Below are 288358 nucleotides of genomic sequence, written 5' to 3'. Positions count from 1 at the left end.
TATCCTTGCACTTAACCACAAGTTGATTGCAATTACCTGCACGGACCACGTTTTACAAACCAGGCAAAATTAATTAGCTCAATTGTCAGACTAATATCTGTGGGAATCCACAATATCATCTTACTTTATAGGATTTCAGGAAAAGCAATTCTGTGGCCACAAGAATTGAGTTTCCTGCCCTATAAACACATACTCTTTAAAGTATCTTTAATTTGTAAGCTTGTTGCTATAAGATCTTTTGGCACTTAAGGGACTTAAATGAGCAAAAAGGTAGTACATCAATCAGATGAATATAATGAATTTAATAAGGCAGAACTACTTATGTATTTACTACGGTTACATGGGATATATGTATTTACAAACATAATAAACAACAATACACGATAAGGCATCGATGAATGAGAAATGCATAGAGTGTGGACAATGGAAACACGTGTGAGAGGGGAAGGGACAGAGAGAGAGAGAGAGAGAGAGAGAGAGAGAGAGAGAGAGAGAGAGAGAGAGAGAGAGAGAGAGAGAGAGAGAGAGAGCATTGGCAACATTCCCCTGACAGTCCCCTGCCTGTGACAACACGAAAACATCATCTTAATGCTTCTTAGAAGCTCTATAAAGAGATATACTTAAGTTTCTGGGTCTCTCTGTGTCGTGGCCTTCCTGCGCGTGCGTGAGCGGAGTCCTTTAGGAAGCGTCACTGGGTGCTGCTTGGCGCGCGTTGAACGGAGTTTCCAAGTCTTTGGGGTAACATTACCAAAGGAAAATAGTTCGGCCAAGTTTGTTTCACTTTGTGGAAGTGAACAGAGTCGACTACGGAAAACAAAACTTTGACTAACAAAGAAAAGAAATAAAGATCTCTACGGGGAAATCACGCGGAGTTAACGTCACATCTTCGCATGGCCGGTGAAGACGCGTGTGTGCGTCTCTCGCCACGTGGTCACGTGCGCGTGTTTCTCCTTCAAAACGAGCGCGCGCTCGTTTAAAGGTCCCTTGTAGATGGATTTGCTGAAGAGATATGTCACGCGGTGTTCTTTTCACTCGTCGATTGGAATTAAACACGGAGACTTATCTAAGACTGAAAAACACAAACTAAACTAGAAACAAATAAAAGAAAGGCGAAGAGCTCGCCCGGAGGCGAGACCCTACATTTTTGACAGTCAGAGTAACAGAGAGACGAGCGCAGGGGGGAAGCGTCATTTATCACCTTGGAGAAATCCGGCCTCTTCCTGTTGACTTGGCCAATTAGAGGGTTGGAATTTCACAGGCGGGACTTTGGTTTTTATTGCTCTTTGTCTAAGAGAGAGACATTTGAAACCGACGAAATTAGGGTGTTTAAGAGCAGAATCTTCACAATTCTTATAATACTAATGTGTCACAAGTTTAGCAAAATGTAATGTCAATTAACAAATGGGGAATGAAGATTGGAGTTTATCAAGACCAAACTTGCCACAAATGGATTTGGTTAAACATTAGTTGGCCAAGTTTAAAACATTATCGCATTAGAGTTGTCGAGAAACATAGACCAAACCACAAAAAGGCAACTCATGAAATAGGGAACTTAGATACATTGTTCATACAATTCTCAAGTGGATATATAATAGCATATACTGTATATATATGAATACAGGATTCATTTCTCCTCCTTGGTTAGAATTCAGAGAGGGTGGCAGTTCTGTGAACATTCCTTTGGGTCGTAAACGCCGTTATCTAAGAACACCAGTGATGTTAGTTTTGGTCTCTTTTCACTCCAAAGATGGAAAACATAGTAAACTATATTTTTCATTAACTTCTTACATATATTTGGCTCGAGCAAGTTGAGCGATTTCGTTTAATACCCATCACTCCGTGTTTGTTACGCATACAAGGATATATATAAACTCTTAGACCTTTATAGAAGTCCGCAAGGTTCAACTACATAACTAACAGTCCTAGATAGACAGGATACAGTATAAACTTCAAACGTACAGGAATACATCATGTTTACATTTCATAATCACTCATTTCTGGGTTTTAATGTTATAGATGCATATATGTGTGTGTGTGTGTGTGTGTGAGTGTGTGTTGTCCATTTGCGCATCTGGCATTCCTTCCTCGCTGGGGGGGGGGGGGTTTGGAGATAACGGTCTTCTTGGATGTTGGCTCGCGAACAAATCAGGATCGCGCGAGGATCTCTGTGGGGACTCATTACGCTGTAAAGGTGTCACAAACTAATCTACCCTCCAGACTGGCTGGCGCTAACGGAAGATTTAGAATTGGAAGAGTCATAGGTTGGGGCTTTAGAAACCCCTGTTAACGTGTGTTTATTGTGTTAAACCATGCTGACTCCATGATTCTGCGCTCATACCCTACATTCCCCCTTTTCGTCGGATGACGTCTCTGTGGAGACATCATCGGACGACAATCATCACAATGGCGGATGGCAGGTGAATCATGAGGGTTTTGTAGCAGGTGGTTATTGAGGCTGAGGGCTCAGCTCGATGAGATTCAAAGCGGTGTCTGGTGTGATCCCCTCTTTCCGGGGGGTTCCGTCGGAAACCTCCAGACACGGCTTTCGTGAGCTTGGCTGTCGATGTTCGCATCTCGTTGAGCCTCCTATACAGGATGAAGGCCAGGCCTAGTGACAGGATGTGGCTGACTACCATAGAGATACACAGCGCGGTGTCGGCTGCGGTCCAGGCTTGGACAACAGGTGAGGTGTATTTGTAGAGGGTCAGTTGGCGTGGTGACGGCGGAAGCCAGCACCGTTTGGACAAGGCTTAAGGGTATCAGGTACGGTGGAATCCTTCCCCTGGCTAGGCTGTCAATGGAAGAGCTCACCTCCCGCAGCATGTCTGCCATCAGGGCTGTGACCAGCTGAGTTTGAGCAAAGTCATTCTGGAAAACCGTAAACAGCTGTTTCATAGAGTTCACGGTCTGGTTCAGCAGGACGCTGTGAGTGTTGAGAACCACCACAGTTCCCCTCAAAGTCTTGCCGATGGTCTGAAGGGAGGCACTTTGTGTGTTGAGTTGCTCTTTTATCTGTGGGATTTCAGTCCGGATTTCGGCCACGTGCCGTCTCACGGTGGCTAAGTTCACTGAGTTGACACTAGACATACCGATGTTAAACAGAGTTCCGACGGCAGCGGCGGCTCCGAGCAAAGCTCCCAGGAACCGTTTGGAGCGGCGGTTGTGTCCACTTAGCTCCGCTTGTGTGACAGTCATTTTCTCAAGTTGGTTGAGCATGTGCCTGACATCGGCCTCAGCGTGAGTGAGGGAGTCCTCTGTCCATCGGGCACCGGCCCAACTGTATTGGGCCACTGCGCTGGGGTAATGTGCTCTGTAAACATTACGCGGGTCTAGTCGAACATATACTTTCTGGGTGTGGGTCCGGCAGTTGGTGATCAGGAGTCCCGGTTGTTCCCTCAGGACGATGCCTGATGCCGGACCTGGTGAGATGTCCGATTGCGGCTGCTCTCTGGTTGGCTGGAGGCACAGCAGCATCCTGGTAAAAGTGAAAGGGAGAGAGAAAGAGAAAGGGAGGAAAAATTTCAGCGAGTGTTGTCCTTGGTTGGCTAGGACAGTCTTTCCGCTTTTGAGGACGCCGGTATGCCACTTGGTTCGGTGTCTTGCAAGTGTCTCTGGTGCTGCGGTGTGCAGCACATGGTGCGTCATGGGCATACATTGGCATGACCCCCCTTTTGCACTGTGGCACCACAAGCTGTGGCGCAGTGATGGCATCAGGTGCAGAACGCTGAATGTTGTCTTGTGCACGCAGCATGTGCCGGTAGACGTCGGTTGTCTGGGGCATTGGTTGTCGGTGGGTGCAGACGGCGTTCGTGGGTGGTTGGAGGGGTATGAGAGGTGGTTTCTCATAGTGTCCATTGTTTTTCATAGTCTTTGGTAAGCTGGAACGTTAAGGTCAGGTTAAGCAGAGGCTCTGTGACATTTTGTCGCACTTGGGGTGAGACTAATGCATGACCCTAAAAGTTCAGAACCAAGGTTTAATGGGTTCGCTAGGAATGTAGCATAAAGCTATGCGTTTCACGTGTATCTAGCTAGTGAAGTGTGTCTTGTATCCTTATCATCTTAGCTGTGGATGTTAGGAGGCTAAGACTTATGTGGTTCCGAGAGTATTTCCCGGAAAGGGCATAGCCGAGATGAAATAACTGACTTAAGATGGTTCTTATGACTAAATTATTTCTCAGGACTTAACTAGTGGTTCACTACGGCTTGACGAAGTGAATGATAGGGGGAAAAAGGACAGCTTTCCTATTCAAATTAGGCTTATTATCAATCCTCACGACTATAGTTATGCCCAGTAATCGTTGAAATTACTTGTGTTGCAGGGTCATAAAAATTAGTGCACTTGTTGAAAATAAACAAAATCACAAATAAAGGTGTCTCTGTTTCCTTTCTGGGCCCTATGGGAAATGGAACCACATTCCAACAAGAGAGGAAATGGAATTGAATCATATAGATGACCGAAAAGACAAGGTAATAGCTGAATGCTATTATTATTAAAGTAAAAATAAAAATAAAACGTGGGTGAGTGGTCACAACAGCGGGAATGATCTGAATGTGAGAATAGTCAGTAGCACTAGTGACTAAACTTTGAATTCGCTTGGACCAACACTCGATGGTGGGTTACAGCGGTTGCGTGTTCAAGACCACTTTGTGTGTCCCTTCAAATGTTTAGTCAACATGCTGATGAAAATTCTCATTACTATACAGATTCTTCTCTAGCTACACATTTTACATGTACTTAAGCTTAAGTTTAATTGGCGATTTAGCCTACAGTGCTCAGCAAGGCCTATGCCTAAACTAGTGAAGGTGAACTTTAGCTGAGCAGAATTGAAAGTACGGAAAGTGAAGAATTACAAACCCTAACTGGGGTTAAAGAAAGTATTCTAGAATACTTTGGGCTGTATAAACAGCAGCTGTAATTAAGGCTTAAAGTAAATGATGCTAACTGTAGAAGTTATTATTTAGCTTAGCCTAAGCGGGATGGATGTTAGGTTAGGTTAGCCTAGCCTAAGCTCGATGGATGCTAGGTTAGGTTAGCTTAGCCTAAGTTGGATGGATGGATGCTAGGTTAGGTTAGCTTAGCCTAAGCTGGATGGACGCTAGGTTAGCTTAGCCACCTAGGCTGGTTTATTTACAACGTGACATCACGAGTTAGCACTTCCTGTGACAAGTCATTGTCATGGGAACTAGAGCATGTCAGAACAATTCGACAGTACCTGAAGAATGTCTGCACCTTTTAACGGGTTAAAAGGGTTATAAGGGGGCGCCTATACTTTAAAGTCTTTTGAGAACTTGACGTTACATTAAGTAAAATGCGACTGTGTTTTGGCATTTGCTAGTTTTACTCATGTAACTCTTCTCTTTACTTAACACAACTTATTCTATTTGTTTACCGAGTAAGGAAATAGATTTGCTGTAAGTCAAAGGTTGTCTAAGCATCTATAGTTACGTCCCTCTCATGCACAAATGCTGGCTCTTCAGCGAGTGAACAGTTTTGATCGCTAGGTAGCTCTCTGCTTGTAGATGCAGCTAAAATTTTTAGGTGAATTACATCAATCTAACAATAATTTGTAAGGCCTTTACATTGTAGAAAGGGGAGCATCACCCAGGTCTACTTATATATAACACTGTCCTGAGCTTCCTTTGTCAGAAACAGGTTTAGCAATACTGCAATTTGGATTTCTTTAACCAAAGCAGGATAGATATCGGTACAGTTTACAAGCTGCTGAGATGAGATTTTTTTTTTTGTCAAACAGACTTACGCTTTACTGCTGAACTTACTTATATTAGTTGGAAATCTAAGACTCTTTCACTTACAGTAGAGATGTCAATTCCAGCTATTGTTTTATCTGCATTTAGACAAGCCAGCAACCAGTGATCAAAATGCTTATCGCATGTTGTGTTCCGTTTGGATTGCAATGATCAAATTAAACCTGTAGGTTAACAGTAGTTTCAACTCAGGTGGTTTTCCTACACTATGGCGTCAAGGTGACATATGCCTTATTTGGAGCTAGGGTATCCTGTAACCCTTTATTGTCATGGAAACTAATGTTTAGCAGTGTCATTTCAACCAGCATGTAGCAAATGTTTGTTTCGAAAAAGTTGTGCATAGTGTGTTGGCAGGTGAGGCATACACGTCCATTCAAGATTTTCTTTAAATCAGTTAAATTCTAAATTGTCTAATGCAGAGTCTTGCTTCTCTTCGAGCACACATTTTCATCTACTTTAAAAGTTTTATGTTTTATGCTGACCAGGGACCCTTTTACAGAGTCTTGCATTATGTTCATTCTGTGTGCCTTCTGGTTTTGCAGTTCGGAAACAATGGGATCTTAGGGGACCCTTTCTGAGGAGGCCTTATGTGTTAGAGGCCTTCTGTATCAGTTCACGCATCGTTGAGCAGCATTTCTTGGTCTCTGGCGAGCTGGAAGGTGCAGGGTAGTGAACTTGAATCTTGACTTGGTGCTGAGGCTGTGTACCCATGGATGGCTGCTGGAGTTCCTGGGAACTACTTGTTCGAGCCGGATGTTGTTCTGGCTGTACGACTGCACGTTCAGCTGTCACGTCTGGGGTATAAGAGTTCGATCTTTGCTCTTAGCTTTAGTGCCGAGTCTTTCAAAGGGCTGAGCTGACATTAAAGTGAGGTCTGAGCTGGTGTCTACCAGGGCTTCCAAGCTCACCTCATTTTCCAAAGTGATGGCTAGGTAGAGTTTCCGGGCCACCCCCTTTTTCGATCAGGTTCCCCAGGAGTCTTAGCGTAGGGGCTGGTGTGGTGATCGATGGGCGGTTAGGGCCGGTCTTGTGTAGTTCTCTGCGGAGACAGACAGACAAGCAGCATTTCTAGGTATTTTGGGCTTTTGGACCCAGCTGTGGGAAACTGTGCTGTGTCGCTCAGGCTGTGCAGCTGTCAGCTGTGGTGGCTGGGTGATGCTGTCATTTTGTGATGTGACGGTTAGCTCTGTGCTCTGAGGCTGACGAGCAGTGTTCTGGTTGCCTGGTTCAGGTCTTACGCTTAGACATAGGATGTCTGTCTTGTCCCTCTTGTCTCCTTTGGAAAGTCTTTTGTGAAGAAGCTCTTTCAGCGACTTCAGGGTCTCAGCTGTCTCAGATGTGGCGGCACTGTTTTTTTTTTTTGATGTGGGTTCAGACTTGTGCTTACCAGTGGCATGTCGAGAGGGGTTCCGCTCTGGGCTGTCTCTGGTTGACGGTCGAGGAAGCTGCGCGCATCACGACTGGACGTGATTCTGAGCAGGTACAATCTGTCCCACGCGGTGACGTTGGTAACAGTTTGTAAGTGAAAGTCAATGTCCTGCGGATGGCGTGCACGTTGTGGCCTCCTGCATGGTTCGGAGTGAACATAGGGATGTTTCTGGCCAGCTTGTTAAGTCTTTTGGGAGCCATGCCGTGGTTAGTGGCCGGGGCTCTCCTGGAAAGGCTCTTCCCCCCTCGCTGCTGACGGGGGTTCTTGTGGGCTGGCTGGTGATGTTTTGAACAGTGGGCTTTCACCCCCCTGTACAGCTCTGGGTTCTTGGCTGAAAGGTGCGGACTGGCTGGTCAGGGAAACTTTGTGATGTGCGTTTCCCCTTCCCGGTCCTTCTGCAGTCTATAAGAGGGTTTCAACTCTGTGTGAACGGTGTCAAGTTCGTGTTCGAGATCTTGTCTCTGCTGAACGTGCTTGTGGATGGTAGCACGGGCCTCTTGCGAGTTTCTTTCGCAGGCCGTGGCTTTCGAGTCTCTTTAAGTTCAGTCTCTGCTCTTTGCAAGGGGCTTCACTTTTGTCGGAGTTTCTCGTTGAGTTCCTCTCTGGTTCTTTTCTCTGACTGCACTCTTTGGTCTATGTGCAGATGAAGATCAGATAGGGCAGTTTGAAGTCTTTCCACTTCCTTCTGTAGCTCGGGGTCGTTGTCATCCTCGGCTTGCATCCTTAGCGTTGCAACTTCGTGCTCCAGGGCGATGCGGCTCCTTTCGTGGAGACGTGCTTGTGCGATCAGCTGGCAAGTGAGGTTGACGTATCTGACCGGTCTTTGTCGTGGGAGCTTTGGCTTGGTTTGTGCGCCATCAGCCTGTCCACGTCTGCGATGCTCTTGGCTCGGGGCTCTGAGTCACTGGCGACCTTGGTCAGGAATGGAGGTTTCATGAATCTCAGCCATGTCTCCAGGTTGTCCCAGCGGGTTGTGGGACTGTAGGACCGGAACATACTGGCTTCACTGTGGGCGAGAGGAACACAACACACACACAGAGAGACCAATGGAACTAAATTGCCCCTTGGGGATTAATAAAGCTATCTGTATGCAGGTTCGTTCTACGTTTAACAAGCTATAATACGGGCTATGCCGCGTATGAAAATTTTGGTTAACTGATGCCGACAGTTAAATCATTTGGTAGGACAATTTGGGTAGGTCAGCATGGCCTGAATAAAGATTTTTAACGGGGCGGTAGCTTAGGGGTCACCTGTTGATGCTAACGGCTTGGTTGTCAAACTATTATTCAGCGTTCCTTGTTGTCTCAGATAGGTTCTGTCTCTAAGTGAACTGAAAGGAGCAGAGCACAACAGAAAAGAGCAATGGCAAGATAGCAAAGTTTTAAGTAACATGCAACCGTCCAAGATGGAAAGGTCTGTAATGAAATGGCGTTAATAGTACACAGGAAGTGTTACAGGGGAAGAGGAGGCCTAAGCCTGCGATTTGTGGCTAGGAGAGTAGGAGGGAGCCAAACACTTCAATGACCGGGGGAATCTCTAGATTCTGTGGCCAATACTAAGTGATGGATTTAATACCTTTTCTAGTTTCCCTGGGGTGAACTGAGGTCATTCGGGTTGGAGTCAGCATTTTGGTTGGTCTCTCTGTCGTCCCCAAACACTTGACAGCAGTGTCCCGGGCCCTTCCGCATATCTGTACCGATGTGTGCCCTCACGCAACCCGACCTTGAACACAACCGGCAGTGCCAAATTGGTGATGTCGTGTTGCGGGCTGCACCAACGGAGAAATACAGGAAAGTCCGAGACCCGTGCTCAGTCAGCGCTGGTGATGCAGGTCAGACGAACCAGCCAGCTGGACCCCAAGCAGAGATGACTGTCAAATCACCACAGCACGAGAGAAATTTCTACCTACAAACACAAAACAGGATGAAGGACAAGTGAACCTCAACGTGAATTAAAGCTCTCTCTATCTAAATCAAATTGAGTGTCTATTTTTTTGTAGAAAAATCAAAGGCAACGGTTTTACTAAAATTATGGTACAAACAAAAAGGGAATTATGACAATTTTAATTATCAGAACAACCTAGCCTCCATTCAGAGAAGAGATTAAGTGCAGCAGGAAGAGCACAGGAGGAAGCAAGCTGTAGTGGCGCGTTTGGGCCACTAAGGGTTTGGGCCACTTCCTCCTAGTGGTCAACCTGGCTGACAGAGAACTTGATTTAAATTGCATTCAAACTGGTTTAAATACAATTCAAATCAAGCGTATGCATAGATGTTAAGTAACTTCTAGAATAGTAAGGATACAGTTGTCATAACGTATCAAATACATAACGTAACGTATCAAATCAAAATTATTAAAAATAATTTGAAAAAGGAAATATAGTAATAAAGCCATAAAACCATTCCCAACAGGAAAGGAGACTTAATTCAAATTGATCTTGAAATTTGTTTGTTTCAAACCAAATTTGATTAAGTGTAGGAAATTAAAGGTTGGCATTATATTTGATGATGATCACGACTACGGTGAGGTATCAATGATAATAACCAAGATAAAACCAACTGGGAGAAAGCCACTTCAGAAAAGAATGATTGTTAGGAACTAAGTGATGAGCTGACGTAGAGGGGGGAGGCCACAAGGGGCGCATTCCTCCTAAGTGGTCATCAGAAACTGTAACTGCTTACTTTTAAATTTTAAATTCAACTGTGGTTTGAACCAAATTCAAAATAAGTGTACACAGTCGGGAGTGAAATCATGTTAGTAAAACTGGAACTTGCACATGCATTGAAAGTTAGAAACACAATTTCAGAAATTCACTGGAAAAATCTGAAATTGTGATGAGAGAGATTGTTTAGGAAAAGACGGCCTCGTTACTAGTGTCCACGAGATGGCGCCATTTCGCTCATGGAGGGTAAAGTCAGGGGGCGGTGCGTAATTCGAGAACTGTCAAGCACTTAGGCCTAAGGGCTGCCCTCTAGTGTTTGTCAGCGGAATAACAACCACCCTGCTTCCATGTGTGATTCAAATTTGAGCGTGCAGACGTTTTGTTTTCTGTAAGATCACACTTATCCAAAATAAAATCTCAGCGTTTTTTTTTTTTCAGCTATATTTCACAAAACGGCGTGGCAGGAATTTTTTCTACACACACACATAGGGACAACCGGAATTAGGCATCGGTTTTTCAATTCCCACATAAACAATTAGCGCTATTATTCACACGTGTTCGCTTATGAATTTTAAACCTCGGCGGGTTTTTTCTATTCGACACACGTGTGCACGGAAGGATTTCTTCGCTTCCACACACTAATATGGACAACAGGAATTATACGTCTGTCGTTCGAATCCAAATAACATTTATCAAATATCACTTATGATTAAAAATGTTTTTCGGTTTTGGATTTTTTGGTGCTATATTTTAACAAACACGTCTGGCAGGATTGCTTCGCTGCGTCGTGCAAAAATAAAACAGGAAATATTCGTCTGTTTTTTCGACTCCCATGACATATTATCAAATAGCACTTATGATTAAATATGCTTTAGGTTTTTTACAATTGAGTAGCTACGTCAATGTTTAACCAGGAGTTCATCGTTAATCTAACGATTATAATATCAGGCCTTTCTTAAGAATAGTGAAAGAGCATCGTTTCACTAAATCTAGTCTTCACCCTGACAGAAGAATCTCGTTCGGACAGGGGAGTTTAACATTAAAATGTCACAATTCAAAAGAGGTTTCTTTGTCTTTTGTTGGACAAATTTAATACTATGAAACTGCAGTTTTACTTTTAGTTATTAACAATGGCAAAAGGAATGTTAGACATTATTTTGCAGCTGTTAATGTGCTGAACTGGACTCGGCTTTGTGCCTTTAATCAGTCAGCCAGTGAGTTCGCGTTGCGTTCGCTCACTCGAGGCGCGCGTACATTATTAAATCACAATATAGACATCGATTGAAACTGAATTGCTCAAAAACAAGTTTAAAATGTGCCTGCATTATTCTCCACCATTATGTAAAGACTCTGGGGCGGATCTAATCCGTGGGGAATTTGCATATCATAATTAATAATTGGTAATTAATAATTATTCATACATGTTTGGATTAGATCAGTCTTACATGTTAATAAAACTCCCGATAAGGGATGATATGTAATTTTACCTGCATGCATGCTTGTGTATCCTTGCACTTAACCACAAGTTGATTGCAATTACCTGCACGGACCACGTTTTACAAACCAGGCAAAATTAATTAGCTCAATTGTCAGACTAATATCTGTGGGAATCCACAATATCATCTTACTTTATAGGATTTCAGGAAAAGCAATTCTGTGGCCACAAGAATTGAGTTTCCTGCCCTATAAACACATACTCTTTAAAGTATCTTTAATTTGTAAGCTTGTTGCTATAAGATCTTTTGGCACTTAAGGGACTTAAATGAGCAAAAAGGTAGTACATCAATCAGATGAATATAATGAATTTAATAAGGCAGAACTACTTATGTATTTACTACGGTTACATGGGATATATGTATTTACAAACATAATAAACAACAATACACGATAAGGCATCGATGAATGAGAAATGCATAGAGTGTGGACAATGGAAACACGTGTGAGAGGGGAAGGGACAGAGAGAGAGAGAGAGAGAGAGAGAGAGAGAGAGAGAGAGAGAGAGAGAGAGAGAGAGAGAGCATTGGCAACATTCCCCTGACAGTCCCCTGCCTGTGACAACACGAAAACATCATCTTAATGCTTCTTAGAAGCTCTATAAAGAGATATACTTAAGTTTCTGGGTCTCTCTGTGTCGTGGCCTTCCTGCGCGTGCGTGAGCGGAGTCCTTTAGGAAGCGTCACTGGGTGCTGCTTGGCGCGCGTTGAACGGAGTTTCCAAGTCTTTGGGGTAACATTACCAAAGGAAAATAGTTCGGCCAAGTTTGTTTCACTTTGTGGAAGTGAACAGAGTCGACTACGGAAAACAAAACTTTGACTAACAAAGAAAAGAAATAAAGATCTCTACGGGGAAATCACGCGGAGTTAACGTCACATCTTCGCATGGCCGGTGAAGACGCGTGTGTGCGTCTCTCGCCACGTGGTCACGTGCGCGTGTTTCTCCTTCAAAACGAGCGCGCGCTCGTTTAAAGGTCCCTTGTAGATGGATTTGCTGAAGAGATATGTCACGCGGTGTTCTTTTCACTCGTCGATTGGAATTAAACACGGAGACTTATCTAAGACTGAAAAACACAAACTAAACTAGAAACAAATAAAAGAAAGGCGAAGAGCTCGCCCGGAGGCGAGACCCTACATTTTTGACAGTCAGAGTAACAGAGAGACGAGCGCAGGGGGGAAGCGTCATTTATCACCTTGGAGAAATCCGGCCTCTTCCTGTTGACTTGGCCAATTAGAGGGTTGGAATTTCACAGGCGGGACTTTGGTTTTTATTGCTCTTTGTCTAAGAGAGAGACATTTGAAACCGACGAAATTAGGGTGTTTAAGAGCAGAATCTTCACAATTCTTATAATACTAATGTGTCACAAGTTTAGCAAAATGTAATGTCAATTAACAAATGGGGAATGAAGATTGGAGTTTATCAAGACCAAACTTGCCACAAATGGATTTGGTTAAACATTAGTTGGCCAAGTTTAAAACATTATCGCATTAGAGTTGTCGAGAAACATAGACCAAACCACAAAAAGGCAACTCATGAAATAGGGAACTTAGATACATTGTTCATACAATTCTCAAGTGGATATATAATAGCATATACTGTATATATATGAATACAGGATTCATTTCTCCTCCTTGGTTAGAATTCAGAGAGGGTGGCAGTTCTGTGAACATTCCTTTGGGTCGTAAACGCCGTTATCTAAGAACACCAGTGATGTTAGTTTTGGTCTCTTTTCACTCCAAAGATGGAAAACATAGTAAACTATATTTTTCATTAACTTCTTACATATATTTGGCTCGAGCAAGTTGAGCGATTTCGTTTAATACCCATCACTCCGTGTTTGTTACGCATACAAGGATATATATAAACTCTTAGACCTTTATAGAAGTCCGCAAGGTTCAACTACATAACTAACAGTCCTAGATAGACAGGATACAGTATAAACTTCAAACGTACAGGAATACATCATGTTTACATTTCATAATCACTCATTTCTGGGTTTTAATGTTATAGATGCATATATGTGTGTGTGTGTGTGTGTGTGTGAGTGTGTGTTGTCCATTTGCGCATCTGGCATTCCTTCCTCGCTGGGGGGGGGGGGGGGGGGTTTGGAGATAACGGTCTTCTTGGATGTTGGCTCGCGAACAAATCAGGATCGCGCGAGGATCTCTGTGGGGACTCATTACGCTGTAAAGGTGTCACAAACTAATCTACCCTCCAGACTGGCTGGCGCTAACGGAAGATTTAGAATTGGAAGAGTCATAGGTTGGGGCTTTAGAAACCCCTGTTAACGTGTGTTTATTGTGTTAAACCATGCTGACTCCATGATTCTGCGCTCATACCCTACACTGGATTTACTTAGAATATACTCCTTCCTCAAGCTGCTTATTGTGACACCACTAGGAGACAAAAAGTAATATGACATGACTGTTAAGTTCTGTTCAAGACCATATTTCAATGCTAAAGCCAGATGCTATTGGACAAATCTTACATATCCGCCACTTTTTCATCATTTCTTATAAATGGAATAACAATAATGTCATTTTTTTTCTACATTCTCAAAAGTGCCATTTGCAGCCAGAGTTTAGCGCTAATTTTAGGAATGGGGAAGATGGGCACAAGTTGATTGTTTTGGAAAAGATCCATTCCAGGTGCTTATATCTATCCATAAATCTATCTATTTTCCAAACAGCTTTTCCTAGGGTGGCATGGATTCTGGAGCCAAGCATCTTGGGCCGGAGGACAACGTCACTCATAATCCAATTTTAACTCGCAGCAAGTCAGCTAAACAATTAATAGGTGATGACCTGCATTACGTACTCATTATGATTGTTGAGAGGTAAATCACTATTTGAGTTAGCATGAAATAGAATTTGCAATAGTCTTTTTTAGTATGTTTTTAGTATGCGAGTTAACATTCTGTGATGGGTCGCTACCAAAACATTAGTCACAACAGAAAATGTGCCATCACGACCGAAACATGGATGTTTTGTCTAAAATAAAGTATACTGAATTATTAACTAAGATGTTATTATAGTGTTTGGTTCAATGTATATTCAAACTAATGAATCCTTAACTTTGAAATCAGTATGATTAACTTAATGCCTTTTACAAAGAAAGATTGGGTTCAAAATATATTGATTATATAATTATATAATCTTATAAATTACACTTGAAATATTGTTAAAATTGTAATTGTTATTGATTTACCTGTAAAAACTTTTTTTTTTTTAAATAGCAAACAATCAATTTACAAGGTAGATCTAAACAAAATATTAATATGGTTAATATAAGCCTTCTTAATAAATTATTTAGTATTATGTTTCGGTATAGTGACACATTTGGGGAGAGGAAAAATATTCCAAAACTTTCTGAAAATACAATATGATAATTAACTGCACATTTACAAGAAATGTGTACCTTGAATATTATACAATTTGCGTATACAAAATTTGTGGAAAAAGACACCTTTTTTTCCAAGACGTTTCCAACTCTGACTTTGAACCAATTCTGTAGAATGGCCCATATAGCAGAGAAATCAAGAAACAAAGAGAAACAGGTGAGTCGCACGTGGAAGGGACATTAACAAAATGATAAAATAAAATAAAAGGAGCTATCAAACCGGAGTCATGACAATTGTGATGTATATCTGAGTGAAAAGGCCTCTTGAACAAGAAAAAATGTAGGGCGGGGCTTGATTTTTCTCCATCGGTAATTGATTGCCCACTGCCTGGCGAGGCACATATGTTTTCCTACTGAACAACCACTGACTCTGCACCCCTATACCTAAACTCACTAGATGTATGTGGCCTTCAGAAGCTTGTGTTCTGCAAGTGAACAGTGCCATCCCAAAGAGGCACAAAATCACTTTCATGTAGGCTACCTTTACCTTGACTGTCCCAAGTTGGTGCAATGACCTGCCTAACTCGACCCTAGCTGCTGAGTCTTTAGCCATTTTCAAGAAACGGCTGGAGAGGCATATTTTTCGTCAGCACTTGACCCTTTAATACTAACTATTCTATAGTATAGATATAAAAACAACGGGCGCATATAGGCTAGGCTACTGTGCTAGATTAAAGGCTAGTGCACACCAGGACGATTACCGGGCGCGCTTATCTCCAACATTTAACGCCTCGTGAGTCGTGGCTAAACAAAGTGTTTAGAGTGAGTTTGCATCATTGACAGTAAAAGAAATGGACACAGCGACCCTATTGATGGTACGGTGAAGACTGAAGCCCGATTATTGCACTTCCTGTCTGATGGCTGAGCGACTGCACAGGCTCAAACTAGAGATGTATGTCTCGAGACCACTTTTACGTGGTCTCGGTCTTGTCACGGCCTTGACGGTCTTTGGTCTTGGTCTTGTCTTGGTCTCAGACCTCTTGGTCTTGTCTAGGTCTCGCTGTCTCAGACCGACATAGTGGTAGGGGGGTTTAGCAATACAATACTACAATATCCACGACGACACAACGTTCGATAATGCAACAGTATTTGAATTTTCGTGTGACTCGTTTCGCCTGTTTGAACAATGTGTCTTAAATGGTCCAGTGGTAGAATTTTCGCCAACCTTGTCAGAGGTTCTGGGTTCTAATCCGCACTCTATAGTTTTTTTTTCTCGTAGTTTTTTTTCTCATCAAAACCGATTATGTATATGATGTCTATGGCTTCTACGGACAGGCGTGATTTTTTCCCCCAAACCACTTCAGCGGAAATCCCGCCCTCCAGCCGATTTCATTGGTTTAGGTTACAGTGACGGGTAGGTTTAGGGATCAGTGTTTGGTGTAGGCAATCAGTACAGTGATTGACATGACCAATGAAAACTTTAGAATCGGCTGCAGGGCGGGTTTTCCACTGAAGTGGTTTGGGGGGGGAAATCACGCCTTCTACGGTGCCATAACGTAAGACACAAAGTAATGGAGCATTTTATACATTGTTGTGTTTCTTTAGAAATAAATAATGGACAAATGAAGTCTTTTGTAACCCTGACTTAATTTCAGGATTCATAAAAAGAATTGTATATAGTTCACCAGAGACTGAAATCGGGTTGTTTTCATTCATTTCCACGGGAAGCATGTTTTTTTTCCTCTTTTTGAACGGAACTGTGAATTGACAGATGCATCGTTGGATTTGAGATAAGTGACTGAACGAAATCTGATATTAGTGACTGATTGAACTGAACTGTGATTAGCTTCTTGTGATTAGCTTCAAAGTGTCTTCTTTGAGAGGAAGGCAATTTTACACAGTGAATCTGATGTTACTAGGGTTAATAACGTTACACTGCGACGGTGACAGGTGACTGTAAATTTATTTTACATTGGAAAAATGTGATTTGTTTGTTTTTTTATTTTCATATTGTTGATTTAATTGTTTTTTCTTTCAAGAAGGCCTACTTTTCATTGGGGAATATTATTCAAAGTAAAGTAGTATTATTGGCTCCTGTGTTCTTAAATGAATATACACTATCTCCAGTAGCCGTTCCTCTTATTTTCTGATGTGCAATTGGTCGGTATATATATTTTATGTCAGCCGCTACACTATGGACGCCTCAGATGTAAAGTTATTCGCTGTCAAAGTGACGCCAAAATGAATGGGAGTCAATGATTTGCTAACAGCAGGTGAAGTTCTGCTGCGGCTCCCGCGAAGCTTCAGTTTCCGGCTGATGGATTATCCCCTTGCGCTCAACATAGACATATGGCGCTCAAGCACAAAACGCTCTTGCCGAGCACCCATTGATGATGATAGAAGAAGACGAAGAAGAGGAAGTAGACGAAGAAGTAGAGCTGCTGGTTTCTTTGGTGTCTAAACACAAAAAAACTTATATCCATGTTCTGTTTGCCAGTTAACAAAAAGTGTGTGTTTGTCAAGAAAGTAAAACGAATGTCTCTCTTCTTCTTCAGTGTGACAAGCGAGTGTCAGAAGCGTACAGTTGTGCAGCGTGACTTTGTTGTGTACCGAGGTATTTCTGTTTTTCAATATAAGCACCATCTATTGTCAGGGAATGAATTTGCGCGTTACTCGGCGCATCGCCAGAGAAAATCGCTTGGTTATGAACTCAGTTGCCGCGTCGAAAAAGGGGTTTCTGATGGTCAAATTGTGCGAATTGAACTCGACAAAAGCTGCAGCGAACCTCCCGAACGCGCAAAGCTAAATAACGACTCGGTTACTAACGTAACCTCGGTTCCCTGAGAGGAGGGAACGAGTATTGCGTAAGTAGCTTACGCTATGGGAAAACTCCTTTTCTCGAGAATATTGAAGTCTTTATGTAAAACGCATTGCAGCTGCACAGCTGACCGCAATGAACGAAGGCAGCTCGGTCATTGGCTGTGCTGCGGCAACTTGCTCGAACCAATGACGGGGCGACTCTGAATGCGCGACCAATGAGCGCGCTTCGCGCCCGCGCGCGTCAGAGCCCGCCAAGATGGGCGTGGCCAAGAGCTATATATTGGGCGCCCCGTCATGAGAGTTCTTTAGGTTAAAACGACTGAAGCGAACTAACCAAGCACAAGCACGGCAGCTTACGCAATACTCGTTCCCTCCTCTCAGGGAACCGAGGTTACGTTAGTAACCGAGTCGTTCCCTTTCGAGAGGTCTCTCCTATTGCGTAAGTAGCTTACGCTATGGGAACACCATGCAAAACGCCGTGCGTGCTGAACTTCGCCTTATGATAGCCAGAGGCAGGTGCCTGAGCTAAAAAAGCAAAGTTATCATCCAACTAGCCGGCAGAGGCGAGCTTTATATGTGGGAAAGAATACAGAGCGGCTAGAAGGCGCTCAGTGTGACACAAGCACATACATAATCTAGATACGAACTCGTAGTTCAACTAGCATCATGCTGATAGTACATTGGAATGCAGTGTCGGGACCTGTAGGTTGTAGAACCTGATAAATGTGGACGGTGAGGCCCAGCCTGCCGCCGCACAAATATCCTCGATCGGTATCCCGCTCGACCATGCCCAGGAAGAAGCCACACTCCTGGTGGAGTGTGCTTTGACTCCCCAGGGGCATTGAAGTCCCTTAGCTTCATAAGCCAGCGCTATAGCTTCAACTATCCAGTGAGAGATTCTCTGCTTTGAAACGGCGGAACCTTTCGTACGGCCGCCAAAGCATACAAACAGTTGTTCTGTCTGTCTGAATAGGGCAGAACGCTCCAAATACACTCTGAGAGCCCTAACGGGGCAGAGTAGATTAGCGTCGTGCTCGTCTGCTGGGGACGATAGCGCAGTTAGGGAGATAACCTGTGCTCTGAAGGGAGTGGTGAGCACTTTAGGAATATACCCATGTTTCGGTCTAAGGACGACCCTGCAGTCGTTAGGTCCGAATTCTAGGCAGGCAGCGCTTATCGTAAGCGCGTGCAGGTCGCCCACTCTCTTGACCGAGGCGAATGCCAGCAAGAGCGCAGTCTTGAGCGAGAGCTGTTTAAGGTGCACGGTTAGGAGTGGTTCGAACGGAGGCCCTTTAAGAGCGTCTAGGACAGTAGCTAGGTCCCAGATCGGCACTGAGGGGGGGCGTGAAGGGTTCATCCTCCTAGCGCCCCTTAGGAAACGAATAATTAGGTCGTTTCTTCCCAATGGACGTTCCATTACAGGGTCGTGTGATGCTGTCATGGCCGCCACATATACTTTGAGCGTGGAGGGGGCGCGGCCCGCCTCCAGAAGCCCTTGTAGAAAAGCGAGTACGTTCGTAATCTCGCATGTTTCAGGGTTCAGGCCCTTGGCATTACACCAGACACTGAACACTTTCCATTTCTGGGCATATAAGCGTCTCGTGGAGGGCGCCCGCGCCTCAGCGATGGTTTTTAGTGCTCCGCTCGTGAGGTTCCTGGGAACCCGTTGAGGGGCCATGCATGAAGGGCCCACAGATCGGGGCGGGGATGAAATATCATCCCGTTGGCCTGACTGAGGAGGTCTGGCCTCAGTGGAATCGGCCGTGGTGCAGATTGCATTTGCATCAGATCTGGAAACCATGTTTGGTTCTTCCAGAGTGGGGCTATCAGCAGCACTGCGTTTTTCTCCTCTCTGACCCGACTGATGACCTGCGGTAGCATCGCGATCGGGGGAAAGGCATATAAGGGACGGCTCGGCCAGCTCTGGGCGAGCGCATCCATGCTTTTCGTGAAGAAAAGAGGGCAGTGCGCGTTCTCCTTGGAGGCGAAGAGGTCGATCTCCGCTTTGCCAAAGGTTTTCCATAACCAGTGAATCGTCAGCGGGTTGAGAGCCCATTCTCCTGGGAGAATTTTGTCTCTGGATAGCATGTCCGCCCCCTGGTTCAGGGCACCTGGCACATGCGCTGCTCTCAGCGAGCGCAAGTTGTGCTGGGACCATAAAATGAGTCTCCTGGCCATTGAATGCATGGAGCTCGACCTGAGTCCACCCTGGCGATTTATGTACGATACTACCGTCATGTTGTCCGTTCGGACCAAGACGTGTTCGTTTCTCAGCTGTGGGAGCAGGGCTCTGAGAGCCAAAGCGACCGCTTTCATTTCCAGACAGTTTATGTGTAGGCGCTTCTCAGGGTTTGACCAAAAGCCGGAGACAGGCCTGCCCTCGTAAAGGGCCCCCCAACCTATTTTGGAGGCATCTGTCGTTATCATCTTTCTCCTTGTGTTCACACCCAGACTCACGCCTGACTGGTACCAGTCGGCGGCTTTCCAGTGCGTCAGGGCTTTTATACAGCCGTGGTTCGCTCTGATTAAAAGGTGGCCCGAACGCCACGCGTGAGTAGGGACGCGGCTCTTGAGCCAGCGTTGGAGAGGGCGCATATGCAACAATCCTAGCTGGAGTACGGCCGATGCTGAGGCCATGAGACCGAGCATCCTCTGAAACCGCTTGACGGGGGCGAGCGCGCCCGCCCTGAATGATGTTGCAAGGCGCCGGATGGTGAGCGCGCGCTCTGATGAGAGACGCGCTGTCATTTGCATCGAGTCTAGAACTATTCCCAGGAAAGAAATCCTCTGGCTGGGAGATAGTATGCTTTTTGCAAAATTGATTCTTAGACCCAGGCATTCTAAATGGCTGATAATCCAAGATCTGTGTGTTATTAACTGACTCTCTGATTGTGCTAGAATCAGCCAATCGTCGAGATAATTCAGTATTCGCACTCCCCTTCGCCTTAGGGGGGAAAGTGCTGCATCCATACATTTCGTGAATGTACGGGGAGCCAGGGAAAGGCCGAACGGAAGTACTGTGTACTGGTACGACTGTCCCTCGAAAGCGAATCTCAGAAACGGCCTGTGATGAGGCGCTATTGGAATGTGAAAGTAAGCATCTTTCAGATCCACTGAGAGAAACCAATCTCCTGGGCGTACTTGCGCGAGGATATGCTTGGTTGTTAACATTCTGAACGAGCGAATCATTAGTGCTTTGTTCAGGTGTCTGAGATCTAGGATGGGGCGGAGACCGCCATCCTTTTTCGGGACGAGAAAATAGCGGCTGTAAAAACCTGCCTCGCTCAGAGAGGGGGGAACAGTTTCCACAGCGCCCTTTTCTATTAGTTTGCGCACCTCGGTGCGTAGAACATGTGAGCACTCTTTTCTCACTTTCGTCTCGACCACAGTCGTAAAACGTGGTGGTCTGCGAGCGAACTGGAGCGAGTATCCGTGCTTTACTATATTCAATACCCATTTCGGCATATCTGGAATATTTTCCCATGCCGCTGCGTGTACAGATATGGGCTGAATACAGGCTAGGGGCGGGCCGCTGTGACGCAGGGACCCGGCCAGCGAATCGCCTGAGCTCATAGCTCTCAGAGGCGCGGGCGCGCGCTGAGCAGCTGAGTGAATGGGCGCGTGTGTGATTACAGCAGCGCGCGCTGTGTCTGTAAAACTCGCAGCCTCGGCTGGGGTTGTGTTTGACACTGTAAGGACAGTGTTTATAAGTGGGGGTGCATAAACAGTGGTAGGCACACGCGTCACTTTTATAATGTTTCCCGCTTTTACTGGGGATGAATTTATAACTGTGTGAACAGTGCTTGTGTGTAGTGGTGCGTACATGACCGTAGGCACGTGATCTACATTCATGGGGTGCGCAGCTTGAGCTGGGAATGAATTTGGCACTGTTTTGACAGTATCTGGGAATGCACACCTTGTGGACATGTGAACCCTTAGTGACACAGGCAGAAAAAGACTCTTTTTGTGTTTTCTGTGCGTCGCCGTAAAAACGGCGTTTGTTTGCAGGTGAGCGAGCTCTGTGACTGGCCCATTGACTGCTGTATGAACATATCCAGCCGCCTGTAAGGGGACTGGGTAATGCTTGAGCTTTTGCAGAGAGAGTGGTCCGGCTTTTGCGAGACACGCACTCTCTCTTTTCATTCTTGTGGCTAGGACGGCTTTCGAGGCTCGGGGTTCAGCACAATCTTGGGCCGAGGACCCCGTCGCTCAGAAGGCGGCTTGCGGTTGTGAGAGCGCGAGCGGCGTCGAGCGTCAGCCTGAGGCGCGGGCTGAGAGGCGGTGGGGGCTGTTCTAGCCCGCTGCGGCTGCGGCGGCCTCTGTCTGCTCTGCGATGAGCTGGAGCGCTTGGGCAGGAAATGCCGCATAGCTTGTGAAGCATTCTGGGCCTCAGTGAAGCGTTCGGCGAAACCCTTAACCGCCGGTCCAAACAGCCCGCTGGTGGAGATAGGCGCGTCGAGAAATGGCGCCTTATCCGCGTCCTTCATCTCAGTCAGAGTCAACCACAGATGGCGCTCGAGAACAGTCAAATTAGCCATGGCACGGCCGATAGACTGGGCGGTGGCCTTCGTGGCTCGCAGGGCTATGTCAGTCGCGCTGCGTAGGTCCTTAAAAGCTTCGGGTTCGGGGCCAGACTCGTCCATAGAGCGGAGAAGCTTGGCTTGGAACACTTGAAGTACCGCCATAGAGTGAAGCGCTGATGCAGCTTGGCACGACGGGCGCATATAGGCTAGGCTACTGTGCTAGATTAAAGGCTAGTGCACACCAGGACGATTACCGGGCGCGCTTATCTCCAACATTTAACGCCTCGTGAGTCGTGGCTAAACAAAGTGTTTAGAGTGAGTTTGCATCATTGACAGTAAAAGAAATGGACACAGCGACCCTATTGATGGTACGGTGAAGACTGAAGCCCGATTATTGCACTTCCTGTCTGATGGCTGAGCGACTGCACAGGCTCAAACTAGAGATGTATGTCTCGAGACCACTTTTACGTGGTCTCGGTCTTGTCACGGCCTTGACGGTCTTTGGTCTTGGTCTTGTCTTGGTCTCAGACCTCTTGGTCTTGTCTAGGTCTCGCTGTCTCAGACCGACATAGTGGTAGGGGGGTTTAGCAATACAATACTACAATATCCACGACGACACAACGTTCGATAATGCAACAGTATTTGAATTTTCGTGTGACTCGTTTCGCCTGTTTGAACAATGTGTCTTAAATGGTCCAGTGGTAGAATTTTCGCCAACCTTGTCAGAGGTTCTGGGTTCTAATCCGCACTCTATAGTTTTTTTTTCTCGTAGTTTTTTTTCTCATCAAAACCGATTATGTATATGATGTCTATGGCTTCTACGGACAGGCGTGATTTTTTCCCCCAAACCACTTCAGCGGAAATCCCGCCCTCCAGCCGATTTCATTGGTTTAGGTTACAGTGACGGGTAGGTTTAGGGATCAGTGTTTGGTGTAGGCAATCAGTACAGTGATTGACATGACCAATGAAAACTTTAGAATCGGCTGCAGGGCGGGTTTTCCACTGAAGTGGTTTGGGGGGGGAAATCACGCCTTCTACGGTGCCATAACGTAAGACACAAAGTAATGGAGCATTTTATACATTGTTGTGTTTCTTTAGAAATAAATAATGGACAAATGAAGTCTTTTGTAACCCTGACTTAATTTCAGGATTCATAAAAAGAATTGTATATAGTTCACCAGAGACTGAAATCGGGTTGTTTTCATTCATTTCCACGGGAAGCATGTTTTTTTTCCTCTTTTTGAACGGAACTGTGAATTGACAGATGCATCGTTGGATTTGAGATAAGTGACTGAACGAAATCTGATATTAGTGACTGATTGAACTGAACTGTGATTAGCTTCTTGTGATTAGCTTCAAAGTGTCTTCTTTGAGAGGAAGGCAATTTTACACAGTGAATCTGATGTTACTAGGGTTAATAACGTTACACTGCGACGGTGACAGGTCACTGTAAATTTATTTTACATTGGAAAAATGTGATTTGTTTGTTTTTTTATTTTCATATTGTTGATTTAATTGTTTTTTCTTTCAAGAAGGCCTACTTTTCATTGGGGAATATTATTCAAAGTAAAGTAGTATTATTGGCTCCTGTGTTCTTAAGTGAATATACACTATCTCCAGTAGCCGTTCCTCTTATTTTCTGATGTGCAATTGGTCGGTATATATATTTTATGTCAGCCGCTACACTATGGACGCCTCAGATGTAAAGTTATTCGCTGTCAAAGTGACGCCAAAATGAATGGGAGTCAATGATTTGCTAACAGCAGGTGAAGTTCTGCTGCGGCTCCCGCGAAGCTTCAGTTTCCGGCTGATGGATTATCCCCTTGCGCTCAACATAGACATATGGCGCTCAAGCACAAAACGCTCTTGCCGAGCACCCATTGATGATGATAGAAGAAGACGAAGAAGAGGAAGTAGACGAAGAAGTAGAGCTGCTGGTTTCTTTGGTGTCTAAACACAAAAAAACTTATATCCATGTTCTGTTTGCCAGTTAACAAAAAGTGTGTGTTTGTCAAGAAAGTAAAACGAATGTCTCTCTTCTTCTTCAGTGTGACAAGCGAGTGTCAGAAGCGTACAGTTGTGCAGCGTGACTTTGTTGTGTACCGAGGTATTTCTGTTTTTCAATATAAGCACCATCTATTGTCAGGGAATGAATTTGCGCGTTACTCGGCGCATCGCCAGAGAAAATCGCTTGGTTATGAACTCAGTTGCCGCGTCGAAAAAGGGGTTTCTGATGGTCAAATTGTGCGAATTGAACTCGACAAAAGCTGCAGCGAACCTCCCGAACGCGCAAAGCTAAATAACGACTCGGTTACTAACGTAACCTCGGTTCCCTGAGAGGAGGGAACGAGTATTGCGTAAGTAGCTTACGCTATGGGAAAACTCCTTTTCTCGAGAATATTGAAGTCTTTATGTAAAACGCATTGCAGCTGCACAGCTGACAGCAATGAACGAAGGCAGCTCGGTCATTGGCTGTGCTGCGGCAACTTGCTCGAACCAATGACGGGGCGACTCTGAATGCGCGACCAATGAGCGCGCTTCGCACCCGCGCGCGTCAGAGCCCGCCAAGATGGGCGTGGCCAAGAGCTATATATTGGGCGCCCCGTCATGAGAGTTCTTTAGGTTAAAACGACTGAAGCGAACTAACCAAGCACAAGCACGGCAGCTTACGCAATACTCGTTCCCTCCTCTCAGGGAACCGAGGTTACGTTAGTAACCGAGTCGTTCCCTTTCGAGAGGTCTCTCCTATTGCGTAAGTAGCTTACGCTATGGGAACACCATGCAAAACGCCGTGCGTGCTGAACTTCGCCTTATGATAGCCAGAGGCAGGTGCCTGAGCTAAAAAAGCAAAGTTATCATCCAACTAGCCGGCAGAGGCGAGCTTTATATGTGGGAAAGAATACAGAGCGGCTAGAAGGCGCTCAGTGTGACACAAGCACATACATAATCTAGATACGAACTCGTAGTTCAACTAGCATCATGCTGATAGTACATTGGAATGCAGTGTCGGGACCTGTAGGTTGTAGAACCTGATAAATGTGGACGGTGAGGCCCAGCCTGCCGCCGCACAAATATCCTCGATCGGTATCCCGCTCGACCATGCCCAGGAAGAAGCCACACTCCTGGTGGAGTGTGCTTTGACTCCCCAGGGGCATTGAAGTCCCTTAGCTTCATAAGCCAGCGCTATAGCTTCAACAATCCAGTGAGAGATTCTCTGCTTTGAAACGGCGGAACCTTTCGTACGGCCGCCAAAGCATACAAACAGTTGTTCTGTCTGTCTGAATAGGGCAGAACGCTCCAAATACACTCTGAGAGCCCTAACGGGGCAGAGTAGATTAGCGTCGTGCTCGTCTGCTGGGGACGATAGCGCAGTTAGGGAGATAACCTGTGCTCTGAAGGGAGTGGTGAGCACTTTAGGAATATACCCATGTTTCGGTCTAAGGACGACCCTGCAGTCGTTAAGTCCGAATTCTAGGCAGGCAGCGCTTGTCGAAAGCGCGTGCAGGTCGCCCACTCTCTTGACCGAGGCGAGTGCCAGCAAGAGCGCAGTCTTGAGCGAGAGCTGTTTAAGGTGCACGGTTCGGAGTGGTTCGAACGGAGGCCCTTTAAGAGCGTCTAGGACAGTAGCTAGGTCCCAGATCGGCACTGAGGGGGGGCGTGAAGGGTTCATCCTCCTAGCGCCCCTTAGGAAACGAATAATGAGGTCGTTTCTTCCCAATGGACGTTCCATTACAGGGTCGTGTGATGCTGTGATGGCCGCCACATATACTTTGAGCGTGGAGGGGGCGCGGCCCGCCTCCAGAAGCCCTTGTAGAAAAGCGAGTACGTTCGTAATCTCGCATGTTTCAGGGTTCAGGCCCTTGGCATTACACCAGACACTGAACACTTTCCATTTCTGGGCATATAAGCGTCTCGTGGAGGGCGCCCGCGCCTCAGCGATGGTTTTTAGTGCTCCGCTCGTGAGGTTCCTGGGAACCCGTTGAGGGGCCATGCATGAAGGGCCCACAGATCGGGGCGGGGATGAAATATCATCCCGTTGGCCTGACTGAGGAGGTCTGGCCTCAGTGGAATCGGCCGTGGTGCAGATTGCATTTGCATCAGATCTGGAAACCATGTTTGGTTCTTCCAGAGTGGGGCTATCAGCAGCACTGCGTTTTTCTCCTCTCTGACCCGACTGATGACCTGCGGTAGCATCGCGATCGGGGGAAAGGCATATAAGGGACGGCTCGGCCAGCTCTGGGCGAGCGCATCCATGCTTTTCGTGAAGAAAAGAGGGCAGTGCGCGTTCTCCTTGGAGGCGAAGAGGTCGATCTCCGCTTTGCCAAAGGTTTTCCATAACCAGTGAATCGTCAGCGGGTTGAGAGCCCATTCTCCTGGGAGAATTTTGTCTCTGGATAGCATGTCCGCCCCCTGGTTCAGGGCACCTGGCACATGCGCTGCTCTCAGCGAGCGCAAGTTGTGCTGGGACCATAAAATGAGTCTCCTGGCCATTGAATGCATGGAGCTCGACCTGAGTCCACCCTGGCGATTTATGTACGATACTACCGTCATGTTGTCCGTTCGGACCAAGACGTGTTCGTTTCTCAGCTGTGGGAGCAGGGCTCTGAGAGCCAAAGCGACCGCTTTCATTTCCAGACAGTTTATGTGTAGGCGCTTCTCAGGGTTTGACCAAAAGCCGGAGACAGGCCTGCCCTCGTAAAGGGCCCCCCAACCTATTTTGGAGGCATCTGTCGTTATCATCTTTCTCCTTGTGTTCACACCCAGACTCACGCCTGACTGGTACCAGTCGGCGGCTTTCCAGTGCGTCAGGGCTTTTATACAGCCGTGGTTCGCTCTGATTAAAAGGTGGCCCGAACGCCACGCGTGAGTAGGGACGCGGCTCTTGAGCCAGCGTTGGAGAGGGCGCATATGCAACAATCCTAGCTGGAGTACGGCCGATGCTGAGGCCATGAGACCGAGCATCCTCTGAAACCGCTTGACGGGGGCGAGCGCGCCCGCCCTGAATGATGTTGCAAGGCGCCGGATGGTGAGCGCGCGCTCTGATGAGAGACGCGCTGTCATTTGCATCGAGTCTAGAACTATTCCCAGGAAAGAAATCCTCTGGCTGGGAGATAGTATGCTTTTTGCAAAATTGATTCTTAGACCCAGGCATTCTAAATGGCTGATAATCCAAGATCTGTGTGTTATTAACTGACTCTCTGATTGTGCTAGAATCAGCCAATCGTCGAGATAATTCAGTATTCGCACTCCCCTTCGCCTTAGGGGGGAAAGTGCTGCATCCATACATTTCGTGAATGTACGGGGAGCCAGGGACAGGCCGAACGGAAGTACTGTGTACTGGTACGACTGTCCCTCGAAAGCGAATCTCAGAAACGGCCTGTGATGAGGCGCTATTGGAATGTGAAAGTAAGCATCTTTCAGATCCACTGAGAGAAACCAATCTCCTGGGCGTACTTGCGCGAGGATATGCTTGGTTGTTAACATTCTGAACGAGCGAATCATTAGTGCTTTGTTCAGGTGTCTGAGATCTAGGATGGGGCGGAGACCGCCATCCTTTTTCGGGACGAGAAAATAGCGGCTGTAAAAACCTGCCTCGCTCAGAGAGGGGGGAACAGTTTCCACAGCGCCCTTTTCTATTAGTTTGCGCACCTCGGTGCGTAGAACATGTGAGCACTCTTTTCTCACTTTCGTCTCGACCACAGTCGTAAAACGTGGTGGTCTGCGAGCGAACTGGAGCGAGTATCCGTGCTTTACTATATTCAATACCCATTTCGGCATATCTGGAATATTTTCCCATGCCGCTGCGTGTACAGATATGGGCTGAATACAGGCTAGGGGCGGGCCGCTGTGACGCAGGGACCCGGCCAGCGAATCGCCTGAGCTCATAGCTCTCAGAGGCGCGGGCGCGCGCTGAGCAGCTGAGTGAATGGGCGCGTGTGTGATTACAGCAGCGCGCGCTGTGTCTGTAAAACTCGCAGCCTCGGCTGGGGTTGTGTTTGACACTGTAAGGACAGTGTTTATAAGTGGGGGTGCATAAACAGTGGTAGGCACACGCGTCACTTTTATAATGTTTCCCGCTTTTACTGGGGATGAATTTATAACTGTGTGAACAGTGCTTGTGTGTAGTGGTGCGTACATGACCGTAGGCACGTGATCTACATTCATGGGGTGCGCAGCTTGAGCTGGGAATGAATTTGGCACTGTTTTGACAGTATCTGGGAATGCACACCTTGTGGACATGTGAACCCTTAGTGACACAGGCAGAAAAAGACTCTTTTTGTGTTTTCTGTGCGTCGCCGTAAAAACGGCGTTTGTTTGCAGGTGAGCGAGCTCTGTGACTGGCCCATTGACTGCTGTATGAACATATCCAGCCGCCTGTAAGGGGACTGGGTAATGCTTGAGCTTTTGCAGAGAGAGTGGTCCGGCTTTTGCGAGACACGCACTCTCTCTTTTCATTCTTGTGGCTAGGACGGCTTTCGAGGCTCGGGGTTCAGCACAATCTTGGGCCGAGGACCCCGTCGCTCAGAAGGCGGCTTGCGGTTGTGAGAGCGCGAGCGGCGTCGAGCGTCAGCCTGAGGCGCGGGCTGAGAGGCGGTGGGGGCTGTTCTAGCCCGCTGCGGCTGCGGCGGCCTCTGTCTGCTCTGCGATGAGCTGGAGCGCTTGGGCAGGAAATGCCGCATAGCTTGTGAAGCATTCTGGGCCTCAGTGAAGCGTTCGGCGAAACCCTTAACCGCCGGTCCAAACAGCCCGCTGGTGGAGATAGGCGCGTCGAGAAATGGCGCCTTATCCGCGTCCTTCATCTCAGTCAGAGTCAACCACAGATGGCGCTCGAGAACAGTCAAATTAGCCATGGCACGGCCGATAGACTGGGTGGTGGCCTTCGTGGCTCGCAGGGCTATGTCAGTCGCGCTGCGTAGGTCCTTAAAGGCTTCGGGTTCGGGGCCAGACTCGTCCATAGAGCGGAGAAGCTTGGCTTGGAACACTTGAAGTACCGCCATAGAGTGAAGCGCTGATGCAGCTTGGCCGGCGGCGGCGTAGGCGCGACCGGCGAGAGCTGAAGTAGTGCGGCAGGGCTTCGAGGGGTGGGAAGCTTTGGCTTTCCATCCGGTGGTGGAGGGCGGGCAGAGATGATTGGCCACGGCCTCCTCGAGGGGCGGTGTTCCCTCGTAGCCTCTTTCCTTCGCGCCGTCCACAGAGGAGAGCGAGGAAGAAAAAGAAGGCTTTAGGCGCGCAGAGTGGGGGGCTTTCCACGACTTGGTGAGTTCGTCGTGAACTTCCGGGAAGAAGGGAGAAGGCCTTTGCCGAGGGGCCTGCTGGCGCCCCTGCAGAAACCACTCATCCAGTCGGCTCCGGGTTGGTTCTTCGGGAGAAGACCAATCGAGCCCGAGGTCTTCCACGGCCTTAGAGAGAACGCGGATAATCTCGCTATCCATGGTGGAGCCCCCGCTCGCGCTAGCTAGCGTCGACGGGGCGGGGTCGAGAGTGGAGCCCGGCCAGTCGTCCGATGCAGCGTCGATTGACAAGCTGTCATCCATTCCCCCGTCGTCCTCGGACGCGCCGAAAGTCACAAGGCCCACCGCTCTGCTAGAGGGGTGTGGGTCCGGCTGGGTGAACTGAACCGGCGGTGGGGAAGGCAAGAGCGGCGGTGAAGCACGCGGAGACTGGCTCGGCGTGACGTCACTGAGCTCAGGTTCAGGAAGCCTCTGTGAGCGGCGCTTTTTCTTAGTGCGCGGCTCGAACAGAGGGATGGCGGCGATGGGCTCGCTCACAGCGAAAGCGGCGAGGCGAGCCCGCAGTGCGGAGAGACCCAGGTCGTCACATTCAGGGCATCCGCCCTTGGTCAAAGCAGCTTCTGCGTGGTCCCGGCCCAGGCAGCGAGCGCAGATGATGTGACGATCCCCGTCCGGGAGAAGGTCTCTGCACGACGCGCAGGAAGGCATTTGAAACAACGCCTTGGAAAATTTGCTCTTTTACAAGTGTCGCAGAGCGAACAGATGTAAATACTTGCGTGAGCAGTACGCCGGATGGCTCAGTAGGATCGCGTTAGAAGGCGGCTGAAAGAGCCGACGTCTTCGTAGCAAATCCCGCTGGTATGCTTTTCGACGGCGAAGCTTCAATAATCCGGAGGATCCAGCGAAGAAGGTGTTCGCTGAAGGAGATTAAATCTAAAGAACTCTCATGACGGGGCGCCCAATATATAGCTCTTGGCCACGCCCATCTTGGCGGGCTCTGACGCGCGCGGGCGCGAAGCGCGCTCATTGGTCGCGCATTCAGAGTCGCCCCGTCATTGGTTCGAGCAAGTTGCCGCAGCACAGCCAATGACCGAGCTGCCTTCGTTCATTGCTGTCAGCTGTGCAGCTGCAATGCGTTTTACATAAAGACTTCAATATTCTCGAGAAAAGGAGTTTTCCCATAGCGTAAGCTACTTACGCAATAGGAGAGACCTCTCGAAAGGGAACTCAATATTAATATTTGGCCTACTGTAATACTGTTGCCATGTTTATATCAGGCTGATTGTTTTGTACATTGTTATCGACAAAAAAAAATTCCCAGAAGGCTCATATTTCATATTATTAGCCTAATTTTGTGTAATTATCGTTGATGTACGGTCGGTTAATGTGCATTATCCCTTAGCAGTATGGACATTTAAAAAAATATTTCTCTACACGATCTCATACTGCTAGTGGTGACTGTATGAGCTGGTTTGTAGGTGGGCTGTCAGTGAGTTGAGCCTTGTGTGCTGAAAGTAGCCAAAAAAAAAAGCCAATTTTAAATTAACTGGACCCCTAATACCAAGTCTAGGTCACTCTCCCCCACTCCGATTTCTTCCTTTGAAGTCTACTCCTACTCAGATTGCATTAATATCCATGCGTCTGATGTTCTCTCCCACTGACCTGTGATTACAGACAAGCTACGGTAAGAGCAGACTGTGGGGGTTGAAGAGACAAATTTCTATCATGTTGAAAACAATATTAATTGAATCACAGAAAATGACTCATACCTGGTTAACAGTGCCGTCGCAAGTGTGGTGAAAGGTGGTGACAATTAACGTTATAGCAGTTCATCAGAAAATAGCAGAAAATCCAGCAGTTATATTATATAGGGCCCTGCTGTTGTATGAATAATTGTAATATATTAGTTGTATGACTGAGATTTAAATGAAAACCACAAAACATGCAATTTGGTTAAATATTTTTTTCAAATATCTGCTTCTCTTACCCCCCTAAAAATGCTTTAGTCCTATCTAAAGTATTTATTATTCAGTCAGTGACAAACATCAGATGGACCCACCCCAGCTCCTGAACAGAACCAAGCAGAGTTGAGGCGTCAGCTGCCTGAAGTTAACAATGAAATTCATGGAAGAGCAGGAGACTGACTGACTGAAAAATGTTGGGGAAAAGAAAACGTAAATCAGGGTACCAGAAACGCCATGAAAAGAAGGAGAGGAAGGCCATAAGAGTTGTTGTATCCCAGTCGATCAAGACGTTCTTAAAGAATGTTTTATTTTTTTTTCGCTGGGAATAAGAAAACTACTGTCTACAGCCTGCCGGGTAATGCCACTTTTCATTTTCAAAATCAGCCGAATGATTACGTGGTCAAAATCCCTGTCTTTTTACACTATTGTAAATAGAGTTAAAAAATTGACAGGAGTCACGACGCATTGCATTATGCACCTGACCTGCCGGCTGATCATGTATGACATAAAGAAAACACGAATAGGGCCTAACTTACAACACACTGCACTTGGATGAATGCATATTAGCTTTATTTAATAATATATTATCAGTTCCATATTATCTTTATTAAAAAATAAATTTGACTGCATTCTTGTCAATTTTATTATTATTTAACAATTTCTTGCTTTTTGTTCGTTTTTATTAGTTTTAATTTGTATATAAACATTTAACCTTTAAAATAATGGTTTTACAACAACATCACCATCTTCTGTTATATGTGGGCCTCCATGCTCATCTATTGTACAGCATTACAGTATGATATTGGTGGAGGTCCACATCAATATTTTTTCAGGGGGCCCCGAATCCTCTAGCTACGACCCTGCTGGTTAACCAAAGGAACCAAACTGTCCAGAGTTGAGAGACATTGCAGCCTGAAATAATCAGTCCGAATGAATGGAGTTATAGGTGACTTATGTCATTGAAAGGTCATATCCAGAGCTGGACAATCTTACAAACAGCTCTCATTAGCATGAGTCAGACTCACAAAGTTCATCGGACAACAATGAAAAACAATGACTCACACTATTCTATCAGACACAAGCTGCCAATTTTTAAAAATGTGGTTTAAAAATGTGGTTATGGTCAGTCTTATAACAGCAAGTGCCAGTCAAAACTTGAGTCAGAACCTGCCATTGTGAATGTGAAAACTTTTGCAGTGAAAAGACATGACTCATTTTTTGTTTTGTAAAATATTATCCATAATACTAATAATATTAGCTTTTGTATAAAAGCCATTAGGTATATCAGCTCTTTGAGCAGGTCCTTGGCACAGTTTGGTCTAAGAGCATTATCAGGATTAAAAAATGGTGGACATTCACTGAGAAATATCAGAACTGGAACTTTCCGTCTCATAAAACACAGAGTGGGGCAAACGAAGATTGCATATATCACCATATGAATGATACAGAAAAAAAACAGTTGTTTATTTTAAAGCACTTGACACATCTTGTAATATGTGACCCTGGACCACAAAACCAGTCACATGGGTAATTTTTTTTTTTTAAATTAAGCTGAATAAATAAGCTTTCCATTGATGTATGGTTTGTTAGAATATGACAATATTTGGCAGAGATACAACTATCTGTAATCTAAGGGTGCAAAAAAATTGAAACATTGAGAAAATCGCCTTTAAAGTTGTCAATTTATGTTAACGATTGTGGTGCATTCACTCACAAAAATAAATGTTTTATATATTCATGGTAGAAAATTTACAAAATATCTTCATGGAACATGATTTTTACTTAATATTCTAATGATTTTTGGCATAAAAGAAAAATCGATAATTCTGACCCTTACAATGTATTGTTGGCTATTGCCACAAATATACCCGTGCTACTTGTGACTGGTTTTGTGATCCAAGGTCACATATTCGGGATCAGCCTATTGTACAGGTCTGTTTACAATATTGCATCCTAAATCTCAGCTACAGTAGAATAATATAAAAACTGATCAAACCTTTTATTTAATTATATGCCATGTTCCATCAAACTTTTACAAGAAGGTATATAATACCTGATAAGAGCTATCCATTAGCATTCCCATTCATTTCAATGACAGTTGCACAATTTAAGAGCCCTCTAAAATAGTCACTGGTAGGCATACATCTAGAATTAGTTTTTTTCTGATTTATATTTTGTTTAAACTTTTCTCCCCATCATAATACACAGGCACTTTTGCCCCTCAGAATGTTGTAATTATGACATTTACCAGCAGGGGCTGACTGGATCATGCTAATTAGCCTGACCCCTTGTTTCCAGACCGTTTAAATATCCTTTTAACAAAAGCCAGTTCATTGATGGCATCATCCTGTGACATAATTTGTGGTGGTATTAGTATTAGAATTAATCTGTGATGTTTTGTGGTATGGTGATTGGATAAAAATGCAGTCGGTATACTAATATGGACATATGTCACGCCGGGTTGCAGCAAACAGACGATGAAGAGGGTGTCTTTAATAACACCCAGAAAGCAAATCTAAATAACACAGGCGATTACACACAACCAGAGGATTAATGTAAACTGAAAAATGAACACTGAAAAAACTGCAACTTAAATACAAATCAAATGAGGGAAATAATGACATACATTTGTGATGATTAATGAATCTCAATAGTAACTAATAAATGGCTGAAAACTAAACAAAGGACAACAGGAACTAATTAAATAAATCAATATGCTACTTTTTATAAAAAGAATCGCTAAAATAGCTACTTTTCCTAATAATAATAACTACTTTTTCAAAAAGAATCACTACTTTTCCTAAAAAGAATAGCTACTTAAAAAAAAAAAGAATCGCTACTTTTTCTTTAAAGAATTGCCACTTTTAAAACAGAATCTATATGCATATTCAAAATTAATAGCTACATCCATCCGAAATAAATCAATATGTTTATTCATAACTAATAGCTACATCCATCCAAAATGAATCAATATTAAAAAAGGATCGCTACTTTTCCTAAAAAGAATCACTACTTTTCCTAAAAAGAATTGCTACTCTTTCTAAAAAGAATCCCAACTTAAAAAAAAAAACTTTCAAAATGAATCGCTACTTAGTCAAAATGAATCGCTACATTTTTCCATAATGCATTTTTACATTTATTCAAAATACATCAATACATTCAATCAATACAATCAACACATTTTCAAAAAGAATCGCTACTTTTTCAAAATGAATCACTACTTTTTCAAAAAAGAAAAGTTTGTACACTACTTTTTCCAAAAAGAATCGCTACATTCATAATGCATTTTTACATTTATTTAAAATACATACATACAATCAATCAATACAATCACCACATTTTCAAAAAGAATCGCTACTTTTTCAAAATGAATCACTACTTTTTCAAAAAAGAAAAGTTTGTACACTACTTTTTCCAAAAAGAATCGCTACATTCATAATGCATTTTTACATTTATTTAAAATACATACATACAATCAATCAATACAATCACCACATTTTGAAAAAGAATCGGTACTTTTTCAAAATGAATTGAAACTTTTGCAAAAAGACTCGCTACTTTTCAATTATTTAAGAATCGCTACTTTTTCAAAAAGAATTACTACATTTATTCATAATGCATTTTTACATTTTTTCAAAATACATCAAAACATAATCAATGAATACAATCACCACTTTTTAAAAAAAGACTCGCATTTAAAAATAAAAAAGAATTGCTTCTTAAAAAAATATTTAACCAAATTGCATGTTTTGTGGTTTTCATTTAAATCTCAGTCATACAACTAATATAAATATTACAATTGCTTTTTCAAAAAAGAAAAGTTTGAACACTACTTTTTCAAAAAGAATCGCTACATTCATAAGGCATTTTTACATTTATTCAAAATACATAAAAACATAATCAATCTAATCACCACTGTTTGAAAAAGAATCGCTCCATTTTTAAAAAGAATCACTACTTAAAAAAAAGAAAAGAATTCTTATACTTTTTAAATACTTTTTTTTTAAAAAGAATCGCTACCTTTTTAAAAAAAAGAATCGCTACTTTTTTCAAAAGGAATCGCTACATTTTCTAAAAGAATCACCACATTTTCAACGCAAAGAATCGCGACATGAATCAATACGTTTCAAAACTAATATCTACATCCATCACTACTTTTTCCAAATGAATAGCTATTTTTTCAAAAAAAGAATCGCTAGTTTTTCAAAATGAATCACTACATTTTTCAAAATGAATCAATACATTTATTCAAAATGAATAGTAAATAAGTTCAGGATATTTGCTATTCAGTAATTTCTGTGTCAACCTAGTTGTTCTCACTTTCTCCAGGGTAAGACTAAACCATCAGCAATAATCAAACTTATGCCATATGCCATTTGGAACCTCTGTCATGCTGCCAACTCTAACTAATTATTTTCTCTGTTTATTCAGAAGGGAAGCTTTAGCTTATGTCACCAGAGGCCATTTGTTAATATCACGTTTTCCCCCTCCCAGTGGTGTGTTCTCTAGGGACTGCCATGTCTCATTTTGGTTTCCTAAACAATCTGGCCCTGATTAGATCCCATGGGGTTCATTCAAAGTCTGTGTTGAGTGTGTTCCTTTTCCACTGTCTGCATGCTGTGCATTACATAGGTCAATCACAGAGTATGTGCTAATTTATTATATTACCCTCCAAAAAACTAAAGTAAAAATAAAACATCTTTAAACAATAATAGTAAAACACTTTATAAAATCAATATTTAAAAAAAAAAATTTGTTTTACAGTTTTGTCATGTTCTTTTTGCTGTTTAAACAAATTGTAAGAACAAGATATTTATTTTATTGCTTATAATAGATAATAATTAATGACCAAATTAGAGAAAATTTCTTATTATAACAAATTAATTGGCATCCTGCCTATTTCTGACTGCTGGGGGGGGGGGGGGGGTATAGTGACTGCCCACTGACCTATTTCCTAGTTTAGTAAATATGGGGATTACTGTGACTACTTCTGTGCCCATAACAATTTAATTAGGAAGTATGTAAATGAAGAGTCAGAATTATGTATCAAGCAAAAAAACAAAAACAAACAAAAAAAAACAATTAATTTCATTTTTTATTTTCTTTATAAAGTTGTAGGTATCTGAATTTTTTTTAAACATGTGAATTAAAAAGACTGTTTTATTGTTTATTTGTCTTCCCTTTATTTGCAAGAATAACTCCTTTGCAGGTTCAGGGGCCGGTTGCATAAACCGCTAAGGCTAGTCTTACAAGTTAGACACCAATTTTTTTTCTTTAAGACTGTTCATAGCTTTTTTAAATCAGTTGTATAAAAACGTAAATTAGCTTAATTTAATACCGAAAAGTATTATTTAATACCCCTGACTAACTCCTAGGGTCACACTAAAACTTAAGACACTGTCTTAACATAATGGCTATGTTTATACAACCGGCCCCAGACGTTTTAACCAGTGGAGGGCAGCAAAAAGCGACCTTGTGATTGTCCCTGCTTTTAGAGTAGAATCAACCAGAATGTCAGATCTGATTCCTGACTTGATAATGAGCTGAAATCATCTTAAAATTAACTGTTTGCAATGACATTAATTTCATTTGTTGGCATGGCAAATCCATAGAAGCCCCATGAAACTGAACCCCTGCATGCACACTAACGAGAGCCTGGAACATTTATTTATACATAAATGTGCAATATAAATACATCTGTGAAGCATTTTCATAATTTGCATAAATTAGTTTCAATAGGCAATATAATGATTGTTGTCCCTTCCGAGAGCAGCCATTTCCCCAGTCATTCTGTTAGATTTGATTCTTCCTCAGAATGGTCCCCATGAATGGAGTCCATGTGACAACACCCCTTTCAGCATATAGCTCTCCTCAGGCTCACACTGGGGCCCCAAGGCTTCTGCAGAGTGCTGGTTCAGAATAAATGAATTAAGACTGATTTGCATTGTCAGCTGGTGGGCCATGTCTTAGGGAATTTGTTGCTTGACCTGTCTTTAAAAAAAAATACCCTCCATTTTCTGTAAAGTTATGCCTGCCTCATCATTATGATGCAGAACTACTCAGAGCAGTTTCTTAATAGCCGCTAACAGACATGAGTGGTTTAAAGTAAAGCTTTTTTTTTTGTAAAATAAACTTCTGTAAATGTTACATTTTAATCTTTAAATTAAGAATTTTGTTGTGAAATTGTACATTTCATGGTAGAACAAAATTGAATTTTAGCTATTACAAATAAAACAGCATTTGTTTGTTTTCAATAAATTGCGCTCAACATGGAGACATTTATTTTTTTAATTCAATTTGAATTAGAATTTACACTTTATCACACTTGACTGAGACCCTCTGAACAAATAAATACGATATTGTATATCTTTGCAGATTTTGTTGTTTTTACATAGCATATTATGATCAATATATAGTTTAAAGTTGTGTTGTGTATAGCCTACAAACAAGCCTTTCAATACAAAATCATACCCATGTCGTGTGAGCTGAAAATGACAATCAGACACTGAAACCATTTATTTAGGTGTGTGTTAAAGAAGCATTTCCAAGACGGTTGCTCTCACTTTATGCCTGACTGATACTCAATTATGCGTACGTTATTGATATTCATTACAAGAATGGTGGTGTCCACTCACCCTGGACACCACCTGTTTGAACTGTTACCGTCAAGACGGAGACTCAGATCACTGGCCACAAGAACATCTCGGCACAGGAACAGTTTCTTCCCACAGGCCATTTCCCTCCTGAACAGTTAACACTCCTCCCAAGGCATATGCCTGTAAGTGCAATACTCCCACTGTTTAGTGCAATATCCCACAACTCAGGTGATACTTATATGTAGATTTATTTATTTATAATATTCAAAACACTGTAAATAGGTTCATAATCTGTAAATCTGAAAATGTCTATTCTGACTAAACCCAACTGTGATAGTTTTACTCTCATATATTTATATTTTTATTTTTTATTCTTATAATTTGTAGTATTATGTTTCATGTTGTATTTGTATATGTCCACTGGAAGCCTCAGTACCAAAACAAATTCCTTGTGTGTGCAAGCACACGTGGCAATAAAGCTCTTTCTGATTCTGATAAAGCTCTTTCTGAGAACCGCATGAAATAACAACCCGCTTTGGACTGCATACAAAATGAAGATGAGAAATCTCCATGCAGTGAAAATAAAGCCAAAAATCTCCACTATTAGCCACTGAGAGTACTACACTGATTAATTAAAGGGCCATATTGGCTTGCCCCAGGGCAGACTCTTACAGTAGAAGCAACGCTGTCTCTGAGGGGGAGGAGACATACCTAGAGTCTGCTGTTGTGACGGCTTCACTGAGGGTAGGGTTTACACCATGCAGGGGAGTATATTTCAGTATCAGGGATTATGCTGTTTAACCAGGCTCAAAGAGATTATGCCATCTAGACAGACCACGGCAGACTAATCTATTTTAATGGACTTTTCCTTGTCTGAAAATGAAGAGTGGGCTTTATGATTGGAGACATGAAAGTGCACAAAAGCCCCCTTAAAATATATTAAGGATGTAAACACATGCAAAGTCTATTGTCTGTCTTCAGTCCGAGATATGAATTGACTAGAAATGCTTAATAAACATAGAGTCTGCTGTCATGGTGAATTAGGATAGCTGTTTAGAGCTAATCAAGGGCTTCAGAATTGCACTTGGAATTTCATTTGTCAATATCTGTTCTGCTAAGTGGAGCAGGTTCATTTAAATCAAATTTAGTCCTTGCAGGATTAAAGCAATTTGCTGTTTTTGGCTCAAGCCAAAATTTTTAGCCGGGAATTGTTTTAAACTAAACTTCCTGTGCAACTCCGAGAAAATAACTTAAATCATCTTACATGACACTTGCATGGTTCTTAACCTTTTTTAATATAGCAGCCTACTGCTCAAGTGTCATGTAGCCTACAATATACAAATAAATCCATAAAATAACAGAAACAATTAGGCTAGCTTACCCGGAAATTATCCAGCAATTTTACGGACATCTCCGTTAACCCTAAAATTCAAAATATAAAACACCTGTTAAAAAAACAACAACAACAACAACAAAAAATCTGGAAATTTCTGTCAAATTAATGCATATTAATAACATACAGGCCAGTTTAAATAATTTAATTATTTACAACATTTCTATATCGTTTTATTATTTAAAAAGATAATATAACGTTACCATGTGAAACGACTGTGTCCTATGGAAACAGGGAATATAAACATTTAAAATATTGACTTACTCACAAGTTCTTTCTCAGAATTTTGAGATATAAACTAGCAATTGGGAGATATAAAGTCCAATTCTAAGGAAAAAAAGTCAGGATTTCGAGAAAATTGTCAGAATTGTGAGATAAAAAGTCGAAATTACCTTGTATTTTTTTATTCAGTGTTTATCTCATGTTGCAGTGTGATCTCTGAGTCGTTGGTTTCTGTTGCTACGGCAACCATTTTGCGCACCAGAAATCTGTAGCAAAAAATACTGTGCGGTAGCATTTTATGCCCTGTAGTTTGGAGTCATGGACGTTATCGACAAGAGAATAAACAGCATTGCGAATGAATCCGAGGAGACGCTGATTTCAAAAGAGATTGACGAAATACGTCGGTAAGAAGTTTTCTCTGCTATCTTGCAAACAAGCTATAAAGTTGCTGAAGGCATCCAAGATCAACTTCAGCTAACGTTAAGTTTTGCCGGTGAACTATGCCGATCTTTTCACTAGGGTAACGTTAGGATCTGAACTTAATTTCACAACAACTACATTTCTCCCTCTTCAGGTATTCTTTGTCCAATCAGTTGAGGGCAGGTTTTTTTGGACAAGATGCCTGTGTCCAAACTGACGAATCAGAGCTGCCAAATATAAAGATTCTCGCTGCCGACACTGCAGATCTTAAGAAGGTGTGTATCTAACGTTACCTTTAGATAGCCCTTAGTCAGTCCCTTTTTATCGTAGGCTTGGTCTGTTTATTCATAACACTTAATAGGAAGCAATCTGTCAGCTATCAATCTGCAGCCATCTCTAAAAATGCAAGTTTGTTCTTCTTTCTTCAAAAAAGAGCCTCAGAAAGCTGATACTGTGTCAGTGCATTCCGCTATACGTTACACTCAGTGTATTCATTCATGTTGCTGGCTTTTCATCTTATTAGTTCAAGATTCTTCTAACTTTAGCTCTGAGTGGCCTCACTGTGGGCTGCCCAGGTCACCTGCTGAGAGGCCATATGGTGGCTTTGTGGTGAAGAACAGTGCCTTCACAAGGAATCCTCTAGCCTGCAGAGTTAAACATATTGATTAGCAGGCTTGCAGCCGAATAAACGCTCTACTAAACGCGTTCTAGTTCCATCACTCAGAGTGAACTATGGTAAAGATCTACAGTATTGTGATGGCAGCTCGATAATAAATCAATATTTGTTGTTGGGAGTTTGATTTTTTTATTTCCAACCTTAAATCTTAAATAATCTGTTTTAAAATATTTGATTTAATCTCAGGAAATGCACTTGTTTAAAGAAGACACTGAAAGGAAACTGAAAATAATAGGTTTTCAGTATGAGACCAAACTGCAGGAAGAATCTGATGACCTTTATTCAAGAATGAATGAGAAAATCAAAAATCAAGAAAACTGCTACAAAGAGGTCTGTATTCAAGTTTAATCATTGAATGTGTTTCTTCTGTATTGATCATTACTACTGCATTGAACTTGACTTCAATTTGGTGTCTGGTTTATTTTAAGAAATTATCTGTTCTCCGGAGAAGCTATCAGCAGCAGCTCTCTGATGCTATGCAGGTGATCAAAGCCAGCTATAAGGTAAGCTTTTAATGAGTTTGGAACATTATCAAAGATTTTGCTTTTAATTTGATATTTTTTTTGTTACAAAATTCACAATTTCACAATTGCATTTCTTAAAGAATAAGGAAGACACGGATCTGGTTTGTGATGTTACTGATGGAAGAGTAAAGGACCTTCTGAATGAGCTTCAGGAGAAGAACCTGAAGATTGAGTGTATAAGTGAACAGCTGAAGAAATATGAGGTACAGACACTGCCATTCATCACAAAAACTCAATAGTGTTTCATTTGTTGAACTATAGGCCTGTGTGTAAATACTGTATCAACACGTAGAAGTAATGGAGAAGGATCAGAATATATATTATGTAATGCTGCATACACTAATATTCAAAAGGTTGGGGACAGTAAGATTTAAACAAAAAAAAAAAGTTTCTAATGCTGAAATGCAGCGAAAAAAATACTAATATTGTGAAATTTGATCGCCAATTTGCCATCAAAAATAGCGGTTTCCTATTCAAATACATTTTAAAAGTAATTCATTCATGTGATGGCAAAGCTGAATTTTAAGCAGCCAATACTCCCTTTTTCAGGGTCACATCTTTCAGAAATTGTTATAATATGCTGATTTGGCGCTCAAGAAACATTTCTTATTATTGTCAATGTTGAAATGGATAATAATAAGATATTCTATATATATATAATATATATATATATATATATATATATATATATATATATATATATATATATATATATATATATATATAAGTATATATAAAATATGTAATATATATATATATATATATATATATATATATATATATATATATATATATATATGTATGTATGTATATACATATATATATATATATATATATATATATATATATATATATATATATGTCTATATATGTATGTCTATATATATATGCTTTTGCACTGAAGCATTACCTGGCCAGTCACTACATTTATCATTAATGATTTCAATATGATTCTTGATTGCTTAAATGTCATCCAGCATGTGTTGATATTGACCAGCAGGAAGGTAATTATTGTTTAGTGGCCTGCTCTATTATAGCCTGAAGTGTACTTGGGAGTGGCCTGGCCCAATGGCCATACACTAATAAGCAGGTTCTTGCGTTCCACAAAGTGAAATCAATTACTTACCTTTATGCCCTTGCAAAAGGGGTTTACATTCAACATGAATGAGCTATCAGGTGCCAATAAGTGAGGTGTCTATTATTAGTCTTTTTAATAGGATGCCCCTCTTACTCCGCTTGAGAGTTATCTCTCACCCTTAGTGTTTGAGTTCTGTCCAACCAAAACGGCTGCTTGTGTAGGCAGATGGCTGGGAGAGCGGCCATACAAAACCTGCCACTCAAAGTGTAACAAATGAGTGCAGCCTGGTGGAGTTGAGCTTTGTTCATTGTGCTAATGAGAAGTCTCACGCCCACAGGAAAGACGCATGGCTAATCACCTGTAGTTCTGTTACTGCAGCAGATGGTGGAGCCAGAGTTAAAGGTTGGACTGTTCAGACAGGGCAGAAAAATATTCCTTGGAGTACAATTTTTTGTTCCTCTTTGATGATGAATAATTAAGTTCAGTAAGTATGAATGAATCCATAAGTTTACTATCTCCGCCACTTCCTCACAGTCAACAGTAGATGATGACAATGAAACAGGGAGGGAAAGATGAAGTGACAACCCTGCATGGAGTAATATTTCTGTCATGCTGGATGCATCAATGTCCATTCCTATCAGTGATAGAGTAATCCTCTGGTCCATGACATGTACATCATCATCATCATCTGACCGTCACACTTGGGGAGTCACATTCATAACACATGGCTCTTTTATTCTGGGATTAAATCCGTTTAAAGAAACCTTATGCAAAATTTCATAAATCTGAACATTTTGTTAATTCAGTGTGACTAAAATGGCACCATGACTTGTATGTTGAGATGATCCCAAACGTGACAAAAAAGGAAATTCATCAAACGTAAAAACGAACTTAATGGAATCAAAAACTCTTTATGATCACAATTCCTTATGAATGAGAGTGAGAGAGACAGAGTGAAGAAAGTGAAAGAAGAAAATCCTTTGAAAGCCTTTGAACGCCTGCACAATCTTAAGTGTGACAGGCATGCAAAAGCCCTGTTAATGTTCGGGGCATGAATGGTTGTTGCGGTACAAAGTAGAGGGCCAACTGCGTGGATATCACAGGAACCTGATGGGTTCCATGCGGCTCCCAGTCTGCAAACTTCAGAGCGCTGACATGTGATGTGATCCTGGTGACACAGGCAGCGCTGCTACTGAGGGACAGCACAAAGGCAACAAGCCCCCCCGGGAAACTGTGCTCTCTGCGAACCCCCTGGGGCTGCTCAGCCATCCTCCAATCGCCCCCCTCAAACCCTGGCTCTGCCGAGCTTGTTAGAAAGCAGAGCCCAGACTGTGGGTGGATAGGCCCCATCTGCCTTCCTTGACTTCCAGAATAAATTGACCTGAATGACAGGGGCACACAAACAGTATGATATGTATTATTCCTGTCAATAAAAATGTCCCCATGAATTATGGGCTTTGTATGTAATGTACTGCCGTCTTTCTTCCGGGCAAGAAGAAAAGGCCGAAAGAGAGAAAAGGAGAAAAAAAGAGATTGCCCTCTTCTAAGTGTGTTTGCTTTTTTGTTTCTCGCTTTTTATTATTCAGGGGGAAATGGTAGGAGGCAGAAAGTTGTACGATTGCTTTGTGACTGAATGGCACTCATATTTGCCACGCAGCTTGAGCGGCGTGGCTTTTGTTTGGCGCTGTAAAGGGAAAGTTAAAAAGGACTTGTGTCATTTTTCAGATCGGCACCGAGGGAGCGGAGGACCTAGAAAAAAGCAGACTGAAGTCAGAGAATGAAAAGCTAAAAGATAACATTGACTTGTTGCACGTCGAGCTGGAAGAAATTCACAGAGTCCTGGAATCCAAAGAGCAGAGTCTGGGTAATGTCATGTTTTAGCTCGGTTTTTGCTGAACCACAAACATAAAAAAGGATGTTTAATTTTTTTTTCCAGTGGGTTTTGGGACAAAAACAAACATGTCACAAATGCTTGTTTGGGAAATATAGACTCTTTCCCTTATCTGTCCTGGAGTGTGATGTAGTAAGCATTCTAAACGCAATGTTTGAGGACACTTGTCAGACCATAGCTATCATCTCACACTCTGTGGGAGTCTGTGAGGAGAAAGCAAACACAAGACAGGTGTATTCTCAAGGGTCAGGCCTTTATCTCTCATAGTGTTTGATATTCATTCATTGCTTATGTAACTTTGGTAACCGTCTGAATATTTTATGCCACTGTTTTTTTCTGATGACGCATGAACACCTATTTTTGAAATGCTACAAAAAACATTTCCATTTTATTAGAACATAAACTCCTTTTATGTATCTCCATTCAGAATGTGAAGAACCATCTGCTAAAATGTTTTGCATTGGCTGTGACTAAAGATAAGAGCTGTCCAGGTCTTAAGTCTCTAAGGAAATAAAAGCACTTTGGCATCAACACACACTTGGCCCTTGAACTTAGTGGTTTGTGTTTGGTCAGTGCATGTGAGTGGACATGTCAACAGCATTGCACCAGGTCAGAAGCTTGTCAGGACCCTGAGCCAGAACAGGTCATGCATGCCTGGACTGGGCTTCAGTCCACTGACCCTAGACGCAAAAGATGAACAAAGACAAGTGGATGTCCTGTCTTTGTGCTCCTGACATCAGCCTTTGTTTCTCTTCTAGATATTGTCCTTTTTTTAAAACAAATGTTCTCTCTTACTCTGAATTTAGCACAGTTGAAATCAGAGGTGGACGACAGCAAAAAGGCCCTTCAAATGGTATTATATAGTACACAAAGAAGTTAAAAACACACGTTTAAGTGTAAAATACATTTGTTTTATTTATAACATTTTGATTTTCCATTTATTTTAGTTGACAGGTGAACAAGGACAGCTGAAAATGCAGTTAAACTTTGAGAGAGAAAGTGGTAGAGAAAAGGTGAGTTTTTTCTTTTTTCTTTTATGTTTTCATTTGTTGAAGGAAAATTCTGGATTCAATAGTTAAAGCTCAAGGCAGCATTTGAGGCATATGTTGCATGTTATAGTGACACTACACTAATATAATAATACAATAGATGTAAGTTCACGTTAACATGATTTTAGTGTAAACAAATATTTTGCTAACCTTTTGTGTGTAAAGTTATATGCAAATTTACAACTTTTAAAAATACGTATTAGGAGAGGAATTAATGAAAGTGCTTTTTAAATTGTAAGCTTCACATTTCTGCTTTTAAATCTTCAAATAATTGACCCCTTTCACTTCAATTACATACAAGAATCCTTCCATCCTCCCAGGAAATAATTCTCCTTACCAGAAATGGTTACTGTGTGACATCTAAGATAAATAGGGCAGCATATGTCAGGTTTGCAGCCCAGACAATGTTGTCCCTAATAATTTTGTATGTTTTACTCGTGTGTTAGCTCTATGAGCAGAGAGAAGCATGCCAGCGGAGCAAATTACCATGAATTAAATACTATGCAGCAACTGGTGCATGAGGGAGAACTAGCCTAAATTATTTTATGATATGTGATCAAGCACAGCTGAGGATATCCAGCATCAAGCTGACATTGTAGCATGTTGATATTGGTAAAACATTTGGCGAATGGACGTGGGGTAGCGTTTTTGACATGTATTGATATAGTATTGTTTATTTAGTGTTTTATCTTTTGTGCAGTAAAGATGAAGTGTGTGTGTGAAGTAGCACTGCGTGGTGTTAAGATTGGGGCCATGCCAGAGTTTATATTATTGCACTACAGTAAGAAACCATGTGGTCCGAGTGCTTTGTTGTGCATTTTGAATACGCTCTAAGTTGGACTGCTGCCTTGTATTCACAAGTCCTTAGCTCAAATGCCAGCCTATTGCTTTATTTTTCCATCAAAAGCTTTAAATACAATATTAATTCATTTTAAATTATTTCAGAATGCTAAATTGTTCATTTACATACTTAAAATTCAGACAGTTTTATATAAAAAATGTGGTTAGCAAGTATCATTTTACACAGGATTTAGTTTTTCAGTTGATTGCGAGGAACAATATGCACCATGTTTGCCACACAATGGCTGGAATTAAAATATGAACACAGAGGACAACGTAAAAAGAGTGTGAAAGACTCTATGGTACTCAGCCATTGAATCCGGCCACACAGAGTCTAGGAGGTTAAAAGTCTCCCTCTGGCCTTGCAGGGTTGCTGGGAGACAAGCAGCAAGGGTCCTGTCAAAGCTGGCATAATTTACCCTGCAATCAAACGCTCATATTAGCACAGCTCTTCAGCAGAGTAAAGAAGAGTATGCATGCAGTATGCATACAGATGTTTATTGTCAATTGTTAGTTTATTTATTTAATAAAATCTTTTATTATTACATACAGTACATTACGGAACCCATAAATATGAGATGGAGGAAAAAATATTTGTCAATGCTTTTGCGTTTTCTTGCAAATGTTTTGCGTTCCCTCTCAAAAAATGTTTGCGTTCCGACAAGATACTCTAAAGGTTTTGCGAGCAAACGTAAAGTTTCTCGGAACGCAAAACATTTGCAAGAGAACGCAAAAGCTTTGACTTTTCCTCCCATTTCATATTTTTTTCCAACACCATGTCCCTTTAGGGGCTCCTTCCCTATATAGTTCATCACCACTGAAAATGAAATTAATTGTTGAAATACATAAATAAATAAACAAACTAAAGTTCTGCAATGAAGAACTTTTTTTTAAAGGAAGACATTTTTAATTTTAAAGGGGTCCTTGATTACGATTTCTCTTTTTTAACTTTAGTTTGTGCATAATGTTGCTGTTTGAGCATAAACAACATCTGCAATTTTACTATGCTCAAAGTTCAATGCAAAGGGAGTATTTCCTTTTACAGAAATTGCTTTTTAAGGACTACAACAAATGGCTGGTAGGGACTACAACGAGATTCTTCCCGGGTTGGTGACATCACAAACCCTAAAATGTACATAAATCCTGTCCCGGGAACATGCAACAAACAGGGTTTTTCCTGGCTCAAAATGAGGCGGAGGTGGTAAAATTGTAACACTAGGGAGGTCCGGGGGCATGCTCCTCCGGGAGAAAATTTGGTACATTTTAAAGATAAATTCATTAATCTGGTGCACTCTGAGTCACTCGAATCTGTTGTTAAAAATAAATAATAAGGGGGCGCTATGGAGTACCGCATGGAGTAGACGTGTTCTGCTGAGCTCCTCTCCATATTTCCAATTATTCGGTCATTGTTTGAATTTCTCGGGGGGTTTTTCTACCGGATTTACTTTATATGTGTCTTTATTGAAGAGCTGTATAATGAGTAAGCCAAAAGCTGAAAGGGGGAAGAAGTTGGATAAAGCATTGAATGAATCCCCTGCTCAATCACAGTCGGAGAAGGCAGCACAGGCCGCGGCATCCCCGAGGTCGAGTGGCGAAGCTGACGCGGAATCTACCAGTATACTTCTGGCAATAAAGAATATGAACAAAATGATGACTGATCGATTTGATCTTCTGGAAGCATCTTTGGCGTCCACTCAAGCATCTTTAGTATGCCTCGGGGATAGAATTAAGGAGGTGGAGAATGCTACTGCCGATTATGACCGCCGCCTCTCCCTCGTCGAGCAGAAGTGCTCAAAAGTACAGTCAGAGAATAAATCACTCCGCGAGAAAGTGATCGATCTAGAGGCTCGCTCCAGGCGACAAAACATTAAAATCGTAGGCTTACCTGAGAAGATAGAGAATGGGCGCCCCACGGAATTTCTGACGAAGTTTATTCCAGATTTGCTGGGTGCTAGCAACTTCTCGAAGCCGTTGGAAGTAGATCGAGCACATCGTCTCGGGAGACAGTTTTCTGGAGAGGACGCGCGACCGCGTGTGATGATAGCCCGTATTCATCACTTTCAAATTAAGGAAGAAATACTTCAGCTGGCTCGTCAACAGTTTCCTCTGCGCTACAAGGGCAGACCGATACACATCTTTCCCGATCTCCCAGCTGAAATAATGAAGCAGCGGCAGGCCTTCAATGATGTCAGGAAGCATCTCCGAGAAACCGGTGTGAGAAGCGGCTTCATTTATCCGGCAAGACTGCGCGTCACTCATGGTACCACTGACAAGGTGTTTTCCTCGGCCGAGGAAGCAGAGGCCTTCATCGAGACGCTGTCTTGAAAAGCATTTATTGCCTACATGTATGCTGGCTTAACAGCTCGTTATGTGACTTTTATTCAACATCTATCGTTACCGTTACTCAGACTGGGACATGTAAAGTTATATGACCGTTTCCTTTGTTCATAACTTGTTCAAGTGATTGGAGAGGGAGTTAGGGCTTTTTAGCTGTAGTTCCGCTGTTCCGATGGTCCAGCAACCCCTCAGTGAGTCTTTGGGATGCGTGTTCTCACTTTGTTTGGGGAAGTGGGACGGGGGTGGGGGGGTAATGTTCTTTTTCCGCAAGTTGTGCTTTTTTATTTTTTTTAGTTTTACCCTTAATTGTTTTAAAAGGGCGCCAGGCTTGTACATTGTTTATTTTCAACTTTTGTATGGGTCCTAGTTTACCTTTAAAGGGCAGCGGCATCACTTTTACCAGCTGGAACGTGCGTTGTCTGGGTCATGTGATCAAGCGAGCTAAAGTATTCTCGCATTTGAAATCTCTGTCCGCTGATGTGATGTACTTACAGGAGACCCATATTAGGCCTACGAGAGAGAAGATGCTTAAATGCAGCTGGGTTAGCCATATCTTTCAGTCCACATTCTCTAGCAAGGCAAGAGGAGTTGCAATTTTAATCCGTAAGACAGTTCCTTTTAGGCACGTTTCTACTTTGAGTGATCAAAACGGTCGATATATTTTGGTAACTGGTTACATTTATTCATTTCATGTTACACTTCTTAATGTATATGGGCCTAACTTTGATGACCCTACTTTCTTTGCTAAAATATTTAATTTACTGTCTGATTCTGCTGATTCGCTTGTTATTTTAGGTGGTGATTTTAACTGTGTGCTTGATAATGTTTTGGACAGGTCAGCCCAAATAAGTCAGTTACATTCTGCCTCCATAGTTTTAAATAACCTTATGTCCTCTATGAATCTAGTTGATATATGGAGACTAATACACCCCACAGGTAGAGACTATTCTTTTTTTTCACAAAGACACAAGTCTTTTTCTAGAATAGATTATTTTTTACTCGACTCAAAACTTATATGAAACGTTATCTCCTCAGATTATCACAACATCTTAATCTCTGATCATTCTCCGACTTCAGTGGTTCTTGACCTTGGCCATAAGACTAAACCATATTGCTGGCGTTTTCATCCTTCTCTGCTTTCTGATGAATCGTTTTGCCAATTTATCTCTGAAAAAATCTCAGATTTTCTAGATATTAATGATAATTCTGAAGTCACTGACTCCACTTTATGGGAATCTTTTAAGGCTGTGATTAGGGGTCATATAATCTCTTTTGAGTCTTCGGCCAGACGAGCCAAACGTAGACGCCTTGCAGAAATAGAAGAGGAATTATCTCAATTGGAACCCACCTATAGAATTTCCTCTAGCCCCTCTACCTTGCAGAATATTCTTACATTAAAGTATGAATACAATACTATTTTATCAGGACAGGTATGGGATCAATTGTTGAGGATAAGGCAAAAATATTTTGAGTTAGGGGATAAGCCCCATAAATTGCTGGCGCGACAGCTGAGGGGTTTACAAGCAAATAAAGCCATACACAAAATAAAATCAAAAGCAGGGGACATGCTTGTGGATCCTAAAAGTATAAATGATCGCTTTAGGGAATATTATGAACAATTATATACATCAAGAGCAAAAGGGGATATTTCTAATTGGCTAGGACATTTGAATCTTCCTAAATTGAGTGACGCTGCCTGTGAGGCTTTAAACTCTGAAATTACTATCCCAGAGATTGTTGATTCTATAAGATCTTTTCCTAACGGCAAAGTGGCGGGGCCAGACGGTTTCGGCATTGAATTATATAAAAAATATTCTGGAAAACTGGCTCCCCTTTTACTGAGGATGTTCACTCATTCTCTTGAAACTCAAAAATTCCCTGACACGTTATATGATGCTAATATTTCACTAATATTAAAAGAGGGTAGGGATGAGACTGAGCCTTCATCTTATCGGCCTATTGCATTACTTAACTCTGACATTAAAATTTTCACAAAATTATTAGCTAATAGGTTAAATAAATATATCTCATCCATTATACATATGGATCAAACTGGTTTTGTTCCTAATAGATTTTCATTTTTTAATGTTAGAAGATTAATGAACATAATGTACCATAAATATAAAAAAGGCTCTAAAGTGGCTGTTCTGTGCTTAGATGCAGAAAAGGCTTTTGATCAGGTGGAATGGCCTTATATGGTGAGAATTATGGAGGAATGTGGGTTTGGTAGTCGTTTTGTGTCATGGATTACAACATTATATGCTCACCCAACCTCTTCCGTACTCACGAATCAAGAAAAGTCAAAGTCATTTTTATTACATCGAGGGACACGTCAGGGATGTCCCCTCAGCCCTTTGCTTTTTGCAATTGCGATCGAACCCCTTGCGATTAGTATTAGAAACCATCCATCTATTGAGCCTGTAAGACTGGGAAATGTAGATCATCACATCTCCTTATACGCGGATGATGTTGTTCTCTTTCTGTCAAATCCTGAGCAGTCAGTCCCTTTGCTGTTAGATCTTATGGAATCTTTTGGTACAGTCTCTGGATATACAATTAACTGGCAGAAGAGTGAATTCATGTCTTTATGTGGTGATCTTGATACTGAATTCCTGCAAAATCTCCCTTTCAAAATTACAGACAGACTTAAGTATCTTGGAGTTGTTTTGCCCAAAAACCCTAAATTAATTTTTAAGTTGAATTTTCTTCAGAAATTGGAGGATTTAAAGATAGACATTAGCAAATGGAGAACTCTTCCTCTCTCTATGATAGGCCGTATAAACGCTGTTAAAATGGTCTCTCTGCCTAGATTCTTGTATCTATTTCAAAACGTTCCTATTTTTTTGACAAAGTCTTTTTTCAAAACATTAGATTCAATTATCCTGCCTTTTATCTGGGGTTTTAAAGCTCACAGAATATCAAAAATACATTTACAGAAACCAAGGGATAAGGGTGGGCTAGGGTTACCTTGCTTCTTGCATTATTATTGGGCAGCGAAAGAGAGGGCACTTGTTTATTGGCAGGAGGATTATAAAACAGAAATTGACACTCCCCCCTGGGTTGCCATTGAAAAAATTGGCGTTAAAAATAGTTCGCTTCCAGCACTTCTCTTTTCAACTCCCGTATTGCCTACATCTATTAAGGTGGATCATTTTATTGTTTCAAACTGTTTGAAAATATGGCGACAAATTAAGAAAGTATGCAGATTACCTGACACTGCTATTTTTGCCCCAGTATACCGAAATCACGCATTTCCCCCTTCTCTCTCAGATGCAACATTCAATATGTGGAGGTTGAATGGTATTGTTACCTTGGAGGACTTATACATTAACAAACATTTTGCTTCTTTTTCTCAATTAAAAGAGAAGTTTTCTCTACCCACAACACACTTTTTTCGACATTTACAGATTAGAAATTATGTACGCCATGCAGTGCCTAACTTTGAATCTATGCCAGAGGAAAGGAAGATTTATAGACTGTTGTTGGGATCACCTGGTTCCAAAAATTTGATTTCAAATTTTGTTACTGTGCTTTCTGAAGAAATGAGTTTTTCTACACATTCTTTAAAAAATGCTTGGCAGGAGGAATTGGGTACACAGATCGGAACTGAAGTGTGGGAGGAGAGCCTTAGCAGGGTTCGTTCTTGTTCAATTAACTCCAGACATCAGTTAATTCAATTTAAGGTGATGCATAGATTGCACTATTCAAAATCTAAATTACATAGAATTTTTCCCACCATTTCTCCTACATGTGACCGGTGTAAATCTGCAGAGGGCTCTCTTACCCATCTCTTTTGGACATGCCCTAAGCTTTACGAGTTTTGGTGTAACATCTTTAAGTGGTTCTCTGACATGTATGGTTTTGTGTTTAACCCTGATCCAGAGATTGCATTGTTTGGATATTCTGTTTCTTTATCAGACATTAATGTCTCTGTACAAAGCACTATTATTTATGGAATGATTATTGCTAAGAGCATCATTCTAAGACTCTGGAAATCAGATACTGTTCCTCAGTTCAAGACCTGGTTGACTCACCTAACTGGAATACTCCACATGGAGAGAGTGCGGTACGGAATTATGAGTAACCATGATAAATTTTATAATATATGGCAACCTTTTGTGGATCATCTTACCCAGTTTAACACTGACTCTGATCAGTAACGTCTGCTCTGCCCTCTGCTGAATTTTTGCTTGTGCTCTGAAACTGCATATGCCCTGGTTGCTCTTATGTGAATTCTTATGTGCTCTTTTTAGTTTATCCCTTTTTTTTTTTAATTTTTTTTTTTATTATATTATTTTCTTTTCTTTTTTATTTACATATTATCGTTATTAATGGTGGATGATATTAATAATTATTCATATTGTTGTTTCTGCTGATATTATCATTCATTGAGTCGTATACATCTAAATGTATTTTGTTTTCTTTCACTCTTTTGTAAAATTTAAAATCCTAATAAAAATACTTATTTAAAAAAAAAAAAAAAAATCCACCCGCCAACCACCCATATTCTTTGATTTAGATATCTGCATCTGATCATCACATTACAATTATTCAATTAAGCATGATAATATGGTAACATATCACACAATTAACATTTATTTCAATTAAAAGTTCTTCTTTTGGCAAAATTACATTTTCTTTATAGCCTAAACAGAGGCTTTACTCCCTTTAAACTTATTGTCAATGTTTCATTTTTGAAAACACTCTTATCAGAAAAATTGTTTGTACCTTTATAAAGGGCATTTTCCCCCTAATTTTATTTAATGTATGCTCTAAATTTCATTTAAAATTCTTACATTTTATCAATACATTCAATTAAAATAATAAGACACTAGGCTGTTACCAATCAAATTAAATAATTTACATTGAAAATTATAACTGTATTAAATGAGATTATTTTGAATATTTTTTGAATATACAAGGAATGTTGAAAAGAATGATACTTTGAAACTAAACCGCCAGTAGGAGGCGTCAGGCGGCCGTCTTAAAGGGTTAGTTCACCCAAAAATGAAAATTAAGTCATTAATTACTCACCCCCATGCTGTACCAACCCCGTAAGACCTTCGTTCATCTTCGGAACACAAATGAAGATATTTTTGATTAAATCTGAGAGGTGGATCACTGCTACATAGGCTGCCAGAGGGAATGAAACTTGACGGCCCAGAAAGTCATTAAAGAACATGTTTAAATATTCCATGTGCCTACAGTGGCTCAACTATAAGTTTATCAAGCGACGAGAATACTTTTTTCCCGAAAAAAAAAACATAATAACGACTTTATTCGACTATTCCTTTTCATTCCTTGTGGGCCTGAGACGAGAGTTCAAGAGATTTCCACGACGCATGCGCGAGAACTGAGAAGAGAACGTTCTTCTTCTAATACTTCTTGTTCAGTTCTCGCGCATGCGTCGTGGAAATCTCTTGAACTCTCGTCTCAGGCCCACAAGGAATGAAAAGGAATAGTCGAATAAAGTCGTTATTATGTTTTTTTTTTCGGGAAAAAAATAGTCTCGTCGCTAGATAAACTTATAGTTGAGCCACTGTAGGCACATGGAATATTTAAACATGTTCTTTAATGACTTTCTGGGCCGTCAAGTTTCATTCCCTCTGGCAGCCTATGTAGCAGTGATCCACCTCTCAGATTTAATCAAAAATATCTTCATTTGTGTTCCGAAGATGAACGAAGGTCTTACGGGGTTGGTACAGCATGGGGGTGAGTAATTAATGACTTAATTTTCATTTTTGGGTGAACTAACCCTTTAATGAGGGAGTCATTGAGTCATTAATGTAAACGATTCGTTCAAACGGCTGATTGATTCAGAATGAGGCGGTTTAATAATGGGCAATTGAATCTTTGACTCAAGCGATTAGTTCAAAACGCTGAATGATTCAGTAATGAATCATGGATGAGTGTTGCTGTGAGACGCGATATGGTTCTGTTGTTTGGAACTATTTTCGCTGCTAAAACAGAACAAAAACAGTCTAAAAATGTAAGTAACTTAATTTTAACTATTTGTTTATTGAACTGTTATAAAATTAATATCTCGGTTTCAATCGTGATGGCATTCTTTTTTTTTTTTTTTTTTTTTTTTTTTTTTTTTTTTTTTTATTCAATGCCACAAGAACAGAGGTATCACATATTCACAACATTACATTTACTGCCAAAAAAAGAAGAGAAAAATAAATAATAATAATAAATAATAAAAAATAATATTATTATTTTTTTACATAAAATCCAGTGTTTTCAAAGCATTGCATGTTTTCATTGCTTTTTTGTTTTTAGTTTGTTCCAAAAGATGTACATATAATTTAAAGTCATTTATAAAATGTGGAAAATTTGGTTTACCTTGAGCCCACTTCTTTTTATGTATATGGTATTTTCCTAATAAAATAAATAACTGTATAATATGCTGTTCTTTACATTCCAAATTGTCTTTCTGAGTATAAAAAAACACATCAAAAACACAAATTTCCATCATACACTTCAGTTTTCTATTAATAAAGGTTTCTAAATCTTTCCAAAATAATCTTGAATAAATACAGTGAAAAAACAGATGCAAAATTGTTTCTTTCTCTAGTGCACAAAATTCACAAGTATACGAAATATTAAGATTAAATCTTTCCAAAACATGTTTAGCAGGATAAATTCTGTGAAGTATTTTGTAAGACACTTCCTTAATTTTGTTATTGACACAAAACTTATTTGGTAATTTCCATGCTTTAACCCAAGAGATATCACCAAATAAAGAAGACCAAAAGAATCTTGCTGCAGGAAAAGACACAGAACCAAGAGCCTTCCTTATAATCATATTGCTACATTTTTGTTGTAAAACATCAACATTATCAATGAAAATTTTACCACAAATATTGACCATGTTGATTTCCACTGAATCAGCGTTTTTTAAGAGTAAAATCACACTCTTTGGAATCGCGTCAAGAACAATAGCAAACTCTCTTGGTTTAACTGGTAATTTAAATTTTTGTAGAAATTCAGTATATGATAACAAATATCCGTTGGAATTAACCAATTGTCTTACTAATATAATCCCTTCATTGAACCAAGTGTGATAGAATAGTGATTTGTTTTTAAAAAGTATGTCTTTATTATTCCATATGAAATAGTTGTGTGGTGAAAAATTGTGTTTATATACCAATTTCCATGCTAGCAGGGCTTGTCTGTGAAAACTGGCCAATTTTACAGGAATTTTGTCAGCAGAAAAATTACATTTCAACAAAAAATCTATGCCTCCAAGAGTATTAAATATATAATTTGGAAATACGTTCCAAAGACTTTCTCTATTCTTCAAAAACTCTATCAACCATTTAATTTTAAAAGTGTCATTAAGTGTATTATAATCTAAAACCTCAAGTCCCCCTTGTTCTTTGGTGTTACATATTACCTCCTTTTTTAAATAATGTGGTTTTTTTCTCCATATGAAGTCATAAAGTATCTTATCTAATTCCTTAATCACCTTAGGAGGCACATCTAATGATAAAGATGTATATACTGATCTAGATATACCTTCCGCCTTTGACAATAATACCCTCCCAATTATTGATATATCCCTCATTAACCACCAATTAAATTTATTTTTTGTTCTCTCAATAATTGGTTCAAAATTTAACTGACTCCTTTGTTTTTCATTTTTGCAAATTACTATACCTAGATATGTTAATTGGTGTTTAACTGGGATGTTCTCTATTTCTGTAGAGGAGCAATCTTTAAGGGGAAACAATACAGATTTATCACAATTCATTTTAAGGCCAGATACAGCAGTGAATGCCTCAATACATCTAATTATTTTTGGTACCTCGAATTTGTTTTTCAAAAAAATTGCAGTGTCATCAGCAAACTGGCTAAGTTTAAATTCTAATCCTAAAGCTGTGATACCATTATACTTATTTCTTTTTACATGCATTGCCAAAACCTGGGTGACCAACAAAAATAAAGAAGGAGAGAGGGGGCATCCTTGCCTGATGCCACGATGAATATCAAACCTTTGTGAAGTACCAAATGCAAGTTTGACAGAACTATTACAGCCATTGTACAATGTTTTGACTGCTTTCGAAAATACATCTCCAAAACCTAACAATTTAATAACTTTGAAAATAAAATCATGATTTACAGTATCAAATGCTTTATAAAAATCAATAAATAAAATAAAACTATCATCTTCAATAAAATTATTATAGTCTACCATATCTAAGATTAGTCTAATATTATTCCTAATATGACGGCCTTGCATAAAACCAGACTGTTCCATATCAATTATTTGATCTAAACCTTGTTTCATTCTTCTAGCAAAAATCATTGCAAACAACTTACTGTCATTATTAAGCAAACTAATAGGCCTCCAATTTTCAATAAGTAACTTGTCCTTGCTAGGTTTGGGAATCAGTGTTATAACCCCTTGTTTTAATGAAGCAGGCAATTCACCTTTTTCTATAGCTTCTATAAATACTAATAATAAAAAGGGTGAAAGTTCTTTAGAAAATGTCTTATAAAACTCTCCTGTTAGCCCGTCATTGCCTGGAGATTTGTTATTTTTTAGCAAGTTAATGCACTCTCTCAACTCCTCAATAACTATTTCTTTATCACACACATTTTGGAAGTTCTGATCTATTTTTTTGGTATCACTCTTAAAGTTATTTAAAAAAACATCAATATTGGAAGTAGCCATTGTGGAAGAATACAAATTACTAAAAAACTGAGAAACATATTCTGAAATATCTAAAGAATTATCTACTATTTTGTTGTTAATCATTAGTTTTGAGACTGAGGCAAAATCACTGTTTCTTTTTTCAAGGCCAAAAAAATATTTTGTATTTTTTTCCCCTTTTTCTAACCATTTAAGTCTAGATCGAATAAATGCTCCCTTTGCTTTATCCTCATAGATATGATCTAGTTCAGTATGTAATACATTTAATTTATTTAATTCTAAATCAGTCAATGCTTCTTTCTTCTTTTTATTCAAATTTAATATTTCCTCAATAATTGAATTTTCTTTCCTTTTTTTATTTTTTGCTTCCAATTTTCCTTGGTTAAAGGATGCCGTTCTGATATCAAACTTCATTAATTCCCAGTACTTTCCATACGTCTTTTCCATAGCTGCAATTGTTCTATATTTTTCAATAATGTGTTTGATTTTTTTCTTTAGGCATTCACTTTCAAGCAATTTATTATTTAATTTCCAGTAACTATTAATTTTTTTGACCGATTTATCTTTCACCATATTTATTCTTATGAATATTCCTTTATGATCTGTCATTATGCAAGGTTCTATTAGTACAGAGGCCACATTATTAGCTAAATCATTGGACACTAACCAATAGTCAATACGAGAATGAAGAGATGAGTTCTTATTACTCCACGTATATTCCTCCCTGTCTGGATTCTTATCTCTCCACACATCTGTGAGGCCCAATCTTAAACATACATTAACTAGTTCACTCGAAGGGCCAGTCCTACTTTTAGGAGGCCATCTATCAATGGTTGCATCAAACACAGTATTGAAATCTCCTCCCCAAATAACTTTAGCTAATGGATATGATAAAATAAAATGCTGAATTCTAGATTCAATATGCAAAAAGAGTGTTTCATTGTTCATGTTGTTATTGGTGGCATAACAATTAACTAATACAAATATTTCGTTATCCTTATCTATCACAAGTAATATCCATCTACCACAATCATCTTGTTCATAATTTAGTATCCGCCCTGTAAATTTATCCTGTAAAATAGCGACCCCCGCTGATCGATTACTGCCAAATGACAACCAAATCTCTTTTCCCCACTGATTTTTCCAGAACTTTGCATCTGAAGAACATGCATGCGTTTCCTGAATTAAACATAAATCTACACATTTCCCTTTGCAATACAAAAATAAAGCTTTTCTCTTTAGAATATCACGAATACCTCTGGCATTGATAGAAAATAAAGAAAGAGACATAACTTGTCAAAAGTAACCAATTACTGAAAAAATAAACCACAAGAGTAGGTAAATAGCCTAAACTTTAAATTTTAACATAATGGGATTCCCACAAACGATCTTCAAAAATGATAACAGTTGCAAACATTTAAATAAACCTTAAAGTGCATCCGTTATTTAACCATCCGATTAAGAACTTAGAAGCAACCACTTCTTGTCTCTAATAGAGATGATTAACCTTGACCTTTTCAGGACACCTCCCACTGCAGAATCCTACTAAACGACCACAAGTCTATGAAGATCCGTTGTCCTCTTCGGGATAAATCTCTTTACCATCAACGAACGCCCTCGCTCCACTGAAGTATGCGCTTTTGCCCTCCTTCCTCGCCCTCTCCACAGCCGGCCAAAGACGATTCCGTGCTTCAATGTCAAAAGCAGTCAAGTCCTCCTTAAACCGCAGCCCTTTGGTGGTCAGATACTCGTTGCTTTTTGAATTTTTCCAGATCAAATCTCTGGCTGTGCGAGAAATGAATCTCATGATCACCGGTCTTGGTAGAACTTTTCTGCCATCATCCGAGGTTTTAAGTCTGCCAAGACGATGTGCCACATCCAAAGCATCCGCTACCATACGCCTGTCTGCTGTGTCGGCGGACACTTGTTTGCATATTTCCATGACTCTCGTTTTCACGTTTTCACCGGATTGCTCGGACAATCCATATAAACGCAGACACCATCTGCGGCTGTAACGTTCCTGGTCATGAATTTTCGTGTTCATTTCTTTGACTTTTTTTCCTAGGAGAGCATTTGCATTTTTTAGGATTTTATTTTCATTTTGCAACTCCATTACATCATCATGAACTGAGGTAAGAGATTTGCCCAACGCTTCAATGTTGGAAGAATTCTCCTTCACCATTCTTTCAATCTGGTCGGATCTCTCGTTAATCTTCTCAGAGAGAATTCGGATGATATTCTCCTGTACTTCACTTAAAGAGAGTTCACTTTCTTTGGCAGAGGAGGTCACCACATTTTTTTGCCTTTTGGAAGGTTGATTTTTGCTTGGTGTGTTAGGACACGAATCACAACTTCCTCCGTTTTTTACTTTACAGGCATACGAGTGGGTATCGCTGAAGTTTCTCTTCTCTTTTACTGTCTCAACCTCCATCTCTGCACCAAGATTAGCATCCTCAGCCATTTTTCCTGATGCTCTGGTAATTACTGTTCGCACCGCTCCAAAATCAAAATTTAATCAATTAATCAACCCGTAAAAACCTATAAATATTAGTTAGCAACTTTACGAAAACCGTATCTTCATTTGTGGGGAAATACCCGATATTGCTTCTCAGCTTGCAAAACCACAACCGCTCACGGCGCCATCTTGAGCCCCCTCCAATCGTGATGGCATTCAGGAAAACAGCACTCTGGTCAGTGGCGTCATTCTCAAGGTCGGACATCCGGGACTTTTACTCCTATAATGCACTGCGCGCGCATAGCAACGCGGCGAAGGGTAAAACAAACAAGCGCCCGCCATTAAGCAACACGAAAGCGGAAGATAAACAAGCGCCGAGAATCTTGCCTAAAAACTATACATTAGTTTTACATTAGCACGTGCCCCCTCATATTTTTCCTCCCTGATAATTTTTTTGATTCCTATTATGCTCCATAATTACCAGTGCCTATAACGACTCAAATGTAGCCCATTCTCAGGAATTTGATTTTTCCGGATTTTCCGATTTGCCGGAGTGAAAAGGAGAGGAGATGAGGACATAACAGGCTGACGTGCGTACAGATTTTTTCCTTCCTTTCCAAGTATCAACAAGGACGTATTTGCGTTCAGCTTGTTCACCTGCTCAATTTCGTACCTCAGTCGCTCTCGCGCTACAGTGGTATCGTTGTCAGTTGACAAAAACATCGCCGTTAGGCAACCAGTAGGGCTGGCCGATATCGATATAAAAAATATATCTATATATTTTTAAATGTGATATGGAATTAGACCATATCGATATAGTTCAAATTTGCGCTATGATCCTTGCTCCAAACAAGCTGCTGACTGCTTTTGTAGAAATACATATCGTGCATTCTATCAGTTGCAGTTCTGGCGCGTCCGTCTCAACAGCATTAGTGTAGGCTACAATGCGACACATACTCATATCAAATGTTAGCGCAGAGGAACGGGACACATAAGTTCAGTGAGTTCACAAAAGTTAATTATTTGCATGCGCTTTAAAGCCTTGCCGGTTAAACATGTCATTCACTGCAGATGCGCTGTTATAACATGTGGTTTACTGAGCGCGAACACCCGACGCGCACATGCACTAAAAAAGCCTGTCTAACAGCGCCTGGTTATTGGACTAACTTATCTTTCGAGTCTTATTTCGCTAATACTCTCAAATACACACAAGGTTACACACAAATACATAAGGAAAGTTGGTTATGTCTAAACTGAAAGCAAACCGAGAAAATTGAGAGAAATCTGCTTGTCAAATTAGACGCGTTGCGTACAGGTCTTAAAGAGACAGTAGCCCTAATAATAAACATGCAGCCGCTTGTCCTTAAAGGGATAGTTAACCCAAAAATAAAAATTCTGTCATTATTTATTCACTGTAATGTTGTTCCAAACCGATATTAATTTATTTAATGTGCTGAACACAAAAGAAGATATTTTGAAGATTGTGGGTAACCAGACAGTTGCTGGTCCCCATTGACTTCCATTGTGAAAAATATACTATGGAAATCACTGGGGTACATCAACTGTTTGGTTATCCACATTCTTCCAAATAACTTCAACAGAAGAAAAAAACTTATTCAGGTTTAAAACAACTTGAGAGAGTAAATGATGACAATTAAATTTTTTGGGAGAACTATCTATTTAATGTTAATAAAACAAGAAAATCTGTATATTTTCCTGCTTTTTTGTCCTTAGCCAATCACATGCCTGATTCTTCTGGATGTGTAATAAATCGGTCAGCATCAGCCCGACCCTTTTCCCTAATATGGTGTCTGTGTATATCAAATCAGCGCTCTAGAATCTTTGCTGTGTATGTTCAAGCAACTCACTCGTCTCGCACGTTGAGCTGGCAATGTTTTACATATGGTCTTGAAGTGGTAAGTGGGCAAAGCAACAAATCAGCATTGAATTAGTTATCGGATGATATTAAAAGGTAGTGGGATTATTTGTGGTTGACCTGGAAATTTTAACTTGATCAAATAGTTATGGATTTGATATTAGCTATTAGCGAATTCAGAGCATTAACTTAAGTTGTGTCAGTGTAACGTTATCGATAGCTAGCCTAGTCTAACCGTCAGAAAAGAATTGCCTCAGATTGTGCCCCCCCAGAATTTTGGCTTGCATGACGCCCCTGACTCTGGTCGTGTAATTAATGTTATAAATAACTGCGCGAGACTCAACAACAGCGCAACTTTGTTACCGTCCGTACATTAGGTACCATGATGGGAGTTCCGTGTTTTTATTACACTAATTTAGCTGTCATCCACCCTCGATTGAATGGAATGTTTTTATTAATCGACCCGCGGATTATGATCCGTGCAGCACTATCGGCAAACTACACGGTTAGAGAATGGACACAAGCGGGAATCGCAACAGAACTGTCACGGTGGAAAAAGTGTATATGAGCACGTGACTGTCTGTCCGAGTTTTGTCGAGAGGCGGAGGCGGCACGAAATTTCATGGAGGCGGCCGCCTCATAATTGTCTATGCAGGAAAAACCCTGAACAAAGGGGGTGAGGCCATGTTGGGCTGCTTTAGCGAAGATGAAGAGTGTTGTCGCTGTTTTTTTCCACCCCAGAAAAGGCTGACAAACTTAGTGTGGTTAAAAATTTATTTTAAACACTGTTCCTGAACATTGTAACCTCAACATTTCTTTGCGCTGCACATATTACGGAGAACAGCAGACATACAGAGTAATGTAACAATCAATCAATCAATCAATCAATCAATCACCTTTTATTTATATAGCACAATAAAAGCAACAGTAGTTGGCCATTGTGCTGTACAACAGAATAAATATCTTAAAAACAATACAATAACTAACATTACTATATTAATGTAGTGTTTGTTTACTGTAGTTTTGTAAGCTCTTGATTTTATAAGACTGTTCACCGCCCCTTAGGAAAATTATTCATGATTTTGTGATAACTGTTTGTATTACCATAGTTCCCGACAAAATATGATTAAATGGTGGATAACATCATATATATAATCTATCAGAAACAAACAAACAGAAACATACCACTCTGAAACGTCCTGTGTGCTTGCAAAGCTCATACATGAAATCGTCTCCAGTTACTTTCGTAACCTCGGTTCCCTGAAAGGCAAGGAACGAGACATTACAGATGTGGTATATGGGAACTCCTCCCCTTGTTCACTCCTGCTGAAATCTTATAGGCTAACGCCAGCCGGGCTGGCCAATTAACGTAAAATATGCAAATACTGAAACACCTGTTGCAGTAAAATTGCAGAGACAGCATCAATTTCCTCAGAATCGAACAAACGCTAAAATAAAATGGCGATAAATAACACGATAAATAACAATAAATAACGATAAATAACACGGCGGCAAGCGTAATGTCTCGTTCCTTGCCTATCAGGAAACCGAGGTTACGAAAGTAACCGGAGACGTTCCCTATCAAGGCTACGGAACTCCGACATTACGGATGTCGTATATGGAAACTGTATCAAATCCTGCCGTGGCAGCATAACACACCACTGAAGACAGAACCCAATACCAAAACCGTCCCCCCAGCGTGCAAGCATCTGATAGGCGGAGGTTGACCAATAGCGAACCACTAAGCTCAGATAGGTAAAAAGAGACCAATCGCATGCTCACAAAACACTGCCGAAATTTGCATATCCCGAGCAGTATAACCAGGGGAAAGTTTGCACTGTCAAGCAAACAGGGCAACAACAGAAGAGAAGGCCAACGCAAAGCGGTGCCAACAGTAAAAACATACACAATCAGCATATAGAACAACTCATGAGCCAAGCGCAGAGTAGCTTACTAAAATGCCATGCAATGACACAAATCAGCTCACCGAAAGCACCCGAGACGCCATCGAGGGAATGTCCAACTTGTAAAATCTGGCAAACGTGTTCTGATAAGACCAGCCAGCTGCAAGACATAATTCCTGAATAGACATACCCTTAGTCCAGGCCCACGAAGAGGCGATCGCCCTCGTCGAATGGGCCTTGATGTTAAGGGGGCATTCCTGTCCCAGGCAATCATAAGCCAAAACAATAGCGTCAACAATCCATTGAGCAAGCCTCTGCTTAGAGACCCCCTGTCCCCTGTTACATCCACCAAAGCACACAAACAGCTGGTCCGATTGTCGAAAAGCGGCCGAGCGAAAAATATATTCCCGGAGCGCTCTAACCGGGCAAACGGCACTCTGAGCATCCGAAACCTGAGAGGTTGATGGCTCGGTGGACAGGGCAGGCAGAGAAACAATCTGTGCTTTAAACAGGGTATTGAGGGACATAACCCGGCCTTGGCCTGAGAGTCACATTACGGTTTCACGGTCCAAAACGAATACAATCTTCACTTACAGAGAAAGCCTGTAAATCCCCAACCCGCTTCGCCGATGCAAGCGCTAGAAGCAGAGCCGTTTTCACAGAAAGCTCCTTAATGACGATCGAAGCCAGGGGCTCAAAAGGCGGTCGTGACAAAGCCTCCAAAACCAAAGCCAAATCCACGGCGGCACCGAAGGCGGCCGTGCGTGGCATAACCTCCTGGCTCCCTTGAGGAACCCGATCACCGACGCATGTCTGCCGATAGACTGCCCGTCAACAGGGGGGTGAAACGCGGCGATAGCCGCCAGATACACCTTCAGAGTGGATTGAAGGCTCCCCTCGTCCATCCTGTACTGAAGGAAGCGCATAATGTCAGACACAGAACAACTCCCTGGGTCGATGCCGACATCCTGACACGATTTTGAAAAGACTCCCCACTTCAGGGCATAAAGACGCCTGGTGGACGGGGCTCGCGGTTCCGCGATGGTGTCCAAGGCTCGCGCGTGTAGCACCTCCAGCCCGCTCAGCGGCCCTTCAGCGGCCACACATGGAGGCTCCACAGCCAGGGACTGGGATAACAGATTGAATCGCTCGCCTGAGACAGCAGGTCCTTCCTGAGCGGAATCTCCTTATGGCCGCCCTGCCAGTAAATCCACCAAGTCCGCAAACCATGGTTGGTTCGGCCAGTCTCTCCTCCCTGATTTTGCTCAACACCATGGGCAGAATCTTCACCGGAGGAAAAGCATAGAGGCAAACTTTTGGCCATCGCGTGGTCAGCGCGTCCTCTTCCCGGGAGGAACGAGACAGCGAGAAGAACTTCTGGCAATGCGTGTTCTCGCTCGTTGCGAAGAGATCGACCTCCGTTCTGCCGAAACGCTTCCATATCAGCTGAACCAATCGGCTTCCTGGGTGAAGCCTCCATTCCCCCTGAGGAATCCCGTTCCTCGAGAGCATGTCCGCCCCACGAATCAGAACGCCGGGGATGTGAGCCGCTCTCACCGAGAGGAAGAACCGGTCCGCCCACAGCAGAAGAGATTCTGCCTGCTTGAATAGGGCTCTGGAATGTACACCGCCCTGGCAATTTATGTACGAGACCACGGATGTGTTGTCGGTCCGAATCAACACATGCCGCTGCTCCAGCTGAGACCGGAAGGCTTGGAGAGCTAGAGAGAACGCCTTCAGTTCCAGGTGATTTATGTGCCACTCTGCCTGCTTCTCTGACCACCGACCCGAAGCGGGCTTGCCCAGGCAGACCGCTCCCCATCCGGTGGTCGATGCGTCCGTCAGAACTTCCACACGCCGTGTCACGATGCCCAGCGGAACACCCGATCTGAAAAGCTCCGTGTTCTTCCACGGAGCCAGAGCGCATATGCAGCCGCGAGTGACCATAATGCGCTTGTGGCCGGAATACCACGCACTCGAAGGGACGCGCGCTTTCAGCCAGTGCTGGAGCGGTTTCATATGTAGCTGCCCCAGGTGCCACACCGACGAAGCCGCTGCCATCTGTCCCAATAGCCTCTGAAATTCCTTCAGTGGGAAGAGCTTTCCAGGTCTGAAGAGGCCGTAAGAAGAGCTCAGAGCCTCTGCTCGCTCGGGCGAGAGGCTCGCTCTCATTCTCACCGAATCCAAGTGCACTCGCAAGAATGCAGTGGTCTGTCTCGGTGAGAGCATACTTTTCTGAACGTTCACCCTCAAACCGAGCGTCTCCAAGTGCCGAAGGAGGGCTTCCACATGGCCGATCAGCGTCTCTTTCTATTGAGCGAGAACCAGCCAGTCGTCCAGATAGTTCAAGACGCGCATCCCGCTCGACCTGAGGGGTGAAAGCGCCGTGTCCACACATTTCGACAAAGTTCGGGGCGCGAGGGCTAGTCCGAACGGAAGCACTGTGTATTGATACACCGAATTCTCGAACGCGAACCCCAGGAATCGCCTGTGACGCTTCACTATCTGGATTTGAAAGTACGCATCCTTTAAATCCACTGTAGCGAACGATGATCCCGGATGGCGTCAGCGTCGACAGAGGCGGCGCCATCCAGAGACTTCAGCAGCTTTGCCTGCGTGACCTGGAGAATGGCCATTGCGTGCAACGCGGACACTGCCGCTCCGTAGGCCTTGTTTACCTGGTGGGCTGTGAATCTGCAGGCCCTGGACGGCAGGCTGCGGTCCGGGCCCAGGGCGGGAGGCGATGGGCAGAGTTGCGCGGCCACAGTCTTCTTGACGGGGGGATTCGGAGGTAGCCGTGGTCCCCCGGCCTCGTCTACGGGGGCAAACATGGCCTGGGTGGAAGTGAGGGTGCGTGCCGATTGCGGGGCTGCTCACGACTTCACAACGTGTTCGTGCATGTCAGGAAAGAACGGGGTTCCCCTTTTCGTAGTGGCCTGGCGGCGGTTCGATTGAAGGAACCACGTGTCGAGCTTGCTCTTGGACGGTTCATCCGGTGCCTTGCCCGGCTGGCGTTAGCCTATAAGATTTCACCAGAAGTGAAGAAGGGGAGGAGTTCCCATATACGACATCCGTAATGTCGAAGTTCCGTAGCCGTGATAGGGAGAAGTTCTGCACAATCCTCTTGTTCGTTAACATTGATTGTTAACAGTCTGTATCGGGTTCGAATTGGTTTTAAATTGACACCATCTTTAATGTTTACATAGGGGCGGGACATTTCCCTGAACACTCGCTAAAGCGGCACCAATCACAACACACTGGGTCAGCTAACCAATCACAGCACATTTCGTCTTTCGGAAGGAGGGGCTTCATTGAAAACGACGTGTTCCGGACAGACTGGGGAAATGGGAGCTGTAATAATGTAAAATGTTTGAAAAATAATGCGTTTTTTGAACAATCGAGCATGAAAACATAAAGTACATCCCAAAAACATAATCAAGACTTCATAAAAGGGCATTATTTTTAAATTTGTATTGAATATATTATTATGCACATTTATATAATTTAATATACAGGTATGATACAGTTTTTAATTATTTATGTTGAATTCGTTTAAAAAAAGTCTATAATTTTTTTTCAGTTTTAAAGTACTTTATAATAGAGAGGCATATTAGTTTCAGATCAATAATGTTCTTCCGGCTCTTCACATAATAGTGAGTGGACACAAAACCTGGTAGGACCGGTAAAGAGGCTAATGGAGCAGGTGGTGGCCAAACACACTATGTAGAAACCCTGGTTAAAAGCACTAATGACCTCCTTAATGTTGTTTGAGCCACCAGGAGAAAATGATTATCCATATTTAGTGTAGCTGTTCAGATTGGCCTCTTTCCAGTCTTGTATCCTTTGTTGAGCCGTCCCTTTGTGCTTTGACTGACAAACTCAATGTTAAGGTCTAGCATGGTGGCTATGCATTAAAATATAAAGTAAAAAAAAAAAATTTCACCATTTTATTTTAGGGCTGGGTATTGATTCAGATGTTCCGATTCGATTCGATTTTCGATTGCGATTCTAAATTCGATTTCGATTCTCGATTCGATTCTCAATTCGACTCAATGAATATAGATTTAATACAAATCCTATATTTATAAAAAAGAACTGTGAACATAAGTTTACAAGTGGTTAATTAATAAAAATAAATTAAGAGCCACAAACCTGTATATTAAGCTTTTACTATATTATATTTGTATATTATAACTTATATTTTTATTTTAGGTACACTTGGGTACATTAAAACAGAACCCAAACTCTATATTTCAAATGCATACAATGAATAGACAGGATTTTGATGCAAGATGAAAATTTGATGCTGAAAATTGGACAATGCCTTGATCAAACAGGATCAGGTTATTTTATGTTTAAGATAAAACAAACATAACATCTCACAGCATTAGCTGTAACATGGAGGGCGCGAGCCTATATGAACAGTGTAGAAAAACTAATACTGGCTTTTGGGTGATAGATAAATAAATATGGGAAAAAATCTTTTTGTGGCCTTTGAGAATCGATTTTGAATCGACCACATTTTTTAAAAAAAACGATTAATCGAAAAATCAATTTTTTTGCCCAGCCCTATTTTATTGGGGTGACTTTGATCAATGGAGCAGAAAATTTGTTTCTTTAGCTAAAGGGTTGGAGAAAAGACCTATAATGAGAGGCTGAAGCCCAGGCCAGAGCGGAGTGTGAAGCTCAGCTGGGTGTAAGCTTCGCCTCTTTGAAAAGACACCCAAATGAATGGCCCATCAACCACACAACTGCCCCTGTCATCAGTACCATGGGCTGACCATTTCTGAAGTTTTAACCTGGGTGTAAACACTCCTAAAATACCAGAACCTTTGGGATGGTTGCGTGTAAGCAAGCAACATGAAGTCTCTCACTGTCTGCTCTTGTTTGTGAGATAACATTTTAATTTTCTTTTGCAGATAAATCAGTTAAAAGAGGAGATGAAGAAAGAAATTGCATGCATTGAAGCCTCACACTTGAAGGAGGTGAGTATGAGACGCAGCTGAACACATGCTCAGATACGGCACGGACTTGACTCAAGTCCTATCAGTCTCAGGATGTTTGGAGGTCTTGAACTCTTGACCAAAGAACGGTCCCTCCATTACCCCAGACATCAGTGTCCTAAAGTAAAGACGGAGGATAAGGTGCACACGCAGTGTCTAAGTAATATCGATTTTAGCCATGATTCTGTGGTTAAAATTCAACCCGTTCCAACAGTGAAACGCATTCATTAACAGCCCTGAGTGATGGATGACAGCTCTCTCTCTCTCTGTCAAGTGCATATCTTTGTCTTTCTTTATCGAAATACACATCTAAAATGCCTTTTCTATCACAGATGTGAATTACAACCTTGCTAAGTTAAGTAAATTCTTAATTCAAGCTATTAATGCTCACCTACACTATCGTTCAAAAGTTTGAGGTCATTAAGATTTTTACATTTAATCCTTTAATTCAGAAAGGACACATTAAATTGATCAAAAGTGACAGCAAAGACATTTATGTTACAAAAGATTTTTATTTCAAATTAATGCTGTTCTTTTGAACTTTCTATTCATCAAAGAATCCTGAATAAAAACTACGAAAACTTTAGCAGCACAACTGTCAATGCTAATAATAAGAAATTTTTCTTGAGCACCAATTCCTCATATTAGAATGATTTCTGGAGGATCATGTGACACTGAAGACTGGAGTAATGATGCTGAAAGATCAGCTCTGCCATCACAGGAATAAATTACATTTTAAAATATATTTAAATAGAAAACAGTTCTAGTTAAAAAAAGAAACTGTATTTTATAAAATCATGCTGCCATGGTGAGCTTAAGAGCATAAGAACCTTCTTTCTAAAGTATTAAAACATCTTACCGACCCCAAAGATAGTGTATAAATTGTCATAGACACTCATTGCTGACTATTACTGTATATTATATTATACATATTTTATACTTTATGTATATTAATTCATTATTATTATAATATAATATAATAATTATATTTGTTTACATTTTTTAATTGATATTTTTATATAATGCTATTTCCAGTGCTTATCATACTTACCTTTAAATAAACACACTATAAACTATTATTGTAGCTGATCCTTTATAAAAATGGCCATAGCATCACGTCTTCTTGGACATCCTTCTATTTTTTTTTATTTGCTTGTTCATGGCTTGTTAAGGGGGGAGTGGGGAATCAGGACGATGACTCTGTCAACACGCTGACCGCATAGAGGCGGCCGAGGAGGTGGCCAGTGTGAATCCCTGGCCTCGATGCCTAGGAGAGGGTGGAATGTGGCATGCAGCTGACACAACACAGTGACAGGCTGGAGTGGGTGATGGGGTACAGCTGAATCAAAGTGGACAATAAGCCCGGTTTAAAGTCCACTTCATGAAGGGCACTCTAACAATGAGCTTGGCCACTGTGGCTAGTTATTGTGGAAATGTGTGGGACTCATCATTTTTTATAATGCCCAAGCTTCAATTTTAACTGGCACGTGCCTGGTCCTCTATAAACAGTGACTCAAACTTAGATACAATGCTCAAACAGTTTGATTTAATTACCTTGGAAAACAATAGTTCTATAAACATGTGGTCTGTGCGTGAATGATTAGAAGCACTATTTTTCAAAATCATGTCATTATAATTGATAATGTTTTCAATGTTTTTTTTTTCTCACCGAAATACACACTACAAACAAAAGTTTAGGGTCAGTAAGTTTTTTACTTTTTTAATTAATACTTTCATATTTCTTTTCTTTTTTTTACTAACAATGATGCATTCGATTATATTAAAGATATTTATAATGTCACCAAAGATTTCTGTTTAAAATAAATGCTGTTCTTTTGAACTTTCTTTTCATCACTTTCTTTTGAAAAAAATGTGTTAAAATGTGTTTTAACTTTATTTTTGTCAAAATAAATGCAGCCTTGGTGAGCATTAAAAAAACGTAAAAAAAAATCTTACTGACCCCGAACTTTTGAATGTTATTCTTCGGTTGAATTGTCAATTATTAATTATTTTATGTCTAAACTATATATGTGCCGCTGCATTCATCAAACTATTAAGGAAACAGACTGAAGTGTAACAGGCCTTCATTAGTGTTCATTCTCAATATAGAGTACTTCATGAGGCCTTACACAACTCTCTGTTGTCTTGTCAAAAATCAACACCTACTCCTTTTTGCACATAATGGGTCTTTGAACAATCTGGCAAGGAAACTTTTCCTTTTCCCATTCTCTTTTTTTTCTTTGGTTAGGATGAAAGAAAAAGGGTGGACTGACATCCTTTCTGTGTTGGGTTAGACTAACAACACACTCTGCACCCACTCTTACTAAGAGAAACTTAAAAAGGGACTCCCACGTTCTATTAGGCCTTTTTGGGGGAACACGGGTGGAAAAGTGGATGTCCGAGCTGACCTCAGGTGACCTGACCTTCACACTGCTCTGAACGTATGCACTCAATCAGCCAACATGACATTCCACAAAGCTGTGTCAAGCCTTGATTGGACATGCAACACAAAGTGGACATTTGGTGTTAAAATGACCCTTTGTGAGCGATGGACTGATATAATGACACACCGAATATGGCCCTCCATTTAAATCTCTTTCAGAGAACAGATAAAACTTCAAAGCCATTTCCTTTCTTCTGAGCTGAGGTGGACAGGCACATGAAACATGTTACTAGATTCAGGGGACAGTTCACCCAAAATTTAAAATTCTATCATCATTCACTCACCATTATGTTGCTCTAGTAAACAAGCCTGCTATAAACTTTATTTCTCGTGACAAACACAAAAGGAGATGTTTTTAAGAATGTTGGAGTCCAAACAACATTGGACCCCACTGACTTTCAATGTATGAGCAAAACACGCTGAGACATTTCTCAAAATCTTAGAAGAAAGAAAGTAAAGTAAGAACAGAATATTGGAACATGCTTTTTTGTGAAGCTGTGAAACAATATGTATTGTAAAAAGCGCTAAACAAATGAATTGAATTGAATAGAGGTTTGGAATGACATATTGTAAGAGTGAGTAAATTATAACAGAATAGATATTTTTTGGTAATCCCTTTAAGATGTAATGCAAAGACACAAAAGTTACATTTTATTTGTACTCCTTTATTAACGTACAAGTACTATACAGAAATGCATCATTATAATTTTAGTATATGTTTGTGATTCTCCTGTTTTCAGAAAGCTGCCACTGAAATTGAGAAGCATAAGCCAGCAGAACTTACAACCATGGAGGTAAGCCTCTCTTTGTTGAAGTAGCATACATGCATCCATAAACTTCTCTGAATCTGAGCATTCTTTTTCTTTCAGCTTCTTGGGGATACAGAGCTGGTCCAAAAAATTAAAGAACACAGAAAGACTGAAGCAGTGCTGAAAAGGGAGATTGAAAGGTATAATAAAACTTTGGAATAGATCAAGTACTTGTTCTTTCCACTGCCCTGTGTTGTTCTTATTGTTTTGAAATGTTGTCAGGCTCAATAAGCAGTTGTGCATGTCCAATCAGGTGTGGGAAAAGAAGTTTGAGATTTTAAGACAGAGGTACACCCTAAAGTTTTGTAACTCCAATTTTTGTTTCATTAGGCTCCATGAGCTCTGCTACATTGACTATTTCTCTCTTAAGTTTCCATGCCATCAAGGATGAGATGTTTTTACGGCAGACTTTGCAGCGGCAGGAGGCCATTCTGCACAATGCCTCAGTCAGTTTTGCGGTCAGTAGCTTCTCTGAGAGCGATACAGTTTTGTCCACTTTGAATCAATATGCTCTCCCATGATATTACGTCTTTTATATACGTCTTTTCCTTCATCAAAGCTGATCTTACCACTCTGAAAGAGCGAAGGGCTTTAATCATGTAACACTTAATGAAATCTGCACCTGTGGCCTATCCCGCACACACACACACACACACACACACACACACACACACACACACACACACACACACACACACACACACACACACACACACACACACACACACACACACACACACACACACACACACACACACACACACAGAGCACATATACAGTAGAGGTTAACCCAGAACAGACTTTAACAGGTGCATGCCCATTATGCCCCTCATCTCTGGCCTCAATTGGTGAAGGCTGATGAATATGCATAAGTTTTGTTTTTGTTTTGCTCTGCACCCCACACCCCATTTAGCAGGCGAACAAATGTAACTCGGCTCACCTCGTTGTGGCCTGCCTGTGTCAGATGTCATTTATTAAACAAAAAATGCCAATGAAAACAGCCGATAATGCCTTAATAGAGACATGTATTTAATGTTTGCCATTATATATGCTATTTTTGTTGTGTATATACTGTACAATACCGTTCAGAATTTTAGGGTTAGTAAGACTTTTTAATGTTTTTGAAAGAAGTCTCTTATGCTCTCAAAGGCTCCATTTATTTGATAAAAATTACAATAAAATCATTAATATTGTAAAATATTATTACAATTTAATAATTTGTTTTAAAAGGTAATTTAGTCTTGTGATGGTAACACTGTATTTTCAGCAGCCAGTACTCCAGTCTTTAATGTCACATCATGCTGATTCAGTGCTCAAGTAACATTTCATTATCCTTGTTGCAAACAGTTGTGCTGCTTTTTTTGTGGAAACTGTGATACCATTTTTTCAAGATTCTTTGATCAGTAAAAAGTTCAAAATAACTTTTCTAAAATACGTAAACATTTTGAAACATTATAAATGTATTTACTTTCACTTTTGATATATATATATATATATATATATATATATATATATATATTAGGGCTATCAACGTTAACACATGAGAAATGAAGTAAAATTGCGTCATTAACATAATTTCTGTAATGCAGTTAGATGATCTTAGGGGCAGTTTATATGACACTGTTTTCAACTAAAAACGGAAAAAACTGTATGCGTCATTTAGACTACAACAGCAGTTTGGGGGCCTGAAAATACAAACCTTTTAAAACTGAAAATGATACCTTTGTCCCCATGTAAACTACAAAAACGCGAATTTGTGAAAATGGTGACGTCATGCCTGTATTACGTGTTCAGTCAATAGACGCGTAGTTTTTCTTTACACAGTAAGATTGCCAACTACTGGCCTGGCATGCATAATACAGCATTTTTAATCGTTTTTGCGGATCCGTGTTAACGGTGATTGTTTTGACAATGTTGTTTGTGAAAAACGTAATGGAAAAACTTTTCCCTTTTTAGTACATCGTTATCGTGTAAACGAATCCTTAAAATCCGGAAGTTTATCACACTGAGCTTCTACAATGTTAGTCGGAAATCTCTTTTCTAACCCTTTAAGTCGATTTTGCTTCTCTGTTTGTGATTAGATAATTTTAGATTTTTCCGTGTAAAGACGACTTGTCAAAACGATCCCGTTCACAAAGATCCGCGAACACAACTACAAAGGCTGTGTTATGTATGCCAGGCCAGTAGTTGGCAATGTCACTTTGTAAAGAAACACTATGCGCCTATAGACTTAACACGTAACACGCATGCGCATGACGTCACTGTTTTCACAAATTCTCATTTGTTGTTTAGATGGAGACGATAACGGTATCATTTACAAAAACTTGCACTTTGAAACCAGATTTCAAAACTTTGCGTTTTCAGATCGCCAAAGTGCCGTTGTCGTGAAAAATGAACGGCAAAGACGCATTAAAAGTTTTCCGACTTTAGTTGAAAACAGTATCATTTAAACAACCCTTCTATCAGAGATGGCAGAGAGAATAGAGACTCACATATTGAATTATATGGACTCCTTATATTATTTGGTATCCTTTTGGAGTCTCCAAGTGTCACCCTTCAATCACCCTTCAATTTATGGTTTTCTTTGCTGGATATAGCAAATGATGACAAAATTAATGTGTTAAACATAAATATGCTTCATTTCACGATAAATGTGCGATTAGACACGATTAATAGTTTTAATACTGACCCTAAACTTTCGATCAAAAGCTTACACGTGTTTGTTACTACTTAAAATTTTTCCCCAGAAGTGAGCTAAATCTGACAAATCCTCTATCTGGGGACATAAATTGATAATATAAATAAAGTAAATATGTATATATTTTTTTTAATTGTAAAAATGTTTTCTGTCAGGGAGTTCATTTCTGTTAAATTGTCTGTTAGGGTGTTAATTTCTGTTAAATTGTCTGCAGTATTTATGATTAACTACATTAAAACAATGTAGTTCTAGATATTTCCGTATATTCATTTAGAGTAATTGTGTGTGTCTGTGTACAGGTTGGGTTATACTTGTGAAGATCAAATCTTTAAAAAATGTCTTTAGTAATATGTTGAAAACTGACTTATGAGAAATGGTCCTCATTGCTTGAAAGGCTTTCATGATGTTTTCATCATATAGTCCTCATTACTTGAAAGGTTGATATGTTTTAATCTTTAGCAAATAGTTTGGAGTTTAGCAAATATCATGACTCCAGTATAAAAACAACTGCATCTATGAGATGTCCGCATTAATAAAGTGAAACCAACATATGTAAATGAGAAAATGTGAGATATTTCAAATGTCTTTTTTTCTTGTAGATGGATGCCCCTTGCTCACCACAGAAGAAGAGTCCAGCAGATGATACCGTTAAAAGGTTGTACCTAAACAGCAAAATGGCTCCTTTGGTAAGGAACCTTCCGACTGAAATTGTTCTGGTTTTGTTGTGATGGACCTTGTAGCTTAAATGTCCCTCTGCTCTAAGCCACGTATAGATGCTGGAGGCCAGCAGAAAAGGGACAGGGTCGTGGACATCAGTCTACAGAGTGAGAGAGGTGCAGATGCTCTCCCTGGATTAGGTTAGTGCATGTCAACCTGGAAGAGATAACAACACAGACAAGTAACTAAAATATCTAATTTAACTTGATTACAGTTGTCGTATAGCATTAATACCTGTCCTCAAATTGACCACATCAAAAAAGATGTTTATACATTGCTCAAATTTATTGATTTGACCAAATATGTCACGTCACTTTGAAAAGCTGCCTTGTGCACTATTATCAAATTAGCACTGACACATGAGGAGTGAGAAATGATGGAGAGAGTTGTCTTGCCTTAGCTACTTTTTAATCTCTCTTGCCTATTATTGACTTTCTGATGATTGGGATCTAGGTTAATGAGCTTAGCAGGCATGACTTGGCTAGATAACCCAAAAGACTTAATTCCTTCTGTCAATATGGAAGCTCTACACAAATATCTGATGCACAGAAGCTAACTAATCAATCTTCCCAAATTACAGCGCTGTGTTGTCAGTGGATTTCTACAGGCCAGTAGTCAGATAATAAATGTGTAATTGGTTCTGCATTAGTTCTTCTTTTTATTACAAATGTTTGTTGATTTAATGGATATATATAGTTATTTCAATTACATGTAAACACTACCAGTCAAACGTTTAGGGCCGGTACGATTTTTTTTGGAAGTAATTAATACTTCTATTTAGCAAGGTTGCATTAAACAAAAATAAAAAGAGACTGTAAAGACATTCATAATATAGACTTTTATTTCAAAAGCATGCAGTACTTTTGAAAATTTTATTCATCAAAGAATCCTAAAAAAGTATCACTGTTTCCACAAAAATATTAAATTATGTCTGTTTTCTGCATTGAATAATAAGAAACGTTTCCTGAGCACAAAATCAGCATATTAGAATGATTTCTGAAGGATCATGTGACACTGAAAGAGTAATGTTTCTGAAAATTAAGATTTCATAATATTACTATTTTTTTATGTATTTTTGAACAAATAAATGCATCCTTGGTGAACATAAGAGGGTGTGTGTATATATGTGTATATAACTTAAATAATAATAAAACTATATATATATATATATATATATATAAGCAGTAAATATAAAAGAAGGATATAAGCGTTCAGGTCTAACCCTCTGTATATTTGCTTAAGCACTTGTGAAAAGTGTCTTGTACTTGCAGCCTAGGCTCTGGATAGAGATGTTTACAGGCCACTGCAGTAGTTTATAGTGGGTCAGCATGAAGGGGGTCACTGGTCCTCTGACCAGAGGGCCTGGCCAGTGACCTCTACAACTGCTAGCCGGCCCATGTCTAAATAATGGGAATCTGGTCCATACATCACCACTGACACCCAATAATTGAGACACTGGAGATAAGGCACCGGCTACTGAGGGTCTTGACACTTGGAAAGACTTGGCAAACATTGTTGTCACACAGCAGATTATGTTTATTCAGTGTGTCACCAATCTAAGGTGGTGTGAATAATTTCAAGCTTGCACTTTTACAAGCTTGTATGTGGACATCCAAGCTAAGGCTGTATGTCTGTCTGCCTGAGTGTTCTTGTTAGCTGAGCCTAATTTTTTAATAATGAATATTGTCTTCTAAAATTAATCTGATTTAAATGCCAATATTTTGATTAAAGAAAATGTCACAATAATAATAATAATAAAAAATATAGTAAGTATTACACTTTTTTACAACATTGTGAACACTATCAAAGAGAGTAAAACGTGTGCAGCAAGTTAAAATCTCTCTTTTTTTCTAACAGATTTAAATGTTCCCTTTTTAACATGGCAAGTGCATGGATTCAAAGTCATTCGGCAAATGATCAAAAGAAGGGGGACAAGACTGCTTGGACACAACCATAATAAATTTTTCTTCCTTTTTTGTTCATGAATACGTCTGGCCCATATGCTTTCTGCAGAACTATTTGAAAGAAGCATTTACAAACCCAGGCCCACCACATTAAACTCTATAACAATCTTCATTCATGGTAACTTATCAGACTCAATTAATCAACCTCAACAATGGCAATTCTGATGTGTTCAAGCAACCTGAAAGGCATAGGTCAGCACTAGGGCAGTCCTGAGCTTGACTTTTTTTTTTTTTTTACTGCACTTAAAACTATGTATTCTGTCATCAGCAATTGTTAAGACTCTTTTTACCTCATATTTAGACCCACACCCTCCCCCAAAAAAATAAAAATAAAATATCTTACAAAACAAACAACTTTGAAAATGAACTTTTTTTTTTTTTGCTCTAAAAGGCTACAAAGCCCTGCAGTTGATAAAAAGCCTCTCAGTCAGTCTCAAAGGAGCATGTCTTCTCTGCTGCAATGTGAATGGTATTGTTATGGCTATTCCAGTGGGCTGAAAAGGGGTAACCACTGGTTTGATTCGGTTACACGGTGTGGTTAAGTTCTCCCTCCCACCGCCTTGGTGTCTATGGAGGGTCCGTGACCTGTTTTGAATCGGCCAGGGAAATGTCATGTTGCCCCTCCCATGGGCAGAACTCGCATTCACTTGATTGGTACAAAAAATGACTTGGGATGGTAAAAACCACAGTTCCTGCATCACAATTTATAGCTGCTCTAATATCAATAAAAATCTATAATTTACTTGTGATATTCAGCTAAATGGCTGGTAATATTATGTATGCACTACCTTGTAATTTCAAATAAAATTAATAATTTTGGATTATTTTATGAAAGCCAAACTTGTTTGGTGTATTTTAGATTATTTTAATGGGCACTGTTGGTTTAATGTAAGATTTCCTTTGCGTTTTTAAGTTCTTTTTTCTAAATTAAGTGTTTTCTTTAATTGCAGATTCCCAGGTGACCCTTGCAGACGAGGAAGATGAAGTATCAACTGGAGTTTGTTCTTTCTTCTAAACGGGCAACCACACTGTAGATTAAATCACACTACATTTGAAATAGAAATGGCACCAAGAACGATAACTATAACGATAACTAAATGTGTGCGCACCAGCAGACAATATCGCTGCAGTTATGTCGACTAGTGTTTTAAATGCTTGAGCTCTTAAAGAAGTATGGATTCTGATTGCTGGAAAAAATCGATCTGAAAGTGATTTCAACTTAATCATTTCTTTGTGCTGTTTTCGTAATAGTTGTGGTGTGGACTCTGCTATTCTTTTAGATTTAGAATTTTTTTTAGAACTATGTCTTTATCGTTATCTTCCTTGGTGTGAATGAGCCTTTTGTCTGTGCTCTGCATGTTTGTGTAATTTCAAAACTTGACTATGTATGATAGTCACATTATAGAACAACTTTTTTCTTTATGAACCAGAAATCATTCATTTGAATTGTTTTTGGTCTGAAGAAGGAAAGTGAAAATAGAATTCACAGTCTATAATTATATTTTAGGATATTGATCTGTATCAGCTGCTCTACATAATAAAACATTTGCACAATAATTCCTACTCCATACATTTGAACAAAAGTCGATTCATTTTGACAGTGAAGATATCACGGCACTCCACAGCGCGTTTGAACTTTTTTGGCATGTTTTCAAGCAAAGCAAAGAGAAAACTTCAAATCTCTTTAAGTAAATTCATTCGATTTCCCCCATAGTGAAGCCACACAGAGCTCCCATTAAGAGAAAACAAAGGCTATCATGACTTTAACTGACTGTAATTGACTGTGCTGTGAATGGACTCAGTCTACTGCAGCTCTTAAGCCTGAATGCTGTTGGAGAGGTGCAGACATGAGTAACTGTATGCATTCTTTTGCCACAGTAAAGAGTGCTCCAAGAATGGGCTTTCGCTTTCCGCATGCCGCATACAGCACAAAACCAGCGGAATGCACAGCTTTGGAGGCGATCTCAATGGCTGTGAAGCCGAACAATAAGATCTTGGCTCTCGAACCCATTTCAGTCTTTAGTTTTGCTCTGCCCCCATCACTTTCGCTCTGTCTTTATTTCACTTCTGCACACTGTACAGAATAAATGATCATAGAAATGGCCACAACTTTTACATTTAGTTGTGTTGCGCAGGCTTAAAAAAATCCAACATTTCAACAGAGTTAATTTTACTATCACCTATGTAGTACCATTGACCTTCTAAATCTTTAGAACAGAGGGGTTTGGCTGGTAGCTGGAGTGTTCTGTATAAACAGTGTTCCTTCTGTGGCAAACCCCTGCAGAGCTGTTCTCCAAACTCTGGTCTCACCAGACCCCACTGACCCTCAGGGACAGGGTTAGAATCAATTACCAATGTCTCCTTTAACTATCTGTCATGTACAACGGATGGTTATTGGGTTATGACTTGATCAGCCTGATCACTGTGCCGTGACCCTTTTCTCAGGGATTATGTGATTATGGCCTAATTCCTTGTAATCTTCCACTAACTGGTCCATTGCCAGAGTCACAAAACAACTTTTCCATACTGCTGTGCTACTGAACAGACCAGCATGGTCCAAACTGCTTGCGGCCTAGTTACCATAGAAACTACTATAAGATGTCAGATATATATCATTAGCTAAAACAATCCCAGGAGGGGGTATCGCACTAAAGTTGTTTGCTACTTTCACAGGGTTTCAGGCTCGGGTTGTAAAACAACAAAGTGGAATTTTAGCTGAACTCCAGAAATTAATTAGTTTCATTAGTTGGTAGATAAATGGCAATGGCTGGTGTGTTGGATTCCAGCAGAGTTTCACCATAGAGGGTTAATGGGAGTCTGGCCTGGAAGCTTTCCCAGCTCTGGCCCAAGGCCATTTCAGCCAATCACTCTAAACTTATGGTCAAGTTGCACTGAGCTGCTGTTTTGCACTTTAGCTTCTCTGCCACAGCTAGAAGTTCATTCAAAGCTGGAAGATAATTGAATAAAAGATAATCGAATCGAATAAAAGATACCTTTTTAAGGTAATGGGGTTGCCTCCTAACTTATCCAAACAAAATAAAAAAATTTTTAATTATTTGGTCAATTAAAATGAATAAAAAAATAAAATAAAACACTTTTATAATAATAGTATAATCCCTACTTAATTTATTCTCATATGTTTTTTTTTTGTTGCAGAGAAATAATTTATTAATGTCATAAAGCTGGACATCTTTACTCTAAAAAATACTGTTGTGTGTGGGTGTTACTCTGCATTTGTGTTGCAAATAGCTCCCCGCTGAGAAATGCTTATAATAGGAGAAATCAGTTGGACAGCAGTGAGGTTCATGCCAGCGAACAACTGAAAGGTCTGTTTTCATAGATTCCCTTTTGTGAATATTACAACGAGACCTGGTGAAAAATGATGCATGCTTTTACACTTTAGAAACCTGGCAACTAGGGGAAAAACCCTCTCAAGTCCATCCTGTCGAACAAAGGGCGAACGACGCATTGAGCTAAGATTCAGCGAGTTCTGCGTCCCAGGCACATGACGTGCATCATGGAAACATATTGTATCGAAATCGTTTGTGGGAGAATACCGGGGATGAAAAAGAATGGGGCGCTTTGATCCGCGCCCTGGGGTCCCGAGCTCCCCGAGTGCGCGCAGACTGACTGCATGGCCTTATTCACTTTCAGATAGACACACTTACAAACCCCAGTGAATGAAATTTGCATAGTTGTAATTTATCACATTTTAGCCGACTTTTCTGTCTCTTTGCTGAAGGTAGAAGTCTGAATAAAAAAGTGGATCAATTATCAACGCGAAACTGTTCCCTTCTCGTATGCAGAAGGCTGCGGTTTGGAAATTAGGAAAGAAAAAAAAATTTAAAAGTAGGCTATGCTTTAAAAATCGTCTTTCTTTTTCTCTCTCTCATTTTTGTCACGTCATGGAAAAAATAGTCTATGTCAGCCAGAGTGCGATTAATGGGGCTACATTGAACCCCTTAAAGGAAGTCAGAAAGTTGGGGAGTCTACATAAATAAATTTTAAGCAAAGGTTTTTTAATTATTATATTTGTGAAATGTAATCTACATTGGCAATACGGTGATCAGCGTGCAGTTGCTATGGTAGGATAACGGGACTGTTTATGAGCGTCTATTTAGCACACTGACCTTGTTGTTAAACACTACTGGAAAATGACGCCACGAAAATTACTAACAAAAAGAATTTTTTTTACAAAATTTATTTATGGGAATTCGTAAACTAAAACTCTCTATTAAAGGCCCGTTTGAAAGCCATTGATTACGGAAAGCAGTGTATAGGCATATTAAGATGCATGTTGTTCTGTGTTTTCTAAGCCCTCATTCCTTGAAGAACTTTCAGAATACGCATTCCCTTGCGATGGGTTCAAACAAAGCAAAATGCATTAATAAAAGTATGTGATCCAGGCATTTGAATGAATTGACAGGCAGGGTCTGGATATCTTAGCACTGACACAAAACCGCATACGGTAACTACATGCCTGCCTTGAAATACGAGAGTTTGAATAAAGGAGCAGTAATATTTCATATGGGGCACGCAAAAGCTGGATACAATGCCTCTCATATTAAGAACAATATTCAGTCCATTCTGTGGCGAACAAAGATCATAGCAAGACGTCTTTGAGGCTAATTCAGTCAAAGGCACATTTTGGCTTCCCCCGCGGTAAGGTCAGTGTCGTTGTGTATGGTCCACCAAGGGTGGTATGGGGTTCCACGGCCAAGCAAAGCCAGCTGTCCCTGGTGTAAGGCGACCAATCTGAATTGCTATTCTAAAGCACCAGAGATACCATTGTGGATAATCGTGAACCCTGTGTTATGAGTTTAAAGTTCAAAGATGTTTTTCTTCTTCTTGAGTTTACAACGACTATCTTTATATTTTACGCACAATGCAGGTTTTGTACGGTCAGCTATGGCTTCTAAAGTAACGATTTAACTTATTTTTTAAAAATCCAGATTGTCTTGAAGTTTGCTTTGACCATGACTTGGAAAATCCAATGCAATTCGATTAATTGCTGTAATCGGTCGATTAATGTCATCATTTACGAAACTAATAATTACAAATGGCGGTAATCATCATCATGATCATCTTAAAATAATCAATTTTAAGAGATGTCATGCCTGAGATTATATAATGTGTTTTTAACTTTGAAGTATAGGTAGGCTATGGTGTGACCTATTATGATGTATTGAGGAAAAGGCAATGCACTTTCATAACAACATATCCAAAAACAAAATTCTGAATATGCACATTAAATGCATACGGAACGCATAGATAAAAGTAACGTAAAAATATGGAGGAAAGTCTCGTGCTGAAAGTCTTTTTCCTGAATTCAAGCGTTGGGGTGAAGAGAGGGAGGCCACTTTCAGACGAGCAAAACTCTGCCAGCTTCCCATTTTGCTCTTGTTAGGTGGGCATCCCGTGCGCAAAAACCCAGCTTGCCTTGGTGATGTTTTATTTTCCATGGACCAATGTCACGGCATAACAGTATTTTTTCTGGAGGTAACTGGCGTCTTTTGTTACAAAAGAGAACGAGGAGCTGCCTAAGGGGGTCATTCTCTCCTTTTATGCTCAATTGACCAATATTTTCTTTTTCTTAAAAATCCTGCACGCGTGCGCGCTTTTGTGCACTCGTTTCCCTGGATCCTGTTTGGCTGCTAAGAAGTTAAATGATTCGCAATAGACACCGGTTGCTGTGTCGAGGGTTTCGTCAGTACAAAGGCTGCTGCTTTCGCACCATATGCTTAATGGACACAGCCGTAAAGGCCATAATAAAGGTAAAACGTGGTCTTTTAAAAGTTGGAAAGGTTCCTTTTATTTGATTTAGATGGAGCAGACTACGTGCCCACAAACCAAAGCGCGCCCGGGCATTGACTCGCTCTTTCTTTTCTGAGGCACTGCAGCCACCACGTAGTGTTTCATTACAACATAAGCTTTTCATCACCCGGCTTTGTTCTGATTGAAAGTAATGCTGTGAATTAAAGAAATGACAATATTTTCTATCAGCTTGAAGGTCCAAGAGAAGGGCTCTCAAGCTTGGCAAAAATCAGGCACATCATTCATCACGTCACCCCGCACCTGTGGTCCTGGCATTCAAAGTATACAAACCTATTCTTATTAACCTTAATTATTCAAAAACGACACAATGGCTGAAATAGAGCAGGTTGAAGTCTGTTTATTGGTCGTAAATGTCTCTCTGAAGATCTCCAAGGCTCTTTGTTAGTCCCGCGCGGAGACCGCTCTTCTCCTTTCAGACATGAGTAGCCTTGGACTTTTCAGTTTTCAATCGTAACATCTGCTTAATCGTACGGATCAAAATATGGAGACACCAAACATATGCAATGGAGGATTTGTTAAATCCGGGTAATGAGTTATTAACAAGACAAAACAATGGAGCAGGATGGTGAGGGCCTTATGTTAACGGAGTCACTTTACGAAGCACCTCGTATTACCCTTCCCTCTAAACGGAACGCCAGGTGATGGCGAGGCAATCAATGTCCTTGGGAGGCTGCGCTTCGGTCCTTTTTTCTGCACGTGAAAAATTGGTGGACATAAATTTAATGGCTTGATCAAGTCAGCGCAATGCGTCTACTGCCTGTGGACTTGGAGGACAAAACAATACTGTTGGCTGGCTCGTGTTGGCGCCCTAAATCCGGGTGGATCATTGAAAATGTGTTTTATTATAACGCACGTCATGCTTTACTGTTCCCATATTGTGTCAAGACAAAGGCTAATGGTACATTAAAGACAAGAAAACCATGCCAACACGTCTTGGAGACGATGTAGACGGAGACGGGCCTCCCTCTTTGCTTGTTTTAAGCAGCTGCTGTCCAGGACCCAGGCGCACAAAAAGAACAAGTTTGAAATACCAGGTGCATCGAAGAGAAACTCGACAGGGACGGATATATTAAAGCTCAGAACACAGTCCTAGCAATAAAGATATCATGGCAATTATCTGCAGACTCAGCACCGTGTAAAACCAGGGGCGCCTGGACAGCCTGTACTTAAAAAAAACAAAAACAAGTCCCCCTTTCCCGGGGTGCATGATGAGCCTGGCTTTCTCAAGCACCTGTTAGCCTGTGCCCTCCCGAGGTAATATTTCTGGACAAATAATTAGTGATATATTTGTTGTATTGAGGATTACGCTGTACCCCCAGATGCGACTTGGACATGGGGGATTTAGTGGGCTTTAAAGAGTTTGGGTATCGGGGAATCAACTGGTGTTTGTTCAGGCTGGCAGCTGGCACCCCGATGCCACTGTTGCCATGCACTAATGAAAATGCGCTGGACTCAAAGATTTTACCCTCCATATTTTTTCAGGCGATAATCCGAATATGAGCAGATTTAAAGCTTATGAGAATCTTGATAGGCGTTGTTCCCAGCTTAGTGCGCATCGAAAGATTGTTGACACTGATAGTTATAAACCGTGCGTAATCATTTCACTTTCTTTAATAATTATAGTTGGGGACTATGGGCTCATAATTGATGACGGCGACTGTACATTTAGCCTATTTTTATAAAATTTCACTGCGCAAAATCTGTCTGCTTTATGAACACAGGGAAAGAAAGGAAAAAATAGCGCAAAATAGTGTTTTTTGCTCACGTTTTTAGTTAGTGATTTTTATCTGTATATAGTTAATCAAATCTACACGACTGACCAAACTGCGCAAAGCCTAGATGAAATCGCCCTGCTACCCATCGGCATCCACATCGCAGACTTTGCAATTAGAGCCTGTGGGACGTTGGAAAACATAATAAAGGGTATAAACCGTACAAACAATAAACGGTAGCCCTTTAAGCTTTGCCAAGCCAAAACCCCAAAGTGACAAAATAGAAACCTGAAAAGATCCAGTGCATCAGCCTTTTTCTTCCGCTCCACCGGCGCTCCTCCAAAAGATACTTTAAGGGTTTTGTACTCTGCCTGTTTAGAAAAACTCCTTTCACTATAGGATGACAAAATACAATGATAGCCGTATTTTTGGTCTCTGTCTTCCCTTAATCAAATTGAAATTTTACCACGGGCAAATAGTTCGCTATAAAATCGCCATAAGACGTTTGGGGTCCTTTATCTTAGTTAAGTCTGACTTGCTAGCATTTGACTTTCTAATGAGCATAATGGGATTACATGGTTTTAGTCCTGCGCCCTGGATAGCAGAAATCAACGCGTTTAATGAGGCGCTAATACATGGTAAAGTTGGATTATGTCCATCAGTTTAGATTTAATTTAATTCATTAGGAAAGTTCCCAATAGAATTTGAGGATTATTGTAGACACTAATTACATAGTCATCTCCATCTTCAATAAACTTACCTAACTAAATAGGGAAGTAAATGCATTAGTAACCGCAAAGCATTAGTTAACAACAGCAAACATGTAATTATGCTTCCATACTCTGCGCACGCCGTGTATTAATAATATGATATATAGAACAAACAAGAACAGACATTATAATGTAAACAAATGATATTTTAAATGATAGTATTAGATAAATACCTGTGATTCCAGTCAGTCCATCCAAGATATTAGCCTCCAAGAGCTCTTCATGAGTTTACATTGGACATGTGTTTGGGCTACCTCTTAATAACTGCGAGAGCTGACGATGAGAGAACTGGGTACATAGAACACGAGTGGATACCACGGGAAAATTTTGCCTCTGAGCACCTGCAGTGTACCCAGGCCAACTGCCCAAGGCAAAGGAAACGTCATGCCTCTTTTAGCAATTTGGACCCACACTTTAAAACATACTCGTTCCTCTCCTGTTTAGTTATTTATTTATTTTTCACCCAAACTGTCAGAGTCACAGCGAGGGTTCGTCAGATTTCCATAATGATAAATAGTGACATCTTTCAGCTGTTGTTACACACCATATCCAAGGCTTCACACCTCACGTCAAAGTATCTATTCAGAAACCACGTTTTAGTTACAGTTAATCGCACGGCCCATTCATTGTTGCAGAATAAAAGATGACCTGTCTACAAGATATATCATCATATATGCCTACTCTGTTGACATTATTATATTGTAAAAATAGAATTATATAGTACACCAAAAGATGCATGTTTGTCTAAATTATTTAATTTTCAATCATTTTGATATTTTAAACTGACGAAGAGCCTTGAGCAAACCAACAATATATATTTTGGGTGTCCACTTAATGGTTGGAATTGTTTAAATATAGGGATATTGTGACATTGAATGATTCAAACACATGAGCGTGGGATATCAGACAAATTTATTGAGACATTTCAGTATAAATATAGACAAATATAGGAAAATATTTTTCGTGTTTCGTTTGTATAAAAATATGTTTTGTTTGACATAAAATCAGTATTAAGTTAGAAAAATATATTACAGCAGAATTAAATCAATTAAATACAACACAAAATGATTGCCAGTGGCCTTATGTTCAATTCAGACTAAAAAGCTGAAAAGCGGATAGTCACAATAATATATTACAAATAAACAAAATAAATGGATATATCCATACAATTCAGTTACACAATGTGTATACAGGATAATAACGGCACTGCCTTAGGAAATACAGTTAAAGGGGGGTTCATTCTCAATGTTGTTTATGGATGATTTCAAGTGCAACTTTCGTGGGTCCTCTGGTGTCCAGACTTTCGCTGTTCTAATGATGTTCTGATCTTTTAACTGCTTCTCATCAGTCCATGAAAGAGAGTGTCCGGCGAGAGGAGGCAACCCGTAGTCTGGGTCATTTGGAGATGGGGATCCTAGAAAAAAAAGATAAGAGTTGTTTAAATGATGATGATAACAACAACAACAACAACATTTATACAAATAATAGTAATAATAATTCTTAATAACACGTACTTGTTCCTCTGTGGCAAATTATGACTTTTTTAGGTTGGTTTAAAGTATCACTGTGTGGGTTCCGGATTGGCATGTCGGACTGCACAAGTTCTGCAAGAAAGTTTATGTAGCCGATTGCCAGACGTAAAGTGTCAACTTTTGAAAGTCTCTTCTCGTAAGGTAGGGTAGGGATGTGAGATCGCAGTCCCTCGAACGCATCGTTAATGGACTGCATCCTCCGTCGCTCCCGGACGTTAGCAGCTTGACGCAACTGTTGCATCTCCGCTTCTGATCTCATCCGCCTCCGCCTCTTCAGTAACAGCCCGTCTCTGTGAGGGGACAGCTCCGAGGTGCTGTCAGCACATCCGTACGAGAAAGTCGAAGAAGACGAGGAAAAGGAGAAGTTGCCAACGTCACAATAGTCTCCGTCCTGCGCTATCCGACTGTCTTTATAATATTCTTGGATTTGACTGGTGAGGAAATCGACGTCCTCGTCCAAAAAGTCGTCTGTGTCCAAGGGGTCTCTCGACGAGTGGTCCGTGAAAAAGTCATCGTCGTCGAAATAAGGGGAGGAGAAGGAGTCTAAGCCTGTGAATGGATCCAACACAGTGTCCATTTTTTGTGCTGTCCTGGTGTTGCCCAGTAACAACAATCGCCGACTTTTCGAGCTTTCCTCTTGATGCTCAAGAGTTGGTTCGGTTTGAAAGGCGGCACGCGAGGACTCTTATAACTACATCCATAGTCGCGTGCCATTGACCGTAAACGACAGCCAATCAGCGCAAAGCATCCCCAGCGTCCGCAGCTGATGCAGCTCACCTTAGGATAAGGCATGTTAACAGGCCACCCCCTCAGTACACGCCCCCTCAGCCCAAAACACCGAGACAGGACATGCTCCTAAATTGTCAACAAAGCGCCTGCCTATATTGACAACTGTATCAGAAATAATCTCTCCGTCAGTGTCCCAGTCAAACCTTAATAAATTACCGGAATGAGGTCAAACATTTTCCTTGTATTTTTGTTTTTAAATAATTTATATCGTTTACATAGACTTCAATCCATCTAAATGACATACATGTATGATTTTTCAGCACACTATTTCATGATACAAAATAATACATGAAAACCAAATGTAGGTTATATGTAGGCTATATAACTCCAATCCACTATTATTTAAAATTAGCCTAAATAGCCTATTTCATTAATTTCCTACCAATTGGAGGCTACAGTTATTGTTTGGTATGTGGTAATGTTTCGGTTCATCGGATGTTAAACAAACAGACATAGCCTACATTAGTAAAGGGACATGGTGTGCCTTATTTATTATTGACACTTAAATGTTAGTTTTGTCTGCCCGTTGTCTTTTTCCATTAACAGTGAGTGCATAAAGTGCACCCAGTTATCACATGTAATTAAGGGGTCAGAGGTAGGTATGCCTACTGTTGACCCTGTCACCTTGAGGCTCCTCTTAAAGCAGGTAACAATTCAAGCGCTCACCATTCGCGTGCGCGAAGGCCCTTCCATCGGCCTCTTAATTATCAAGACATGCAGCTATGTTAAAGCCCCCATTGGTTGTCCACGAGGTCCATACAATACAGCACAAACATTTGTGTATGAGTGATGTCAGTGAAAGGAGCTGTCATTTAAGAGGCAGGAAGGGTAAAGAATAGGTCTCTCATCAATCACGGGTTGTAGGATGTCTGGCCGCACGTTTGTGTCAAAGCAGTGGACACTCGCCTGTTCAAGAAACAATCACAAGAATAAGGCGAGAGCTCCAGTGGTGAAGTGAAGGCGTTTTCAGCTTTCAATACGAACAACCTATAGTCCCCCTGTGCGCATATTTAACAATACGTGTTCTTCAACAGACGAAAAAATATTAAAAGGCAAAACAAACATAAAAACGACTCTCACTGACTGAATGAAGATTAAGTGGAGCGCCATTTGCAAAATGAAAATTTATGCAGAATGAGAAATTAAACCAATGTCTTTCAATTTTCTAAAAAGTTAGTTACCATTTAACTGAGATAGTCAATGCCAAAATTCATTGAAAGATGTTGGTGTTATTTATACAGGTAGTTCCACAAACCAAAAATCAGTTTTAAATTAATAATTTTAAACATTGTGTCCATAAACATTATAAATAAATATCACACACACACACACACACACACACACACACACACACACACACACACACACACACACACACACACACACACACACCTTGCAAAAATTATGATTTATTAAATTGGTTTAACTTAAAAACCATCACCGTAAAAAAACACATTCTAAAGTATTCTGTATAAATCCTGCTTTAAAATAATGTTATAATTATGAAATTATGAAATATCTGTGAAAATAGCAGCAATTATTATTACAATTATTATTTAATTAAAGTATATTTAAATGCATACTGCAGTTCAATTAGTTGGGACCACCACACTTTTGAACGCCAAATTCCCATAGATGTTTGGGGGGGGGGGGGGGGGGGGGGGGGTACTTATATATTGTCATATATAAAGTGGGCGGTTTTATGTTCTCTTTTACCACGAGGCATCATTAAGTCCTTGAATAAACAAGAGTAAATATACCAGTGGAGAAACGACAAGCAGCGGGTATGGTTTTATTATGTAGAGCGCTGGTACTGGCGTTAAGAGCAGTGTGCCTCTCAGTGGTCGCCAATGAGGAGGTTTGTAAGACACCTCACAACAAATTATGCTGGTACCTGAGATGCTAACTGGTTGGAGCCCATAAACAACTCTTATTCTCTGCTGTTCAAATAAAGATGGAGGGGGTCACTTTGTTAGTTAAAGGGAAAGGGGGTCTGGTGAGTGTATGGTTGTTGCACCCCGCTGCAAGCTGCAACGCGAGGGACAATCCGTGGGAATCACACCACTTGCGCGCTCTGCACTCAAAGAGACCCACTGCCGGCAGTCAATGAACAGAGCAGCCGTACAGCTTGTATGCTAAAACGCGTATTTAGAATATTAAAAAAAGGTATTGATAAATTACTTTTTTGGAAGAGGACCGTTATTAATTTCTTGCTTGAAAGTTTAAAAATGGACGAGGAGCAAATAGCCTATCAGAACGTATTTCTCCCAAAAAATGTCTATATTCAGTTCAATTTCAATTTGAGTAATGATTTTGTTTTTCATCAGGTTATGTAACATAAGAAAAGTCACTGAACGACTATTTACTCAAGAGCACAAAGTTCACGTTCAAGTGCATATAAACTCTCCATGATGTGGAATGGTGCACCTGTGGAGCGGCACAAGTGGCACCTGAACGCGCACCGGTTGTTCAGCAAAGCGATTCATTCAGCCTTTAAGCACAGACAGGACCGTGACCGTCACCTTTGCGCTATCAATTAAGCAATGTCACATATCTCAGCGACCGCGGCTGCAGACCTTGGGCTGGCCTGGGAATAGCAACACATGGATTTTTGAACAGATATTACAACGATGAGCGTAATAAATCAGGCGTCTTATTTCATGTCATGGTGCATTACAATTCATGAGGCAAGTAAAGACTTCAAGCAGCAAGAACCGACGCGTTACAAATCTTAAAAACTATGGATAATATTAATTATAATATTTATTATTATTATTAATGATACACTGTAAAACATATAGGCCTATGGGTTGGTTTTAACTCATCAAAACATTTGTTTATATAAGTTATACAAGATTAAACTCATTTTAAAGTCAGTTTAATTTAAGTTTTAATTACTTAAACATGCAAGTTTTCCTAAAACATTTTTTTTATAGTGCACGGTTGAAACATTTTGGATTAGCGAGAGGAAAAAGTTAACAGAATTTCAATTTAATACTGTGGACATCGCTACTAATCCGTTTAATCTTTGTGTCAAACAGGATTAGAGAAAGGATTAAATATAAAGACAGATTAAATGAATCAATCAATGACAATAATTGGACTACTTAAGGTAATATGGGCTTGAAAGGTGTAGCCTAGCAAGCCTCTTGAACCGCCGATATTTTATAGGACATGATTTTTGACTTGGCTTCCCTGGGCCATAAAAAAAAAAAAAAAAAAAAATATATATATATATATATATATATATAGAACATAATAGCTAACAATTGTTGTAACAAAAGCCACACAATGTGATTGGCACTGGTCCTCGCGTGTTGGTTAATGTAAAACGATAAAAGGCACCACACTTTGTCGACGCGCCTGTCAAGTGGCTTTTATTGTTTCTACACTTTACATTTATTGACCTGGTATTCAAAAAGGTTGACTGGTAGACAACTATTGACTACAGGAGCCTTGCGTTTTCACGGCCTCTTTGAAGGGTCATAGATGTTAGGAACGCAAGCTGCAGAACACTGGGGATCCCTGGGAATCCAGCCACATGCGCCAGAGCAACAGGAGCAGCAACAGCGCACTGAGCGCTCGTCCTCCAGCTTGCCAGACAAATTAGAACGGTAGTCGTGGGGTGTGGAGAGATTCCTGCATTCACAGCGATGAACAAATAAAGCGCTTTTTCTTAAGTGTCACATCACACGGGGACACATTGTCCCCTCATATTTAAGACAGGCAATGGTTTCATTCAAATATCAGCAAAAACTCGGCATCTCAATGTATCCACTGAATGAAAGATATAGGCTACTTCATCGACTAGGTAGCTATAGTTAGCTCACTTCGATTAAACCCATTTAATGACGACTCATATTTTATCCTAGATTAACAGCATCAATTTCATGGATCTGAAACTGGGGAATGTAGTTAGAAGCATAATCATAATCCTCTCAAAAGCGTAAACAGCACCTATAAAAGTGTTAAAGGCTACTATAGCCTTGTTATTGTTACTTATCCTCGCGGAGATTAAGAAGATTATTGATTCACTACATCCTAGACTAATTGATTTTTCCTGCGTTAATCTGAAAATATGGCAGCCCTTAGGCTGTTTCAGATTAGTGAGGTGTTCGAGTAGCGTCCAGCAAATAAACCTTAGGAAAAGGGGAGCGCGGGGGTGCAGGATGGTCCTCTTGAGGCTATGGCCCAGTGCATTAGTCCTATTTCTCTTCGTCATTCATTCTGCAAAATAGAGAACAACAAATAATCTTCCTACATCACGACAACCTTACTACGACAAACTTGATTAACAATAAAAGAAAAAAAAAGTTATTTTCGTATTATCTATTTTAAAAATGTATATGCTGAAATAAATAAAGTCCTCAACAGTGCTTCACAAAACAGTTAATTATTAAGCAGACCGTATTAATGCATCTTTTCGGGAGCTGTCACGTCCAAAGGTGCTGAATTAGGCTACAAGCCTAGTTCGTATACATAGGCTACACAAGAAGAGTGCGACATTCCTGCCAAAATATGAAATTCAAGATTTTTTTCAATGAAACATTAGAAGTACTGTATGAAAAATACGCTTTCATATAGGCTATTATTAAAGTGAATATTCCTCCATGTCAACTTTGGCCTATAGCCTATCACATCACATTGCCGAGATTCGTCAGATTTTAGCAAGTTCTACCGAGAACCAACACAATACCAAACTGTTTCATCGTAGAAAAGTGAAGAAAAACGCCTTTATATTTGAATTATGCACAAAATAAATGTCATTGGACGCACGACCTTTCACATTATCAAAGAGATAGCAACGATTCCAGCTCAATTTTCAAAATTACGCCTATTTTTTCGCTGTCCAATGCGAATTTAAGTAATGCTTTTAACCCTAAAATTAATCTTCAAATCCCCATGATTTTAATACATTATTAATACCATCCAAATATATTAACGTTTTTTACTATTTCAATTTGAAAAAAATGTCGTTTACGATCTAGGCTACTAATAGATTTCTGAACATAATAAACTGAGACGTGCCTATGTGTGTGCATAAGCAATTTAAGCTACTGCATTTAATAGAGCTACATTTATTATTTGCAAAAACGATAGGCTAATTAGGACCTAGTTATAACGATTTTAAGCAATTAAGATTGTGCTATATCTTTAAGGTTATGAACAATTATTTAAATGTTTTTTCCCAAAAGCGCATACGAACACGCATTATTCAAGTGGCTGTCAGTTCAACAAATGCTGCCTTCTAGAAACATGGAATTTCATTTTAACTGTTTTTTTGTTGGTCTAAAGTTAAGAATAGGCAACTTAATAAAAATGGTAGGGACAGACATATAGGCTAACTTTGCAGTTATTCATTAAGGCTATCAATGCGTCTATAATGGCAATATTGATAATGATGCTCAGAGTGCTGTCAGACATATCAGGCTGTTTATCTCACAGATATCACACAGTTTTTTGCGGATTTCTTGCATGTGACTGCATGACTCTGGCACTATAATTGGAACAAGATATTCTATAATGATGCTTTTGGGAATCAGTCAGCAATTCTAAGATTATTTGTAGGCCTATGATTTTTTTACTTTAGATTAACGGGGTCGATTCGGTTTAACTATACTTTAATAAATAAAAAAATATATTCAAGTATTTACACATAAATCTTACCCATCAACATAGCATAGTTAGTATAGGCCTTCCTAATTGAAGAATATGTTTTTATGTGCGGGTCCGGGATGGTACACTGTGCATGAGAGCAACACGTTCTTTGTTGCTGGATCCTCAGTGACGCCTAGTGTTGGAAAAGTGCATCGTCTCTGTTTCCGGTAAATTACTTTACATCCAATACTATCGAAACACAAATGTCAGGACGGGACATTACGATGAGGGAAAATTAAAGATTTAATGCATGGTCATTCAGTAGGGTCCCATTGCAAAGCGGATGGGGTAACGTTCCTGATCACCTGAGCCCATAAATCACACCTATTTAAGCTATCATTCTTGTTTTTTTTTGCGCGTACGATTGAATAATATTAGCTTTGCAAGTAACACTGATGATTGTTTACAAACAGGATTCCCACATTCCCCTTCCTCCAGGCAGTCCATGCAGCCATCAACATTTTGCGAGCACCTCAAAGGCTAGAGCAAAGTTGCTGACCTAAACTTGCTTACCTGTAAAGATATCCCAACAGTTCTCTTAAAATCCTCCACCTCATGCATTCCATTGCTCATGTAGTAGGCCTACTGAAACCCTTGTCATTAACCAAGTTCCTTTATTTGGTGATACTAGAGCGAACGAGTGTTATTTCTCTTTAAAGCGTCTCCTTTTGTTCGAACTAGACAATTGCCCTAAAAACGGCAGCCAGTAATGCTAAAAATAAATACAATTTAAACATAAGTACTTCTGTTTTATTATTTTGTTACTGCAAAAGCCAAATTAACTATTTTAAATTCATTCATTGCAAACCAAGTCCAGCCAATTCATCTAAAAGTTTAGTTCAACTTCTCATTATAATATTGCAAAAAATAAAAAATAAATAAAAATGTTTGTCTACGTTTCGTAATACATGTCAAGACAAAGTTTCAAGAATTTATTCTTTGTTCATCGTATGTATGCACATGTAATGTTTATACATACAGTACAACATATTCACAATATGAGGGTGGCATGACAGATCACTAAACAGAATCAAAACCGTATAAAATAAATCCTTATTAGATAAGACAAATAAATAAGTACACAAATAAATAAATAAATAATAGTATAAATCAGATATATGTCTATATCTATAGAACTCAAATTGTGTCTGCATGCTTACAGGAACATCCTCATCATATAAACTAAAATAAGAACAAGGGGCTTTGATATTGTACATGAGTTCATGAGGCTACTTGACTTCAACCAACAGAAAAATTCAAAGATTGTGTTAACCAATAAAATTAGGAAGCACTTTTATAGACTCGCGCGCACACACACACACACACGCACACCTATTTACCATACATATACATACATTCTTTAAAACAGACTCACACCTGTGTGCATTTAACACGCAAACACGCTCACAAATACACGCGTAAAACATCACCACTGGAGACCCTGAATTTGCTGCAATCGCTTCATCTCTGTCTTTTCCTGAGAGTTTAACGCTAGCTTAGCTCACCCGACATGGCCGATCAGGCAGTCACTCGGTCTTCTCAGAGTCACAACCCCTATGAGCACAAAACTTACAAAAACTTCCCCCTGTGCCCCAACACAGTTTTAAAACACACATGAAATTAAGTCACTGTAATTGCTACTGGAAAGACATAATCTTGTGAACGATGATGAGAAGCTTGCATTTTATTAGAACTCCCTTTCTAGTGTCATTTTTTTGCAGTCGTCTCATTGATGTACCTGTACTTGTCTACATAAAAATCCACAGAAGGCCCCAAATCTATGTTAGAAAAATGATTAGTAGGTTTATTAGTATTTTATACACTAAAGAATATAATAATGTGCCTAAATGTCCAGACTATGACTAAAGAGGTTTTAAAATAAGAAGAACTGTTTAAGAGTGGCCAAGCGTTCACAATAGCAAGCATCAGATTGACAAGAAACAGAAATGGCTACAGAATAGTGAAGGCAATTGTTCATTAGCAATGAATCAGTTTACAGAATCTCTACATCAAAATAATGTAGAAACATTAGAATTTTATATGAGTATTGCTTTTAGCTTAAAATACCATGTAATGTGGTAATAATTTCCCAATTGAACTACAAAAAAAAAGAAAAAGAAAGAGAAAGGGCAGGGGTGGAAGTGAAAAAAAAAGCAAAATGTTCTGCTCTTCTTATAAAAACAGAAATGCAAGAAGACAACAGGATACAGCATTTCTAGATGGTGAGATGAACAGAGAGAGAGAGGGTTTACCTACTTCACATGGCTAGGAACATAATTCACTATGATCACATCTCTTCAGATCATCAGATTAAGACAGTGTGTGAAAGAGGGAGACAGATGGGAAAGACTGCGGAGAAGTAAAACATTAAACCTGCTATAAAATTCCTTCAATCCTCAAGGGAAAAGGTACAGGCAGATTATATTACAAACCCCCAGAGTGAATACGCTTATGTTTATTATTCATCATAAATCTGTGTAGAACTGTTACGGTATCTCACGAAAGTGAGTACACCCCTCACATTTCAGCAAACATTTGAGTATATCTTCTCAAGGGACAATACTATAGAAATGAAACTTGGATATATTTTAGATTAGTCATTGTGCTGCTTGTATAGCAGTATATATTTAATTTCCTCTGAAAATAACTCAACATACAGACATTATTGCCAAAATAGCTGGCAATAAAAGTGAGTACACACTAAAAGTGATAATAGTATATCAATTAACTATGCAAAGCCATATGTCCTATTCATCATGTTAATGTTTTTGTCTACTTTACAGGACCATATAAATTTGTGTATCTTGTATTAGAGCAGTTAAAATTTGTGCTTACAATTCTCTCATACTGGCCACTGCATGGCACCTCATGGCAAAAAACTCTCTAAGGATATGAGAATTAGAATTGTTGCGCTCCACAAAGTTGAACTAGGCTATAAGAAGATTGGTAACACCCTGAAACTGAGATACAGTACAGGCCAGGGTCATACAGAGGTTTTCCCAGACGGGTTCCACTGGCATGATAAAGACCCCAAAACACACCGCCAAGATGACAACTGCCTTGCTGAGGACACTGAAGGTGAAGGTGATGGAGTGGCCAAGTATGTCTCCAGACCTGAACCCTATTGAGCATCTGTGGGGCGTCCTCAAGCGGAAGGTGGAGAAGCACCATGTGTCTAACATCCGGCAGCTCCATGATGTCATTATGGAGGAGTGGAAGAAGATCCCAGCAACAACCTGCGCAGCTCTGGTGAATTCCATGGCCAGGAGGATTAAGGCAATGCAAGCTAACACTGGTGCTCACACAAAATATTGACAATTTGCACACAGTTTTGACATGTTCATTTAGGGTGTACTCATATTTGCTGCCAGCTATTTTGACAATAATGGCTGTATGTTGAGTTATTTTCAGAGGACATTAAATATATACTGCTTTACAAGCAGCACAATGACTACTCTAAAATATATCCAAGTTTCATTTCTATAGTATTGTCCCTTGAGAAGAAATACTAAAATGTTTGCTGAAATGTGAGGGGTGTACTCACTTTTGTGAGATACTGTAAATGATGAAGTATATATGTGCAAATATGCACACGTTTATCTACATGGAGAGCGAAGGTCAGCTGATGGCTCTGAGAGAGGTCGCTATGCATGTGGAAACATGTCTGTGTGTATATGTGATTACAAACAAATTGTATGTAACCACACATGCATAAAAACGAAAATTATTAGATATATAGTGGCTGAGCTCCAAATGGCGTGTGTGCAAAGGATCTAATTCAGGGTGGACATATTTAATTTGACGTGAATGAAAGCGAGGCTGTAAAGGAACAGTTAAGCTGTTGATGATACTATGATGCGAGGTGTCAAGAAATGCTTCTGTAAGCTAAAAAAAGGGGCACTAGTTGTATTCAGTAGTATTTTACCCTACTTTCCAGTTAAAATATTTAGAAATTCTTGAAACAAGATACATTTTGAGAAGCAACACTGTATAAGACATACAATAATTTCAGAGAATGCATCTGCATGGCAGAATTTTATTTTCACTTTATATTTTAAATATAAACACATTTAAAATGAGTGTAAAGACACAATCTGTATTGTTAGACAAAAATGTTTGGGGTCACTAAGATGCTCTTTTTATGAAAGAAAATAATACTTTTATTCAGCAAGGATACATTACATTAATCAAAAGTAAATAAATTTGTAATGTTGCAATAGATTTCTTTTTTAAATAAATGTTGATAAATATGAACTTTCTATTCATCAAAGAATCCTGGAAAAATGTACTACTGTTCCCACAAAAATATTAAGCAGCACAACTGTTTTCAACACTGATAATAATAAGAAATGTTTCGTGAGCACCAAATCAGCATATTAAAGTGCCCCTATTATGCTATTTTAAAGTTTCCTAATGTTGTTTTGGAGTCTCCTACAACAGGTTTTCATGCATCAAAGGTCAAAAATCCCTCCTTTCCTCGATCTTCTCTGCTCTGATTGGCCAGACAGCTCAGTCTGTCGTGATTGGTTTACCGTGTACTACCATCGAAAACATAAAAAATTCTTACTGACCCCAAACTTTTGAATGGTAGTTTAAAGGACAAGTTCGGTATTTTACACTTAAAGCCCTGTTTTAAGATCGTTTCTGATGATGAAATAGAACGGTTAAGATTGAAATTTGGACAAATGCTGCTGTCCCGAGAATTTTCGGTTTCTGTATTAGCACCCCCCCCCCCTTAAGTCAGGACAAAAACTACGATAAAACCTGTTGGAAAGCATCTTATGCAGCGATTTTTGATTTTTGTGGACAGCAAAATTTGTCCAAATTTCAATCTTAACTGTTCTATTTCATCATCAGAAACGATCTTAAAACAGGGCTTTAAGTGTAAAATACTGAACTTGTCCTTTAAATTCAAGATACAATCTATGAAAACAAGTATTAATATTTTATAAAGTGTTGCTCGTCAAAGAAAAAATGAAACTTGATTTAAGGAACATTTTGACTGGAAACAAGGTCCCTTCAGTGAATCTCAACCATTTCCACCACTGCATGTTCAGGATGTTTCAATGACTGTACTATTTTTCAGAAACCCTGAAAAAAAAAAAAGTTTCCAGCGGACAAAAACAACAAGAAAACATGATTAACCATACAACCTACAGCTTCGCTTTCATTTTCATAAAATGAAATAAGTCGTTAATAAGTCCTGACTAAAGTCTTGGGTGTCATAGAAATATGATGCATCTATGTTGGATGCCATTTTTTAAATAATGAAAGGTCAAATTACAACTACTGTGCTATCATGGTGCTGGTGTATGTCTCTCCTAATATACAGTGGTCTTAGCATTAGGCAAATATAGATCTGTGTGACGTGTTGTGCTCATGGCAGATTTCATGTGTGAGTGCGTTTTCATGTTTGGCAGTTTCAAAGTCTGGTCTGGGCCTCAGGTATATAGATCTCGATGCTGTCTGCGCTCTCTGTGGCCGAGTTCTGCCGCACAGAAGCGGCTCGCTTGGCCGCCATCAAGCGCTTGCGCGCCTCCTGGCGCTGCTTCTCGGTGCTCTCCAGCGAGCGGTCTCTGGCCAGGGGAGGATGGCCTTTCGGGGGTTTCTTTGGCACTGGGGGAGGCAGCCGTCTCTCCTGAACAGGGATGACAAACAGTCAGTTAGCCGCCGCGGCGGGCGGAGAAAGACGGGCGGAGACAGCAATATGGCACACCTGCACACAGACAGTGCTAAGGCCAGCCGCGGCTCCGCGGCCGACTGCGTGCGGTAAGAGAGCGGCCCGGCGGGGGTGAGAGGTTGGGGGCCGCTGCCCCCATGATGCGTGCCAGATGGAATGACTTCTGAAAACAGCTCACTGTCAAACAAACAAACAAACAAACAAACAAACAAAACAAACATGAAGAGGATGTCAGGAAATTAAGAGTGAGTGAGAGAAACATTCACAGTCACATTAGACCAACAGACCAACATGAGGCACAGGGAGGCAAGAGCAACACTTTATAATCGTTCACAATAATATTGTGGATTTTGGAGGTTTGTTATTGCAATTGCCCACCCCTGAATGCATAATATCACACTACAGAAGCAACAGATCATGCATATGAATGAAAAAAACAAACGCAATGTTGCCCTTCGATCAGGCATCTGGCACGTCTGCATTCATTTGTCAACAACATAGTCTGATTCTGCAAGTTTGTTTTACCTTTCTCTCGGGGGGTTCGAGGGGTCTCCAGTTGTTGGCTTTGAGCTGGTGAAGCTCATCGAACTTCAGGCTGATATTCTCAATGGAAAGTTGAAGCATGTCCCAGAACCCTGCTAGATCTTGAGCCACTGGCCGCGGGTGAGCATTTAGGTTCTGTTGAGCCAAAAGTTACAGAAGTGGAAGAGGGAAAATTATATATGACTATTCATTTTCTTTGGAGCTGGTGTGCTCATCGCAAAAGATGCAAAGGTATCCACAGTTCCATTCCTTTCCAAAGAGCCAAAGCTGATCCAAAACTACTGTTCAAAAGTTTGGGGTTGGTAAGATATTTAAATGTTTTGAAAGAAGTCTCTAAGGTTTACCAAAGCTACATTTATTTGATAAAAATACAGTAATTGTAATATTTAGAAATATTATTTAAAAATTAAAACAACTGTTCTCTATTTAATATATTTTAAAATGTTATACATTCCTTTGAATTTTAAGTAGCCATTAGTGTCACATGATCCTTCAGAAATCATTCTAATATGCTGATTTGGTGCTCAGGAAACATTTCTTCTTCTTCTTATTATTATTATCAATGTTGAAAACAGTTGTGCTGCTTAATATTTTTTTGTGGAAACCATGATACATTTTATTCAGGATTCTTTGATGAACAGAAAGGTCAAAAGAACAACGTTTATTTTAAGAAACCTGTTGTAACATTAAAGTAACATTATAAATATCTTTACAGTCACTTATAATCAATTTAATGTGTCCTTGCTGAATAAAAGTATGAATTTCTTTTCTCAAAAAAAAAAAAAACCTGACCCCAAACTTTTACAAGGTATTGTAAGTTGACTTTGTCAAATAAATGTTTATTATCATTACTATTAGTACTCACCAGATTTTCCTCACACAGCTCCCTGAACTGCTGAAACTTCTGGGACATAAGCAGCTGTGCACTTCCCACTGCACTGCGAATCTTCCCCAGAACTGAACGACAGACACACACACACACACACACACACACACACACACACACACACACACACACACACACACACACACACACACACACACACACACACACACACACACACACACACACACACACACACACACACACACACACACACACAGGTGAGCATCAAATACATACATAATAACACTAGAAACAAAGGATTCTGCACATTCTGAAACCTGACAGGCTTAAAAGAAAAGTACTCTATTATGATTATAATTAGGAGAGACTAAAGTTTCAGGTGATGTCAGCATTTCTTAAAACAATGCCTGAGATTTCAGGCAAACAGTGCGAGGACCAGAATGTTCAGCAGGGGGCAGACGACTTCAATGCAAAAGGGGTGATCTCAATAAACAGTTTTTGCACTTTTGCATGTGGTGTTTCAGAAAAAAATCTGCGTCTTTAATCACCTGCAAGCCATATCTAATTTAGCTGTATTAAAATGAAAAGTCAATGGCATTAGAATTCGTGCAAACATTCCCACTGAGCAATCCACAGAGCACACAAAACTAACCAGAATAATGTTTAAAATTATATTTTACTTTCTTTAAAGATGAGACCTACTAGAAGAGATTTATATGAGTCTCCATTATGGGTAAAATCAGTCACTCACTGTCATCAGGTAGCTTGTTTTCCTTCTCATCTTGCTCCATCTGCCTGCACCAGCCTTCCATGCGCTCCGTCTCCGCTAGCAGCAGCTTGAGGAACCAGCGGCCGTCACGCTGGCACACGGAGCGGCCCACGATTTCCAGGGGATCTTCTGTTACGCTATCAATCCAGGGGTCAGGTGGAGGCAGGATGGAGGGATCAAACCCAACGTCATCATAGTCGTCTGAGGTGCAGGCATGGTAGTGATTCCCTGAGCCCTGGATGCTGACGGTGGAGGTGGCGGCATCACGCGAGTACTGCCGTGTCAAGCAGCCCGAAGAGGGGAACTCCGTAACAGGAGAGTCAGCTGGTGTGTAGTCCGGAGTGTCCAGATCAGCCTGCACTGCTGCCGTCACACTGTTAGAGCGGGTGAACCGCCGGTGACTGAGGCACAGAGCAAAGAAAGAAAGGAGGAAGGAAATAAAGAAAGAAAGAAATTCATACCGGTACGTACAGTAACTACTACACACACACTTCTATGATGAAAATGAATTTAATTTCTGTAATAATATTCGTTTTGGTAATTGTTTGGGGGGCATAAAAATGTAAAAAGTAGGTCAGGGTGATACAGCTATCCCAGTAATGAAGATAAAAGTCTAATATAAAATGTAAAATCTTGAAAATAAAACTAAGTGGTTTGGCATCATCTTTTATTATATTGATGTTATTAGCACAAAATGTTCTTAGAAAAAATATTTTAAGAAAACCTACACTGTTTATTAAGATTTGAAGTCATGTGGTGCAACCAACATGCAGAAAAAACTATTTATAATGTGAAATGACCCCCGCAGACCCTCGTGACTATTATGTCATGGTCAACATGTCTCTCAGATGTAAAATGCAACATGGTGTGACTCCCCCAAAACCTAATGATATTAAACAAACAATTATTCATTCAATACAGATACCTTTTAGCTTACATTTTTTTTAAATAATAATGAAATGATCAAAACAATTATGATTAATGGGATTCAGTTTTTTTTATAAACCATTTGAAACTAACATGAATACAAAGAACATGTTTCATAAAACCTGACATGCGTTTTCCTTTCCTTTTAAAATATTTTTTTAAATTTTCTTATTCATGGCCTTACATTTCATTGCCACATCAGCTCTGTCTCAAAACATGAGCTGCCTACATGAGCTACGGTCTACGTAGATACCACTTGTACCCAGGGTTCGAATTATGATTTCATCTTTGTGGGGGTATGCCCCCCCAGGAAGAAACTTTTGTACATGTTAAAGATAAATTCATTAATCTGGTGCACTTTGAGTCACCCGAATCCGCTGTTAAAAATAAACCAACCACCCAAACATATGATATTCTTTGATTTAGATCTGCATCTGATCATCATTACAATTTTTCAAATTCTCAATGTTAAGCATGATAATATGGTAAAATATCACACTGAAGTAGGCTGATTTAAAATTAACATTTATTTAAATTAAAAGTTATTCTTTGGCCAAAATTACATTTCCTTAATATCCTAAACAGAGGCTTTTTACTCCCTTCAAAGTTAAATTGTCAATGTTTCATTACATCACTGTTGGCAAACACTCTTATCAGAATACATTTTTTACCTTTAAAATAATTTTATGTAGCCTATGCTCCATCTTTCTTTTAAAATATTCCTTAATTTGATCAATACATTAATTTGATCAATACACAGAATAATAAGACAGTAGGCTGTTACCAATCAAATTAAATAATTTACATTGAAAAATTACAACTGTAGTAAATGCCCTGATATGTTTTCCTTGATTCATTTTCTCTAAAGAGAATTACGTTGTTGAAAACGAAAGTAAAAGAGTGACGCTCATTTCGTTTTATAAGAGTTCCGTGTCTTTATTAAAATCAACACATTATAATGATTTATCTGTCATCCATCCTCGATTAATTTGAATGTAGGCTAATTTTTTTTATTATTTGTCTCGCCCGACCCGCGCAGCACTATCGGCAAACTTAATGGCCACAGGCCGAGTTTTGTTGAGAGCCGGAGGCGGCTGCCTCGTAATTCCATGCTGGAAAACCCTGAAAGGAGTTCGCTAAAATATTGGTGGGGGCCTACCTAGCGTCCCCCCAAATCATTTTTTTGCTAGTAGCTACTTTTGTGTATTTAAATGTCTGAAACCTAAAATAAACATTATGTGGTTAAAAACACTGAATAGTTGTGATATATTGAGCGCATCTGTCTCGGGCTCAGCGCCAGCCAACGCGCGAAAGCACTTTTGAATTTAGCAGTTGATCACGTGATGCACTGACTGTTCTAATCACACCGCTATGAACGTACGTGCGAAAGGGTTAACAAATATGCCTCGATTATTGAAGGAAAAAGTGCTTTATTTGTAATTTAAAATGATGGTGCTGATGATTTTTAGAGCCCCCACAGGTGTAGGATTTTACTGCTTTCATGGGAGCTCATACTCTCGGGCTCCCACGTAATTCGAACCATGCTTGTACCACATTAGTAACTAGTTTGAGATGCTGTTTGCAGGCAAAAACATCAACAGCTATTAATTTAGGAGACAAATAACAGCACTCAAGTGATTTACAAAAAAAGAGACTGATACAAAGCACACAGCTAGTCAGGGCCGGATTCAGCAAGTCATTTACCTGCATTTACCCGGGCTTGGGACCGGCACAAATAGGTCACTGGCTTGTGCCCTGTTGAGGCTGCATTTTTCTTTTCTTTTTTTAGCTGTCTGTCTGTCTGTCTGTTTGTCTTCCTGTCTGTCTGTCTTGTCTGTCTGTCTGTCCTTTCGTTTTTTATTTCAATCTTTTTTATTTCTTTATTTTTATCTGTCTGTCTCTCTGTCTGTCTCTCTGTCTGTCTGTTTGTCTTCCTGTCTGTCTGTCTGTCCTTTCGTTTTTTATTTCAATCTTTTTTATTTCTATTTCTATTTTTTTTTTTTTTTTTTTCATTTCTTTAGCTCTGTACACAGCATGGCTTATATCAGTCATTATAGCATCAGTCGTCTGCTTTTCTGTGCAAAAGTCCTAACAAATGCGTCCATATCTAGACCTGTTGTTATGGCCTTCTCGTGAGCCAGAATAACTAAATTTATTTTTCTCTCATGTAGCATAGTGTGGCGGAAGGGGGTAAGAACACGAGACAAAGTGGAGAAAGAGCTCTCGCATGATGCAGATGATATTCCAATCACAAGTGAGGTCACATACATGCGATGGAGCTGAGGAAAGGCATTCTTATACCCGTGTAGATATGTGCAAATGGTGGAGAGGTCTACAAACTCTACGTTCTCATCATCATTAGTCTTTTTGAATTCTTTTTCCAACATTATTTTTGCGACAAGAATCTCATTGGAAAGTTTGTCACTGTCACTTTTTGCCATTTTTTGCAGAGGACTTAACATGGCAACATCCAGAAAAGAGGGAGATTTTGGTTGAAGGCAATTAACTGCTTTCATGAGATCCAGATTGCTTTTGGAGAATCTTGTCTCCATCTCTACAATGGCGATGTCCAAAATGTTGAGAAGAGCTCTCTTCAGAGCCTGGCTAGGAGTCATGGAGTCTTCTGCATGGCCTACAGTGGACGTAACAACGCTACCTACGAGCAGTGAGCTCATTGTTCTTTTTCTTTTAGCAGCTGGTGCAGGCATGCTGGTTAATGTCTCACTCTCCTCATCTCTCATCTGCTTCAGAGCCTGCAGAGATGCACTGACTACTTCTGAAGCACAGCACAGGTCAACAGAATGAGCCTGCAGAATAGCATTTGCAGACTTCAAGGAACCCAGAACTTTAAGGAGGAATTTTCCTATTTCAAAGAAATGATGCCTCCTTAACATCATCAACAGCCCTGATGCCTCTGTACTGATATCAACAGCAGCGGCTCTGTCCTCTGTAACCTCTGACAGGATACTCAGAATAGCATCCTGATTCTCCACAAGACACTTGGTCACATCATGGTGGCTTGTCCACCTGATCTCCAACAGTCGTTTAAGGGAGGGAACATTATAGTTCTGTGACACATAATGACGGTGAAAAAAAGAGCGCAGTGATCCTGATAGATCAAAAAAGATTTTTGCACACGGCTCTCCTTGCATTGCATGGACCACGGCCAAGCTGGTGGTTATAGCAGTGGATTTAAGGAATATCCTTCCCTACCTTCTTTTGCAATAAGGCCTGAACCCCACCCCTGACCCCACTCATGACAGAAGCTCCATCATAGCACTGACTGATAATTTCAGCTGCACTATAGCCTGAGTCAGAAAGATGCTCAAGAATTTGTGTGGTAATAAATTCAGCATTTAACTGACTGAGGTCAAGCAGGCCAATCAGGTGTTCCTCTGGAATGCCTTTACAGACAAATCTAACCATGATTGACAGATTCTCCACATTACATCTGTCCCTCGTTCCGTCACTTTTGATGCAAAACCCAGCATAATCTGCTTTGTCATAATTACCTTTTATCTGATTTAATACCATTTTGGCCAGTGTTTCAATAATTTCATTTTGTATGTTGTGAGAGGTGTATTTTGCATTTGGTGGGATGTGTTTTTTAATTTCATTAAATTTGGGGTCCTTTGCCAGTGTGTAGTCAACCATTTTTAAGAACAGTCCAGCAGAGAAATCATCATCATTTGAACTTTCCACACTGCCACGAAGTGGAAGTTCATTTATTGCTAGGAACTGAACTACTTCTCCAATTGTTTTAATATAATACCTATTTTTTCCATTTGTGTGGGCCCTATTAAATTACAAATGGTCTCCCCTGTGGCCTCTCTTTGGGACATTTCAGACCAGGCTTTTGCATTTTTTTATGTGGCATTGACTTGATGCGTGCTTTGAGAGTCCCTTGTCCTTTTCCAATGCAGTTTTCCAATTAGTAAATCCTTGTTTTGTGAAAACCAAATCCCTATCATTGTTCCCCCCAAATTTCTGACACGGGAAACAAAAGCACGCATCAAGCTTTGCTGAATATTCGAGCCATGGTCTCCCACGATACCAACCTGGGCAGAATGAGCGGGAGCTCTTGCCAAAATTACGTTTGGGGAAAACCAGAGCTATGGGTTGTGACGGTGCTTCAGTGTTTAAGCCTATGTTGTATTCATCCGCAACAGCCGCTGGGAACGACGGGGGATTCGGTCTCTGCTGCAGCTAATGCCCTAGCAGCCTCGTTGCTGCTGCCAGTGCTAGCTTTAGCAACCAGAAATCGGCGCATACTCGACTCGTCACTCGGTGCAAATTACAAGAGAAAGCGATAGAGAGATATGGAGGGAATGAGAACACGCTTACAGAAAGAGTAACCAAATAATTTCAGTGACTGACGGCGAAGGAAACTCAAAACAGGGGCTGAGCTCAGCTGACGACAGTGTGTCTGCGTGCTCCGCTCTGCAGTGACTGACTGAGACGTGAAGCTCAGCAGGTTCACCACAAGCCGGTGAAGCGGCCACGCCCTCCCTATGCATCTACCAATCAGTAGCTACTTTGAATGAGGGATAGAGAGCAGAGAGCGCTCACTCTGACCATTTTTCTTGAAATATTTTTTAAATTTGGGATCTTTGCATGCCATCACGTTTGGGGGGGCAGTCACGGCATTTGGGGGGGCATTGCCCCTGCTTGCCCATGCCTATATCCGGCCAACCGCAGCTAGTGATAATTTAATAAAATAATGTAGCAAACATGAGAATTGGATGAAATGCATCTTTTAAAGCCGGTTTCCTGTCAACACTTTTCAGTAATGACATAAACATTTACACTCTCCTTTAGCTTTGTTCCACCATATTTAATGAAACTGTTTTGCCGAGCTTGTCACAATGAATTGTGGTACTGCCTTATCAAAAGAAACGTGTAGTGGCACTTCAAATTTAGGCAAAAAATAGGTATTTTAGGATGCAGCATAATCGGTTGTTTACAATTTCTGACATCAGGAGCACGTTTACGGTGCCTAAAAATACAGTCTAGCAAGGCAGTTTTGAGAAGAGCCACGGTGTGCCAGCTTTAGTCCTCTGGGATAATCCTGTCCCTGCTCAATACGTTTAATAAAGTGAAAGTGTCTCCCTAATACAGAGTTTCTTAATCCGTAATTTTAATGCACCGTCAAACCATATGCAGTGTGCGGTATAACAGCTGAAGGGGATAAACAATACTTTTCAGAATGCAACAATATTCACCATTCCACTAATCTCTAGATTGAAGCGATTTGATAAAAGACATATTTTAGAACCAGTAAATTATCTTAGAGGAAATGGAGCACTAGAGGACACAAAGACCAGGTGATAATGCAAAGGTCAGTGGAATAATTTTAATGCATTATTACCCGTACTACAATGATACAGCCCAAAATTAAAGGAAGTGAATTGGAAACATTAGATTATTTAATAATTAAAAAGTCCATACTGATTTGAATATTGGGAGCATCCTCAATGTAAATATTTCTGTCCTGAATCACTGAAAGCTAATCAAACATAAACAGCACTGAGGAGATTGGAACCGATCTAGGATGTGTAAGTAGCAACAAATTAAGAATTAGTTCTCTCTGGTTTTAGTAAATCATGGCCACCTTTTACTAATCCGTTCACTCGTTTTAGTTAAATCATGGCCACAAATTAACTTGTTTCGCCAAGTGTATAGTGTAAATGCAGATATCAGATATGGGTCACTTTTAAAAGATGATCAGATATAGCCAACAAATCAGAATTGGGCATCTAGACCTGCAGTGTAAATGAGCCCATAGACTTACCCATGCTCTTCTTCAACCTGAATCCCCACTGACTGGAACTTGGACGGGTCTTCTAGTTCCTGGTCCTCAGGCCCATCCACCTGTTTAAACGCATTACACAATAAACCAGCCACCTCCACTCTCATTTGAAGAATCATCTACTAAAATGATGTTTTTAATAGGGCTGATCAAACTATGTTCTCACTCACCTGGATGCCGATGGAAAGGCACCTGCTCTTCCTGAGCACATCCCTGCGGATGTCTTCCAGGACTGGTATGGGTATGGGAACAGGAACAGGCATGGGCAGTGGAGAGGATGGGGTGGTGCTGATGGTGATGGTGCTGTTGCTGACGTGCTGACTGACAGGGCCGTGGATCTGAGCGTTGGCCGCCTCGATGGCTGCCGTCAGCGCTTTCATGCTGTCAATGCTCTCGGTGGAATTGCTCAGGCCGGAATGGAGGACGGGCTCACCCCGCGTACCAGGGCCGTCCATGTAAGCGTCCTGTGCAGACTCCGTGCTGCTCTGGGCCGTGATGGAGATGAAGGGCTTGGTGGAGGTGCGAGGAGGTACCGGTGGAGGGGTCTTCTTGTAGGTGGTGATGCATGACGATACTGTAGACAGAAAATTACACATTCACTTTGCAGATGCTTTGTAACTTTATAACTTAAAACGGATGGAATACAAACTTAAATGGTTGAGTTATGCATGGAAACAGCTATGAGGCATTTTGAAGCCCTTTGCAAGAAAAAACAGGGTTTTATATTAAGAGTCAGGATAAATACTACCAATTCGCCATGGCTGTCTTCTAAAAATTCACTACTGTCCAAAAGTTTGGAGTTGGTAATGTTTTTTCAAGTCAATTTATGCTCACCAAGGCTGCATTTATTTGATCATGAACACAGTAAAACATTTATAATGTGAAATATTATTACAATTTAAAATAACGGATTTCTATTTGAACATATTTAATAGTGTAATCCTGTGATGGCAAAGCCGTCATTACTCCAGTCTTCAGTGTCACATGATCCTTGAGAAATCATTCTAAAATGCTGATGCTCATTTCTTATTATTAATGTTGAAAACAGTTGTGGTGTTTAATATATCTGTGGAAACATTGATACTGTTATAGGATTCTTTGATGAATAGAAAGAAAAAAAAACAAACAAAAAAATAGCATTTTTTAAAATATAATGTTAACAATGTAAATCCTTTACTGTCGCTTTTGATCAATTTAATAAATTGCTGATGAATAAAAGAATGGATTTCTTTAAAAAAACAAAATCTGACCAGAGACTTTTGAACTGTATTGTAAGAATTATTTGTATATATATTGTTATATATATTGTAAGTGTGTGCATGAGTAATTCAAAGTAGATACAGCAAGATAATCTTATGACTAAACCAGAGAATCCTGATTGCTAAAGCAAATCTTCTGAATGTAAAACCAGTGTCGTGGATCTCCGTGTAAATATCTTACATATTGTGAATGCATATCTTGCAGTAACTTGCCGTTACTTGAATGAAAAGTCAATGCCGCCCACTGTCATGCTGGTGATTTTTAAGTTTTCTCCAACACACACAGCTAAGCACATTAAAGAGGCCAGGAATGTTTTGCTGGAGTCATGGGGAATAAGAGATAAGACTCGGAACAGACCACGCTTCCAACATGACTCTGTGAGCTAATCTTTTGCCTTTGCAAAAACCTTGAATCTGGCAGTAAAAAAAGTGCTTTCACAAACCATGGATTTGCATAAGATTTGTCTCGTAAACCATTTCAGGTCAAGCTCAGCTGTCACATAGATACGGGTCTGCGATCCAGCAACAGATTCAAGTTATGGATGTTTCCAATGTATAGCAGTGTGAGCTAAATGATCATCGCTGAGTTGTGAGACAGACCTCTGCCATGTGCACTTTACTGATAGACATGCAATATTTTGACTTATTTTGACAATAGCCTCACAGATAAATACAAATTCAGTAATGACTTATGACAGTATATAACTATAATGATTAAATAAATAGAACATTTCAATATAAGATAATTATATCTCTAAAACAAGTAATATATAACATATGAAATGCAATGTAAAATAATACGTTTATATAATAATAGTTGATTATTAACATACTGGCGTAAAATATGCATGATTATTATCTTTTTACTATATTATATGACCAGCAGGGGCCATCATGGTAAAATACTCATTGCGATTCATTTTGATTTTATTTATAATCCTTAAAAAGCTTCTGATAGAGAGTATGATTAAATATTAACTTATTAACATACTTATCGGAGAATCCTATTATATCAGTGCGCCATCTGTTGACATTGAAAGTGTTATCTTGAAGTGCTACTGCTTGACACAGTGCTGGTGGAGCACTGACTCATTTCCTCCAGCACTTCACTTCAAAGAGAGAAACACCCCACATAACCCAGGCTAAACATTAAATCCCTAAACGATGGCTGCATGAAGCTGCAGATAGAGGTGTGTGTTGAGATAAACAGTGAGAGAGTCTTTGTGAGCAAGGCATATATTTTTCTTATTTTGTTTTCTTCAAAATAACCACAAGGGGGCAGGCTAGAGTGAGAAAGAGACCAGCTGTTAATGTCCTGTCTGATTTCACTTCCTCTTTCTCATACTCTTTGGTTTTTCCCTCCCTATACTTTCAGTGACTTCTCTTTTTTGTCAAAAAGCATAGCATTGATTTGTCATATTTTGCCATTGTATTAACCATCAGTTTGTTTTGAGAGGGACTTTTTTTTCCCTTTCTTCTTTTTTTATGTCCTAAATATAAAATGTACATGTAAAATTATTAATAATTTATAATAAATAAATTATATAATAATATTAATTTAGATAAATAATAATAATAATAAATAATTTAAATAAAATTTGAGCACCTCTGACTTATGTTGTTTCTGTTTGGGGTCAAAGGAACCACAGAAAAAAAAGCATGTTCATTCATTCATTCATTCTTTCATTCATATTAATAAAGCACCTACCCGTGCAGACCAAAGTGCTGTACAATCAACATACAAATACATAAAATACCATACAACATAAAACAAGATAACCCAAAAATGGTATCAACTAAAACACAAGCCCAACTCCTTAGAAGCTAAAGCTTCATTCATGTTCATGCATTTATTCATGTTTTGTATCTGACCCCAAAGATAAGTCACATTTTTCATAGACCTTTTTTATCATGTTATAGTTTATAATGAATTCTCATTAAAGACAGAAAGGAATGAAGTATCGACGTGATGACACAATCTCAAAGTTAAATATTTTTCAAGCTATTAAATGACATGAAATGGGGTCTTAGAGATGTGAGACATGAGGTTTAAAAAACAGTCAAGATACAACATAAAAGCATCATTATATTTTGTACGTTATTCATGTTCACGATATTCATGCTAAATAACACAGGCTATGAAACCAGCCCTTAACACTCATTTATAGGCATTAAGTTCATATGAAGCTCATTTTCACCACATATGAAAAATATATTTAACATACCCCCGGGTTTCACAGACAAGGCCCAGACTAAAATGCATGTTTGAGCAGTTTTAACTGAAAGTAACTTGCACTTACATATCTCAAAATATATCAGTGCCATTGTTTTGTCTAAAGATTCACAACAGTAATGATTTTTTTTTTATGTGACAGAAATGGACTATCATAAGTTCCCCTCTTGAATTACCTTTTAAATCTAAAGATAAAACAGTGTTGTTCACAGGAACAATCTATCACATTTTCTCTGCCAAGGTGCCCATTCTTGTTAGCTTCAAACAACCAGTTACAAGCATGTGTTTAAAAAGCAGAATTCACCTCCGCAAACAATAATATCAAAGAGTGCATGTACACAATCAATTCAACCGACTTAACCTCGATCTCGCGCGTCTTCATTTGTTCACATACAGTACATACCCTCCATCCACACAGAGGTTCACACACGACTCTGCAGCCAAAACAAATGGTTCGTTTCAACTCAAGAAGTCATGCTAGTTAGATCAGGACAAACTTCTGCTCTCGAGCTGCAGTGTGTGTTGCTGAGATAACAGCCTGCAGATCAGATGCTGCTCCAGCTCTAGAGATTTCCGTCACCCTCTCTTCTAATTTCACCCCCTCCCTCTCTAATCAACTCTCTTTTCATGGTCCACCTGGGTTTGTAGTGATACAGGGGATCAGTAAAGCTGCACTGTTGTAAACCGTGATTGTTTTTGTATAATTACCAGCGAGACTGCTGCTGATTGTGTCATTATCTTTGGCGTTTGTTGTTATACCAAAACAGATGTTCACAGGAGTGTTTGACAATTAATATCAAAAGCGTCCAAACTGATGACACTGCAATAACTGGGAAAGACAGACTGTTGATACACTGGAAGTACGGTCATAGGGTTCCTCACATAATTAGTGTACAGAATAGCATTTAGCATGAAACAGGGGTTATGAAACTGGAGGTTAAAGTAGCAGCACGGATGGTGATTCTAATTGGTCACCTATAATACCTGGAGAAAGCAGAAAACATCTCAAAAGGCAGAAAAAGGTGAGGCTGTTCTCTGCAGGACAAAAGGGTGGAGCTTATGTCTAGCTCCTCCTCACGAGATGTCCAGTGAGGAGGAGCAAATGTAATTTGGGCCTAACAGCTGGAGCTAAAATATTCAACCACATCCTAACCCTTCCCACAACTCTATCCTTATACCCCGTTAGACGTCTAGAGAGGTGGAGCTGAACGTCATTTGACTCTGCAACGAGTAACACTTGGAAAAAGTGTCAATCAGAAGTATGCAAACTACTCAATGCTATCTTCGCTCATAAGTACACATTATTTTGAGCCAATCACTTGAGTCATACATTACATGTGACTCTGAAGCCACAAGAACCTGACATCATAACAACTCAGCCCCAAGCCCCTCGCTAGTGACTATCCTGCTAGTGCTTGAGCTGTGACGTAAAAAGCAAAAGATGGGGAGAAATGTCTACATCTAGTTTTTGTTTTGTTTTGCCATCAACCTATAAACCGATCTTATGAAACATATTACGTTTCAAATGTTTGGGGTCAGTTAGATTTTTTTAAATGTTTTTGAGAGAAGTCTCTTACGCGCACCAAGGATCTATTTATATTTAATATCTTTGTGGAAAGAGAGATACATTGTTTTTAGGATTCTGTAATGAATAGAAGGTTAAAAAACAATTTATTTGACATAGAAACCATTTGTTGAACTTTCATTATAAATGCCTTTAAATGTCACTTTTGATCAATGTAATGCAGCCCATCTGAATAAAAAAGTAAAACTTTTGGTAGTGTATATACTTTTATGAAATATTTGCACTTATATGTTGCTGGCAAAATAATTTTTGAATACTCATCAATAGACAAAATGCTTTTCAGCACCATAATGGTGTAGTCACGGCAATGCAAGTCAGCCAAACATTCGACCCCTTGATTTTAACATATCACTTTGTATTTTTAATTCAATAGTTTCTCTGTCATATTCCGGTATAAATTATTGTCCATATCACTGCAGTATCACATAGACAGCAACGTCCTCTTAATTTTCCCCTGGTAGCAATGAACCAACCAGAGGCATTTGTAATTAAATAAATGATCAGTAAAAATAAGAAAAAAAAAATATGTTTAAAATAACATTTTATTATGAGATTGCAGGGACATACAATATGTCAGATACCAATCCAACCTGAGCCATCAAGTGCCCCCTTAAGGAAGACACAGGAAACCTGCTCCAATGTCCTATATTTCCCGTACTGATTCCTCCATTCCTCATCTACACTAATGGAAAGTGTCAGCTAAATGACTAAAATGTAAATGTAAAGAGAAGAGATGGGCTGAGCTAGCACTCCTGCTGATGCGCAGTGTAAACACACCCACACATACAGGCACTGCTCAAGTCACTGTGTCTCCTCTGGCCTGCCAAGCTGAGCGCTTACAGACTTCATTTCTGACAAGGTAATGTATCACAGACTTCATATAGAGCAGTGGTTCCCAACCTTTTTTTTGTCTGAGACCCCCTTTTTCCCAAGAAAATATTTTAGGGACCCCCTTCACATTTAATGATATTGTTGCTCTTGTAAGCTTGCAGCAAGGATGACAAAATGTTTTGTTTTTAAACAAACAGTATGTTTATTACTATAACCAGATATGTTTATGCACAAATAATAGCTTATAATATTGAAAATACTATAACAAAAACATCAGTAGGCCATTTGTAATTGAAAAACGTATGCCTAGGAGTAGCCTATTAATTGGCCCTATTTGAAATGCAATAACAAAAATATCAGTATTCACACTGGTGTGTAGGGAAAAAAGAATTAATATAGGCTATTATTACAAACTCTGTTATATTATTTTCATGTTATCACTGTGAAGCTGCTTTGATACAATCTGTATTGTAAAAAGCGCTATATAAATAAAAGTGACTTGAATTGACTTGACTATTACAAAATGACTGGTGTCTGGGACCTCAATACTTGCATGTTATTTGTGAGGCTTTATCAATCAGAATGAGTATTGCTGCTGGCAGTGAGTAATTTGGTCAATGCGTGGAGAGATCTTAGACAGGGGAAGACGCATATCATCCTCAAGGGTCAGTCTGGCCCTGTATTTGGTTTTAAGGGCTGTCATGGTTGAAATCCCATTTTTTGGTTAGCCAGGGGATCATTCTCCTTAAAGCTGCAGTCCGTAACGTTTGGCTCTCTACCGATTAATAAACATGCGTTTATTAACAGAATAATGCGTCTTGCGGAAAAACATTGTAGCCTGAGCTACTTCTCTCTATTTATGTCTATGACAAGTCACGCAGGCACTGGGCTACACCGCAGCGGTACGACCCGAACCAGCGTAATATAGTCCCAATATAAACACTTTTTATAGGTGTCCCATAGTGACTCAGGATAAGACAAGAACATGGTTTGGAAAATGGATTCATGATGTACTCGCTCATTATATACATGTAGTAAATTTTGAACATAAAAAAAGTTAAGGACTGCTAATGCTCACTGTTCAACACTTTTCAAAATAAGACGCGACCCCCCAAAGAGCTCGCTAAGGCCCCCTTGTGGGCCGAGACCCCCCTGTTGGGAACAGATGATACAGAGCCTGTTTGGAAAACCTTCAAAATGTGAGAGCCAATCGACTCTGGATTTACTGTAACTGTTCTAAAGGAAGTGGAACAGATGCTTCTGATAAAACACTATGTGATGGTGTTGGAACACACACATATCTGATAATTAACAGTAATAAAACCCCAATGACACCAACAGCTTATTATTTTTTAACATATTTTAACAGTTTTACTTAATTACTGCTGTAAGTTGGAGTAAATACACACTTGCAGAAAAATGTGTAATGCTTTTAGCTTCCCGAATAAGTATATGATTACATATTTGCATACTAAATATGAGAGATACATCATGTTAACATTACGCTAACAAATTTCAGCCTCAGTAGGATTACTGTTATTGCTACTCTCATTAAAATATCACGCATAGTTCTCTCTTACGTGAAGATTTTGTTGTGTAAACTAGTGCATATCGCTGTGCGAAAGGTGATAACGTGTGTTAAAGCGTTTAAACCATGACCTCCTGTCACTGACAGCATTTGTATTGTGTCTGCCGCTCTCTGACCCTGAGCTCAGAGGACAAGGTGAACGATACGGCAGCAGAAAAATCAATTCGAGCCCGCAGACTCGTCTCTCCTACGATGACAGGACGCTCTCTGCACGTTCATGTTCTTAAACACCCTGACAGGGTTGTTTCAGATGACAAACTGACAGAATTAACCCACCTCCATTTCCTCAGGCGAATGGTCTTTCAGCCATACAGAAACATCATAATGAATTATACTCTACATCCATAATCGCAAGTATCCGCATACATATTAAGTGCCCTTAACATCCCCTAATGTTGGATCTTTTTCAAGGACAGAGTCGTATATGCTTGGCTAATCAGCATAATCCTGATTGATATTTAAGACCACAAAAAGAAGCAATCCGTTCTGGACAGGAATCTCTGGGTTTCATTACGATATCTAAAGCTGCCAAAGTGTTTAATGCGGTCTAATTCTTCCCAGATGAGACCTGAGAGGAAAAAGAGAGAGCTCAAGAGGGAAAAGAGAGCACTTGCTGTCATTTTGCCCCATGAGAGGCAATTAACACAAGCCGTCTGGATAAAAAAGTACACAGGCAGCCATATGAGAAGAAAGGTCAAGTGCTAGCCAAACTATGGGTCCCAGGGTGAAACTTGGTCCGACAACCACTCTCACACAATTCTGGAGGCTTTTTTTGTGTGCCTTGTGTATAGCGTAGTAAAATGACATACACAGAGTAACAGTGACAGAGTTTTTATGTAATGACTGCAGCAACTATCTCCAGCTGGACACAAGAGAGTTTTAGGGTTAAGACGATGATCTGCAGATTATCACAGTCTGGGGGTAAAAGGTTGAACACAATGCATAAATCTTTTAAGTGAGTTGACTTTTATTGCACACCCATTATACACTGATGGCAATCCTATGATGAACACTGTGTGCAGACTAAACTAAAAGCTAAAAGCTGCAGAATATACGCACAATGAAAAATGGAGATGTATGTTGTTAGGCACTGATGTCACACCATGCATAATTTCGGTCAAAGCTATATTCCATGGCCTTAGAAGACTTGAAATATAGTGCATATATACGTTTATTGAATTTGATGTGCTTTTTTGTATATAATATAATCATTGTCAGTGCACATGAAAAGGAACTCATACTTCCACATTATGATGTAATTTTGAGTGTAGCACGACATTCTATGATAGGAAAAAATATGCAGAAAATGACTCTTAATAAAAGTAAAAATCTTAGAGTATCTGATTGTAACAGTCCTTAAGTACTTTTCAGTATTTTTCCTCACCCTGAATGTAGGCACTAGTCCTCAACACCTAAAAGACATGCCAGTGAAACATAGAAAAAAAAAACTGTTGATTTATCACGAGAGCAATCACGTTCATTTAAAAAAGAAAATCTAAATAAAACTGAACACCTCAATATTAGCACAATAAATCAAGGCTGCCACAACAGACACACAGAAGTCTCAGCTAAGCTCAAGTGCTCAAAGTAAATCAATACCCTTCAAAAAGGGTGTCTTCAAAATAACAGATAAATAAAATGTCAAGTAAAGCCATGTTCTCATCTCATATATAAAACACCTACGATTCAGCAACTACCTGCTAATGCACTCATTAATCGCATAAAGTAGCCTTGTCTGGGTGAGTAAGAGCTAAGACTTTAGATATACAAATACTGCGCACTCATACTACTAATGAATGGGAGAAAGTGCAACGCACAATATGGCGGAAACGTCATGCCTTCGAAATAAAAGGAAGCAGAATTGCAATTCAAAAAAATTCTAAGAAATTCATAGGCTATAGATATTTTAAGTGAAGTGTTTAACAATGAAGCTTTACAGTTATGTCAAATATGATTGCATTACATATTCTATACATGATATTAGTTTGAACTACTTGTACTGATTACATTAAAAGGAAATTTTTTCCCCCAGCAATGAATGTTAAAAGCTCTAGTCACAGAACAAATAATTAAGTCTGATTTATTGTAATTGTAATTTTGTGGAACATGATAGAACATGACTCCTTTTTCCAGAATTACTTTAGTAAATCTTTAGGGAAAAAAAAACAATTTGAGGTGGACATTTGGTTTGGGTTAGTTATATATAATATATATTATATACATACACACACACACACACACACACACACACACACACACACACACACACACACATATATATATATATATATATATATATATATATATATATATATGTATACACAAACATATATATATATATATACACACACACACACACACACACACATATATATATATATATATATATACACACACATATATATATATATACACACACAGACACACAGACAGACAGACAGACACACACACACACACACACACACACACACACACACACACACACACACACACACACACACACACACACACACACACACACACACACACACACACACACACACACACACACACACACACACACACACACACACATATATATATATATATATATAAATAAACACATACATACATATATATATTTAGAACAAAATGTATGCAGGGTTGAGGAGTGAGTTAACTGTAATGAAATTATGTTATTGAATTGAATGTAATTGTATTTATTTGCATTACTGAGGTAAAATGTGTAATTTAATTAGTTTCTAATCAAATTAAAAGGAAATTGCTTTACATTGATAAATAAATCCAAATAAAACAATCCAAACCACATTTATAATGGGTAACTTATAACAGTAAGCAATTACATTTCCAAAGTAACCTTCCTAACACTGAATGTATGTGAGATTCAACATTCTTTCTGTTGTGTGACTGTGTGGAAGTGATGTCCCCGTCACTTTACTGGGGTGTTGGGACTCACACAGACCACAGAGAGAGCACCCAAGGCTGGCCTCACTAATAATGATAATAATAATAATAATAATAATAATAATAATAATAATAATAATAATAATAATAATAATAATAATAATAATAATAATGCATTTATTTTTTGTAGCGCTTTTCTAGACACTCACAGACACTTTACAATTTTTAGTTTACATAGTTAAAACAAATAAGGTATATAGACAAGGTTACATAACTGACAAAAAAAAAATGAAAACGCATAGATGCATGGACAAGCAGAGACAAAGCAAGAGAGGTGGGAATGAAATGGATGAAAAACTTGTAAAGTCTGTAAACAGGGAAAGTCAAGTTCGAAGAGGTGAGTTTTAACGGCCTGTTTGAAAAATGTTAAGGTGCTGGACTGTTTGATGTGGACGGGGAGGGCGTTCCAGAGGGTGGGTGCAGCAGCTGAGAAGGCTCTTGAGTGTGTCAGCATCAACGGACCTGAGGAGGCGACTGACACCTTCCAGCAGCAACCTGGTTTTCCCATGATGTCTCCCATCCAGGTACTAACCAGACTCAACCCTGCTTAGCAACCAGTCTTGGGCTACAGGGTGATATGGCTGCTGGCTGATATGGCTGCAGGCTATTTGAAATATGTTATTTAATTGTGATTGTGGCAAGCAGTTTTTAAGATTTCAGGATTCCCCCTTTCAAGTAGATAGGACTTGGATGGCGGAAATAGTAAAACGTACAAGCACAAAGATACTTAAAGGTGCAATAGGTGATCTGTGAAATGCTAACTTAAGCCTGCTAGCATAGAAAGCATATGATCCCATCCTCCCTGCAAATCGCCGACCGAAGCCACGCCTCCTCCAAAACACAGGAACGTGCACAGACCAGAAACGAGACAACGTTATTGGATTACATCGTGCCATTCACCGGTGAGAAAACTTTCCAGCACAGTGAGGGGAGAAACAGAAGCACTTGCTTGCATAGATAAGTATGTGATTGTGAGATGACTCCAGTTCAGAAGTTGTGGACCGAATGAAATGATTGAACGAACATTGTCTGTTCCTACGCCTTCAACAGATGATATATATTTTTAAAAAAATACATTTAGACTCCTTAACATAGTGATTGCTATCAGGATATTAGGAGACTTTCAACCAGCAAAACCAAAAATGTTTCTGTAGAGAATCACATATTGCACCTTGCAGTAACTAATTACATTTCCTCAAATACTTTCACAACAACAAAATCAAATAGATTAAGAAGCAAGCTAGAGAAAAGGGAACAACGCTCACAACCACTAATTTAATATATTATTTCATATATTCCATTCTTAAAAATGAAATCATAATTTAAATATTATATGGAATATATTATTTAAATAAACATCCATGTTTTTTGTTTACCCACTATTAATGTTGTCTAAACTTAAAGATAAAAAAGATAAACACCTTCAATTCAGTTCACATGAATTTGTACAGCACTCTTCACAATAAAGAGTTAAAAAGCAGTTTTACTCAGAATATGTGATTAAAGTTGCTTACTAGACATAATCTGGTAAGCAAGGCTACTGCTAAACAGGAAACCGCATGATTGAGCATGTCAAATTAAAATAAACTCAGGTGAAGCCTGATTAGACACTGTCCACTCTGAAAATGACCTTCACCGTGAATGTGTATGAATATGCAATAGGTATTTGTATTCTAAATCCTCACTCAATCACTTTGTCAGCAATAAAATAAAGTATCTCCTAAGTAATGACAAAAGAACGAAGGAAAAGAATGGAGAATAATTTCCTCAACCAAGACAGATAACAAGAAGCTGACAAAGGCATCCAAGAAGCGACTCTCCAGTCTGAAAATGTGGAATAATGTGGCAGAACGTCATCACAGCTTCCACTGATAAATGCTTGCTTCCCCCTGCTGCACTTGTGAAAGTGTTTAAGTGTGTGTGTGTATATATATATGAGTCAGGCATCAACTAAGAGTGACTGTGACAGGCCTTCTTCTCCAGCAGCAGTATTATCCCATCCATATCTCAGCCTCGAGCTCAGCCTGCACCAGTATTACATGCACGTCATGTACAATCACACTTCACCCCTCACACACACACACACACACACACACACACACACACACACACACACACACACACACACACACACACACACACACACACACACACACACACACACACACACACACACACACACACACACACACACACACACACACACACACTTTGCTGGATCCCATGCTCAACACTAACAGAGAAAGAGGAGTTTAGGAATAACAGGCATACTGTATCATCAGCAATGCTTCCTCTGATTTTTGTTCTTGCTGAGAAAAATTGGGCAGAAACGCTTTGGCACCTGAACAGAAACAGCCCATCTACAGTACCTGAATACGGCAGTGTCCACTGTGTCTTTACAAAGAAATTCCATTAAACAAAATGCCCAATTCAGAACTTCACTTCTTCATTTTCTTAGCTATGCAATATGGTAAAGATCAACTATTTATCACATTTTGGCAAAAAAATGAATGTACATATAGGCTAAAATAATCTAATCAGGTCAACAGTATCAGAATAATAATTATAAACATAGTATTACCCCAAACAGGGTCATCTTAAACATGTTTTATTGAGATTGAAATGTCGACCCAGGGCAAGTAATAGGACTGTGCAAGCTTTGCGGGTATTGATGGACTTTGAGTTACTCCATCTATGTTTTAATAGTTCTGAATACGAACTGGATGTAGTCTCTGACAAAAACGCTAAGCTTTTTGCTCAAAATGTTGCTTTTTTTATTTAAATCTTACCTATATCAACAAGTGTAGATCAAAAAAAAAAAAAAAAGAATGCATTTATCTAGAATAAAACAGGTTTTTGTAGTTTAAAAGCAGAGGGTCTGTTATCCATAAATATGCAATTTAGCCTCCCCTCACACATATGCTCCGAGATCCACTCGGTCGGTCAACTTTACTATAGTTAACGCTGCACAATGGTCTCGCTCTTTACAACGGTAAAATTATGTTTCGCCTTTTGCTTGACTATGTTATCAAACAGCTAATAATGTGTTGCTAATGCTACACAAACCATGTTCCCATTCACCCTCTAAGAGTCAGACAGCTGCCTTCTACAAATCAGTAACCTTAGAAACGCTTTGAACAACTTAGAACGTCAGTGGAGAGAGGCATATAGTTCATCATAACATTGTAATATAGAATATAATTCACCCACTATACTGTTAAATGTACCTGATTTTTCATATCAACAGAAAAATGTACTGGGATAACCTGGCTTTTCTTGAGACTCCCTTGCTTCGCAGCAGTTGATGATATGCAAAAGCCCGCCCGCACGTAGGCGTGATTGGTACACAAAGTAGTTTGTGACATAAGAAACAGCGTTTTTGAGACTGTCTTTAGATCACTGCAGTTTTATAGAGAAAATACTCGGTAATGGGGTTGACTTATGAATTTGCACATGGTTTGTCTTAATATTAAAAACACCTAACAGACATATAAAAAAAACATTAAAAATGTGATTTTCACCTTTAAGACATATTTGAATTTCTTTTTCTGTCTACACTGGACCTGCGAGGCTGCACACTAGTGTAGCTTAAGGGGAACATTGAACATCAGTCCCAGTGATGGAAGCTGTGCTGTGGTATTTTCCTGGCGTACACAGACTAAGGACAGCTCTAAAATAGCCTCAATTCTTTGACTATGAGTCTAAATGATAGCTGATGCCAGGCCAGGAACACAGTTTAGAGACAGTGGGAGTATTTTGCAGTTGCAGCCTGAGGGACGTCACAGCTAAAGCGTCATTGGAGTGCTCTGTGCAGTCAGCCTTGCAAAACGGCACAACGTTGTGCAAACAAATGTTTGAAGTTGCAACAGCCCACCTGTCAGCATCTAACCTCTGGCTGCTTCTCTAAACTTCCTACCTTTTTCTTTACCATCTCGCTCAGTCTACAGCTCAGGCTTGCGTTAAGATTTGTGAATGCTGAAAAGAAGCAAACACTATTGTCTAAACACTACACATGCTCCAAGGTTTATTGTTTTAACCTTACTGATACAAAGCGAAGAGTTTGTATCATCTAACTGAATCTGTGTCCCGACAGAGGAATTAAAGGCTGCCCATTCATGCACGAGAGTGTAATGCCTTTTTATTAAAGTAATGCTGGGAAATGGATGACATTAATGGAAGAAATTGCCCATCACGTTCATTCATGACTCGTTTAACGTGCGAGCGTGTTCCTGAGAACAAGACAAATTATGCTTTCTGACTCATTGTCTGCTCCCTGTGGTGAGGATGAAGTATTGCACACTAATGGTTTGTCAATTATACTAAGGGAAAACACAGAGCAAAACCAAACCATTAACAATTTATTACTTCATTTTGAACATAAACAAAGTGTAAAAACCCCCTAAACTTCACTACACTCCACTTCAAAGACTTTGCACACTACCCCAAAGGCAGTGTTGCAGTGTGTGATAAGGGCCTGCTGCGTACCAGGCAGATGGTGCCGCTCTGTTCGTCTGAACACACAGTGGTGTTCTGAAGGGGATGAAGGGAAGGTAGGTGCCCTCTCAATGTCAACCCTGACAGTTCCCTCAATTAGCCATCTCATAATTCGTCTGGCCGGGTCTCCGTGGCGAGGACATCTGGAAGGGCCTGCACTGGACAGGGATGACTTGACACAGTGCTGTATCTACTGTCCAGTGGTACAGGATCATTCACTCACCCTCATGTCTTTCCAAACCTGCATTAATTTCTATTGTGGAACAAAGAACAACATATTTTTTAAAAATGTATCAGTGTTTTTATTGTACATGCAATGAAAGTAAGTGGGGTCCAATGTGGTTTTGGACCCCATTGGCTTTCATTACATGGACAAAAACTGTCGAAACATTCTTCAAAATACCTTCCAAAAAAGACATACAGCTTTGGAATGACATTTTTCTCACCATAATGATGACATACATTTAGTTTTGGAGAACTATTCCATTAACTAATGATGTTATGATGCGTTTCCAGTTATAAATAGACAGAAATAGACAGCGGTCTCATTTAGACGCAGGCGCAGAACGCGCATGCTAGTTGACAGTCGGCTGCAGTTCTCTCGGTGTGTTCAAGTGCAGCTTTTTTGCCGCGACGCGAGGCGCCAACACAGTCGGAATTCATCAGTGCGAGTTCTTTGGCGGTTTGGTGTATCCCTACGATAACAAACACCACTCAAATGCACAGCAATTTCAATCTTAAATCAATGTCAGGCACAGATAGAAGGTCAGGTCACGTCTGTCACATCTCTTGCCAGAGTCACCCCAGCCAAGGCGTCACATCAGGCTCCTGCTCCCTGCTGAGCTTTGTCAGTATACGAAGTTTAAACAAATGGCAGCTATCAATTGCACAGCCCTGCCAAACTCAAACTACATCTGCCTCTGGCTGGCATGTGCATCCCATGTAGAACAACACACTATCTCTAATTATAGACATCAAGCATCTTTCAGCAGCTGGCTTAAGAGTGACACAAGCGGATTGTTATATCACGCCACCACAGTATATAAAACCAGGCATGTCGTCATTGTTTGCTTACCTTGCTTTAAATTAGGGATGCCAAAAGTAATGGTAATAATAATTTATATTTTATACATCGCTTATATGTATGCTAACAAAAGACCCACCAACACTATCAGCGTTGTCTGTATTCTGTTTTGATCCAATGGCAGTAACTGAATCTGTGACTCAAAGATGCTGTTCAAAGCCCTAAATTTCCACTCGATTAAACCTGCCCACAGGTGATGTGAGCAGTAACGTGAAACCCTAAAGGTTATCCAATAAGAATTCAAGAAACTTTTCACATTTCCTTACTTTCCTCCTCCTCAACCAGCTGTCTTCTCTCCATAGATGCACTGAGGCTGGTGGCCATATGTTGGCTCTCTGACTAGCCCCAGGCATTTGGAGAACACAAGTAGAGAACACAGCACTCAAATCTGCATTACTAGTGCAAAGAGAGATTGCAGCACTGTCGAAACCACACCATATAAAGTGAATGCAACTTCCAGTGAGGGATTACGACATCAAACAGTTCTCCAAACTTCCTGATGTATTAAAATTCAACATGTCAAAGTTTGCAGCATTGTGGATAAGCTCTCATTTAATGTTTTTACTGACAAGTATTACATACGTATTATGTAATATTACATACAATGGCAGAAACGCATTTTAGCGACCAAAAGCATGACTGAATGTGAAAATATGGTTTTAAAACTAGGGCAAAATAGTATTAAGAACAGACAGACTTCACCGCTAGGTTTAGTTTAATAGTAAAAACAAAACAAACAAAAAAAGCCTTGCATTTTTGAGAGACTGTGGGCACCTTTTTATGAAGATGTCAACTGTGATGAAATCAAATTGGGTTAAGATGCTGGAGGTGGATTAGTGATCACTGGGGTTTCAGATTAAAGAAAACCCCAGAGCAAAAGCAGGCACAGGTCATAATGAGTTCACACATCCAGCCTGACATCTGGATTGCTGTTGGTCACTTGAAATCCCACAATCATTTGTGAGACTCTTATTTGTAAAATATTTTCAAATCTCAGCTTGAATGCTGAGCAGTTATAAATTTGTGTATAAATAATTAAGATACTCAATTTTCTATTTTTATATGTTGTACAATAACATGATAGCCTACTTCCATAGCACATGCAATTATTTACTCTCTCTCGACAACAGATTAAATAATTCAAATTCAATTAATCATTCTTTTCCCCGCTGTTATTGCCTCACGGTGATAATAAAAAGCAAATCAGACACATCCTGTCAGGCCATCTGAGGATAACCATGTTGTGACCCACAGAGAAAATAACAAATGAATATTGATTCTTCCACTGACAGCCTCCTTGATACATGAAAGAGAGTTGTATTTACTGATAAAGCGAGCTGCTAATTTAAAGATAGATAGATCAATAGACAGATGGATGGATGGATAGAATGACACAACAGACAGAAGTAAAAAGATAGAACAACAGACATACAGGCAGAATGACAGATAGACAGACTCAGACAGATAACAGCAGACAAATATACACAGATATAACGACAGACAAACCAATAAAATGGCAGAACAACAGACAAATAGACAGAACAATAGACCGATAAAACAACTGACAAACATGTCAATAGACAGAAAAATGACAGAAAGATACACAGACAGAGAGATAGATGGGTAGAATGGTAGACAGAACAATAGACAGACAAAATGAAATACAGATAAACAGACAGAAAGATGGATGGATATAATGACAGACAGAACAATAGACAAACAGAATGACTGGCAGACAGACAAAGAGACATAGATGGATAGAATGAAAGACGACAGAGAACAAAAGACAGAAAGAAAGTACAAGATACTAGGGCTGTGCGATTAATCAAATTTTCATTTCAATTTTGGTTTCCAACGATCATGAAAACATGGTAATTGAGGTAAAATGATAATTGTGCCGCATTCTGTCTAGCGAAACTGCCTTTCTCACTGACACACTTTTGTTCTTCCCTTAGAGCCCAAACTTATCGGTCAAATTAGCTAAATCAGTTATTGTCATAAAATGTAGTCTAATTTGGCTAAACTGTGGAAAATGTTTGATAATAAAAGGAGTGATTAAACATGCATTAAGTATGATTGATAGATGGACAGACAGACGGAGTATGCACTTGCACGCTGACCTGTGCTGCTCTGGATGGTTCTGACAGTAGTAGTGGTCCTCGGGGGGGAGGCCGGGAGCAAAGGTCCCTCGTCGTCCTGCGAGCAGCCCTGGTCGATGGCACGCACGTAACTGTGACTCCTCATGCGGAAGCACCCGGGCATGGGCAGGTCCAGGGCGTCCATGGCCTGCGACTCCATTTCACTGAACACACTCTCACACACTGCCTCGATCTGCCCGTTAACTTCCACCTCACTCACCTGCAGGCATGCAGAGGAGAAAAGAGGAGAGATACAGACAGAGAGAAAAGACAAGAAATGAAAATTAGAAAAGAACAGTCAGGAGAAACAGAGTAGGCAGGGCTCAGAGAAAAGAGCGGGTATCATCCGTAAATTGAGCTCCAAGTCCCACTTACCATGGGGTTATATGGGGTGCAAAATCAAAAGAGAGGGGAAAACAGAGCCAGAAAGTACGGAGAAGTCATTAGGAGCAGGTGAGAAACACACAAGGCAGTGGCAAGAAGAGGATGAGTCAATACAAAAGGAAACATAGTGAGGCTTGAAAGACAACTTTACAGGGTAAATGAAGGTGTACGCCACACCAGCATGGAGGAAATCTTCAAGTGGGGTTTACTGACAGGGAGGAATATGGTGAGACAGTACTAGGATCAACATGTTCATTAGTGTTGATCCTAATTGAAACCAAGGGTGGACGAGAGTGGGGGGTAATGGAGACGTGATAAGGTACAATTGTGGAAAGCGGATTGTAGGAAGGGTGGGTGTTTTGGACATTGTAGAAAGCTCAGAACTCTGTCCCAATCACCCATGAGAGCTAAATGGGCACATTCTTATTTACAAACTGTCAAGTTAACAGTCATGTGCCATCCACAAAGTCTTTACAGGAAGGTCTAAAGCATTTTAATATTTCAAAACTTCTTTTCCATTTTCTATCAGAGAGCAGTCAATGCTGACACCAAATGGCAGTGATGTCATCTTTGCCATTTTGTAATTAGCATGACAAAGCAGTGCTTGGGGACTAAGATGGATGAGTATCTGCCTGATGAATGCCATCCAACTTCTATGTAACATGGAGCATGTTAGTTGGTTAGACACATACATCTGTGATTGAACACTGTTATGGTGATGGCTCAAATTCATCTCATCGTGGATGAATCAGATGTCGGTTTCATGGTTTTTAACTGGACTTGTTGGACTAATCTGGGTGGATTTTGACCTTCCTCCCCCTGCACCCCGCTATGACGGTCTGTTTGGGGGTGAGCACAAACCTGGCTGATGGTGCTCATAGCCCTCATGTAGCTCTCGTTGCGTGAGCGGTATTGGGGAGAGGCTAGCAGAGCTTTGGGGTCCAGGGTGTCCAGGCTCCTATTGATGGAAACTTCACTCACCGCCCGCAAGTAGCTGTGACTCCGGATCTGCAGCTTTGGAGAGTGCTCTGAAGAGATCCTGTGAATGGACAAAAACACAAGAGATGTTTATTTCATTTTATACTGACAGTGTTTTAACCACACTATTAAGTATATAATTTGAAATAAATAATATTATACATTATTTTTATATTATACTTAGATTTTTATTTAATATTATACATTATATATAATAATTCGAGGTTTAAATAAATACCCACGTCACGATGTGATGCATATCACATTACTGAACTCAAGATACAATATTATTGCGATACTCTAAGACATGGTAAAAGGTTAACAAAGATTGTACTGTTGATTAAAATGCTAAATTTGGTATTACATTGTGGGTGTAAATGAAAAGGATTGGACCTTGTGCAGGTAACCCAACGCACAAGACAATGGTGACACCAGAATAAAAAATATACAAGATTCTGAAGCTTAAAATACAGAATTATTTTAGATGAATATGCTTGCACTCTGTCACTGACTAACAACAGCCTTTTAAACAGCTTCTTTCCCATCAGACTGCTCAAACAGAGAACATGAATTGTATACTTTTTCTAATCTTAAAAATGATAACTATTTATTTTATTCTGTTTTTGTGCACTTTAGTATTTTTATTAGTATTTTTATTTATTAGCTGCTTATTTTATAATAAATTGTTTTGCACTGAATTAATGAGTGGTGGATGTGTGAAACACAATTTCATTTTTATGTAGACCATAAAAATGACAAATAAAGGAATCTCTAGATATATTTAAAATAATATAGGCCACTTTTTACTGGTAACATAAGACATTTGGCATTATCAGAACCCCAAAATAGTCCCCCATTGCATTATTACAGATTATATTCAACATCATGTATAGCAGTTTAATCTAGTACTAACACTAAAACTCTGAATTTTATTATTTATTAGTTATAAGCTATAGACAATACATATTGTAACTATCCACGATACATATTGTTGCATTTTTGTATTGCCATATATTGTGACACGATATATTGTTACACCCCTAATAATAATAATAATAATATATTATTATATAAAATATTATATACAAACAAACAAATAACGAGTTTTCGCCACAGATTTGTTTGTTCTAGTATATTTATTTAATATTTAAATAATATTTTTTAATCAATAAAGATTTTTAAATATCAATTTAATTTATAGTTAGGACCATTTATTGGACTACATCTATGGCGTAAAAATGTCAGTGTAAAATGTGTAAAACATATTTAGCAAGAACTGAATTGCATACATTTCTAATTTGTTATATGTGTTATATTAAAAGAAACATTAGATAAATAGGTAAATAATTAGATAACTAACTAATGAAATAAATGTGCTGTATTATGAAAACAGCTCAAAAAATCATGTGGGTCTGTTGGCGGCATGGTTTCTCCATGTAAACACATGGTTGAATGACAATAAAGATAAGAAATTTTTGGCAAAAAACAAACACACTTTAAAGTAACAAGAGACAGACGTGGCTCAGGTCATTCTTCTTTAGATGACATGATGCAAACTGAGAAATGTCATTCAATCAAATGTGTAGCATGTTGTTTAACATCACGAGTCGAGCGTTTAGATGGCATGCCTTATCAAAGTCTGTTCATCAGGGGGACGTGGGGAAGCCGTGAGAAAATCAAACGCTCGTGCAGGATTTCTGCATGTGTCCAGTGAACAGGGGCATACATTATGGATGTGGCTCTTTAAATAGATAAAGGGATGGTTCATTCAGATCACTCAGGCATAGAGCAGGTGGGGCGAGTGCAGCACACGGGCAAGGAGAGAAACAGCTAAACTCACTTAAGGCCACCCACGCAGACCAGCACACACATACCAGAGACTCACGCTGACACTTTGCTGACAGGCAGACACCTTGCATCTGCATCAGCAGTATGGGAATTAGTGGAAGCTCCGACATTGGCGTAGTTTTCCCATCCTCCATCTGCATGGCTTCACACATACATAATAAGTGAACACAACAACTCCTCACAAACTGGTGCGTTCCAAAACGCCCCAGGGCATCTCCCTACACTACTGGAGAACAGAATGTCTAAACTTCACGAGAAGTGCTAAGGGGGGGGGCCGCATCTCCCACGGTGAACCTGGGTTTGGGGAACTGGTTATGCATGATGTCATCGTTGCGGAATAAGCCGATAAGTTTCCGCCTCACTGTTGCGGTCATCTCAACGGATTGGTTGCTGTGCGGTTGTTAATTACGTCAGCCATTCACAATGCAGCGCTGTGTCTCACGTACTTTCTGCTGCAGTGGCAGCTCCCCGAGGCATCTAAGACTGTCTATTTTCATGCTTCACAAAGATACGGAATTGTATCTGATGACTAATGTACATGCGAGTTATTCAATGTTCTGAACTATAAAATAAGCAATGGCCTACTTAATGTAAAGAACAAGCTCTATAAATATAGACATCAAGCACTCACTTATTTTTATTAATCATAAACAAAGTTAAAGGTCAAAGCACTGTCCCCGGCATATAATCAGGGCTTTATTTGGTTCGAAGGAATGCGACAGTACGCTAAAGCAAACAAACCTCCTTTGCACATGCAGATGTAACATTGGCATTTGAAGCTTTTCTTCGTCAATAAACAGATAAAACCACCAAAATGCGGGATTGAGGAAATTCCACAAGATGAAATATTTATGAGCGCTCATAATGCCAGAACAGTATTACAAATCTGCAAAATCCTCCAATCCTTGTCTGGGCTTTCCAGTGGGCTTAGGGTGGAATCTCAGAGCACTTTTGTAGAGCTTGAGCAGATATGAATCTGAATTTGAAGCAAATAAATTACACAGTCTGACATCTAGAATTGACAAGACGGCAATGATAATTTTTTAAAAATTACTTAATTAATTAAAAGTCACGAATAAAATTACTGAGGAAACATCATTGATAAAAGTGAGACGAACAATGTACATCATGACAAAAAGCATCATTTAAAAAAACAAAACTCACAATAAAAACAAAACATTGTGCTTTTGTAAAATAAAGAAAACAAATAGGATGGCGCTTTCTGCCGTCCCAGTTTCCTTTTTGTGAAGATATTCCCAAAAAAGAATCAAAACTCAGCGTAGCCTACTAGCAAGCTCTTGCGTGCCATCTGAACTCTTGGGGTGCTTCTCAATACTCAAATTGGTGCTTTCTTGTTTTTCTCCTCCAACCTGTGACCCAGAAACCAATCAAAGTTAGCCATCTTGAAAGACAGCTCAATTCTCTAATTGCACCACGAGGAGGCGAGGAAGGAGGAGTGAGGAAGCTTGTAGAGGAGCTATGCATGAAGCTATGAACATCAAAACATGAAGGTTTTTTTTCTTTTTTCTTTGATGGGTAGGTTTAGGGGAAATAATATACAGTTTGTACATTATAAAAATCATTATGTCCATAGAATGTCCCCATAAAACATTAAAACCCAACTGTGTGTGTTTGATTATTTTAAGTTTGCAGACTCAAAATGCTATTTTTTAGTTGACTAAAATTTGAGACCATTTTAGTGAGAGTTAAAAATGAAAAAATAAATGTAAATTTAGTCACAAAATAAATATTGATTAAATGAATTGGATATTTGTCAAAAGACAAACTATGTCACTGATGAGGCATTATGAAGGCTGCGTCCCCCGGAGGTCGCATTTAAAGGCTGCATACGTCATCAAGGATGTCTTATTTAAGAAAAGTAACTGTAATAAAATGAACTGTTATTCCCCATGAGGTGTAAAATACTGTAATGTATTTCTTACTTTGCAATCTAATGGTTACTTTTCTTAAATGACGCCTCGATGACGTATGCAGCCTTCAAATGCGACCTCCAGGGGATGCAGCCTTCGAAATGAAACGCGACTAACAATGAGAACAAACAATTGATTTAATAAACTCAGCCCAACTACAGACTATTTGAGCCAACCTTTAAAAATGTATTACAGCACAAATCTGTTACTATGGCAACCCCACAATGACTTCCCTAAACGTAGACTATCCCCCGCTCACACACACTATACTCACGTGTCGTAATGTGACTCTTTAAAACCACAATGCGGCATTCATTGCATATTAGTGCTGCTAAATATATCGCTAAAGATCAGTGAATGCTCAGAATAAGCGATGAGTTTGAGGTAGGAATGCACCGATACCACTTTTTAAGGGTCGAGTACGAGTACCGATATTTTTTTCCTGGTACTCGCCGATACCGATACCGATGCCTGTTGTACGGGGGGGGGTTCTCGTTTTATGTGGCAATTTTCTAAGAACAACACAATGAGACTAATGAACATATCAGCATCTTTATTTTCAACAACTAAATAAACTTAAAAAAATAAATCATTCTTATTGTGCTTATCACAAATTTTCAAAGCCCAAATTTCACAGTGTCCAATAACCTCCAAAAGGCAAAACCAAGGACATAATGAATGTAATTTTTACCTGCCTGTCACAAAGTTGTCAAAGTGCTAAAGAAATCACAGACAACAAGACAATCAAATTTGTCATAAAGTGCCAAAGAAATCACAGAACAAATGTTTAACATAACACTGAGTAACAATGTAATCACAGCCGAAAGTGTAAAGTGAAATATTAGAGTGTACTATTAAATCTAGCCACACTATAACTGCAGGAAGAGTGTTCATAAGAATTAAGAAATATAAGCTAAGGATATCCGTGAGGTATCGGTCTTTGGTATCGGGGTATTTTTACGAGTACGAGTACAAGTACATGAGCTTGGTATCGGGCCCGATACCGATACTGGTATCGGTATCGGTGCATCCCTAGTTTGAGGTCCTGCTGCTTACAAGACCTCAGTCGACAGATATGGGTGTTTTACAATGCAAGGGCTTTTAAGGAATTATTTGGGCTTATTAGAGTAATTACTCGTACCTTTGCCACTGCAGTGGGGTGGCATATTGTGCTTCCTTAATTAAATCTGTACTCGGCCCCTGGCCGGCAGGAATAATGGTGTTGTGTTACCGTGGAGACGCTGACATATATATCCGCTGAGGGAAGCATGTCTGACTGACCACCTAATCTCGTACTCTTCAATGTGTCTGTGTGGATATCAGCTGCGGTTCTACCCGTCAAGCTGTGCTAGGTGCCCCAAGTCATACGGCAGGTTGGTAATTAGCGCAGCGCTGTACCCGGGCTGATTAGCCACTCATTACTCGGCAGTAACAGAAAAGCCTGGTGACCTACATTAATAGGAGTCAGGTGCCTATGGGGAAGCAGGGCATGTAGGTACATCAGTCCCACCCAATCCATCTGATCTCAGAACTGGACTAAACCAAAGTAAGAACAGAAAACCATTCAGAGCAAAGGACACAAATGCCCAATTTAAGATGGCATTTTGCTTAAATTTTAAATGAAACTTAATATCTCTAAAATCCAATTTGGTATTAATTTGTAATTATTTCATTTATACAACAGTGACTCTTTGACGCCCCTAATGGATTGTCAGTTTGAATCGCAGAGATGTTATTAATTTAAAGGGGAAATATGTTCCATCCTAGAAGGCAAAAGCTTTTGTAAACATTTGTGTTCTTAGCAAAAGCTTTCTTAACAAAGCAATTTACTGCAAAAAAGAACAATAAAAATACCAAAATATTCACAAAATTCCATGTGCATTAAAGCACATTTTGCTCACTGGAAAAGTTAAAAGTTAAAAAATACCATCTGTTTTGGAACTTTTTTACTCTGTTAAGTAAAAATATACTACATTTTTCATGAGAAAAAAGGCTAAAGGAAAAAATGTACATGTCTTATAAACAAATGAGAAACCGAAACAACAGAGATCTAATTTCCAGACAAATTAATTGATAAATTAATAAAAACTGTTTCCATGCACCTCTCCATAGGGAAATGAGTGCAGCACAGCAGATAAAACAGATTTTTAATAAACTCATCACTCTCTAAAGCTACATGGTAACATTTCTGCATGTTTGGCAGGTGTTTAAGATTTTGACAACAGCTCTGGTATGCTTTGAAATGGCCATTGGACAGGTAGAGGATTTGAAGCTGTTATAACCATCTGGATGACTATTGCGTGGCAAAAGCACAGTCATTCTTCAAGAGATGCCAAGCTTTGGATCCTAACTCAGAAGAACATGGTTAGAGCCGTTGCCAACATTAAACACTTTGATGCTTACTTTTATTTTACTTCACTTGCAGTTTAAGTAACACACAGTATGAGAGCTCTTAATTGTGGAACTAAATGGAATTAATTCATAAATCAACTGGCAAATCAATAATTAGTCCAAATAACATTAAAACTGTTATTAATAAAGTTCAGATGTTATTATTGGAGGTGCTGGAAGGTTGGAAGATTAATTTTACCTAACCAGTTTTTGATCTAAATTGGTTAAAAAAACCAACACAGGATATCATAAATCTTTCAATTTTTGCTTATTGTTGTATAATATTTGTTAAAAACCTTTTTGTCCCATCTCCACAACACATTTTCAATACAAACCACTATATTATTGCATCAGCCTTCAAGTGTAACATCACCCAGGATGATGTCTTTGGATTCAGCAAGTGATTCACGCAACTAGCTAATCAATTCAACAATACAACAATTTGCATTTGAGATAAGAGGTAAGGTACAGATGGTAAATATATTTAAAATATTTATTATGAATATATTTATAACGAAACCATCATATTTAAAAATATGATATTAATCGTGTCATATTTATTTGTTAATATTGTAAAGCTTTATTAAATTTTTATGGGATCTCATTCAATGCTTTCAGAATCTTTACTTTAAATAATTTTGTTTCTGTATTTTTAAAATGAACATTTTAATGACAGTATAGTTATTGAACAAAAATTTATTGTTTTATTTATTAAAATAAATAAAAAATAGTGCAAACTTTGCCAAAGTGATTGTTTTGAACAAGTATTAACTTAGACATTATTAAAAACATATTGTTTAAGCTAAAGTATTTGTATCAATACTTTGTGCCTTTTTCCCTAAACCTTTTACGTTGTGTGTGGGGTAAAAGGCCCACCTTGCCACCTCATACATTTATAAAAAATTTTAAACAAACAAACAAACAAACCACTTTTATGATTTCTTTTCACACAAATTCTGTTGGTCCATCAATGTTTTTTTTTTCCTGCAATCATACACTATATGGGAGTAGTGAACAGCACATTTTTCTTAGGGTGTGCCTTTAGCACAGTTGTACCCTACATGATTACAGTCTGGAAATGGCGAGTGATCAAGACAGTGTTATTTAAGTATCATTGGTATGCTATTATGTTTTTATTAATGTTTTGAATCAGCTTTTATTTTTATATTTCGGTTTTTATTTTAAAATCTTGAATACGTTTTTTAAATGGGTCTAACATAGTTATTTTCAAGTTTTGTTTCTAGTTTTTTTAATACTTCAATTTAAACTAAAATAAAATGAGAAATTATGCCTTGACAACTTGCTGAAACTAAATAAGTTTAAGACTATATTGAACATTAATACATTTCAAGTAACACATTTTTTATGGTTTTCATTTCAGTCAACGATAATAATCCAGGTCAGTGCTGAACTTTTACACTACAAATACATAGAATACCTATGGATGTAAATCTTAGAACTTACTTTAGAGTGGTCATCTCTGTCAGTGATGGCTGGGTGGCTTTGAGGTAGCTGGCCCGTCGCGCCTGCATCTTGGGCGAGGGTTTAGGGCTGCCGTCCGAGTCTCCGCTGTCATCATCCGCCATGGCTTTCACGTAGCTGCCGCTGCGCATGCGTCTGCACGGGATATCCTCATCCTTCCCCAATGGAAAGCCCGCCCACTCGTCTTGAGGGACCTGCGGGGTCAGAGGTGACACTGTGTCATTCACCTCTGCCGAAAGGTGCATGTAGCCATCCAAACTTCCTCCTGTGCGCTCAACTCCACAAACCACCCACAGATGCGCACACACACACACACACACACACACACACACATTCTTATAACCTCTTCCTCTCTTTGAGCTGGCAGAGATAATTAATGAGGCTGCCGGTGTGAGCTTGCATGATTACACTAACGACGCCTCCCTGGGTAGTTAAGCATCTGTCTCAGTGCAGCTCTCCCAGGGCAAACTCTCCTCAATAGGACTCTCTGAAAGTATGAGAAGTTGGACTGCAGTTTCAAGAGAGCGGAACAACTCAGACTGACAAAAGAAAAGGGCATTCATTTTCAACCACTTGTTTTTTTTTAGGGTAATCAAATGCTAACTATCTAATGGTAATAAAATCTTGACAGATGCTCAGACTCTACTATATGAAATCATGTCCTATGTGATAAACAAAAAAAACAAACAAGCATTGTATTAAACCATTAAGTATGAAGTGTTCCAATTGTGTAAGAGCTGAAGTGGGCCAGGGGTTGAATGCAAATTAGATGTTAATAAGTACAATAAATAAATAAAATATATTTAAATAGTAAATAAGTCAAGACATCAAGTTAAAGACACAATTAAAACTTCAACTTCAACTAACATTAAATAAATTATTAAAATGCAAAACTAAAATAAAGAGAATTTAAAAAATGTTATAAATAAAGAGCAAGAAGCAGAGGATATTCTTATGCAGTATTACAAAACAAAGTGCCAAAGGTAAGTGTATAAAGTTGGTTCATAATAAACTCTTTATGCACAGTGACTCAGACTCAATTTCCATTATGACAACTAAATTGATCTTTTAATTAATCAAGTAAAAACTCTACGTCAGCAGATATATATAACACTATATATTGTATAGGTATATTGTATAACACAAGCAGGATCTAATCTGCTTTAATTTTAGTTGCTTTATTTGATTACTTGTCCTCAAAGCAAGGGTGAACTCATTGTGAACTAAGTGTTACGCAAATACCAGCCAGTATGTTATAAACGCAACTGTTCAGCACTTTGGTAATGGGCCCTTCATTATTGATATTATTATTATTATTATTAAATCAGTGTCAGATACCCCTTTTCCACCAAAGCATTTTGAGAGCCGGTTCGGAGCCGGTGCCTACTCGCGAACCGGTTCTTTGTGTTTCGACAGCCAAAGAACCGGTTCTCGGCCAGGAAAACTGGTTCCAAAGCGGCACCAACTCTTTGCTGGACTAGAACCAGAACCGTTCTTTTACCACCGTGTCATGCTTACGGCGGGGCTGGAGGCGGGTTTAGATGTGTCCTAAACATATTTTCTGACCGCAAAGCCAGGAGAAACATTTGCAGAAACACGATGTAGTCCACCATTGTAATTATTATGCTTGAAGTTGGCGCCAGCGTTTCTAGCTTTTTTTTAAATTTTATTTTTTTATTGAAAACATTATGTAAGCAAATTAGAAAACAGTCAAAATATTGAACAAATAAACGGAAAGAAAAAAAGACACAAGACAGAGGTACATAACTAATCAGAAATGATTACATATCAAATGAAAAGATTAAAAGACTTACTTATTTCAATTGTTTTTAAAGCCTTCATGGTACACAAGTTAGAGATAATCCCAAAATAATGTACTTGCAAGCGTTTCTGTATGGCGACGTACACAGTGACGTAACGACGTCGTTCGCTGGGCGCTCTAGTCAGTGGGAAAACAAACCGGTTCTGAGGAGGTTCGCAAGTTGAACCAACTCCGAACTAACTTTGAACCAGCACCAGTTCCGAACCAGTTCTTTTTTGGTGGAAAAGGGGTAAGAGTGACATAATGCAAATAACTGCAAGCTCATTCTGAGGCCATACAAAAATCATGCTAACAGAAAGCACTGCTGTGTGATATAACTGCAGTCTGAATGGAGGTTCGTTTTAAGCTCTGGAAAGAGATACTCGGCTGGCATCGACAGAAAATCCCACTTTAAAGAATTTCACTGTGATTATATGAATCACCGCAGAGCTTGTGTTACTGGGGAAACGGCTGGCCTTGACGTCAGGAAGTGTATAAAAGGCAGTAAGAGGAAGAATGACTCCACTAACACAGGTTCTTTGCCCACACACAAACTCACAGACTCGACAAACACAAAAACTTCCTTCAAAGATACCACCAACTCCCACACAAGCCTTTCGTCAAGTCGCATCTAATGAGCAGAAAATGAGGATAAATCCTGTTGAGCAGACCTGGGTACAGGGCTCAGTGTCCTCACATCAGATTGGGCTTTGCTTGATCATTTCAAGGGATGAAAGATTGTGTCCCACATGAGAGCCTCCATTTCCTTTTATTAAAAGAATTTCAGTTTATATCTTTAGCTACTTATTCTAGCCTGATGTAGCACATTTTTAAAAGTGTTGTTAGCTGTTCACTACAAGGGCTACATGACTAATCAGAATAACACTGAAATCGTGATATGAAAATTGTGATAATCACATTTTTAATTACAGAAATTCATGCACCGCGTGTTTCAGAGTGAAATGCACCACTGTGTTCTTTTACACATGCACAGCTCATAATCCATGGTTTTCAATGTCTTGCATCGAGATTGTTGTCTATATATTATAACAATTATTATTATTGTTAAATATGTTACTACTATATATTATTTTACAGTGAAATATTTATTGAGTAATAATAATAATCAATATTATTAGTATAGGTCATACTAATTTATACAGTCATTTATACAGCATCGAAGTCATAAAACTTACGGAAATCGTTTCAGGAAATCCCTTATATGGACAAAAACATTCAGGTATCTGTAGCAGAATAAAAAGCAGATAGAGATGTTTTGTCTGATGAAACGTGAAGACAATAAGCATACGATTGGAACATTATATGGCTTATCTGGGTTCTTCTAGACATCTCGCGTATTTTCATAATAATAAAGTATATTTATAATGCAATGCTAATAGACAGCCTTTATCACTATGTAGAATACTATAAAATATTACAATGTCTGTCTCATTCTGTGATATGAAGCCACGTCAGATCACAAAAAGAAGTTATTCCAAACACTCTGACGTTATGAAGCGCTATGTTATGACGCTGTGCATACTGCATACTTATTTAATTCAAACTTGTATTAATCACACTAAGCCAAATCATGACTTTGATTTAATTTTGGTTAATCGTGCAGCCCGCACACACAAACAAGCACACAAGCACTCACTTCACACAAATAAGAGGCTCTGTCTCACACACATGCAAAACTGTAATCGCACACGTGGTACTGTGGTATATTTATTTATCACACAGGCCGATTTTTTAGTAACCCATGCGACATATGTTACTGTACAGCCCTCATATAAATCACATATTTTTTGGCCAAATTGTACAGCCCTACAAACTGACAGCAAATATTGAGCTCTTTAAAAAGTTCATTTTAATTGCAATCACAATTTTGTTTTATCAGAAAAATCCAAATTTGTTTTCCCTCACCAAAGCATGCATCCCTACTAACCACCATCCTAAATAATACCGTTGATGAGACCATTATATTGAGAAGAGCAGCTGCATATCATTTCAAATGTTGAAAAACATGATCAAAACCAGGGGCTATTTTGATAGCACTATGGCCCAGCTAACAACTGAACTCAAATTATCTGCTTTACCACCCATGCTCTCAGCTTCCGGCTTACCATATATGGGCTTTTCCTGTGAATGCACAAAATGATTGACAGGCAGAAAGGGCCTCAAAGTATTCTGACTGTCAAGCCAAAGAATCTGACTGTGGAGAGATGTCACAGAAACAGGTGCCATTCTATAAAAATCGCTTCTTGCTCTTTGAATATAATGATGTAATGAAATATAAAATTGAAATAATTGTTCATTGAAAACCCTACACTGATTAATCACTATTGTAAACACTCATCCCTCTAGATGTCTATGTCTGCAAAGACCTGCATTCATTTACTTCAATACAAAGCAAACACACACACACATTCAAAACCTCAAATTCAAAAACCATAAAACCCAAAATATCTGTATGAAGTCCACAAAATCAACATAATTCTAACTTGACGAACTCGCTGAATGTCTACGAAAATCTTTCCACAAACCTTCAGAACAAGAACTGCACAGTGCAATGCCCTGTCACTCACGGTTACTATGGCAACTGGCGTCCAGATTTAGCCCTGAAGAAAGATGCCAATTATTCTTTGTATTGACAGAGCATGATAGAGAACATGTGTGACATCCTGCCAGCTCAATTTAGCCTCTGAATTAGTATGGGCTGCCCACGTGCAAACTCTGATTCACAGTCCGCTGCAGGTGGTCTTAAGATATTTTCTAGTTCGCTCATTTAATGCATGTATAGCGTAACGGGTTACCTCATTTGTCTGTTCAATCAGACTTTGAGGACTTATATACAAAAGGAATAGAAACAACTTCAAATAATATCAGATACACTGAGTTCCATCTCAGCCCAACTTATATGTTATTTTATTTCTGACTGATTAATATTAATCATCATTCTAAAAACAGACACATGCCCTGTAAAGACAAAAGTACTGATGATGCAGCAATTACACAGAAACAAAATTTGAAATTGCTTCCTCTCAAACAAACTAGAGTATATTTAAGCAATATCATAAGAGGGCTGTTATACAGAGTATCAGCGCAACAGAGATTCTGTGGTATTCTTGTCCAATCAACCACCGTCATGAACAATTCACTTGCCTGTTGAGGACCCAAGGACGTAGCCGTTTGTAATGCCGATCAAACAAAACCATAATACCTATACTTTAATTTTAATTGAATTAAATGCAGTTTTTTTCAGGTTAAATATTTAATAAATTATTTATTAGTACCAGGGCGGACAGACACTTCCTTTTCCAGAATGTACTGTATTATGTTTTGAATTTCTTCTAGTCAAAAAAATGTATAACTAGCATGTAAGACCAGTCTAAGCAGTTTATGCAATCACTCAGCAAGCACTTTTGCGTTAAAAAGACGTCTAATAGCCATCCAAACACAGCCCTGACGTCTAGGCTAAAACAAGGCAAAATTTAGGCTGTCAGTTAAAATTTAATAGACGTCTAACCATAGCCCAAGAATAGACGCACAGGCTACACAGAGAACATGTCAAAGAAATGAAACCAAACATTCACAGGTTATTTTGGCTAGAAGTGTTACTCATAGCTGGACTATATCGGGTCTATAGTTAACCTAGACGGTGAAATGACGGCTATTTCTTGCTGGGAAGCCACATATCTAATTGATGTATAAAGACTATTGTCCTCATATGGATCCACAAGAACACTGCTCATCCAGTCATACCATCCTATCCCACCACCTAGACACATACACACAAATAGCCCAAAAAAAGAAGAAATTTCTTGGAAAACAATTAGTAAAAAATGTGAGTTGCAGGTTTAGAGAGGGAAATAATACCAGTAAGAGATTGAATGGATCCAAACAGATGCTTGTCAGCTAAACAGAAAGTAAGGCAGCTAGTGGGTTGCACTTACTTCTCGGCAGAACTCAAATCAAAACTGGAGGCTCTCTCCAGTGGTGGAGGAGGAAGAAGAGGAGGGGTGGTGGAAAGGTGGAGGTGGGTTAGGCGAGCATGTGGGTGTAGGGGAGAATCGAAAGGCTTTTTGCATACCTGCAAGAATTGGCATGAGCGCTCCTGCTGACAAGCCTCTGCTTTCACTAGAGCCTTATCTACATTTACCGAGGCCTTCTGGTAGACTTGACGTGCTCTGCTCACCGTGAGAGAGGACGACCACGAGCTCTTCTTCACGAGCTGTGAGGCGTCCACGCTCAGCGGGATGCTTGTGCACGTCGAGCACTTGCCCAAATCGTTGTTGCTGCGGGAGTTTTTAAGCGCCTGGTCATTGATGGTGTTGTAGGCCTCCAGAAAGTACTGTGACTGCGACTTATCCGGGTGACGGCCCATGGTCATGACGCCTGGTGGTCCATGGTGAAACAGGCAGGCCTCGCGTTCTAAGTCATCCGAGCTCCAGTAGCCGGAAGGTGGTGTCCGGTTCTTGGGCTCAGCCGACTTGCAGCGCTCCCGGCTCTTGCTGCGCTTGCGGTGCCGGATAGCAGGGGGTTCTCCATCAGGACTGGCCTTGCCTCCGTTGATGCTGCCCTTGCCGTGACCATGACCGTGGTGTGGGCCCTCTAGCGAGTGGGACTTGGTGAATAGCTTCTGAACGGAGTGCACCAAGTGCCGGATTCGACCAGGGCTGTCGCTCCGTTGCTCCAAGGCTGCGGCGGCACGCTTGTACTGTAGTGTGTGATAGCCGTCCCGAGGCACTGGGAGTTGGCGGTCAAACTGATCCAACAGTGCAATGGGGAGACGCTGTTGGCCCTTGTTGGCTGGAACCCCTCCGCCGGTGTAAGGAACCACAGCAGTCTCATCCTTGAGCTCATGCTGAGAGCTGTAGTGTCGGCGGGGGAAGGTCCCGTAAGGCACTACGCAGTCAGGCTGGTAGGGGCTTCTCTGGGAGTAGTAAGAATGGTCGGCTGGGTTGGGGCTGTCAATCTGGCTGATGAGGTAGGGCTTGTGGTCCAAGTGGTGACCCATTGAATCAAAAGAGGTGTCACAGGTCACCACGTGGTGGTGGCTGCGGCTGCTGGATAAGCCTTTCATCACAGAGATGGAATCATCCAGCGAGGGTCGGAGGCATCCACACGCAGTACGGCTCCAAAGTGACCTGATGGTCTGCAGGGAATACATAGAAAGACATAAACGACCATGAGTACACTGGGGGAATCTTTTCAAGTGTTTTGTTCTGTGAGTCAAGGACAGGATGCTCTTTTTTGTTTGTCAAAATCTATGAATTTATTCAGAAATTACTTAGAAAAAAATTATATATTTTATAATATATAATCTTTTTAGATATGAAAACCATTTGTTCGTCAAATCAAATACATTTGTGGTGAGACCAAATTGCAGAACCACGCAGAAAAACAAAACAGGAAATGATATAGAGATGACCCCTGCAAACCCTCATGAATGTGTCAAGGTCAACAAGCAATCTTCAAAATGTTAGATAATTCAACATTTTTTATGACAAGGCAAGGTTAATTCAAATTCTAAAATGTGATGCAAAAATACTTATATTAACTTAAAAAAATTAAAAACATTGAAAACTAAAAATCATCTTTAAGATGCGATGTTCAAATACATTTCAGGTGTAAGAAAATGGTGTCACGTTTTTAAAAACATATAAAACCAATATCCTAAACACGTTCTAAAGTTTTTTTAAAAAGATTTTTCCTTTCTTTATCTTTGATTCTCTTATTAGTCATCAAACCATGCTATCAGCAAAAACAGTTCAATAAATGGCCTTGTTCCTGTGTTATGCAAAGTGCAACCACAATCACTTTACATGAAACAATATATACCCTAACCTAACCAAGCAGAGCTGATCTGATCAAATACCCTCTTAGTGCAATGAACATCTGTGTCTGACATTACCCAGCAACAGTCAGGCTTTCAAAATGCTTTTTTGTCTGACAGTACTTGAAAGGATTATTCAAGGCTGAGAAGTCTTGACATACTTTTCTGTCCTTCTCAGAGGGAGGGGAAGAAAGCTAAAATTTAGATGATAGACAGACAATGTAAAAAGGAAAGTTGTACCGAGAATCACAATGAAGTTGCCTTTCAGCATATTCAAGAGGAAACTGCATAGATCCTTCGGAGCTCTCAGAGTTAACTTATTTTAAAAACTTTTTTTAAAACTTTCAAACAATGATTGCCCGTGATTGAACTGTTAAAGCATTAAAATATTTATCTCATTTCATATATATTAAAGATAATACACACACATTTTATTTTTTGTTTCGAGAATGATATTATTGATAAAACCAGACAGAACAGCTCAATTTTTATACAGTCAACACAATGTGTTGACTAATCGCCAAACCAAACGACTTGAGTAGTCTGTACAACCCCGAGCATACTACTCATTCAGCTGTTCTCTGTCACATTCAATAAGATCAGTGCGAGATGAGCCTGATGGGACACCAGGTAGCACTATGACTACTGGAGCACTAATTCAATGTTACATGAAGCCTGATCATTACTCTTAGAACCACTGATTTGAGAAAATCGCATTTTCCTATTTATACCGATGTCTTTTCAGATGTAAGAGCTCTGGCTTTCACCAAGGCTCTTCTTGGAAAGCTCACACCCTGCAATTGCTTGCTATAAGTTCACAAAAATCAAAGGCTATCACACACAAAAAAATAGCTGGGATAAACCATTTTGTCAGCTATGCGATGTAGCTGAATCACTCATGTGAACAACGTCGTCATTCTAATTTGGTAAAAACTCTGGGCTTTTTGTAAAACACCCAGCCAAATGTGGCTAACTGCAGATGGTGAGCATATCCTCATTCAGCCACACTAATTGTGTGACGTTGTATATGAAGAAGAACATTTGTTCTGAGAGAGAGAGAGAGAGAGAGAGAGAGAAGAGAGAGAGAGAGAGAGAGAGAGAGAGAGAGAGAGAGAGAGAGAGAGAGAGAGAGAGAGAGAGAGAGAGAGACAGAGAGAACCAAGCCTGTTATTAGAGAGGTTATTATTGGGTCTTGTGACAGTCTAATGGGAGTGGGCAGTTGCAACTAGGAGTGCAAATTTCACAGATCTCAAACAACTACATGCCACACACACACACACACACACACACACACACACACACACACACACACACACACACACACACACACACACACGAAGAGAGGAACCCATTTACACTAAATCTTTAGACAGACAATTGCAAAGCCACTGGTTCTAACAGGTTCACACTGGCAGTGTGAATGTCCTTTACTCCAACATCATCCATCCAATTCACACTATCAACCAGATACACATCATTCACAGTCCATGTACATAACAGTCTGTACATAACTCTTTCTAGATACAAGAAAAATGATATAAAAATATATATATAGTCTATGACCAAAACAAAGCAGCAATATTGTGGTATATTTTTACAATTTTAAATATTTATATGTATTTATTCACTATTTTAATATATCTTAAAAAGTAATTCATTGAATTTTCAGCAGTCATTACTCTATAGTCTTCAGTGTTAAATTATACTTCAGAAAATTCAAGAAACATTATTATTATCAACGGTAAAAATGCAGTATATATTTATCACACATTTCTATATGAATAAATAATCTATTTTTAATTCGAATTTTTTTTCATATTTTATTTCTAGTAACCTATTTAACCACAATTTTAATTTTAACTTTAATCTCTGTCTACAATTTTTGCACAAACTTTTACAGTAGTAGTGTTGGATGTGAATAGATAATGTTGTATTTAAGTCGTTAAGTTATGTGTGAATTAGAAATTTATTCCACGAGAAAAAAAAAATGGAATGGAAAAAATCAAGGATATTGCCAAAAAAGTGATATTTTTGAGCCAAGTGTTCTTCTTACTCCATAAGTCTTTGAGTGTCCAAAAGGCCAGCTTAAAGAGCATCTGCTTTTATCTTAGAAACTCTGAATTCAGCACTTAGTTCTGAGCATGATATCGATAATGAAACTAATGCATGCGTGTGTGATGCTCAGTAAAACATTATTTATCAGTGTGATACTAGAGTAGTGCGAGAGTGTACAATTGTTAGGCATGTTTTGAAAAAGCTCTGCAATTGGCAGTTATTAATCACCACAATTTCAAATCAACTATAAAAATATTGAACTAATGAATTATATTTGCCGCAAACATTCACAGATAATAGGAAAGCACTTTGTGGACTATTCCATAATGCGTGCCCTCATTCTACTGTACATATAAAAATGAAATACTAATGCTACACACATCTTAATAAAGCCATTCCCCTCAGTCATCTCTGGAAAGACACCAAATGAGAAAAACTTAACAGCTCCTGTAGCTCACGTCCTGGAATTGTATTCCGTTTGCAAGGTAAATAGGTCATTTTGACAGGTGGAGTGTGGATTGGCCATGATGTGATTCCCTGTAAAAGCTTTCTAATGGAGACTAACACCTGCCACCCACCTTCCCCACATGAATTCTACAATACCATTCATAAGACTGTAGTGTCATGACACCAGTTTTGTCCCTCAGTGTTGTTTTTCCAACGTAGTGTATATACACAACATAAACACACACAAACACACACACACACACACACACACACACACACACACACACACACACACACACACACACACACACACACACACACACACACACACACACACACACACACACACACACACGTGTGTATGTATAAAATAAAACCAGAAAAAGTTTCACGGTTTAAAAAAATAAATACAAATGAAGCAGCACAACTTTATTCAATATTGATAATAATGAGAAATCTTTCTTTAGCAGAAAATCAGCATATTAGAATGATTTCTGAAGAATCATGTGCCACTGAAGAATGCTTTCCATAACAGGAATGCATTTCATTTTAAAGTCTCCCTGTAGTCAAGAATTTTATCCCTTAAAACTCATCATTGATCACTAAAATTCCATATTCAAAGATTATTTTCCTGTGAAACCAATGAAAAAACAGCGAGTTCTTCTCTGGTGTAATTTTTAAGAATGGCATCAAGTTAAAACCAATTCAAGCCTGATTCAGACTAAAGAATGTTAACAAACAAGAGGATCGACCAGAAGGAATTTCAACCATGGACTTTGCAAGCATGGATTCACATGATGTTTCAGAGTGGTATGTTTTAAAAAAAAAAAATTTACACATGATATTTGTCGGAAAACTATGGTAATACAAACAGTAATCAATCACAAACCCATGGATAATTTTCCAAAGGTGAACAGACTTACATCAACAATAATGTTGGCTAGCAGACGAGTGGAGGCTAAGCTTTGCCCTTTGTTTACATTGTAGCAACAACATAGAACTTATAATAGGAACTGTTAATAGAAAAACACAACTAGAATTAATAAGACATACTTACAAGTAAGTGTATTGCAACACATAAAAAAGAATACCATGGCACCAGTGGCAGCTGCTGGTCTTTCAAAGAGGGGAAGCTCATTTTCGGCCTACATCATAAAAATTGTCCATTTATTTATAGCCTAGCTAGCCTAGCCTACTGAATGAATGAATGAATGAATGAATGAATGAACAAACGATCTAAAAAAAAGATATTAAACTTAACGGAGGAAATGTGGGACTTTGGTTAAACTGAAACAAGGAATGTTGTGTATAATTGTGTGAAATGTATGATGAAAACTGGCTAGCAATTTCGCCAAGCAAATACCAAGAAATAGGTTGCAGCAGTTTGTCTTTCGACTACACTTGCAAAATCCACAATGGGACTGAGCTCGAATAGCTGTCAATCAAAAGGAGACGCGGTCTTCCGACAGACCCTCCAATCATCAAGCAGAAGCCTGGAGTCCAGGCCACTCCTCCATTCACCCCAGAGACGCTGACCGTCCATGGGCGGGACATAATCGCAGCATTTATCCAATGGCCGTCTAGTTTCGAAGCACTGAAAGAAACTGTGCAAAGCAGCCCCATTGAAGTCAATGGACGCTAGGCTTCAACAGCGAAATGCACTGTGACGCTATGGGAATGTATGAGAAGAAAATCGAGTCAGCCGACCTGCTATATGTAGCCGATTCTGAACAAACTCGTCTTTGAGATGAACGTGTTCTAACGCATTTTTAGTCAATACAATTTAACATATTTGACAATCATTTTTTTCATATTATTGGGAAAGCCCTTGCAGTCTTAAAGAAATCCCCTCTGCATGGCTCTTTGTTTCGCAACTCTGTGATTCACAATAATACTGTATTATGGAAACCTGATTCCATTGTGTTCTATAGCATTATGAGTGGAACTCGTGCCGGAAAGTTGGGCCATATTTTTATAGGTGACAAAAAATTTGATTACTGCAGTCTTGCATGGCAAAATGTCCATCTGGCTTTTTTGTGAGTATTAATGAGAGAGGTTACACAGCATGAATAATTAGTCTCTGAGGGAAAAGGGTCGCCTCACAGTGGCTTTACAGATGGGCAAAAACATTAAAAAAATTATATCAAAAAAAAAAAATGTATATATATATATATATACACACACACACACACACACACACACACACACACACACACACACACACACACACACACAGTATGTTTAATAAAATAGTGTCACTACAGACAAAACTTATAAAAAAAAAGAGCCTCCATGTTTCATATGCAAAATATAACATTTTTCATATGATTTTTGGGATAAAATGTGATCTGCACATTATGTGTTTGGTCATTAATGAAGCAATTAGCACTTACCCTACAGTTACTCCAAACAGTTTCAAGTATCTTGGTGATGCTTGAAATCACAGCTGACTCTGAGCTTTCGTACAGGCACCGGTTGTGATAGAATGGGAATACTATGATGATGAACTGGTGTGTTTTTCCCCTGATTTAATGCTGTGGTTGTGGGCATCCACAAACGAAATGGAGAGCCAACACTTTTCCCACACTTTCCGAGCCACTTGCCAGTGAGGAAATAATTACAACTGTGTATAATAAAACATTCAGACCAACATTCATAACATAAGTGTTCATGACAATATATATATATATATATATATATATATATATATATATATATATATATATATATATATATATATATATATATATATATATAAATTTTAAAAAACCTTCCAAGGAGAAATACAAAAGAACTATGAAGTACAACATAAACGTACAATAGGTCAAACGATGACCGAAAGCACAAGTGATAATGTGTCTCTCTGTTCCGCTTCAGGAGATGTCGTCCATCACCACTTCTCTTTTGGATTCCTGAGTCAAACCCCAGAAAGATCCATGACCCCTGTCTACCCCTTGCCAGCCACTTTCATCGCCATCCACCCACCTCTCTATCCGTCTGTCTGTCTCCTTTCGGTCTTGAATGCCTGTGGCCTTCAAAACAGTGCTTTCAGCAGGAAACGAGAGCCTTGACTGTCCTCAATTGCTCATTTATCAGTTACAGACGGATGGAGGGGCACATACCAATATAGCGATGATCAACATGGACATACATGCTCATACACACTCACTATAGTGACACACGTGACCATGCAGAGAATGATGAGCCGATAAAAATGCGATATTGATCCAGGTCTGGTGGTATACCCTTAGAGGCAGCATGATTGATAGCATACCAAGGACCACAATAATAGACTGAAATTTGATCTGTTCATAACACAATATCCATCTGACATTTATACATTGTTTAAAGAAAACGGATTAGCCTACGAGAACAAACGCATTAGTTATGATCAATAATAATGCAAGAAAAGAAAAAAACGTTCATAATTATCTATGAAATGGGAGCTAACCTTATGACAAATCATGTTGTACTAGTTATCCTTTAGTTTAGTTTTTTTTTGTTATTGTGCCAAGAGAAGAGGGTTTTAGTACCAAGACTTGTGCAATCAATTGGCACAGCTTTAGCTGTAGTGAGTGAGGATGGCAGAGCTACTGAATCGAAGCAAAGGCCTATTGTGCATTTCGGTGACTCAAGAGCCTCTGTTTGCAGACTTCCTGCGAGACAAAAATAAACTCAACTTGAATAGATTTCCTCTCTTCCCACGCATGAATCAGAGAAGCAGAGGGAATGAGAGAGAGAGAGAGAGAGAGAGAGAGAGAGAGAGAGAGAGAGAGAGAGAGAGAGAGAGAGAGAGAGAGAGAGAAGACGTGGTGTAATGCTCATTAGCTGTCAGAAGGATCTGATTTTCATAGGCCTGCATTTCGTAAGTCGGGAAAGGTCATGTGTCATAGCCAGATGTGACTCTGTAGACTATGGATTCACTTGTGGGTCTTTTATATCGTACAAGCTATTTTGTGAACCATGTTTAATAGATCCCCCAAAGAGTTCAGGTGCAGTTGAGGGGTCAATGTTTTAAATTGTTGGCCCCCACTGGCAGATGCTGTAACTACACCAATCTTGCACTGACGGTTATTCGAAACTGTAATATACTGAAGAATATTCTGGCCAATCTTGTAATGAAAGCAAATGAGGAACTGAAGCTTTAATCTTATTAGCATTATAGTCCAAGTCTTCTGAAGCCATGCAATAGTTTTATATGAGGAACTCACCAAAAACGTATCACTTTGAATTCATAAGGAAAGGCGGACTTGTCCAATTGTGAACGAATTCCTTGGAGTCAATTTGTTTGAATGAATCTGTTCACAAAACGGTCTGATAATTTTACTCAGAAGAGATTATCAGTGAAAAAATGACTTTTAGGAATAATTCACCAAAAAAAAAAAAAAAAAATGATATACGCACCCTCATGTCGTTATAAACCTGTTTGCGGAACACAAAAGAAGACATTTTGAAGAATGCTGGTATAGCCAAACCGTTTTGATGACCATTGACTTCCTCTATATGAAGAATTAAAATTTCTCAAAATATATTTTATTTTCTACAATGGAAAGAAAGTCATACAGCTTTAGAACAAGTGAGAAAATTACGAAGGTGATATATCCTTTTAAATTTAACTCTGACAAAGCTATTATATGGCTTAAAGAGTTTGCAATATATTGCACAAGTAATATTAAGGTGCTTTTGCGAGCTCAAAAGGTCTAGTCTCCTCGTTCACTGTGACTTCATGAAAAAGAGTGACCGACCAGTATTGAAAGTTTCTTGAGTTTCTCAAAAGAAATAAAGTCATACAGGTTTGGAATGACATGATATGGCAGAATTGTCATCCCTATTTCTACCTGAACCCAAACCCTGACTAAAAATTAGACTATTTGAATTTACTTAAATAAAAAATGTATTTAAAGCACATTTAAAGCACATTTTAAGGTTGGTTGCCTTCAAATCAGTATACTGTATATTTTAGATTAGATCTTGCTTGCCTGGCAAGATTTTTCTACGTCATGTAGGCCTTGGTAAAACTCTTTTAAGCCTTTCATATTGACTCTCAGTTTTTGGGTAATGTTGCACCATGTATAAGCCCTGATATGTGACAGTGCAGTGCTTTAACCTTTTGTGTTCGCAATTCAGACTTATAAACTGATATAGGCATGATAAAAAAAGATCAGTACATTCCATACAGTTGTTAGGTAATATAATGTGTAGTTACATTTAGAACTGAATTCAGTGTGTATGTGCACAAATACGTTCTAGAAATATCTCAAAAGATGAGGGGTGAATGTCACCATGGTAACAGATGGTTTTAATATAAATTGCTGCAGTCCTTCTACAAAACATTTCGGCTCCTTTTAAAAACAGCCTGAGCATGACTCCATAAGGCACTGGCATCTGGGAAAACACCAATGAACATTCTAGAAAAACAACATTTAATATTAAAATCAAATCGAATTGAATTAATTGACCTCTGAAGTACTGTTAAATCTGAGACAGCTGTAGTAGAAATAGTCACACACATAACCACAAAATTAATATTATAATAAATTCTTACAAAATTAGAATTATTCTAAAAACAAAAATATTAGACAGTACATGAAAATTATTCTGTACATCAAAATGATTTGATGCTCTTTTCATGCACTGAATGAAAATGCAGTAGAAAAGAATACAGAGGTAATTATGTAAAAATGTTGGAGTTATAAATAAGAGTTATTTCCCTTTTATAGCTGAATGGTTTCAATGTCATGTCTGCAAAACATTGGCATTAGCTGATTAAAACTAGTTATCCGGAAAATTGCATTGCATGGATTTCATCACAGGACAGTGCCAGCTGTGGGAAACGAGGGGTTGTGTTTAGAGGGGATGTGGAAAGAAACTGTGGGATAGGTTTGATGGCTTCAGATTTCGTCTTTATTTTTATAGTGAATGTCTTTATTATTTTGAAAGGGTTAAAAATAGCCAGATGAGAATAATTAAGGGACTTAAAGTAAAAACAAAATCGGATGGATGGATGGATGGATGGAAATCTTTTTAAAACACATTTTTAATTTAGTATTCTGTATCGCATTTACTACAAAATGGCACAGGAAAACACTTAAATCTAGAATGCATTAAATGTTAATACATAAGTTATTACACCAAGTTATTGTAAGCCATGTCTGAGTTCTACATATAGCACAATATTTGTCATTTATTTAGTAACTAATTTATTTGAGAACAACTTAATCCACTCTATTGTTAACTATTTATTATCAACAATGTACTCTGAGCTATGGCAGACAACTGATACGCACAACAAAATAAATAATAATAATAATAATTGCAATGAAGAAAAATAGAAATGACAGAGGTGGGTGATTAAAGCTCCAATGTAAAGTACAAATATACATTACAGTACATATATTTATAGAGCAGCAACCAACAAATAAAGACTTTGGATGCAATTAGTGTCCCTCATTTAAATATGTATAAATATCACTATTAAATTCACTAACAAGACCATTGTATTCATCCCTGAATACATTACTTGTAAAGCTGTCACTTTTTTGAAGTGATAACTATATGCCAACATAAAATTTTGCTTTAGACGGCACAATGCAATTTTTCAACACAAACACATTATATGATTTAAAGTAATACATTTAGAAAAGGCACGAGTCTCATAGAATGAACCTTCAGCTATATGGTGTTCTCAATCTAAGCACTGTTTTACCCCTTTATATTTAAAGGGGACCTATTATGCAAAATTCAAATGGTGTTTGAACATAGATGTGCGTTGGCAGTGTGTGTACAACCACCCTATAATGGTAAAAATCCAACCACTCTTTTTTTTAATCCCCATAAATCATAAGCAGTGTCTCAGAATAATCCGTTTGCGGTTTCTATGTCATGTGACGTCACATACTCACGACTGCTGACGGACTCTGCCCTATTAGCATAGACCCCGCTCTGAGTGAGCTGTACTGTACAGTCTGCCATGGTTATCTCCTCGCAGAGCATTTAACAGCAGCATTCAAGTAAGAAATGTATTCTTATTAAAGCTACTAAAGTTGTTCAATCAAGAGCAGTGAGTGATTTTCAGTTTTTCTTTTGTTGTTTGATTCATATTAACAGCATCTATAGCAATAGGTACAGAATATCACGCTGCTTTCACTTTAATTCACAGATCTAATATAGACATGTGATTTCTTTACTTGCCGTTTACGTTCACAGACATAACAGACTGCGTTTATGTGAACTTTGTGTGTTTTTGACATAACATTGTGTATTTGACAGTTTAAGCACAATTAGACATGAAAGAAAACTTAGTTAAATATTCACAGGACATTCTGGATGTCTTTTTTTCACTCACTGCTCTTGATTGAACAACCTAAGTAGCTTTAATAAGAATACATTTCTTACTTGAATGCTGCTGTTAAAGGTGATCTAAGCGATGTCACGCCCATGATGAACTTCCGTATTCTGCTTGCTTTCATATCCTCACACACACACCACTCGAACCTTCCATAACGTTCGGAAAGGTTGAAACGAATTACAAGGACATTCACAGGCTTCATTGCACAGGAAACACGTGCTTTGCTTGATGTTCCGATTGCAATGAGCAGAGTTGGGTATAACGCGTTACTGTAACGCGTTACTGTATTCTAATTACTTTTCTTGGTAACGCAGTAATGTAACTCATTACATTTTAAATTTATGTAATTTGATTACAGTTACTGATGTCAATAAAATTAAGTTACTTGCGTTACAAATGTATTAAGAAAAAAATATTTAGTAAAATGCCTTTCTAATCACGTTTGGCCGGCTGCGTCAGCATGTGCTTTAATGAATTACCGGAGAACGCGCTTCATGAGGCACACACACACACACACACACACACGCAGCGCTACACGGTTTGGACCACAGTCTGGCCGTTTCTCAATAGTAACCTACGCAAAATTCGGACTTTCGTCCTTGGTAGTTCAGACTTGCCAAGTTTGACTCAGGAGAACGAACTCCTGAGGACGAGAGGACGCGAGTCCGGTTATTCTGCAAACGGAACCGCGGCGTTCTTGATCGCGTCACTCAGCCCGCTCTGGCTACTCCGGTTATCTCTTTATGTAGCTATATTTCAGGCAACAATTAAACGAAATATGGTATAAAGTACAACTCTGCCTCTTTTCGTCAACAATAAAACAAAATATGTTATAAAACACAACTCTGCCTCTTTTCATTTAAAAAAATCGTATACATATTAGGCTAATGGCCACACAAATGTGCGCATACATTGATTATCTTCACTGCATATATTTATAACAACACGATATATAAAACACAACCCTGCTTCTTTTTGTTTTCATTTTAAAAATATGAAACATTATTGATCATTAAAACTGACATTTAACAGAGACAGACTTGTCATTTTATTTTATTATACATGTACATTCAGTGAAGAGAATGTATAGTAAAATAAATATAAAAAATATTCTATATATTTTAAAACATATAAAATAAAATTACACAACCCTGTCTCTTTTTGTTAAATGTCAGTTTTAATGCTCAATAATATCCAGTATAAAAGTATAAGTAGCCTAAAAGGTATAAGAATCTGTACAATTAGAAATAAAGCAAACAGTTCAGTCAAACATAAGTCAGCTCTCTAATAGGCTTCAAAGTTAAAGTCACCTCTCGATGCATCCTGGGTAAAAGGCGGATCAGGAACACATCAGTGGTCTTGAACTGGACTTGGCTAGATGTGAACTCTGAATTGGAACAGTACTTGGGCAGTGACTGATGACGTTTCACAAGTCCACAAGAACATATTGAGAAACAGCCCTCTCTTCAGTCTCGCATGCGCGCTCTTTCTCGCTCGCTCTAGATTCCGGGAGATTTGAACTAATTTGCGGGCATCAGGGAGCCGCTATCAACATGCGGGAGACTCCCGGAACTTCCAGGAGACTTGGGATGTCTGTATTCTGCAATATTAAATTACGGAAAGAACTGAGTTTCACTTTGTAGTGTATTCTTGTAGTTTTAATAGGTTTTCAAAGTAACTTGAAAGTAAAGTAATTAGTAATCTGATTACTTTTTACATGCAGTAATCAGTAATGTAATCAAATTACAATTTTAAAGTAGTAATTAGTAATTTGTAGTGGATTACTTTTTTGAGTAACTTACCCAAAACTGGCAATGAGTTGGTCTCGCCCGCTGTTATTTTTTTTACAAATGCTCTACGAAGGCATCATTTATGTCATTTGGAATGTAGTGGGCTTATATATTAAAAATATGACACTCACTAACAGAAGGCTGCTTTCAATTTCAAATACTCATGCGTGCTTTGTGAAGAGTGCTCGCGCATGTAACTGTGTGTGTGCGACTCCGTGTATGTAGTTAAATGTGCATCTCAAAATGCTTTTATGACACAAAATTAAGGTAATCACGGTCAGTTATGTCTTAAGGATTAAACGGACAGGACAAACCACATCTTATATTTAAAAAGAGATCTCTGCATTGGTGTAAATGCAGCTTATTAGATCTCCCACTGTCTATGATGTCATCATAATAAACAACAGTAAAGAGGACAATCACACAGTTATTGAAAAGAAAAAAAAACATCCAGATACTCTTTTTATTTAATAGGCTACTTGCTTTTGTTTTGAAGCTATTTTAGTTCATTTAAAAATCTTAACATAACATTTTATTTATTTAAGTTTTTTACTTTTAATTATTGAAAAGTACTTATAATTACGTATGTAATTAAATTTAAATATGTATATATTTTTAAAGAAACTAATTAGTAAAACTAATTAATTAATTAATACCGTTAATAAAAAAGTTCTTAATACTGTTTTGTTCATTACTCCGTTGTGCACTTCACTACAGCCACAGCCATGGCACTTTATGATTGTTTACTTACTGACCAAATTTACGAGGATATAACTTAAAGAACAGCATACATTTGTAATATGAGATAAAACATGATTATCACGGACACGGTGCAGTGTCAGGGACAGACTCTTCTGCAACATGTTTAAGTTCTCTAAATTACAGTCATATGTTCATTTGGCTTTTATTGTTTGATGCGGCTCAATAACATCACCCTTTGTTTAGTGTAGCAAGCGATGACCTCTCCTGAACTTACTAAAGGAAAGGGCACACCACTGGGTTTTCAAACTGCTAAATGACCTTTTAATGACTGCAAGCATTTAAATAAGGATAATTAAAATGCTTTTGGATTGGATTTCTAAGCAACTATGTGGAGTGATAAGGGAGATTATGCAGCTGAATAAGAACAAAAACCCCAATGGTGTGGTATTCCTCAGGTGGGTTCTGTCTTTTATCGTAGCGTTTTCTAAGCATTGAATTGTGAAGCCATGCAGGATAATCATTGTAAATGAATCTACTCTGATTGTCACATACTATAATGCCTGTATCTGCACTAAATGAATGGAGCATGCTTCTAAGGATCTATATGTTGACTTACCTGACTATCAATGATCCCACTGAGATATTGAAAACGGGGTTGTGACAGTTTAAATCAGGGTTGTCCAAACTCTGTCCTGGAGGGCCACTATCCTGCATAGTTTAGCTCACCTGCGTGGACGTTTCTAGTATGCCTAAAATACCTTGATTAGCTGATTAAAGTGCATTTAATTTGGGTTGGAGTTAAACTCTGCAGGACAGTGGCCCTCCAGCAGCCGGATTGGAATGGACACCCATGGTTTAAAGCAGTGGTTCTCAAACTTTTTCGGTCATTCACCACTTTGGACAAGGGGGAATTTTCAAGCCACATCTGCCCCCATCGCCCCAACGCTAATGAAATACGCAACAAGCTTAAAATGTTCCAATTTATTGAAGTAACAAGTAGTATCAGTATAGTAACAAAAGTGCAAAATAAAATAAAATAAAAGTGCAGCTGTGTCATAACTTGCAAGAAATTAAAAAATAGAGAAAATAAAAGTGCAGGTGTGTCAAATATTTTTTTTTCTAGTCGACTAGTAGTTGTTCATTTAAGCCATTAGTGGACAAATCGGCCCTTTATATTGATTTAATTACTTAAATAGGCTATATAAGATAATGAGCGTTATATTGCCGCACTCAAGCACACAAGCGCAAGCATAAAGCTTGCCACATAGAACCGGCAAAAGTAATGATTATGAATGTGTAAAAAATAGCAAGGAGACATTGAATTGTTTAATAATAATCTGGTGTTTTCTGTGTCGCTGCAAAGATGAAGTTGACGATGCGGACTCGCCAAACGAATAAACCAATAAAGATATAAAGGCATAAAAAGAAAAATTTGCTCCCGTTTGGCATGCCCCACCTGTCACGTCTCTATTCCCCACCAGTGGGGCGCGCCCCACACTTTGAGAATCGCTGGTTTAAAGCCTTTTGAAATGGTTCCCTGCTTGGCTCCATCTTACTTTAACAAAATCTAAAACCACAGCTTTAAACTTACATCACTTGGCTGATACTTTTCTAGTAAAGATTGTTCATTGGAATATTTAATTTACTTAATTGCTAAATCGTATTCCAAGCATAACATGACAACCACAATCTTAACATAGTGCCATTTTAAAATGGTTAAAAGTAACATTTGTAGAGATGCATAATATAGACATAATTATTTGGGAATAGTGCAAGAACACTTCCATCCATATATGGGAGTCCCCTCCAATATTGAGTATATTTTTATAGCCTTGGATTCTTTTTCAAGATTTTTGAAAGAACTGGTAACTAAATTCAAATGTTTTCACTTTTATCATCACAGAGGTTTAACACTGGAAGTCAAGCTGAGCGTTTTTATGTGTCCATGCTTGTCATTTCCTCTCTTACATTTCACACTGAAACACATCTTTAGCCACTTTTTCCCGCATCCTTCACTGCATCAATAGTGCTGAGCAAGTAAATAGTATCCATCTAGAAAAGGATGACAGCTCATGAATATTTCGAAGAAACACTAGCTCTGGTCGCACTACCAGCGCAAGAAATGCTAAAACTATCATATCATATATATAGTACTGTGCAAAAGTCTTAAATTAGACATGTTAGTATTTTCACACAAAAAAAGTTAAGCCAGTTATTTATATATTTTTATGTAGTGTGTCAGTAGGAAATATCAGTTTACTTTTCCGAACATTCCTTTTGCCATTAATTGCAACGAAAAGTACTGTAGCTTTGCAGGATGAAAATAAAATTATAATATTATGAAACTAAAACGGTCCTAAGCACTTATGTCATTGTCTTAATGAGTGAGTCATTCAGTCAATTATTCAACCAATTCATTCAAATGGCTGAATCATTCAGGAACGAAGCAAGTGGCCGTCTTTATGAATGGGTAGCTGAATCAATGGCTCACTCAATTCATTAAAAAAAAAAAACGCTGATTCATCCAATAATGAAACACCATTGTATGTTGCTTGGAAACGCACAATAGTTTTGCTGTGGCTTTTTTGGAACTAATTGGAATCAACTATCAACTAATTGGAACATTTGTGAAATTGAGCAGAAACAGAAAATATTGACAATATTGTGTGTAAAATGCAACATTATTAAATTCTTGTTTATTGAACTATAGTATAAAACCAAAACCACTTTTTCGATCGTGCAGATATTGGGGAAAAAACACACTCTTGCTCGTGTGATATTGCTAAACTATATCATATGATATAAATATAAGACAAAACCCATACAGGAGCACTTTTTCCATAATTAATCACACATATATACTTTTGTTGTCTGAATTGATATTACAAGGCAAATGAAAAGTGTATATCAATAAAATAAGCATTAAGACATAACCTTAGCAAAGGGAAATGCCTGGTTGTGTTTAATTGTATTAACTATAAGCTGTTTTATCTGACAAAATTGAAGTGAAGTCCACATGGGAGTGGTTTAAAGTTAGCAGTTGTTATCCGTCAACACATATCCTCCACTGATTAGCTGCTAATCCCACAGAGCTTAAGCATTCTCTTTAGGCCCAGCATACGCAACACTACTCCATTTTTGCTTTCAATCAAGCCATGATTACAGCCTGGGAACTATAGAGCACAAAGACCCCTCTCTCTAGCCAATCAATTTTAGCAGTCAATCAACTGAAAACTCGAGTTTGAGTTTTATCGAGTGGAAAAAGACGTGTCAACAGAAACACAGGTGTTCAAAGATGCTCACAAACAGAAATCACAGATTTCAAGAAAAAGAAAGTTCACATTAAGTTCTTCCATCACTAAGTGCAAACAGATTTCAATAGCGTATTGTTGCCATAGATATATTAAAAATTGTAGTTTATATAAAATTTACTACAGGGTACAAAAATTTTAGAGCACACTGAACATCTGGAACTTAAAGTCTAATTTACACCTGTAAATAATAATTACGTTTTAGGATCAAAATCCAAAAATGTTATTTTAATATAACAAAATATTATAAAATATTTTAGGTAACGTACCAAATACAAAGACGACATTCTGAAATTAATGCAAATTTTTCTATTTAAGGTTTCATTCAAATTGTTATGTTAATAACATAAATTATAATTAGAATAAATTATACTATAAATGCTAAATAGAAGCAATTTCACTAGTGTTCTCGGCTGTTTGCACCCTACTGCACCTTTTAAATGTTGCAATATTTTTGCTAGAGTATTTTTCTTGTGAGCATTTTTCACATTTCATAAAACATACAATACGGTGCAAAATTCTTATGCATGTTAGTATTTTCACCAGTTGTGCGTGTGTATCAGTTTACATTCCCAAACATTCCTTTTGCCATCAATTGTAATAATCCGGTGAGGTTTTTGTATGCACAAGGAGTCTGACAAAACCGGTATGATCCACACAGAGATCTGATCTCACCATCATCGAGTCTGTCTGCGATTACATGAAGAAACCAAAAAACTGAGACAGGCTAAATCCAGAAGAACTGTGGCAACGTCTCCAAGATGTTTTTACTAGCCAATTACTTTATTTTACAACAATAACTGGCTGACTGTACATTATCCTGCTTAATACACTGCAACTTATATTAATAAATGGGCATGAAATATTGATTTTAGTTGGAATTATTTTAGTATGTTGGAAGAAAGAGAATGTGGAGTGAAACTAGCACAGCACAGGAAATCTGTTGCCAGGGACAACGGGAAAATCTCCCGTTTAGTGTCATTATACACAAATATCTGAGCACAGAATACCACAATTGGCTAATCAGAATCAAGATTCTTCATAACTACATATAGTGGCTGGACTGAAGAAACCATATGTTAAGTAATGTTGTTTATACATAAATCTGCTGTAGACGAGAAATCACAGAGTTGGAGGAAGAAAAAGCAGCTGTAACAATTTTAATGGAATCAAAAGGTTAGCAAGCTCTGGCTCATTATGTCACACTTCAGGCAGAATGCAGAAATCCATTATGCATCAGCACATGAAAACGAGGAAATGCAGGGGAAAAGAAGAGATAAGGGAGGAGAAATGTCAGAAAGCTGAGCCGCAGGCTGCATCCTCCAGTCCGCCTGGGATACGTCATAGTGTGAGTTTGTGTGCGCAAGTGTGTTTATGTATGTCTGCGTGTCTTTGGGAGAAAAGAAGCACATTCCCACCCACTCAATCCCATGATTCAACCGAGTCTGCACCAGGCGTGGGCTTGAGAGAGAGAAAAAGAGCGACAGAGAAAGAGCTCTCTTTCAGAGAAAGCGAGAAAGAAGAGACACGGAGAAGAGAGAGAACCAAGCAAAGAGGATGCAATGAGAGAGAGAGAGAGAGAGAGAGAGAGAGAGAGAGAGAGAGAGAGAGAGAGAGAGAGAGAGAGAGAGAGAGAGAGTTTCTTTATCCACTCCTCGCCACTATGTTGCAATGCTCCTTTCAGCTGGTGTTCAGGCAGTGCTTTGAGGATGCAGGGCTGCTTGGCCCCAGGATGGGGAGAGGTGGGCAGTTTGGAAGTGTTTTTGCTTCTAACGGTTTCAGCTAATCAGGACACGTCAGTTAAAGTTAAGCTTAATCAGCAGTGTTTGTGCGATAATGTTTGATTACCACAAACATTAAGTTCACTTGTCCTTATTTTTTATTCAAAGATGCAAAAACCTGGGTTACACTGAGGCACTTACAATGGAAGTGAATATGACCTCTATGTTAGATGTTAAAATACTCTTAATAGTATAGCCTCAAGAAAGATATAAACAATATGCATGGAAACTTGGTTAAGTGCGAAAACACTGCTGTTCACCAGTGTGGGGTCAGTATTTCCCCCCCCCCCCCAAAGAAACTAATTATTTTATTCAGCTAGGACGTATTAAATTGATCAAAAGAGTCAGTAAATGTTTTTACATTGTTATAGTTTGTATTTTATTTTAAATAAACGCTGTTCTTTTGGAAGCAAAGTTGATCAAAAATGAAAGTCCGACATTTAGAATGTTACAAAAACTTTATTTTCAAATAAATGCTGTTTTAAACTTTCTGTATTCATCAAAGAATTCAGAAAAAAATGTCCACAAAAATATCAGGTACCACAACCATTTTTAACATTTATAATTGTAAGAAACGTTTTTTTTTAGCAGCAAATCAGTTTAGTAATAAAGATTTGTTAATGTTTTTACTGTACTTTTGATGAAATAAATGCATCCTTGGTGAGTCTAAACTTTTGAATGGTATATCTTCAACTTCATTGTCATCAAAACGGAATGTACAACTTCATTGTCATCACAACGGAACATTATAAAACCTTAAACAGTAAAAAACAACTTTAGAGCTCAAATAATACACAATATTTGAACAGAATAATCAATGCTTTTATAGTAATTTGATAACATTATAAGCTTAAAGGTGCTAAAAAGCGATGTCACGCGTTTTTTAGGCCAAAACATTTTTTGACACATACAACAAACATCTCCTCACTATCCACTAGCTGCCTGTCCCCTGAACACACTGTAAAAAAACACGGTGTCTGCAGACACCCCAGGCTCCACAAACGCTTACCCACACCACGAAACATAAACTGTTCCAGCCAATAACCGATAAGAAGGGTTTGGGGGTGGGGTTTGGGGGGTTAGTGCGCGGATGAGGAGGAGGGAGGGTCTAGCTAGCCTTCGTTTTGTGTGGCAATACTTTAAACGTCAACAAGAAGTGATGTCACCCGACATAGTTTAGAGCACCTTTAACGTTTCTGCTTTTAAATCCTTTAAAAATTAATTGTCCCCATTTACTTAAATTTTTGGTTAAAAAAAAAGAAAAGATTTGTGTTAATGAAAATTATTTCACAAATGCTGTGGATTAAGCTTAACTTGTATTGACCCCACATATTCCTTTAAATGCAAAACATGGCCAAATGATTCACAACTATGAGTAATATGTGCATTGTGGTGCTCCATAAGGTTTTACAAGGCAAACGAGACACTGATGATCTAAACCAGACTGATTCAGTTATTGGAGTCTAGGCTTGTGAAATAGACACAACAATCCATGTTGTTAAACAGATTTGCAAGAGCACAAGATGTCAGGATGACAGTCTCTTCCTGACAGACTACAGGTGTAACATCAGTCCCAGTCAGGTGGCGCCTCTCACTGTCAGTCAGGTGTCCCCATAGATCACTGTAAGATCATTACTCTTCAAATTTTTTTGTCAATCATGGCAAACAGGGCTGGATCGAAGGATAATCGGCCCCTGGAGCACAAATGTCACGCGACCCACCCATGATGCCACATGACGCCCTCGATGTGAAACATTTTCCTGCGATTGCTATACAGTGGAAGTATGTTAAAATAAACAAAACCACAAGTAAATGATCCAAAATCAACATTCACAAAGTGCCAAAAGCAGGTGAAGAAATTGATTTACATTATTAGTCACCGCTTTATAAGGCATGATTTATATTTCAAGATATTTAAACTTTCACGGTTTTATTTTTACCTGACGTAAAAGATGAGGTCAAATTAAACTAAATATGTTCAAGAGCTCTACTGAAGTGATTGTCTCAACAACTAATGCAAGCGTTTGTCCTCCTCTGATGTTTTCAGATGCAGGGTATCTGAGGTGAGTGACTGTTGTAATTTAAACATCTTTTATGAACTTGTATCCCAATAGAAAATTTACCAGCAAAGGTTGATCTAGGATCTAGGTCTAAAAAAACAAAACAAAACAACAAAAAGTATTCCACATGCCTGGTTGGTAACCCTGTCCTGAAAAATTTAAATAAAGTAAAGTAAACTATTAGGCACTGGAGCACGACCCCCACATTATCCTATCCTTGTTGCAAATATCAGAGTCTTAAGGCGCGTTCACACCAAGGACGATAACTATAAATATAACAATAAAGATTTAGTTCAAAAAATTGTTCTCAATATCAAAGAATTGTCCACGCCACAGATATAACGATAACGGCACAGAGAAACAATATCGTTGGAATTACTTTCAGAACAATTTTATCCAGCTGATGAAAGATAAAAACACTGACAGCCAATCAGAATTAATCCTGCCATAATGAGCCATTCAGCTGGTGTGGACGCTAATATAGTTACCATTATCTGTATAGCTATCGTTGTTTGTGTGAACAGGCCTTTAGAGTTCAAGGACAGTACATACTGATGACAATTCCCACAGGTTATATGAGCTGCCAGCATTTCTGAAGCACATGCATCTGGTATTAGCCACTTGCATTCCCCATGTAATGTTTTCTTTAGGCCATGACGGTTTCATTAATGTGCTTCTCTATCTCTCACATACACACACATGCACACAAAGAAAGGGGGAAAAAAGAGAAACAAGCAAACAAATACCAAACGGCACCCTCTTCACATTTTCCTGATGCAAATGTCATCTGTTAATGTTCACTGCCTTGAGTCGGATGACTTGGGGCAGCATAAAAGTTCATGCAATTTGCATAAACAGACTGTAAGACTATGAAGTCCTGTGGGAAATCTAACATTGGAGCTGATGGAATGAAATGTACATGCATGTCTTGTTTTAATTTAACTGTGAATGATGTTTGAAACAGTTTTGAGTTTGTTCGGCAACTTCTACCTCTATGAAAACAACCATTTTACACAAATGTATCAAGTAAAGAGAGACAGGTTCACAAAATTATGTTGGATTTCTGACAGTCAATGCTACCATGGACAGTTCCCACATTCACTAATGCTTCAACTTCAGCACCCTGGCCAGCTCCCCCAATATACATTATACAGGGTGGCCTGCTCTGTGCCAGCTCAGAACACTACCAGCCCATGTTTGGTGCACTTTCCTCCACAGGGTGCTAAGATGTCACCCTCCATTTAATCCACCAGTAACGGTGTTGTGAAACACTCTCTTCAATTTGTACTTTCACACTTACAACAAGACTCTGCTCTCTTCTCGTTGAGGAGGAACTGCTGTTTTAATTTGTTTTGTAACTTCAAATTTGTCGCTTGAATGTGTTTTTCAGCAGTGCTTTCAAATCTGATGCCAATGAGGTCTGTTAGAAACCTCTGAACTGGGAATTCTAGTCATCATCACTTGGAAGAGCTCTTTATTTTGTGTGGAGACTGAACTGAAGGTTATTCTGAATGATTGAAAAGAGGGAATAACCTCATTATGTTTTCACAGTATTGTATTTTACACTAGGCCAGTGTTCAGGACATGTGAATCTCACAAGAAATGTGAAGCTCATATTTTGTTAAAGCACTTACATGAATAATTCAGCACAACTCTTTTTATTATTATTATTTTTTTTACAGTTTTCCATATCCACCTTTTTAATTTGGAAATACTTGGTTACTTCGTAATTATAAAAACACAAACTCTTCTGCTATAATAGAAAAAAAGAAAGCTTTCTCATGTAAATGTGTGAGACTTCAGTTTCATTAGCCACTGTAGAAGAATGACAAAGTACAGTAAACTATTTATGCTACAAACCAGTGTGTTTATGATTACGATAATAAATCAAAAATAATATGGGGAGAAATACCAGTATGCAACATCAAGCAGCATAGCGGGCATTTTTGTACAGCAAAAATAACTGAAAGAGGCTGACAATGGAAGTTAAAAATATCCGCGTCTCCTCTTACGTTAAAACAAGGTGGATGTAATCACATTAACCAGCTACCTGACAAATTGACAAATAAAAAGGGTTTCATCTGAGGAAGTTCAAGGAGCTGCTAATTCTATTCTACTCAGCTGTCTCAGTCTGTCCGATTCACTTTTCAGCATCATTACTCCAACTTTCAGTGTCACATGATCCTTCAGAAATCATTCTAATATGCTGACTTGGTGCTCAAGAAACATGTCCTATTATTATACATTTTGACAGTTATGCTGCTTAATATATTTGTGGAAACTGTGATGCATTTAGATTCTTTGATGAATAGAAAGTTTAAAACAACGGCATTTAAAAAAAAAAAATTGAAATCTTGTGTAACATTACTGACAGTCTTTTTAGTCATTTTTGATCGATTGTGGATAAAAAATAAATATATTATTGATGCTAAACTTTTGAACAGTAGTGTATAATACTTGAAAATACATATTGTTTACATATTCAATTCATTTTGCACATTCATGTGCAAGACAACACCCCCGTGCCTTTATCTTGTGTCTGCGTCTCTGTAAATGTTGTTTTATTTGTATCTGGTCTTATCTAGAGGTTTTCTCTGTAACCGATACATGTCAAAAATCTGTGTGAGCATGCTTGGCAAAACAAAATTTCTAAAAACATGTGAGCATTGAATCAGTGACGCTGGTAAGTACTAGCTTGACTCACACACGTGTTTGTAGGTCAGAGGTAATGGTGGGGAAAGGATTTCTCTGCTGCGAAACCGATTCTCATTGGGGTTTTGTTGAGTGCTCAAACAGATTTCATTGAGGTGATCATTCTGGTGCCGTGCAGCACAGCATCTTAAATGGTATGCTAAGATATACTAGGATATACTTAATAAGAGAGTATCAATGATGTTTAATACGAAGTGAACACACACGCAATTACAAATAACAATGAGAGTGAATCATCCTAAAGCAAAAAATGTCCGTTATGATGCGTATGGCAGAAAGGGAATTCATTAGGTCTGTTACAAAACACAGTAAGCTGCCTCGCTACCTACTGCCTACATAGACAGCTGCCGTCTATGACAGAATCCAAACTGAAATAGAACTTCATAAGTGACTGATTTGGAACACACTATATAGGCAGCAACTCTGTGCGTCATACATTACAGGTAGTGCTCCTCATGCAAAGCAGAAGAAGGATTTCCTTGACAATTGATTTCAATACAAGCAATTTCAGAGGAATAATTCAATTGTTTAAAGTAAGTTCACCCAATAATTCTGTCATCATTTACTCACCCTCATGTTGTTCCAAACCTGTATGACTTTCTTTCGCCTGTGGATCATTAAAGAAGATATTTCGAAGACTGTTGTTAACCAAACAGTTTTGATTCCCATTGACTTTCATTATATTGTCTATGCAATGGAACTAAATATGTTGGTTTGGCTACCAACATATCTTCTTTTAAGTTCAGAATTTTCATCTTTGGATGGACTATCCCTTTAATAAGCATACATATACATACACTGCTGTTCAAAAGTTCAGGGTTGGTAAGATTTTAAAAAGGATTTTGAAGGAAGTCTCAAATGCACACCAATGCTGCATTTGTTCAAACAAAAATTCAGTAAAATACTAATATTATCCTTGCAAAATAAAAGTTAAAAAAAAAACTTACTGACCCAAACTCACACAACTTCATTGTAAAACAGTTTTTAATTATTTTAATCACTATTCTCATTATTTTCTCTTACATTCACCATCTTTCATTGCTCAACACCATGCATTCGGGAACTGCTGCCTTTGAAAAAGGCCAAAGCGATGTATCTTAGGATAACAATTAATTTGCCTACCTGGAGGCAGCTCACAAGGTTTTTTTGTTATTCTGTGCTGAGAGCATGTTGGATAACTACTGCCTGAAGTGAAATGTAAGCATGAAGATATCTATAATAACCATTCAGTGTATCAACAGCATATCCTGGAGTTACACACACTAAAAATACTTCATAATGTCAGACTTTATATTACGTAAAGTTCTCAGACCCTTCCCAGGGGTCTCTTAGAAGAAAGGCTGATCGCCTTCTAGTGCATTTGCAAGAGACACATGTGCTTATGGAACATGAACTGCAATGATAATGTTATTTCTATATTTGAGGGTACATTGGTTTTCTTCTTTAGGAGTTGGAATCAATAATGATTGAATCATCTGCCATTGTGATGTAGTGGGAATTGTACTATCTATGGAAGTAAAATAATGTCAAATGTTTTTGAAATAAAAAGCCTGTTGAATTGCACTACTTGAAAAAAAAAATAGGCATTGCATTAACCATGCTTGCATTTTAATGCATTGTATTTTTAGGGCTTGCATTTTTATGGGCTGAAATTCAATATGGTTGAATATTTAAGCTGTGAATATTTCAATTAAAAACATTTTCATTATTAAAAATACAATAATCCATATTCACCATTCATATTTCACTTCCAAAATATTCTAACTGTTTAAAAATACAACCTATAATATTCAACAGGGAATTTTCGGTCCATTTTATTTCGCTTTGCAAATTCGCTTCCACAAATTCAGTGGTTCAAATTCGACAGTAAATTCAACATTGACGTCCAGGAACTGCAGGAAAAGCAGTAGATTACCGAGCATACTCTCCATCTGCTGTTAGTCGACCTCACCATCAGATGGTGCAAAAGCGCTTGTTGTTTACGGAGACCAGCTAAATTAGAGCAAGTCATTCATTCATAAAACTCATTTACAGCAATGTAAGTTTATTTGTGATTATTATGACGGCTGTTTTTGTTAAATCCGGTGCCTTCACGGTTACTTTTCCTGTGTAGCCTACATGCATATTTCACTACCGTGAACGAGATCATAATGTTATTCCCCGATGCGGATATACAGATCCAATGTTACATTTTTGAGGTTGACATATATTCTCTTGGTTTTTTAGTTGCCTTAACTTTATATTGTGGCGATGTGCTGCATGCAGGCTATTAGGGTTTCCCTCAATACTTCAGGATTCCCCTGCTGGACATACAACGCTTAACATAGCTTAATGGACTAGTGATGTAAAAGTCCAAACTCACAGGCAAGCAGATGGACTCAGAATAACGCGCACAGCTGAGCGTTTCCCAGTGATAGACTGGCATAAAGATGGCTTGATGTTGGACATTCGCACATTTAGGGACCGTCTCTAAAGTATATACGACTTTGGTATACACGTTTCTAAGTTCAATAGCATTTGAATAGAACGACTTACAGTCATAAAACCAACTGTAAAGTGTTCATGTAGTGTCAGGCATAATGCGCACCCTTTGGATTTTTGACATTTATTCAAATAAATTTAAGTGTGCTATTGAAGTTAGAAACGTACATGCCAATGTGGTATGCAACTTTAGAGACATGTGCGAGTGTCCAATGTCAAGCCAATTTTACATTTAGTCATTTAGCAGACGCTTTTATCCAAACCGATTTACAGTTAAACTAACAATAGGAGGACAACAATATGCAAGTGCTATGATCACAGTTTAAGCTAATGCAATACACGTAGGCATTTTAGGACTTATATATATATATATATATATATATATATATATATATATATATATAGAGAGAGAGAGAGAGAGAGAGAGAGAGAGAGAGAGAGAGAGAGAGAGAGAGAGAGAATAGAATAGAATAGAAAATGTTAGTATTACTTGATCAAGTGTTGATTTTATGCCAGTATATCACGAAACGCGCAGCACGAAACTTTGCGCGTAAAGTTTATTATCTGAGTCCATCTTCTTGCCTGTAGCCTATATAGTAGCCTACAGCCTATGCCTACATCCCAATACGGTGCGAGATTGGTCTTTCATATCACTGTATGTGTTAAGCGTTTTGTCCCAACGGAAAGGGAATCCTTGAGTATGAGGTAATGAGGGAAACCGATTATAATCCTGTTCATGGTAGAGAAAGCTGATGACATGTAGAATACACAGGGAAAGTAACAATGAAGTTATTGAATGAAACATAAACACAGCTTTTGTGTGTTTATCATCTTTTCCGCATATAGCCTACCGTCAAAGATAATCGTTTCCATTTTATGAATGAATGTCTTCGTCAACAACAAGCGCTTTTGCACCATCTGATGGTGAGGTCGACTAACAGCAGATGGAGAGTATGCTCGGTAATCTACTGCTTTTTCTGCAGTTCCTGGACGTCAATGTTGAATTTACTGTCGAATTTGAACCACTGAATTTGTGGAAGTGAAATAAAATGGACCGAAAATTGCCTGTTGAATATTATTGGTTGTATTTTTAAACAGTTAGAATATTTTGGAAATTAAATATGAATGGTGAATATGGATTATTGAATTTTTAATAATGAAAATGTGTTTGAAATGTTTTTAATTGAAATATTCACAGCTTAAATATTCAACCATGTTGAATTTCAGCCCATAAAAATGCAAGCCCTAAAAATACAATGCATTAAAATGCAAGCATGGTTAATGCAATGCCTATTTTTTTTTTCAAGTAGTGCAATTCAACAGGCTTTTTATTTCAAAAACATTTGACATTATTTTACTTCCATAACTATCCGACTACTATCATGCGTCATCTGTTTTAGGGGGCATCATATCCCGCTCAGTGTTTTGCTGCCGTTTTAAAAGCGAGGGTCACAAATGTGTCTCACTTTCATTATCCTTCCTTTGTGATCCAGGTTGTCAACAAAAGCTGAAAAGGGAAAAGAAATTCAGGATTTTTTTTTTTGCCAGTTTATGCTCTCATCAGATAAAGCAATTTTATATGGGGAGCAGAACGGGGGAAAAGGGAAATATGGAGATATAAAACTGAAAATTTAATGAGCAGAGCTCTCGCCACAGGCAACTCAGAGCCACCATTCTGAGAAAGTGCATCTCCCACCACGTGTTTCACCTTCTGCTGAGACATGTTTGCTGTTGCCAAAAAAGGCTTGTTTCACTCTTGCTCACAAAAGCCGGGCAACAGCACACATAAACGGCAAAACACGGCCTATTTTTCAGAAAGTGTCTGGCAACCTTAGGCAGCTGTGTCACCGAACTCAGGGATGCTTTATTTATTGAGACCCTTCTCATAATCATTTATGACAGTTTATCATCTCTCCCAAATCTAAATGAAACATCTTACACTAGATGAATGGCCATATTGGAAAATGGGAAAAATAATGAATCATTTCTGACCATGTTGGTTTCTTAACTTTTGCCATTTCCTTTTTAAGGTCAGCATGAAATAAAACGCCAAAATCTGCTACGGGGTAATGATGGAACAACAGTTTTAAAAAGTGATTTTTCACTATTGTTTACAACAGGATCTGCATTTGCATGGAACAAAATAAAATATTTTTGTTATAAGAGAACTTTTTGCTTAAAAACAACTTTTCTGCATGGTAAAAAAGTAACTTGATTTTCAAAAGTCAACGAATTTGCGACAGCTGAACATAAACATGTTCAAAATGAACTATGCATTTTAAATGTCTCCATGGCATTTTTTAATTAACCAAAAATCAAACATAGTTCACCCCTCACGCACGTTACCAATCACGTCCATTGTCTGGCTGTCGGTTAGAATATTAGAACTAAAAACATTGACATAGCACACTCATGGGCATTCCATCATTTCACTGAATATTTGCAGGCTAAGAAATAATTATTATCTTACTATCCATCTAAATCCAAATCCACATCATTTGAATATCACAACATCAATGTCTGTCAAAAAAAAAAAACATGCACAACCCATGGAAGTATTTACGAGAAGCAGAGGTCCAGCGAGTACAAGCATTTCCTGAAAAAGTCACACCTCCGGATGTTTTGAATGCGTCATCGCTTTCTGAGAAGAGGGAGAAAATAGTGGTCTTTACAGCTTCAACATGCTGTCTGTCAGAGATGATAACATGCATAATACATATCAAGTGAGTATAAATTTGTTCTTCACTAGCTGAAATTGTATTGGAATGATCAAGGAACTGAGTTAAATACTTCACACTGCATGCTAAAAGATAATAATAATAATAATAATAATAATAATAATAATAATAATAATAATAATAATAATAAAAGCTAGTCCAGTTGATAAACTTTGATGGGTTAGTAAAGACCCTTCAACATGTCTTGTTTTTAACAGACATTTGTATGCACAAACTACACATTCTGATTCTGACATTCCTGATTTGAATATTTTCAATACTTTTCAGTGATTTTTATAAAATGTAAATGTTTACATGGTGTCACATTTAATTATCCATTCACCGATTTTTACTCCTATCTATTTTCTAAATGCAGGCTTTTGATCTTATTGTAAAAGATTTTTCTAGACCATGTCATTTTAATTAAAATGTCAACTCTCTGGTGAAACAACATCCTAGTGACTTATTCCAGACATCTCCAGTCATTTAGTCTGCTTAATTTACTTCTTTCAAATCCAGTTAAAAACCGATGGATAGATGGAACCGATTTTTTTGATATCTGTTTCACTTGGATGTACGTCACACTACAGAAGAAATGATCTGTACTTTAATGACTTTAATCTTTACAGAACTAAATAACAAAATCCAGCCTTTATTGTAACCAGAAGAAAAACAAAACAAACATTAGCATACAACTTTACGCACTATCTAAAAAAAACATTTGAAGGGGTTAATTTAACTTGGCTGTAAAACTTGTATCTGTAAGTGAAAAGAATTGTACGTATATGGCTTAAGACCAAGTGGAAGTCTTGGCAGTTAAATCCTACTATAGTTATCAGGATATCTTTTCAAGGAACAGATAGGACTACTAGGCATACATTCCTTCACATAATTAATATTCTTGTTTTAAGATGAAAAGGGTTAACAATATGCCACACCCACTTTTCAGAATATTCTTAGCCTACACTCTTGCTTCTAGCTTTATAACCGTTTGACTCATGTCATGACCTAAAGGAAAAGAACAATACTGACTTCATATCAAGAACACTGCAAGTGAAAATGAAATCATTAATTAAAAAAAGAAAAACCAAATGGCGTCATCTTTCTCGGTTCATGGTTGTCACCTCGCAGTCAATGGACGTCATTCTAGATTAGTCATCAAGTACTGCTCTTCAGATCAACTTATGCTCAGACATTGTCGTGGACTGAATGATGCGTCCTTTTAGATGCCGTGGTTATATTCCAAAGTGCTCCCGCTATTACGCATCAAAGCTGTGTGGGATTATACTATTTTTAAAATATATGGTTTATCTAGACAATAGACAATTGTAAGTTTAACAACCCTTGTTTCCAGTGTCCTTTTTTAGCATAGGGTACATGCTGTTACAACTGTACTGAAAATTCAGAAAGAATGATACATATGCTCTTCCATATTTTAAGATACATTTCCCATGGAATTCAAAAACACTTTAGAAGAGATAAATTGAAAACTAAATAAGTGTTTCAAATCAAATCAGATCTTTCAGACACTGCAGTCCTACTATGCAGTGAAATCATTGTTTTGCTTGCATTATGGCAGCTGTAGATTGAACATTCGAGCAGCATATGAGTGTGATTAAATTAGGCCGTGTCACTGCCTCCATTTCACTGGTGTTCCTGTGTAGAAAACAGTTTTGTCCTAATGAAAGCAGCCGAGCTGCAGCACTCCAGAAGCTCTTATCAGTGTATGTCAGATCAGTCCTCTACAGAGGACTACTCCCAGATAACTTAACAGCCGTGACTCTCATCCAGTGAACCTGCACACTGTGTGTGGAGTGTTGGAACTGCAGTATCAGATCATAGTCCTGCGCTGGACAGTTAATCCAAGCACCCTGCTGATTCACAGGAGAAACCCAAGGGTGGCGCATGGTTCCTCCAAGTCCAAACTCATTATAACGGCACCTGCTATGTGACTGAAAGCACTCTGTTTTTCAGCTAGCCTAAAGCTATTTGTGAACATCTGGAGTGTCTATATTGTCATAATATGCATTTTTGTCTTATTTTCCAATAAAAATATCTAAACACCCTTTAAACTACTTGAGAAGCAAAACTGTGAAAGGTTCAATGGCATTAGGCTCACTTCTATTAATAAAAACAAAAAAAAAACAAAAAAATTCATAATGTACATACTGCATACAATGGCTTAAATATATCTCTTCTATGACGTGGAAGTTTTTACTTCTGTATTAAAATTGATTTTGATATTTTAGGCTGGTATAGAGTCAAAAATGTCTTGGTGATTCAACAGACCTGATATGATAATTAAGGAATAAGCGAGATGGGTACACTCGCATGTACTCACTGCGTAAGAATGTTGCTTTTATTAAAATTTGATGATGATTTCAATTGCACATTTATGATGTCATTATTTTCTTGAAAATGGTATTCAATGGTATTTTCACAACCTTGTAAAAGGCAACAAGAAATATTTTTCTTGTTCTTTATAGTGGGTTCTTTATTTATAGAGCTCTTTATATTTCTTTCCCTGCCAGTGCCAGGTTTTTTTTGTGTTTTTTTTAAGTTACCAGCCACCACCATTGCTGATGATTTTTAATAATTATAAAAAAACTTTCATGGGCCCTAGAATATTTTTTGTATGAATATCTGAACATACAATATATCAAAAGAAAGAAGTGAGAACATCGTGTTTTTGAGAAAGACTACAACTGGATCAGACTCAGAACTATGAATGAAACATAGATTGAGTCCATCAACACCCACAAAGTTTGCACAGCCAAATACCTCATACAGTACCTCGACATTTCATTCTGTAATGTTAGGCAGTTTTGATTTATATGCCGTTTAATATTTGATGAAATGTGCACAAGCAATGCTTCTATCATTTGTTTCTGCTGCTTTTTCCCTGGTTTTTGGATCCAGAGATGCTGTTCTATTTCAGCAGATGCGTAATAGCGGGCTCTACTGTATAACAGTGGAAATACAAATAGCTGAAAAATTCTGTCAATGGCGGCGGAGCATTGTCTCATAATAAATCACGGACAATTTTGTCAATGGCCTGGAAAGAGTTAATGTCATTAACCCCAAGATAAATCTGTTTTCAGAGAATAGCTTAGATCTTAAACATTTTAATCAATTTTATAAGATTTATGCTTTATTTATTTATTTTTCTTACTTCATTATTTTAAGATTGATTTTCAAGTCAACTCAATATTTTAAGCAGTTCTGCTTCTCAAGTTAATTTATTTGGTTTTAAGGATGTTTTGAAATATTTTCTGCATTTAAAACTATCACACATTTAAGAGCAGCATAATATCCACCAAAAACCAGGTAAAACCCTAATCCTCCTGTCTTATTCTATTAAACAGACTGTGTTTTCCTCGAAAAGACATGAGTGAAAGTGAGCGTAAGTGTGTGTACTACACCATCTGTCTGTGACTTCTCACGGACAACTTTGTGTCCTTACATGTTGTCCTCAATCGCACGCCAACCAACGGAGAGTCGCAAATTAAACAATGTCCCATCTAATTAAATTATTATTATGCATATTACAATCAGGTCAAGAATTAGGTTAATCTGAATGATACCGAACAAACAGCATTAGCATACCAGGTGGATTTCCACAAAGCTCACAATACAACGCAATGTTTGGGGAACACATGAAATCATACTCACGTTCAACAATTCCTCATTTTCGGCTGATTTATTCCAGAGCACAGAGGAATCCTTTTGTTACAAAACTCCACACCAACCTGACGGGGATAAAGAGAAATAGAACTGAGGTTATTAAATTTAACAAGTGCACCAACAGGGACGTTCACAAAGCCAGAAAATATACGTACTGCTACCTAATTTGAGCAAGAGAAGAATAAAATGGTGGCTTTATGGTTCTCATTAGAAGTAGGTGTCTGTTTATCATCCAAGATGAAGACAGAAAGAGAGGGCTGAAGGCTAAGATGGTGGAGCTTTGAGACTTCAAACACATGGGGTGAGAGAGAATGAGCAGAAGATTCATTCCTGCCACACTCTTTACAGGCTTGCAGACAAAAGATAGGCTTGTAAACAAACATGACTGAAGAAATAAAAAGTGCATTACAGCGAGGTAGACATTGCTTCTTGGAAATACACTTGGGAACTTTTAAAGGAAACAGGTTTCAGACCACTCAGAATTTCTAAGTGCAGTGTAGTTCAACAGATCTAGTCAATCACGCAACAATTCGGTATTTGAAATTACAGTTTGTGGATCTGTATCAAAGCAGGCAGCAGAATTTTGCTTTGTTAAACATACAGACCTTATTAGAGATTTAAAATATAGTAATATTATATGAGCTGCAAATTGATTAAAATAACTGTTTAACAGTAACACATTTCAAAGGAACAGCATGTAAGTTTCCCCATTAGAGGTTTCTTATTTAAAACAATAACAACGGCGTAGCTTGATGACGCCGTGAATGAGCATGGAATCATGGGAGTTGTCGACTTCAACTCCACAGAGGACGGAAAGCAATCTGATGGGAGTCAGACAGAAATCTTGTTGCTGGATGAGCTGATGTACTAAAGTTTATCCAACGTTACTGTGGCATGAATCAGGTTGGGGTCGAGAGGAGGAGAATGGTGGAAAGAATGCTAATGAGAGATACCTGCAAGACACACCGGCCTCGAGTCCCATGGAGGAGCTCCGGAAGGATACAAAAACGGCATTGAAGGGCGAGAGAGGACCAGGCCTGGGACATTTTACGTTGCAGTTTTTATTATACTTGCATGCCGTAGTTTGCCACTACCGCTTCTTTTGTTATGTTGTTTATGTCTATTACACAATTAAACTTACAATTAAGCGTTTACTGGTTCCTGCCTCCTTCTTCCTAAACTTGAACTTTATTTTAGTTCCATTTGATCACTTAAATTCACATTATCTCATTCTAATGAAACAATACTACTACTTATACAGGTCACTTTATTTGGTTAATTAAAATTGTGGGGTAACGCAATGCTATTTTACTTGGTCAAAACAATCATACTAATATACATTTGAGTGTGTTAAAAGTTATGTTATTACGCCACTCTATGTGTTCGCTTCACTCTGTGTGTACGCCACTGAAAGGCGACGCAATGACACGGGCCATTACACTGGTTATAACTGCGAATTTATCTGGAATTAAACATTGTTGGTAACAATTGGGATAACGTAAGTATACAATTTAACAAAATATATAACACTGTGCTTGTTGTTTTTTGTATACTTTGCAAAAATGCAAAAATCTTACATATTATGCGTTTAAAGGTCCATATTGTACACCTTACTGGAGTTTTATTTTAGGTTTTGATGTCCTTAAGAATATATATTTGCGGTATTAGTACCAAAAACCATCTCAATATATTTTTACAGCTCCTTTCTCAGGAACTCTACTAAGAACAGGTCGATTTTGGCCTGTTTAATTAATATTCATGAGCCTCTCTTCTGATTGGCCTGTTGTTTTCTGAGTGACGCACGGCCAGGCCAACCACAGGTAACTAGGGTAATGTATGCTGTAGCCTGCTGCGACAGGAGGCAGCCAACCCCCTCCTCAAACGCGCTTACAAAAGGATGTTTCAGAATGGTAATTTATTTTTTTTTTACTTTCGGCGTTATTGTAAGAGTATTATGATTACCATTACATCAATGATGCACAATGATTTAACGTTAATGCTAATTTAAACTGTCTGTAAACAAACTCAGACTTTTGACATAAAGTTACCCATGCAAGTACACTAAACCTTAGTTTCTGTTAGCAAAAACAAAAGACACAGAGACAGGGTCGGTATCTGTAACTTAGGAAAACAAATAAACGCATTTTGTCTTGTTTCCAACAGATATTCTATCAAAGCTTGTGGCAACCATAGACTGTAGAAAACAACACGTCGGTGTTGCATATCCGTTTACAAACTATCATTTCAGATTATGCTGGTTCCATAATGTAACATAAAACAATCACTTTTGAAATGTGCAGAAACAGACGGTTAAGGTCGAACTAAATTGCTGTGGTATTTCCGAATAAATAAACATTAGCCACTGGTCTCTTATATTAATGTTGTTCGGAAGCCTGTGCAATGATGTAGTTTCCTGAAATCCATCGACTGAACAGTGTTTTCACGACATGTTTCCGTGTTGTTGTTGCTCAGCAACGATGTTGTCTGGGGTTGCACAAAAAGATGGAGGGACGGTGGGTAGTGCTCGGGGTGGTGACTGAAGGTGGTCACCGAGTAGTTCTGACGTCAGCTTTTTACGGAAGTCACAACGGCTCGTGAAAAGGCACAGCTACTTTATGCAGGCTGTGTGCATTTGTCTGTGGATTGACGGTTTTGAAATGTATATGTAGTTACATAGCCCCTAGACCTATGTTATCATGAAAAAAGCCAGGGAATTTCAGTTGACAATATGGGACCTTTAAGGAAATAAAATAAAAAGTTGTGAAAAGTGTATTTTTATGGATGACATTTGTAATGGAATATATACCTTTAGATTCAAGTTTAATCATAAACCTCACTAAATTTAATTATATATATTCAAGTTGTATTTTAAAAGTCTCAATATATTAAGTTATTTTGCTTTCCAATTACATTTATCTTCTTTTAAGGGATGTTCAGGTATTTTACTGGACAACAAGACAAAAGGCTGATAAAGAAAATAATTTGAATCGAGGTTTCCAAACTTGAATTTTTACATTTATTTAATCATTTTAATTTTAATAAAAAAAATGCACAAAATACACAAAAGCTAAATACACAAAAGCTAAAACTACCTACAAAACAAATCTGTTTATATTAATTAATTTCAGAAAAGTAACACTTTGGGTTGAAATCAAAATCTCTAACCAAAATATTTGAGAAATATCAATAAAAACGTGCCTTGAAAGAACTGCAATGAAACAATCCAGCCATCAAAATAAAAAAATATTCACGGCACTTCAAGGACAACACTCTGTCATGTCATTTAACTGAGACTCCAAAGGCCCTTATGAACTCCACAGGAAGATATCAGATCAATATTATGATTTTCTTGAACTCTTTATGAGATCCTCCACAGTAACAGTCGTCAGAGCATTAGAGAGAGCCATGGATTTGTCATGAGATAGCACACACACAGACACAATAAAATGAGTGTTTGTATGATTAAGCGGGCTATTCCTGAGCCTCCGGATGCAGCTCAAGACGAGCTGTTTCCTCTGCATCATTATTCACACAGACGAGCATCATTGGCTTTGATCATTAGATGTTATCTTTTATGAAACTTCGTAACACAAACGGGTAAACTGTCGGCTGAGTGTGAGACGCAATGAGTGGGAAGCGCTGTCTTGATTTCCCAGCTGAACTGAATATATGGAGGTTTTCTGCCCTGTACCCTCTCTATAGATCCCATTGGTGATCCAGAGTTATTACAGAGAGAACACTTTTTCTTAAAGTGATACATACTGTACACAAATTAAGTCCTTAAACAACCTCTCAATTGGCTATCGCTGTGTACTGGTAGTGGATCATTTGAGGGCTGAACATCACAGTGAGTGTGTAAAGCAGCTCAACAACATCCTCATCCATGTTTCTTTTAAGATATATGGAGCAACATACTATCAATACTAACAAAACACTAACAATAAAAACAATACTAATAAAGCTATAATATACTTCATGCTCATAGTAACATACTTGTTTCATATTTTAAAAATGCTTCAAAAATAATAACTACCATACTTCAGTTACAATCAGTGGTGTAGTCTACGTGATACGCAGGTATACGCCGTATACCCACTAGAAAATGTCAAGGATTTCCGTATGCCCACTAGGAAATGTCAAAGATCTCCGTATACCCACTTTAAAAAGCGTGAGGATTCGTAAACGTAACAACATAATTTTGTGAAAGAACTTTCATTCATAATTTCACCCCGCCGTGACGTTTGTGTTTGCGCAGCGACACGGATCGAATCGCGGAATCCAGCAACAAATGTAACTTCTGTAAAGCGGAACGTCACGCAATTTGGCCATTTTTGAATGAATAAATCAAAAGTAATGATATACAATGAATCAAATATCGATATGTACTAAGTGTCTATGAATATTAAAGCGCAAAAAGACTGCTTTATTGAAATAAACTCTGAATGTTCTGCGTGTTTCTGTGAATGAGCGCTCAATGTGTGCTCTACAACACACTGACGCGCGCGTGACACTCGTGGTGTTTTCAGCGTCTATGAGGAGGACATGCACACATTTGAACTTCATTGCAGAGCTTTTATGAGTCACTTCACAAGAATTTCTAATCTATCGTCATTCATTCGTATCATATACACACTCACAAACTTTAAAGTCTTCATTACAACCTGTGAAAATCAAAGTTTTGTATAGCTTGAAGAAAATAAAACAGAAATATATTACTATTGCACAGTAGAGTATACTTCAAGTAGGCCTAATAATAATAATAATAGTTTATTTAAACACACAGAAGCTCAAATGTCTTTAATTTACAACCCACCAAAATAAAAGTTTGTAGAGATAAATAAAGTAACTCGAGGGAATTATGAAAGAAATTGCACAGTAAGATGTAGGCTACTTTTAAAAATAATAATAATCAAATCTATTAAAACATAATTTTAAAAGAATATCACACAAGTTTTTAAAAAGTAAATTTTTATTTGTGCTTATAATGTTTAAGTCTTTTAATTGTCAGCTGATAAAACCTGTGCTTCAGGGACCATATTCATATAACATCTAAGGCTAAATGTAGCTCTTTACTGGCTGAGTTAGATGGCGATTAACACTAAACAGTAGAAAATGGGTGGTGTTGGTGGTGCGGGGGGGGGGGGGGGGGGGGGGGGGGGTTGGTTGGATGGAGAGGGGGCGAGGGGGTACGGGGGGCTTGGGCTGGTATATAACAGTATACTCACTACAAAAAACTAGACTACACCACTGGTTACAATAATATGTTGATGTTGAACTACTTTTATTACTATTCTTAACAGTCTGATTATTAGTCTTTAAAACACACCATAAATATATTAATGCTGCCAGACACCGATGTGTACTACATGTAAAAAACATCTCGATCACAGATGTGTCAAGGCATTTAAAATTTATTTCAAATGGGACTTCACCAGAAATTATGGTGTTACAAAGGTGAAATTAAATTAAATTACATTACATTCCTTAGCAGAAACACCCCTGAAAGAAGAGTCTTGTTACTCAAAATAATTACATATATTTAGACCTGGTTTATAATGTGTGTTTGAACTTCTCTTTGCTGCGATTGGGTGTTTACAGTATTTTCATACTTAATAAAGTGCTGATGTTACTTTGCATAAAGACCACTTATGCTGTCCAGCGCATTAGGCACAAACAAACTATTTACTATGGAGGTATCTATTAGCATACAGTATGTGGAATACACTCACACACATGAACAACCTCTCATAATGTCCTTGACTAAAAAGCACATTGTACTTCTTTTCAATATCTCAGTATTTCATTGCTAAACCACAAAAACACAGATATTCACCAGCCGTAGATCTACTTAAGATGACCTTTTCCGTTCATGCCACACTGATATAGGATAATTACTATCTTGACAGGCCACATATAGAGCTTAGCCTAATTCAATTGTCCGCTATTCTCAGTCTTCATACTAGAGGCTCTTCTTACACCCAGCTCCTGTGTGTAAGCGCATGTGATTGATGGAGATAATGAATGAGTCTACATCCATTATCATGATGTGGGCTGCTGTGAGAAGTAATATCAAAGCAGGGACGTGGTGGGAACGCTGAGCGCCGGAGAGGCCAGGAGCCCGAGCAGCCAGTCTCACTGATATATGGCACCGCCTCAGGCTACCTGGCAACTGACTAACCCATGGTAATGCAATATGCTCACTTTTAGAGCAGCTCAGATTGCTGTTCTTCACACAGCAGTCAAACTCATTTTGAAATTCAGAGTGGGAATTGTGAACATAGCTACTGTTGTTTTAAAACCAGTTGTGATTAAAGCTGCCTGGAAGATTTATAAATGTTTTCCATTCAGTAAATGTTTCTATAGTTGAAAAATGAATTAACAAAATGTAATCCTTTCTATATGTTGCATATAGTACCTCAGTACCCATGGATGTGTTTGAAACACAACTACCCTATACTGGCAGTAGAATGAGGCTTAGCAACAGCACCCTGATAGAACAAGATAGCTGATCTTTAAAGTTAATTCATTTGTCATTTATTGCATTAGTCTTTGAGCGGAAGGGGTGGAGTATACAGCAGGTCAGAGAGAGACAGAGGCCTCGTTCACACTGCAGGTGCTTATTTCTCAATTCAGATTTTTTTTTTAAATCCGATTTTTTTGCAAGGCCGTACACATTTCCAATTAAATTCGACCTTTTGTGATCTCCTGTGTGAACGTGAACGTGAAATGACCCGCATGCGCAGAAAAGTACTCAACGGTCAACGACGTCACTTGTTGTTTGCGGAAGTAGAATGGCCTGAATAGAGCTGTCCCCCCAAATATTAATTAAATCAGAAACCTCGCTTCCCTTCCATTGACTGGTCTCAGCATCGTCCGCCATAGTTGTTGTTTATCTTCTCATTCCCGCCTACTTCAACGCAGAATTATGATGTTTGTCGCATATCAATGACGTGTGGGTCAGATACATGTGACCTAGCTGTTCAGATTGAAGTCGCATTTCAAAAGATCGGACACATATCGGATTTGGACCACATACCCAAGTGGCCTGGGTCACATTTGAAAATATCGGATCTGTGTCGTTCAGACTGTCATGAAAAGATCAGATACAGATCGCATAGGGGCAAAAAAAATCGGAATTGGGTTGTTTCAGCCTGCAGTGTGAACGTAGCCAGAGAGAGGGAGAGTAAAAGAGAAACTGAGAAGAGGTATTCTCAACAGCAGAGTTATCACGCCTCACTTTACAGACATCAGAGCTCTGGCAACATGCATCATCTGTACAGATCTGTGGGTTTTTTTCTCACAGGCCAATTTGTTTGAAATTTTACTGATAAAAACACATGCTGTCGGTATTTGGGAAGAGGGATTGAAGGTGACATCAGGGCTCAGGGAATCGAGATGAGTCAAATATTATAGTCAAATAAAATTGGATTGATTGATTACTGGCTCCGTGGCACTACTACTAAAGTAATTTTTTCTCCTGTATAAAAAAAAAACAGGCAAACAAATTTGTGGATGATTGAGGGAAAGAAAAAAAAATTTTGTTACACATTATCTATTATAAAGTCTACAACAACAAGAGTGGTAACGTCCATCCGAGCGTTCACGAGAGTCAAGATCTGGCTTATGACACAGGATGTAGGAGTAGCGTAAGCTTAGGTGAGAGTATAGACGCCTCGGTTCAACAAATAGGGCTGGGCAACAAACTCAAGCTTCTCTGACATTTCTCTTTAAAAATTCTCATTTTAGACTTCTAATTCGTGACTGGTGTTTTGTTTTGCTCTATCATCTGCGTTCTTCAATACGTCACGCGTCGGGTCAGAGGTCACTCTTCGGTCGACTCACGTACGGCCGTTACCGGAAGCCAGCGATTCTAGTTTGTAAAGTTATAAATATGGATATTTTTCTTACAAAAACACATCGCTTCACTTCAGAAGGCCTTTATTAACCCCCTGAAGCCATATGGATTACTTTTATGGGGTTTAAAATCTCATTTAAGAAGAAAGTCATATACACCGATCAAGGCTCAAGGGCGAGTAAATTATGGGATCATTTTTATTTTTGGGTGAATTAACCCTTTAAACAACTGGGCTTCACTCATATTGCGCAGATAATTGGTCCGTTCAGTTTGTACGGAAACTTAGCATAGTGCTTATAAAAGCTCAGAATGCATGATGTATATAATTAATTAATAAATTCTATGTTTCTACTGAACTATGCTCCTGGTGTCACCAAACTAAGATTAAATATTCAAACAGACTTGTTCATTGTGCCTGCTTATCTGAATAAATGATTCATCACTTGGATTATCTTACAGCTGTATATTACTGCTATATATGGACATTACTTTCACACAATCATATAGTCACGTCAAACATATAGTCCCAACTCCAAACTTACAATGGTTGATACAATGTTGCTAAGCCATGCTGGTCGGGAAACTCAAACAAACAAAGCCGTGTTTTGAAAAATTTTGTTTTAGCTGTAATTTTTCTGTACAAACAAATTTGCACACTTGAAGATGCAAGACAGCTAAAATATTAAATGTTTCTAACAATTAACTGTACAATACCTTGCATTTATTTATGTAACTCTATTAGTGCTACTGAAAAAGGTGGCTAATACTTACTAAGTCGATGCAGTTTCATAGTGAAATGTCCTTATAAACAGTTAGCAGTAACGGATACAATAACCACCTCATTGTGCATATCAAGTAAATAAGTGTTTGAGTAGTGCCTCACCCACGCTATCTGGACCTCATTTCAGTCTACAGCAGCTCATATCCCACAGCACTGCACAGTTCATCTGACACCCAGCCTGATCATGTGTCACAGATGAAAGACGAAAAGCATCAATACCTCTACTGTCTCATCATCTATTTGCTAAGTGACTTACTTTGCAGCACAGATGCTTATATATTAGCACTGATACTTATAGGCTAGTACTTAAATGTGAAATTCCATACATAATGCATAATGTTCAAAGAGCTGAAAAAAATGGGCTTTTGAAACAAACATCACTAACAGGATGCTTTCACTGACACAATGACACTGGTGTGAACCCAAATTTGAAACGCATCACTAAGGAACACTGATAGTTTTTCATGTGCTTTGTTCTTCACCTTTCAGCAGGTTATAGCTAACTTCAGCATGTATATGTGTGTGGGAGTGAGACATAATTGAAACTGAATAATTTGCTAAGGAGCTTGTTCAGTCAGTCAGTGTTCAGTCAGTCAGTTTGTCAGGTGGCTGAATCTTTGGCGGTTTAAATGATCCATATGCCTTCTTGTTGCTCATTAGCACCATTTCATTAGATGGTCATTGCTATTTCATTACACAATGTATTCTGTGTTCATACACACACACACACACACACACACACACGGAGCCATCTTTGGGAAACAGTCTCGACCAGTCGAACCACGAACGCCGTGCTACGAGCTGAACTGTGACTTGCAATCTCACAGTTCAGCTCACTTAAGACGGCGTTAGTGGTTCGACTGGTCGAGTTTCTGTTTCTCAAAGATGGCTCCTGCCTGTATACGCGATGGTACTGTCTTTATAAAGTATATTATTATTAAACTGTCTGTACACTTACAAAGTTCTCAGTGCTTCGGTTTGTAAGTAGAGACCCTCATTAAGCTACCGCGTTAGTGTGAGGCTATTTTGAGCCTTGTTAGTGGTATTAACTAGCAATCTCTTTTTACTTATTATATGCCCCATATACTAGCGTTATAAACTACACAGTTTTTAGAGATAAAACTCTTTACACTCGATTATCATGAAAACAAATCCCAGAGAACAGTCGACTCGGTACCGATGTGTTATTACACCACAGGTTCATTTTGCGCCGGAGTTCTCCTTTAAACGGGTCATGACTCATGTGTGAAAACCCAAAGACCGGTGTTCAAGGACTGAGAAAATGTGGAGTTGGTAAAAGAAGAAGAGAATAAAAAGAGAACAGGAGGAAGAGGAGAAGAAGAAAGGTTGGGCACTGAAAGAGCTGAAGATATAGAGGTGGTCTAAGAAAAGCAGAAAGGAAGATAACATTAGAGAAGACGAACAAGAGGCTTAAAAGGGATGAGAAAATAAAAATACTAATATCAATAGGATAAAATAAATCCACCCATAGTGCTTGCTCTATTTCTAACAGATAACATAAAAAATGCTTATTTAAATATTAAAAGTTCAATCACTTTAATGGTGAAATGGTCTGCATGCGCCAACAACAGGTGTAAAGAGAGACAGCCCACGACCTCTTCAGAGGGAAGTGCTCAGTGATTTCAGGATCAATGGGCCTCTCAGCTAAAACTGCATGAGGACGAAAATGGAGGCCTCTCATGGAGAGTAGTCACTGGAGCGGCTCATGAGAGCACTGCACTGCTAGAACCGTGTCATTCAGCATTCAGACAAAGCTGGCAATCGCCTCTACACTTCAGCTCAAAAAATAATGCCAGATTCATATGCATCTTACATTTCATCTACTTGCCGAAATCATGCAATTTCTCATTTAGCTAAAGAATGAGAACAACTTCCTAAAAGACTCTTCTGTTATGTCTTTATGCATTGACAAGAAAAATGATAGAAATTAAAACTAGCCGAGAAAGAAAAAGTACCCCGGTGCCACTATTCTTTTTGGATGTGGTACCTTGACAGTTGGATTATTTTGTTGGATACTACAATGATTTTTAAATGCATTTCATTTCAATTCCATTGACCTTCCAATACAGCATTGATTAATTAGCGGGTATCCGTATCGGACAACATTTTCATATCGGTGCATCTCTATCAGAAATCATTTGTAATATGCTGATTTGGTGCTCAAGAAACATTTATCATGTTTTACCAATATTGAAAATGCTTGTCCTTTTTTGTGTAAACCGTGAATTCTTTGCTGAATAGAAAGTTAAAAAGAACCACATTTATTTTAAATAGAAAAAAAGAACAGTAGTGTACATGTGTATGTTGTTTGAAAATAAAATACTTTGTTCATTTTCAATGGCCATCAATGGAGAAAAATGCTTTTTGACATTTACCAGAAGGGGCGATGATAATCCGACAAAACTGGACTCCTTGAGGCTACCTTTTAAATATCATGATATGGCATTCATACTGTACCATGGTGCGATCACATTTATGCATGGATAATTCCATTACAGATGCTATGCTAGGGTAAGTATGACTGTGGACACATAAATATCTATATGTAGAGGCTAAATGAGATTGGTTTTCCAGCAGTTAGAGATGAGTAAGCGAGCGCACCACCCCCGGCACTGTGCTCTGCCTGGCCACCAAGTAGGCGTGCAGACTGGCACCTCACTGACGCCAGCCTTCCAGCACATCATCACTGCCGACGCTCTGAGACAAAGAGATGCACACACCTTCCTGAATAACCTCTGCATAAGACTTATTACTTTAGAAGGAGGCCAAGTGGAATCTTCACAACAATCAAACAAATACTCTGTCCAAACAATTCAATGCAACACGATTCCAGTGACAAGGAATTTTCCATTTACACAGCAAATGGCATGATGTGGTACAGCCACATCAGAACATATTTGATATTTACAGAGTATGCACTTGTCTGGGCTGTTGTTTAACAGTCAGAAAGGATACAGAGGAGACAGAACAACAACAACAAACTACTGATGACAGTAACAACTATAGACACTATGTTGACAAGTGCTTGTGTGAGGGGATTAAAAGATCCGCCAACTATAGTTTAAATGAGTACAACATTTTATTGCTCATTACTTTTGGAGAACTTTTAGCACAGACACTGGGCAAGGATGAGTATTTCTATTGTCAAAGGCTTTAGATAAAAAAATGGTGCAGTCATATTACTATGAATGGGAGAAAGTGCAATGCTAAATATGGCAGAATAAGTTTCGTCCTCTAAATAAAAGTGGCCTTGGAAGTCCAAAATAGCTGCTAATGGTTGCAAATATGGCCACCAAGCGAACAGACATTGCTTGATAAGGATTTTGCTAGCGTGCATGTGTTTGCACATGCTATCAAATGGAGTATACTTTGAAAGGCTATGCATTCATTTGTGTGGATACACAAGCAAAGTAGAACTGAACTATACTTTTGGATTAATATGCTGTTATGCCAGAATTTGGACAAACGATATGCCACAATGGGCGAGGTATTAAAATGCCTAGTTATTCATTTTTTTTTAAAGTAATAGGCAATTTTATATACAGGGGTTGGACAATGAAACAAACACCTGTTTTTTTTTTACAATTTATTAGTATGATGTAGGGCCTCCTTTTGCGGCCAATACAGCATCAGTTCGTCTTGGGTATGACCGATACTTTCATCTTCACTGTGGCCAGAGGGATTTTGATGCAATTCCTCTACAGAACAGTGTCCTGGTCACTATGTGAAGCTGGTGGAGGAAAACATTTGCTGACTTGCTCCTACAAAATACCCCAAAAGTGGCTCTCAAATATTTAGATCTGGTGACTGTGCAGGCCATGGGAGGATGTTCATCAAACCATTCTGGCACAAGTCTTGCCGTGTGTATTGGTGCATTATCATGTTGATACACGGCACCCCTCAGGGTACAATGTTTGAACGATAAGTTGCACACATGGACCTCCAGAATGGTTCGGTAGTCCATGCCAGTGACACGCACATCAAGTACAGTAGGGAATCCCATGATATTGCAGCCCAACCCTTCACTGATCCTGATCCACCCTCGTGCTTTACTCTGGGCAGCAACAGTCTGGGTGTTAAGCCTATTTGGTGCTTCTCCAAAATCGTAAATGCCACGGATGTGGCAAAGACAGTGAAGGTGGACATATCAGAGAACAATACATGTTTCACATTGTCCACATCCTAAGATTTGCACTGTTGGCAGCATAAATATTTTTGACTATGAGGAGCTCCTGACGAACAGTCTTGGTGGAAACAGGAGAGTCGAGGTGCGCATTTAATTTCTGGAGTGAGTTGGAGCTAACCATAGAGCTATAGTTTTATGTTTTTTGGATACAATTCGTGTTAGTACCTGGATATCCCTTTCAGACAGCTTATTATTAATGAATTATAATAATATATATTTATAAAATTGGCATTTAAATGATTTTTGTCATGACAACTCTCGGGAGATTGGTATGGTTATGGTAATGGATATGGCAATGCTAATGTATTTGTTCTTGGCGGAATATATCTGCTACGCTGCTGCTGCAGAGGAAGTACAGAGACTTGCCACTGCGAATAGATTCACAGACATTGCTGTGAGCATATAAGACATTCTGTACATGTAAGACATGTAACATACATGATTTAACCCCTGTAGCAGATCTATACAGGTGGTGCTGGGGAAGGTAGAGGGTTGCTGGAAGGCGTGCTACATACTGCTAACAGCAACACACCGTTATTGGTTTGAATGATGAGCCGCAGCTCGTTGGCCGCTGATGCAACAGCAACCAATCAGCTGGGCTATGTAGATAATGATATGATCCCTACCAAATAAGTTAAAAACATATAAGCTTTATAGTGCCGTTCAAATCACAATATATGACAGACTAATAGCAATATTATTTTTTCCCCAAATTGTGCAGCCCCACTTGTCTCGCTTACAACTTGCTAGGAGAAAACAAAGACATACAAGTAAGAGACAGCATTATGACGTGTTGCTTCGTTAAAGACATTAGGACACTTTGTTAATGATGTAAAATATAAACGGTGAATGAACGGTTTTTTGTTCTGGATTGCTTGAGTAAAACTGTCATATTAAACAGACAATGGCAGATTTGTCCCACAATTTTGAAATAAGACTATGAACACTCACCTTACCCACAAATCATACTTCTGCCTTTAGTCTCAGTCTCTCGCCAATCACAGATTGGCTTGTATTCTCCCCTATTAGGAATCATGTGACCACACAAGCCCTGTGACCCTAGTTCAACCCTCTAGTCTCTCTAAGGCCCAGATAAGCTACACGTCAGCTTTAAGGGACAGCGGCACAAGAGAATCATAAAAAGCATAATGACATACACACAAACATCGTTTTAATTAAGTAAAAGACACTTTTTCACACGCACATTACACACACAGTAAGTAATTCATTTAGAGCAGCAAATGACCCAAAGCCTGTGTCACTCTTAAATCCCACAGCGGCACGCCTGCCGAGCTTTTCCTCTGACCCCACAAGACCTTCTCCTCACCTCTGGACGCCTGAGTGAGTCACACAAGCCCAGTGTGCAAGTGTGGGGGCCTGGAGCAAAGCAAATCTAGTGTTCCATCTCAAGTAATAACACTTTGTCATTACGACAACGATGAATACAAAAACAGCAGGAAGCTGTAGAGTTTTCTTAAGACACACGCAAAACTTTCTAGCTTCATTTTAATGATTCACATACCTCGTAGCCTGATTGTGATGTAACTATTCTTAATGCAACAGCACCGATGCAACCGTGCAAGACCACACTCGTTGCACTTCCACACCAGAGCCGGTGCTAATGGAATCACTGCAAGCTGGCTGTGCTTCAAGTTTTTAATTGAAAATTCTACAGAGGTTTTTGGTTTGAGCTAAGCTGACGGGGTTTGTTTTGTTGCCCTGTTAATGCCTTCCTGCTTTTTACAAAGCAATTCGATGCCACATCAGAGTTGTAATCTCTGTGCTTGCAACAAAAATCAGCAAATCCACATTCAGATGTAATATCAGCTTTTGTCATTTTTTTTAAGAATTACAATTATTACATTTTTTTTCAGAATTTGCATACAATTGAACTTTTTCTTGATGTCTGCCCAAACCTTGCAAGTAATAACTACTCCAGTACCAAAAAAAGAGAATGTTGCCCTGGATGATTTTAATAATTATCGTCCTATTTCAAACCTTCCGTTTCTGGCAAAAATACTTGAGCGTATTGTTGCCTCTCATTTGTGTAAACATCTCACAAGTAATAACCTCTTTGAACCACTTCAGTCAGGATTCCGTAAATTTCATAGTACTGAGACGGCTCTGGTTAAAGTCACCAATGATCTGTTGATGGCTTCTGACTCTGGTGCAACATCTATTCTCATTCTTTTAGATTTAAGAGCCGCTTTTGACACTGTTGATCACAGTCTAATGCTTACACGTCTTGAGAGAGTGTCTGGTGTGTCGGGGACAGCTTTGAAGTGGTTTCGGTCCTACTTTGCTGAGCGTTCCCAGTTCATCTCAATGGGTGACCATAGGTCTGAGATTAGCCCGGTTCTCAATGGTGTTCCCCAGGGGTCAGTTCTGGGCCCTTTACTCTTTAACATCTATCTATCACCACTTGGCTATCTCTTGAGATCGCTCGGCCTCCATTATCATTTCTATGCCGACGATACGCAAATTTATATACACTCAAAACCAGATGAGCGCTCCAACGTTGATTTTCTTTCTGGTTGTATTACTGAAATAAAAACCAGGATGAGTAATAATTTCCTGTGTTGGAACAGTGATAAAACTGAAGTTATGCTCATTGGTTCTCGTCATCAAACAAAAAAGTTGGTTCTCTGTCTTTTAATCTTGATGGCTCTGTTTTGGGTATCCAGAGCAAAATGAGGAACCTTGGAGTTATTTTTGATGCTAATCTTTCATTTGATTCTTTCATTCAGAGTACTGTTAAAACATATTTTTTCCATCTTAGAAACATCGCTAGATTGCGGCCTATGTTAACTTTTCCTGTAGCTGAAAAGCTGATAAATTCCTTCGTCGTCTCTCGGATTGACTATTGTAACGCTCTTTTAGCCGGAGTTTCTAAATCTACACTACACAAGATTCAACGTGTACAAAATTCTGCTGCTAGGATCTTAACTGGGTGCAGAATATGCAACCATATCACTCCGGTTTTGGAATCCTTGCATTGGCTCCCAGTTAGGTTCCGAGTCGATTTTTAGATTATGATGCTTACATATAAGTCCTTGCACGGCCTGGCTCCAAATTATCTATCTGAACTGTTGCTCCCCTACACTCCGAATCGCAGATTGCCGCTCCTCACAATCGAGCATGCTGATGGTTCCTAAAACTCGCTTAAAATCTATGGGTGACAGGGCTTTTTCCTTCTATGCACCTGTCCTTTGGAATTCTCTGCCTCTTGAACTTAGAGAAGCCCAGACTTATGCCACTTTTAAAGGTCAACTTAAGACATACTTTTTTAAACTTGCATTTACCTGTTGATGTGTTTTGCTTTTAACAATTGTTTATTGTGTGTACAGCGCTTTGAGAAGCTGCTTTTAAAGGCGCTTTATAAAATAAAGGATATTATTATTATTATTATTATTATAACAGATTGGCAGTTGTTTTCTACTCAGTAAATCAGGGAAATAAATGATGCAGCAGCAAGAAGGACACCTTCGATTTGTGATTCTTCTAAGTGATGTCATGCAGGAGAGTCAGCATATTCTGCTTGCCAAATCCATCCAGCTCTTATCTGGACTGCAAAATAAAATAAACAGAAATCGGGGAACTGCAACCCTCCTATAAGGCCTGTGCTGAGAATTCAGCTTACTCGTGGTACGTTCCCTTTCCAAAAAAATAAATAAAAAAATTCTAAAGATGAGTGTATCTATGCCTCTAAAGAATGACCTTGTTCAAAGCATCAACACAGTTCCCATGGCCAATTAAAGAGATTGATTTTTGTTGTGGCTTGTTCTTGCTATAACCTTTAAAATTGTATACAGTATGTTTGGGATCTTAAACGATACGAATGGAAGCTGTAGAACTGTACTGAATATTCCTTGTGCATTTGTCAGGTGAGCCATTTTCCTATTTATCCACATTCTCATGACAGTATGTTTGATTCTGAAGTGGGCGCATTTGGCCTCTCTGCTGCTTGTATGAATATCATACTCTCTCATGACTTGAATCGGTGTAATCTTTAAAGCACAGAATCATCTTTAGATAAAGACTATTCCTATTCCTTAGAGAATATAGTAGACTTTTTTTGTGTGCTTTTTTCCCCCCAGAGGAGCAGACAATAATTAGGCCTCTTAAGCAAATGATTCCCAAAATTACCCCCAGGGATGCAGAGTCTTCATTCACACTTTAAGTCTCAATATTTGTGTTGAAAAATGTCATGAACCAAGAATTGCTGAGTAAATGATTAATAAATATTCACATTTAAAGCCTGGTGTCGATGTAATTTTAGGATTTCTTCCTGTTCTTTGTGTAAATCTTTAACAAACCTTGGAGGATGGGATTAAAATGGGAGTAAAAATTCTGCACTTCTACAAAATCCAGTCTAATTCGGCCATAACAAATGTCAAGACCTGGATGATCTGTCCAATCGGTCAAGAACCAAACTGAAATAGCCTTATTTAATTGTAGTAGGGAATGGCAGCATTCTACCGTTCAAAGTTTTGAGGTATTAATTTTATTCAGCAAGGACAAATTAAATTGATCAAAAGTGACAAGGCATTTATAATGTTACAAAAGATTTCTATTTCAAATTGATTTGATTTAAAATAAACTGTATATTCATCAAAGAATCCTAAATTTTTTTTTGTCATTTTCCACAAAAATATTAAGCAACTGCTTTCAACCCCGATAATAAGAAATTTGCATTTACGAGACGCTTTTATCCAAAGTGACTTACATTGCATTTCAAGGAACACATTTACATTCTTATCAGTTCTTGCTTTCCCTGGGAATCGAACCCATGACCTTCGCGTTGCAAGCGGCAATGCTTTACTGTTCGAGCTACAGTGCTGTTTGACACTGAAGATTGAGTAATGATGCTGATAATTCAGCTTTGACATCACAAAAATAAATTACATTCTAAAATATATTAAAATAGAAAACAGTTCTTTGATACTAAAATTAGGCTATATTTCACAAAATAACTTTTTCCTATATGAAACTCCTGGAAATATTATTTGTTCCTCATAGACAGCGATGTGATAAATGAAGTGCAAAGGGAGATTCTTGCTTAAGACTGTTCTCCTGAGAAACTGACCCTATACTGTAGGTCTCACATCTGATTTCACATCTCAGCTCTATTCTCGTACTGTATTTCAACAAGAAATATTTCAGACAAAGTTGTGTTGCCTGATCTCCAGTATGAAAGGGCAACCTCTATTACTGTAGCCTGATCGTACTGTCAAAACTTCAATGAGATAAATCAATCAAACACCTCAATATAACTACTTCAAAAAAGTAACTTAGCTATTACTTTTTTTTGCTCATTACTTATTATATTTACATGCATCCAAACAATCCATTCGATCTGACTGATAGCTCCGATTAAAAAGCCTTCATGTAAACACCTTTCAATACAAAGTTTTTTTTGTACTTAAATGCAGATGTATTTCAAAGTTAAGTGTTCATTTAAACAGACTATTGGACGCCAGGGCCCAATCCTCTCAGCTGCTCTCCAAGCACACTACTTCACAGCACTGAGGGAAAGAGTTGCATTCAGTCTGACCTTTTAGCTCACAGCCCACAAATGTCACCCAGTCTTTTAATATTCCACAGCACAGTCATGTGACTTCTGCTGAAAACCCTTACATGCTCACATGGGGTCCACATCTAAATGTTAGCTAGCATATGCTTCACTTGCTAAGAGGAAACCAAGTCAGTAAAAGTGTGTCTATCCATATTGAAGACAATTAATGTGCATATTAGTTCAATAAAAAGCTCCTGCTTTGAGATTTAGAGTTGATCATTATTAAAAAAACAAAACGATGGGTTCTGCCCATATGTGGTTCTGAGATAGAGAGATAAGCAAAAATCTCAAATGATTGCTTGAAAATGATTGTTTCAAGCTTCTTGGGAGAGATGACCCCTGAATAGACTGTATTTAATCCCAATGTGACCTAGATTATGAATAAAAGATGCAGGAATATGACATGTGCTTGGTCCAATCTAATATATCTAAATCTTTGTCCAGCAAGATATTCTTTCAACAACAGCTTGTGGAGCCGATCTTAATCTAACAAAGGCTGTACTATTTAACCTTTAACAGGGATTAAGTCGGTCTAATCTTTGTCTAAACCAGCCACAACATTAAATAGTACTTTGTTTAACATTTACAATAATAGCATGACTGTTCAAATCCACCATCTATAAAAAGTAAAAACATTAAAGTTAATGTAAAGCTTTGCACAGCGGCCCGCTGTACCGGTAATAGAATTACCCAGCATTCCTCGGTAGGCCTGGATGTGCTGTGATTAGAGACTTGAGGGATCTCCTGCTTGATGCCTCTCATTCCTCTAGTCTACTAGTCTGGATTCCTGCCGTCATGAGCTACACAATAACAGTGGGAACCAGGAACGAGCTGATTAGTTCTGGGAAATCCTAAATGGTTGATGGGAAAATTTCTGTCTGTGAATAAATTGTGTTCAGAACAACACTGATCAAGGTGCCAGATGTTTCAGCAAAAGACAATCTTTGATGCTGATAAGCAAAGTAGTATCAAGTGGGGCCCAAGAGTTCACATTAAAACTCTGATTTTAAAATCAAATTTAATATGGGCACATAATATATCAGTGCATTAAAATGACAATTCCGGACAAAAATGAACCTAGGGCTAAATAACACATGGGTACCGAGTCGACCGTTCTCTGGGATGCGTTTGCATGATAATCTAATGCACCCACTTTTAACGTTAGTTTTAGTTTAACCACAGATTGTAACGCTAGTGTAAGGGGCATCGAATAAGTAAAACTAAAAACCGCTAGTTAATACCAATAACAAGGCTCAAAATAGCCCCACACTAACACGGTAGCATAATTAGGGTCTCTACCTGCAAACCGAAGCATTGAGAACTTTGTAAGTGTACAGACAGTTTAATAAGAAGATACTTTATAAAGACAATACACTTCGCGTGTATATAGGCATTAGCCATCTTTGGAAAACAGTCTCAACCTGTCGAACCACGAATGCCGTGCTACGTGAGCTGAACGCGACCAGCGCGTAGCACGGTGTTCGTCTGTACACTTACAAAGTTCTCAATGCTTCGGTTGACTCGGTACCCATGTGTTATTTAGCCCTAGGTTCATTTTTGGCCGGAATTGTCCTTTAATGGTCAACAGCCAACATTGGTAACAATACAATCGGCCAATAACAATACAACATTGGCCAATAATGATACAATACTGGCTGCTTATAGTTTTTAGTATAGAATTTTAATATTTTCCATTTATTGGTTATCGGTCTAGACATAATAATCGATGTATCAGTATCGGCCAAAATGCTATACATTTTTTTTATTTACATTTAAAATTTTATACTGATAATATACAGCATAAAATAAATATTTTCCATTTTAATATATTTCACTTTATGACAAACCTTAATTTTCAGCATCATTAATCCAGTCTTTTAGTGTCAAATGATGCTTCAGAAATCATTCGAATATATACTGATTTTGTACTCAAGAAATTTTTATTATCAATGTTGAAAATAGTTGTGCTGCTTAATATTGTTGTGGAAACAGTGATTTTCAAAATTGTAAGTATTATTTGATGTATAGAAAGTGCAAAAGAACAGCATTTATTTAAAAAAAATATATATTTTTGTAACATTATGTCTTTACTGTCACCTTTGAATAATGTGCCCTAGCTGTATATGAAAAAAATCGGAACCCAAACTTTTGAATGGTGGTGTGATTTGTAATGAAATATAATTAAATTAGACACTACTCATTTGCCAAGAGAGGAGACCCGATCAAATCAAAGTCTAGTTTAAGTGTGTCAAAGTGCCAACACGGGTCTTACAGAGAAAGATCAGCCTGATCATAATGTCTAGGCTTTTGTGCCACCTAAAATCCACAGAACTGTCTGATGGCATTTTAGCACTTCATATCTCACCCTGCAGAAGGAACAAAATATGACGAATAAAACAAACCAAAGAGACAGTCGTGGTCTATCTTGTTTGAATGCAATAAAGAACTGCATGTTTGTAGTGTTTCAGCACATGTGTAGGAGTACAGCATCTTCCATTCCTTCCCACCCCTTTCTCATTTTCCCTTCTTTTCCCCCACTCTCGTCCTTCGAGCTAGTGTGACAACATCTTGTCCCCAATGCGAAGGCTCCCCCACCCCAGCATGCTTCAGTCTGCAGTGGCCCAGTTAGTGCTAGATTATTCTGCTTGCACCATCGCATTTCTCTGCATCTCCCACTGTCTTTTGTGCCACCCCAGCCACTCTTGATCTGCGTGTGCACATTTAAGGCTTCTGGATCTGCCCAAGTGGCCTGCCACGACCCACTGTGCAGGCGCCTTCTTCAATCAATCATATTTTTTACATATTATTGTGGAGGTAAGAATCCAGACATTGTCATTTTGGTCTATCACTGTCACTAACTCACATAGACAAATTAAATAAAAATGTTTTGGAACCATATGAGCATTTTAAAAGGGGTCATTGCTATGAACAAGTTCATTTTTTTTTCAATAAGCTCCATTTAGAATCTTATTCAAGCTTCATTAAAATATTATAAAAGAAGAATACTCCATGCTAAACCAATGACATGTTTTGTTCAATATTTTTAAGTTTTTCAGAATACCAGTTACTATTACAACAAAACTACTGTGAATATGTATCTATCTTTAATTACAAGTAACAGTTCCCGATTCATTTGGAATGGGACATGACAGCAATATTATTCACGAGTCAGCTGCAACTCAGTAACTTTTACATTTCCCCGACTAAATAAGTCTAATTTAAACTGCTAACTGTTCACTCACAAGCACGACACATAGAACATTTAAAAAATGTTTCAATGACTCGTATACAATAACCTGTTCATAACAGTGTTGCTAATGTTAACTGAAACTAAAAACTATCAAAGCTCTTTTTGTAATTGAAATAAAGTTAAAATACAATAGATACAAAATAAATATTAGATGGAAAAAATTACATGAGAATTAAAAGTTTAAATTTAAATATTAAATTGCTAAAACTGAAATAAAAATAAATAAAAGCTGAATAAATAAAGTGAAAAATGTAAATATAAAAGCTTATTCAAAATATTAATAAATATTATAATACATAAATAATACTAAAATAACACAAATTTAAAAGAGTTTGTGAAGCGGTCATTTGGCTCTCAGTGTTTGTTGCTGCATGCAGGAAACATGACATATACTCTAAAAACGCAATTAACTAACGGCACAACACACCAATGATATCTGACAAAACTGGATATTGAGAAAGTTTTTCTGAATGTCACACATTTTTATTTTCTGTGAGGAGAACAATGCAAAAGCACTGTAAAAAAGTGTATCACATAGTACTGCTTGTGGTCTTTTTAAAATCTACTCTCTACTTTCACTGAAAGAGCACCTCAATTGATTTCTTATGAAGCCTATGTTCAGCTTTACATAAAGAATATCTTGAATTTTCAATAACAGCACTCATGTATTTACGGTATGAGTCAAGGACTAGGAGAAATGGGCAGTCAGGACGTATAGTCAAATACTCTGTTGACATTTAAAATGAAGAAAGGGCTCTTTATTATTTCCATTTTTCTCCACCCTCAGGAAGCCAGAAACCTCTGCCGAGGGGGCGCACAGCCCTCTGAATGCCCTTGCGGAACAAAAGCTGGCTTTTCAGCACGCCTCAGAACACACAGAATCTGGGTAATAATTTCATGAGAGATTTCGCTGTGGTTCATAAGAGAATCTGCTTCTCCCTCATCACTCAAATGACAGAGTGAGATTTATAATGATAGGGAAGCACAGCTGGTATCCCAAGATTAAGCTAATAGATACGGCACCATGGCAACATCTGTTTTCTATTAATGATAGTAGGAGTGCTATAGAGACAGAGCTGCACTTTGAGATTGGTACAAAAATAAAATCCCTCATAGTGTCTTAATTTTCCCATTTAATAATGAAAACCTATTAATCCTTTTATGGTTAAATATTCACCACATCTAACAATTGGCATATAAAAAGTTCATGCTATATGTAACATAATTTGATTTATGACATTTTATTAGTGCCTTTTATTTTACTACAAGCAGATATGCATCCATAAATGCACATCTTTCACCAAACTCAAAATCACACATTTATAATTGTCACCAAAAACAATGGACATATCAATTCTGGTGTGGAGACATGTCAGTAGTGATGCCCCTATTCAAACATTAGAGATGACATCTTTACACACCTCATATTATGGGGTCTTTAACACTGAAATTAATCATTAAGCTTGATGATAATGGATTAAGGCAAGGCCCATTTTATTTTATGTGGAAGTACATATCCATAACGAAATGCTGTCTTTGATAATTGCATGGAGAGATCTTACAAAGGGGACCGATGTAACATAGATTAAAGCAGTGGCCATCCATTATCACACAAGTCCCATTAACTCTATACAGTAAGACTGCTGAAGCAGAAATTCATTAACTCAAAACCTTAAAACAAACATTTTGAAAGGCATACAAGCACTTAACATAAAAATTGCCCTCTTCCCAGTTACAGACATGACACCAATATGTGCTAGTCAAACAACTAAGCTGATTTGAATGACATCAGGCCAAATTTAAAGAAAGAAAAAATAAACAAACATGCTGATACTTGCATCTGTTTACACATCACACTGAAGCAGGTGCAACATACTACTATGCATTCCTGGGGAATTCATCTTTAATCTACATTTAATCTTATGGGTGTCAGACTGAACAATTAAAATGATGAACTATTTAAGCGTCGGCTCTAAGCAAGCCTTTAGTAGGTGGACCAATATATCTGAGTTATAAGGGGGACAGAAGCAATACTTAACCGTAACACACAGCGAACACTGTCCTCTAACCTACACCGTTACATTTTGTGAAGAACTTGGGAACGGGGGACACAAAACTCTTTTGGTCTGGTTCTCAAGGGAGCACCTGGAGATGCTGCTTGGTACTCACACTTTACACGGCACACTTATCCTACAAGCTGTCGTCATCACTTTCCTCCTGAATGTTCTCCTCACAATCTTCTTTTCTCTAGAACCTGGTAGATGATGATGATGTTATTTGATTTGATTTTATTAAACACAGACAACAGCAGGAATATTAGGCTACAGTCACTTTAAGACCAAATGCAGGGACCGAATATACTGACACACATCTGGTTTCTTTCTCAACTGTTCACTTGATCGATATAATGATATAACCGAGAGAATGTGTGTGTATGTGTCCATTCAAGTGCAAGTAAATCAATTTGGTGTTTGAGCGCTGTCTGAAACTTCAGGTGTTTGAATCTGTGCGCACAGATAACAGCGTGTGATTTTTGCCTCGTCTTCCGCATTTAAAATCGTCTGAATGTGTAAATTGGCAAGACAAAACACGTCCAAATGATACATTTTCACTCTATGATGGTTAAACTTAGCAGTTAATCCGCGAATTACATGCGTGCCAAACCAAATCTATAATTTTCTTATCGTTGACAGCTTCCCCACCAGATCCACCATCAAGTGACAGTGACACTAATATTTGATTGCGTACAGTACTTGTTCTGAAATAAATCACTGAGCCATTTAAAGTTTTGCTGATTATACTTGTGAATTCTTTTGTTTCATGTCTGCGGTAATTATGAAACGTCACGTCATCACTGTATATTAGATATTGCCACCTTGAGGAATAAAGGTGAATTGCACTTATTGAGTCATCAGGGATTCAATAATTGTTGCACAGGAAAAGTATACGTAAACTATTGCAAACCTGAACGCTAGCGTCCCTACCCCCTTTTAACAACAAAAAAAGACCTTTTATAATTTTAGTTGTTTTCTAGTTATATTGTTTATAATGAATAGATTGAGGAATACTAAGAAAGTTGTAGTCAAACTTTTAAAAAAATGAAATAGGGGGAAGGTGGTGAATCAAGTCCAGGGTCGATAAAGACCAGAGTATGCGTTTTAGGGTTAATTTAGTTGTAAAATAAATCTATTTTTTTTTTCTCACAGTATTTCATTATAAACAAGTTGTATCTGGTGGCATCTATAACGCCCCACAACTTGAGAGGCTAAAAACTAAAATGTCAAAACGGCGATTTTTCTTTGCAGAATTTAATGTTTTTATTTATTATTACTAAACTTGTTCTTTTATATATATATATACAGGTCCTTCTCAAAAAATTAGCATATTGTGATAAAGTAGGTGGTGATGGCGCAGAGGATAAGACACATGACTTCGGTGTGAGAGACCCGGGTTCGAATCCACTGTGAGACACCAATGTGTCCCTGAGCAAGACACTTAACCCCTAGAGTCTCCAGAGGCGTGCGACCTCTGACATATATAACGTTAGCAATTGTAAGTGGCTTTGGATAAAAGCGTCAGGTAAATGTAAATGTAAAATGTAAATGTTAAGTTCATTATTTTCCATACTGTCATGATAAAAGTTAAACTTTCATATATTTTAGATTCATTGCACACCAACTGAAATATTTCAGGTCTTTTATTGTTTTAATACTGATGATTTTGGCATACAGCTCATGAAAACCCAAAATTCCTCTCTCAAAAAATTAGCATATCATGAAAAGGGTCTCTAAACGAGCTATTAACCTAATCATCTGAATCACCTAATTAACTCTAAACACCTGCAAAAGATTCCTGAGGCTTTTAAAAACTCCCAGCCTGTTTCATTACTCAAAACCGCAATCATGGGTAAGACTGCCGACCTGACTGCTGTCCAGAAGGCCATCATTGACACCCTCAAGCAAGAGGGTAAGACACAGAGAGAAATTTCTGAACAAATAGGCTGTTCCCAGAGTGCTGTATCAAGGCACCTCAGTGGGAAGTCTGTGGGAAGGAAAAAGTGTGGCAAAAAACGCTGCACAACGAGAAGAGGTGACCGGACCCTGAGGAAGATTGTGGAGAAGGACCGATTCCAGACCTTGGGGGACCTGCGGAAGCAGTGGACTGAGTCTGGAGTAGAATCATCCAGAGCCACCGTGCACAGGCGTGTGCAGGAAATGGGCTACAGGTGCCGCATTCCCCGGGTCAAGCCACTTTTGAACCAGAAACAGCGGCAGAAGCACCTGACCTGGGCTACAGAGAAGCAGCACTGGACTGTTGCTCAGTGGTCCAAAGTACTTGTTTTGGATGAAAGCAAATTTTGCATGTCATTCGGAAATCAAGGTGCCAGAGTCTGGAGGAAGACTTGGGAGAAGGAAATGCTTAAAATGCCTGAAGTCCAGTGTCAAGTACCCACAGTCACTGATGGTCTGGGGTGCCATGTCAGCTGCTGGTGTTGGTCCACTGTGTTTTATCAAGGGCAGGGTCAATGCAGCTAGCTATCAGGAGATTTTGGAGCACTTCATGCTTCCATCTGCTGAAAAGCTTTATGGAAATGAAGATTTAATTTTTCAGCTTGACCTGGCACCTGCTCACAGTGCCAAAACCACTGGTAAATGGTTTACTGACCATGGTATTACTGTGCTCAATTGGCCTGCCAACTCTCCTGACCTGAACCCCATAGAGAATCTGAGGGATTGTGTGAAGAGAAAGTTGAGAGACGCAAGACCCAACACTCTGGATGAGCTTAAGGCCGCTATCAAAGCATCCTGGGCCTCCATAACACCTCAGCAGTGCCACAGGCTGATTGCCTCCATGCCACGCCGCATTGAAGCAGTCATTTCTGCAAAAGGATTCCCGACCAAGTATGAGTCGAGTGCATAACTGAACATAATTATTTGAAAGTTGACTTTTTTGTATTAAAAACACTTCTTTTATTGGTCGATGATATATGCTAATTTTTTGAGTTAGGAATTTTGGGTTTTCATGAGCTGTATGCCAAAATCATCAGTATTAAAACAATAAAAGACCTGAAATATTTCAGTTGGTGTGCAATGAATCTAAAATATTTGAAAGTTTAATTTTTATCATTACATTATGGAAAATAATGAACTTTATCACAATATGCTAGTTTTTTGAGAAGGACCTATACAACCTCAGAAACCTTTCAAGCAACAACTTCATGTACATCATTGCTTTCACTGTCAAATTAGGTTTAATAAATGTTCTTCCAAAACTTGCAGGACAAATTGGTAGAATAGCAACAAATACCCATGTAAGGGTATATTGTTTGCTTACAGGAGTGTTAAAAAAAAAAATTATTCCAGGAAATCACTTGTTTACTAGTGGAACAATATTACATTACATTATTCTGGCAGATAACGATAAGCAAACAATTATTTTATATGTTAAGTCCGACTATTTAATGGTTAATATTAAAATTCAATTAATTCAATAAAAAATTCTAGACTATACTGTCTAAATAAATTAAAAATAAAACCCTATAAACTAAAATCAATAATTTTAAATGCTACAGTACAAGCGCTAGAAGGGAATTTAGGCATCACAATATTATAATACACAGTAAATTTTAATTTATATAAATTTTTTGATTATATTTGCGTGTTTTTAAATTATGTTTTAACTGTAAGCATTAGGTCACAAAAAAGACAATTTAAAACTATTTTTTTTTAATCCATCTAAGGTAACACTGTCTCACAGCCGCATAGCCTGTTTCTGATTACCTGAAGGATTTACTTTTATTTGCAGTTAATGAGTAGACCTTCTTTGTTACATCCTCCCAACACAGTCCTTAGATCCTGTAAATCTAATGAAATGAATAATTGAAACCTATCAGATATCCAATCATCTAACTCTGCTGGTTATTATCTGACAAAACTGAATAAAAAATTAATCAAGATTATTTAAATACTCTTATGTTTTAGTAGTTGTGGAGTACAAAGAGCTGATGAATAAACAGTTTTAGAGCTCTAGAGAAAATAACTCAATTGGTCCGTCTATATGGCTAAACATAGCATGTGTATGTGCTGACTGTAAATGGGACTTGTGACTCATTAAAACAGTCAGCCTTTCTCCATGGACAAAGTGCTGTGGTGCTCTCAACTTTCCCCCCGCAACTGCATTTTTAAAAAATGCGTAAACAGGGCGTAGGTGTGCTAGAAAATGTTAATTCGACATTATTACACACTTCAAACAGTCTACCTCAGTCTGTCAAAGAGCGCCAAATCAGATGTCATTCAGGTTGTAAAAAAACCTTCTAGAAATGAACAAACTAATAAGATTACTACAGTACTTCAGTGTAAAGCAAAGCAATGACAGACAGTGGAAGGAAGATGTGAGGAAGAAATGTGAAAAACTCAGCAGGATATTTTGTAACGGTCTATAATTTATTTTCTTCAGCCCCTGGTTCTCCCTTCCCTCAGGCCACCTGCCTGCTTCATCTCTCAGCAGACAAGTGTTGCAAATAAAAGAGTCCCTCAGTTCCACTGAGGCTGATAGTAATCCTACACATTTACACCACGTCAGATATCCCCAATCTGATAGTGAACGGTATTACAGCCACTTCCATTGTGCCTACATGGCCTCATCACGGACTCAATGGTGTCTCACTTTGCTTTGGAGCTGATCAATCCACAAATTCAATTCTCAAATGGTCTTGACCTGCTATTTACTCCTGACCACAAAAAGAAACAAAAACATTATGTTGTGGTTAAGCTTTATTCTGCGTTATATTTAGCAGCATGAGTTGAACATTGTTCATTGAACAGTCACCAAAAAAAACTAAAAGAAAAAAAAAGAAAATGTAAAAGGCTTAAAAGGTTATCAATAAGGAACAAATCAGAGACTGAAACAGCACATTTTATTAAAGCCTGGTAAAAGCAAATTCTATGAACTTGAAGAAACAAATGGTCTGAACGGAATAAAATAACATCTGAGACACGACTGAGAATACATAGACACGAAAATAAATAAATAAAAGTCTAAAAAGTATGATTTTTAAAGGAATAGTTCACCCCAAAGTAAATTCTGTCATTATCAATCTAATCTAGGCCTTTCATTTCAAACTAAAGGTGAAATTATGAAGCAATCTTAAGGCTTAGAATATTGTCATTTGTATCACTTCTATGATATTTTAATGGTCTTAGCTCACAGCTAGGCAAAGTGCGTGACATAACACTCTCCTACTCAGTCCAGTAGAATGGAATGCTGAAAAAAAATGCTTTACCAAAAAAAAATGTATGACCTAAAGCAATGTCTGCATATGGCATCCAAATTAGATTTTCAACACATAAAAGGATGATTGATTTTAATAAAATACCTTGTAGAGCGACCATTACCCTAAGCTCTGCTGAGCAATGAAAAAGACAGAGGAAGAGGGTAGCAATTGGAAAGTTAAATAGTATGAGAATTAAGTATAATATATAATAGATTTTTAAGTTTCTCCCAGCTTATCCCAAATTCTAAATTTTCCACACAATTTATTAGGAAGAACAGACAATCATGCAGAAAAAAAGGAACTGTTAAATGTCTTAAAGCAGAAGTGCATATTTTTAATGTTAAAATACTTTCACTTATCCTAGCAAAAAGTTAGTATGAAATGAAAATTCACCCACTATTTTGCAATGTTATAGATCTTATTTTAAACAATTAATTGTCAATGTTATATTTTTTGACAATAACCGTAATAGTACTAACATGCATTAGGAATGCAAGCAAACGCAACCACCGCTATATTCGCTTTTTTTCCATAAGGGTATGCCCTTCTTGTTTTACACGTTGTGCATGTGTATTAAATGTTAAATAAGTTATTAAAGATAACTAGACTGTGTTTATTATGGTGATTTGTACAGAGGCTCTGTGGATTTGCACTCAACAAGCCTAAACAGACAGTGAATGAGATCATTTTTGAACGTGTTAGTTGAATGAACGGTTCAATGACTCACTCAAAGACAGTTCCTTTGCCGAGACCTCGACAGCTCAGGCATTTAAGGGGCACCAAAATGAGGCGCTGAAATCTGCGTTCTGATTCGATCAGGCACATAACGGTCATATACAGTTGTGGTCAGATTTAAACATATTCGTCATTTGGTAAAGCAAAAACGACAAACTTTAACATCTAGTGGCCCAATTCTGCACTTCATATCTTTCTTCATGACTTATTACATACATTATTCATGACTTACCAATGCAACCTTAAAATAGCTCATTGATTTTAGGACCACCGAGTATTTCAAGCTTGTGTCATAGTCCTCCTTGGGAGAGCTCATTAAAGCAGCTATAGTTCTGTGCTAGCACCTTCATTAGCAATTGAGACCAAAATAATGAGTGTCTGTATTAAAAAAGAAAGAAAAAAAAGAAACCTAAATAACTGATTAGCAATGAATACATATAGCCTATTCAGGAAACGTGTCAGTGAAACATTGTATGATAAGCTGTTTCTAGGCAACACATGTGTTTGTAACACATTTAGCTTAGATTGTTTCATTCAACCTGTAAGTTCTCCATGCAACTATCAAGCAAGCATCTAGTGATTGGACCATATTTCAAAGGCATTAAGTACAGATGTACAAACTAAAGCTTTATGATTAGTCTTTCGCTAAATGCTACTATTAGCAACTGCATGTCGGGAACAAACCGCATGCATTTTTGCCAAAGGCAAACCTGCAGGATATCACTTCTAAGAGCTATGAGCACTGGAAACATTAACACTACATTCTTAGAGGCTGGCAGGTGTCTACGTTTAGATCTCTGTGAACAGATGGAATAAAAATATATAGTGAAAGTATATAGTGAAAGGCTTGTCTGATTCATCTGAATACATTTACATATGCTCTAAGTGCATAGAGATAAATACAGTAATACACACATCTATATGGTACAGTTTGAGCCCACGTAAAGAGCATTATTCTCTCCAACATAGGGCTGCATGATATAAAAAAACAAAAAAAACGGGCATTGCAATATTTAGTTTTTCTGCGATATAGGCTATTACGATATGAAAATATAACTTAGATAACAGATAACTTGATTAGCTCTATTTGGACAAAAATGTATCCTTCTAGAATGATTAGGGATATCTTGTAGAGTGGTGAAAAAAGTAAACAAATTACAAGTCTCGTCAACCTTTATTTCAATAGACCCCTTTTCAGTTAGTAAACATGGTGACTTTTTTTGGGTGGAGCTTAATTAGCAAGTTTTGTTAGCTTGTTTTTTAACAAGGACTGGAGAAAAACCAATTTTGTCTTAATGTGTAAGGTCACTCACTGTCCAGGACCGCGATTGTTATTTGCAAAAGTTCATTTTAACGGACGGCCAACCCGAACCCGAACACGATCACGCAATCGATGGACGGTGAAGGATTAACGTTACCTCCGGTTGAGTGGCCTAACATGTGTTTACGAGGATAATCACCGAGACAGGCATTTTGACATAATTGTGTGTGTATGTGTCCCTTCAAGCACAAATAGATGCAAAAGAGAACGGAATTTGGTGATCGCATGCTGTCTGTGCTGCTCTTTGTGTGTCCACTGAAAAAACCAAACGAGGTCCAAATTGAGTTCTACTTCGCATCTTTGTGCGCTAAAATGGTTTAAAAGTGCTTGAATGTTTAAACTGACAGGATCTAAAATGCGTGCAAATGGTAAACTTCCACTCTATGATGGTTAAACTTTGCAATTAATCCTGGTCTGAACGGATCAACTACTGTCCTTATACTTGACATTGCACATCCTGCAATGTGAATATTGCGGATACGCACATCGCGATATCGATGCTAAAATGTTATATCGTGCAGCCCTACTTCTACATTAAAAAGTAAAACACAATGTTTCCATATGAACCATGTTATTTGATGTGCACCGCAGACAAGAATAACTTCACAGGGGTTGATGCTAGCAGTTTCTAGCAGTGCATCTTGATCTGGAAAGTAACAAATCCATTAAACATGAGGAGTTCACTCCAGTCCACAGAATAGACAATTCTCTGGATTGTCTATTGAAACACCACAGTAATAGGCTTAGACTATTTGGTTGATGCTAACCTGCTCCTGCCCTTGTGTCTTTCCCCATCATGATTATGCAGGCAGGCCAAATGCCAGTAGTCTGCAGTGACGGAGGAAACCTACAACAGGCAGGGAACCAGTTGCAGAAAAGGCTGTTGAATTGTGGCCGACCTGTCACAAATGGCTGTGATGGATAACTGTATTTTCTTGTCTGATAATAGTTTAGCTAAAGGAATATTCTGGGTTCAGTACAAGTTAAGCTATATCTACAACATTTGTGGTTGGTTTCTCACAAAGATTAATTTCCATTTATCGTTATTTAAAAAGGCTGGATCACAATGAGCAATTTGTAATGAAAGAGCATGGGGCCAGTAAACCCTAAAACTACTGTAAAAAAAAAGATTATTTAAACAGCTTTAAAGCTCAAATAATACACAAAATTTTAACAGAAAGATTGGTGTGTAGAGCTGCACGATTAATCATTTAAAGATTGCAATCTCAAATTAACTTAATCCTAAATGACAACGATTTGGCCATTAAACCTTTGACAAGTACGATCACAGCGGAACATTCAAATCTGCGTTCACGCGACCACTGGCCCAGAGAGAGCAGTTGTCCTGTGAAACAGTTTCACAAACAGTCTATTGTTCGGATATTAACATTGATGTCTATGGTAATGATCAAAATAAAGTGAATCACCTTTTGATTTTGTACATGGTCATTTCCAATGCAGGTATATACATAAATAGATCAAGTGTTCCATATACTTACTGATAGTAAATAAATAAGGTAGTTGTTGTAGTGGTAATGTGTATGTATGAGGTAGGGTTAAGGGATCTAGATTCTAGAATATGGTCATGCAGAATAAAGCATTGATATGTGCTTTATAAGTGCAAATAAACAGCCAATATACACATACACACACACACACACACACACACACACACAGTATTTTTTTCTTTTTTTTAATCAAGCCTTTTAAAGTGCCCATTATACTATTTTAAAGGTTCCAATTTTTTTTCCTACAACAGGTTTACATACATCAAAGTCAAAACACATACATTTCACATAATATACATTGCACATAACATTGCACATCATGCAATGTGTTTCTCGAAGACAACGTCTGAAGATTCATGCTGCCCTCACGTGCTATCAGAAATTTCCTATTTACCACTTCTGAAGTCACGATTACCAGCTAATCGCATTCAAGAGCTTTGTTGTCGGAAAGAAGGAACCATGGAGGACACCAGGTTTATTCTTGCCTATTAATTGGAAAAAACATTTTTAAAGCCAAAACGATATTTAGCTTCCCATTCATTGACAACCATATTAAAGCTACAATATGTAATTTTTTTCACCGCTAGGGGTCGCTAACCTCTTACAATAACAAAGGTGTAGGTTGATGATGCATAAGCAGAATTATGTAACTTGACGTGATGCTGATGGATCTTATAAGGTTAATGAATGAGTGAATACATTGATTTTTGTATTGTTTTTAACATGACTGTGGTATGAAGCAGGTCGCGATTGCTAATGAAAGACAGATATCAGCGCCATACGCGAGTCCCACGGATATAATGGAACAAGGAAATTTTGTTTCCAACGAACTACCCGCAAGCGCAGAATTAATACTCACACAGGTCAGTTTATTAGACGAATGAAACTTGTGAGGTAACGGAGTGCTGTTACAATTGGTCTACACTATCACACTAAACTGCTTTTGTTGAAAGTTATAATGTTATTCTATGTGTTAGTTTGTCTGTATGAGACTAGCAGTAAGCTAGGTCAACATTAGAATAACATACTGATCATATTCTAACATTTCATCATGTTGAGCTATATAACATTGATTAGTTTTACATTTACTCACCTGTCTAATAAAGTACATGCAAGAGTGGCGTCTCTGTCAAGTCGAAGTTTGTCACGGACGTGGAGCTCTCGGCATCTCGAAAACGCCACGCTGATATTGATCCTCGTTTTAGTTCTCCTTTTTCCCCAAAGTCTGCCTGCCATGGTCCATAATGTTTGAACGAAACAACAACAGCGTGAGCGTGCCGCTAGACTTCACACAGTTGTCCACGTCTGTCGCCATGGTTACTATGGCAGTACGAGCGGAAACCAGGGATAAAGCAGATATTACGTCATTGACAGGCGACTAGTGAACATGGGCGAGCCATTATTTAAAACTGAAATTTCTCTGAAATTAAAAATCTTTGGGAACTTTATAACTTTTGGGATATTTTAAGTACACAACTGCAGGAAATATATCGCACTGTGCAAGTGATTTTTGGATATTTTATTTAAAAAATCTAACATATTGTAGCTTTAACATTCATCAATCTATCTAGAGTCAGCTTGCTGACGACTCTGGAGTTTCAGTCCAATACAGGCTATTTTCGCTGTGTATATGCTTCAAATGAGTATTCATACGTAAATATGCACTACTTTACCAACAAGACACGGCGATGTAGCGATTGTGGAAAAAAAACTATTAAAGGGGGGGTGAAATGCTGTTTCATGCTTAGTGAGTTTTTCACACTGTTAAAGAGTTGGATTCCCATGCTAAACATGGACAAAGTTTCAAAAATGAAGTTGTAAGTTTGATGGAGTAATTCTGTTCCAAAAATACTCCTTCCGGTTTGTCACAAGTTTCGGAAAGTTTTTTTCGAATACGGGCCTGTGTGACGTCAGAGTCGCCGGAATTTCCTTATACGGGTCTTAAGGGCACTTCTCCCGGAAGGGCGCGCGGGCATCTGTAGCCTAGTGCGTGCGAGAGTACGCCTATGCCCATCAGAGCGCTGGGCTCGGCTGCGCTGCAATTAAAAAAATGGCACCAAAAAAGTGTGTTTTTGGTTGCCAGGGCAAGACAACATTGCACAAATTTCCAAAGAACCCAGCGTTAAGGGACCTGTGGATGGATTTTGTTTTTCCAGAGCAGCAACGGAGTTGTGCAAGTGTTTTTGTTTGTTCCCTTCATTTCGACAGTAATAGTTTTATAAACAAGGCCCAGTTCAACGCCGGATTTGCAGATCGCCTAATACTCAAAGATGGAGCAGTCCCAACTAGACATGTGCCGGTTTTCGGTAATGCGATAAATCGCGGTAATGAATATGCACGATATTGTTATCGCGGGGACTTCGAAATACCGTGAAAAATAATAGATCCGAATTTAGATTTTTAGAATGCTCATCAGCTTATTTTCCATCAACCGCTTAAAAAAACAATGCGTATATGCTGCGCAAAACACGTGCGCACTTTGATGTAAACAATCCCCACATCACATGTATAAGCACTGTGTGAATGCAGTGTGCACTCTAGTCTAATGTAAACAATCCTCACATGGAAAAGAAGCACGGCGGAAGGAGGAACGCTGCCGACTATTTATCCCCCGCATGGCTGCCAACTCTCACGCATTCAGCAGCTTGAGACTCACGCAATTGACACTTTCACACGGTCTCGCGCCACACATCCATTTTCTCACGCAGAGAAAAATCGTGGAGCAAAGAGGACACTGACACCGACAGACTAGACAGAGCAGGTTACTTTTGATATGAAAAAAATATCAGCTCTCAGGTTTTATAACGAAATTCAGACAATAAATACTGTTTTGGTGCTAATTGTAAATGACGTGACAGATCGCGCGCCTCAGTTCAAGTAAACAGATCATCTGTTACTTTTTATTAAAGATACAGTACAACCCACCGAAAGGTATACGTACTTTCGATCAATCAGTGTTTTTCAACCACGGAAAGAGGTCAATAACACTGCAGGAGAACAATTATGTCACAGAACGTTACATTTACCTCAGGAAAGCCATTTAATGTTAGTTGACTATAAGAAAATAGCTATAGAGAGGAGTATTTTGCTAAATATGTGCACTATATTACATATTTTAATATATGTTTACTTGTCATTATATAATTGTTATTATAATGAAAATTACGGCATATTACATTTTTATATTTATATTATTATTATATTTATATTGTATGCATTATATTTAATTTCTCTCTGTATTTTTACAGCATTATGTGAGATATATTTTTTCTTGAGAAAAAATTAAATGCAGGCTATCTACTGTAGCCTACCTAATATTTATCCAAATGAGTCAATATTGAATCAAGATTGAAATTAAATCCAAGAATTTAATTGAAATCATGAAAATTGTGTTAAGCAATAATACAAACAGTAGCCTCAGTAACTGTACCATGTAAACATTATAACATGTTTTCACTAAAAAATAAAATTAATGTTTTGACAATCACAATTACACATTGTGATGCAAGTTTTTTTTAGATACCCCCAATCCGTCTGTTTCTCTTGTGCAATTAAAATACCGTGATAATACCGTATACCGCGATAAAAGCTCAATCAATTAATCGCAGCATGAAAATTTGATACCGGCACATGCCTAGTCCCAACGATAAAGGTTCACGGTCGTGCGTTGGAACCGCAGGCGGTGAGTAAAACTGCTTCAAATGTCTGTGAGTTGTTAACTATCGGCGTGTAAGCACAGAAAGTAAACAACATGATCACATACAGTTAATGTATCTATGGAGCATGCGATGTATGGTGTGTGTTTAAATACATTTGTTTAGCTGGCCACTGTAGGTGTCAGTTTGTTTATTGTAAAAATAAATCATGTCCTCATAAACCAATCTGTCTGTTTACAACACACAAATGTTGTAAAACTCGCGCATGACATGGTGTTCTAAAAACACTGCGCTCAAGTTCAAATCATTTCTATTTTTAAAAAAACGCTCGAGACCTTATGTTTTTCACCCATTTCACTGCCCATCTCACGTTTTTGTGAGCAAAAACGCGTTCTGTATGAACGAGCCCTTATATTGTTTAAGTTATAAGTTATAAGTTATACCGTTCCAGTAGGCCTACACACCACATAGAGACGTCCTGCTTTAGTCGTTGCTGCTGCTGCTGGTCGTCTTCAATCTCAGCCTCGGGATCTGATTCTGGATCAAAAATGTATGGCTGAATCTGATTGTTAGCCATGGTTTATTTTCGGATGTCACTCACAGCTTCCAGACGCTCTCAACGCAAAAGCTTCGCGCGCTCGTGTCGTGATTATTTAGCTCCGCCCACACGGTACGCCTCCACCCGCTCGGGTTTTTCCGGAAAGACTCGGTACAGCCTATCTTTCTTTTATAAATATAATAAAACTAAAGACTTTTTGGAGATATGAAGGATGCAATACTACTCTATAGGTACTCAAGATTAACATGAGATTGAGTGAAACTGAGCATTTCACCCCCCCTTTAAGGATACCAATCAAGGCAGCAATCGTTTTCCCCGCCACTATGTTTAAAATGTTTGGCCCGCCCATCTCGGAGAACTTGGGTATCAAATTATCTCCGAACTTCCCAGTGGTAAATACAACTTGAGAGGGCGTTCATGTCCAATTTTTAACTAGGAAACCAACGCGTGTTGGAAATGAAATACCCATCACCAGAACTCAATTTCAGCTCCAGAAGCTTCATAAATCCTCAGCAATTGTACACACTTCAAACACATATCAATGCAAGCGCGAGTCTGATGATGAAACATTGGAAGAACTAGTTATTCAACCCGAAGGTCCATCACAAGGACAACTTGAGCAGGATATTTCTCAGTGATAAGTTTTTACTCAGTTTGTCATACATTATGAGATGTTGTAACTGTAATTCCTCTACATAAGCAGTAAAGAGTGTATGTCCACTAACAAACTGATGTGTATATTTCTAATTTATTGCGGACACAATTTTAGGTAATAATGGTCTACAGCTAATTAACTAAATTATTTCAGTAAGACAGTACAATAACGTGATTTAGCCGGTTAGTCGGAGACCTACAAAATATAAAACAAAAATTACATATTTTAAACACCCGGAAGGAAATATATACATCAATAATTAATCATACTTATGGCTGTGATTCTGAGGAGCAAGTTGGTCCAAATAAAGTGGGTACTGTACCATCTTTAATGGATAAGAGTTTTGTAAATCCCATTTAGACCTCACAGAGATTTGAGAAGCAATCATCAAAAGGTTATACTGCTGTAATTTTAACCACTGACTCTTCACATCCGTATCCTTTGGAAGTGTTTACAAAGAGAATTTGCATTTGCAGCACAGCATCTTCTCGACATGTGCACACACAAACCAACAACGGTTTTTGGGGGTGGGTCAAAGTAGACGTTGTTCGTGTGCAGACAATGAAGAAAATAGGTGAGCGGGCTGGGTATCGTAAAAAAATGTTCGATACCGATATTGATTCCTTTGACGATACTTTTTTCGATACCAATTTTATGAAACCTGTTTTAACAATATAACATTACTTAAAAAAAATTCTATTTTTTCCGTTTGTTGACTTTTTTACACCGATTTTTTGAGTCTGTAAAAAAGCACCAATGCTAAAGTTTTCTATGTTTCCTAATCATTTAACAACATGTATTCTTTACTTCAATGAGTCCTTTGTTTTTCATTGTTAACAATGAAACTGAATGAAAATTAATTGAAATGCATTACACACAGTCACCTCTGATAACAGATCACTCTAAATCAGAGGTCTTCAATCCTGCGCCTGGAGGGCCACTGTCCTGCAGAGTTTAGTTCCAACCCTAATCAAACACACCTGAATCAGCTCATCAAGCTCTTCAGGATTGCTTGAATTTACAAAGGCAGGTGTGCAGAAGCAGGTTGGAACTAAACTCTGCAGGACAGTGGACCTCCAGGAGCAGGATTGAAGACCTCTGCTCTGAATTGTAATTTAGACCTGCATTTTCTGTAAAGCTGCTTTGAAATGATATTTATTGTGAAAAATGCTATACAAATAAATGTGAATTAAATTAAATATAGGCTACAGGGGGGCGGGACATATGCCTCGCGCTCAGCACTGGCAAAAGTAGCCTCATGATTATGGATGTGTCGGGAAAAAATAGCAAGGAAATATTTTAATTGTTTATTAATAAACAAGTGTTTTGTGAGTGTGTTGGCTGTAAATACGAATATGGCTGATGCTGATTCGTGATTCTTGCAGTAGTGAACGCGCGCTCCTACATGGATTATATCAAACTATTTATTTCTAATTGTTTCATTTAAAGTAGACATATTTTGACCATCTATATTGGCCTATTTCTCATGTCTGTGAGGCAAGTATCCTATACGCTGAGTTTCGGTTAATTTGTGACGCGCTCCAGTTCTTGCCGTCGAAGACGGATAAACATTCTACTCTCAAGTGTATTCTGTGCGCTTTTAAGTGCCTTATCAGATTTATCATGTTGCCGGTCTTGGCAGCAATTATCTTGTCGAAAATATTGCATCGTGTGCTTCTGGCATCGAATCTAGTACATAGGTATGTACACTTTTGATCTTTCCAATATATATTCTATCTATCTGGGTTGGGACGCTCACACACACACACACACACACACACACACACACACACACACACACACACACACACACACACACACACACGACGAGCCACGTCTCTGGGCAACCGCTAGGGATGTAACGATTCACTCAACTCACGATGCGATACGATTCACGATACTGGTTTCACGATACGATTTTCTCACGATTTTTTTTAACAAGTGATTAATTTAAGAAATTATAAATGAAAAAGTTTTCCATATAACTTTTATTATTTCTCAGACAAAATGCTGCACATTTCTTTTTCATTTTGAAATATATTTGTCAAATAAAAAAACTACATTGAAATTTTAAAAAAAATCCCTTCAAGGTTGTTACAACTCAGTCTTTCTGTCTGTCTGGTCAAGAGGGTGGACACTGGTACCTTCCCACACTAAGTAAAAGACTATGTAAAATTAGTACCACATTTAGAGGGGTTTTAATTTTGTTTTAATTTGTATCATTACACTAGCAAGAGTAAAAAAAAACAACATATTTAGAAAAATATGCCACAACCATCAATAAATTCTATATATAAAAAATATATATATCCATGTACACATTTAGAGAAAGAGATCGTAAAATAAATACAACACCTGGTTGTGACGGAAACACTGATGCACCTTGTGATCTCCGTGGCTCTCGCACTTGTCGTATGTATGCCTTTTACATGAAAACGGAGGTGACTTGTGCTTCTCACGGTGGTCTTTATTATCAGTCTACGGAAAGTCAAAATGCCACCACACCTCCGATTTGAATGAGTCAATATCTACGCTTGCCGTCGCCATGTGTTTGATGGCGCGTGCACACCAGTGAGGCACACATTGGCGCGGCGCGAACGGAGCAAACCGAGCGGTTTCAGTCCATTCCTATAGAAAAAAATCCAAGTCCAGGCACTCAGTAGGTTACAAAAGTAAAAAAGCCTTTATTATTATTAGATAGAGGGCTAAACCATTAAAAAAAAACAACGCGTATCGGCGTATGGCCCAACTGAGTGCCTGGACTTGGATTTTTTTTCCAATTTTTATGAACATTCATCCCTTCCAAGAGCACCAGAGGATACAAGGGATACCAGCAGCGCTCCAGCTTCCTTTTGTCGATTCCTATAAAGGTTGAGCTTGGCTCACACAAGCTCAAGTATAATGAATGAAGTGGGAAACACTTGCTAGCTTCGCGCCAGTGTGTGCTTGCTGCTATTGTGCCTGTAAAGCGAGGTTCACAACTTCACATTAGGCTACAGTATACGCCCCTGCTTAAAACATGTATCGCGATTCGTTTAAAATTTCAACCGACTTGAATCGTCACACATTTTTATCGATTTTCAACCGGTTGCAAGTGTATCGTTACATACCTAGCAACCGCATAAACTAGTGTTTTTCCGCCACAGCCAATCATGCTTAGGGTGACCAGATTTCTCGGAGTGGAATACGGGACAGATACAGAACGCATGCGTATAGAGGGAATGCACGTGACGTCACCGTTGGCCGGAGTGACTGCAGTTACGCCCACAAGTGGCAAAAAGACTGAGCGGCAGCATTGCTTTTCAGTGTGAATGCTGCGGAAAAACACACAAAACGCGTCTAAAACGGGAAAGAGCTTTAAGACTGACTGTACAACTAGATTTGACAAGAAATATGAGGAATATTTTTACAGACTACCTAAAGCTACAGAACAGAGAAGCAAATAGATCGCTACAATTCATAGAAACAACTGGACTCCAGGCAGCGAAAGGTGGATTTGCAGTTATCCTTTTTGTGTCAATATGCTGAATTTAGTGGTAAAATCATTCTCTATATATTGTATTGTTATATATTGCAGTGACAACTCATCAATCAAATATTTACCACTGTATATTCTGTATAATTTGACATTTTTAAATAAACACTGACAAAAAACTATACAAGTTTTAAGTCTCTAGACGATATGATGATATATATATATAACATTGATAAGTGATCACCTGGATTTAGACCTGCCTATTTTTTATTTTATATAATGCATTCACAGGCAAATTTCCTGAATGTATTTCCCTGGTGTCGAAATCAGGCACATATAAATGTCAGGAAACACGATTCCTGGGTGCATGTTAATATCCATGGATCACTGGATCTTTAGTAAGTTGTAAGGAACACTATATTGAGTCCAATCTTTAGTTTAAACTGATAATCGTTTGTTTTACTTGCGTTTTCGCAGTTTCCCCTATTAAATCCAGTCACGCAGCTGCTCTTCTGCCACTCAGTCCGGCTGAGTTCCGGCGGGAAAGTGACGTTAATGCATTCCCTCTATTAATGCATCTTACACACACACACAAGAGGCTTGTTTGAGATGAGCAAAATCTGCGCAGAACCGATCACCGGTGATCAGCGCGTAATGCATGCCGGTTAGAAATGTGTCCGTGAGCGGTCCGCCTTGCTCTGATGTCATGCTTACGTGTGTCAAAAAACTCTCGCGAGCGCAAGGCGCACGTGTTGGATTCTGCAGTCGCGCGCAGTTGCTCTCCACCGACTGCGCTGATCAAAAGTATGATGGGAAACGACTTGCTGACGACACAGCTTAATGTTGATTGGTTTAAACAACCGTGATGTATTGTACTCTTTTAACATGTTTGATTTTAAAATCTCAGTTTAAAAATTGGGTAGTCAATCAGATTCTGCTGGTGGACCAGCTATTTAATGGAGAGGGGCGACGTTTCTCCTATAGTGAATTTTTATCAACATATAACATCCCAGTTACGCCAAGATAATTTGCAATTGTATTTGACGCCATTCCATCAGGCGTAATCATGCTTTTTAGGTGTACTAGCAGACTTCCGCTTACCTCTGTCTCCCTCCCTGATGTGGCTGAATCACCAGTTGGAAAAGTCTGTTTTTCCCAAATACCTCAAAATAATAAGAATGTTCGAGCACTATTTCAGAAAGAAATTGTATCTATTCCAAATGTTACATTTTATTGGAACCGATTTGTAAATGGCATTGACTGGAAAAAGGTTTGGATGATTCCTCACAGATACTTGATAGTAAATAAGGTGAAAGAAGTATCTTTCAGAATAATTCACAAATATTACCCTGCTAATCATTACATGGTTAAATTTAAAAGAGACATCAATACAAAATGTTCTTTTTGTGAAGATCACCCAGAAACTGTTTTGCATCTCTTTTGGTATTGCTCACACACCAGAACATTTTGGCAAAATTTCAGCAGATTCATAATTGACCATATTTATAAAGACTTTGCCTTATTATGGAAGAATGTTGTGTTTTGCTTTTATGAAAGTCAAACTAAAGATAAGAGGTACTTCATTATAAATTTATTAATTCTTTTGGCAAAATTTCACATTCATAAGTCCAAATTTAGCGCTAAAACCCCTAATTTTGTACTGTTTCTCCACGAAGTTGCACATTATATTAATCTGATTTCTGGTTCCAACAACAAAAAGGCAATTAAAACTGTCAACTATGGTCTTCTTTCTCTTTGTAATGGTCCGTAAGCTTCCCCTGGCAAAATTGTATTGTATTCTTTTTATGCGTGTATTTTTGTATATTGTTATGTATATGTTGATTACTTATTTGTGATTTGTACCCTTTTCTGAAATTGAAGTTAAAAAAAATAAAAAATAAATTTTTTTTTTTTTTTTTAAATCTCAGATATCATTGATATCATATATGTTATGTGTGAATATTCCCAAACTCTCGGACAGTGTGATCATCTATATGCAATTTTATTTTATTATTAAAAAAACACACAAACAAAAACACATAGCCCTCTGTATTAAAGAAAAAAATATATTGATAAACACTTATTTGGAATGAAATTAAATAACAAGTACTTTGGGAATATTGTTCATTGTATTTATTTTCATATAAAAGCAACAGAACTTAAATTAAATCCAGTTTATTAGCAACACTGTGCATGAGCGTGAATCCTGTGAATCCCGCGATATCCATCATTGATCTCGCAGGTGTCAGATCCACTGCAAGAAGAGAGAACTGTCCGGCTTGCCTGCGCTTTTTTCACTCCTCCTCTCACTGCAGCCGCCTACTCTCGACTACATTTCAGGCGAGGCAAGGCGCATCTCAAACAAGCCTAAGGTCTCTCCCTCTCTGTCATGCGCGCGCTACACGGTTTGAACGTAACATATATATTCACTTAGCCTTTCGGAAACGAAACCTATTATATATAAAATATATATATATATATATATATTAACCATGAAATAAGGGACAAAACATGATTTTTTCAGAATAAGTCGGGACACTAAAATTAGAGTGGAAATACGGGGCTGTCCCGGGAAAAACGGGACGTCTGGTCACCCTAATCATGCTGCATGCTTACTGGCTCAATGACGTTGAAGAGATTAATCACTTATCGAAATTTGGTACCGAAGAGCAAGACATGTTTCGATACTCGATAGTATCGAGGCAATTCGGTCGGTACCTAAAAAGTATCGAACTCAATACCAAGCCCTAGTTAGCATTATGCACATTTGTTACATTGTTACGTATGAATGATATGGAAGACTCAGGGACTGGAATCACTGACGCCTCGTTTCGGCAGTTCAGCATCGATTCTTTCTTTTGGATGACAACTTTATTTATCATGCACTTTGATCTTTAAAACTTTGCAGACCTTATACATTCACAAACAGCTACATTACACACTGTGTGAAAGGTAATATCTGAAAAAGCATATTAGGGGCACTTAAAGACATTTCTTTGGGACAAGTCAATTTCCAGCCTGAGGGGAGTGTGAAAGACAGCTGCAGAGCTATCATAGTAAAACAAGCTAACACCTTTCCATTCATTTCCCCATCCACGACACGAGTGTTGCCAGCACATTGTTTTTTCTCCTGCTATGGTACTACTGCCCTACATTAACATACTCGTGCAGGGATCTCCAACCCTGCTCGTGGAGAGCTACTGTCCTGCAGAATTCAGTTCCAACCCTGTTCCAACACACATGCCTGTAATTATCAAGTAACCCTGAACAGCTTGATTAGCTGGTCCAGGTGTGTTTGATTGGGGTTGGAGCTAAAATCTGCAGGACAGTAGCTCTCCAGGAGCAGGGTTGGAGACACCTGTACTAGTGAATTGGGACTGTAGGCCCAGACAAAGTACAGTACTCAGGGGGGAGACCTGTGGCAGGTGTATGTGTGTGTTCAACAATACATGCAGCACTGAGAAAATGAGAGGAGGCTTATGTGCTAGACTGTGAGAACGTGCAGAGGAGTTGGTGAAACTCATTGTTGGGGATTTGGGGCAAATACTCTATTATGTCAACAGCATCAATTTAAGCAAAGTAATTTTCGGTTTACTGAAGTATACTGTATATGATCCTAATATTTTTCAACTGTTGTGGCTCAAAATTAAGAAATAACTTAACTCCTTAGGTAAAAACTGGACATTAGGGGTACACAATATATAAGTACAATATGTTTTTGGCCAATATTAGAGATTATTTTTATTTATCAGTATTAACAATATTGGATACACTATAGTTAAAAAAATAAGTATGATTATTTTCAAATAAATTAATTTGGATGCATGAATGCATGCAATTTATCAAAAGTGTCTGTAAAGCCTTTCACATTGTTACCAAAAAAAAATCTATTTTAAATAAATGCAGTTCTTTTTAACTTTGTATTCATCAAAGAATCCTGTAAGACATGCATCACAATTTCCACAAAAATATTTAGCAGCACAACCATTTTCAACAATTGATAATAATAAAAAATATTTCTTGAGCACCAAATCATCATATTAGAATGATTTCTAAAGGATAATGTGACACCAAAGACTGGAGTAATGATGCTGAAAATACAGCTTTGCCATCACATGAATACATTTTATTATAAATTATATTGAAAAAGAGAAGAAAGTAATTAAAATTGTAAAAATATTTCACAATTTTAATGTTTTACTCCATTTTTGATCAAATAAATGCAGCCTTGGTGAGAATAAGAGACGTCTTTCAACCATAAAAAAAAAAAATCTTACCAATCAAACTTTTGAACGCTGCTGCACATTGGCTGAAACCAAATATTTCATGTTCTATTTTCCATATTTTTACACTTTAATGATTTAATTTGCACTAACACTACAATTTATTAATACTGTTAAAAACAAATCTCAAAATAAATAGGCTATAGGTTTTCATACTGTACATAAATGCATTTAAAATGATTGATTTTTTTCCATTTTATTCAGACAAAATAGAAAATAATTTTAAATAATCATCCATATTTCAGTAGACAACCATAACTTAATATGAGTGCATTCCTTTTCCATATCCCCATTTTACAGTGTGCGTCATACATACATTGCGGAACTGAGTTTTAGTGATTCACGTCCATTTTTTGAGGGACGTAACAGCAGTGCTATACAAGGCACAACATTTTTCAGTGAATCATCCTCCACCTCCGCAGCATAAATACCACCTGTTTCAGAGTGCAGAGGGCCGCAAACCTCGGAAAATCACACAGCTATCCTCATTAAGATGCAAACTCCCACAGTCTTGCAGCTAATTCTGCACCCTATACTTACACCCTTCCTCCAAAACATCCAGTGTTATTAGCATTATTTAAGGCAGTGTGCTTAATGGAAGCGAAGAGGACTCAAACTGTCCTCGGTTGAATCCTGAGGAACAGTTCTTTGAAGAAATACAAGCTTATATTTTACAATAATTTGACATTAATCTGATCATAAATCTTCTCAAGCTGGAAGGGATACATTTTTATCCCCGTCAAAAAAGTAGCTCTTGATTAAAGTCTATTAACAGGGGATCATTCAAAATATTGTTTCTTTTAAATATGCACATTATAGCGTCAATATTTCAAGCCTAAGTGAACTGCATTACAAGATTAAAACATTAACAATTTATAAAAATCAGAGATCACAGGGGATTTAGAATAGCAGTGGATATCGAATTCTGCCAAGGGAGAATAAGTGGGGTTTCTAAAACATGTGAAATAACAGCGCACAAAATTGTGTCAGCTCAACTGGCTCGCGCAAATCGGCTGATCGAATCAAGTCAAATTCAGTTACAATGATCATCTCCTCACAAGCTGGCCTTCTTGTCCTGCTCCATCTCGCACATCATTCTGTACCACCGTGTCTGACTTTACTGCACAGAATGGATTTTGTTTGCACCACTTAATGGCTAATAAAATGAACACGGCCTGAACAGTGAGGCAGAGATTCAAGGTGCCCTTCAAGCGTATTATTTTAAAGTGATCATTGCCTTTAATTGAGCTTAATGGAACACTTCCTAATTACATTATTTCATTCCTATTACCAAACAAAGCCATAATCATGCATGCCCACTGATGCTAGACTGGGCAGTGATACAGCTCAGCAAACACAACTCTTCCTACAGGGATGGCGAAACTGAGCATCACTATATGAGACACCCAGGTGGGAATCTATAATCTTGTATACTGCAAAATTTCAGACTGGTCTCATTGTTAATCCGTAGGTATTAACAAGTTACTTTCAAAGACACAAAATATGTACTTTGGATAGATGCTGAAACGTACAATATGGACGTATCGGCAACATTTAAACATAGCATTTTACCTTTTTACAGCTATAAAATGTTATTTACGAATCTTTTATATCATAAAGATATCTGTATAATTTCCCTTTTACCATTTTTTTAGATACATGCAAGATCCCTCAAGCCTACTCCCACCTAATCATACCCATTTTATACAGAATATGAAAAACATAAAACGTAAATGGACAGAGATGTGTAGGAAAACGACAATTTTAGTAACAATATAGAATTAAACAGATATTTTGAGCCGCTAAACCTAACCATAACAATATCTTAAAACTACTTACAGTTAGGAATCACAATCATTTATGTATTGTGAAAATGTGAAAAGCAGTACCAAAAGTCATTCAAATGACAATGTGCTACAGTCGCAAGTCCTTTCATGGCAGTATAGTAGTTTTGTATGAGGTACAGTGTAAAATCTGATTTGGATTACAGCGAGCGAATACAATTTATGCATTTTATGAATGTGTTTTGGTGTATTTTATGGTTCTATTGTCAGTCGCTGAATAGGAGAAAATGCCTTTTGTGTCTCACGGCAAACAAACTAAATACTACAAAAAGGTTAAATGATTACCGAAATGTTATTCATTTAAAGGTTTTAAAGTGTAGTCTTGTTTAACATCATGTAATAATCCTCCAAAACAAGTTTGCGGCAGAAGGCACGAACAGAGAGAAATTTTATTATTTCATATTAAGTAGATGAGTAAACTACTGCATTTAATAAATGCAACTGAAAACATGTCATTAATATGACAATTGAATACAATAATCGAAACATTAATTCAATGATTTAAATATTTATAAATAGGAATACGTACAAATTTATGTGTCGGTAAAGTTCACAAGTCATTTACGTTTTAGAGCTGTCAATACATAAGTATTTTACATTTTGGTGCTATCAATACGTTAATATTGTACATTTCAGTGTGTATGAAAACGTAAGTAAATGGCGACGCACTAGGCACGTAAGTAAATGGCTAACACACTAGGCGACGTGTGTTAGAGAACCAAACTTTACATAAAACTTGAAATTTCATGATTACATTGCTATTTTGAATGGAAAATGTATTATTTTAAATATGTCTGTATCTAGGTACATTTTAAATAAAAGAAAACCAGACGCTACTTCAAGCTTCATAGAAAAGCTGGTGAAATATATAATCACACTGTTCCAGGGCACTTGACAATGGACTGACTCAGATCTAATAAATCTCATATGCACCCACCTCCGCAGTTTCTCTCTCTCTCTCGCTCTCTCTCTCTCTCTCCCTCTCTCTCACTCTCACTCTCTCTCTCTCTCTCTCTCTCACACACACACACACAGTCTTTCAGGATATAGCTTTCTGTCCTCCCCTAAGCAAGACATAAAAACTAAATTACATTTATGTCAGACAGTAGGACGTTGACAAGTATAGACTTCGTTGTAGTTCAATAAACAACCTATTGACATGATGAGGAGATTTAAGCTCCCCTCCTCACACATGAATCTGCCAGATTTTAAAACAATTATTCATTGATTTATTATTACATGATTTGTTTTGAATAGTGGTAGCAGAGCATATTGTTTATGGTCAGGGGATTGGTGGTTGTTGTTGTTGTTTTTGTTTTCTTCAACTTTTTTATTTTTCATTTAAACTTTCTCCCTGGCATCTTCAATTTAACAATATAAAACTGGTCAATAGAAGAATCTTATGATGCTTCAAACATCACCGATAAGAGACAGTTAAACTAAGAGAAAAAAGGTATAAATATAAAAATATAATTCAATCAAAATTGAAATTGTCCTTATTTATTCTCCCTCAAAAACCTGAATGACTTTCTTTCTTCTGTAGAAGATGGTATAGAGAATGGAAACCAAACAGTTTTGTCTATAGCATTGACTTCCATTGTATGGACAAAACCACAGACTCATTTCTCAAAATATCATATTGTATGTTCTACAGAAGAAAGTCATATAGATAAGTCATATAGATTTGAAACTACATGATGGTGAGTAAATGATGAGAAATTTTTAATTTGTTGTACAAACTTTCCCTTCAAAATTATGTTTCGTCCTTTCAGTTATGTTAAAATTATATGTATATATATATATATATATATATATATATATATATATATATATATATATATATATATATCTCAAACCTATTAGGCTATATACTTCAAACTGAAGCTCTAAGGCATGGCTATCATAATAAAAGTTAAGCCAAAGTTGAAAGAAAGAAAAATTTAAATTTCAGATCAAATGTCATATTCCAAGTTTAGAAGAGACACCATAAGACTCATATGTCATTTCAACAGCCGTGTATGTTCTCACATCACCTCCAATAGTTCCTCCAGCAACAGATGTTCGAGGCCAAGTAATTTGTCAATAAATTAGCTTAATCAAAACAGACTCATCTGATGTTTCTGAATTTGATTCTTAGCGCGTGCTTTGTGTTGATACATGAAGCTACATGTGTCACCGGTCTTTGTTACAATAAAATAGACGATAGCACATCAGAGGCGGTAAAAAAATAGGTGTATAGCTATTTGAAACATCAACGTTACAACAAACAGTACACAATTTCCAGCGTCTGTGAAGAGGCACCTCAGTGGCGTGATAAATACACGGAGACCAGCAGAAAAAACACGCGGCGTGTTTCAGTCAATGCAATTAATGCCATTTGCAACAAGATATAATCTTATGAACAATCCACAAACCGCATATCAAAATAACAAAACCTTACCTTAGGCTCTTTAACAGTAACAATTCATAAACACAGAGCGGTGAAGTAAATCCTTAAACGTTTCAGACAGTGTACGGAGAGGTGGTCGCAAGAACGAGACTGGAGTCGGTCTGATCCGCACCTGACAGCGAGCCGTGTAGCTGCAGCGGAGGTACGTGTGCTGTTCAGTGATGCCGGAGCACCGACAAAATACGTCGTGGAATATGGCCAGTGGACTTGACTGAGATGATTCGGAGAAAAATCCTTTTATGAGAAATCCAAGAGATCTGAGGTCCATCTTTTGAATCATGAATTAAATGGTTTTAAATTGTTACTTTCTTAACATCTGTAATGTAATGTGATGTAGCCTATAAGGTGTGAAGCAACATTTGAGAGATTGTGTAAATAAAAAATAAAAAAACTGTCAACGGTCCCATCAATGAAATGTCACATCTAACGGTCCCATCATATTCGCCTATATGATGATGATGATGATCATCATCATCATCATCATAGCCTAATCGCTTTTTACTATTTTATTCATCATGAAAACCCCATAGTTAGATTAAAAATAAATCATAAATAGACCAGCCTGGAGAATACTATTTGGATTTTAATCTGTGCACAATGCGGTTAAAACCCAGACATATGGCTCATAAACCCACCAACATACACTCTTGCTTTGTTCTGGTACTTTTGTCAATTGGTGATCCATGCCAGGTTTTAGATTTTGCCATCCGGATACGCTCCATCACAAACCATCATTCTATTACGTTGTCACAGCGCCTTACTTTAATTCCAAGAAGCAAGATGATAATTTTAGCGTTTCTCTTTTTGTATCCTTTAGTATCTCAAAATAGATATATTACCATCAATTATGCTACATGCAGACCAGTTGCATAAACTGTTTTGACTTAAAGGTTAGTCATCTAAAAAGGCTAGATAAAAAAGATAGTCATCCTCTAATTTGAATAGGAAAAGTAAGACTGATTATCCCTTGGTTAACTGCTAGTTGGTCCAACTAGTTCTTAAGACACCGGGTGTTTCTTAAACGGAAGGCTGCATATCTCGGCTGTCACATCATCAGACGTCGCTGAAGGCCATCTCAATTTGAAGGATCCTTCGGTCTGTGTTGAAGGATGCATCGGATGTATCCTTCACAGCCTTAAATCACCCATAATCTTTTGCACACATTCCAAATCATGAAAATAAACAGAGGGAAAATGAGTCGATACTGAGCTTGTCTTATAGTTTATTATGACAAGTAAGACAAAAATATTGTTTTCGGACATGAAAGCATAGATGTTATCTTTTGTTTTGCTGTAAATTAATCACTAACACTAAACTGACAATAATGTAAGCCACTGGGAGACCACAGACGGCTGTCATTCACTCTAGTGCATTAATAAAAAGATAATCTTTTATATAAAGATTTGTAATGCAAAGTATTTTTCCAAAATTAAGCTTTAATAGTATTTTCGTGCTGTGACCGCAGGGGTGGGAACATGTGTGACATACCATGCGCTCTTACTAGAGGACGCTAGCCTACAAGCCTCAGAAGGACTGAACTAGGAAGGACACAGTCTCAGTAGGATGCAGCCTTCCATTTGAGAAACACCCAAAGTCTTACCAACGTGCTAAGTTTATGCAGCCGACCCCAGATGTTTTAAAGTTTGAATTAACATGTTCTTTTGCAGAATGCAAAACAGCATATTCCTAAAGAATGAAATGTGGATGATTCAGTTAGCCTAGCATTAAATCAGTAAAGAAATTTTGAAATGAACTAAAAATAAGACCAACATTATCTTCCTAAAGATACAAAATCTCTGCAAGACATGTTATAATTGGCATCAAAATAACATTCATTTTAAGGAGCTGTCCAATTAGATCACATTGTTCCCTCTTAAAGTATCTGAGATGGGTGAATCTCTGCCTGTGAAATGGGGGTGGGGGGGACCCTGCTGCATAGCCTGTCTGTAGATGGTCAAAATGATCTGGCCCTTTCACAGAGCCCATGTCACTTGCATCCAATCAGAGAAGTGAATAGAACCAAATGAGAGGTTTCATAAGCTCGTTTTGCTGCTGCCATTCTTTTTCTTAGTTAGACTCAGCATGTATTTGATCCTGCAGAGCCAAATTTACAGCCATGACATGAAAGGAGCTTATTTTATTCCTTTTCATTGCTGATTTATATTGTAGCATTCAAACGGCTTGATGAGCTTTCTCCTTTTTCGCATGGAAGGTAAAACTCCACCTCATATCACATACTCTTTAACATAGTAATGCTTTAATCTATAATGTCCTCTAACTTTTAATATTTTTGTTACAAATGACAAGGCCTTCATATGAGGGCCACTTAAAGAAAGAATGATAAACCATCACATTGTTTGATCATTTGATCCTTTAGACTGGGAATAATATTATGCATATTATTTATTTGTTTAAAAAAACAGTTATTGTTGCTCCATTTTATAATTTACGTAAAACTATATTATACATTCCACTCTTAAAAACACATGAATTGTTTCCCATTATGAATAATAAAAATAAAAACTAAGTTCCATCATTATGGGGTTAGAATTGTTGCATTATTCCAAATAAATAGATTAAGATCCACAAATAAATGTAAAGAGTTTCACTTTTTATTAAATAAAATTCACAAATAAATAAAATTAGATTTTTGCAATTTTATGTCAAACGCAACTCTGCCTGGCATTCATTTGTGAATCGCTTTCTGTGCATTAGTGAATCGCTGAACACATTTGTAAATTGTGAATTGCTTCTTGTACATTTGTGGATCCCCACATTTACTTCTAGCGTAAAGACCATCAATTTGCTTCAGAAGGCCTTTATTTACCCCCCGGAGCCATGTGGAGTTCTTTTAGAGGGATACATTTTTTTGAGTATCAAACTGATGGTTGCAATTCACTGCCATTATAAAGCTTGGGAGCGTCAGAGGTTTATTAATATAACTCAGATTGCATTCGTCTGAAAGAAGAAAGTCATACACAGGATGGCTTGTGGGTGAGTAAATCATGGGGTAATTTTCATTTTAAAGTAAACTACTCCTTTAAGAGTGACCAAACCTGCTCGGAAGAACGTCGGAGTCACCACGATCGCGAGTTGTAAATATTCAACATATTTAAGATTAGAAATCCTGATGTGTAGGGGGAACCCAGAGAACAAATGCACACATACTCTGTTGATTGTCAGGTGGAACAAAACTGTACCCTATCAGAAAGCGAGCTGACAGAAGACTGAAGCATAACCACCGCAGTCATGCAATAGTATTCACACAGAACAGAGTGAAATGGATATGGACATCAGAGATGAAGGATCAGCTTGTCGATTTATGGCACTATATTGTCAAAAGCATTCCAAACACTATCAGCAATTTCTTCCTGCCAATGTCTGCCGTGTTTATTCTGAAGTCTTGAGAGATTTTGCCAGATTTCCTGTGTTCACATTCAGAACTATGGTTGAAAATCTGATCATGTGTGGTGTTTTCTCTTCTTGTAAACCTGTTGTATAGGAGACCTCCAAAACTAAATTAGCAAACTTTAAAATCACATAATAGGGGCACTTTGAGCTATATTTCCTGTTTGAGCCAATACAGATGATTGAGCTAGGTTATTTTGGAGAAAAAACGCCCTGATTGTAAAGCAAATCATGATTAGTTGGAGTGAGAGCGTGCTATGATTGGTCAGCGCAAATGGCTGTTATGTGATTGTCTTAAGTACAGTAGGTGTAGTAAGGTGGAATCCACTTATTTGTGGATTTGTCTGCACATCTTGACGCTGCATGTAAAACCCGGGACACACCAAACCGACACCAAAGAACTAGCACTGACGAAAGCCGACTGTTGTCACCTCGTGTCGGGGGAAAAAGCTGCACTTGAACACACGGAGAACTACAGGCGACTGTCAGCTAGAATGCATGTTCTGCGCCTGCGTATAAATGAGATAACTGCCTTTTTCTGCAGATATATAGGGAATGCGAAGGTACGTCACGCAGTGTTGCATTATGGGACGTGGGCTCCATCTTTACAGGCACGATATCTATTTACCTTTGGCGAGGAATAAAATTGAAGAAGAACGGAAGAAATGGAGATGTTTAAAGAAAAAGAGAAGGGACCCTACCGGGAGAAACTAAATGCCACTGCCAAAAATCATTATTTGGACAAACTGTCCGCGATAAACAACGTTGATACATATGATTTAGTTTTGGTCTTCGTTTTACTAGCCTATGCTAAGTTGATTACCATTGTACATAATGTTCTAGCTATTTGACCTGAGAAGCAGCTCTCATTGTTAATGTTAGCTTGCTATTTTCAACATATGTTTTCATAGGTTGTGCAAGAAAAAAATTGTTGTAAATTACTTTATAATGACACAAGATGGGGAAACTTGTTAAATACAACTGTGGCTTATTGTCATCAGTTAATGTTGACACATGTAAAAATGAGGGTATTTGGTAGTTTATTTTAAAATAGTTTGGTGTATCTTTGCCCATCCCAGTTTATGTGTACTTAAAGGGTCTCTGTGGATGCAATCAGTACAGAAACAGATAAGTCAATTAATTATTTATTAAGCAGTTATATAAAAACTTGATTCACAAACATTTTAAAAAAGCATGTAAAACTCAAATTGTCAGAGGATGATTGGCATTCGATCTGTCTTTTACAACAAACTTCTACTAGCTCTAGACAATGGAGAGAATTTGTCTGGAAGAACTTGGTGAGATACTTTATTACCCCCCTCATCAAAAGCAAACAGTTAAAAAAAAAAACAACAGTGTTGGAGACTTTGCGGGAATGTCAATGTCAATCACTCTCATGTATTTTGGTCATGTATAAAAATTTGCCCCTACTGGGATTCTATTGTAACAGAAATGGAAAAAAGTTTGGGTTACAAAATACCGAATGACCCACAGTCTCTGTATTTAGGCCTGTTAACTAAAGATGTTGTTAAAGGGGAAGACATTTATCTAATCAAAGCGATGCTGATATCAAGTAAGAAAGTTATAATGAGGAATTGGTTGAAAAGTGAACCTTTGAGTCTGGACCAATGGAGGAATATCATGGAAGAAATATGTGCAATGGAAAATTGACCCATGACCTGAGACTGGAAGCACATAAATGTAAAATACGATGGTGGAAATGGACTTGTTATGTAACTCACTCAAATGTATGAATCAAATGGAAGACCTGTATTTGTAGCACTATACTAGTTTTTTTTTTTTTTTTTTTTTTTTTTTTTTTCATTGTGAAATTTAAGAAATGCAAAAAAAAAAAAAAAAAAAAAGCATGTAAAAAGATGTACAGAATATCAAAGCAAATTGTTAATTGAAAACAAAATAAATATAATTTGATTCATGCAATGTGGCCTGGCTTTATCATCTGCTAACATGAACCACAAATTCAACAACATCATTCATCAACTATCCTCCTAGTCATCAAGGAATACACAATATTCCTTGTCGCACAGTAGAGAAATTACTGTATAGACATGAGGAGAAGCTCGCAGGCAATCTTTTACTGTCTATGAGGTAATAGGGGGGACATAGAGAAATAAAGTCAAGGGAGAAGCCCATAGATAGAGAGTCCATAAAAGCAACGGGACAAAATATTTCAACAACGTTTTTTGAGGAATTGGAAATAATTCGGTATGTGGCACAGGTACTAGAAGATTTACAACTGTCAGTCAGGTTGCTCACGTCACATCTATGTCGTCAAGCTCAGTTTGAGCCTGTGCAGTACGCTCAGCCATCAGGAAGTGAGTGCTTCTAATTGGGCTTCACGTTTCTCTGTTGAAATCAAGGGGGTTGCTGTGTCCATTTCTTTTACTGTCTATGATTCAAATACAGCGGGATAGGACGCAATCCTGTAAATATGGCGGCGAACCCATAATGCAACACGGAGTGACGTCACATTCCCTATTCATCTATATTCTTTTTTCAAAAAGGGCAACCGATGCTGCAGGCTGCAGATACACAAACCATAAACAAAGCAGTGCGTGCTTAATGTTTTGAATATCAATCCTGCTAAACACTTGACTGATTGGCTTCATCACTGTCTCCTCTCCAACAGTAAGCTGGTGTGTGGTGGGTGTTCTGGCGCAATATGGCTGCTTTCGCACCATCCAGGTGGATGCTGGACATTGGTGGTGGTTGAGGAGATTTCCCCTTCTATGTTAAGTGCTTTGAGTACCCAGAAAAGCGCTATAAATGTAACCAATTATTATAAAAAAAATGTTTCACTCCGCTCATGTTTTTACCGTTTTGACTTCTTTGCTTGCTGTTTTGCTATTATTCTCGTGCACTGACTCGCTCACTAAGCTGAACAGCCAATCAGAGAATCCGGTTCAGTCGTTTTTTTGATTTAATATTGAAAGTAGAAAAATGAGAACAGTTGCTTTTTCATTTTTTCCGAAAAAACGAAAAACAAGAATTCAGACAATAAATTAACAACTTGAATATTCGATTACTACACGTGGGCAGGAATGAAACGCCCCTTTCCTCTGATTTGTCAGCCGAAGATCAAACTGTTCCATCATCAGTTCTTTCTCAGTTCCGCACAGCAGAATTAGAGTCCTCCGCTGCTGCAGCTGATGTGCGGATTCTTATCTCGTTTATTGCAACTACATTTTAACTTTTTCTCATCAAACAACCAGACTAACGGATGGCTCAACACAACCCGTACCAGGGAAAAGCCTAGACAGGGCTTTCTTCTGTGAAGACCAGCATTTCTCAAGTGCCAGGGGGTCCATGAAATAATTTGCTATTTTCCTATATTTTGCGGACTGTAAAGTCTAATTTTTTTTTGTCATGAAGCACGGTGTGATTTATTCCTAAGTGACTTAGGCCTATATAATCCATTTTACTTCAAATAATCTAAATGTTGACTTTCAGAAGTAGGTGCGCCAAGAAGGCTATTCGCTGTATTTTGATTCATTTTTGGTGTGCGCCAGAAAGATGTTAAAGGAGATGGAGCTAAAGGAGATGGAGATGGAGGAGATGGCGCTAAAGCAGCGCATCATGTTGTTTTCTTTATTTTTCAAAGGCATGGCATTTTGTAGTAATTTTGAATGTACACAAAATATACAAAAAAATATACATTTTACTGTTTGGAATGACAGAGTATTAAGCGACAGAGTATTAAGTTATTTCCCCAGCTGAGGAACAAATCCCACTGATGGCGCCGGCGCATCGTGCTTACACGACATTTTTTATCAGTTCACTTCTGGCATTGCTAACTTGACATCGCACCCTGTTCATTATTAAAGTAAAGGTCAAACAAACATATACAAAGTTATTCTGCTTAATTTAATTAGTCTTTTGTACAATAGACTGTGTCGGTCAGACATAACTTGCTGCTATTCCAAACTCATTTCCCTTGAATTTGAAGATGCTGATTTAGCCTTTGTGTATATAGGGACTCGACTGAAGTACAAAGTCTTCTTTACATTAATAGCATCCAAATGATACATGGCAATTATGGAAAGTTGGACCGAATAAGAGATGTGCGAACCCAACCGGTACAGTTTCAGTTTAGATTCAAATAAATTTGTTTAGGCTTGGCGTTTAAAATAGGCTAAATGTTGTTTGTAATAAAGGGGACAATAGGCTATTTTTATAGGCTACTATGTATATTTTTATTATACGTGGCTACTTATTTTTCATTCTTGTTGTTTTCTGAATACAATTCATTTAAGGATTTGACAAAGGCTACAGTAAGGGGAAGTAAAATATGCATAGCCTGTGTTATTAAGTGTTTATAATGTTAATTTTGTATTTTATTTACCTGTCTTTTACACTATTACACCAGTGTAATTTGCTCTGCCCCCCTTTATGTTCACAGGAGTGATGAGATACTTTGTAGACTGTGCTCACTCAATGACTGGCTGTCTAAGTGGTGTCCGCAAAATAATATAGAATTCATAGACAATTGGAAAAGTTTTTGGGGCATACCTGTCCTGTTGAAAAGAGATGGTATTCATCCCTCCTGGGATGGTGCTGCTCTTCTCTCTAGTAATATGGCACATAGTCTTAGAGCACAAACATGTCAATCTGGGGCTCAGGTCAGGAAGCAGACAGACTGGCTAAACCGACCGTCTGCTAGCTGTCTCATGTCACTGAGGTCAGATAAATCCCATCACATAGAGACTCTTTCACCTAGATATAATCATATAGAGACTGTGGGCCAGATGTACTATCGCTTTTGTACCCACTTCAGACATATTTGTTTCGCAAAGTGCGCATAAAACCATGGCGAGATATGTACGAACGGGACGCACCGAGATGAAAGCGCAGACTGCCTGTCGCGGGAAATGAAAATCGCAAAATGCGCTTTTCGTGTCATGCATAGGCATTCATGGGATGGTCAAGGGGAAAGTGGAATGTCACATAAAGAGATAGGAGGGGAAGCGTAAACGGCGCCTAATTATGGATTCCACGTTATGTACAGAAAAAGCCGGTGAAAGCGCTGAAAATTCTCCGCCTTTTAAAATCAGGTGTAACTTAGGAAGTGGGTTTCCTGGCATATGCCTCCTGGTGAAATGGCAGCAGTAATCCGAGCAAGATGAAGACATAGGCTAAGGAGATGAGCTGAAAAGATTTTTGCCACAAGAATCACACTTTTTCAGATGAGTTAAAACAAAATCATTAAGCGTTACAGATTAAGCAGCTACGCAATATTACAGTTACTGGAAAAAATCAAAGATGACATCGAATCTCCGACTCAGCGTTCACATTCCATTCCAGCAGTTCTTAAACTCCTCCCTACATTACAATTATTGGCATCAGGATCATTTCAAACAGTCATAGCATCAGCAGTGGGAATATCGCAGTCTGCGTTTAAATACACGTAATTTACGGTATAGTGGGTGGGGACAGGCGCTGATTACCTGATGAACTGCAGGTTTAGTACATAACACGAACACTGCCGTTTCACATCAAGCGCTTTCTGCGTCTTGGCAATGGCGATATTAACGCTGCGTTCGCAAATGTACGTACATCTGGCCCTGTGTCTGTTCCCCGAATTTGGACATATAAACAACTCCTAAACCCATTTAAGGGTAAAAATGTAATTGATGTTCAACAAATAAAAAACAGATATATTACGGATGAACAAATGATAAAGCTCGGGTTGCTGAATATTCAATCCCTTTGTTAATTGTTAATGATATGATTACAGATTATAACCTAGATGTGCTGTGTTTGATGGCTAATGGTTAAAACCAGATGATTACATTAAATCATCTGGAACCTGGGTGTGCTCTTTGATACCAATCTTTCATTTGAAAGTCACGTTTCTAGGATCTGAAAAGCCTAATTTTTCCATCTTAAAAATATATATAAATTACGTCATATGCTCTCAATGACAAATGCGGAACAGTTAGATCATGCGTTCATGACATCAAGGCCAGATTATTGTAATGCTATTATGGGTGGTTGCCCTGCACGCTTAATAAACAAACTACTGCTGGTCCAAAACGCAGCAGCTAGAGTTCTTACTAGAACCAGGATGTATGACCATATTAGCCTGGTTCTGTCAACACTGCATTGGCTCCCTATTAAACATTGTATACATTTTAAAATATTGCTGATTACTTACAAAGCACTAAATGGTTTAGCTCCCCAGTACTTGAGCGAGCTCTTAACGCATTATAGTCCGTCACGCCTATTGCGATCTCAAAATTCCAGTTGATAATAATCAACTGCAGGTGGATGCTTCTCCTATTTAGCACCAAAACATTGGAACAGTCTTACTAACATTGTACGGGAAGCAGACACACTCTGTCAGTTCAAATCTAGACTAAAAACACATCTCTTTGACCTAGCATACACATAACACATTATAGACTTCTATAGTTCAATGTTAGGCTGCATAGATTCGGTCAGACGGAACCGGGAACACTTCCCGTAAATCCTGATGTACTTGTTACATCATAAGAAGGATGGCGTCTACGCTAATATTAGTCTCTCTCTTTATCCCAAGGTTTATCGCAGTCCGCCGGATCCAGGCCGTATCTGGATCTGATGAAGGACCTGCGCCTGGACACGACGACAACGCAGTCTTGAAGTGTCAACTACTGTGCAGGCCTCCTTCCCTTCCCATTACCTCTGTAAAGATAAAACGTTGTCAGAATAATTCCGGTTCACGTGGCTACGCAGAAGTGATAAAAAATTCTGTATTATAATTTTTTCAGAGCTTGTACCTTGGAAGCTATTTCATGGTTTGGGTTCTCGAGCCACCAGGCACTGTTTTGTGCAAATGAGTGGCCGATTCGCATTAAGGGTTTTCTGTTAGAACGGTGTCGTGTTAGCGACAAGTTAATAACTAATGATCGTTGCCACGGAAGTGAATCAATCAAAAATAATTTTAGCTAGATAATGACTTTATTCTAGAGCTGCTGTAAAGTAAAAAAAATCAGTCTACGGGTCTACGGGTGAAAAGCCCTGAGCTTGACACCAGGCAGAGAACACCGACCACCAGATTCAGGCGACCAGGCACATGCGCTGCTTTCAGTGAAAGCAGGTTGTGCTGAGCCCAGACCAGGAAGGTAAAGGTTTCGGGACCTGACGCCACCCTGTCGATTTATGTATGCCACCACTGACATGTTTTCCGACCGGACTAAGACGTGGCGGCCTTTTATCTGAGGACAAACGTGCCTCAGCGCGTTGTTGACTGCCAGCATTTCCAGACAGTTTATGTGTAGGAGCTTTTCCCGTTCTGACCACTGGCCAAAGAACGGTCTGCCCTCGAGCAGCGCTCCCCATCCCGAGGTGGAGGCGTCCGTGGACACCACCGTCACACTCGAGGGAGTCCCCAGACTCACGCCTGACTGACACCAGTCGGCTATTTTCCAAGGTTCCAGAGCCGAAACGCATTTCATGTCGACCCTGAGGCGAAACAGACCAGAGGTCCATGCCCGGGGTGGAACTCGCGCTTTCAGCCATAACTGCAGTGGGCGTATGCGAAGCAGGCCCAGCTGAAGTACCGAAGATGCCGAGGCCATGAGGCCCAGCATTTTCTGAAACCTTTTGAGCAGGACTATAGAGCCGCGGCGAAAGGATTTCGTGGCGCGCTGAATGTCCAGTTCGCGCTCCGGCGACAGACGTGCTTTCATAGACAGCGAGTCACGCACTGTTCCCAGAAAAGAGATTTTCTGGCTGGGAAACAGCGAACTCTTCGCCCAATTGACTGTGAGACCCAGATTCTCGAGATGCTCGAGTAATGTGGTTCTGTGTTCTATGAGCTCTGAATGTGATCGAGATAGAATCAGCCAATCGTCCAAGTAGATCAAAACTCGCATGCCCTGAAGTCTCAGGGGTGCGAGGGTCCTGTCCATGCACTTCGTAAATGTACGGTAGGACTGTGTATTGATATGCCTGGCCCTCGAAGGCGAATTTCAAGAATCACCTGTGACGTGACGCTATTTGTTTTTAGATAAAGGCGTCTTTCAGATCTATTGACATAAACCAGTCTCCCTGGCGCACTTGTGCGAGGATTTTCCTGGTTGTCAGCATTCTGAACTGGCGCTTCATAAGCACTCTGTTCAGCTGTCGCAGATCTAGAATGGGTCTGAGACCCCCGTCTTTTTTCGGTACTAGAAAATATCTGCTGTATAGCCCCCCTTCGCTCTGAGATAAAAGTTCTATGGCCCCTTTGCTCAGCAGTTTCGCTATTTCGGCTCGAAGTAGATGAGATACTTCATTGTTTACCGTGGTTTCGACTCGCGCTGTGTAACGGCGGGGATGTCGAGCGAACTGTAGCGAATAGCCTCTTTTTATAGTGTTCAACACCCATTCTGATACCCCGGCAAGCTTTGCCCACGCCTCTGCGTGAATAGCTAGAGGTAGAATAAAAACCGGGCTCTGGCCGCAGCATAGCGTCGGCTGCAGAGCTTCAGTGTGCTGAGACATAAACACTGTGTTTACAGTGTGTGAGGCGGGAGGCGCGCCGATCACGGCGGGCAGCCTGGTCGTTCTCGAATTCTTTATGACAGATTGTGGAGAGAGAGCGAGCGGGACAAACCCCATGGGGTTGAGCGTGTCTGTGAGGGAATGTGGGCGCGGGACAGCGGGCACACTCACTGCACTGAAAACACCGCCGGCTTGTGCTGACTGAATGTGTGTCGGTTTTGTTTTTACAGAAACCGAGGGACACGTATCGTGTAGTGTTTGTGGGCACTGTGTCGTGGGCACATTCACTACATTATTTTTATTTTTTTTCATAATCGACATGAGTCGATTTTATTTGTGCTAGCCCTGAACTGTGGCGGTGCTGTGTCTGTGTGTGGGAATGGGCACTGAGACGTGGGCATTCTTACAACACTCCGGAATACCAGAAAATACACTCTTTTTTGTGATTTATCTGGGTCGCCGTAAAAATGGCATTTTGTGTGCAGGCAAGCGGGCTGTGGTACTGGCTTGTTTACTGCGAAATACACTGGAACAGTCACATTGTTTGGAACTGAACGAGCGAGAAGTTTCGATGGAGTCTGGCCGCGGCGAGACTTAAACACCGTGGGTCAGCTGACTGTATGTGTGTTGGTTTCGTTTTACAGAAACCGTGGTACATGCAGTGTGTAGTGTTTGTGGGCACTGGGTTGTGGGCACATTCACTACATTTAATGCACAATTGACATGAGTCGACCTCATTTGTGCGAGCCCTGCACTGTGGCTGGCTGTGTTTGTGTGTAGAAATGAACACTGGGCTGTGGGCATTTTTATTACACTCATAACACCATCGGCTGTGGCCGGAATACCAGAAAATACACTGCTTATATGATTTTTTTGGGTCGCCGTGGAAACGGCATTTGTGTGCAGGCAAGCGGGCCATGGTACCGGCTTGTTTTCTGCAAAATACACTGGAACAGTCACATTTTCTGGAACTGAACGAGCGAAAGTTCGGTGGAAGTCTGGCCGCGGCGAGACTTTTTTTTTTTATCTGCTGCGAGAGCTGTGATCGAACACGGGTCTCTCGTGCAGATAACTGAGCGTCATCTAAGTTTTGTGTGTGTGTTGGCGTTTGTTTGTAGGAGTGCGTGTTATACAACAGGCTCATTGCTGCAATATCGACATTTTCAGCCGATCAGACTACGATGAGCTGAGAAATGTTTGAGAAATGGAGATTGGTCCGGCCTCGGTGGGACAAAAACACACTCTTTCCTCATTTCGCCGGTGATGCGTGCCCACGGGTTGAGAGCGTCATCACAGTTTTGTGTGTTTTGGCATTTGTTTGCAGGCGTCCGTGACGTGTTATACAACAGGCTCATTGCCGCAATATTGACATTTTCAGCCGCTCAGACTACGAGGAGCTGAGAAATTTTTGAGAAATGGAGATTGGTCCGGCCACGGCGGGACCAAAACACTCTCTTTCCTCATTTTGCCGGTGACGCATGTCCACGGGGGGCGGGGTAGCTTTCTTGTAATGTAAAGAAACCTAGCCGCGCCGCGGTTTTGATGCTGGCCCGTTTCCCTGACGACTCGCAGGCAGAGGGGGGAGGTCCACAGAGCTCGCCCAATCCTCACTGTCCGACCCCAGGATAGAGCAGCTGGCCTTCTCTACAGATGCAGCTATCTTGTCGCCATTAACGGCGTAAGCTGCGGCGTGCGGCTCGAGTGAAGCTGGTGAAGCTGGCGGGCGAACCGGCGAGCTTTCACAGACTGGAGAAGGCTCGGGGACCCACTGAGTACGGCGCTTTTACGGCGCGGCACTACAGCGGGCGGAAGAGCAGGCTCTGAGAAGGATGCCAGGCGAGTCCTCAGAGTCACCATGGGCATCAGCTCGTAATGAGGGCATTCGCCGTCAGCGAGCACGAGAGCCGCGTTATCCTCACCCAGGCAGGAAGCGCAGATGACAGTCCCCGTCGCTGAGTGTGGCTCGGTTGCAGTGGCGAACACACACTCTTAGCAGTGAAAGGATATAAACGCCGGAAAGCATAGCAGGTACGGCGGCTGAAGGCGGCGAGGTGAAGGCCAGCGGCTTCAGGCTCGAAGGCTCGTCCCGCAGAAGGCTTTCTGTCAACGGCGCGGCTTCTCACTCCGGATCCAGCGATGCAGTAGTGCTTCGCTGAAGAGATGAAAATCAGTTTGTATCAGCCTGTCGAGCATATTTATAGGCCAAGGCCACGCCTATTCTGGCGGGACGTGACGAAATGGGCGCAAAGCTCCCCCATTGGGTATCACGTCACGCAGGGCCTCTCTCGATAGGCTGCTGCTGTTGCCGCAGGGCAGCCAATCTTGCCTATGTCTGCATGCTGCCGCACAGCGTTTTACATTAATTCAAAATTAAGGATAATTTTTGGCTTCAATATCTCGTGGAAAAGAGGTTTTGCCCATAGCGTAAGATATTACACAGTACGAGAGATACTCTCGTAAGAGAACTGAGAACTCAAGACGGTATTGGCTTGTCAACAAATGCACGTGTATCCCCTGGTGTAACCATGACAGATTTTAGAACGTAGTAGAAGACAATACTGTTTCCCAACTGTAGGGGGACCCGAGAACAAAAACGTCATAGTGTTGCTTTAATTTACGAGGGAGATCATTAGATGGTGGGCCGAGCGCGTCTTTCGTGTTGTTGATCGATCTCCATCGATAGAGTATACGCTTCTTTTATGTACGCGATTAAGTCATTATATGTAGTCAAATAAAATTTGTTGGCAATTCTAGTTTGATATATTTTCACAAACGTATTTTTGATTGTCAATCTTCTTAGGCAAATCGCGGGACAGCTCTAGTAGCTGAACCAATCGGATTGTAGTTTTTAACGTCATTAAAAATACTAACCAATCGCAGACGGCCAAACTAGGACCTCGAAATGGGCGGGCGTGACATAGATAATGTTATATTGTAGGCCTAACATAAATAAGACACTTTATATTGGATTTTCATTTATTTATGTATTCTCTTTTCATGGTATTGCAACACAAAATGCCACAACAACAATTTAACAAATCCAACAAAAAATACATTCCATGACAAGAAGAACAGAATTAGGATGAAGAACAAAAGTATCTTATAAACTCCTACCCCATTCTTATAATAAAAAAGTTACAAATTAGATGGCCTCACCGACCAGACAAAAGATAACAACAACAAAAAATAACAAAATAGCCCAGACCAGATATAATCCACTTTCAATTTTAACATTTTTATTTTATTATAATTTTAACAATTTTCACATTCATCTTTATACAAATTAAGTATCTAAACTATCTTTAAGTTGTGGAATGGATATGGAGTGTTGTGTGCATGTTACTTGCTGTACATAAACAAACATCATACCCTTTTCACTAACAAGTTTGATCAAGTTTGTACAATGTTCTTTAGAGTGGGTGAATTTAAATACAAAAGAAAGCCCAATCACCCAAAACGTTGGGAAAAATATTAAATCACAGAAGGCCACATTCCAGATTTGGCCAATCAGATGAGCAAAACAGTAAAAGGGTTTTATGATGAACCGTGAAAAACAAAGGGCATTTTCATTGTTTCAGCAGAATAGATGTGTCAGGGCTTAGTCCGATCAGGTCAAGAATATGTCTCACAGCAGGGCTGAGGATCTGGGATTACCTGGGGAAACAGATTAGCAGAGTTGTAAACAGTTTAGTAAAATTATTGGTTCACGGTCTAATAAATGAGGATTTACATTTATGAGGCACTTAAAGCAGGACTATGCAGTTTTTTTTAGCTTAAATGAACAGCTTAGGAGTTATTGGAATGGTTATAAGACTCTTTTCGGGTTGAATGGTGGTCGTCTCGCCCCCCTGGTGCCTATGAGTGGAAAAACCACACTTGCAACTTTGGGCCGGCGGACCGCCGTCAGGAAGTATCGTGTAATTTCAGCTCTCGCGATGTAACAAATTGATTTACGGCACTGCACACATTACACGCATACACGCCCCCATCCAGGATCCGGCTAGCTATAAGAACAACTATCGTCCCATGGCAAAGCCGGCATATAAGAAGCAGAAAGCTAGAAAAGCATTGTCGGAGGAACAGAGAAAGAGGAAACGGCAGACTGACCGAGCGAGGAGTCAGACATGAGTAAACATCGGACCTGCGTTTTCAGAATGGCGAAAAAAATTAAGAAAGCGCGGTCGGAAGAGTCTAGAAAAAGGTATCTAAAAAAGGTCTGCTAACAAGTTGGAAGCATTACTACTAAAATCCATGCAGTCATCACATTTTTCTGTTTTCCCTTATCTTTTCTAGACAGAGATTAAAGTGGAAAAGATAACATTTATCATATAAGTTTACATCTACTAGCTACATCACCTAATAGCTAGTCATGGAAGAGATAACATGTAACGTTATTAGCTAGCTACATACGATTAAATCAACTACACACAACCTAACGTTACTATAGATAGACCTGATTCCACCATATCTTTATGTACACAATAATCTTTTACATTTTAATCCTTTTATTTTAAATATTTGGCATGTTTGTGCATGTCCCTGTGTGTGTAATAAGCAGAGTGTGTTTGTAATAAGCAGAGTGTGTGTGTAATAAGCAAAGTGTGTGTGTAATAAGCAGTGTGTGTGTGATAAGCAGAGTGTGTGTGTAATAAGCAGAGTGCGTGTAACAAGCAGAGTGTTTGTGTGATAAGCAGAGTGTGTGTGTACTAAGCAGTGTGTGTGTGCAATAAGCAAAGTGTGTGTGTAATAAGCAGTGTGTGTGTAATAAGCAGAGAGTGTGTGTAATAAGCAGAGTGTGTGTAACAAGCAGAGTGTGTGTGTAATAAGCAGAGTGTGTGTGTAATAAGCAGAGTGTGTGTGTACTAAGCAGTGTGTGTGTAATAAGCAGAGTGTAATAAGCAGAGTGTGTGTGTGTAATAAGCAGAGTCTTTGATTAGAGAGATTAGCACTACTCGGTCTAGTAATCGTCTTTCATTTCCTAATTTAAGGCGCTAAAGCCTGATAGAATAACTCTGTTTGCGTTACGTTTTCTTCTCTGTGATCTGTGTGTCATTCCTAACAAGTGTAACGTTACCTGTAAATACAAACATAATCCGGAATAACGTATTATGTTAACGGTTTACAGAGTTAATGCACTAAGCTAACATTAGCTAACATTATAAGACAGGTATAAACAGCAGTATTTACCTGAGCCATTACACCTGGAATCTTGGATGCCGCTGTTAATGTTTCTCGACTTCGGATAGGATTCCTGCTGGAAAATGTTTGATTGAGTAGATTTCGTTAGAGAAGATTTTATGGTGTGAACTCATGGAGAACACAATGTGCTATGCTACAGTCAGGGCCGGCGCCACGGGGGGGGCGTGAGGGGGCGACGCCCCCTCAACGGGACTCTCCCGCCCCCTCAGATCACCATGAATGTAAACGGGATTGTATTGATAAAATATGCTATTTAAAAATCACATTTGCCAATTACATTTTCACATTTTCTTGTTTTTGTGAATATTAAGCTGAATTAATAATATTTTAATTAAGGACAGTCTGTTAGACAAAGTCGAATTTTGATTGGTCGTTTGATTTTGCGTGCTCGCTCACCCTAGCATTACGTTAAATTTCTCATACGGGAAAGATCACACGACGGCTATGGACTGTAGAACGGATATTCCATAATTTCAAGGTTGAATAATGCATATCGGGGGCAATCGGGAGAGTCGGCATAGGCGGAGGGTGAACCAACTCCAGGGTAAGGCTAAGATGTGCGGTTCCCCTGCATTTAAATAGATTTCCTAACCATGTAGTTTTAACCAACGTCGCCTAGCAACAACTTAAGCCCCCAGTATAAACGCTCCCGTTAACTCACTTGTTATTAGCGCAACTATACGTTTACAAACTGTTAATTTGAGCAAAAAAAAACAAGCACTGTATGCCTGGCAGCCAATATAAATAAACATGGCCTTACCTAATGCAGCAAAATCCTGCGTTTAGACATGGCATCATGCGTTGATGATGCCCTCGTTGTTTAGTTTTGTGGTTATGTCACTCTCAATTAGAGCTTAGCTGCTAGATTCTCTGCCCGAGCCCGAACTTGACCCGAACCGACGATATTTCCCGTCACTATCCTCGGGCCGGGCCGGGCCTTTGATCTAGAGACGTGCACTCCCAACGCAACAGAGTGTGGCGCGGGACTAGATTTGATGGCCGAGCGCGGGCGCGGGCGGTAATGCACATCACTCTGTGTGTGCGGGTTGCGGGAGAATAAAACGATTCGCGAATCACGGGACTCCCTCAAACTAGAAATATTTATGAATAAAACATTAAAAAGTAATACATTTTTATTCTTCTGTTGCAGAAAAGCAACAAGAACAACTATATGTGTGCTTTAACAAGCTTTAAAGTTAATGCTTTAGTAACAAATTTATCAGGAGCATTTATGCTGATGTCTGATGTGTATGATGGCGACAAGTAGTATTTGTATTTTGGAGGTACAGAAAAAAAGTCTATTTGTGGGCAGGAGCGGGATAAAACATTAATGTTGCGGGCGGGGGAAAGTAACTTAGAAAGTAGTTGAGAACGTCAGTAAATTTAGAGGAAATGTTGCTGATTTTTTAAACAAAATAGCTGACGTCTTTGTCTTGCCAAGGCTAATTTCATAGCTAGCAATTTTTATCCCTAAACAGGCTCGGGCTCGTAATTACAGTTAATTTGTCGGGCCGGGCCGGGCTCGGACACAACGTGCAAATGAATGAGTATTTAAAGTGATAACAATTTAATAAAAACATTGCAATTTATAAATTATATTGCTTTCATTTATTTAAAAATTGTTTATCGAAAAAAATGCATAAATCCTGCATAAAATGAATTATCACGCGCATGAATTATCTCTGCGCGTGCGCACGCATGCAGTTTACGTCGTTCCCTTATCGAGTCGGTCTCTCGACATTACGTATGGGGAAATCCATTTTCCTCGAATCATGAAGTCTGATAGAATAACTCTTTTGCTTGCAAATAGCCAATGGCGGTCCCGCCATCACCTGATTGGCTGACACTGCTCAATATAGGTGACGGCGGGCGCCAGAAACCCCAGAATCTTTTTTCTTCACTCGAGTCTGTATTCACCGTTGATGTACGCATTCAGAGCGGAGTATATTAAGGAGTTTTAATTCCCCTCTCGCGTTCCGGTGGATTATATTATGTCTCTTTGTCGCCCGTGTGGTGGACCCATTGAATCCCCGGACGCACACAACTTGTGTGCTGTGCCTGGGTCGGGACCACGCAGAGGCGGCACTCGAGGGATCGGGATGTCCCGCCTGTGAGGAGCTTCCCATCAGATCCTTCGTGCAAGGCTGGCCGTTACACGTAGCGACGACCTAGTGTCTCCTGCCTCTCCCCAGTCTGCCGCCGTCGAGCCGCGGACCGGGAGACGGCAGAGATCTCCATTCGCGGGTTCTGTTGAGGCGCTGACGTCGGCCCAAGGTCCACGCCATCCTCACGTGGCAGAGCCCGTGAGTTAATCTTGAGGCCATTTACCGCCCTCTTGAGGAAGCACGGGAATTATCTCGTTCGGTTACGACGATGACGACGCCAATAGTCCGAGTCTCCGTCTGAAGGCGCCCTCGCCTCTTTGGATGCGGAGCTTATGGTCATTCTCACTGAGGCGGTGGCAGATATGGTGCTGGAGTGGACAGCGCCCAAGGAGCTGCCGTCGGAAAGGTGGCCTCGGCGCGGGCCGTAAAGCTGAAGCGAGAGGCAGTTCAGGAAGTCGCTAAAAAAAAAAAAAAAAAAAAACAGCGCTCCTGATGTGCGTGTCAGGGAGGAAAGAGCGCGGGACGTGTTCGTCGGACCGGTGCGAAGAGGGCGTGTTCCCGCCCAGAGTTCGACGAGAATGTGTTGTTTCTGAAACCGCTGTGTTCTGTTTCAATAACAAGGTACATTACATGTCTCAGCAAAAGAGCTTCTCTCCCCAACATTATTACCCGCCTCATAGACGGGAGACGCATCGCAGAGCGGAAGCTCGGGGAAACCCGAGGAGATGGCTATCTATGTCCCCGTGCATGATGCCGCGGACGAGCTATACCATTTCATATAGCAGTCAATGCTTTCCCGGTGGCTGGCGCCCAGCCCCCGCCGCAGCATTCATTGCCCTGTATGGCGATTCTGATTACTACGCAGTGTGTATTCACAGTTGTTGCGCGATGCAACTGACGCTGTGTTACGTACACACCACACTGTTATGTGTAAGGATTTATGCCAGTATATATTGCCCTGTGTCCTTCAGTGCAATGGCTATTCTGTTTACTGCAAGTACGTGTTCACAGTTGTTGCGCAATGCAACTGACGCTGTGTTACGTACACACCACACTGTTATGTGTAAGGATTTATGCCATTATATATTGCCCTGTGTCCTTCAGTGCAATGGCTATTCTGACTACTGCAAGTACGTGTTCACAGTTGGTGCGCGATGCAACTGACGCTGTGTTACGTACACACCACACTGTTATGTGTAAGGATTTATGCCATTATATATTGCCCTGTGTCCTTCAGTGCAATGGCTATTCTGATTACTGCAAGTACGTGTTCACAGTTGGTGCGCGATGCAACTGACGCTGTGTTACGTACACACCACACTGTTATGTGTAAGGATTTATGCCATTATATATTGCCCTGTGTCCTTCAGTGCAATGGCTATTCTGATTACTGCAAAGTACGTGTTCACAGTTGGTGCGCGATGCAACTGACGCTGTGTTACGTACACACCACACTGTTATGTGTAAGGATTTATGCCATTATATATTGCCCTGTGTCCTTCAGTGCAATGGCTATTCTGACTACTGCAAGTACGTGTTCACAGTTGTTGTGCGATGCAACCGACGCTGTGTTACGTACTCACTACACACTGTTATGTGTAAGGATTTATGCCATTATATATTGCCCTGTGTCCTTCAGTGCAATGGCTATTCTGATTACTACACCGTAAGTATTCACAGTTGTTGCGCGATGTAACTGACGCTGCGTTACGTACTCACTACACACTGTTGTGTAATGATTTATGCCATATATTGCCCTGTGTCCTTCAGTGCAATGGCTATTCTGGTTACTACGCAGTACGTATTCACAGTTGTTGCGCGATGCAACTGACACTGTGTTTATGTACACACTGCACACTATATGAATTTGCTGTTGTATATTGCCCTGTATCCTTCAGTGCAATGGCTATTCTGGTTACTACGCAGTACGTATTCACAGTTGTTGCACGATGCAACTGACACTGTGTTTATGTACACACTGCACACTATATGAATTTGCCGTTGTATATTGCCCTGTATCCTTCAGTGGAATGGCTATTCTGGTTACTACGCAGTACGTATTCACAGTTGTCGTGCGATGCAACTGACGCTGTACACACTGCACACTGATATGTTTAATGATTTATGCCTTATATATTGCCCTGTGTCATTCAGTGCAAATGGCTATTCTGATTACTACGTATTCACAGTTCGTGCGCGATGCATCTGACGCTGTGTTACGTACACACCGCACTCTGTTATGTGTAATGTTTTATGCCATTATATATTGCCCTGTGTCATTCAGTGCAAATGGCTATTCTGATTACTACGTATTCATAGTTGTCGTGCGATGCAACGGACGCTGTGTTTGTGCACACCGCACTCTGTTATGTGTAATAATTTATGCCATTATATATTGCCCTGTGTCATTCAGTGCAAATGGCTATCCTGATTACTACGCAGTGCGTATTCATAGTTGTCGTGCGATGCAACTAACGCTGTGTTTGTGCACACTACACACTGATATGTGTTATGATCTATGCCGTCATATTTTGCCCTATCCTTCAGTGCAAATGGCTATTCTGATCACTACGTATTCACAATTGTTGTACGATGCAACTGACGCTGTGTACACACAACGCACTGATATGTGTAACTATTACGCCGCTATATATTGCCCTGTATCCTTCAGTGCAACTGGCTACTCTTTTACTGTGTAGTCACAGTTGTTGCGCGATGCCACAGACGCTGTGTTATGTACATTGATATGTGTCTATGATTTATGCCGTTATATGTTGCCCTGTATCCTCAGTGCAGCCGGCTATTCCGATTAACTACGTATTCACAGTCGATGTCGCTATGCCTCTGACGCTGTGTTTTTTGTACACAAAAATGTAACTATGCTTGTGCATAGTCTCAGTCGTCGCTACGGCGACTTGCATTGCATCTGTGTAGATATTGAAGCGTTATGCTGCCCTTCAATGTAATGGACCATTGTGTACGCATATTCATGCAGTTTCGGTCGCTTCAGCAACTTGAGCTGCATTATACACACAGATGTTTAAAATGTGCACACTGATGTGTTATGCTGTTATGTTGCCCTATATCATTCAGTGCAACAACCAGCTATCCTATCTAACTGCATATTCAGTTTGTCGCTACAGCGACTACACTGCACTTATGTACGTATAAGGACGTGTGTTGCTATTTTGTTGCTCTGTTTCTTTCAGTGCAAAACTAGCTATCTTAATCTACTGTGCATACTCACAGTTTCTGAATGTATGTACGTACACGGATGTGCAATTTACCATGTGTTATGCTGTAATGCTGCCCCGTTTCCGTGCAGCTAGCCATCCTGATCGAACTGTACATCTCAGTTTCTGTCTCTACGCAGTTCTGTCGCTACGGCGACTTATGCTGCGTTATGTACATGCATGGATGCGCTACAGCGACCGATGCTGTTACGTACATGTGCTATGCTGTTATGTTGCCCCGTTTCCTTCAGTACAACTGGCTATTCTGTGCTAACTCGTCTACTCACAGTTGTAGCTACGGCTATGTGTTTGTTGTTTACTGAGGTGCTATGCTATTATGGGGCTATTATCTACTGTGTATATTCATCAGAGCCCAGGTGGTTGCAATTCCAGCATTTTGCCCGGATGAGGTCAGTGTTTCAGAGTCTCAGAAGTACGCTTGTGCCCCATGCGTGCCCTGCGTGCTTATGTGAACAGAACTAGCCAGTTTCGAACTTCAGAGCAGCTCTTCGTCTGCTACGCGGGTGCTAAGAGGCGGCGCGCTGTCGAAACGGAGGCTATCTCACTGGTTAGTGGAGGCTGTGCACTGGCTGGCTTATGCTTCACGGGAAGCCGTTTCCCTATAGGGGTGCACGCCCACTCCACTAGGAGTTTGGCGTCATCATGGGCGTGGGCGAAAGGCATGTCTATTCAAGACATTTGTTTCGCGGCAGGTTGGTCGTCTCGTAATACCTTCGCGAGATTCTATAACTTGAATATCCCTTCATTCGCACCACATGTCTGTCAGTGCAGGGAGAGAAAGCTGAGCTGTCGTTGGACTAGGCTAGACTGCCCCGATGGCGCGCGCTCTAGCCACGGTTCGACTAGTCGTCAGACAGTGCGAGTTATTATTAGCATAGCTATCATGTTCACTATATTGTGCCCTTTGTTATGTCCGCATTCATAGCCGGCAGTATTTTCCTAAGCACCAATCACTTGCTGCAATCTCCCTCCATTCAGTTCAGCGTGCTTAGCTTGATGGGAGGGGCCTTCGTTGGTGCAGATGCCGAGTTGGCTCGGTGCCAATAGATGTTTCAACCAGGTCCGGTGTCTGTTCCTGAGAGCTGGGCGGGGTTTCTCCCACACGGCGGGGGTTTTATTGTTCCCCATACGTAATGTCGAGAGACCGACTCGATAAGGGAACGTCTCTGGTTACTCACGTAACCGTAGTTCCCTGAGAGGAGGGAACGAGACATTACGTAACCTGCCGTGTGGGAGGGACTCTCAGTCTCCTTACTCTCGTTCAGCTAAGATTCTGAGGTTTCTGGCGCCCGCCGTCACCTATATTGAGCAGTGTCAGCCAATCAGGTGATGGCGGGACCGCCATTGGCTATTTGCAAGCAAAAGAGTTATTCTATCAGACTTCATGATTCGAGGAAAATGGATTTCCCCATACGTAATGTCTCGTTCCCTCCTCTCAGGGAACTACGGTTACGTGAGTAATCAGAGACGTTTTCCACACACCACAGCTGAGCCAGCCCAGTCGCGCTTATCATTTGGTTATGGAGTGGAGGAAACTGGATCCTAGACCAGCAACGTGGCGCCGGCCCTGAGCATTTCTTTATAAAAGCAACAAGTAGAAGCAGTCAGGCTGCTTTTGAGGGAGAAAATTTCACTCGAATTGTATATTGCTAGTCTCAAGTCCGTGGCCAGGGGAAGGCTAAGCCTTTTTAGCAAAAAGTTTTTTTTTCTCTCTCTCATCAAAACGTCTTATCAATCGTCTATAACAGTCTATATCAAGCAGGGACACGTTTGTGTGCATTTTATTTTGTGATTTCATTGTAACGAATAGAGTCTCCCGCAACAGCGATAGATTGAAACGCGCGTCAGTGTGAAAACTGCGCGAGCCACAAGACAACACTGTATCCGCTTCACTGATCGCAGCGGCAACGAGCACTTTGATCACTTGATTTAAAAAGCAACACATTTCAGCGCTAGAACAACTCTAATTTGACAAACGAACAAAATGAATCCTCTGCTAGTTAACTGGAGATGTTTTATTAATTTGTATTGGTACATCCGTGCCGCGAAGATGTTTTAAAAAGTGGTGGGGAGAAGATCGACCCTGGCAAAAAGTGGTGACGTGCGTTAATGTGAACGCCCCCTCTCGGTATTTCAGACGCCCCCTCATCAGTGCTCGGCTGGCGCCGGCTCTGGCTACAGTCATGGTAATGGGACTATATTTTTGAAGAATACTATTGGCAGACGTTAGTCACGTGACGATATAATTAGTTTTTGATTGGTCAGATGTATAGTATTCCCTCGCATTTGCCTAATCCGTTTATTAAACGTAAATTTAGTTTTAAAAAAAATATGATCGGCTTGACACTGCCAACAAACGGATACGTGTTCAGAATTTTTTTTTTTGTTAATGTGAAAAAAACAGCTACTCTATCCTTGAGGATCAATCATTTCACATAATTTATCATTTGAGATTCAGTATCATTTTTACTTTCAATATTAAATAAAATAAAAACGACTGAACAAATTATACACGGATTTTAGTTCCCTCTTTCATCGAAGAGCCGACAGCGTCAGACTCCAACGGTGCTGAACACACCGGGAAAACTCAGTCGGCCGACGCTCAAAAACGGCCCGACGTTGCCCAACGGACGATCGTCGGCATGGTGTGTCCCGGAATAATGGAAAAATGCAACGATTCTAAACCTATACACCATTATTTATTTATATTTTTGAAGCACACTGATTTTAGTTCTTGATTTATGTCTAATTATGAACGGATATCAGAGTTTTGAATTTTATACTGAGAATGTAGCCTACAGGCTACACCTCATTAATTGAACAGTTAGGCCTACGAGTGGAACAGTCAGTGTGGTGTTATAGCCTAAGAAAAATGATTCTGCTCTGACACCTAGTGGTTTAAATGATCACTTGCACATAAGGCATCCTCTCTCTCTCTCTCTCTCTCTCTCTCTCTCTCTCTCTCTCTCTCTCTCTCTCTCTATATATATATATATATATATATCAGCTAAAAATTAACAGTGAAACATTAGTAAAGATAGTGTACAAAATACACTGAACTATTGTTTTGGCCATAGCCGCCATACACACATGGTAATACATAACTTTAGGCTATAACATTTAAATCAGTGACAACTTGCCTCGACCTGACATTTATGAAAAATACCCTTGTCCTAAAACAGTTCAAAATCGTTTTAATTACGTACAGAATTAAAATTAATTAAATACATTTTGACAAATAAAGTGAGTAGCCTAGCCTAATTAAAAAAGATCCGAGACGAAGCCTTCGATTGCTATTTTCCACTTCAGCCACCAGATGACAGCAACTGAATAATGCAAAGAGGTCAAAGGAACACTCATCTGTTTCACAATTACAAATTGCTATTAAACACGTTATTTAACATAGGCCTATTGAACACACATCAATGACATAAAAAAGATAGCCTATTTACAGGTAGCCTAACACTATATAATTTATAGCCTACGTTTTTCTAATCAAAAAGTGTTAAAGTACGCTATCTCTGTAGGCAACTTAATAATATACTCCTTGAAAATAATGTAGGCAATATGTACACACATTTTAAGCAACGAGCATATATTTCGACCTCATAGCTTCAGTAGCCCTTTGTCTATCATCACCCCACGTCTATCAGCACCCTCGCTGTGTGCGCAGTGGCGCCTTTAAATGAGCACCGGGAACTTCACTGAACGGGTACCAAATGATGTAGGTGATTAAACGGCTGCTTCTGTTCTCTTTAGAAATGTGAATCATGATAACGTCCTAAACGGTCACATCGGCTACAGAATCAGTCATTAAGCTAACGTTACTGAGATCCAGAGTTCATCGGCGCACCTCCATCCAGCTACAGCCTGCTACAGCATCGCATAAGGACGAAGAAGGTAGATAACGAAGATAACGGATGTGCAAAATCAACTTAAACGCCAGGAAAACAGAGAGGACTAGTCGCGTGGAATGTCCGCATCCCGTCTGTTTCCTTGCGATCGAGCATCCCGGAGACTCATCAGAAATCGATGGTCAATGTGCGAATTAAAGGGACGGGAGGTGCGATCTTTTGATTTGTTCAAGTGTCTTCTGACTCCTCCTGTGCTATACCGGAGACCACATGGCCAAGCCCCCTGGGTTGATATAGGTACCAGTACCAGCAGAGGAACTCTATATAAAGGCTGACATAGTTTGGAGGAACAGTTGCTGGTCTTTAGAATTCGGGGCTTACAAGTAGAAGAGTGGAACACATCGAAAGACAAAAGTAATCATGTCTCACGCCTGGGGTTATGGACCAAATGACGGTAAGATGAGGATACAAAATTAATATTATTAGTCTTTAGTAATTAATCAGGATTACATTTATGTCATTGTTTAAAAATTATATTAATTTCAAATAGCCTAGAATTTAACAGTCCTTTAGTCAGGAAGTCTTTTTTTTTTACATTCATCAACTACACAGATGCGACATCTAAACAGCTTTAAAAGGTGACCAAAGCATAATTATCTTGACGTTTTATGATTCATTAGGTATCTCTATGAGGAAATGTGTTAATTATTAAATACAGAAAACCATAGTTGACACCACACACACACTGTAAATAAGCAAAATGAGATGAATTGGGGCATGTAAATATATATATATACCTTACATTAACCTTAAATCTAAACGAATTAGCAAAACAGAAAGAAAAAGACAGTAATGTGACTAAAACAACCTGGATAATCTGAAACAACCTTATTTAGGTTACATAGACAAAATTAATTTCTTAATGTCAAATCAGCTAGAAAAGGCACATAGCCTCTTCTTACAGTGTATATTTGCTGATATTTAATCTTGCAAGGACAGTAAACTTGTTGTGCATATAGGCACTACTTTTTTATCTTCATATACTCAGCTTTACATCTTTTTCTCTCACTCTGACATTTTAGGGCCAGAAAATTGGGCAGAAGGCTTTCCCATTGCAAATGGACCCAGGCAGTCTCCCATTGATATCGTACCCACCCAAGCACAACATGACCCTTCTCTGAAGAGTCTCAAATTGAAGTATGACCCCGCCACCGCTAAGGGCATCCTCAACAATGGCCATTCATTCCAAGTGGATTTCACTGATGACGACAACAGCTCAAGTTAGTCTATTAGGTCTACTTCTTTTTGTGCGTATTTTCAACCTCTTAAAACAATTATTAAGCTATGAGAATTTATTAATTTTGTTTATTTATTTACATTTTACCTTGACATAGTCACACTTTCATATTTATCAACTTTCTGCGGATTTTGTCAGGGCAGTATTTTGGCAACCCTTTTTGAGAATGTCCTTCTTAAAATATTTATCTTTTGTCCTTGAACCCATAACAAGTGTAACAAATCTGAAAAAAAAAATACTGCAAGACTTTCTTTGCATATCAAATACTAAAATGAAAGGAGCTGGATAATTTATGCAATACTATATAAGCATCTCAATATTCAGCTACTGTGAAAGTCCTCTTCCACGCCTTCTCCTTCCCTATTTCTATCCATTCATCACTAACTTCATTTGTTAACAACTCCAGGGCGACTTATAGTGCTCAAGTCCTCTCCATTGAAATTATGGACTCGTGAATTTCTATTATTGTGTCCTTGTACTCTAGACCTTTGCCTCATTGAAAATCCTTTCAGTTTACTTCAAATTAACTACCTGTACATGAAATCTTTAAATGATGTAAAACTGCTATATGAGCAGCGAATGTGGATGTGTGGAAATCAGGGACTCTGTGTACTCAAGTGCTAATGCATTCTATTATGAGAGAATGAAAGAATAGAGCCACATATGTATGCCATGGTCGCTCAATGAGAGCAACATGTGCTGAATTTTAATGACCATTTCAAGAGGGGACTCACAGCAAACATATGCTTGGAAAAGACATGTTTTAAAGAGTGCTACAGAAACACTATATAAAAGTATTAACATATAACACTTGCATTCAAAATGCTTGCAGAAAAGAGATTAAAGAAGTGGCTAACTGATATATTAGGTGGTGAATATTGAATTTTTTGGCTGCACTTCCTCTTTTGTTGTTAGAGCATCTCTTTTTAACAATTTCTGAATATTGAACACCCCAAATAATATCCTAAATAGTCCACTCACATCAACATTGCCCAACAGGCAACCTGTCAGTCTACCTTTTGGTTATCAAAAGGATTACATGTCATAGTCATTAAAGATGCATAATATACAATATGATCTGATATTAGAGATTTATTTATTTATTATTTATTTATTATTATTTTATATTAAATAGAATATATTTTTATTATTGGCTGATATTTCTGCATGCTAATACTGAATCTCAAAATGAATATCCAATTTTCATAATGTACATTATAATGCTGTAATGACTAAATTCACTGACCGACAATTAAAAAAAAAATATTAAAATTTTAATATCCGCCATTTATTATTGGTTATCGGCCTTAACATGTAAATGATATTTACTTATAGATATCTGTCAACATTTCTATACGCATCTTACATTTAATGCTTAAAAGATTGAATCAGAAATACAGTTTTACTAAAAATTTTCGGACTAATGATTTCTATTCTATAGTGCTGTTAAAGAAACTGAATGATTGGAATAATTGTTATGTAGCTCTGGCTGGAGGCCCCGTGACAGGGGTTTACAGGTTGAGACAGTTCCATTTCCATTGGGGAAGCAGTGATGACAAGGGCTCAGAGCACACTATTGCTGGAACCAAGTTCCCCTGTGAGGTAATGAAGCTTTCATATTCCTGCTCCCAGTACCATTACCAAAGCAACCCTCATTCCTCTGTGTTGTGGTACAGACCGTTCTAATTCTTGAACGTCTCTCTTAAAACTAATTATAGCTCACTGCTCATGAATATTCTTGATGTTGTCTCATGAATTTGTAAATCCCCTCTTTTAAATAAGCCAAGATTTTAAGCTAATTCAGTAATTTTTCGATGTTTCATAACACTTCTCCTCCTTTCCAAAGCTTCATCTCGTTCACTGGAACACCAAGTACCCAAACTTTGGAGAAGCTGCCAGTAAGCCTGATGGCCTTGCTGTAGTTGGAGTTTTTCTCAAGGTCAGGATTTTAGCCAAAATCAATTCAAGCATTGCAGTGATTAAATGATATAAACTGGTGGATATATTGTGTGGTTCTGTTTACCAGATTGGTGCTGCCAATCCAAGACTTCAGAAAGTTCTGGATGCTCTGGATGACATCAAATCAAAGGTATCAACAGTAGCAGAAATGTTTAGTCTTATGAATTAGTATATTTACTCCCCTCACTTGCCCTCAGACGTTTTTATTCTTTTACAATATGTCTGTTTCTTCTCCAGGGCAGACAGACGACATTTGCCAACTTTGACCCTAAAACCCTGCTGCCCACATCTCTGGATTTCTGGACTTATGAAGGGTCTCTGACCACGCCCCCTTTGCTGGAGAGTGTCATGTGGATTGTTCTGAAAGACCCAATCAGTGTTAGTCCTGCTCAGGTACTTTATGCATCTATGCTTTCACACTCTTATTTGTAGACTTACGATTACAGACAGGGACATCTACTTCTAGTACTTATCTTTAGTACCTTATGATATTTTCAGTCATCATAACATCATTTTGACCATACAAGTTTTGTTAATTCAGAAGGGGAACATGTTTAATAAAGTTGTGCTACTTGGTTGAGTTGAAAAAAAAGTTAATAAATACCTAAACAAACAGTTTCTGCTTATATAGTATGATAGCTCAAATAGGGTCTCAACTTTTAACTTTACTCCTACTTTAAAACGGGAGGGTCGGTGCTCCATAGGTTCCTGCTTCTACGAGATTACTTTATCTTAAATATATTGCTTGCCTGACAGCCAATATCACATTTAAGTCAGGCTTGTGCCTTTAAGATAGAGGCCTACACCCTTACATTCAGTATTGGAGAGGAATTAGGACTTCATTGCAGTCTAAATATTGTTATTATATGTTTTATTTATTAAAGGCTTTATTTTGACCTGTTACTGTCTGAAGCTTTTTATATCTCATAAATGAATATCACGCCAAATGAATATTACTCAGTTTAGCAAGACGAGGAAGTGCTATTATAATAAAAATAAAAAATAAAGTATTCTACAATACACCAAAACACAAATTCTGGACACTATGCCGAAAAAAGAAAAATTAGTATTTGTTTGGAATAACTAAATATATTAAAAATATACACTACAATTCAAATGTTTGGGGTCAGTAAGATTTTTTGTATTCACCTCAGAACCAAATCAGCATATAATTTCTAAAGGATCGTGTGACACTGAAGACTGGAGTAATGATGCTGAAAAGTCAGCTTTGCCATCACAGGAATATTGCATTTTTTAATTTATTAAAATAGAAATTAGAAAATAATTATTTTGAATTGTAATAATATTTTACAATATTACTGTTTTCTCTGTATTTTTAATAAAATAAATGTCGCCTTGGTGAGCATAAGACTACTTTCAAAAATATAAAAAATTCTTGCAAACCCCAAACATTAGTGTATATTTGTTCTTCATTAAGGTGACATTACTACCAGAACATTTAGGCTCGAACAACTAAAATTTTGCTCAACCATCACAGACCACATGCTATGTGTTTATCGTCTTCTGATGCCTTTATGCTCCTTTTCCCAAAATGTGTCTGAGCTAAATGTGGTGTAGCACAAGGATTAAGCCGTTTTAAAGATTGTCTTGAAAATTCTGCATCAGCAGCAGGACAATATCGACAGTGACATAATGTTTTTTTAAAAAAAATTGCCCTATTCATTACTGTCCCTTATTTTAGTCTCCAGTGGTTAGTCAGAATAGTCTAACGGCTGCACAAGTGCTCTATGAATGAGCATGGAGCTAAATATAGTAAATATAGGGTGTAATAAGGCTCTGCAAGACTGCCAACAACACAAACACCAAAATCCAAGAGAAAACAATCTAATCTCTCTCTCTCTCTCTCTCTCTCTCTCTCTCTCTCTCTCTCTCTCTCTCTCTCTCTCTCTCTCTCTCTCTCTCACAGATGGCTAAATTCCGTAGCCTGCTGTTCACATCGGAAGGAGAGACACCTTGCTGCATGGTTGACAACTTCAGACCCCCTCAACCTCTCAAGGGACGTAAAGTCCGTGCATCCTTCAAGTAAATTGCAGCATAGAAGCCACAACCCTCCCACTTGCCTTCTGATCATTGTGCTTCTGACTGGTTCACAAAAACATTCCCAGTGAAATTGCAACTGAAACATCACAGTATTTGTTCTCAATCCAGGCCCTTGCTTACATTGAAGTGTTGATAACAAGAAAGCTGGATCTAATCTTCTTAAACTGTCTGTTTGTCATAAATGCCCCTATTATGACTTACCATGAGGAATAATATTTAAAGTGTTTAAACAGTGGTTAGTTAGTTACAAATTAGAAAAATGTATATCCCAGTTAAGTTTTCTAGCTTTGCCGGAATTGCACTATTCTTAGTTAATTAATAGGAAAGACATTATGGTTCTGTTTGGGTTTATGGCAAAGTGTGAATATTTCAGTTAAATGTGTGAATGACCAGATGTGTTGAAACTGAACTACCTACAGAAAAACACTCACTAAATGCAATTTGTTGTTGTTAAAGGGATTTACTTGAGGAATTCCAAGGGATTTGCTTTTAAAGATTGCTTTTAAGAAAGATGTAACCTGATGTTCTGCAGTAGGTACTATAATAAAGATTTCTTAGATTTGAAAGTTAATTGAGCAGTATTGCAAACAAATATTATGTAAATTAGTCATGTATTAGAAATTCTATCAGCAATAAATAAATATATATTTAAATACATTTCCTGTGATTGTTTGCTGTCCATTGCACAATGAATTACATTAGTGATACAAACTGATGTTGAGATTAGCTATAATACAGAAATGAGGATTTGGTAACAGAATATAATACAATAAGATCAAACTCAAGTGACATTAGTTAATCAAATTAGGTATCATATTTTAACAATGGATAATTTTTTTAGAGCATTTAAATAGTTTAATGTTACTTATTAATACATATACCATTGTTCAATGTTATTAATGTTTGATATTATTGTTAATTTATACACATGTATTAATTTAATTTAACTTTCAATGTTAAAAATGTACTCTACATTCTTCCAAAAATTGAGGGGGGAGGGGTATTTTTGAAAGAAATTCTTTTGTTCAGAATGCATTAACTTGATCAAAAAGTGACAGTAAAGACATTTATAATGTTACAAATCTGTTATTGATCTGTTATTGATAAAATCTGTATAATCTGTTAATGTTACAAATCTGCTTTGAAAAAATTTACATTCTTTTGAACTTTCTATTCATCAAAGAAAAAAATCGTTTCACAGTCTTCACAAAATATAATAATCAGCACAACTGTTTTCAATATTGGTAATAATAGGAAATGTTTCTTGAGCACCAAATCAGAATACGAATGGGTTTTGAGGGATCATGTGACACTAAAGACTGGAGGAAAGGCCTTTGCGATCAGAGGATTAAATTACATTTGAAAATCTTACATTATTTGTGAGAAAAAGGGACTTTAAAAAATATAAAAAAACATGAAAAAACAATATGCAGAAGAGCTAAATAACAGATTCAGAGAAAACGCAGAGCAAAGGAGACGTACAGACCACCAAACCTTTTAGTTTTAACTCACAAAATGTGTTCTGCTTTTCACATGCTTTTGACAAATATACAGAAATAGAATTAACCTCTTCCTCATGCTAATTTCTACTACTGTGGTTTGAAGTAATTCTCACTAACCATTTCTGCAGTAAAAGAGTAAATGTGAGAACATTCAAGATCAATATCTGTCAAGCACTCTCCGGTCCATGTCAGTTCTGGGCTCTGTTATCATGGAGAAATAATGAGATCATTACCCAGAGATACTGTCATAGAGGCTGAGAGAGGCCTTTATCTTGGAAGCTGGTACATCACCACAAATGAGCGCAGTTTTGGATGCCAGTCAGTGTCTCATTAACACATGGCTAATGCTCTTTGTCATTATCCAGGCTTACTTACGCAACCCATGCTTTGCTGGGGACACATGCTTATGGCGGTCTTGAATCTGGGTTGGCATCATCTAGTGGTACAAAGCAGACAACATTTGGTGAAACAATCCACTGCAGTTGCCATGCAGAGAACCCTCAACACAAGATCTTCTTATGAGCTTGAGTGATAAATTACTTGTTATTATTAATTGCTTTCCATCTACAGCTTAGTACAGTTTGTCCAATGGCCGCTCTCACGAAAACATTCTGGCTTGAAAACAAACAGGAGTGCAGTAACAAAATGGATAGTAGATGAACACACTAAGCATGAGTCAGAGATGATATAGCAAAGCAAAAAGTGAAATGCTTGATAGATAAGTTCAAGGCTGTTGCTCTTATCACAGCATGTTACAATTACTTCAGCGTGACACCACAAATAATGCCTATGCCACAGTGGTAAAGTACAGTCCTTAAAGAAGACCTGCTATTGTGTTGTTTTTTCCATTACACCAATGAAAATCATTGGAAGTGATTAAAAAAACAAGTAACCAGATTGTAAATCTGTGAACAGTACAAAGAAAGAAAGAAAGAAAGAGAGAAAGAAAGAAAGAAAAGTACACAAACTCACAGTAAAAGCGACAGACTGAATTAGTGAGATCCTCTTTTTTTTATTATCTTAATAGTTCTGCAGAAATGGACAGCGCCTTTAGTAGAACTGTAGATAAGTGGTCCAGAATAAAGCCTCTTTATCCAAACAATAAAACCATTGAAGAGTGGATTTCAGAGGAGAGATCAGTTTCTTTTCCCCCTGGCTTTTGAAGCAACATTTGAGAACTCCACCACCAAACCACCTGAAAATGACTAGCAGAAAAGGTTCATTTTTCTTACCACATGCAGTAACAGCTTAAGCATTGTAGAAAAAAGACATAACATAATAAGGTTTGAGGACTTGATTCAGAATCACTGACCTTGATTTGGCGAGTAATCCATACATTTTTGTATGAGGTACTGATCAATATACAACTGTGATGACATACAGAGGAAGAAAATACTCTCCACAAGCAGCAGAATTCACAGGAGAAGCTTTATATGCTCAAAAGTAGCAAAATGATTTAACAAGGATTGCTTAATTAGGCCTCTCTGTTACAATTTGCAGATTCAAGTGGACGTTTAAAGCTGTAACTCACTCCCACTGACAACTGCTCTATCGATGAATTCAAATCTCAGCTCAAAACCTATTTGTTCTCCCAATATTATCAGTTGTAATGTGTATCTGCTTCATGTATCGCTCACTGTGTTTTTATGCGTATAAGGTCTACCTTTATATACTGTCTACATGATGTGTTCTTTGTTATGAATTTGAATGTCTTGCACAATTTGATGCAACTGCTGAATGCAACTGCACAGGCTCTTGTTCTGGACTGGGCACATGTGCATGGATTTACCTGATGCCTCATCATCTGTGTTTACCTACCTTCAGTATGCCATCTTCTCATCAAATCATTGTGTACCTCCAATACCAAGAACTCTACAAGTTAAGTCTGCCATCTTGCCTGTCATCTGCTTTCTCTGTATAATAAACATCCGTTACCTGCATTCCTGTTGTCTGTCCCTTCTGTTACATGACAATCCTTCAGAAATCATTCTAATATGCTGAATTAGTGCTCAAAAAACATTTCTCGTTATCACATTTGAAAACAGTTGTGCTGCTTAATATTTTTGTGTAAAACAGTAATAGATTTTTTTTCCAGAATTCTTAGATTAAAGTCAAAAGAACAGCATTTATTTGAAAGGGTGACATTTTTGTGACTTTTAATCAATTTAATGTATCCTTGATAAAAGTATTGATTTCTTAAAAAAACTGATCTGATCTTACTGACCCAAACTTTGGAACAGCAGTGTGTATGTAATCATGTGCTGTCTGGAGTCATGCAAGGTTAGGAAGCCCCATAGTCATGGCTGTTAAGCAGAAGATAAGAGTAGGCAACAGTGTGATTAGCAGGGTGGGTCACTGTAACTTTACTCTTATGCAACACCAGCCCGATAATCTACAAAAGATCTGTATTATACCAATTGCTGTCTATATTTTGGAGGCATGTACAGGATATTCTGAAGATGCAATGGCCACCGTGAAAGTAGGGTTCCAGAGGAATGATACATCATTCTTGACTATAATGCAGCATTAAAAGCATTACAAAGACATCAGCTAAGCAGCTAATGCATGTTTAAGCGATACAGTTACTACTATTGTTACACAATGTCTTCATTAATAGTCTATTGCTTGTTTCAATATATGTCACTATATTTCTGTTCTCCCCCTGTGGGAGAGGAAATGATAGGAATTGCATCCATTTTGGCATTTCCTGCAGGCAGCCATCTTAAACAGGATGCGATGTGGTGATGGGCAGTTAATTGTTCTTTTCTTTTTTTTACATGCATGGCAACTAGCTTTTGAATCTCAGTTTTGTCTTCAAGTATTCACCTTTTTTGTCACAATAAATACAAAATTACACAAACAGGTTGTGGATTTGTGTCATATACTTTCACACATGGAAGTGGCTACAAAAGGAAGGAAGACACTGTGTTTAGTCAAACAACTATGTGCATATTGTGGTCGATCCTACGGATATCTGGATACTTTATGTTTGTGTCAAGCATGGCAGATGAAATGTCCCTAAATAAAATTGTTGAACATGGTGTGCGCACGTCGGATGGATAAAGTGAGAGCTTTGAGTGAATTGGAGATGTGGAAAAATGTACAAAAAGGATCGAAAAACTTTTTGAGACAAACGTTAGTGCTTCAAATGAGTCCAAAAGGTCACATAAATCTTGTAGGCCTAGTTCTCACAGCTCATACATATCATCATCTGTGTCCTCAATGAAAATGAAAGTAGCTGCTGATAAAGCAGCTCTTCTTGCACACAAAGCTGCATTAAAACAAAAACATGCTCTTGAAATGGAAAAGGCTGCTTTAGAGACTGGAAACAGTAAATTAGGAAAGTGAGCTGCAAACAATGCTAAATTAAAGGTCTTAGAGGACTTGGAAACAACTTCAAGCCCAAGTATACAAGTCCGATCTTTCATTTCCCATGCAGCAATCTTATGACCTAAGGACCTTACCTAAAAATGAATGGGAATATTGAAAAGTATAGTGCTGAGAAAAGCAGACATCGATGACACAGCTAGAAACACCACCACCATCTTTTGAATTTGGTCAACTTGGATCTATCCTGAAAACTCCTTGTTTCCGACTCCATGTAGTTGAAATGCTTCAACTACAGCTATCACTTTTGTGAAAAAATCCTGTTCGATTTTTGAGACATAAGTGTTCATTGAATCGATTGTAAAATCGATTTTCCATGTCTGAAGATGTTTCCAATTTCAACACCAAATATACTGCTGTGATATGGAAACTCACAATCGCACAGTTTGCACATCACTTTGTCCTTCTTCATAATTTGATCTACAGTCCAAAACCCGAAGTGCTTCCATATCGAACTCCTCAAGTTATTAGGGGTTATCACTCGTATCACTGTTTTTGCAGCGAAAACACACTTTACACCCCTCCAGATAGATTCCAGTGTTCGATGTAGATCCACTAAATCGAACAATAAACAAAATGAAGCGCACTCAATTCTTCATCAACAAAGCGCTGAATCTCACTATTTAGGCAGGTACGACGACAGAAAAACTGAAGTCAAAACTCAGCTTGGAGATAAAGAGCTTTCAGTGGAGGACCTTACATGCAGAGAACGTCCTGGTTGCGTATGCAACCCACCGTTCCCTGAGGAGGGAACGGAGGACGTAGTCGACGGTCGACTGAAATGGGATCACGCCAGGGAGCCTATTGTCTTCGAGTATTATTGAACGAGCCAATACACATTGGCTTGCGAGATCTGCATCTCATACTCCGCCCCGCAGCGCGGGTATAAATACGGAAGTAGACGCACGCACCATTTGCTTTTCGCTGAGGAGCCGAGCGTAACTCGGAGTCAGCGGTGGTCCAGCGGTAGTGGCAAGGGGACTACGTCCTCCGTTCCCTCCTTCAGGGAACGGTGGGTTGCATACGCAACCAGGACGTTCCCTTTCAGTCGATAACGTCAGACGTAGTCGACGGTCGACTGAAATCGGATCACCCTTTGAACACGCCACTAACGCTGCCACCTTCCAGTGCCTAGACAAAGCCTTCTGATCCTCCCGACGTTTTAGCGGAAAAGGACAGGGCTTAGGCCAGGAAGTCGCTGCTGTTCCACAAGACCCACTCAGTTAGACTTGTTAACACTGGGAAAGCGTGCCCAACATCGGAAGGAAGGGACGCTGCGGAAGCCCAACCAACCCCGAAAAAAGGGGTGGGGGTGGGGGGGGGGGCGGATACGCATATGAACTGGGCGGAGGACCGGGCAGTATAACATATGGAATATCACTGGGGTGGCTCCAGCCTAGAGAGGGGGGAGACAACACCGATTTACAGTGACGGCAGGACTCTGCCAAGGGAAAGACACGGGCTCACCTTGGGGAGCCGTATCGTGGAAGAATACACATATGGGGTCGCCGTAGGGACCGCGTCATATGGACCCAGCCTAACACGGGTTCCACACTGCATACGAGTGGTAGGCGTAACACCGGACGTTCCGCCACGTCCGACGTTTGAGGGGTGCGGAGGAGCTCAATAGGTCCTGGATAAGGGAATTCAACTGGAGCAAAATGGCGCACGTATCCGGTCCGTAGGCCGACAAGCCGACACTGAACCGGGGCTGACGGTGTTACTGGCTTCTATGAGAAGAGAGCACACGGGAAGCAACCGGTTCGACACGTAGGCTATAGAATCTAGCAAACGTATTAGGTGTCGCCCGGCCCGCAGCTCTACAGACATCTGTCAGCGAGGCACCCTGCGCCAACGCCCAAGAAGCGGCAACACTCCTTGTGGAGTGAGCTCGCAGTCCGGGGGGACAGGGTTCACCTTGGGACTCATACGCCAAGATGATGGCATCCACTATCCAGTGGGCCAACCTCTGCTTGGAGACAGCCTTTCCCTTCCACTGATCTCCGTAACAGACGAAGAACTGCTCTGAGGTCCTAAAGCTTTGCGTTCTGTCCACGTATAAGCGTGAACGGGGCAGAGAAAAGCCAGGGCTGGGTCTGCCTCCCCCGGGGGCAGCGCTTGCATGTTCACCACCTGGTCCCGAAAGGGGGTGGTAGGAACCTTGGGCACATATCCAGGCCGGGGTCTCAGGACAACGTGAGAGTTAGCCGGCCCGAATTCCAGGCACGATTCGCTGACTGAAAATGCGTGCAGGTCCCCTACCCTCTTGATGGAGGCCAAAGCAAGCAGGAGAACTGTCTTTTGGGACAGAATTTTTAACTCTGCTACCTGCAAAGGCTCGAAAGTCGGTCTCTGCAGTGCGGTTAGCACCAGAGATAAGTCCCAAGAGGGTATAATAATAAATAATAATAATAATAAAACTTTATTACAGACTCACCGGTCCAAATAAAAACAAACAAGACAGTACACACAATACAATACAATATAATAAAAACAAATACAACTTCAGAGGAGACAACTATACCAATGCTTCCATAACTTGGACTTATACCGTGTAGTGCTAAACTTGATATTGGTCAATGCCACAATTATATAATTCTCTGAGTTATTCAGCCGACATATAAATTTGTACATAACATTTCTCAATGTGGCTTGCAGAGTATTAACACCTGCAGCCACAAACATCTCACTTGCACTACACCAGCGTGGTCTTCTCAGCAGAATTCTCAGTGCGTCGTTGTAAGCTATCTGAAGTTTATGCAAGCTAGCTTTGCTGAAACTCGACCACAAGTGGGCATTGTGGAGAGGATTGCAGTAAGCTCTGAACAAAGCAACTTTCACACTATCTGTGCACCCACCAAACTTACGAGCCAAACTATTCGCCTGAGCATATATAGAGCGGCATTGCCTATAAACGTCAAGGTCATCCTTCAACTGGTCTGTAATGAGAGCCCAAGATACTTATATTTGCTCAAAACTATCAAGGTATTACCTGCCAATTTAAAAGGAGGAAACATTTGACATGTATCCTCCTTTGTTCTACAAATCATCACCGCACTCTTGTCTGTATTAAATTTTATGTCATGAACAGTTCCATAGTCAGAGCAAACATTAAGAAGCTGTTGCAGACCAGCACTGCAAGGACTGTAGACCACAAGGTCATCTGCATACATAATATGATTCACTAGAGTGTTACCTATCATACACCCAGTGTTACACAAATTCAAGCAGACAGAGAGCTCATCAACATACAAGTTAAAAAGAATAGGGGAGAGGATTCCACCTTGTCTGACCCCGTTCCTGACCCCAAAAGGGGCAGAAACACAGTGGCCCCATTTTATAAACATAGACTGGTTGGCATACCAGTAGGACAGAATTCTCACAATACATTTAGATACACCTCTCTTACTCATTTTGTCAAATAACTTGTAATGATTGACGCGGTCAAACGCTTTTGAAGCATCAATAAAACTCATTAAAACTGAGGAGTTCTTATCTCTATACGTATTAACAATTTCCTTTAAGGAATATATGGCCAGATCTGTGCCATGTTTTGGTTTAAAACCAAATTGGTTGTCTGTAGAGGGGATAATGTCCACAATTCTGCTCAACAGGATGCTTTCAAAAACTTTAGACAATACACTGGCAAGGGCTATTGGTCTGTAGTTATCAGAGCAACCAACCTTACCAGACTTATCCTTGATCACCGGCACAAGCAAGACAGATATCATTGTATCCGGTAGGAAGCCATGAATTAAAAAAGAATTAAAACAAATACCAAGAAGGGGGGCTAACCTCATGCTGGCATATTTAATGTGCTCAGCAGTGATGTGATCCAACCCACTTGCTTTATTATCTGCTAACTTATTTATTGTGCATGATACCTCAAGTGAAAAAATTGCCTTAAAATCAACACACTCAATATTGTCAGACATATAAATATCACTTTTAACACAATTAAACAAGGTCCTGTAGTGCTGTCTCCACATCTCAGCAATATTCTCAACACATGAGATACCATTTACAGTGCACGGGGGTGGTATACTACATTTGTTAAGACCCTTTACCTCCTTCCAAAATTCAATAGTGTGGTTATCCATTACCTTCTCGGCCATAGATTCTGCCCTCATAGCTTGCTCATTTTTATCAATAAATCTAACAGCATATTTATACGCTGCATTAGCATTTTTCTTTTGTTCAAACAGCGGGCCTTGCCTTGGTCTACCAGCCAACACCCATGATTTAAACGCTAACTTAGCTTCCTCATGATATCCGGCCACATACTTATTCCAGCCAGGCCTCATTTTACCCCTTTTGTTTTTCCGTTTAAAATAGGGACTACTGCTTTCATACAGGGCTCTCACAACATGATCGTATAGTGAGGAGATTTCCTCCCTGTGCTTCCAGACATTACAGGTAGGATCACTACACCTAATTGCATCACTGGGAAGACTGATTTTACTCAGCAATCTATTTGTATCAGCATAATAGCCAGCAATATCCTCCCTTGAAAGGGCAGACCAATCCAAAAATTCAGTATTACAATCAGAACTATCACAAGAGAGCATTGGAATATCCTCAACATTTATCAATATAAGCACAGGCATATGATCATAGGTTGCTGCCCCATACAAAATGTCCATACCCACTATAGATGAGTGTGCATCATCTGTGCTAATACAGTGATCCAACCACGAGGCTGTATGCCAAGCCTCACTTATATAAGTATAAGTATAGAGGGGGGGCGAGGCGGATTCAATCTCCTCGCTCCCCTTAGGAACCTGACGATCAGATCATGCTTCCCCAGGGATTTCCCGTCTACTGCATCGTGATGTGCGGCAATAGCGGCAACATACACTTTGAGGGTGGAGGGGGACAGCCGACGCTCCAAAGCCTCTTGCAGGAAAGAAAGCACGGAAATGATCGAACACCTTCGGGGGTCTTCTCTGTGAGAAGCACACCACTCAACGAACAGGTTCCACTTCAGGGAGTAAGCAAGCCTCGTAGAGGGAGCTCTCTCTGAAGTGATGGTCTCTACGACTGCCTGTGGTAGATTACCTAGAACCTCCGCGTCCCGTCCAGGGACCACACATGGAGTCTCCAACAGTCTGGACGCGGGTGCCATATGGTGCCCCGTCCCTGAGAGAGTAGGTCCTCTCTCAGAGGAATGGGCCAGGGAGGAGCTGTCGAGAGGAGGAAAAGTTCGGGGAACCAGGTTCGGTTGGGCCAATAAGGGGCAACTAGCAAAACCTGCTCCTCTTCCTCCCTGATTTTGCACAGTAGTTGTGCCATCAGGCTCACTGGGGGAAACGCATACTTGCGGAGGCCCCGGGGCCAGCTGTGAGCCAGTGCATCCGTGCCGAGGGTCCCCTCGGTGCGGGAATAAAACAACTGGCAATGGGACGAGTCCGGAGAGGCAAACAGATCTATCTGTGCGGCCCCGAAGTGGTCCCATATCAGCTGGACCGCCTGGGGATGGAGTCGCCATTCCCCGGAGGCCACAATCTGTCGTGAGAGGTCGGCGGCGGCACGATTGAGCAGGCCAGGGATGTGAACGGCACGAAGCGACCTCAGATGCTTCTGACTCCATAGGAGGAGGTGACGGGCGAGTTGTGACATGCGACAAGAACGTAGACCACCTTGGCGGTTGATGTACGCAACGGTCGCCGTGTTGTCCGTACGGACCAGTACATGCTTGCCGAGCAGCGTCGTCTTGAGGCGTCTCAAAGCAAGGAGCACTGCTAACAACTCGAGGCAGTTGATGTGCCAATGCAGGTGGGACCCCGTCCAGGTGCCAGCTACTGCATGCCCGTTGTACGTGGCCCCCCAGCCGGTGTTGGAGGCATCTGTGGAAACCACAGCATGCCTGGACACTTGTTCTAGGGACACACCGGCCCGGAGAAACGAAAGGTCCGACCACGGGCTGAGGGTTTGGAGGCAGGCCGGGGTGATTTTCACACGGAGCATGCCTCTCTGCCACGCCCACCACGGGACTCGGTCGCGAAGCCAGTGCTGGAGTGGTCTCATATGAAGCAGGCCGAGCGGCGTAACTGCGGCTGTGGCTGCCATATGCCCCAGGAGCCTCTGAAATTGTTTCAGAAAAACCACTGTACTGCTCTTGATGAGATTCAGGCAGTTCAGCACCGACCGGGCGCGATTCTCTGTGAGGCGCGCCGTGTGTTGGACTGAGTCCAGCTCCAAACCGAGAAAAGAGATCCTCTGCACAGGGGCGAGTTTGCTCTTCTCCCAGTTGACCTGAAGACCCAACTGGCTGATGTGCTGCAGCAGCAAATCCCTGTGTTCGCATAACTGCTCCCGAGACTGCGCTAGTATGAGCCAGTCGTCGAGATAGTTGAGAATGCGAATGCCACGCTCTCTCATGGAAGCGAGGGCTGCCTCCGCTAGCTTCGTAAAGACACGGGGTGACAGGGCCAGCCCGAAGGGTAGGACTTTGTACTGATACGCCTGACCCTCGAACGCGAAACGCAGGAGTGGCCTGTGTCACGGCAGGATGGAGACATGAAAGTACGCGTCCTTCAGGTCTATCGCTGCAAACCAATCTTGGGGACGGACACATTGGAAGATGCGTTTCTGCGTTAGCATTCTGAACGGGAGCTTGTGGAGGGCCCGGTTCAGGACACGCAGGTCCAAGATTGGTCGTAACCCACCACCCTTCTTGGGTACAATGAAGTACGGGCTGTAAAAGTCGGTCTTCATATCGGCTACAGACACCGGCTCTATCGCGTCCTTCGCCAGCAGGACAGCGATCTCCGCGCGCATCACAGGAGCAGATTTGCTTGACACCGAAGTGTGGCGAATGCCACTGTACCTGGGCGGACTCCGGCGGAACTGAATCGTGTAGCCGAGCCTGATGGTACGGAGGAGCCAGCTGGACGGGTTGGAGAGCACCTTCCAGGCCTCAACGAACCGGACCAGGGGGACCAGAGGCACCACAGGCATACCTGGGGTGGGGCAGCGAGGTGGAGGACAGGGACCCGGCTCGGAAGGCCCGTGGGCAGCCCGAAGCGGGGTCTGAGTGAAGCATGCTGCACTTACCTGACTCCACGGGGCAACAGAGGATGGGTGATAAGGCGGATGACCGGGTCCTCGAACGCATCGTGTTGCCGGCTGGCGAACAAGAGGGGGCTGGGGGGAGCAAGGCTGTTCCACAGGGTCGCAAACCGCCAGCCTCGCCCTCTTGGAACCCAGGGACGGAGAAATTCACTCTTTCGACAATTTGGGTACCACTGGACTCCGGAGAGCCAATGGTGGAACGGCGACCATCTGAAGAGCTAGTCACCCATCCCTGGGTGGCCTGTCTCAGGAATGCTTCTGACACTCGCCCCCTGGCTGGGCAGTGACTGAGACAGACCGGGCGGCCTGCCTGCTGCTGGTTCTACGCTGGGGCCTGGGTGAAGGCTGTTGCGGAGACCCCGTGGAACCGGAGGCAGCGGCAGGGGGACGCCCTCGGCGACGAACGGGCGGAGGGACTATCACCGGCGGCAGGGTGGAAGCAACAGCGGGCCGCCGGGATAGGGTGTGTCAGGGAGCCTCCGTCCGAACCTGGGTGGCAGAGAACTGTTGGGCGCAGCTCTCCGCCACGTCGCCGAACAACCCAACCTGGGAAATTGGGGAGTCCAGGAACCGAACCTTTCCGCATCCGCCATCTCAACCAGGCTGAGCCAACGATGGTGTTCCTGGACCACCAAGGTGGACATCGCTAGACCGACCACACATGCCGCGACACTCGTATCCCGGAGGGCGAGGTCAACGGCAGTGCGGAGTTCACTCATGAGCGCCCGGTCTAAACTTCCCTCGTGCATGTCCCTGAGTGTCTTGGCCTGGTAGACCTGCAACAATGCCAAGGCATGCAAAGAGGAAGCGGCTTGCCCGCAAGCTCTGTAAGCTCTGACCGCCAATCCTGTCGCTAAATTACAGGCCCGCGAGGGGAAACAAGGATTCCCCATCCAGGATGCAGCGGCCGTTGGACATAAGTGAGTCGCAACAGACCGCTCCACTGGAGGGATAGCCTCATAACCCTTCACCGCTCCTCCGACAAGGGTAGTGAGGAAGAACTACTTAAGTCGTTTTCAGCAGTAAAAGGTGCCGTCCACGACCAAGTAAGCTCTTCATGCACTTCGGGAAAGAAGGGCACTGGGGCGGCGGGCTGAGAACCAGCACGGCCCGCCCCGAGATACCAATAATCCAACCGAGACTGAACAGGACACGGTGGAGGGTTCCACTCGAGCCCGACAGCCTCGGCGGCCCGTTTCAGCATAGCTGACAATTCTGGATCCAGCTCGGGCAACAATGAACTCCAAGAGGGAGACAACGCAGCCGAGTCGTCATCTCCAGAAGTCAACTCACCCTCCAATGCTGCAATCGACGTCCTGTCCTTCAGGGGAGCCCCGAGTGAAACACCGGAGGCTCCAATGGCGGCAGTGGAAGGGAGGGGTGAGGAGCCCACAGGGAATGGTTACCGGGCGGGACATCAAACACTACCCTCCGGTCACCCATCCCACACAGCACCCGTGCAGGGTGGGGCGTGGTAATGGGGACTCGCTCTCCGCGAACGAAGGCGAGTCTCGCCCTCAACACTGCGACAGTCATGTTCCCACAGTGAAAACATGAGCTGTCCACAAAAGCTGTCTCAGCGTGCTGTAAGCCCAAACACGTGATACAACAATTGTGACCATCAGAGAGGGACAGGGAACGACCGCACCCAGAAACGCACGGGCGGAATGACATCTTGAAAAAGTCGCAAACGCACCCGTGTTGCTCTTTTAGGAAGTGAAAAATTCTCACCAGTGCCGGAGCACACAGGGGAATGACCGCGGCAACACTAACACAGGAATGGTGCACCCTGTGTCAGTGAAGCACTCACTTTCTCGCCCTCAACCGACCGTCAGACAAACAAACACAAACAGATACTTGGTTGCTGTGAGAACAGCAGTTGAGAGCTTGAAGCTCGCGATCACCGCTGCACTTGCGCTGCAAACACCGACACCAGGAGAGACTTCCCAAAGAAGCGCCGACACACTCGCTCGTTGTAAAACAACACTCTTCAGATCCAGACATAAAGCTCGGCTCCGAAGCGAAAGGCAAATGGTGCGTGCATCTACTTCCGTATTTGTACCCGCGCTGCGGGGCGGAGTGTGAGATGCAGATCTCGCACGCCAATGTGTATTGGCTCGTTCAATAATACTCGAAGACAATAGGCTCCCTGGCGTGATCCCATTTCAATCGACCGTCGACTACGTCTGACGTTATCGACTGAAAGGGAACCTATGCTTTTGTCTTCAAGTATTTACCTTTTTTGTCATAATAAATACAAAAATGTGCAAACAGGTTCGGAGTCATGTCAAATACACAAACGATAAGCCAATGCAATGCATGTGGAGAAAGTGATGTGTTGCTGCAATTAGAAAGAACACTTGATCTTTTTTATCATAATAGCATAAGTGATTCTGCTCTCGCTCTCTAGGGGTTCTGCCACTAATGTGGAAGTCATTCCCAATTGAGCCTGTAGTTTCCTTTGTATTACAGCAGGGAGAGAGCAGGCGCCATTAATAACGATGAAATTTTAAACCTTCAAAATTCAAGCTTTGAAACTAGGAAAACATTTTTACTTATAGGCCTAGATGCTAAATAGATGTTGACTGTTACTGTAACTGTCTGTTATTTTGGGAAAAGGTAGAGTACTGAATTTTGTGTGCACATACTTTGTACGCTATACATACTTTATTAAAGATGTTACATTTATTGAGCGTTGCTATGATCCCTGCCCTCCTACACATCGTTTTCCAGCAGCGTCTTTCACAATCATTTCAGAGAAGCTAATGTTTCAGTACATAGCCTAGTTATTTCCCCTGTAAAACTGAAGATTACGAAAATTTTAATTCTGTGATAAATCTTTTATTAAAAACACTGACATTACTTTCATGTTACTCTCTCTTCAGGCATTTAGATGAATTTTGTTAAAGTCATCCCATGCTCTGTCCATGCAGTGTGTGGAAGGGCTCTGCTCAGGGGCCGTGTACTGGTACACTGAGTGGGTGGGACGTGGGAGAGGGTGCGGTTTACCCCCTGCTCTAATCAGACTCCAGCACCTGGACATATAGGCTTTCTTCTTTCTTCTTATGTATATTTTCTCTTTATGGTTTTCAACACCTTTGATCAATAGATCACACAAATAATGAGGAAATGAAAAACTGAATAATAAGAGCAATTAATATAGCCTATATTAGGGATGTAACAATATATCGTGTCATAATATATTGCAATACAAAAATACATCAATATGTATTGTGGATAGAGACAATATGTATTGTGTATAATTCACCCAAAATTAAAATTTCTGTGTAAGAAAAAAAGAGAGTTTACAAACTACTATATCATGTTGAATATAATTACATTATTTTGAATATATCTAGCCAGTGACAGAGTGCAATCATATTCGTCTAAAATTAATAATTCTGTATTTTCAGCTTCAGAATCATCAATATTTTTTTTTTCTGGTGTCACCATTGCCTTGTGCGTTGGGTTACCTGCACTAAGTCCAAGCCTTTTATTTATATATACCAATACCCACAATGTAATTGTCACAGTCATCGTCTGCACCATCCTGTCTTCATCTTCACTACACTACCCAGAATCCCTCATGTCTCCACACCTGAACTCACTCCCTCATTACCCACCTGTTCTTCGTCATTATCATCTGTGTCACCTGTCTTCACCTTGTTATGTTTGATTTGATTTAGCTGGCTTCTGTTCAGTCTGTCTTGGTTGGTTCTTGTGTTAATGTTACTGTGTCAATGTAAATGTTGCGTCTATGTTATCCTGCCTGTACCTGTTTGTTGTTTTCGTATATATATATATCAACACATTCTCATCCTTTGGCGTCATATAGGTGACGTGACGCCATATGACAGTTCGGCGAAAAAAAAATATATATATATATTTTTTTCAGTAAACTGTTTGCATTGAAGCCTCCTGACTCAGCCTTCTCCTTCAACCCTCACACACCCTGGACAGTAATACCAAATTTAGCATTTTAGTCAACGGTAAATTTTTTGTTAACCTTTTACCATAGGAGTATGGTAATAATATCGTGTTGTGAGTTCAATAACGTTATATGTATCGAATCGTGACATGAGGGTATTGTTAGACCGTTATTGTATATATATATATACTGTATATGGATATATATATATAGATATATATAGAAGTCTCATAAGGCAGGCATCACATTAATGATTTAATTCTTCAGATATTATCGTATTATGCATTCAAATGCTGTTCCTTTTGCACTTTTTATTCAAAGAAAATGTATCATAGTTTCCACAAAATATATTTAGCAGCACTGTTTTCAATATTGACAATAAATATTTCTTGATCATAATTAGAATGATTTCTTAAGGATCGTGTGACACTGAAAACTGGTGTTATGGCTGCTGAAAAGTCATCTTTTCCATCACAGTAATACATTACATAAAATATATTAAAATAGTTATTATAAAATGGAATAGTATTTCAAAATATTACTGTCATTGTAATAAAACAAATACAGTCTTGGTGAGCATTTTTTTGAAAAACATTTGTAAAAAACTTGCCGACCACAAAACATTTGAATAGTGCTGTATATTAAGGTTCATTGTAAAACAAGGATATCCATATTTAAGATACCATACCCTCAGAACTAAACATAACCGCATTATTGCATAAATTACCACCTGTTCACATATGTGACATGTGTTGAATTCTATGTTAGTTATGAGGCCTCATCAGGGAGGATTATTAGCAGTGCAAGACTGAAAGTAGCCTTAATATAATCATAAACATCACAAATGAATATAACTGACTGTAAACAATTAGCAGGAAATATGTCTGGTTTTAAAGAAACAGAATACAGCATGAAAGGAGAACAGCAGAACACATGCACACCATGGAGAACGTAGTTTGAACTGCTTTATCCTTGACATATATTTTGGCAACGAAATTAAGAGTTATTAAAACTGAGTGTGGGAAACAATGATAAATCAAGTGTGAAAAGTGTGCCCAATTTGTGGATCTGTACAGACAGGATTTGTTTTTGTGTGAGCTATGTTTGCTGTGCAAAGCTTCTGTCCGTTGAGACTCCGGCTTCTTGTGTTGCATTCATGCCTTTGATCATAATAGCAATTTTGCAGGTACAATGAACACAGCTGTGGCAAAGCCTTGTCTTACACTTTAATGGTGCCAGGCAACAACCAGTACCTTTAAAACACAAGCTATTCCCACAGCACAAAAGGCACAGTCCCAGATCCGGGTGAAGGCAAACAGAAACTAATGCATTCACACACCCACTCAAAACACACATGCACTCACTCTTCAAAATGGTTAAAAAGTGTCTCTTTTCAGGTTTTTTATTATTATTGCTTTGTCACAATTTTCACAAGCAATTGGTAAATTTTCAAAACTCTTGGTACTAATATCACAGCAGATCATCGAAAGTGATCCTTTTTCAAATGTTTCAGCATATTTTCAATTGTGATAATTCACAAAATCACAAAGTATCCTTTTCACTACACAAAATAAGTGCTTCATCTATAGAAATGTTTCATTCACAGTAACTGCCTTTCATAAATCTCTTACTATCAATCTTTTGATTTGCATCTCTTCTTGTTCAATTTAATACATTTGTCTATTATTTAATCCAATTGAACGTAATGCTTAATCAATTAATAATTTGGTACACCTATAGATTTATACAGTGATTCTATTATAGTTTTAAAAGAACTTGTTTGCAATTTCCGATATGGATAATGAAGTGGCTTTACTATGTACTTACATAGAAAAATAAGTACAATGCACTTATTGTGTTGATGTTGTATTGCAAAACACTTGTGCTGCTGTTGAGGAGTGATATGGGTGAGGTTATGGACAGGTGAGGTGTAAGGGTTGGGTTAAGGTGTGAGGGAATGGTCAACAGTGTAATTACAAATGTAATTACTTGACTTAATAACAGCTGTAATTACATGCAGGTATTTTCAAAATATAAGTACAATATAAAAACATCTATGCACACAATAAGTCCATTGTATCAAATTATTAATTTCAATGTAGGTACATTGTACTTAAAGCCACTTAAGGCCTCATTATGCTTCTGCGTCAACTCCGCGGCGTAGCTCCGCCGTCACTCCTACGGCGTCGTGGCCGTTTTATGGTTCTGCGTCAGGTTGCGTTGCATCGCGGTGCATCTGACCAATCACAGCCCTTGCGGTCTGCGTCGCCTCGACGCGTAATACAATTTTTTTGGAGGTGCACGTCGAGCTACGGTGGAGGGGTCGGAGAGGGGTTCGCGGCAACGCAGAGGGGTCTGCGGGGGTACGCCGTCGATTCGACGCAGAAGCATAAAACTGGCTTTAATGATAACCACCATGTTCAAAGTATGTGCAGGCACATGTGTGTGTGTGCGCGCGCGTGTGTGTGTGTGTGTGTGTGAGAGAGAGAGAGAGAGAGAGACACAGAGATATTTGCAATTTGTGAACAGAGTACATGGGAGAGGAAACAGTCAATGACTGTGTAACTTCAGATTGATCAGAGATGCATCATAAGAAGGGAGACAGATGGCATCAAATACAGCATTTTACATTACAGTATATACCATGTGATACTCGGTTACTAACGATTACGATAGAGACTGATACATAACTGTAACTTATCCTTCATCTGTAAAGGTCAACATATTGTGAAAACATGTACTGTTTTGGCAGCAAATTCTGTTCTTGCACTAAATCTCAAAGCTGTGTCATAACTTCATCATGCACCATTTGATAACACATTCGGATATTACAAATATGGATTCAATTACATAAGTTATGTAATGTAAGTGCATTTTCTAATGTGGAATATGTAGCCTGTATTACTGTAATTAATTCAGCAACAAGGGGGATTTAAAACATTTATTTTGCATTGTTTGCTATTGAATGAACTGTACAAAATTGTACAAAATTGAAAGAAGAACATGTACACTGTTGGGTTTCGGTGATTAAATGCGATTCTTAAATGCAATGATCTTGTGTTTTGAAACAATGATAATTATGTAAATTGAAAATATGTAGTTAGAATGAAAGCATAAGATCAGATTTTTAAAGAATGACTAGCTGTGTTACAATTTTGAGCAGTTTGGAGTTTTGAAAATGTACACCTTACTTGAAAATAGTACCAAAGCGAATTAAAAAAATTAAATTGTACAATATTGTTCAGTCTATAACTTAGACATACAAAGAAAATGATGAGTTTGTGTTCACGACAGCACATTAATTGACATATTCTAAAGTGTGCATTTATTTCCATTGGTTTGATCGCAAACGTTCTATTGATCATCCTGCGGTCAGAAAACACCCCTAATTGTTTTCCTTTAAAAAATACTTTGATTACGCAGAGTGCCAAAAAATAATTTTCCTTTTTAAGAGAAATGCTAATAATCTCATCAATCCTTTTTGCCATAGGGCTATCTATTAATAAGTGTTTAATACAGAATTATCAATAACACCGGAAAGAATAGAATAGAATAGAATAGAATAGAATAGAATAGAACAGCCAGTCAAATGAAACCAATTAACCTGTGGATGTCATTGTGAAAAAGCTGATTTTGGTCTGGCAAACTTGCTTGGAGAGGTCCGTCCCTCTTTCACAACTGCACCTCTACAGACTCAACAAGAGTACCGCAGAAGGATTCCCAATTAAAACGAGCGTATAAGAGTGTTCCTTCATCAGCGGAATAAAGACAGATTTATAGTTTGTGTTTCATTAGCCACATTCCCCAGGCTACTCTGGGTCAGATGCAGCTATGTGAAATACTGCAGCTTCAGCACCTACACATTGAACAGAGGTCCTTCAGACTCAGCAAACCTCTCTTTCTGCCCCATCCCTCACCCTTCCCCCCTTTTCATTTCTATATCTTACTAATGCTCTCCAAATGCTTGACTGAAGATGGTTGCCATGGCAACTGCCTGTTCATCATTTATCATGAGCTGGAAATACAGTGGGATATAATGCAGAGGGTCTGACATAATGGGGTCATTGTTTAATCTGTCAACACAGTATTTTTGATTGCCACAACATCTTCAACCCATGTGCTTATCTTTCATGTCTGTCAAAACAGATTATGTTTATTTTAGTTTGGGGTAGAATATATTTTTTCCAGCTTTTGCCACATGGCTTGAGAATAACAAATCACAGCATCCCATGATGCAGTTTAGATGTTACATTTGAATACACCTCCCACGGTGACAGTACTTATCAAGCCGTCGTGAATGATTTAGGGCCTTATTAATTTTTCACATGCTGCATTTAAAGAAGTTATCATTGCAGAGAACTGTCTATAGCTTTATTCTCATGTGATGCCTTTAGATAAGAGGTAACCTGAGCATTCCCACTGGTCTGAATGTGACCTGGATGTCACCACCAGCCACCAGCTTGTCAGTGTCGTGCCTCTACCCCTGCCCCCACAACTACAGTACAATTTATGTAACGGCCGGCAGTATGGAGAGTACTACAGTTTTGTACAGTAGGGACAAGACTCAAGCAGGCCAGTCATGTCATGTTTTAGACTATAAAGAGCTCCAAGTCTCATAGAGTGCAACAGTGACCGACCCCTTCTTTAGAGGCGCTGCTTCCAGAAGTATTTCTTTTTAATTCATTTTTTCACATAGGGATTTTAACATAGTCTTTGTTAAAGAGTTATAATACATGAACCAAGCAAATACTCTATGAGGTGAATAACAACACTACAAACTTTGATTTTAAGTAAAAAAGCTTTTTGAAAATCTGAATGATTTGCTAATTTAAAAGAGTTTCTGCTATGTTGTTATTGTAATTTTTAAATAACTGGGCTCGGCCGAACTCCGAGCTCGGAGCCCTCCCCTTGGACAGCAAGCCAAATATGCATTAAAGTTTACTCCCTCTAATTGTATGTAAGTGTGAACTCGTGAAAGAACACATCTTTGTGAGAATTGAGATGTGCTGCTTGCCCATCTCATCAAATAGCGATTAACGACCAAAGCACAATAAATTCAAATTTTACAAATGTCACAACCTAAACATTTCTTTCATATTATTATAGACATTGTTTTCATATTTATCTTTTTGATTTTACCGTGTGCATTTATGAAAATGAGTAGGCTAGCCAATTACCGATATGCTTTTAAAGGGTTAGTTCACCAGAAAAAGAAAATTCTGTCAGTAATTACTCACCCTCATGTTGTTCCAACCCCGTAAGACCTTCGGAACCTTCTCTGTGGGCCTCGAGTCAGTTCACTAGTTTAACAGTGTTAGTTTCTGTTGTTATACGTCACACGCATCACACACATGACTAGCGTCGGCCAAAAGTGAGCCTACGTGTGACGTAGCACTACGCAATCACACTATGTTAACTGACTAGAGGCCCACAGAGAAGGAAATGAATAGTTGAAATAAAGTCGTTATTTTTGTTTGTTTTTGCGCACAAAAAGTATTCTCGTCGCTTGATAAACTTAAGATTGAGCCACTGTAGTCACTTGGACTATTTTAACGATGTCTTTAATAACTTTTCGGGGCTGGCAAGTTTCAATCCCTGAAGAAGCCTATGGAGGAGTGATCCAGCTTTCAGATTTAATAAAAAAATCTTAAAGGTGGGGTATGTGATTTGCAAAACGGCCGGCAGATTTTGAAAATAAACAACTCATAAGGTCCTACCTACTTCTCCTCCAACGCTGGCTCTGACTCCACCCATTCGAAAAACATGGACGCGCAATCAAGCACGAGCGAAAACTCAGATGCCCATACATAAATACAATCGCTCGCATCACCTTCCTCCCCAAACAGGTTGTTTAGCTAGCTAGTTCTACATATGGCTGGACTATAACTTTAGAACAGCTACAATTCTCGTGCGCATATCGTCAGTAAAGACAGTTCCCTGATTAGTAGTAAATACTACAAGTTAATCGGCTTCTCACCTGTCAAGCAGAAAAAATGCCACAGCCGCATCTGTTGGTAGTCCTTCCTGGTACTTCAGTTGCCACCAACATTGAAAAGCATCGCCTAGAATGACCCTTGTTTTAGACCTTTCTCTTTCGGCCGTTTTGTTCGCAATTGCTCTCTCGAAAATAGATTTCCTTTTCTGTGATGGTGTCTTGTCTGACATTCTCCAAACGGAAGCAACTATACCTTGTCCTTCTCTCTCTCTCTCTCTCTCTCTCTCTCTCTCTCTCTCTCTCTCTCTCTCTCTCTCTCTCTCTCTGTACCGGGGCGACTTGCACTTCCTGTGACTGGGTCACGAGCTTTGAGTATGCGCACGAACGGGACACGCGCGCGAGGGGGGTGGGGGGAGGAAGGCATGGTAAGACCGTTTGAGTGACGCATTCTCTGTCCAATGATTCTAGACGGTCTTGAAAATGATTGGCTGGAGTTTTTCGAGTCCTGCCCATTCCACAGATGATTAAATTGCTTAATTTTCATTTCAGTGCTTCTAATTTACAGCCAGCAAGTGGGTCAGGAATAGGATTTCAAGTGATTTTGAAAAAATGGTCAAAAAAGAAAATCACATACCCCTTCTTTAATTCGTGTTCCGAAGATGAACGAAGGCAGGGTTGGAACAACATGAGGTTGAGTGATTACTGACAGAATTTAAATTTTTGGGTGAACTATCCCTTTAAGATTCTTTTTAATATGCCAATACAAAATACTGACGCTTTCTTAAGATCTTTATCACTTTATTAAAATTAAGAAAAACAGAGGACAAATGTTATTCTTTAACAAGCTGTCAAGCATTTCAAGCTTGCTGCGGGAATAGAATTTGACACGTTTATTTTGGAACCTGGTGCGTTTTCTCCCTTGGTTCGATTCATATGTGAACACGGCAATCGTGCTCGGATCCGCACCAAAACAATCGCTCCGCGATCGCCTGAACGATTGCAAATTGACAGTTTAGTTCGGAACGGGGCACGGTTCACATGAAAAATCGCTAATGTGAACGCTGCCATTCAGACTTGGGTGCGCACTGGGGTACCGAACCCAAGACAACCTGGAGGAGGTGGTCTGAGTTCGGTTGCTGCGAACCGTGCCGCGGTTCTCGTGAATGTGAAAGCAACACGGGACTTGGGTGCCTACTTGTTCAGAAAGTAAAATGACCCGCGCACGCGTTTTAGCTGATTATAATGCGTTTAGTTAAAGGGGTGGTAAAACGCATTTTTTCGAAGGCTTGATTCTGTTTGTGGGGTGCACTGTAACATGTGTTCATGCTTCGTTTTTTAAAAAATTGCATTATTTTTCATATATTTTACCTTTATTCTACACTGCTCTGCCCCTCCTTATAAAAATGGTCTGATGGTTTCCTGGTTCTATGAAGCCAGTCCCTCAAAACTACGCAATGGGCTCAGATTGGTTAGCTGGCCCAGTGTGTTGTGATTCGCTAACCGTCTAGTGCACGTTTTCTGGAAACGTCATACCCCTTACCTTTATGGGTACTTTGTGCTTTGGTGTATTATAAACAATGGCGTCAATAAAACCAATCGGACCCGGGGAAACGTTAGTGAAGATGATCGAGCAGAACCTGTTCAAGAACGGCTGTTAAACAACGTTTCAGAAAGGTTTGTTTTTTGTTATTCTCTCATTACTTTTTAGAAACGCTGTTATTTAATTGTACTAATTATTATAGAATTACCAAAAAATAAGCTTCATAAACAAGAATTTCATTTAATCGTTTTAACAAATTATACTACAGTCCTCAAAGGAATTTTTTTGAGTAAAGACTGCGGATCTATAGTGATCGTTTCTGACTGTATGCCACCGTTACTTTTGTATTTTTAGAACGATTGTAGCCAAATATCTGTCGACAAAACTATTAACCCAAAATGAACACTAAACATCGGCTGCCAAATCAAACACAGAACCATGTTTAGCATGCCTGTAGAAAAACAAGCATGTAGATAAACATAAAAGCTCTAATCAAAGAATAATTTATCTTTTAAAATAGCGGCTATAACTCCCATACTTAAAAAACCTAGTGCGGATTGTAATAACCCTAAAAATTTTTGACCCATTTCTAATTTGCCTTTTCTTTCCAAAGTATTAGAAAAAATTGTTGCTCAGCAGGTGCATACTCATTTAATGGAAAATAACTTGTTTGAGCAATTTCAGTCTGCTTATCGTCCATATAGCACAGAGACAGCGCTTATTAAGGTTACAAATGATTTGTTAATGGATGCTGACTCGGGACTTCTTTCAATACTCATTTTTCTAGATTTAACTGCAGCTTTCGACACCATTTCACATAGCATTTTATTGGAGAGGTTCATGTCTATTGGGATCACTGGTATAATCCATGACTGGTTCAAATCATATTTATCTGGTCGGACTCAGTTCGTTCAGATTAAGACATTTAAATCGCGAAAATCTCAGATAACCAGTGGTGTACCTCAAGGATCAGTCCTAGGTCCTCTACTGTTCATTGTATATTTACTGCCACTAGGACAGATTTTTCGTAAATTCAATATAAATTTTCACTGCTATGCTCATGACAACCAGCCTTACGTATCATCAAAGCCTAGTTTAGTATTACTGCCGTCCTCTCTCTTGCTTTGTCTTTCTGAAATAAAATCATGGTTCACACACAATTTTCTCAAAGTAAATAGTGCAAAAACTGAAATTTTATTAGTAGGCACTAAATCAAAACTGCGTAATTGTGGAAGTTTTAAACTTAATTTCGATAACTCTGTTATTTTTCCTTCTTCTCAGGTCAAGAGTCTGGGTGTCACCTTAGACAGTACTTTGTCTTTCGAGGCTCATGTAAACAATATTACACGGTCCGCATACTATTATTTGCGAAATATTAATCGTCTTCGACCTTCTTTATTCTGCTAATGGCTCTGAGGTCCTTGTGCATGCATTAGTTACTTCTCGAATTGACTATTGTAACTCTCTGCTCAGTGGTGTTTCACAGAAACTCATTCATAAGCTTCAGATGGTTCAGAATACAGCAGCTCGGATCATCACAGGAACACCGTTGAGCGAGCATATTACTCCAGTTTAAGGACACCTTCACTGGCTTCCAATTAAATTTCGTATTCAATTCAATATCTTACTATTTACATACAAGGCTCTTCATAATCTAGCACTTTCATATCCCAGTGAACTTCTTCATGTGTATGTACTCGATCCCTCAGGTCTTCTGCTTCTGGGACTCTTGTTATACCACCTGTGTGCGTGCGCCTGACTACTATGGGAGGTAGAGCCTTTAGCTATAATGCTCCAGCAATTTGGAATACTTTACCTCACGATAGGCCTATACGTAACAGTCTTAGTCTTTCAAATTTTAAGTCACGTCTCAAAACTTATTTTTTTAGATTAACCTATACTGATTGATTTTAGTTATGTTACTGGGTAATTTTTTTAGAAATTATTTTATTCCGTTGATTGTAGGCTACTATTTATTGTGTTGTTGTTTTCCTTTATATAACTATGTAGCCTACTTTATTATCGTAAGGTGTCATTGAGTGCCTTGAAAGGTGCCCACAAATAAAATGATTTGTTTTTAAATGTTGTGTAGCCTAATTGCGCTTCTCTTGTGCGAGATTGCTGTCCCAATGAAGCCTTGATTCCTGCAATAAGCTGCATGACATTCGTAGCCTATGTTTGCGTTATCTCTATAGCCTAACAGCGCTGGGGGATCCAGAGAGAGCGCCCGTTTGAATTTGCTGCAGTATTATTAATACGAATATAATTTATATAATTTAACAGTGGCAATGACGGCTAAATTCGAGTTCGCGTGTGTCTCGACAGTTTTAAAGCCACAAAAACCTCATGCAGTGAACTTATCAATCATCTTCATGGATGACGCAGAGGACAGTTGTAGGCTACTCGCATTTGACTTACATTAACACACACATTTTGGTACGCTTTGTAAGGTTGCCTTACCAAGTAAGAAAAAGAAGAGGTACCACGAAGAAACTGCAACATTATAACAAATTAGTCCCTGTTTTGGAACGATTTATAGGTGTGAAAACACCCTTAATCTTATCTTTGGTGCTCTTTGATTTTCTTGCAGTTTTAGAGTAAAACGTGATTTTGAAAACGTTTAATTTTTTAAAATTCACTTTTTTTGGCCGCGTCTGAAAGCTGATAAATGCTGCCTTCGGAGGATGTATTCCAAGGTCAGAAGGCATCAAGGCACATCCGTATCCAATGTTAGTTGCACTTCCTGTCTCTTGAGATACCTTCATCTGATTGATTTTTGAAGGCAGCATAGATGTATCCTGCTGCTGCCTTTGATATCCTACAATCCTATTCCATTCTGTGACAGTTGAGTTAGAAAAATAAAGATGGCATCTGAAAGTTGTGTCTAGAAGTCAGATTGTGCGTAAATGTACATTTTTTATCAACTTTTTCCACTTATGTCATTTCTAGCGAGAAATTATTGTAGTCATTAAATATTCACTTAGTTTTCTCCAAAGCTTGCTCTATTTTGTTGTAGAACTTTTACGCTGCCAAGTCTGTCCGAAATCAGTTTTGATGATGCACGTGCGAATTTGGCTGATCCTTGAAGCGACTGCAGACAGAAACGCAAAGTTGATTCTTCTCAGATCCTTCACAGACTTACATTAAGAGGATAGGGATATGTCATTAACATTTTTTCAAGGTAGTTCCCTTTCAAGGGAACTTCGAGCTGCGTCAAACGCTGCGGGAACGCCCCTGCGTTGTGCGTCATGAAGCACGTATGGAATCAGCCCAATGGAGAGATGAAACGTCATAGGCGGGTGACGTCATCGACCAGGAAACTATAAAGCACCCCAAAAACACAAGCGCATTAGCTTCTGTGCTTTCAGTCGCGCTACATGTGAATCTGTCCCTGTGTGATATTGTCTGTCTTACATACCCTGCACCACACAAACAATTTATCCCTATATATATATATATTGAGAGATTATGGCGGACGAACAGCAGTTTAGAAAGTGTGTTCCTCCCTGCTCGCGTTATTTAACGAGCGGGGATACACATGATCTTTGTGTTGTTTGTTTGGGAGTTCAGCATGCCCAGCTTGCTCTCGAGGGAGCAGACTGTGAGCATTGCGAGCGTTTGCCGTTAAGGACGCTCCGCTCCCGCCGGTCGCTCTTTGAGGAGAGCGGTTCGGTGCGCGCTCCCCGCGGTTCGGGTCCCGCTTCTGCCGAGGCAGAGCGGCGGCGCTTATCGTGGGGATCGCAGATGGATCTCACAGCGGGGTTTGAGACGGGCTCTGCCTTATCTCTCCCTTCACCTGTGAGATCCAGTGCCTCAGTCCCGGGTTCGGAAGCACGCGCTGCGGTTTCTTCCGCTCGGGCTGAGGCACCAATGCTATCCAGTTCTGAGGAACTTGATGTTGTTAGTGTTGAGGGAGATGTGGAGGATTCGCCACCCCACACTCCTGAGAGTGATGAGCTTATGGAGGTGTTAACAAGAGCTGTTGAAAAACTTAATATTGAATGGCCAGTGACTAGACAGGAGTCTGTTTCTAAATCAAAGTTGGATGAGAGATTTTTGCCGTCACGTGTGCAGCCTCCACGCCGGTGCCTGCCGTTTTTCCATGATCTCCACACCGAGGTGTCGAAATCATGGAGAAAACCGGTGTCATATAGAGTGTTTAGTCCCCAGACTTCAACATACGCTAATATTATGGGAGCCAAGGCTCATGGTTATGGTGCGTTGCCTCGTGTGGAAGAGACGCTTGCGAGCCATCTCTCCCCCGAAGCAGCATCATCTTTTAAGGCACCGGCATTACCCACCAAGCCTTTAAGAAACACTTCGGCTTTGGTGGGTAAAGCATATTCGGCAGCAGGTCAGGCTGCGTCATGTCTGCATACTATGTCAATCTTGCAGGCATACCAGGCTGATCTGCTAAGGGACATGAGTGAGAGTGAGGAGGTCAGTACTGACGTAGTTCGCGAACTGCGTCAGGCTGCTGATTTATCCCTGCGTGCCACCAGAGAATCGGCCAAATTAATGGGTCGTTCTATGGCAGCTCTGGTGGCCGCAGAAAGACATTTGTGGTTAAATCAGACTAATATTAAAGAGAGAGAAAAAGCTTTTCTTTTAGATGCTCCTCTTTCTCCCATGGGGTTGTTTGGTGATGCTGTGAATTCAGTTATCGATAAATTCCAAGAAGAAAAGAAACAAACTGCAGCTTTTAAAAAGTTTCTTCCCCTTAAAGTTCATGTCCCTGGGGCTGCTGGGCGGGAGCAGCCCCGGCCGTCTTCGAGCTCATCACATAGAGCGCAGCAGAGGCAGAGTGTCGCGTCTCGTGCTCCCCCTGCTGGACAGTGGGCTCAGCCGCGACACTCTCAGCCGAAGCCTTCTCCCAGTAGAACTGATCTGAGGACAGTTATATTGGCTAAGAAGGCTTCGGCTAAGAAGAAGTCCTGACGCCAAGCCGTTCAGGATGCTGAGGGTGGTCCCCACCGAGGCGGAAAGGTGTTCACCTCTTTTTACGGTGCCCATTCCTCCTCGGTGCCCTCAGGGGCTCGTTCTGCCAACCCCGCCTTTATGCCGGGGCACAGACGATCCCAGCGAGCGCTTTCCCGAGGGACGCTCGCTCCCTCTGAGGAGGGTCTCAGAGCGGTCAGACCAGTTGTTCCCTGCCGGTGCGCCGTTACAGGGCGCTGCGTCTGCTGCTCAAGTTACACCAGAGGCCAGTCTCGAGAGGCTGGTACCCTTAGTAGAATTTCTGGCAGAGTGGAAAAGCCTTCCAAAAATATCTCATTGGGTCCTGCAGACAGTAGAAAAGGGTTATGCTATCCAGTTCAGGTGTCGTCCACCAAAATTCAGAGGGGTTCTGCACACAGTGGTGGGCCCCGAGCAGGCTCTGGTATTGGAACAAGAGGTGAAAACGCTCCTTCAAAAAGAGGCTATAGAACGGGTTCCTCCTCCCAGTTTGGAGTCAGGTTATTACAGCCGATATTTCATCGTTCCAAAGAAGGATGGGGGGTTGCGTCCAATTTTAGACCTGCGCATATTGAATCGCTCGGTAGGGAAGCTAAAATTCAAGATGCTCACTATCAAGCAGATCGTGTCTCAAATCAGGTCCGAGGACTGGTTTGTCACGATAGATCTGAAGGACGCATACTTCCATGTGTCCATCCTTCCACAACACAGGAAGTTCCTGAGGTTCGCCTTCGGGGGCGAGGCGTACCAGTACAGGGTTCTTCCGTTTGGCCTAGCTTTATCTCCCCGCACTTTCACGAAATGCATGGATGCAGCACTAGTGCCTCTGAGGCTTCAGGGCATTCGTATTCTCAATTACATCGACGATTGGTTGATTTTAGCTCAGACCGAGCAGATGGCGGTTCGGCATCGAGATGTCGTCCTCGCTCATATCAGAAAGTTGGGGTTGAGGCTGAACGCAAAGAAAAGTGTATTATCTCCTTCCCAGAAGACCACTTTTCTGGGTGTCGTTTGGGATTCGGTATCGATGCGGGCGCGACTCTCTCCGACCCGCATCGCTTCGATTCTCTCAGCTGTGAAACAAGTGAAGCTAGGCCAGCTACTCACTGTCAAGCAGTTTCAGAGACTGTTGGGTCTGATGGCAGCAGCGTCCAACGTTATACCTTGCGGCCTGTTGTACATGAGACCGCTACAGTGGTGGCTCAGGACCAAGGGATTCTCCCCGAGGGGAAATCCGCTCCGCACGTTCAAAGTCACGCGGCGCTGCCTTCGTGCTCTGGTCATGTGGAGAGAAACTTGGTTCCTATCCAAAGGTCCTGTGCTGGGGGCTCTTTGTCGTCGCATAACGCTAACGACGGATGCTTCCCTCACAGGGTGGGGGGCGGTCATGAGTGGTCGCCCAGCCCAAGGTCTGTGGCAGGATCATCATCTTTCGTGGCACATAAATTGTCTAGAGATGTTGGCTGTGTTTCAGGCTCTGAAACACTTCCTAACAGACCTGAGAGGCCATCATGTGTTAGTTCAATCAGACAACACGTCGGTGGTCTCTTATATAAATCATCAGGGGGGCCTGCGGTCTCGCCGGCTTTACAAGTTGGCCCGTCAGATCCTCCTGTGGTCCCAAGGGAAGCTACTATCTCTGAGAGCAATGTATCTCCCTGGGTATTTGAATGTGGTAGCAGACTCCCTGTCGAGGCAGGGGCCGAGGCCAGGGGAATGGAGACTCCACCCCGAGGTGGTGGAGCTCCTTTGGTTGAGTTTCGGTCGCGCCGAGGTGGACCTATTCGCTTCCAAGGAGACCACTCATTGTCATCGGTGGTTCTCCATCACTCTTCCAGCCCCCCTGGGGTTGGATGCTATGGTGCAGCCGTGGCCGAGGTCACGTCTGTACGCCTTTCCCCCGATTGCTCTGTTACCAGGAGTTCTGGAGAGGGTCCGCCGGGACGGGGTCAGTCTACTACTAGTAGCCCCGTTCTGGCCGGCCCGAGTATGGTTTGCGGACCTGATTTCTCTCCTGGACGGTTCTCCTTTGGAGCTCCCGGTCAGGAGGGATCTACTCTCCCAGGCGGGGGGCACGATACTTCACCCCCGCCCAGAATTGTGGAAACTGTGGGCTTGGCCTCTGAGGGGGCCCAGCTCATAGACTCCGGTCTCTCAACCGAGGTTGTTGAGACCATTCTTAACTCCAGAGCTCCATCCACGAGGAAGCTTTATGCCTTGAAGTGGAAACTTTTCACTTCTTGGTGTGGAGAACACCTGCAGGACCCAGTTAACTGCCCAGTGGGTGCAGTGCTGGAATTCCTGCAGGAGCGCTTCTCCACAGGGTTATCCCCCTCCACACTAAAGGTGTATGTGGCGGCACTAGCTGCTTACCACGTCCCTTTCAGTGGAGTTTCTCTTGGGAGACACCCGCTTATAACTCGTTTCCTCCGTGGCACTTTGAGGCTGAGGCCAGCAGTTCGTACGAGGGTGCCGACTTGGGATCTGGCCATTGTATTAGAAGGTCTTTCCCTAGCTCCTTTTGAACCTATCGAAGAAGTTCCCGAGAAGTTTCTCACTTTTAAGACTATCTTTTTGCTTGCTATCTCTTCACTAAAAAGAATCGGAGATTTGCAGGCTCTGTCGGTTTCACCCTCGTGCCTGGAATTTGCACCTGGCATGGTTAAAGCTTTTCTGCATCCTAGACCAGGTTACGTTCCTAAGGTTCCTACTAATATTGTTAGACCTACGGTTCTGCAGGCTTTCTGTCCTCCTCCATTTATGTCATCGGACCAGGAGAAACTTAATTCACTCTGCCCTGTTAGGGCATTAGACGCTTATGTCCACAGAGCTGCCCTGTGGAGGAAATCAGAACAACTTTTTGTATGTTTCGGGCCACCCAGGAAAGGGTGTCCGGCGTCTAAACAGAGAATGAGCAAGTGGGTGGTTGAGGCTATCTCACTTGCTTATGAGTCGGCTGGCCAGCCTTCACCTTTGGTTGTCCGAGCTCACTCTACCAGGAGTATGGCTGCTTCTAAAGCTCTTTTGTCGGGGGTTTCCCTGAGTGATGTTTGTGATGCGGCTGGATGGTCTTCACCGCATACTTTTATTAAGTTCTATGACCTAGACTTAAGCTCTACCCCTGGGGCACAGGTGCTCTCGTCCTCTGTGCGCTAGTCTCACATGACGGTCATTTGGTCCTATGGCGACGTGGGTATTCGCGTTCCCGCAGCGTTTGACGCAGCTCGAAGTTCCCTTGAAAGGGAACGTCTCGGTTACGTATGTAACCCTAGTTCCCTGATAGGGAACGAGACGCTGCGTCGCTCCGCCATACTCCCGGCACTCCCGTTAGCGCTTCCTTCAAGCCTATCAGAAGCTAATGCGCTTGTGTTTTTGGGGTGCTTTATAGTTTCCTGGTCGATGACGTCACCCGCCTATGACGTTTCATCTCTCCATTGGGCTGATTCCATACGTGCTTCATGACGCACAACGCAGGGGCGTTCCCGCAGCGTTTGACGCAGCGTCTCGTTCCCTATCAGGGAACTAGGGTTACATACGTAACCGAGACGGTTTTAGCCGTCAGTTTCCTCCACACTGACATCAACAGACTATGTTTAACTCAAGTGATTCATTCTGTAATACATATCCTTTTTTTGATGTAATTTGGGGAATTTAAGTCTCCCACACTGTAATTCAAAGTCCTGTACATGAAGGCTCGGGTGAACAGGGGTTTGCTGTAGCCTAGCAACAAATGCACATCCAAGTGGATATCTGCCATGGGGACTTTCAACAGCAGAAGACATTGTTGGACACACACACACGCACGCACGCACGCACGCACGCACGCACGCACGCACGCACGCACGCACGCACGCACGCACGCACACACACACACACACACACACACACACACACACACACACACACACACACACACACACACACACACACACACACACACACACACACACACACAATGTTCACAATGTTCATTACTGATGTACAGAGTCATATACTCAACTTTATTTATAGAGCACTTCCAACACCACAAGTTGAACCAAAGTGCTTTACAGAAAAATATAAAAGATCAAATAAAACAAAAACATAAAAACAATGCAAACATATGACATACTGTACACTGCTTACAAAGCATTTTCAAATGCTAAAGCAAACAAATATGTTTTAAGCGCCACTCTGAAAGTAGGAGAAGATTTAACAGATAGCGGAAGGTCATTCCAATATAGGAGAATGCCCGATCACCTTTACATTTTAAACAAGATCGTGGAACAAGGAGCAAATGATCATTTGAGCACAAATATACGTGAATGAGAAAGATTGATTAAATCAGTAGTATACTCTAGTGCAAGGCCATGCAGAGCCTTAAAAACGTACAACAACACTTTGTAATGAATTCTGTATCGGTAACCAGTTTGATTAACCAAGGAGTAATAGGTTCTCTCTTAGTACCAGTTAAAAGTAAATATACTTGTACATTTAAATTTCCCTTTACACAATTTAATGTTGGATGAACATTTTGCTGAACTTTTACTACTTAGCTTTAGCCTCGGTTGAAGTTAACTAAATATTGTATTTTTGTTAAACGCATAGTTCAGAAAGTAATTTGAGATTGCAGACCCCCTGTTAAAGACCCCTGCTGGAATAATCCCCATTGTTTTGGATGGTAAGTAACTTCTGAGCATTTCCATTTAAACACATTTTAATAGCTTACAGTGCATTCTCTATGGTTTTGTCTAATGCACTTAATGGTCTCAACATTTTCAAGTAACTTGCTTACTCTGGTTGCAGCTTTTGGAAACACCTGTTCTCATGGTTTCATTTGACCAGCAGAGCCGAGCCTGAACAGTGATTCTATTCAATACTGAAGATCATTTTCACTCTCCATTTGTATAGAGACTTTGTTAACTGATTTGGACCACCAAATACTATACAACTTTCTTTAAGGCCTAAAAAGAGATTTTACACATGGAAGAAGGAGGGGTATCTTCTTAGGGATTTCTAGGCTTCAGCTACATTGTTTTATATCAGTCACATTAAATATCTGTGATTATATATCTTTTCATTTTTGCTACAAACCATGAACGCATTAAGATATCTGAGGTAAAACAAAACAGACTGGTTAAAGGAAACTGTCAAAAAACATACATACTGAAGAAAATACACACAAAAAAACATATTTTTAGAAAGTGACATTATCACATGAGATCACAACTGAGATCAGTGAGAATTGAAAGTTATATTGTGTCATATTACGTACAAAACAAATATATAGCTCTAAATATAAATGTCACAAAAAATTGGTAATTTTTAGGTACAATATAATTATGCACAGCACTAGGCGGGAAAAAAAAACATCAAGAAAGAGCATAAAGCATATTAAGGCGAGACATAAGATAAAAAACAAAAACTAATAAATATCA

General features: G+C 39.6%; 4 protein-coding genes across 7 annotated transcripts; 2 read left to right on the top strand and 2 right to left on the bottom strand.

Annotated features, from left to right (window-relative positions):
* Window positions 1-39676: 39676 nt before the first annotated feature.
* cunh10orf67 (chromosome unknown C10orf67 homolog) lies at window positions 39677-79985 on the top strand. Of its 2 annotated transcripts, XR_013203695.1 has the most exons (17): window positions 39693-39841; window positions 40012-40132; window positions 40720-40863; window positions 40962-41036; window positions 41138-41260; window positions 43861-43999; window positions 44833-44879; window positions 44974-45039; window positions 68066-68131; window positions 71333-71386; window positions 71462-71541; window positions 71624-71689; window positions 71772-71859; window positions 74699-74785; window positions 74863-74956; window positions 77731-78084; window positions 78406-79985. XR_013203695.1 is itself a non-coding variant. In XM_077229457.1 (16 exons), the coding sequence occupies exons 1-16, from the start codon at window positions 39756-39758 to the stop codon at window positions 77793-77795; spliced, it is 1401 nt and encodes a 466-aa protein (XP_077085572.1). In that variant the 5' UTR covers window positions 39677-39755; the 3' UTR covers window positions 77796-78350. The 2 variants fall into 2 exon arrangements, 1 of the variants encoding a protein (XP_077085572.1); XM_077229457.1 differs by lacking the exon at window positions 78406-79985 and having other exon boundaries at window positions 39677-39841; window positions 77731-78350.
* A 6007-nt stretch (window positions 79986-85992) lies between these two features.
* Window positions 85993-87270, bottom strand: ptf1a (pancreas associated transcription factor 1a). Its single transcript, XM_077229993.1, has 2 exons — window positions 86612-87270; window positions 85993-86511 (listed from the first exon to the last, which is right to left on the bottom strand). The coding sequence occupies exons 1-2, from the start codon at window positions 87204-87206 to the stop codon at window positions 86309-86311; spliced, it is 798 nt and encodes a 265-aa protein (XP_077086108.1). The 5' UTR covers window positions 87207-87270; the 3' UTR covers window positions 85993-86308.
* A 9329-nt stretch (window positions 87271-96599) lies between these two features.
* dlgap1a (discs, large (Drosophila) homolog-associated protein 1a) lies at window positions 96600-223120 on the bottom strand. 3 transcript variants are annotated; one of them, XR_013203692.1, is made up of 13 exons: window positions 222987-223120; window positions 173558-173634; window positions 140736-141800; window positions 134824-135035; window positions 127073-127250; window positions 125810-126047; window positions 107822-108225; window positions 107634-107713; window positions 100898-101316; window positions 100165-100256; window positions 99282-99434; window positions 98793-98933; window positions 98669-98714 (listed from the first exon to the last, which is right to left on the bottom strand). XR_013203692.1 is itself a non-coding variant. In XM_077229415.1 (12 exons), exons 3-12 carry the CDS (start codon window positions 141726-141728, stop codon window positions 98499-98501), a joined length of 2985 nt encoding a protein of 994 aa, XP_077085530.1. In that variant the 5' UTR covers window positions 141729-141800; window positions 173558-173634; window positions 222987-223120; the 3' UTR covers window positions 96600-98498. The 3 variants fall into 3 exon arrangements, 2 of the variants coding, with proteins under 2 accessions (XP_077085530.1, XP_077085539.1); XM_077229415.1 differs by lacking the exon at window positions 98793-98933 and having other exon boundaries at window positions 96600-98714; XM_077229424.1 differs by having other exon boundaries at window positions 98627-98933.
* A 25999-nt stretch (window positions 223121-249119) lies between these two features.
* cahz (carbonic anhydrase) lies at window positions 249120-255276 on the top strand. Its single transcript, XM_077229267.1, has 7 exons — window positions 249120-249756; window positions 250385-250582; window positions 252083-252201; window positions 252446-252538; window positions 252626-252688; window positions 252796-252951; window positions 254486-255276. The coding sequence occupies exons 1-7, from the start codon at window positions 249723-249725 to the stop codon at window positions 254603-254605; spliced, it is 783 nt and encodes a 260-aa protein (XP_077085382.1). The 5' UTR covers window positions 249120-249722; the 3' UTR covers window positions 254606-255276.
* Window positions 255277-288358: the final 33082 nt, after the last annotated feature.

Source organism: Siphateles boraxobius, unplaced genomic scaffold (genome assembly GCF_051911475.1).
Source record: "Siphateles boraxobius isolate OS27281-9 unplaced genomic scaffold, OSU_SipBor_1 1, whole genome shotgun sequence".
Classification (NCBI taxonomy): Eukaryota; Metazoa; Chordata; class Actinopteri; order Cypriniformes; family Leuciscidae; genus Siphateles; species Siphateles boraxobius.
The sequence above is the reverse complement of the archived record's forward strand: the minus strand, read 5'-3'. Positions and strand labels throughout refer to the sequence as shown.

What these genes read in the sequence shown, in the direction of transcription:
- cunh10orf67 (XM_077229457.1), top strand. Translation starts at nt 39,756, where the DNA reads ATGGACGTTATCGACAAGAGAATAAACAGCATTGCGAATGAATCCGAG. An exon ending in ATCCAAAGAGCAGAGTCTGG is followed by an intron (nt 44,000 to 44,832) that starts GTAATGTCATGT and finishes CTCTGAATTTAG; the next exon opens with CACAGTTGAAATCAGAGGTG. An exon ending in ATGCCTCAGTCAGTTTTGCG is followed by an intron (nt 71,860 to 74,698) that starts GTCAGTAGCTTC and finishes TTTTTCTTGTAG; the next exon opens with ATGGATGCCCCTTGCTCACC.
- ptf1a (XM_077229993.1), bottom strand. Translation starts at nt 87,206, where the DNA reads ATGGACACTGTGTTGGATCCATTCACAGGCTTAGACTCCTTCTCCTCC. An exon ending in AATTTGCCACAGAGGAACAA is followed by an intron (nt 86,512 to 86,611) that starts GTACGTGTTATT and finishes TTTTTTTTCTAG; the next exon opens with GATCCCCATCTCCAAATGAC.
- dlgap1a (XM_077229415.1), bottom strand. Translation starts at nt 141,728, where the DNA reads ATGAAAGGCTTATCCAGCAGCCGCAGCCACCACCACGTGGTGACCTGT. An exon ending in GCCTTTCCATCGGCATCCAG is followed by an intron (nt 107,714 to 107,821) that starts GTGAGTGAGAAC and finishes GCGTTTAAACAG; the next exon opens with GTGGATGGGCCTGAGGACCA. An exon ending in TCGAACCCCCCGAGAGAAAG is followed by an intron (nt 98,715 to 99,281) that starts GTAAAACAAACT and finishes ATCCCTGTTCAG; the next exon opens with GAGAGACGGCTGCCTCCCCC.
- cahz (XM_077229267.1), top strand. Translation starts at nt 249,723, where the DNA reads ATGTCTCACGCCTGGGGTTATGGACCAAATGACG. An exon ending in GGGTTATGGACCAAATGACG is followed by an intron (nt 249,757 to 250,384) that starts GTAAGATGAGGA and finishes CTGACATTTTAG; the next exon opens with GGCCAGAAAATTGGGCAGAA. An exon ending in TGATGACGACAACAGCTCAA is followed by an intron (nt 250,583 to 252,082) that starts GTTAGTCTATTA and finishes ATTGTTATGTAG; the next exon opens with CTCTGGCTGGAGGCCCCGTG.